The sequence below is a fragment of the Xenopus tropicalis genome, chromosome 5 (assembly GCF_000004195.4).
Source record: "Xenopus tropicalis strain Nigerian chromosome 5, UCB_Xtro_10.0, whole genome shotgun sequence".
Lineage (NCBI taxonomy): Eukaryota > Metazoa > Chordata > Amphibia > Anura > Pipidae > Xenopus > Xenopus tropicalis.
The window spans coordinates 112769132-112972846 of NC_030681.2; the positions used below are offsets into that span (position 1 = coordinate 112769132).

At 39.1% G+C, this 203715-nt stretch overlaps 5 protein-coding genes across 11 annotated transcripts; 3 read left to right on the forward strand and 2 right to left on the reverse strand.

Annotated features, from left to right (window-relative positions):
• Positions 1-3688: 3688 nt before the first annotated feature.
• On the reverse strand, positions 3689-79207 carry LOC101731180. 2 transcript variants are annotated; one of them, XM_031902258.1, is made up of 7 exons: positions 78026-79207; positions 33319-33472; positions 23875-23968; positions 23562-23680; positions 6872-7014; positions 5488-5685; positions 3689-3948 (listed from the first exon to the last, which is right to left on the reverse strand). In XM_031902258.1, exons 1-7 carry the CDS (start codon positions 78079-78081, stop codon positions 3834-3836), a joined length of 879 nt encoding a protein of 292 aa, XP_031758118.1. In that variant the 5' UTR covers positions 78082-79207; the 3' UTR covers positions 3689-3833. The 2 variants fall into 2 exon arrangements, with proteins under 2 accessions (XP_031758118.1, XP_031758119.1); XM_031902259.1 differs by lacking the exon at positions 5488-5685.
• LOC105947301 (transient receptor potential cation channel subfamily V member 6) lies at positions 39064-84642 on the forward strand. Its single transcript, XM_018094030.2, has 15 exons — positions 39064-39209; positions 42174-42265; positions 43668-43790; positions 45116-45256; positions 47433-47531; positions 48396-48568; positions 50617-50763; positions 52180-52380; positions 61186-61272; positions 71778-71854; positions 72478-72643; positions 74224-74290; positions 75902-76170; positions 80597-80706; positions 83320-84642. Exons 1-15 carry the CDS (start codon positions 39151-39153, stop codon positions 83426-83428), a joined length of 1920 nt encoding a protein of 639 aa, XP_017949519.2. The 5' UTR covers positions 39064-39150; the 3' UTR covers positions 83429-84642.
• Positions 83709-127041, reverse strand: serpini1 (serpin family I member 1). Of its 2 annotated transcripts, XM_031901499.1 has the most exons (10): positions 127002-127019; positions 121433-121492; positions 112181-112443; positions 110124-110354; positions 109195-109389; positions 101424-101628; positions 92749-92846; positions 91126-91212; positions 87937-88026; positions 83709-84595 (listed from the first exon to the last, which is right to left on the reverse strand). In XM_031901499.1, the coding sequence occupies exons 2-10, from the start codon at positions 121471-121473 to the stop codon at positions 84519-84521; spliced, it is 1287 nt and encodes a 428-aa protein (XP_031757359.1). In that variant the 5' UTR covers positions 121474-121492; positions 127002-127019; the 3' UTR covers positions 83709-84518. The 2 variants fall into 2 exon arrangements, with proteins under 2 accessions (XP_031757359.1, NP_001116965.1); NM_001123493.1 differs by lacking the exon at positions 121433-121492 and having other exon boundaries at positions 84194-84595; positions 127002-127041.
• A 352-nt stretch (positions 127042-127393) lies between these two features.
• Positions 127394-146264, forward strand: pdcd10 (programmed cell death 10). Of its 2 annotated transcripts, none has more exons than NM_001006849.1 (8): positions 127394-127488; positions 138695-138888; positions 139826-139879; positions 141852-141969; positions 142117-142243; positions 143838-143916; positions 144473-144555; positions 145767-146253. In NM_001006849.1, the coding sequence occupies exons 2-8, from the start codon at positions 138793-138795 to the stop codon at positions 145846-145848; spliced, it is 639 nt and encodes a 212-aa protein (NP_001006850.1). In that variant the 5' UTR covers positions 127394-127488; positions 138695-138792; the 3' UTR covers positions 145849-146253. The 2 variants fall into 2 exon arrangements, with proteins under 2 accessions (NP_001006850.1, XP_012818346.2); XM_012962892.2 differs by lacking the exon at positions 127394-127488 and adding an exon at positions 128842-128998 and having other exon boundaries at positions 145767-146264.
• Positions 146265-156521: 10257 nt separating this feature from the next.
• wdr49 (WD repeat domain 49) lies at positions 156522-199721 on the forward strand. 4 transcript variants are annotated; one of them, XR_004222630.1, is made up of 19 exons: positions 156522-156677; positions 156875-157062; positions 159260-159700; positions 164472-164648; positions 164772-164946; positions 165595-165762; positions 169312-169460; positions 169708-169941; positions 173231-173395; positions 181416-181531; positions 182023-182153; positions 182848-182943; positions 184704-184862; positions 188290-188477; positions 189910-190107; positions 191969-192165; positions 195285-195391; positions 195536-195619; positions 197583-197671. XR_004222630.1 is itself a non-coding variant. In XM_012963039.3 (19 exons), exons 2-19 carry the CDS (start codon positions 156904-156906, stop codon positions 199401-199403), a joined length of 3156 nt encoding a protein of 1051 aa, XP_012818493.1. In that variant the 5' UTR covers positions 156527-156677; positions 156819-156903; the 3' UTR covers positions 199404-199713. The 4 variants fall into 4 exon arrangements, 3 of the variants coding, with proteins under 3 accessions (XP_012818493.1, XP_012818492.1, NP_001258956.1); XM_012963039.3 differs by lacking the exon at positions 195536-195619 and adding an exon at positions 199255-199713 and having other exon boundaries at positions 156527-156677; positions 156819-157062; positions 197583-197729; XM_012963038.3 differs by lacking the exon at positions 195536-195619 and adding an exon at positions 199255-199721 and having other exon boundaries at positions 156528-156677; positions 197583-197729.
• The last annotated feature ends 3994 nt before the right edge of the window (positions 199722-203715 follow it).

Sequence of the window (203715 nt, forward strand, 5' to 3'; positions counted from 1 at the left end):
TGTATATGGTAATGTGATCTTAGATATACAGTAAATCATTTCCTTTTTTTTAGGGGACCAGAATTGATGGTATAAAATCAGGGAAAATTTAAAATCTGGGCATTATACATTATATATTAGTGAGACCACAAAAAAAATGCAAAATGAAGGAAAACCTAAAATCAGGTAGGGATGCAGCAAATCCAGGATTCAGTTCTGGATTCGGACAAGATTTGCCCTTTTTCGGCATTATTCGAATCAATGCTCCTGGCCGAACCAAATCCAAATCCTAAAATTCACGTTTTTTCAAGTAAATACTGAAGTTGAAACTGTAACATTTCTGTAACATAATTAGCATATGCTAATGAAGATTTAACCCTTCCGTTACCTAAGTAGCATATCATAATTCGGATTCGGTTCTGTATTTGGCCGAATCCTTTATGAAGAATTCAGGGGTTTGGCGAATCCAAAAAAAGTGGATTCGGTGCATCCCTAAAATCGAAGTATGTAAAATTTAGGTTTCACTGATGATATAAATGACATTTAAATCCCATATATTTATATCTATAACAAGATCACAATATTCCTTTTAGTCATTGCTTATGATAAATTGTTCCAGTTAAACAAATTCCTGGAAGTATTATAACTCTTATCTTGTCAGGCACCCAGCCATGTGTATTCTGGCCATGGGAGTCATGTGACCAACGTCCGTTTTATCCATGATGACAGTCACCTTATCTCACTGGGTAGCAAAGATGCCAGCATTTTTCAGTGGAGGGTAGCGGGAGGACATTGACATATGGCAATGACTTCTACATGACTCCGACAGGTTCTAATTGGAGAGTTTTGAGATTTAGAATTGTTGTGGAGACAACCACAACGTTGATCTGAAAAAAATTGCAACTTTTTCCCTACAACTTTAGGGGTTTGAGACATTTTTGCGTCAAAATCTGACCCCAAAAAGCCTGTAAATGCCCCCAATAGTTTTTCGGTTGTCTCAGCAAACCAAAACTCCAGTACCCCTTCCCTGTTCCACCAACCTTTCCCTGTCTCTCTAATAAGCAAACAGAGCTGGTCAATGGTCAAAATACAGGTTCCCCCACACAAAAACCGCTCACCACTCAAATCCTCTGGTCCAGGTGCAACCTACCCCCGGCCCTGCACTCAGGTGTAAAAACTCACGGCCAGAACCCACTTCCAAATAAGAAAGCATTATGCTTACCAAACGCTCCTGTTGACCCGGGGCTTCTGCCCCGGCTACGTAGCCAGAGGACACATCTTGTCACAAAACTCCACACATTGGCAGTGCACTCCAGGTCAGCATAAAAAGCTGCGGGCAGAGCCACCAACAGCCAATCACATTTCACCTATTTACTTTCAATGGTAAAATGTAAAATGCAGTCAGTCCCACGATGTTTATGTCTGAGTCCCCAAACTTTGCAGAGTTGGTCATTGGGGGACTGCAAAAAATAGGAAAAGTGGGTTGGGCCACTAGCAGCCAATCAGATTTCATCCGTTGAATTTCATTGGTGTAAATTTAAAATGCTGCCATTCTCACACTATTTATGCCAGGGTGCCCACTGTTTGTCACTTGGTGACTTCGACTCAAGGTTAGAAAAAGTGGGCACACCCACCAATCACAATTCACTTTTATTGGTTTAAATTTAAACTGCTGCCTTTCTTTAACTATTAACCTAGGGTCCCTAAACTCTGCAGAGTTAGTCACTGGGCAACTGCAGTTTCAGGTTAGAAAAAGTGGTCTGAGCCACCAACTGCCAATCAGATGTCACAAAAATTGCTGCTATTCAGACACTTTTAAAACCAGGGTCCCCAATTTTTGCACAGGGGTTTTTACTATGTAATTGTGATCCAAGGTTAGAAAAACTTGGAGGAGCCAACAATCAACAATCAGCCTATCAAATTTCATTCAGTGACTTCACATTTTTCTACCGACATTAAGTTCTCAAACTTCCTTTTTGAGTTGAAAACCGAAATTGCAACCACTCCCTGTGTGAAAAATAGGCGTGTGTGTGTCAACACTTTATAGACAAATTATAACAGTGGAGAGACCAGTAAACTGACTCCAGTTAAAGCCTGCATATTATTGGATAATGAATATGCTCATTTCTTATTGGCTCAGGAATTTGATTGACAGTGTTGGTTCCACAAAAGTGATAAAATTCCATTTTGTGAAACGAGTATTCATTTTGTTGATAGAATGAATTCTGTGCTATAGAATCTTGCTTTCTGTCACAAGTATCTATTTTGTCATGGAAATCTAGCTGGAATATGCTATTCAGTTACACCATTATATATTTTGTCAAAGTTTTGTTTTACATAATTAATTCTGAAAGTAACTTTACACATAACTCGTTTTGTTGTATGGGTGTTATACATTTGTGAGATGTCAAAATTTACAGAATTGTTTGTATATAATAATATAATATAGTAATATATAATAATATCCTTTTGTGTACAAAATTGATTATTATTTTCATTCTTCACTAGAAATATATCTTTACCCACACATTAATTCTGTGTACTGGGGATTGTTTTTTGTATACAAAATGTATTTTTGTAGACAAAATGTGCATTGGACAAATGGCACCCTATACATCCCTTTGTTATAAAGCTGCCATCATCTGGAGTTAAATTGTGTATATATAAGGTGTTTCCATCCAAATAACAGCTGGGATATTACGGTGCATGCATACGCAGTAAAATGGAATAGTGAATGTTTCTTTTACTTTTATTGCAATAAAGGATTAAGTTTATTGTAATGTGGAGCATAACTATCTCCCCTTATTAAGTCTAATTTAATACTGTCTCCTAAAAACAGAGACAGTTCAGTGATCATATCATATGAAATAAGTATTTTTGCATAAAAGAGACCATTGGATAAATTACACTGCACTGGCTTTGTTTTTTTAATATTTATTTTTATATAATTTTATTCTACCATATGTCGGAATCAAATGCAATAGAATAAAGGTATAATTAACCCATAATACGCCACACATGGACCTGGTTTGAATAACAAAACCGAGCAGAGTTTTAACACTCTTACTAGTTTTTTGGTTAATGCAACTGGACAAGATTTCAGTGATGGTTCACCTTTAATTCAACTTAGTATAGTTATAGAATGGCTACTTCTAAGGCACCCTAGGCAGCCCGGTCATCCACCTTGCCCTTGCGCATGTGCAGTTCTGCAGTTACCGGGGGGGAGGGTTGCGACGCCCCTGGCGCCCGCCAATCGTTGCGCTCTAGGCAGCTGCCTCTTCTGCCTACCCCTAGTTCTGGCCCTGCTGTGTGAGGCTACAGTTTTATTATTATTGCTACTTTTTATTAATTATTATTCTATTCAGGTCCTCTCGTATTCATACACCAGTGTCTCATTTAAACCACTCCCTGGCTGCTAATGTGTTTTGAACCCTAGCAGCCAGATAGCTGCTAGAACTCCAAACTGGAGAGCTGCTGAACAAAAACAGAAATAGTTAAACTACAAATAATAAAACATGAAGTCCAAATGCAAACTGTGTCAGAATATTGCTGTCTACATCATACTTACAGTTAACTCAAAGGTGAGCAACCCCTTTACCGTCTAGTTTATGATCTGCATTAAAGCAAGTACTGTAGATCTGTAGTTAGAAAAGTCAGGCAACACTGTGGTATTTCTCTCTGCTTATGTAAAATCAACAGGAAAGGCGGTGACTCGACAAAAACACAGAACAGTCAATGTAATATTTTATTGTTACAAATGAAATTGACAGCACTCGAATAATTCATCTTTGTGGTACTTATGAAATCTACTTCTCCTGAAGCCTAGGATCAGGCACTTACACAGACACAGCTAATTACAGTATTGTGCATTTGCTGAACAAAAAATGGCTTTCTTCTGTTGTTGACCAATCCTCTGGGAGCTTTGGAATTCCGTCTAATGTTTTCAGGTTTGGCAAAATGGAAAACACTCTAAAATATAGAAAGATGCAAAAATAAACATTACCTCTATAAGCACTAAGACTGTAAGTGCTACATGGCAGGGACAGCCTTCCTTTTGTGTCTCAATACTTAGCCCTTAATCTCTGGTGTATTTATAAATACAGGTATGAGATCTGTTACCCGGAACCCCATTATCCAAAATACAAGAAGGATATCTCCCTTAGACTCCATTTTAATTAAATAATTTGGATTATTAAAATGTATTTCATTTTTTCACTGTAATAATAAAACAGTACTTTGTACTTAATCCTAACTAAGATATAATGAATCCTTATTGGAGGCAAAACAATCCTATTGGGTTTAATTACTGTTGACAATTTTTAGTAGACTTAACGTATGGAGATCCAAATTACAGAAAACCTCTTTATGGGGAAGACCCCAGGTTCCAAACATTCTGGATAATGGGTCCTACACCAGTATTTTTGTTCTTTTCATTGTATTCCTCTGGTAATGTACTGTTTTAATGAACAATGCTGCATATTCAAGTAGGTTTATATAAATAAATATACATACACACACACACATGGTGTCTTCATTGCCCCATTCTTTCAAGTAGAACAGCAACAAAATGACCTGACTGAGAGAAGCCATGTCCATTCAGGTTAATGGGAAGCACACTGCTTTGGTAATTAGGTAAGGCCAATACGTGAGTATCACTAAGGAAGACTACTATGCTCCTGTGCATTGCTTGCTTTATGGGGTTAGTGTATCTTTAGTGCATTTGATGGCTTTCACACTCTGTGTGCCATGTGCAATAAGAGCACCATGAGTGCATTTATGATACAAATAATCTCTAGGATCTATTTGTAGTTAATTTCAGAAATGCTGAACAATGCTTTAAGCTATATTTCCACAAAACCTGCAGCTCAAGGCCAACATATTTTTGTCATATAGTGTATATACAATGAGAAGAGATAGCTATACATTAAAAGATCCAATTGGTAAGGTTGCCAAGGTTCTTCAATATGCCCACTTTGAGGTATGGGGAGGCAATATTGGGAGAGCCAAAAAACTGGATCAGAATGACGAGGATCATTGGGGTGAGAACTGCATCAATGAACTGATGTGGTCCTTGCCCAGCCTGGACTTTCAAATGTGCCCAATCAACATCTGTCCAATTTTCACCAGATATTGGTATACACAGCCCCATAGCTTGCCATTCAGTCTGTCTGCAGCTTTTATTGGCCTATGTATGGCCACCTTAATTTTGCACAAAATTTGTCTGACGTTTCGGTCCTCATCAAGACCTTTCTCAAGGATAGTACAACAGTGTCTAAACAAACTTTAAATTCTGCCAACAGAAAAAAGCACTGCACTCAGAGCAGGTACTAGCAGGACAAGCCCTTGCAAATTGTATTGTGCAAGTGAAACATTACGGGGGAAAAAAACCCTTTGTCAACCTTGTCAAGCTTACAATACTGCTTGTCCCATTTCTCTATTATGATACAAGAGGGTATTTGCACAGTTCCCCACAGTACTTGGTTGAATTATTTTTGTTGTATGACTTACTGTATTCTGTAGTCTTCCAAAAACTCACATGGATTTGACTTCAGAAGAAGGGACTCAAGTGGAGAATGCTTCAAGTTTGAAAGCCCACTCAGTGTTTCAATGTTATTCTCTGCTAGTGATAGGTGCTGAATTGCAGGCAGTTTTGGCAACTTCTTAAAAGATGTAAAGTGATTTCTGCTTAAATTTAATTCAGTGCACCTGGGTACAAGTAAATATGATGCACAAAGTCAGTAACTTTCAAATTTATTTTTTTTAAATGCACAAAAAATAATTATTGTTGTGTATAAAGTTATATATATTTAATATATTAAGAAAAGGTAACATTGGCTTTAACTCTGGGCTCACATGTATTTTGGTTTCTCCAAAAACAGATGAATCTCTAGATCTAGATGTCCTGATCATTTATAATTTTAGCTAATTTGAAGAATGCTATATGTCAATTTGCAATTCAGTTTACTACAGATAATTTTGTAAATTTTATTTGATATTTTCTTGCACATTTTATTTTGGGGAGGGAGGAGAGAGGGAGAGAGAGGCAGAAAAAGAGAGAAACATCTATTTGCAGATTTAATCATTATTACAGGTATAGGATCAATTAACCGGAATGCTTAAGACCTGGGGTTATTTCCTGTCATTTAGATCACCATAACTACCATACTGCCACAGTATACTAACTAACATGTAAAAATTAACCAAACCCAATAGATTTGGGATTTTGCCACCAATATGGATTTATGAAGCTTAATTACAACAAGGTACTGTTGTATTATTACAGAGAAAAAGGAAATAATTTTTAAAAATTATTTACTTAGAATGGGATCTATGGGAAATGGCTTTCTGGATATTGGGTTTTACATCTGTAAATGCATATGTATAGGACAAGGAGATGTGAAATTACTTGGGTGGCACCCCCCCCCCCCCCCACCCGCAGGGATTATAATCCTTCAACTGATACCTAGTGTTCCTGTTAGCAGAACACTGGACCAGTCTGGGGTACTTCTGTGTGGGAACCACGGATCGATCTTGTTCTGATCATTCTTGATTCTTCTCATCAAGGGCGCATGCACAGTAGAGTAAAAAGACATACTTTAAACAAAAAGCCAACTTTCACTCTACTGCACATTGAAGAATGAAGAAGCAAAAGACCATCAACAGGACCATCTGATTGTTGTATCAGTTAAGGGATTATAATCATGGGAGGTGCCTGACACAGGTGGATATAATGAGATGTAGCGCTTATTTGTGCTAAACTGTATACTGGAATAAAATGAAACCTCAGTTTAAGCCCTCTGTGGAAGCTGTCTCTAATTTATCAGGCAAGACCACAGCTGGGTCTGCAATAAAGATTTGGTTAATGGAAGGTGTTGAGAAGAAATATAAATACCTTGGCAATCTTATGGCACTCAAGTCTTTCAAAGAGTTATCAACCAGCCAAAGCCTTTCTACTCGTATAAGTCTTCGAAGTATCCTGTGAAAATTATTTTGTTGATAAGGATCTCCAAGGCCCTGGTACGAGAGATTTACATTCTAGAAGTAAGATAAAATTCAGAGAGTGTTAATAGTAGAAAAGCACAGGCCAGAACAGCACCATCTAAAACTAACTACTCCCTTTCTGCTGATTCACTGCGCATTCTCTGTGTTTCATAGTTACATAGGGTTGAAAAATGACCATAAATTCGACCCTTCCAAGTAAACCCAGCACACACAAACCAATACTGACCTATCTATACACTCACATGCATAAACCATATATACCAACATCAGTACTAACTTGGATACTATGCTTGTTCAAAAACTCATCCAAGCCCCTCTTAAAGGCATTAACAGAATCCGCCATTACAACATCACTAGGAAGGGCATTCCACAACCTCACTGCCCTCACCGTGAAAAACCACCTACGCTGCTTCAAATGGAAGCTCCGTTCCTCTAAAGAGGGGGCCTTTGGTGAGTTGATCATTTTTATGGGAAAAAAGAACATCCTGTATCTGCCTATAATCCCCTCTAATGTACTTGTACAGAGTAATGATGTCCCCTCGCGAGCGCCTCTTTTCCAGAGAAAACAACCCCAGCCTTGACAGTCTAACCTCATAGTTTAAATCTTCCATCCCCAGTTTAGTTGCACGTCTCTGCACTCTCTCCAGCTCATTAATATCCTTTTTAAGGACTGGAGCCCGAAACTGCACTGCAAGGTGAGGCCTTACCAGGGACCGATAAAGAGGCAAAATTATGTTTTCATCCCTTGAGTCAATGCCCTTTTTTATACAAGACAGCACTTTATTTGCTTTAGTAGCCACAGAATGACACTGCCTGGAATTAGACAACTTGTTATCTACAAAAACCCCCAGATCCTTCTCCATTAAGGACCCCCCCAACACACTACCATTTAGTAGATAGCTCACATTTATATTATTTCTACATTGAACCTCATTTTCCAGTTTGCTGCCCAGTTTTCCAATGTTGTCAAATCGCTCTGCAAAGCGGCAGCATCCTGCATGGAACTTATAGTTTTGCAATTTAGTGTCATCAGCAAAAATAGAAACAGTTCTTTGTATGCCCACCTCCATGTCAATAATAAACAAGTTTAAAAGCAACTAACAACAATGGCCCAATTAGAAAATGTTCCATTTACAACCACTCTTTGTACTCTATCCTTCAGCCAGTTTTCTATCCAATTACAAATATTATGTTCTAGGCCAATATTCCTTAATTTGATCATTAACCTTCTGTGAGGTACTGTATCAAACGCTTTAGCAAAGTCCAAGTAGATGACATCAACTCCCTTTCCAGCATCGAGGTTCCTACTAGGGATGTAGCGAACTGTTCGCCGGCGAACTAATTCGCGCGAACATCGGGTGTTCGCGAACGCGGAAGTTCGCGAACTTTCGGCGTATGTTCGCCATTTGGGTTCGCCTTAGCTGGCGCGAAATTTTGACCTCTCACCCCAAACCAGCAGATACATGGCAGCCAATCAGGCAGCTCTCCTTCCTGGGCCACCCCCCCCCCCTTGGACCACTCCCTTCCATATATAAACCGAAGCCCAGCAGCCATTTTACATTCTGCCTGTGTGTGCTTGAAGAGATAGTGTAGGGAGAGAGCTGTGTATTCATTTGAAGGAGAGTTTAAGTAGTTTTTCTGGCTAGTAATCTACTTTCTACTGCTCTGTATTTGTGTGGGGAGAGGACTGAGGAGCTGTGTATTTATTTTGAGGCAGAGTTTAAGTAGTTTTTCTGGCTAGTAATCTACTTTCTACTGCTCTGTATTTGTGTGGGGAGAGGACTGAGGAGCTGTGTATTTATTTTGAGGCAGAGTTTAAGTAGTTTTTCTGGCTAGTAATCTACTTTCTACTGCTCTGTATTTGTGTGGGGAGAGGACTGAGGAGCTGTGTATTTATTTTGAGGCAGAGTTTAAGTAGTTTTTCTGGCTAGTAATCTACTTTCTACTGCTCTGTATATTTTGTCTAAATAACAATTTGTCTAAATAACAATAATAATTCTGTGTCCAGAAACACAACCTGAGTGACGGTTTTCCACCAGCAATAATAAATTCCGTATCCACTACTGTATACGTTGCCCTTGCAGGCCTTGTTGCCCGGTGTCTGCAACCAAGTGCCACCTAGCTGTGTGAGCTTTTTCACAATCTGTCTAAATTACAATAATAATTCCGTGTCCAGAAACACAACCTGAGTGACGGTTTTCCACCAGCAATAATATATTCCGTATCCACTACTGTATACGTTGCCCTTGCAGGCCTTGTTGCCCGGTGTCTGCAACCAAGTGCCACCTAGCTGTGTGAGCTTTTTCACAATCTGTCTAAATAACAATAATAATTCCGTGTCCAGAAACACAACCTGAGTGACGGTTTTCCACCAGCAATAATATATTCCGTATCCACTACTGTATACGTTGCCCTTGCAGGCCTTGTTGCCCGGTGTCTGCAACCAAGTGCCACCTAGCTGTGTGAGCTTTTTCACAATCTGTCTAAATAACAATAATAATTCCGTGTCCAGAAACACAACCTGAGTGACGGTTTTCCACCAGCAATAATATATTCCGTATCCACTACTGTATACGTTGCCCTTGCAGGCCTTGTTGCCCGGTGTCTGCAACCAAGTGCCACCTAGCTGTGTGAGCTTTTTCACAATCTGTCTAAATTACAATAATAATTCCGTGTCCAGAAACACAACCTGAGTGACGGTTTTCCACCAGCAATAATATATTCCGTATCCACTACTGTATACGTTGCCCTTGCAGGCCTTGTTGCCCGGTGTCTGCAACCAAGTGCCACCTAGCTGTGTGAGCTTTTTCACAATCAGTCTAAATAACAATAATAATTCCGTGTCCAGAAACACAACCTGAGTGACGGTTTTCCACCAGCAATAATATATTCCGTATCCACTACTGTATACGTTGCCCTTGCAGGCCTTGTTGCCCGGTGTCTGCAACCAAGTGCCACCTAGCTGTGTGAGCTTTTTCACAATCTGTCTAAATTACAATAATAATTCCGTGTCCAGAAACACAACCTGAGTGACGGTTTTCCACCAGCAATAATATATTCCGTATCCACTACTGTATACGTTGCCCTTGCAGGCCTTGTTGCCCGGTGTCTGCAACCAAGTGCCACCTAGCTGTGTGAGCTTTTTCACAATCTGTCTAAATAACAATAATAATTCCGTGTCCAGAAACACAACCTGAGTGACGGTTTTCCACCAGCAATAATATATTCCGTATCCACTACTGTATACGTTGCCCTTGCAGGCCTTGTTGCCCGGTGTCTGCAATCAAGTGCCACCTAGCTGTGTGAGCTTTTTCACAATCTGTCTAAATAACAATAATAATTCCGTGTCCAGAAACACAACCTGAGTGACGGTTTTCCACCAGCAATAATATATTCTGTATCCACTAGTGTATACGTTGCCCTTGCAGGCCTTGTTGCCCGGTGTCTGCAACCAAGTGCCACCTAGCTGTGTGAGCTTTTTCACAATCTGTCTAAATTACAATAATAATTCCGTGTCCAGAAACACAACCTGAGTGACGGTTTTCCACCAGCAATAATATATTCCGTATCCACTACTGTATACGTTGCCCTTGCAGGCCTTGTTGCCCGGTGTCTGCAACCAAGTGCCACCTAGCTGTGTGAGCTTTTTCACAATCTGTCTAAATAACAATAATAATTCCGTGTCCAGAAACATCACCCAAGTTGTTGTTGTTTTGTAAAAATAAAAAAAATGCCAGGCAAAGGCAGGCCGCCACGCAGAGGCACTAGGGGCCGTGCTGCTATGATATCCTGTGGCCCTAGGAAATTGCCCAGTTTTCCGAAGGCACTTACCCTGAACTCCCAAAATGCTGAAGAGGTAGTTGACTGGCTTACACAGCACACCCCATCCTCTACTGTTTCTAACTTTGCCACAACATCCTCATCCTCCTCTGCTATGGGCACCCCACGTACCACTTCCTCCGCCACCGCCGCCCCTTCTTCACTGGAGTCAGAGGAGTTATTTACTCATGAGTTTGTTGAACTGAGTGATGCGCAACCATTATTGCCAGAAGAAGATGAAGGAGATGCGGACGTTACACCAGATATCATAATTCAGGCAGGCAACACAACAGAGATGGACATAAGGTGTGATGAGGTCCCCGCTGCTGCTGTCTTCTGTGAGCTGTCAGAAGAAATTGATGCATCTGAGGAGAATGATGATGAGGATATTTTGTGGGTGCCCACAAGAAGAGAGCAAGAGGAGGATTGTTCAGATGGAGAGACGGAGAGTCAGAGAGGCAGGAGGAGAATAAGACTTAGAAGAAGCAGGGACAGCTCCCAGGGAACAGTAGGGCAACAACATGAATCGGCACCTGTGGTCAGCCAGCCAACGCACCCGCCAACTTCTACTGTTACTGCTAGAAAGCCCACATCAAAAGGCTCAGCAGTGTGGCATTTTTTTAATGTGTGTGCCTCTGACAAAAGCGCTGTAATTTGCAATGAGTGCAGTCAGAAACTGAGTCTTGGGAAGCCCAACACCCACTTAGGTACAACTGCTATGCGAAGGCACATGAACGCCAAACACAAAGCACTATGGGAGCAACACCTCAAAGGCAGCAGCCAAACGCTAAGCCACCCTCCTTCTGCTCCAGCATCTTACTGCTCTACCTCTGCTGTCCTTGACCCGTCTCAACCACCCTCCACTCCGCCTTCCAGTTCCTGTTCATCTGCCCCCAGCCAAGTTTCTGTGAGGGCCATGTTTGAGCGTAAGAAACCAATGCCTCCGAGTCATCCCCTTGCCCGGCGTCTGACAGCTGGATTGTCTGCACTCTTAGCCCGCCAGCTTTTACCATACCAGCTGGTGGACTCTGAGGCTTTCCACCAATTTGTAGCAATTGGGACACCGCAGTGGAAGGTACCCAGCCGCAATTTTTTTTCACAGAAGGGAATACCACACCTGTACCAGCATGTGCAGAGCCAAATCACCGCATCTCTGTCATTTAGTGTTGGGGCAAAGGTCCATATGACTACTGACACATGGTCCTCCAAGCATGGTTAGGGCAGGTATGTCACCTACACTGCCCACTGGGTGAACCTGGTGATGGCTGGGAAGCAGGGAATGCGTGGTTCAACAACAGTGGAGTTGGTGTCACCGCCACGGGTTGCATGCGGGTCTGCCACCACCTCTACTCCTCCTTTGCTCTCTAACTCGTCTTCTAAGTCATCTTCTAAGTCGTCTTCTAACTTGGCTTCTTCCTCGGCTTCTTCCTCCTCTGCTGCTGTGTCCTCCTCCACACCTGTGCACCCCCAGCTCCACATAGGCTATTCGACGTGCCAGGTACGCCGTTGTCATGCTGTCTTGGGCATGACGTGCCTGGAAAGTAGAAACCATACCGGATCTGTACTCCTGTCATCTCTGCACTCACAGGCCGATCGGTGGCTGACCCCACACCAACTGAAAATTGGAAAAGTGGTGTGTGACAACGGAAGCAATCTGTTGGCAGCACTGAGACTGGGCAATTTAACACATGTGCCCTGCATGGCACATGTTTTAAATTTGATAGTCCAACGGTTTGTCTCGAAGTACCCAGGATTGCAGGACATTCTCAGGCAGTCCAGGAAGGTGTCTGGCCATTTCAGACGTTCCTACACAGCCATGGCACGCCTTGCTGACATTCAGCGGCGGCACAACTTGCCAGTCAGGCGTTTAATTTGCGACAGCCAGACTCGCTGGAATTCCACGCTAATGATGTTTGAACGTCTGCTGCAACAACAAAGAGCCATCAATGAATACCTATTTGAACTGGGTGGTAGGACTGGATCTGCAGAGCTGGGGATTTTTTCCCCCCGTTACTGGGTGCTTATGCGCGACGCCTGCAGGCTGATGCGCCCTTTTGACGAGGTCACAAATATGGTTAGTCGCACTGAAGGCACCATCAGCGACCTAATACCCTTTGCTTTTTTTCTTGAGCGTGCCGTGCGACGAGTGACAGATGACGCTGTAGACCAGCGTGACCAAGAGCCTGATTTCTGGGCGGAATCACCAGAACGTTCCCAGGCACCTGCTGCAACGCAGGGAGAGGTGTCAGAAGCGGAGTCAGAGGAGGAAGGTGGCTTTGTGGAGGCAGAAGACCAACAGGAGCAGGCTTCCCAGGGGGCTTGTGGTCACCTTTTGTGGAGCCCTGGTCTTGTACGTGGCTGGGGGGAGGAGACGGTGGTGGATGAGGACGTAGTCCTTGATAACGAGGAAGGGGAGATGGATACCTCTGCATCCAAACTTGTGAGAATGGGGTCTTTCATGCTGTCATGCCTGTTAAAGGACCCCCGTATCAAGAGGCTTAAGGAGAAGGACCTGTACTGGGTGGCAACGCTACTAGACCCTCGTTACAAGCATAAAGTGGCAGAAATGTTACCAACGTACCACAAGTCCGAAAGGATGCTGCATTTCCAAACCAGCCTGCAAAACATGTTGTACAATTCTTTTAAGGGTGATGTCACTCCACATTCCAGGGGCAGAGGTGCCGGTAATCCTCCCACGAGCACACCTGCAAGGACAATGCACTTTGGCCACTCTGTAACGTCAGACATGCAAAGTTTTTTCAGTCCAAGGCAGCGCCAGGACCCTTCTGGATCCACCCTCAGAGAACGCCTCGACCGGCAGGTAGCGGACTACCTGGCATTAACTGCAGATATTGACACTCTGAGGAGCGATGAACCCCTGGACTACTGGGTGCGCAGGCTTGATCTGTGGCCAGAGCTGTCACAATTTGCCATAAATCTGTTGTCTTGCCCTGCCTCAAGTGTCCTCTCAGAAAGGACCTTTAGTGCAGTAGGAGGGATTGTAACTGAGAAGAGAACTCGCCTAGGTCACAAAAGTGTTGATTACCTGACCTTTATTAAAATGAATGAGGCATGGATCTCGGAGGGTTACTGCACGCCGGAAGACTTGTTCTGACTGCCCATGCAGCTGTCCTTCTCTGCACGCCGCTTGACACCACACACAGCTGTCCTTTAGCGTCCTCCTCCATCACCGTACAAACTAGGGTGCAAATCCTACTGGCTTAATTGTAAGCCAAACTTTTTGGACAGGTAAATCCTGAATTTTTCTCTCTTCTACTCTTCTGTGCTTGTCACCCTATCTGAGTTCTTTGAAAGGGTTTGGCTGGGGCATGGTTATGATACCATCTAGCTTTGATGTTTTTAATGTCTTCTGTGCTTGTCACCCTATCTGAGTTCTTTGAAAGGGTTTGGCTGGGGCATGGTTATGATACCATCTAGCTTTGATGTTTTTAATGTCTTCTGTGCTTGTTGTCACCCTATCTGAGTTCTTTGAAAGGGTTTGGCTGGGGCATGGTTATTATACCATCTAGCTTTGATGTTTTTAATGTCTTCTGTGCTTGTTGTCACCCTATCTGAGTTCTTTGAAAGGGTTTGGCTGGGGCATGGTTATGATACCATCTAGCTTTGATGTTTTTAATGTCTTCTGTGCTTGTCACCCTATCTGAGTTCTTTGAAAGGGTTTGGCTGGGGCATGGTTATGATACCATCTAGCTTTGATGTTTTTAATGTCTTCTGTGCTTGTCACCCTATCTGAGTTCTTTGAAAGGGTTTGGCTGGGGCATGGTTATGATACCATCTAGCTTTGATGTTTTTAATGTCTTCTGTGCTTGTTGTCACCCTATCTGAGTTCTTTGAAAGGGTTTGGCTGGGGCATGGTTATGATACCATCTAGCTTTGATGTTTTTAATGTCTTCTGTGCTTGTCACCCTATCTGAGTTCTTTGAAAGGGTTTGGCTGGGGCATGGTTATGATACCATCTAGCTTTGATGTTTTTAATGTCTTCTGTGCTTGTTGTCACCCTATCTGAGTTCTTTGAAAGGGTTTGGCTGGGGCATGGTTATGATACCATCTAGCTTTGATGTTTTTAATGTCTTCTGTGCTTGTCACCCTATCTGAGTTCTTTGAAAGGGTTTGGCTGGGGCATGGTTATGATACCATCTAGCTTTGATGTTTTTAATGTCTTCTGTGCTTGTTGTCACCCTATCTGAGTTCTTTGAAAGGGTTTGGCTGGGGCATGGTTATTATACCATCTAGCTTTGATGTTTTTAATGTCTTCTGTGCTTGTTGTCACCCTATCTGAGTTCTTTGGAAGGGTTTGGCTGGGGCATGGTTATGATACCATCTAGCTTTGATGTTTTTAATGTCTTCTGTGCTTGTCACCCTATCTGAGTTCTTTGAAAGGGTTTGGCTGGGGCATGGTTATTATACCATCTAGCTTTGATGTTTTTAATGTCTTCTGTGCTTGTTGTCACCCTATCTTAGTTCTTTGAAAGGGTTTGCCTGGGGCATGGTTATGATACCATCTATCTAAGATATTTTTTCTGTCTTCTGTGCTTGGTACGCTATCTTCGATTTTTTAAAGGTTCTGCCTCAGGATTGGTTATGATACCATCTATCTAACATATTTTTTCTGTCCTCTGTGCTTCAGTGGCTGCAACAAAAAAACCATAATTTTTTAGGAATGTACACATTCCTGATTTTTCAGGGTTCTGCAACGGCGGCAAAATCGTATCTTTTATGGTCACCACAGGTGATCGAAAAGGTAGGACAAACCTGGGCCCACACTGCAGAATCAGTGTTTTTTGGTTCACGTTACTGTACATTGAATTACCTCTGCCTGACCATGCACGTGTGCACAAGCACGGTGACTGCTAAACACACCACTACAGAAATATTCCCACCGACGGGACGAACGTCCTGGAGGTGACAAGCAACTAGTAAAAACTAATATTCGCACACTTGACAGTATCATTAAAGCTTTTTGCGTTTTTTTTCGTTGCAGTAAACGCGGCGTTTTGTCTTTGCGTGTGAACCGGCCGTAACCTTTACACGACTTGATTGGAATGTAGATGCCGGACTTTTTAAAGCAGTTTATTACATAAGTTTAGGGATGTAGTGTGTTTTCTCCCCTTAACAGCACAAAACGCAACGCTGTGTCAACAACGTATTTTTCAGAGAAATTTTTGCCCTTGATGCCCCTCCTGCATGCCACTGTCCAGGTCGTGGCACCCTTTAAACAACTTTAAAATCAGTTTTCTGGCCAGAGATTGCTTTTCTAGGTTTTAAAGTTCGCCTTCCCATTGAAGTCTATGGGGTTCGCAAAGTTCGCGAACGTTCGCACTTTTCGGCGAAAGTTCGCGAACGGGTTCGCGAACATTTTTTTTTAGGTTCGCTACATCCCTAGTTCCTACTCACCTCCTCATAAAAGGCGACTAAATTAGTCTGGCAAGATCTGTTACGCATAAAACCATGCTGGCACAAACTAATAGTATTGTGAACTGCAATGTATTCAAGTACCCTATCCCTTATTACCCCTTCCAAAAGCTTTCCTACTACTGATGTCAGACTAACAGGCCTATAGTTTTCAGGCTGTCAGTTACTGAGCTTAGGGACTGACTTACAATATACTCTATATATAGAATATAAATGTCAAACTATAAGGCTGATTATTAATTAATACAGGTAATTACTACATGGCAGCTCTGTGCAATTAGCATCAGAATTTAATAATTAGACCTGTAGCATCAGTTTATATGACAGGCCATCTTATTTTTCTGATTGATAATTTTCTGTGACCCCTAAGCTCCGCTTCTAAACAGCTGCTAAAAGAACACTCAGCATGTGTGCTGTCCCAGACAGTTCTAATAGAATCCAAGATGGGGAGCTCCTGTGACAACTGTAAAGACCTATATCATTACTACTATAGAGTCACTAAAACTTTTAGCTAGTGCAGTCAGTTTAGTATATAAAATATGGCATTTCTAGCCATATTAATTTATAGGGTTTAGTTCTTCTTTAAGAAAATTCTATAGACTGCTTTTGTCAGTTCAGTTCAGCAATTAATTGACGTTGTCCTGCTTTATAAATATTAGTACATATAGAGGATTATAGGAGCACAAGAACAGTGGACAACTTGTGCATGTAAACCTATTTCTATTAAAGTTACTTACGCCAAAATGCACTCTCTGCACTTCCACATTTCCTCTTACTATAATTTCTTGTGAAAAACTTTCCATCAAGAACTATAATATGAATAACATATGCATCATTGCCTTTGTAGATTTGGAACCAATCAACTATGCAGCATCGTTTCTGGAACATTACTAGCAGCTTAACTACAGAACATTCATGGAACACTAACTAGGACATCCTGGATCTTGTTCTGAAAATCTCAATTGGTCTTTGAATTATATGATATGATAAAATCCTTGCATATCTGTTGTCTGCAAAAGCAGGATGACAGTTCTAGGATGAAAGGCAATTTCCAACTTAATAATTATCTAAAACTCTCTTAAAAATGTAAGGGGATTTTCATGTGTAAGTAAGCTGCAAAATCCATGGTAACTCCCCTGCCAGCCCACAGTGCCAGGCAGCATTTTATGCTTGGGTTGTAAGTTAGCCATGTGTTTTGTTTCTTATGTATTCATCCACAACAATCAGCCTTGCATTAACTCAGGGCTCCTCTTATTTCCCCCAGGGCAGCCTGCTATGCAGGCAAAAGTACAACAGCTCTTCTTCTACACAACTGAAAGGAACATTTCTTTAGGCTAGTCTGTCCTTTCTCTGTTGTCTTCCTAGGCCTTAGCAATGTCCCACATGGTTATCTTTTATATATTATATTGTATGTAGGTCAACAACAAGCAAGTTATTCTATGTCTTTTGAAACCATGACAAGATGTCACATAAACTGCAAGCTGAACAAAAAAATGAAACAGCCTGGGAACTTGGAAAGCTGGATGCGCTGCCATTATGCCTGATGGCTTGTTTCAATGGAAGCAGTCACCTGAAACCCCTCTCAGAATACAGATCAGTCAGTGGAGATTTGTGCGTAGCATGGGCATTGAAATAAATGTTACAGAGAGGGATATATTGTGCTTCTCACAGGTAACACATGTTGAACTGCATGCATCAAGCATGGTAAAACGTAACAGGGGTCACCAACTATTGCCCACGTACCTGCCTCTCTATCAATATATGTTTATTAAATGTACTTAGAGGTGTGTGTGCTGCAAATTGTGTGTTTAAAACATTTCTGCACTGGGGTATAATCAATGTATTCATGTTGTTTCAAATACGAACATTGTGCAGAAATTATGGTAGGACAGTGGCCTGTAACTGCAATAATAGCATAAGGAATAGAATAACAGCATGTGTGCTTCTAAGCTAAAAGGTGTTGGCAAGAACTCATTGCACCTGTGTTCCAAATTATATCAGTTTTGTTATATTCAAAAACCTATGTAACAGCATTTGTTCTTGTGGGCACTATATTCATGTGTATGGAGGGTGGCTCCTTACAAGGTGTTGGATTGTCCCAAGAGTTAATTAGGGGATGGAAATAAGTAGATTACAGAGTTTATAGAGGTAAGAATTGGTATAAAAGTAGTATGTCTTAAGATGGCCATTCACGGAACAATTTTAGACTTTAGACTGATTCGGCAGCATATGCCTGTGTATGGGCACCGACGATAGACCTCCCCGACCAAAATCTGGCCTGAAATTGGCCAGAATTAGGCGAATTAACCTGTAGGTGGGCATATTGGGAGAAGATCTGCTCGCTCAGCTACCTCGCCAGGTGAGCATATCTTAAAGCGTATGGCCACCTTTAGTCTGGTGCCACATGGGGCTGATTCTTGGCCTGCAGAAAAACACAGCAATACCTTTTTCCTGGCTTGTACCTGGAACCATTGCGCTGGTCCGGGTGCAGGCACATGTGGCAGATTTCAGCTCTGAAACGCAAACTCTCCTCCTTCTTCCTCAATATACACCACCTGTGTCTAACCTGGGCTGACCCAATGGGTGCAGGGTGCAGACAAGGAAAAAGGCTGATGCAAATGTATGCACCAATTTGTAGGGGCCAATTCTTGGCCTGTGTTTTTCTGCAGTCTGAGAATTATCCCCAGTGTGGCATCAGCCTTAGAGAGGGACCAAGCCTTGGTTGTTAGAATTAGTTTATAATACTCACATAAGGATTTAGGTCCCCTAATGGAATGTGGAATGGATTTTTATGGGCCTTGTTGCTTGTAGAGCAATGCATAACCTAAGATACTATTATGACCTGTCATTGAGAAAATTGTACCTGGATACAATACAACAATACTAGCATGCTAGTATGTGCCGTCTGGAGTACAGGCATGGGTCTAGATTGGTCTAGGTGCCATGTTGACAAAATTAGAAACTTTCAGGGTTTAACGTGAAGAAGGCAATGTTGTTCTACAATATCTACTCAGAAAAGCTAAATTAGCCCAATATCGCCCACCTGTAGGGGAAGATATTGGGAGAAGATCCGCTTGCTTGGTGACCTTTCCAATTGAGCTGAATTGGTGACCACCTTTAGGCTGAAGGCAGTTCAACTGATCCTTAAAGTTAACTATGATCTTGTCAGAGATTAGCATTTTTGTGAGGGGTCACTTTGTTATTAAATTGCTGTTTGGACCTGTTTACTGAGTTTAGGTTCATTAAAATTGGTAATTCCTAATAAGGTACTGGCTGTTTGTACTCATTACACCTTGATAGCCTTCTCCAGCCCAAATTACCCAAGCTCAACCTGGCAGTTGAAATCTCTTATACACAACACACTAGTGATGAGCGAATCTGTCCCATTTCGCTTCGCCATAAAATTCGCGAAACGGCAAGAAAATTAGCAAAACAGCGAAAAATTTTGTTGCGTGTCTTTTTTGTCGCCCGCATCTATTTTTTGCTGCCGCGGCTATTTCTTTTTTGTCGCCTGTGCTTTTTTGACGTGATTGTGCCCATTTTGACATGACCACGCCTGATTTGACGCACAAAAAAAAATTCCGTACAACAAATTTTTCCACGGTGAATTTTCACTGAAGTTTCTCAAAACAATACGCCAATGGCGAAGTGTGGAAATTTGCTGCGAATCCATGCCTGCCAAAAAAATTCGCTCATCACTACAACACACCATTTTAAGCAGGGGGGTGGCATTGGCATCAGTCCTGCTGAGCTCCAAGGCACCAGGTCCACCACTGTCTATGATCACCAAACAGCCCCATCTCTAACAAAGCATCTGGATTAGCAGGCGATTCTCAAATAAACTGCTCTCTTTGGGGCAAGAAAGCTACAGCAGTTGATAATGAATATGTAAAGAATCACTTGTTAGGACTGAAGTACGTGGATCCAGGGGGAAATGTCTGTCTGAACCTTCTTGTCAATTAAATTTCCGGCTGCAGACGTTTTCATTAAGTGAAAGCTTGAAAGAAGAGCTCATTTACTTCAGTCTGACAAAATTGTTATAAATCCCTCCCTGATGATGACTGACGGAGTTTATTACACAAATAACAAGTAGAGTTGAGTCTAGCAGTTGAGTCACAAGGCTAAAATAGCTGAATCTAAATGTGCCAAGCACAAAATGACTTCTGATTAAAATAAGATAATAAGAATAATAAGAGTTGGTAGGCATAGAAAAATGTTCCTTTAGAAAAAAAGGTTATTTCAGGTTATAGATTTCTGCAGCAAGAATTCCCTGTCTGGGCAAAGGGTTGCAGTGTCTACAGACTGACTACGGCAGACATTGAATGCACGTACTGAAAGGAGCAAACTGCTCAGAATTGTTTGGGTAAATCACTTGTCAAACCTAAAGCAATGTTCTTGTTTTATCAAAACTTTGCCTTAACAACAGAAACCTGTCACTCACAGCTGTTTTGCCATTCAAGTTTTCACAACAACTGTGGGTGGGGCTAGCTTTCACTGCTGCCCTAGGTTAAAAACATGTGATTTGTAATTAAACCATATGGCCATAGAGTGTTTAACCTACCAGCCTTGTCAAGGCCATAATATCCCCTTCCTGCCTTCTACACTTTGATCCACAGCCAGAAATTCAATTCACATAAATTATGCAACCAGCTAGAGTTAGAGGTAGATTGTAAGCTCTACTGGGGAAAGGACAAATGTAAATGATGTATAATCTCTGTAAATAAGATACCTACTCTACAGAAGGCTTCCAACTGGCACCCAGGCAGCAGTTTGCAAATCAGAAGACCAGTAAGAGATGGTCCAAAAAGAAATATAAGAAATGAAAAATAACAATAAAAATAAACTCTCACACACAGCCCCTGCCGGGGTCAGCGACACCTAAAACCAGTTGCACCCAGCAGAAGTAATTAAAATATTTGTTACAATAGACCCATCTATAGCAAATTAAAAGTTAAGATAAATGTAAATAACCTCTTTAAAAAAGTTGGATGTTCCAAAATAAAGGGGTGAAAGAAATTCAGTTTTGGAGCTCCCTAGTTTCTAGGTCCACAAAATATCTTAATAACTACTTAAGGGGACAAGGAACAGGACAACCTGCTGCACAACACTGTTACTGAAAAGATAGCCTGCATATTAAAGCAATGACAACTAAAAGGGAACTATAAAAGGTCTCAATCTACCACACTAACAGGTTTAGATTAATGCTAGACACCTTAAAGCCCTTCTGGAGTTCTTGACCTACAATTCCCAGCATCCTATCAACAGCCAAGCTGCCAGATGTTGAACTAAAACCTCTAAAAATGTAAATGTGCTGGTGTCAAATAAAAGATTTACTGTCAAAACATGTATTATGAGGCCCTACCTTCCTCTTATTGTTACCTGTGTCCCAGGCTTATAGATAATTATACAGTGCACTTACCTAGTAGAAACAGTTTGATTAACAGCATTCTTCTCCCACCAATTTTTTCAGAAGAATTGACTATTCACAATTATGCTATATTTATACCCTATATACCATATATTGGAAATCTAATTTAAGATACACAGGCAGTTTAAAGCTGCTGGTTTTGACCCCTTCATTCTGGGTCTGCAGCTTGTCTGCCCTTGTATGGGCCCTTTCTGACTTGACATATATCTGGCTGCAAATTAAAAATCACCAGATGTCCCTTTCAGGGCAAGGACCTCATTGACACTTTGACAACCTGCTTTGGTGCCCATTATTATCCAATTGTTGGCCTTGAGGCCAAAAGATCAGTGAAGGGAAAAGAGCAGAGCATAGTCAAGGAGGACAGGCGAGGTCAATAAAAGAATCAGGATCCAGAAGTATAATCGAAAACAGGCAAAATGGTCAATCAGTTCAGACAGCGAAACAGAAAAAGTCAATGATCAGGCAGAGGTTAGGGACACAGGAACGGACAGAGAACACACCCAGGAACTATACAGACCTACGTTGAGCAATGAGAAGTAGGTTGTGGCACCTTTAAATATTTAATTTTCACGCCTTGCGCAATGACATCATATCAGACAGAACTGTGCATAACAGATGGGCCAGAACTCTGCATAACAGGTGGACCAGAACTCTGCATAACAGGTGGGCCAGAACTCTGCATAACAGGTGGGCCAGAACTCTGCATAACAGGTGGGCCAGAACTATGCATAACAGGTGGGCCAGAACTCTGCATAACAGGTGGGCCAGAACTCTGCATAACAGGTGGGCCAGAACTCTGCATAACAGGTGGGCCAGAACTCTGCATAACAGGTGGGCCAGAACTCTGCATAACAGGTGGGCCAGAACTCTGCATAACAGGTAGGCTAGAACTCTGCATAACAGGTGGGCCAGAACTCTGCGTAACAGGTGGGCCAGAACTCTGCGTAACAGGTGGGCCAGAACTCTGCATAACAGATGGGCCAGAACTCTGCATAACAGGTGGGCCAGAACTCTGCGTAACAGGTGGGCCAGAACTCTGCGTAACAGGTGGGCCAGAACTCTGCGTAACAGATGGGCCAGAACTCTGCATAACAGGTGGGCCAGAACTCTGCGTAACAGGTGGGCCAGAACTCTGCGTAACAGGTGGGCCAGAACTCTGCATAACAGGTAGGCCAGAACTCTGCATAACAGGTGGGCCAGAACTCTGCGTAACAGATGGGCCAGAACTCTGCGTAACAGGTGGGCCAGAACTCTGCGTAACAGGTGGGCCAGAACTCTGCGTAACAGGTGGGCCAGAACTCTGCGTAACAGGTGGGCCAGAACTCTGCGTAACAGGTGGGCCAGAACTCTGCATAACAGGTGGGCCATAACTCTGCGTAACAGGTAGGCTAGAACTCTGCATAACAGGTGGGCCAGAACTCTGCGTAACAGGTGGGCCAGAACTCTGCGTAACAGGTGGGCCAGAACTCTGCGTAACAGGTGGGCCAGAACTCTGCGTAACAGGTGGGCCAGAACTCTGCGTAACAGGTGGGCCAGAACTCTGCGTAACAGGTGGGCCAGAACTCTGCGTAACAGGTGGGCCAGAACTCTGCATAACAGGTGGGCCAGAACGCCCCACTAGACCACCAAGTGCTCTAACACCACTATTACAAAGGTTATGTCTATTAGTCACTAATAAAGGAATAAAAAACAATTTTATGGTCATGGCCAAGTCAGGTTATTTTTGTCTGGTTAAAGTTAAGGGCCCTTTAGTGAAAATATTAACTTCTGTGAAAAATGGGGAATTTAAAATCAGCAGTGTTGGCAGTTTTTATACCTGATACAACATCATTATTCATATGTGACATGAAAATGAAAAGAACACACAACAGAATGCCATAGTTGTGTTTCTGAGCCTTACCAGGCACTGCTCCCAGTTTTCTTGGAGTCGCTTTCTCCATATCTCCTTATCTGTAATGTCCCTTTCTTCCTGGAAGAGATGCACCTCTCCTCTGGTTACAAGTTCCTCATATGATGGCCCTTTGTTCCAATGAAGCATGTGAGCACGTCAGAAACAAAAAGGATTACATTTCAAACCTACTCAACACTTGAAGTATAAATTAAGAAAATGTAATGCTTTAAAGTTAAAATAATCCCTGGCACTGGTGGGAAATAGAGCTATTTAGCACAGCATAAGTAAATGCATTTAAACAATAAGAATGCTATTACTTTACCTTCCCTTACTCTAGGACAGCGAATTTGAGTCCCTTGAACATCATGTTCTTTTAACTTGTGCCAAGTTAGATATTTGAACGGATCGCATGGAAGCTTGAAATACAGAGAAGAAAGAAAGCTAATTATTCTTTGAAGTATTCTCATGCTGTTTCATGGAACACTTGAAAATAAGTTTCACACAAAAACCCAACACATTAAAATAAACAAAGTCCTACAAGGATATTTGTAACATCAAAACAACAGAAATCCTTCATAGTTATTAATATATTTAATAATACATTTAATAATATAAGTAATGGCCTTGGGAAAGCAGTAATTTAAATTAACGGGGCAGTATCATTAAGAAGGAGCTTAACTTACAAGGAATAATCCTCATTTATTAATGAGTGAGAAGAAAAATTGTGAAAGCCTATAACAATAAAAATTCACACCTGCACTGAGACCCCATAATGACACTGTGAGACAAGGTGCTACAAAGAAAAGATAAGTTCAACAGATGAATTTCAGCCCAACTGCATCCAATGTAAAAGCTATACTTGAGCTGAAACTGAAAAAGTACATGTAGGAAAAAGTTGCACAAAAGTTGCAAAACCTCTACTTGTTTTATTGTCCCACCAAAACCTCTACTTGTTTTATTGTCCCACCAAAAGCTCTACTTGTTTTATTGTCCCACCAAAACCTCTACTTGTTTTATTGTCCCACCAAAACCTCTACTTGTTTTATTGTCCCACCAAAACCTCTACTTGTTGTATTGTCCCACCAAAACCTCTACTTGTTGTATTGTCCCACCAAAACCTCCACTTGTTGTATTGTCCCACCAAAACCTCTACTTGTTGTATTGTCCCACCAAAACCTCCACTTGTTGTATTGTCCCACCAAAAACTGTTGCACAAAAACACGTGTCAAAAATCCAAAAGCAAAGAAGCACAGAAGCAAAGAAGGATCCTCCAGGGAAGAGACATCTGCAATCGACTTCTACATGATCTCGACAAGTTTTAGCTGGCCAACTGTTAGACTCAGATTTTTAGGCATTTTGTCGCATAATAAATCTCGAAAAAGTCGTTTTTTTTTCTGGCGACTGTTAGAACTAAAAAAATCCATATTGGAAAAGAACCAAAACTACAACCAGTTGTAAATGGCTGCCTAAGTTTTGAACATAGTTAATCAGTTTTAATGTATTAGTTCATGCTCAGCACTTTAAAACCTTGTTTATGTCTAAAATAAACATGGGTTCAATATTTCTAATATATTTGTAATTTAGGTAAATACATATAAGTCAAACAAGATAAACTACCCAGCAAGAATCCCCAGTTTCCCCTGCTGATGGACAAGCTTGATTTATCTGTCTTATTCATCACTGAAAGCAATAGATATTTCTAAAATGGCAACTGTCTATAAAAAGTTTGCTCCCCATATGCCAGTGTTCCCCAACCAGTGGCTCAGGGGCAACATGTTGCTCACCAACCCCTTGAATGTTGATCCCAGAAGCCTTAAAGAGGTGCTTATTTTTAAGTCCCTGGCTTGGAGTCAGGTTCTGGCTGCCCAACCATTTTTACATTTGATTGTGTCTCACAGGTTAACAGGGATCCCTTCCATATGCACATTTGAACATGTAGATCACATCACTAATCCTTCTGCTTTATATTGCAAAATCAGCTAGTAACCATGGTAGGTGAGATGCTGTATAGTACATCTTAGCAGCCATTTATGGCTATGGAAGACCTCCATCGACACTTTGTGCTCCATTGATGGGAACCTAAAACTTTTGTGATTGCACAAGTGCACACAGCATGCCATGTTGGCAAAATATAGATTTATGGGCAAAACATGTCTGTTTTCACAGAATATATGTAATTATACTTTTGAATTCCGAATGTAAATCAGCCTCATCTGAAGGGGGGAGATTCCATGTAGGAAACATAACTTTATCCCTGAACAATTCCCTTTAAGCTAAATGTATTTTTTGATTGCTATGTGCTAATTAGCTGTATAACAACCACAAGGAAACACCTGTTTAAATAAAAAAGCTATTTGCATTATCCCTTAGTAACCTAACACTTCCCAGCCATTTCAGAAGAGATCGCACAATGTTCTACTGAGCTGAAATAGCATCTTAGTGATTTGCTTTGCCCTCAGCATCTGTCAAACGTTGCAGAAATTTGTATAGTTGCCGCTAGAAGCCAGTTGAACCATTAAACCGCCCATATTATTCAGATTTTGGAAAAGCGATGAAATATTAATTGTTTAGCTTCCCTTATTAAAAAGCAGCATATGCCCTATTCATAATAAGGTATTTCCTTCCTTTTATTTTCCATTATATGACCAGCAAAAATGAGATTATGCTTTTTATTGGACAGAATCTTAACATTTATATTCTGCACATCTCCATTTAGACACAATTCGGAGCTTCCTTATCACTTGCAGATCTCCTCATACCAAGTAATAGCAGCAGCCATTCTTTGTTATTGTTAGTCTATGGAGATTGGTGAGATGTGATATGGGATGGTGACTGACGTGTAAAAATGCAAGAAATGATCATTGCACAGAGTAAGAAATTACTTTAGGACAAGATACATGGAAGAAACTGTACTCAAACCAAGTATATTTGCCATATAAAATGATATAATATGCACATTTGACACTAAAAAATTACGGCAGCACCAGCTGGTAAATAGAGATCTTTGTTTATAGATTCAACAAACAGCTTGTTTTCTCCAAATAAAATGGACTGAAGGCACGGAGCATTTTATCATCATGACCACAGGGAATGTTTGCTATAAGTTTGCAGAAACCAGTTTTGCTTTGATCCTTCTTGGTATCATTTAACTTTAATTCCCCAAATGGGGAATTATCTAGCTATCAAAATGGACAGCCTGCAATTGCTTGCATTTCCAGTCTGTAGCTTTATCACTAGGAACAGTTTTATCTTAGCAGGGAAGATGTATTTGCTTTTAAGGGAAAGGACCTAGAACGTATAATATACTGTACATAATGTTTCCTCTTTCAAGATATAACACATCTGAGCGATACATAATATACCTTGTTAATTCCATATGTTGCTTGTCTGTCAAATAAGGACCTATATAAGCCTGTCACTGTTATAGCCGCTTGGTCATTTAGCTTCCTTGCTGATATCTAGCTCCTTTAATTTCTTGAGTGCCTTGTCCCTAAGTCCCTACCTGGCACCTTGTTCCTTATTCAACAGCATAGAAAAGGTATTGGGCACTCTGGAAACCCACAGACAGGCCAGAAAAAAATGGTTAAAAATAGAGTAGGGACCCATAGAGTTAAATGGCCCCTATAGCTTTTAATCCCTAGATGTTCAGTTCACGTAGTTGCTTGGCAGAAGGGAATATATCTAAGTAAGTTCATTTATATATGTATGCTATTGGCTAGAAGTTAAGGTGACCATTTCCTGCCTCACTTTGATATAGTGCTGGGAAAGGAGTGGCATTTCCTCTTTGCTTCCACTTGGATGTAGCTGTGAGCCCAGGGCATGGGCCTAGTTAAAGTTGGGGAACAGAGCCCTGTGAATGAGGCATTAGATAGTGGCAAAATATAAATCTGCACTGATACCAAAGTTAAAAAATAATAACTTTATTACAATCCATTAAAATAAACCCCATGCATAAAGCCTAATACGCTTCATGCTTACGCAGCACTTAATCATAGGCCCAGTGTAACCCATGTTCTACAGGTACTAGTAAAGGAAGGCAGTTATTGAGCAAAAATAGAGGTTACAATAGAAAAAAAATCTCTATTGAATATTCATCTCACAAAGCCTTAAACGTTTTGTGTCTGACACTAATACAATAGGACACAATAACACAATAATAGGTTTGAAGCCTATGATTAAGTGTTTTGTTTAAAAATTACAAGAAGGCCACTTATTTGGAAACCCACAGCAACCCATAGCTAAAATATGGGAGAGGTCATGTTCTTAAAACTTATTGTTTTCAATTAGTACAGCACAAATAATGCCTTTTTCCATTGATAGCTTCTATTTTTAATTTTCTTAAAGTGTGACTTGTTTCCCTTCCCTAATATTTCCAAACTGATATACAGGTATGGGACCCGTTATCCAGAATGCTCGGGACCTGGGGTTTTCCAGGTAAGGTGTCTTTCCATAATTCAGGTCTTCTACCGTAAGTCTGATAAAACAATTACCAAATTAACAGTAATTAAACCCAATAGGATTGTTTTGGCTCCAGTAAGGATTAATTCTATCTTAGTTGGGATCAAGTACAAGCTACTATTTTATTATTACAGAGAAAAAAAAACATTTTTAAAAATGTTTGATTAAAATGGAGTCTATGGAAGATGGTCTTTCCGTAATTTGGAACTTTCTGGATATTGGGTCCAATACCTGTACAACAAATAATGAGCTCAAGGAAAGTCTGGTGCAGAGCAACTGTTTAACAGACTTATATGACTAAGTATAGTAAAATGATAATAAAATAGAAGGAAATTAAAATAAAATCATTTATGGAATACAGTAGTTTGGGAGACAGTGAATTGCACCTTTAAGTACTGCACAAAGAAAAAGATTAATTTCTAGATGCAGAAGTGTGTTAGCAAGACTTATGATGTACCATGACTGGGGCTCGGCTCCATTAAGGAATGAATTCCATTATGCCTGAAGCACATATCTGAGCAAGACGTTTATTCCCATTACAAGACAAAAAAGTAATATGCTCTAGTCATGTGAGAGTTGGAATATAGAAATCCATCTGGGATACAAGTCTGAGATATTTGCAGAAAATGTATTCTTTGCAAAGTAATTGCAGATAAGCCACTGGGTATGAATCAGGCACTTACAGGGCTGCTAGCCTTTCATTTACACTGTACATGATCATTTGAACCTATATTAAAGGAATTATCATTTAAATGAAGTCCAGGGAATACTAGATTTAAGCCCTGGAGACATCATTTTGTAAAATGATAGTTTGCTGAATGCATTGTTAGACGGTTTAATGGGAGGGTATGTTGGCTGCTAGAAACATTACTGCACGGTGCTCATTTCTGCACTTGGGATCCATATGTTGGGCCCTTCATATACACACTCGTCCCATGCTCAAACTCAGGCTCACATGCTCCTTACCCTCACATGTTTCAGTCACATTCACTTTCTAAAGCTAACATATACGCACGCACCACTATGCTTATGTAAATGTAAATGTAATGTAAATTGCAGGTTACATTGGATGTTTTCTCACCTACACTGGAACAGACTAAGCCAGGGTGACAAAACATCCCATCTGCAAATGCCCTTATTAAAGGAACAGTAACACCAAAAAATGCAAGGGATTTTAATAGTAATTAAAATATAATTTACTGTTACCCTGCACTGGTAAAACTGATGTGTTTGCATCAGGAACAATACTAAAGTTTGTATAAACAAAATGCTGTGTAGCCATGGGGGAAGTCATTTTAGGGCTCTGGCACACGGGGAGATTAGTCGCCCGCGACAAAACTCCCTGTTCGCGGGCGACTAATCTTGAGAGGAAACTTGCGCTATTTCGGTGAGATTTACATTTTCGACGGTGGGATGGCATTTCGGGGAGATTAGTCGCCCGAGACACAGGGAGTTTTGTCGCGGGCGACTAATCTCCCCGTGTGCCAGAGCGCTGAAAAAGCTGAAAAAAGGAGAAAAGGCACAGGTTATATAGCAGATAACAGATAAGGCACCATTGTATTCTACAGGTTGTATCTGTTAGCTGCTAAATAACCTGTGCCTTTTCTCCTTTTGAATGGCCGCCCCCATGGCTACACAGCAGGGTATTTCTATAAATTGTAGTAGTGTTTCTGAAACAAACACACAACTTTTACCAGTGCAGGGCAAAAGTACACTATAGTTTAATTTCTTTTATATATTTTCATTTTTTGGTGTTACTGTTCCTTTAAGACTTTAGGCTGGAAGAAAAAACTAATCTGATAGCCAAATAATTGTAGCATTTTTGTCTTACTGACATACTTACAAGTCTTACATAATTCCTTTCTCTGTAATGGTCAGCCAATGTGCCCACAGCAGTTGCATTCTCTGAAGTGCAGACTATATTGATTTGCTGGCTGTGTATCACACACACTTTGAAGCTCCTACTACAATGTAGTTATTATTTCCTCTGGTTTTCATAAGCACAGGAGAGAAGGAGCACTGACCATGGATGAATCCTATGCTATATGAATGGCTTATTGTGGCTGCTTATTTTGATACTAAATCTGTCTTCATATCTGGAGCTTCTTGTCTGCACAGGGTTAACATTTTGCAATAAAAATGTACAGAGATGATTGGACTGTGTGAATGCAGGTACAGAGCTACTGTGGCTCGATTTGGCATGTGGGAGATCTCAGAGGAGTGCTCCTACACTTGAGATAATTGGGGGAGTCCAGAAATAAGAACTGAGGGAGGCTAGATCTTCCTAATTTAGAGTATAGCATGCTCAGTCCAGTAAGAAATAATGATGAAATAATAGGGTGAAATTCCATAGAAAGAAAGAAAAAATAATGAGATGATATTCCACAAAATGGTAGTTAGCTACACGATTCTGACATCTTAGAGAAACTCTTTCTTAACAATAACTCAGCACATTAACCACCAATGTAAGCTGCTGCCATGGGAAAGAGATTGACAGTGATGTGTTTCCTCAAATGTACTAGGGTGCAGCAGGTATATGACATAAAGCAATTAAGTCTTTGTTGTTTATGAGATAGATAGATAGATAGATAGATGGACAGGAAACAGGGTATCTGGGTGGGCAGATGTGCAGTTGGTCATATGGGAAACACACAATACACTACCTGTGCAGATGCAAGTGAAAACATCCCGTAATGTAAAGTGGATTGGGCTATTGCACAGCAGTTTTGCCTGCCTATTCCTTATAAACCATAAATCATTTGATGGGAGCTATTGGTTTGTGCCACATCGCGACACTACATCACCTGGTCTTAGGTGCTTGCCACTACATCCTTAAATCTCTGCACCAAATTATATTAGTATAAGGGAATAGTTTTTCTGGCTTATATTTGTGGTATGTCTTTGTGGGCTATTAAAAAATTTAGGAGGTAATTCTTTCAGTAGCTATGTTTGAGGTGCTCCATTGCCTGCTATGTTGAACAAGCCATGCCGTACAATGGCGTTATAGCATGCCCTTTTGTCTGCCCCTCCACATTCCCTCACTAGAAAAGAAGAAAAATAAATATACTTTAAACTTCTAGTGTTCCCATTAGACAATTACAAAGGCAAATTAAGACATAATAGTGATTTAATACGTAAACACTACTTTCAGTGAATTAAAGCACATCAAACAAGACTCCGGCAACCAGAAAGAATATTGAACTGAAGGCTGTAGAGCGACAAAATAAAAAGAGATTTAAACCATCTCTGAGATTAAAACTTCACTGAGAATATCACTGCTTATATCATAATAGAAACTGAGGTTCAACGCCCCTAGGGAGGCAATTAACACAACTAATCTAAGGCATTTGGTTTATGGTTTTTCACCCAGACTTTCAATTATCACCAAGGCCTGAGAGAATGCAATGCTATGGTTCAGACACTAAATAGGCTGGGTCCCATTCTTTCCTCACATCATGGTGGTGACAGCAGAATAAGTCTGAAATCAGCAATAGAGCAAAATCTGTGTTGTGATAAATCCCTGGTGGTTTGTTGGCAGTGCATAGAAGCAACTGGTACTTTGTATCACTGTGTAGCTGTTGGATCCAATCATTCTGTAGGTCTAAAAAAATCATCAGTAATTTTTTGAACAGCAAAGAATTCCTATTACAATGTAAATTATTTTTAATCTGGCAAATAACCTCACGCCTGCGAGTACTGGGAATTTCTCATTTTCATCTTTCAGGCTAATAGCATAATTGAATGGATCATTTTATAAATATGCAGAGGGAAAATGAAGATTTTGCTTTGTGGTGTATTAAAATAAAACAAATAAGGAAAACAAGTATCTAAGAAGCAGTTCTAGCTTCAGTTGCCAATTGGGGACATGCTGAGAAAAGCAGTTAGTGCATATCTGTGGTGAAAGGAAAAATAGCTTCTTTATTAGGCTCTGTTAGCGCTTAATGAATTAAGATATCAATCTAACAATAAATTTGCAGGCTTCGGCAGATCTCTTCATATGATTGTTTGACACGGTACAGCTGTCATTTTATACGCTTTGTTTGTCTGATCACTGAGATAATATAAAGCTCTGGCACATAATCAATCAGCGGTTGCAATATTTTGGCTTCTGGATAGCTTGGCATCCATTAGCATGGTTATTTGCAAAATTTTACTTGTCGTGTATAACATGTATCACAGGAGGAAAACTGCAATAGAGTAGCACAAAATAATTATCAAGGCATAATAGCAGAATATAGCAACAATAAAAACTTCTGCTACTTAGGCATATTTTGCAAAATACACTACACATACATACACACACACACACACATAACATAAAATTCTAATAAACATACACTATAGCTATAGAAATAAGATTCCCTATCCATTTTATCATATAGAATAGCAAAACGGCTGAACTTTTTCTTTTTGTTCCCTACCCTACTTTTTTCTATCCCACTTAATCTATTAGTCCCATAAGGTTCAACCAGCCTAGTTTAGTAGTAGTCGGGGACACTAGATCCCATTGCTTCAGCGATGCCAAAAGTAGAAGGCCTTCTGATAATTATTACTGATGTTTAATGTATACAGAACAGATGCTCTTTCCTACAGTTTGGATGGGTATTGAAAATATTTTGCTGTGCAGTTATTTCCACAAATGTAGTCTTATTTCATATAATATGGACAACACCGTTTAATCCTAATGTGTCCAAAGTGGAACCAATAGTCCAAAGTAGTTACCAATGGAGTAACTAACTGCCACCAGGCCCCCCTGCCAAAATCTTCAAAGGGGACCTGGCACACAGCAACTTCTACCCAAACCCCTGTCCACCCACACCCCCCGCACCCTGCCTACAGGTAGAAGAGATGCTAGGGAGGGGGAATTTCTTCAAAGGAAACAGACCCACAGGGTCTACTTCCTTTATAGTGGTCATCACATCTTTATGGCAACTAGTGGAGGTTTGCCAATCATACCCTAGCTACTCTTTGCACAACATGGTGATATGCTGTTCTTTCTTATTAAATCTTAGTATGGCACCAGCCCATTAATAGCAACAACATGGTGCTGAGAGCCTCATCAGTTTAAAATCCCCAATAGGTGCTTACCAGCTCAAAGGAACCTATGAAACCTATGAAAAATGGCTGGTTGCATGCCTTTCCCAGTGTAGATTTTAGCAATAATTCACAATATACCAACCATTTTAGTTTTGGCTTAGGTTTTTATGTTCATAAAGGTTTTACTACAATGTAGGCAGTAAAAGCACCTTATTTCATTTATGCTGAAACCAAAACCTCTATAATATTTAATGAATGAATAAGTACTTACAGGAGACGATATGCCAGAATCACGACTTACACGTTGCAGTAAGCCTCTATTTCTTGACAAAACCGGCGCGGAATTGTAGGTATCAGTGAAGTCTGAGCAGTGAGATGAATAGGATTTAGAAAAGCTATTACTGCTGGTATTCACACCTGAGGAACTAAAGAGATAAGATGTATAAACAAAGCATGGCAAGTACAATATCTGCTTTATTTTCAAGGGATTTTAGTTATCATTGCATATATCTTTCCCACAATGGGACATGGGATGTTTTATCTGTGCTATGAAAATATATTATTTTACTTCAACATTATACATTTACATTGGGGATTTGCAGATGCACTTACTGAATCCATATCTATGGTGATGCCAGCTAAGCTAGCGCATTGTTACTGTGAGCATTGCGCAGAGAACCACTACATCCAAAAAGGGCCTTTTATACTTCTTGTATTGTTTTTTCATCTATATGTGTTCAGTGTATAAACCCATTTCCTGTGCAGTGATGCAGAATGTGTTGCTTTATAAATATTTCTTAATAATAACAGTTATACTTACATGTAAAAGTACTAAATGCACATGCTATGTCAAGTACACTGTGAAAGTCCAATACACAAACTATTGAGGGCACAGGAGTGTCTCGCAAAGGCATCTGGCAGACCTAGTGGAAATACGCAGCGTTTTTTGTTATTTCGCACTATTAGCACCATGGAAACGGGATTTGCTGAAAAACGCCATGTGTGGCTTGTGCGGCGTTTTTAGGGCGAGAAAAAACGCAGCGGAAAAACGCCATGCAAACCCAAATTGCAAACATATGCGAAAAGTTTGCGAACTCGCGAACACCCGATGTTCGCGCGAATTAGTTCGCCGGCGAACAGTTCGCTACATCTCTATTCCTTATTGATAACTTGAAAAAGAAGCACAGAAATAGGTGGCACTTTTTGTGCAAGGCAGTAGATGGCTTTGCCATAGAACTGATTTATGTGTGTATATTAGTGATGAGCAAATTTTTTCAGCAGGCATGGATTCGCAGCGAATCTTCAGCGAAAATTTGCTGCAAAAACATTCGCTCCACATCACAAAAAGTCGCAGTCATGTAATATTGGGCACGGTTGCGGCAAAGTCGGCACAGTCGCGGCAAAGTCGGCACAGTCGCGGCAAAGTTGGCACAGTCGCATCAAAAAAAGACGTGGGTGACAAAAAAGTTGCTTGACAAACACGTTTTGCTGATTTTTTGCCATTTCGCTTCACTGGAAAATTTGTGAAACAACAAGAAAATCTGCCAGATTCGCTCATCACTAGTGTACATAAGAAATTTTCTGTGCACAGGTATCAGCTTGTATCAGTGTGACTTTTTGATTTAAGCCTTCACGACAGTTCAACAATTTTCCAGCATCTGATTGGATTGCCCTTCAAGATAGCTTCCTAGGATAACCTAGTAGAGCAAGCAAGGCTAAATTACATCTAGGGTGGGCATACCAAGATAAGACTGTAAGACACATTCCCTTACCAGTGTGCATATTGTGATTATGCCATGTTTTTTTCCCACAATGTACTTTTTACCCCCAGTAATCTGGAATCACTACAGATACAGATAGGTGTTTTATGCAATTGTTCTGTGCTGCAGTTGCGTCTGATTTGCCAAAATGGATGTAACTGTGAGTGCACTTTATCAGGCAAAGTCTTCCTAGTGTCATTTTTGGTATTTGTCATGTGAGTGACATGTGTTCCCTTTTCTCTTGGTGCAAGGGTCTAGAACGACTGCCTGGTCTGGAGGTGTCAGTAGCTCCAAGCTTTTTCTTCATCAATAGACGCAGCAGAGCCCAATTTGGAATGGAAGTCAATAAGGACTGAGTGGCACCAAGAAAAACTATAGGAAGCACATTTTGACACTAGTAATCTCAGTGAAAGTGGTTTTAGGCAAAACTCACTGTGGGGAAAAGTACAAGTTGCCAACTGTACTAATGGATGTAAACAAGCCCTTATGTGACCCTCTACAAGGGCCAGCCCCACAGTTTGTCAACCACTGGCTTAGAGAGGGCATTGGTTACATAAAATTGAAGTTGACGGAATAATTTTACAGCTAAGCAGGTTGTATGAGTGAGCTGTGACTGATAGCAGCCTAAATTAACATAGATGCTAAAGTGAGAAATTATAAAGGAGAACAAAAGTCTGAGTAACAACTAGACACTTCTCCAGAGCCCTCCTTCTTTCAATTCACAGCACTGGGTCCCCCCTAATATAGCAATTTACTGTAACTTGTTCTGAAAGCAGAGTAGCACAGTGGGGTTGGTGGGCACCATCTCCCGCTGCTTCAGGCTCTTTTCTCACTGGATCATGTGCAGGTAAATGCAACCCAGACTTGGCTTCATCTGTACATGATCTGTGGAAGCAACTGCAGAGAGAAGGACTTGAAGCAGAATGAGATTACAACCTAGATTATAAAATCCACTGGGACAGGGACTGATGTGAAAAATGAAAACTTTCTGTACTGTGTAAATTGTGTCAGCATTATATAAATAAAGGATGCTGATGATAACAATAAAGTCATTTTCTACATCCAGCATGTTTTCCCCTTTTATAGATAGTAAAACAGAAGGACATTGCTGATTAAATGCATGGGACATTTATTTATTCTTATGACCAAGGCTAAAACATTCATCATAGACAATAATACAACAATATATTCTTATATGATTCCCAGGCATGCTCTTGCTATAGATAGCTATGATGTATTTCCCTTGCAGAATGAAGCAATATGCTGGTTATGAGGATCCATGTAAAAAATGCAGACGCAAAGTTATTTTTATTCATAGTAAGAAAAAATAAAAAGAAGATATAATTACAAATAACACTTTCCTCCCCCCCCCCCGCCTCCGCTTCAAAGGAACAGGAAGAGGTTAGGCCTTCTATTAACATCTTACTGCTTGCTCATTACAAACAGTATACCTGACTCAGCAGAAACAGTATAATTTCATTCAGGTATCAATCATTCTAAAACAAAATGTGCAGAACTTTCAGTGTAAGGAACTGTGTGTTATGCAGTCTTTATGATGCACACTTAATGCTATATTATTTCAATGGCATTCTCAATGAAATAGGATAGAACTGTATAACTCAAAGTGATAACAATGTGTCTTAGTATTCGGGCTATTAAGGAATAATACAGAGCATAAAGTCCTGCTGCATAGAACAGAGTCAGCAATGCAATAAAATGCTTCATTCCAAGCCCTGTAAATGGCACTTGTCCCGGGGAAACGATGCTGTTAATTTATTCATTTAATTCAGCTCATATAAGAAAAGTACCTTAATAAACAAGAAACTAAAGTTTAAGGTTAATGTAATGAAGTGTTTTTTTTGTTAGAGATTACACTATTTCTACTCATTATCACTAATAAGTGCAAAACTCCCTGGACACATTTGAAAAAGACACTTAATCCTGTGCTGTAACTCTATATTGTCTTTCATTTGCTCCCTGAGCAGACAACGTACAGATAAAGTGCTTAACCCCCTCTCTTTTTTCCTTATACTTTCATTTAATTCCTGCTTTCCTACCTTTCTGACATGACTTCATGTGGCCACTCTTCACCGTGTGCATATGACTGTGACATCCATTCGCAGAACCACCTCCCTTAGCCCCTCTATCTGGATCCTCATAGTTCTGTGACTACGGCTGCCATTGTATAACACTGCAGGATGCTGAAGAAGGATCCATGGATTCAGTTTCCTCTGAGACAGTATCTGTTACTTGCCAAGGCACCGTCATTTCCGCCTCTTTGGTCTGAACGTTAAACCTTATTAAACAAAAATTAAATAAATAGAATTTCTGGAGTCATTGAATTAATTTATATAAATATATATATTTATATAAAAATTGTATAAAATTATATTTCTGTGTAAAGATAATAAGCAGAAATCTTATTGTGCTAAGTAAGTCACAACCATTTAGAAAAATTAGGTGAAATAATTAAAAAAAAATATCCACCCCCAGGTTCATTACCACAGTTATCAATTGGATCTTTGCATTAATTATTTGTAGTGATGAGCAAAATGTTTCCTCAGGCATAGACGCGCTGCAAAATTCTGCATTTCACCATTGATAAACTGCCACAAAAATTTGCGACAGCGAGATTGTGTCAAATAAGTTACAGTTGCATAAAAAAAGTCAGCGAAGTGAAGCAAAACAGGACTGATTCGCTTGTCACTAATTATTTGAAGGGGACATATAACCACCTGTTTAACAAATTTGTTTGAATTGCTCTTCTGAGCACTTCTTTTTGGGCAGAGGTAGGATATTGTAACTGCCTGGTGTTCCTTTTTTTTGGATCAAACTAAAGGTGGCCATACAGATTTTAGTCTTCTTCCGACGAATGCTCATATATTAATTGTACGTTTAAATGCAATGATCTAAAACTAAATATATCCCAAGATATAATCCCACATAGAAAAAACAAGCAAGTGAGGCAATGCCAGAGGGCAAGGACCTTGATTAATCCCAAAAATTTGTAAAAAGTAAATGCTATAGACAAAGGTGCCATTATTAGCAACAGCACATAAGATCCCATTTTATGGGGGTTGGAATTGCTTAGTTTTATGCAGGGTCTCCATCAGGAGGGGAATAGGGGGTAGAGTTGAGCTGTGCATGTGAAATCTTTTTGTGTAAGGGGACCTGGGCGCGTTGCAAAAGTTACGCAGATTGCATATGTTACTTATAAACTTTCACCACAACTAATGCAATTTATGTAATTTCACAAAAACTACCTAGGAAAACCAAAAGACAATGTAGAGAAGCTTTGCAGGGACAAACTCCACTGACTACCAATGAATTCATTCAAAAACTTTTCATTTTAATTATTTATATGAACTACTAATTATAGAGTACTACATGAACTTTCCAGCAGGGGAATGACTGGTTATTGGGCCCCATAGCAACATCATTGGGCCCTTATGCTTATGCAATTTACAGAACTTGTACAAAAACTTATGTTACTGTCAAAGAAACTTACATAGCCCCCCAGTTAAAATACTGACTTATTAGCACATTAATTGTGTTTACTATTTTTATGAACTACTATGACTAGTTATGCAGCTTATGTAACTTAAGCAAAATGTTCCATATCAAGCAATGATAGCATAGAGCAGGGGCAGGAAGGTGGGAAGGAGTTCAACTTGGGGCAAACTCCACTGACCCCACTGTTCTCACCTTGCGTTATGGCAGCAGCCGCCTTGATATATAGATTAAACTGTAAGGCCCAATTTTAAAACACTACATAGCACCTTCTGGTGTTCCACATAAAATGATATGTGATACGTAAGTATGAATAAGGCAGAGTGTTATCTGTGAAACAATAACAGCAAATGTAATTTAAAAAGCTATCAATACAATAGAAATATATACAAATATGCCCAGCAAAAAGCAAATTCTAAGTTGTAGCTGGTTAGCTATAGCATGTCACGTCACTGTGTTAAAATCTGACTTTCACTAAATGTCAGACACAGATTGTTGATATTCTTATAGCTGCTTAAACAGACTGAGAAGGAACAGCCTCTGGTAACAAGGAAGCTGAGTCACTGTGTTATGGCTCACTTTAGTGCGCTTGATTTTAGTAATTACTTTCAAATCTCAATGTCAAACCCTCCAAACACAAACACTAGGCTGGATGTTTGAACCAAATACAATAGTCGCTTGACACATGTCTTCGTTATTGTTCATCTGTGTATGGTAAACAGACACTAGTTAAATTCATGGGATATTTGCGCAAGCCAACACTGATAACACTGACAGACTAAAAAGATTATGCTAAACTGAGAAGATTTGAAAGAATTAGCCATTTTTCTACGATGTCTCCTGAAAAAGGCATAATAACTACGCACAACTACCCAGATAACCCAAACAATGAGTGAGTATTAAGCTATGCATAAAATATATAGATGGAGTTGCTGGCACTACAGTTCTTACAATTTTATTATGTTACTATCCAATAGCAGAAAAGTAATTCTTAAAAATATCTTAATTTCTTAAAAATGTTCATTATTATTCATCAGATTATGTGATTTGCTGCTTTAATCGTACATAATACTAGACTCTAGTGTCACTAAGTGAGTCAATTAATCTTTATGGTGATGTAAGAAAAAAGTATATATAGTTAAGGCGAGAGTGTAAATGTACAAGATAAAAAAGGTAATGGCAACTGATTAAGCAAATGGAACTTAGTCTTTACAATAGTAAATTGATATATGTATGATTTAGATATCTGGGCTGATGCTAAAAAGATACTTAGTCATGTGAAAGATTACGCTAGGAAAATAAAATTCTATTATACAGGTATCGGATTCCTTATCCGGAAACCCATTATACAGAAAGCTCCGAATTATGGAAAGCCTGTCTCCCATAGACTACATTTTAATCAAATAATATAGACTTTTAAAACTAATTCTCTTTTTCTCTGTAGTAATAAAACAGTACCTTCTAATTGATCCCAACTAAGATACAAATAATCCTTATTCGATGCAAAACAATCCTATTGGGTTTAATTCATGTTTTCTTGATTTTTTAGTAGACTTAAGGTATGGAGATCCAAATTACGGAAAGATCCCTTATCCGGAATACCCTGGGTCCCGAGCATTCTGGATAATGGGTCCTATACCTGTCTCATTTTTTTGTACCAAAATAAATCATGCAATCCACCATAGAAAAGCAAAAAGAAAATATAGTAAAGAATAATGAGGTTGACCTGAACTGGCAACAATCTAAAGTAATAATGTCTGCTGTACTACTATATAAGTGTATCTTATAGCAAGCAGGAGAAGGATGGGAAGGATAGGGGATAGGAGGGGAGGAAGGGAGGGAGGGAGGGTAGGTATGGGTTGAGAAACAATAAAGATGTAATACTGCACTGAAAATGGATAAGGAAGAATATAACACCATACAAGCAGGAGAAGTTCTTGAGCGTAACACGGCATAATGGATTTGTGTTTATCTGTGCACTGGTAATCTATTAATCTATCTGCCTCACAAGCATAAAACAAGTGGTAGTGTCAATCTCCTTGTTTGTCCTGTTTATCTCAAGAAATAACTCCATAGATGTTCATGATAGAAACAGGAAAAAAAGTATGTTCAACAAAAGCTTTTTTATTTATTTATTGTACTAATGTTGAAAAGGGGGTATACCGACTGTCATCCTGAAAGCGAACAGAACCTTTTGGGCCCTTACTTGAGTCTCTGTCCATACTTTTAACCTTTTAATCTGTGGGTTCTAGCAAATGCCAGAGGGGCTGCTGTAAGATGTCACTTGGGCTGGTGGGGGGCTGTTTGGGCCTGGTTCTATAAATATATTACTCTACTGTACAGAACTGTGCATATAAGTAGCTTTATAAAAAATAAAATGTACATAAATACCTTCGTAGGGACTTGCTTTGGGACTGGTGCATAGTATCTAGTATTAATCTAAACCCACAGGGTAAGTTTGCCTGTCAAGCGATTTCACAAAGGTACACAACAGGTTTACTGATGCATATGGTGCACACTAAGCTATTTGTTACAATATTAAAGGGTGTAGGCCTGTGTATGCTATTCTGATCTTCATGCTCATTAGCAAACATACCTTGTAAATGTTCATTAAAAACAGTTCCCATTCCAGGTAGAGTTATTGTTATTAATTAGAGGAGGTGGACTAGAAGAATTACTGGAATATAGTGTTTACTAAATTATTAATAAATACAGTGCTGAGAAACAGTCTGTGACAAATTGTATTGTAATTATGATAAAAAAAAGCTTATTGTAGTTCTTCTTTATAAGCTCCTACAAAAGATTTATTAGATACATTCAAATTTGCCTTTTGAAGCAACAGGATAATAGAAATTCCTCGATTAGGTGGCCCAAGCTTCTCTGGGCACTCTATCTCCCCAATAAATTGAGCTACATCTCTGCTGGCACTCCTTCCATACTCTTATGGGAGTTTTTAAATTTGAGAAAGGACAATAACATGACATGTCTAGGGATGATTTTTGCCTGGGCAAAGCCAATACAGTGTATGGGAAGCTTGCCAAAGCAGGGTCTGAATTAGCAGAATTCATTTTTTAATGTCATTCCCTTACACACATTATTTTCATTTTATACATATAATTGGGATCCACTGAATCTATGATTATGTGCTGAGTGCCAGATCATTTTGCAAGATTTAAATTGAATCCTTTGTTCAAATCTGCATATGCAAATAAAGGATATGATTTAGTATTCGGCTAAAGCTTGTGTGCAGGATTAGATATTATGAGATGTGAGGATTATGTGATATAATAATGTGAAGACTGGAATGCCAAACTGAAAAGTATACAAAGTCCTGAAACCTACAAATGATCTGTTTGTACCTGAAACACAAAAATGATAGAATGTATAACAATAGGTTGTGCCTTACTGCCAACTTACTGGCACTGCTGATCTACAGTACCAAACCAAACAAAGAAATGAATTCTCCTCACTCTCTCATAATAGTTCCCCAACTTTTGGCCAGTGATCCCTGTAGTAACTAATAAACTGGAAAAAAATTCTTGGAATTTGAATGAATCAAATTAATTTGAGTATAAGATGGATCCAACTGGCCAAGACATAGACACACCCTTTCAGGTAAATGCAGAGAAGGAGGTCCCTGTGCAAAATCTGCCCACCACTCCCTCCCTCCTAACCAATAATGTTGTTTACAGTGCCTTGAGTGCACCACATCATTGTTGGACTCCTACATTTATTTATTTATTGATTGATTGATAAATGTTTTTAGTACAACTTTCCCCTTGGCTACTGTGGCAGTTGCCAACGCCTTATTGCATTTTGACCTTTCTGATTTTACTGTATAATATTTTCATTGCAGAAGTGAAAACCTCTTTTTCAAAGCTGCAAAGGAAAATAATATCAAAGTTTTAAAACAACTGATTGGAGAGAATTTTGACCCGACTATTAAAGGTATGCATATCATATTGTGATTTTGATACTACAGCACATAGCAGAATAAAGATTTAGATGTAACTCTGGTGGTATTACTGTATATAGTCACTGTAGTGTGTGAGATGGTGCTCCTTTTAGGTAACAGCAGACCTGAGCCTCCTCTTATTATGGGAGAGCAGAAAACTCTGTGAATTTAGCACTGGTGCCTCCTCTCGGTGTGGGATTGTGTATAACACCATCTACCTATCTATCTATCTATCTATCTATCTATCTATCTATTTTATTGTGTATTATAATAATACAAAAATGGATCCATTAACAGTTTGTATATGAGTACAGATATGGAATACTTCATTATTAGGTAAATTTAAACTTAGTATACTGGAATTTTAGGTAGTTTGGCCACCCACAAATTTTTCGCAGTTTCCCCAAATTTTCCATAGTTTTGCAAATTTTTCAGCAAAGCAAAATGGGACAGATTCACTCATCGTTACTGTAGACTAATGGCATGTGCATGAACCATCGCACCTACATGGCACCACAAGGATTGCTTGACAATTGCAGAAAGTAGCAACTGGTTAAGGAAACCATGCCCCTTAGGGTGATGGGGTTTAGTATGAATTCAGAAGCCCAGTACTATTTACGGCTCCATGGGTGCAGCCCTAGTAAGCATGGAAAACGTTACCAAATTAATCCACAACAGCTCCCCTTATTCTATGCCAATCTTGAATTAGACCAAGCTTTTTCAGTTCCAAGGGCCCATTCTGACGATGTACGCATCTCAAAAGGGTTTGTTTGTACACTTGGGGAATTATGAACAAATTATTAATCCGAGCAGCTTCTTCAGTTCAACTGACTGGTACGGGAAGTCCTCGATAAATACAACAATAAAAGTGTAAAATCTGTTTGCCCTGGTTATAATAAGCAGCAAGCTGTTGGCCAAGATATCCATGTCACTGCCACAAAGGGAGACCTTAGAGAGTCACCAGATGGCTTGTATAAAAAAAGAACCAAAATCTTTCATCAAAAGGGATTCAGTTTGAAAGAAGTCAGTTTGGATGTTTGGAATAAACTTGAAACTTTAAAACTGAAGTCACTTTAAAAAAAAAAATTCAAAACTATATGTAGTGTATGTGCAGGTGGCAGAATGAGAGCACTTCAAAGACAGGAGTCAGATAATTACTGCAATCAACTGCCAACTGCAAGGGGCATGCTTCCGAGTCATTGTGCTGATGTTAGGCTGCATGGCAACTTAGACTGTGTGTTCCAGCCAAGAACGAACATCTTATTGTGGAGAGATAGTAGTGTCTCTGGCTTACATACTCTGGTACACAGATCTGTCATAGTGACAAGTTCTGAATGCATGTAGAGGTATTTCTTTGGTTATTTTTGGCTATTTGATGTTTTTTCATTATTGCAGGGGCTCTAGGAGAAAATGTGTTACATATTGCAGCTCTGTACAACAATAATGAAATTCTGGTTGAACTGCTGGATGCATTCCCATTCCTAATCAATAAACCAATAGAATGTGACGCATATAAAGGTAAGGTATTATATATGATATGTTTAGTAGAGCAATGGAAGAAGTGATTCAATCAATGTCACGTAACCAATGGTTTAAGGCTGACATGTTAGGAAATATAATATAGCTGGTTCATATCATACAAATCATGTGCTGAGCCAATTCCCTTGGAATAGCCTTGTAAAATGGCTAATCTAACAGTGAAAATGACACAAGACTTGTTGCATATGAGCCACACACCTGGATGACCAAAAGTAGATACAACCAGATGACTAACAGTCTGATCAGTCGGATTATTTGGTACAGCAATAGGGCCAATGGATTTCTGGGCTGGCCGCTTAAGGTGGTCATACACATTCAGATTTTAGTTTCTGACAAATATTTGGATATCGATCATACATTTAAATGCAATGATCTAAAACTAACATTCAGACTGAAACTGTAGGATAAAGCCGTAAAAATAATAAATCAGAGGATGTTCTGAACATGGAATAGTTGGCAGACACTAATCATATGAAAGTGACTTCCTGGAAATGCACTGTAGGTCCCCCAAAGATATCATCAGAACACAAAGCTTGCGCAGATGTTATCTGACTGAAATTTTCTAACCTGTCCGATTGCCGTGGTACAAAAATTATTGGGATGATAATTCAGAGCCCACACATGATCCGAAAATCATACGAAAATATGCTTTGTACGATTTTATGAGTGTGTGTATGGCCAGCTTTACATTCTGTCTGCTTATTCCCTTAATTACTTTTTTCCCTTTGTTTTGGCCATTTTGGAAGAATATCACAGGTTCATTGGCCAAACAAATCATATTTTGGGGAAATGTACATATCTTTGCACAATCCAGACAACTATTGACTGAACTGTACAATACTCTGTGTGTGTGGCCAGATAATTTTAAGGAAAATATCCCATTAAAAAAAAGGATTCTTGTGAAACTAAGTAAAACACCAGCTACTGTCTGCACATTAAGCCCCATAATTAATAAAAGGCATTAAGTTTTCCAAGGTGCACTAACCCATAGCAAGCAATAACATGTTTGCTTTTAAACCAGTAAATGCTACCAGCTGATTGGCTGCTATAGCTGATTAGACCAGTAGCATACTTTCCCCTTTGATTACCTACCCCTGGTAGGGGGAAGAAGAGGCAGGACTGATTAATGTGGAAGCGCAGGAGTTCATATTGACACAATGGAGAGCTTACATTAAAGTACCTTTGTCAGGTGGCATCATTCATCCATAGCCTACAGTGCTTTGTAAATGACCCCTAGTAAATATATCTTAATACTTCTTATTTCAGAATTTCACAAGAATCTTTTGCATTTTCCGTTTATCCAGGGGAAACCGCTTTACATATAGCGATTGTGAATCAAAATGCTGAGATGGTGAGAGAGCTAATTGCCCGAAAAGCAGACATGGAGAATGCTAGAGCAACTGGAAACTTTTTTGCCCCCAGAAGAAAAGGACAACATTATTATGGTACAGTAATAGGAAGAAACAGTTATAATTTGGGATATTCACCAATTATTCAGGTTAATCAAACAAATTTTAATTATTAAATCTGAGGCAAATATGAATGTTCTGGCAGGAGTAGATAAGACACAGCCAGTGCCCAGATAAAGGTCAGAGTGAGATGGGATGAATCAATTTCAGATAAAATCATAGGCCACTATATAACTGAAACAGTCATGACACATATATACATGAATGTTAACTCTTCTATATTTGGTAGTCCAGTAACAGTAATTTTTTAATGCGACAGTGCCTTTTTTAACATGACTGCGCTTTTTTTTTTTTGACATGGCTAAAAAATTTTCTCAAAAAACTTCGTCAATGGCGAAATGCAAAATTTTGCTGCGAATTCATGCATGCCGAAAAAATGTGCCCATTGCTAGCTAGCATACTTTTAACTATGTAGTACAAGTATTGAGGAGTCTATGCCAGTATTAGACATGTCACATAAATCTGACTGTATTCTTAACCTGTTTTGGATGAGAGCCATATTAAATCCAGGACACAGGCAAGATTTGTCTTACAATGATACATATATCATTGAGATCATATAACTCTGAGGTATACCGAAACATGTAATAAACTCACTGTAACGTAACAAACATGGTCAGCTATTTAAACCAGGGAAGTGAGTGGGGAAAAGCTGTGACCTGGGCCTCCCTGAAACAAAGGCGTTCAAATAAAACTTAATAATAAAACCCCATGTAACTGCTTATCACAGGGTCCCACCCATTCTATTCAGACAGTTGAGCAATTTGGCCACAAGGGAACAAATATGATCATTTGTATAAATGCAGAAACCGCTGTGTACCTAGCTCTCTTCCATGTTTGATTACCTGGCTACAATCTTATGGATCTAAGCCATGCAGTAGGCTAAGTCCTATGTTGTTTCACATGCTTTACTGAGCCCCTGCCCTTGCTTCTACAAACAGAATCTTGGTGCCCCTCTCATTTTCCTGCTCTAGGACCTACTGAGAATTTGGAATTAAAATAATTTGTGGATTCTTCTCCATCTAACCTGTATATAATCAATTGCCAGTCATACGGACACCTTTCTGTTCTGTTAAGTGCCCAATATACATACAAGTGACCGAAGATCCACACTGTGACCAGGTGCATGCCTATGGGGACAGAGATAAATAAGTAAATGAAAGTGTACATAGCTCCCATGTATCCAGAACACATGCACAAATCCCACAAAAAGGTACTTTTCCTATATGCAGTAAGATTGTTGTTGTTGTGTTATTATTACAGATACAATTAAATCTTTCCCTACCTATTACTTTTAAATTGTGTCTGATTTTATAAGACAGACGCACAAGTACTTCATTTAAAAAATCAGTTCTATACCAACAGGCCCAACTCTTTGTAAATGTCTAATTGGCAATGTAATAAAAGTTTGCCAGGTCTAGGTCTAAGCATAGGTTGTCCATTGAGACTGTTGTTTATGTAAGTATAGAGTGAGACTGGTTTACTGTAAGGTTGAGAAAAGAGAATTACATGTAACTAAGCAATTTTGCAGCGTAGAAGAGACAGTAATAATAGTGAGCCAAAGGCACATCGATGGAAATAACAGCTCTGAAAACTGAGTTTGGTTCTGAAACAACAACAACTTTACAGGAATAGTTAAGAAATACAAATAAAGCATCCATCATTATACAGAAAGGAGGTGTTTCACTTTCTAACTGCAGCAAAAAGAATAAAAGCAAATATAAACTTTAGTACCACTTGAAAATTTAAAAATATCCCATATTTACCAAGACATTCCATGACTATATAAATATATATACAGGCCACTGAACTCTATCTATCTATCATCTATCTATCTATCTATCTATCTATCATCTATCTATCTATCTATCTATCTATCATCTATCTATCTATCATCTATCTATCTATTTATCTAATAAAAGAGGTTATTTTTTTATTATAATAGACAATTTTCAGTAAGTCGTGACTGAAAATACATCTCTGTGCACTGATTATAACTGATGACATCACAAAGCACCATTTATAAGGATATAATTTACATAATATTTGTGCTGTGAGCCTTGTGTCCTTGCAAAGTGTTTTTTATTTTTCACCATACAGGACATTGGTGCCTAATCATGTTTGTAAAAAATTCTTTGTATTTATATTTCAGGAGAATATGTTACATCATTTGCTGCCTACGTGGGTAATCAGGAGATTCTTCAAACACTAGTGGAAAATGAAGCACCTTTGGAAACTCAGGATAGCCAAGGTAACATATGGAGACTGTTTATAGTTCCCAAAGTAGCCCTTTGTGCCATTACCCAAATGCTTATCCAAATCTGCACTTATAAGTGCATCCAGCAATTGGTCCTGCTGCCCCAATGAATGCATCATGACAGCACCAAAGCAAGTAAAATATTAGAAGAATGTAATGAAAGGTGAAAATATATGCACACTTCAAACAATTTTCTTTGCTGGTGGGATAGTGTTGTTCACAGAGTCTGCTCCCTTCTGGTATCATCTCTGGCATCATCAGAGGGGGCAGGGTGAGTTTGGGCCATCAAGTTCCTTCTCAGCTTCTGTTCCCATCAGGGCTGGAATGGGAACAGATTGTTAGGGTTGGTGCGAGGATGGAAATTCCCAATCTGCACATCACTTACGGGGTTCCATTTGTTTACTGTGTTAACACATGCTTTGTCATATGCAACATAAACTTGAAATTGTTAGGAATATGGTCAATAGAAAGCCCATGCTCTGCTCATGTGACCCTGATATAAATATGGAACAAATATCTACACAATTTACAAATAAGTGCACAATTGTACACTGACTTCTGGTAGGTGCAATTAACTTTTCACTTAAACCCATTAATAAATGAATCAAATACTTAATCTTTTAACCTCCACATTTATGTTTGTTTGCACATGGAGAATAAAGAAGAGAAAGGATACCAGAAAGGCATTCAATTAAAAGGTAGCAAGATTTGATGTACAGGTATTGGTAATAAAGTGATATCCTTAGGATAGAAGATGTATTTCAACACGGAGAAGTAACTTTAAAATTGCATGTCTCTAACACATGTAAATTAAAAATAACCCTGACCAAAATATGAATATGTGAATTATCTCTGCAGGAAATACAGTGTTCCACATCCTGGTTCTGCATCAAAATAAATCCATGGCCTGCAAGATGTATGATTTCTTAGCTGCGATAATCCCTAAAAAACAACTTTCATACTTGGAAACCATTACCAATAATGATGGCATGACACCATTTAAACTGGCTGCCCAACAAGGAGACGTACAGGTAGCATAAAGTGAAGTGGGGGAAAATGAAAAAAATAAACTATAATTTTGTAATAAGGTAAACAAAACTGCCTTCTAACAAGTATTCATTATGCCATTAGTGCTTCTAAAATGTCTTCTGGAATTAAAGGAACAGTAACACCAAAAAATGAAAGTGTATAAAAGTAACTAAAATATAATGTGCTGCTGCCCTGCACTGGTAAAAGTTGTGTGTTTACTTCAGAAAGTCTACTATAATTTATATAAATAAGCTGGTATGTAGCCATGGAGGCAGCCATTCAAAGGAGAAAAGGCACAGGCACATAGCAGATAACAGATAAAACACTACAGAGCTTATCTGTTATCTGCTATGTAACCTCTGCCTTTTCTCCTTTTTTCCAGCTTGAATGGCTGCCCCCTGTGGCTACACAGCAGCTTATTATATAAATTATAGTAGCGTTACTGTAGCAAACACACCAATTTTACCAGTGCAGGGCAACAGTGCATTATATTTTTATTACTTTAAATCTCTTTCATTTTTTAGTGTTACTGTTCCTTTAAAATACTTTCCAAAGCATTACTTTCACTGCTGTCTTACAACTGAGCCTCGGAGACATCAGTCTTGCCATTTTGTCTTAATTCATAGTGTACAGTAGCTAGAAACCATCTCTCTGTTATTTGTACTCACAGTTCTCGATGGAACTTATTTATTAATACTTGCTAAATTGCCTAATGTAGCTACCTATGAAAATCAACTGGAGGTTTGCTTTTAGTAATCTACCTACAGCAGAGTGATCAGGAATAACTATCTCTTCCACTGGAGATCCGCCTTCATGGGCTTACCCTTTAGCGGGAACTCTATGCTCAGGCTCTAGGTCATGCATCCTTTACCTCTTTTTACAAATGTACTGACTTTGGCTCCACCCCAGGCTTTGATATTTTGGACATAACATAAAACTGGAGGGAATACAATGAAAGGTAACATGAGGTAACACCTTTTCAGAGAAAGGGTGATCGAAAATATAGAACAGCCTTCTGCAGATGTGGTGGAGACTAATGCCGTTAAAGGAACACGTATTGGATAGGCATATGGCAACTATAATAACTTGAAACAAAACTAGATTGATAAGGCGGCAAGATGGGACTGTACTTTTGTACCATCAAATGCTATGTTTAATAACTCTTTATTGACTGAAAGGTTTACAATCTCTTGGTTTGTCTAATGGTACAAATATAAATCACTCCACATTTCATATCTCGGATAGTACTTTTCATTAATCTCAGTTGTAGTGTTCACCTAGAGGTAGTACGTACAGAATGAACTGAGTTGGACTATTAAGTCTCTATACTGGCAGGAGTCTTAACCATACCTGGCCTTCTTGTTGGAGCCTCTGGTTGCTATACTAACTACCCTGATTGAGCCTCTCACTCCTAGAGAAAGCTATTACAAATTTATATAACACCATTTTTACCTAATTGAACCTACCTACCTACTCCGAGGCCCTTCAACACACCAACTCCCCCAGCAAGTGGGTTCAAAGTGGCAGAATATGTGATAGCTTTACATTTTAATAAGTAGGGAACCCTGACACCCCATGGCCAGTCACTGAACTGCCAGGGAAATACTTTAACCCAGAAACGGAAAAAATTTTCCCTTCTAATCAGGGGTGTTTGGAACCCCACACTTACCTTTACAGCGCCAGAGGGGTCCAGAGGAGGGCTGCATTGTTAGTTTGGAGAGCGCAGGAATTTGTCTCTTAAAAGTTACCAGGAGCAGATTTTTGCGCCCCTGGTAACTTTGGGGGCGCTGCCGCCTGAGGCAAGTTTCTCAACTCTCCTTATGGTAGCAGCACCCCTGCTGTAGATCAGGATTAGCTCTTATTTGTCCAAAACTCTCTTAGAAGACGACCTGAAATGAAGGTCTAAAAAAACCTTTACCCCTCTACCCACATACCTGTATGTATCCTTCCAAGCAACTAATGCATCTGTAATCGCAGCTGTAATCACCATGAAGTATTGTTTAAATTTAATTAAATGTGTATTGAAAGTTCTCTCATTTATTTTTTTTAGATGTTTGAGTATTTTATAAAAAAGAGGAGACATACCATTTTGTCCTTTGGCCCACTGGGGTCAACACTCTATGACTTAACTGGCATTGACTCATGGGATGACAGATTATCAGTTATAGATATTATATGTACAAGTAACAATAATGCTGTAAGTACTGAATCAATTTTTAATTTGAAAAATGAGCTTTGAAATGTAAAAAGTAAAGTAAAGATTATATCTGTATATTTCTTTTTGCAATGTAATGAAAGCAGATTTCATATTACACAGTAGAGAAGGCAGAATGTGTGGCAGATGCAAGGAGGATGCTACCTGCTTGGTGGAGAAAGAATAACTGTCTAGGGCTATTTTTTTCTTTTTGTGGGAAAAAACTTGGCTGTTGTGTGTATGTCCAAGCTAGTTCATCTACCCTTAGTCAGGAAACTGATTAACAAGATCACTATGCTAAAGGTAGACTTGGGGGCTGATTTACTAAGACACGATTTCGAATCCGAATTGGAAAAATTCCGATTGGAAACGAACATTTTGCGACTTTTTCGGTAATTTTGTGATTTTTTCGTATTTTTTGCGATTTTTTCGGCGTCTTTACGATTTTTGCGTAAAAACGCGAGTTTTTCGTAGCCATTACGAAAGTTGCGCAAAGTCGCGATTTTTTCGTAGTGTTAACACTTGCGCGCAAAGTCGCGCCTTTTTCGTAGCGTTAAAACCTAAAAGGCACGACGTTTCGCGCAAGTTTTAACGCTACGAAAAAATCGCGACTTTGCGCAACTTTCATAATGGCTACGAAAAACTTGCGTTTTTACGCAAAAATCGTAAAGACGCCGAAAAAAATCGCAAAATTACCGATCATTATGAAAAAAACGCAATCGGACGCATTCGGCCCGTTCGTGGGTTAGTAAATGTGCCCCTTGGTGTGTTGTAAAGAAAAATGTGTTAGATTTCATATATTTTTATATATAAATAATGCATAGATGCTATTCCGTACACTATCTAGCAAACCAATCTCATCTCTACACTGTGCAGGATTACCTTACCCAACCCCTGTAAAATCTCAGAGTTTTACACTTGTATAAGCAGACTGCACGCCTACATCTCTGGCCACCACAGTAAGTAGGTTCGTAAAATGAGACGGTTAAAAGGAGAGGTTTATAATATTTATCACCCCACTGACTGAATGGTAAAATGAATCAACAAACAGAATTTATATTTTTATTTGACTGTTTGACTGTTGACCGGTGGCGTAACTATAGAGAAAGAAGACCCCGGGGGGGGGGGAAGAGGGGGTTGGACAACACAGGGTCTGCTTCCTCTATAGTTGTATAAATTCTTCACTTCCCACTTGCAAGTAGTAGAGTAGACAGGCAGAAGACGCCAGTGGGGGGTGGGCAGAAGATTTTTTTGTAGGTGGTCCCAGTACACACTAGTTACACCACTGCTGTTGATCTAAATGAAAGTTTTCTTGTTATTATCTGCATTATGAAAGATCATGTTTTTAAATACAGTATTATTACACCATAGCTACTCTCACTTGGTTTTTCTAAGTCAAATATATTCCTATTTTTATAGGCGAGAAACCTGTTAGAAATAACCCCCCTGAAGGAGCTGCTTCACTACAAATGGACTGCTTTTGGATATAAGTACTTTCTGCTTTGCACCATTTTCTATATTATGTACACGGTAATCCTGACTCTATGCTGCTTGTATCGCCCAATAATGCATACGTTTACATATCAAGATGGAAAAGGAAACACCAGAAAACCATTATATGTAAGAATTTTGCATTTTCCGTTTCTAAATTTTTTTTTTTTTTCCAATTTGTCTTTTTATGAAAAATTTCCAACATATTAAGAAAGCATAGAACAACAATAGTAAGTATGGCAGTGCAGGAGACAGTACATTGGTTTGGCAATTTATAAGTATACAACAATTTTAAATTGAAAATACTTATTGCCACATCAGGATTGATGCAGAGGAAGTTTGAGAGAATCAACCCCATGTTAAATCAAATCGGTTGTTGGTGCCTTGTTTATGGGTGAGCTCCTGAGTTGCCTGAGTGGTCTGTGATTGTGGATTCCAGATTGTAGTTCCCATTTTTCTTTTAATTGTGCTGAGGGGTCCGATTTCAAGTTGATAAGAAGTTATTATAGTATGGATAGTGCTCTGGATGGGGCTGATTTGGAGGACCAGATGTGCTCAAAGGACATAGGTTACCATCTAGAGGTGTTAGATGGGAAATAGGAAAGGAATAGGTGGTCTATTTGTCTATATTTGAATGTATCCACATCAGTCATTGGACGGTTTTGTATTATCTCTCCTATTGGTTTAATAATTTCTCCCTTTATAGAAGATAGTGGCTGCTTGGTAGAGAGCTAGAAACCGGCCTTTATAATTATTGAGTTCTAATCCAGGAGTGAAGTTAGGATTGCCTAGTACCTTTATGTGGAGTGTGGGTTGGTTAATACAGTGTCTGGTTTTTAACTAAGGAGTCCCAAGCCTGAAGGGTGTATATAAATTTGAGGCCACCCTTATATTTGATCATCCTATTATGTTCTGGAAGCCAGAAGGGAGGGCCCATGGGGGGATGATGTTGAGTCTTGTTCTACTCTTGTCTGTGGAAATCCCAATCTAAGCATCCAGTTTGGAAGTGTTGAGCTTCCACATTAGTGTGGGCCCGGTTAATTCAGGGCTTTTCATTTGCCCTAAAGTTTATGGTAAAAGCTGATAATTGTTTAAGTAGACCTGTTGGGGGTTTGGTACAGGAGGGATTGGGATGTGTAGAGAAAGCAGGATAATATGTTCATTTTGAGAACACTGGGCAGAGACAGTTTAAAGAAAGTGTTTGAAAAATTCATCCATCTCGCTGTAAAACACCAACTGTGATATAGGAAGCATAAAAAATAAAATTACCCTCTCCCCAAAAATGGTTTTTGAACAGTGGTTGCCATATTGTCCAGAACCCTCCCTGGGCTGAACTTCCCTGTGATGCACTTCTCCTGTTGGGACTCATTCACGTATGAATTTCTGTCATCAGTTTCTGTTCTTTGATTTGGATAAAAATGTTATCTATTTTACTGCGAAATTGGTTAATATACACATATGTGTAATCGACAAATTCCATATATAATGTATAATCTGTTTATATAATCCTTAGGATCATTTCAAATTGTTCCTACCATCTGCTCTTATATACATAACTCATTGAAATAAAATGTGCTAATTATTCATTGTCACTTATTTATATAAAAGTTTTTCAATTACAGAAAGACTGAGAGTGATACATTAAAGATCAGATAATTCATTCTGAACTGATGCATTATTAAATTACGGCAAAGCATAAACATGCAAAAAAAAAAAAATGAATCAAATTATTTTATAAGCAAACTATAGCATGTACTGCAGGGATCACCAACCTTTCTTACTCATGAGCCACAGTCAAATGTAAAAAGACTTGGAGAGCAACACAAGCACCATAAAAGTTCATGAAGGTGCCAAATAAGGGCTGTAATTGGCTATTAGGCAGCCTCTATGCACACTATCAGCTTACAGGGGGCTTTATTTGGTAGTAAATCTTGTTTTATTCAACCAAAACTTGCCACCAAGTCAGGAATTCAAAAATAACTCCCTGGTTTGGGGGCACTGAGAGCAATATCCAAGGGGTTGGGGAGCAACATGTTGCCCCTGAGCCACTGGTTGGGGATCACTGATGTACTGCATACCTACAAGCTATTAGTGTCAAAATCCTACCAAAAGTGAGGTCAAGTCCAAAATGATAAAATTTAGCAAATAAATAATTTATCAAATTTGGAATATGGTGTCTATTAAAAATGTGAGGATTTTGCCAAACCCCATTATAAAGGTACCTGTGTATTTAAATGCATTGAGATTAGCCACAATAATTAGCCAACTGGTGGGGGGGCAGTAATCAGAAAATGATATCCGAATTATATTCAGGGCACAGATACATGTAGTTTATTAACTGGAAAACTGAAAGCATTTATCTTAAATGTAGAGGAAGACATTAATTGCTTTTGTTAATGATAATACATCTCTTCTTACGTAAAGTTAAGAAAAACTGGATAAAGTTTGGTTATTAATTATATCTCTGGTAAACTTTATGAATATTGTATGGGAAATCTTTATAGCAGGGGATAAGAATTTTACTAATGCCATAGCTGGTTAAGATGAAAATTGCCATGTTTTAGCCACAATTAAATGCATTTTCCAAGGATTTCAGCTTAAATGCTGGGACATATTAAGGGGCCTATTTATTATGCTGTGTAAAATGAAATTCGCAGGAAAAACAGTTTAAAAAGCTGTGTAATATAAATGGAGATGCGCGCAGTCCGAACACCAGATTTTACTCTGTTATTTTATATAAATTCTGGAAGAAGAAAAAACACATAAACAATTATGCAGATTTTACGCTGGTTTTTACATGGTGAAGCCTTGCGATGTGGTGAATTTTCTCTGTTTTTTTTACACAGCATAATAAAATCTTGCATACCTTGCCCCAGTATGGATGCAAATTTGTATCAATATAAGTAAGTGGCATTCAATTTATGTCACATGCCTTTTCCCTAGGTGTTGTTTTCGACCCTGCCCTCTTCTCAAAGACCGTGAACCTGGGTGTGACTGCTCCTTTTATATCCTCCTGCCTGCACTGCCCTCTGGTGGCCGGGGGTCTAAATTCCACTTAACTTTTCTAAGTAACTATAGTTACTTAAACCACCTAGTGGTCAAACAAAGCAACAACCCTTTACCCCATTTCCCAACATACATATTAACACACATTTTTCACCTTCTTTCAAATGCAGGCAGGAGGTTATAAAAGGAGCAGTCACACCCAGGTTCACAGTCTTTGACAGGAGGGCAGGGTCGAATAAACACCTATCGTCAGGACCTATACAGTAGAGAGGAATAGCTAGTCTAGGTTAGAGGGGTGTAATAGCGAGCATTTTATGCATGAAGCAGTCAGGGTAGATAGAGCGGGCAGCCTCCGCCCCAACCAGGAAAAAGGGGAACTAGTCAGGGAATCCAGTGCCAGGATAGGAACAGTTAGGAAGGGTGTAACAGGGTTCCGGCCAGAATCCATAGATAAAAAGGCCTATCCAGGAAGAGTGGAGGGGTATCACTGTAGAGTGCCGGACCACTAAAGAGAGTGGAGGGGTACTATAGTGGATACCAGACCACTAGGTGGATAAGTGGGACTAGGTCCATGGTATCGGAATGGAAAAGTGAATGTACCTAAACTGTATAACTGGACTGGGAAGTTGATGGAAGGAGAAGGAATTTTATGTATCATTTGAAATGCTCCAGTGCCTGATTGTGTATCTGCAACGGTGATATCGGCTGTGAAATAAAGTTATTTGCATGAGGAAAGTCTACCTGTCCCTTCCTAACCAGAGTTGGTCTAGCGAGTAAAGGTAAGGGCACTGTCCCTTTAAGGAATTATTACCCACCTCCTCCCTACACACTGCCCTCTGGTGGCCGGGGGGGGTCTAAATTACACTTAACTCTTCTAAGTAACTATACTGCCACCTAGTGGTCAAACAAAGCAACAACCCTTTACCCCATTTCCCAACATAGTAAGTTAGGTTGAAAAAGACATACGCCCATCAAGTTCAACCATAATGCCTATATATAACCTGCCTAACTGCCAGTTGATCCAGAGGAAGGCAAAAAACCCCATCTGAAGCCTCTCTAATTTGCCGCAGAGGGGAAAAAATTCCTTCCTGACTCCAAGATGGCAATCGGACCAGTCCCTGGATCAACTAGTACTAAGAGCTATCTCCCATACCCCTGTATTCCCTCACTGGCTAAATACCCACCCAGCCCCTTCTTGTACCTATCTAATGTATCACCAACATACATATTAACACACATTTTTCACCTTCTTACAAGTTGTGCATAAACCTAATTTATTAAAGGCACTTGTGTCATTCAAGGTCTAATCTAGTTCCTACAGAAGCCACATTGCAATGGGTCATCTTTACATTCTAATTGGTTATATAAAAATATTCCTTACAGTCAGTTTAATAGGATTAAGAGGATCTGTAACAATAAAAAGAAATTTAAGAGAGAATGTTATACTCTAATTAGTCAGAAAAAAGTATGTTCATAAAATAATTAAACAACCAGAATGAAAACGTTTAGAGCAAACAGGAGTAAGGTGATCTCTAAGAGACACTTAAAATAGGCTGTAATTAAAATTGACTTTTTATTTTAAAATCTAGAAAAAGTTTAAAAACTGGCCGAGAAGCCAGACAATGTTTAAAATCTATAATAAAAACAGCACTTACATGAAAAAATGAGGTGCTTGTTGTTTGCTACTGAAGTAGAAGTGCAACATTAAAATATGTTTAACAGTATTGTGGCTTTATCATATGGGAGACGTGCAGTCTTGTAAAAAAAAAAAAGACAACGGAATGCTTTGTGTTTATATATATATATATATACAGGAGAAAGAGACAAGATTGCCCCATATGATAAAATAAAATGGCTAAGAATAAGATTACGGGATCCCCCCAATAACAATAATCTGAAAGCATTAACCACACGCAGTGCATCTGCCTACTAAAAGGATGTGCACAATAATCATTATGGTAATGGTTATAATAATGATTATCATACTCTCACACTAGATATGAAATGTTGTTGTACTGGGTTTTTTTTTAATTTGGATGTATTTTGCATTACCCCTCATGTATTTTGCATTGTTGTCATACTTGAAACACTCCAGCTATCTCTTTTTTTCAGACACTGTATTAAGTAATGCCACAGTATTATTCTACTAAAGGTATCACCCTGCTTCTTCTTTTATTAATTATATTTTTATAAGGTACAGCTTATTCACTGTCCAGTGTACAATAGTAGCCCACTTACATTTTAAAATGCTCAGCTGTAGACCATCCCAATGTACCTGGGCACAAAGTGGTCTGAAAACACTGTTTATTGTAATTGCTTAGTAATCCATTTGTATTTTGGGGCATAGTATACTTGCATGAAAGGTATGTAATTGCAGTCTATTTATTGAGCAATGTAATTGAGCCACTACTCTGTAGTTAACACATCTGTATTTCAGACACTCAGCTACATTACTTTGTGGACTGTGCCCAGCTGAGGCTCAGATACATTGCAATTTTCGCCAGGCATGGATTCACAGCGAATTTCCGAATTTCGCCATTGGCGAATTGTTTTGCGAAACTTCAGTGAAAATTCACTGCGGACAAATTCGCACGCGTGAAAAAAATTCTGTTGCGCATCAAATGTGGGCACCCATGCGTCAAAATTTGGGCGCGGATGCATCAAAAAGTGCAGGCGACAAAAAAAAAAAAGAGGTGGGCGACCAAAAAAGATGCGGGCGACAAAAAAAATCAAGTGACAAATGCATTTCGCAAATTTTCTTGAAGTTTTGTCAATTTTATGGTGAAGCAAAACGGGACAGATTCGCTCATCACAAGTATTAAGAACTTTTTACTAAAAGGCTACTCAGTGCTATATTCTGCCCCCCTTTCCATGGTTTTCACAGTACAGTGCACTGAACCTATAGGTTATTACATGGCCAAAATTCTCAGCGCTTGGCTGTAGTACAGGGGAATACATTGGGTTAAGAATGGCGCACAACACCCAACGACCCAGTGCAATGCATTTCTGTCTCAATAAAAATGGTCATCTTAAACAAACCAGATCTCCAAGGTTGCTTGGAGATTGTGGAGAAACAAAACTGTAGTTTTTTTTAATTAAATATCCCATAGAAATGAATAGACAGTGGGTACATTTTTGGTGAGCTCTAATTTTACATTTTGATCTGCCCCATAGTGTTTTAAGGCATAATATACTGAGGCTACAGTAAGCACTATTGGCCCAAAGGTGTACTAGAAAATATTTCCTATTGGGCTACACCATAGATGCAATAGATGGTAGTATATTACTGTTTACTTATTGGGCAACTGCTAGATAATAGCCTGAAAGTGCTGATTTTAAAAGAGACAAAAAATAGAAAGAAAAGTCCTGCAGAACCTTTGGGTCTGTAAACACACGCATAAGATGCATTTCTTATAACAACATGTATTATTTTTTACTGAAGAAAAAATTGTTTTGTCAAGGGAAGAGCTTGACATATTGTGATAGATGTATAGCTAGCTAATCTCATTGTGCCTCCCCATAGCACGGGGCATGGAATGTACCCTTGTGGAGACACATAGCAATAGTATTATTATGCTGCTGTGCTTGAATAGGATTAACTGCCACTCATAATTTATATATAGGTCAGATGTAAAGTTTTTGATAATAAGAATAGTTTTAACAGCTGAAGGGTTAAACTCCTAGCTGCATCGAGGCTTCCCAAGCACCTTTGCCAGGGACCATCAAGTATTAGGACCTGCAACTCATTTGCCCTGTATTCCACCCATATACATTGTTTCTTGCAGATGAGCAAACTGTAAAGACTCCTCTGGGATCCAAGTGCTTCAGAAGACTATTCCCCATATGTAATAAAAAACACTTGGTTTGCCCAGGTACAGTAACTCATAGCAGGCAATCAGATGTTTGCTTTTAAACAGGTGACCAGTAAATGCTGCCTGTTTATTGGCTGCTAGGGGTTACTGCTCCTGGGCAAACTCAGTGGGGGTCATTTATAAAATTTGCAATGAGCAGTATAATTCGCACAGTGAACATATTTGCCCTGCCAAAATTTTTATTTATAAAGCTGGAAAAGACTTGTGCATTTAATGTCCAAGCCAAACACGATTGTGAATTTTGCAGTGCAAATGTCAACAAAAGCTTTTTAAATAAGGCATATTTGTAAATTTGGCATATTTATGTGCTCACTCTGTGTCCAAGTTACGCCACAACTGATTTTGTAAATTGTGCATTTATATTTGCAAAGTGAAAATTGGTGATATATTTGCACAAAATAAACACGCACAGAGGACATACCCATGCAAATCGCAATGCCATTTGTGAATTTTTGTGCACAATTCACATTTCACTGCAATTTGCAAAAAAAATGAAAGACAGGCACAGCAGTGCAAAGTGTAAGCTTTTAGGGGAAAACATGCGGCAAGCAACCATTTGTGAAAAAATATGCGCTGCCCAACTTTATAAATGACCCCCTGTGTTTTATACTACATAACAACCAATTAATCTATATAATTATGAATAATAGTAATAATACATAGGTTTATACGGGCATCTATGCTATTTATAAATACTTAAAGTTCTAGCACCTCGGGGAACCTCTACAAGAATAACCAAGCAATTTCCATTGAGAAGAAATAATCTATATATTATTATAAAAGTGGAAAAAGTGGTAAAATGTGTTCTGATAAACTGTAAATCTTTTTCCCTGCATTTACTTTAATGAACTGCATAAATCAACACAGGTAACGTAAGGTAGGGCAGGCAAATAGCCAGATCACATTCTAATGAAGCAATCTCTTCCAGAGTTTTGGCAGAGTGTTAGGCTGGCAACAGAACAATTTCTCTTTAACATATTTCAGGTGCTGGCTGCCCTTTATTCATGGGCAACAAAACAGCCACATCAATACCTCTTTGGTTTTAAACAGCCCATTCTCCAAATATAAACTAATCATTAGCAAAAATATACAAACTGTGCATAATATAGCCCCAGGCTCTACTAAAATTGACTTTTGCATCTGCTATAATAATAATTGTCATTTTACAGCATTCTGGAATACAGGATACCAACAAAATGATATAAGGACATCATGCTTAACCCCTCAGCAGAGCATTCTTGCCCACACTTCCCTACATAGCTGTGGCCATTGCAAGATGCCTCAAAATTGTGCCTACATGGTTAACACCAACTAAAAGGGGAAACAAGCTTGTGCATATTTCTAAATGTCACTCAGGTTGCATTTATGCAATTATAGGCATCGTGCATATGCATGTGGGGCAAAAGGTGCAAGATGCAAAAATGTGAATGAAATGGTGAGACCCTTGGCCTCAGCCACAGTAATAAGCACTACAGGTACATTGGCACAAAAAAATACACAGGAAAGCAAAATACATATACAGGTATAGGACCCATTATCCAGAATGCTCAGGACCTGGGGTTTTCCGGATAAGGGATCTTTCTGTAATTTGGATCTTCATACCTTAAGTCTATTAAAAAATCAATAAAACAGTAATTGTTTTGTCTCCAATAAGGATTAATTATATCTTAGTTGGGATCAAATACAAGGTACTGTTTTATTTTTATAGAGAAAAAGGAAATCCATTTTAAAACCCTGAATTATTTGATTAAAATGGAGTCTATGGGAGACAGGTTTTTCGTAATTCGGAGCTTTCTGGATAATGGGTTTCCGGATAACGGATCCCATACCTGTATATGGCACACAGATTTGCCCACATTTTTGTGCCAGCTGATTGTAAATAAGGGTCTAGAATATAACATTGATAAGTAGAATTATTGCACATTCTGTAACAGTGTATTCTGCGTATTCTTTTCCCGTGGGCAGCAAAGTCACTGTTCTTTCAGCTGAGACTCCTGCTATTCCATCTGCATCTATCACATACAGTATCACAATAACCATTGCTGAAATTTTGCAGGAGGCGTATCAAACACGAAATGATTATTTACGATTATCCGGAGAAATAATTGTTGTTGTCGGAGGGATTTTATGCCTTGTGTCTGAGGTATGTTTAATAGAACAACACAATAAGCTCTGTTATAAAAGGGTGACGGACTAAACTGCATGCTTTAGGCTTTCCAGTATCTTATATTAACATAGTAAGTTAGGTTGAAAAAATTGATATCCTTCAAGTTTAAACTTTTATGTCAATACGATACCTGCCTAACTGCTTGCTAATCCAGAGGGAGGCTAAAAACCCATCTGAAGCCTTTTAAATTGCCTCAGAGGGGGAAAAAATTCCTTGCTGACCCCAAGATGGCAATCAGACCGGTCCCTGGATCAACTTGTACTAAGAGCTATCTCCCATAACCCTGTATTCCCTCACTGGTACTGAGAGCTATCTCCCCTACCCCTGTATTCCCTCACTTGTACTGAGAGCTATCTCCCATAACCCTGTATTCCCTCACTTGTACTGAGAGCTATCTCCCATAACCCTGTATTCCCTCACTTGTACTGAGAGCTATCTCCCCTACCCCTGTATTCCCTCACTTGTACTGAGAGCTATCTCCCATAACCCTGTATTCCCTCACTTGTACTGAGAGCTATCTCCCATACCCCTGTATTCCCTCACTTGTACTGAGAGCTATCTCCCCTACCCCTGTATTCCCTCACTTGTACTGAGAGCTATCTCCCCTACCCCTGTATTCCCTCACTTGTACTGAGAGCTATCTCCCCTACCCCTGTATTCCCTCACTTGTACTGAGAGCTATCTCCCATACCCCTGTATTCCCTCACTTGTACTGAGAGCTATCTCCCCTACCCCTGTATTCCCTCACTTGTACTGAGAGCTATCTCCCCTACCCCTGTATTCCCTCACTTGTACTGAGAGCTATCTCCCCTACCCCTGTATTCCCTCACTTGTACTGAGAGCTATCTCCCCTACCCCTGTATTCCCTCACTTGTACTGAGAGCTATCCCCCCTACCCCTGTATTCCCTCACTTGTACTGAGAGCTATCTCCCCTACCCCTGTATTCCCTCACTTGTACTGAGAGCTATCTCCCATAACCCTGTATTCCCTCACTTGTACTGAGAGCTATCTCCCATAACCCTGTATTCCCTCACTTGTACTGAGAGCTATCTCCCATAACCCTGTATTCCCTCACTTGTACTAAGAGCTATCTCCCATAACCCTGTATTCCCTCACTTGCTAAACAGCTGTCCAATCCTTTTGAAGCTATCTAATGTAGCAGCCAGTATAATTCAGGGAGAATTCCACAACTTCACAGCTCTAACAGTAAAAAATCCTTTTTGAATATAAAGATGGAACCCCATTCTAATTGGAATGAGTGCCCTAATGTCTGCTGGAAAGACTTACTGGTAAATAAAGCATTAGAGATATTATTATATGATCTCCTTATATATTTATATAGTTATCCCTTAAGCGCCTTTTCTCCAGTGTAAACAGACCCAACTTGGCCAGTCTTTCTTCATAACTGAGACTTTCCATACCCTTTACAAGCTTAGTTGCCCTTCTCTGGACCCTCTCTAATTCAATAATGTCCCGTTTGAGCACTGGAGACCAAAACTGAACAGCATATTCTAGATGGGGCCTTACCAGCGCTCTGTAAAGGGGAAGAATAACCCCCTCCTCCCGTGAATCTATACCCCTTTTAATACAGCTCAAAACCTTGTTTGCCCTTGCAGCTGCTGCCTGGCATTGCTTGCTACAGCCAAGTTTATTATCTACAAGGACTCCAAGGTCCTTCTCCATTATGGATTTGCCTAGTGCAGTCCCATTAAGGGTATAAGTGGCTGCATATTTTACATCCCAGGTGCATGACCTTACATTTATCCACATTACTGTAAATCTCATCTGTCACTCCTCATGAATTAATATCTTACACTAAATTCCTATTTTCTATATTCACTGAATACTGGCTGCATACAGTCACATGGAATCCATGGGCATATCTTAGTAGCTGACAGTGATACAGCAAACATATCTCTGAGCAGTAATTAGAGCAGCAGATTAAACTGGGGCAGAGGGAACTGAGTGGGTGGAAAGCATTAACTCCACACTTAATTCACTATGTGAAAACACACACAGGGATTGTATTCAATCCTTAAATTTGCAAAGTGGATTTGTTTTTGCTTTTAAAGGAACTGCTTGTTAAAATATCCATTTAAAGGCACAGACATATTTAAAGCTTCTTCTAGTGAAATGTTAGAGTGAAATACCTAAAAAGTTTAAAGTTCAAATAATGGCGTAGCACTGAAATAAGCCCATCGCTACTTTTATACCTATCAGCCCAGGAATGCAGGTATTATCTGCATAACATATGTCACCTGCAGTCATTATTGCTACAACCATTCAAGCGCAATAAAACATTATACACTGTATATATAAGTTTTAATGCACACTTGTTTGCATATATTGTATAAATCTTTATTTAAAGAATAAGTAAAGCCTCCCTGGCAGATTTTTAGCTTTAGTTCTAGTACACGGCCCCCTCCCAACATGTCACTGACACTGGTCCCAGTTTATCTGTGCCCCCATAGCATGTCCAGAACTCAAGCGGCTACTCAGCAGTGTTGGCCACCACCTTTAGCAGTTTCGCTTCTGTTCCCAACATCTATCTTACTAATCAGGGAGCACTGTATGCACACTGGAGGCCACACTGGGCTACTGCACACATCCCTAGTTAAAATCCATGATGGGAATGGAAGTCACATGGCCAAAGATGGTGGTGTAGCTCTGCAGTTCTGGGTGTACAATTGGCCACAGTTAAGTTGGTGGAAGTGTGTTAGGCGCTCTGCCGGACCGGCGCGTTCCCCTACCTTAGGTCGCGCCGGCCGGCAGACGCGCTCTATTAAGGGCCCGCACTTCCGGGTTCGGCAGGGACGGCGCGGCGTTACTGCGCATGCGCGATGACGCGCGGACATGCGCAGTCGCGCGCCCTGAAGCATTAGGCGCCATCTTTGTGTAGGTTTTTTAGGTTTCCGGTTCCTTTGATTTTTGGCGCCAAATTCGGCTATTTAAACCCCTTCCTTCATTGTTTTCATTGCCCAAGCTGGCTTCTGTTATCTACAGTACCTGCTCTTGCATTTTGTTTGCTGTTTCCGGATTTGACCTTTGCCTGACCCTGACCACGATACTTGCTACCTGCCTTGACCGTTTGCCTGTACCCCGACTACGAATATTGCTGCCAGCCCCGACTTGTGCCTGTACCCCGGCTACGTTCTGCCTTTGCCTTGCCTGTACCTCGCATCTCGTCTGAACTCTGAAAGTTTGCAGGACCCCAGCTTGGACCGCAGCAGAAAGTCCGGGGCCCCAAAAGGGCGTCGGTGAACACCGGGAAGAGCTGGGAGTTCCTGTTATACTGTAGGAGTCAGATTTTGTATACAGCGGTCGCACACTGGTTCCATTCTAACTTGAACGTTACAGTTAGCTTGGGCCGTACATGGAGCCATCTCAGGCCGCTGCGTCTGCTTCCTCTCTGGAATCCATTTTGGAAGCCTTTATGAAACGTCTGGAGCAGCAGGAGACTCAGCAGGTGCACCTCACGCAGACTTTACAACACATCACCACCCGCCTAGATGCATTACAGGTACCACAACAATTGCCTCAAGTGTTTCCTGATTTGCCGCCCTCTCCACCTCCGGCCCCTTCGGCATCTGTTCTTCTCTCTGAACCCAAGATTCCTTCCCCCTTGCGCTATGGGGGTGATCCTGAGACCTGTCGGGGATTTCTGAACCAATGTAAGATTCATTTTGAACTGTTTCCTCATCGTTACCCAAATGAAAAATCCAAGGTTGCCTTTATTATTGCTCTACTTTTTGGTAAGGCCCTTGCTTGGGCTTCTCCTCTTTGGGAACGGGACGACCCTCTCGTCAACAATGCTGCTACTTTCCTTTCCACTTTTCAACAAATTTTTGATGCCCCTGGTCGAAAGGTAAATGCCTCAGCTCGCCTTTTGAGAATCACCCAAGGTTCTCGTGCTGCCTCTGACTATGCCATAGACTTCCGTACACTGGCCGCTGAGACTTCCTGGAATAATGAGGCTTTGATAGCAGCTTTTTGGCACGGGCTCAATGATTCTCTTAAAGACGAACTAGCCGCTCGTGACTTACCATCCCTCTTCGAAGACTTGGTGTCTCTCGTCATCAATATTGATACCCGCCTGAGGGAGAGACAGCTTCAAAGGAACCGCCCGCGGAGATTTACTCCAGAATTCTCCACTTCAGCGCCCGCTACAGCCTCCGTACCAGCTTCTGTACCAGCCTCCGTGGACGAACCAATGCAACTTGGAGCTACCAGGCTTTCCGTTGAGGAACGTAGTCGTAGAAGGTCTGCTGGTCTTTGTATGTATTGTGGGAGCACCGGTCATTTTGTCAAGATGTGTCCCAACAAGCCTAAGCAGTTTCTTCAACAGGGAAACTCCAGCGCCTAGGTCTGTTGGGGAAAACTTCCCTAGGCGAAGCTAATTTTTTTCCCCGTAATTTTCGCACCCGAGTGTTAGTACCTGCCTCCATTTCATCCAATTCCAAGTATTTTTCCTGCCAGGCCTTCCTCGACTCAGGAGCTGCCGGAAACTTTATTGACCTGTCTTTTGCCAAGTCTTTTCGAATTCCTTTGATGCCTCTCAAGGTTCCGCTCTCTGCTCAAGCTGTCGATGGTAGACCTATAACTCCTGGCCTCGTGACCTGTTCCACTCCTCCTCTCCGCTTAAGAGTGGGATCACTACACTCTGAGGTAATCACCTTTTTGGCCATTCAGTGTCCTGCCACACCTATTATCCTGGGTCTCCCGTGGTTACAGAAACACAATCCCATCATTGACTGGTCTAGGGGAGATATCACGGTTTGGAGTTCATTTTGTCGTACAAATTGCCTCGATAACTTTGCTGTGTCTCTCTCTACTGTCTCGGTTTCTGTAAAACATCTACCTTCATGTTATTCAGACTTTGCCGATGTTTTTGAAAAGAAAAATGCAGAGACCCTTCCCCCCCACCGTCCTTATGATTGCCCTGTGGACCTGATTCCTGGTTCCGTTCCCCCCAGAGGAAGGACCTACCCTCCCTCAATCCCTGAGACTCAAGCAATGAAAGACTATATTCAAGAGAATTTGTCTAAGGGGTTCATTAGAAAATCCAATTCACCCACTGGGGCTGGATTTTTTTTTGTCCAGAAGAAGGATGGAGGGTTAAGACCATGCATTGATTACCGGGGTCTGAATAAGATTACCATTAAAAACCGATATCCCCTTCCTTTGATACCAGAGCTTTTTGATCGCCTCAACGGGGCTAAGGTTTTCACTAAATTAGACCTGCGGGGGGCCTACAACCTTATCCGTATTCGTCACGGAGATGAGTGGAAGACGGCTTTCAACACTCGTGACGGTCATTATGAATATCTAGTTATGCCTTTTGGCTTATGCAACGCACCTGCTGTCTTTCAAGACTTTATTAATGACATTTTTCGAGAAATTCTTTTTTCCTATGTGGTGGTATATTAAGACGACATACTGGTTTTTTCGTCATCTTTACCTGAACACATTGATCATGTCAAACAAGTACTGCATCGCTTGAGAATAAACCACCTTTATGCTAAGATTGAAAAATGTGACTTTCACAAGTCTGAAGTTTCCTTCCTTGGTTATGTCATTTCCTCCTCAGGCTTTAGGATGGATCCTGTCAAACTTTCTGCTGTCCTTGAGTGGCCTCCTCCTGCTGGTTTAAAAGCCATCCAACGATTTTTGGGTTTTGCAAATTTTTATAGACGATTCATCAAAGGTTTTTCTCAAATTGTCGCACCCATTACTGCCCTCACCAAAAAGGGGGTCAAAGATGTCTGGTCTTCTGAAGCCCAAGCTGCCTTTGAAAAACTTAAAGCCGCGTTTTGTTCTGCTCCAGTCCTCATTCACCCGGTTCCTACTCGTCCTTTCATTCTAGAAGTAGATGCTTCTGATGTCGGTGTTGGAGCAATTTTATCCCAGCGGCCTTCTTTCCAAGATTCCTTGCATCCCTGTGCCTATTTCTCCCGTAAGTTCTCCGCTGCTGAAAGAAATTATGATGTTGGCAACCGAGAATTATTGGCGATCAAACTCGCTCTTCAGGAATGGAGACATCTTCTGGAGGGATCTTCCGAGCCCGTTACTATTTTGACTGATCACAAGAATCTTGAGTACATTTCTGATGCAAAGAGACTCAATCCTCGTCAGGCACGATGGGCTCTTTTTTTTTCAAGATTTAATTTTTTAATTTCTTTTCGTCCAGGGTCTAAAAACATTAAGGCTGATGCATTGTCTCGGTCATTTCTAGCAACTGAAAGCCCTGATAATCCTCCTACCCCCATAATCGCTCCAGAACGTATTATTGCTCCTGTGATGCTTTCTGATGACTCTGCCTCTGCCTGCCCTTTGGATAAGAACTTTGTCTCTCCATCAATGGTTCCCCAAGTACTGCAGTGGGCCCATTCCTCATTGTTGGCTGGACACCCTGGTACTAAGAAGACTCTGGATCTTGTCCGTAGATATTTTTGGTGGCCTTCATTAGTGCATGATGTCTCGCAGTTTGTGTCTTCTTGTACAGTTTGCGCACAGCAGAAGACTCCTCGCTCATTACCTTGTGGCTTACTGACACCTTTACCTGTGCCTAATCAACCCTGGACTGATATTGCAATGGACTTTATTGTCGAGTTACCCAAGTCGTCCGAAATGTCTACTATTCTGGTGGTGGTAGACCGTTTTTCTAAAATGGCTCATTTCATCCCTTTAAAGAAGTTGCCATCTGCCTCTGCTCTAGCCAAGATTTATGTCAAAGAAGTTTTTCGTCTCCATGGTTTTCCATCCAGTATTGTCTCTGATCGTGGGGTACAATTTGTTTCCAGATTTTGGCGAGCCTTTTGTAAGTTGTTAAAGGTCAAATTAAATTTTTCCTCAGCTTACCATCCGCAAAGTAATGGACAGACTGAAAGGACTAATCAATCCCTTGAACAATTTCTTCGTTGTTTTATTTCTTCTAACCAGGATAATTGGTCTGAATTACTCCCATGGGCTGAATTTGCTCACAATAACCTCAGACATGAGTCCTTAGGATTCTCTCCTTTTTTCTGTGTTTATGGTTTCCAACCGAGGGCCCTTCCATCTGAGCTAATTAAATCCGATGTTCCCGCTGCGGAGGTATTGGTCCGGGACTTTAACAATGTATGGCTACTTGCCCATCAAGCGCTGCAAAAGTCTTCCTCCCTTCAGAAGACCGCTGCTGATAAGCGACGCCGTCCTGGTCCCTCCTTCCATGTTGGGGATTCCGTCTGGCTTTCTACAAGGAATATCAAACTGCATCAACCTTCTCACAAGTTGGGTCCACGTTTTATTGGTCCTTTCACTATCAAGGACATTATCAATCCAGTTTCTGTCAGATTAGATCTTCCCCCCAGTATGACTATTTCGAATTCTTTCCATGTCTCCCTACTCAAGCCTGTGGTTTACAATGAATTTTTTGCTGCTCATTCTTCTCCTTCACCAGTGCTTCTAGATGATCAACAGGAATTTGAGGTACAAGAGATCATTGATTCACGAAAATCTAGAGGTAAGGTTCAATATCTTCTACATTGGAAGGGTTTTGGTCCCGAAGAAAGGTCTTGGGTCAATGCTAAGGATGTTCATGCTCCCCGATTGATTACATCTTTTCATAGAAAATTTCCTGAGAAATCTTGGGAGCCCCCGGTGGGTGCTCCTGAAAGGGGGGGTACTGTTAGGCGCTCTGCCGGACCGGCGCGTTCCCCTACCTTAGGTCGCGCCGGCCGGCAGACGCGCTCTATTAAGGGCCCGCACCGTTACTGCGCATGCGCGATGACGCGCGGACATGCGCAGTCGCGCGCCCTGAAGCATTAGGCGCCATCTTTGTGTAGGTTTTTTAGGTTTCCGGTTCCTTTGATTTTTGGCGCCAAATTCGGCTATTTAAACCCCTTCCTTCATTGTTTTCATTGCCCAAGCTGGCTTCTGTTATCTACAGTACCTGCTCTTGCATTTTGTTTGCTGTTTCCGGATTTGACCTTTGCCTGACCCTGACCACGATACTTGCTACCTGCCTTGACCGTTTGCCTGTACCCCGACTACGAATATTGCTGCCAGCCCCGACTTGTGCCTGTACCCCGGCTACGTTCTGCCTTTGCCTTGCCTGTACCTCGCATCTCGTCTGAACTCTGAAAGTTTGCAGGACCCCAGCTTGGACCGCAGCAGAAAGTCCGGGGCCCCAAAAGGGCGTCGGTGAACACCGGGAAGAGCTGGGAGTTCCTGTTATACTGTAGGAGTCAGATTTTGTATACAGCGGTCGCACACTGGTTCCATTCTAACTTGAACGTTACAAAGTGTAACTGATGTGGTTGAGAATGGGGGATAGAGGGCCTGTGCACTGGCACTAAAATTGAACATTTTGCAGGAGGTTTTATTCCCCTTTAAAGGAACAGTAACATCAAAAAATTAGAGTGTTTTAAAGTAATTAAAATATAATGTGCTGTTGCTCTGCAAAAATCTAGTGTTTTTGCTACAGAAAAGCTACTATATAAATAAGCTGCTGTGTAGCCATGGGGGCAGCCATTCAAGCTGGAAAAAAGGAGAAAAGGCACAGGTTACATAGCAGATAACTAGTAGATAAGCCCCACATAATGGGCGTTTATCTGTCATCTGCTAAGTAACCTGTGCCTTTTCTCCTTTGAATGGCTGCCCCCATGGCTACATAGCAGCTTACTTATATAAACTATAGTAGAATTTCTGAGGCAAACACACCAGTTGTAGCAAATCAGGGCAACAGTACATTATATTGTAATTACTTTTATACACTTTCATTTTTTGGTGTTACTGTTCCTTTAACAGAATGCAACACCTACTGGATTTAACTCATGTGGTGCTGCATTCATCAACTGAGAGATGAGAAATGAACTGAAATCTGAATTGATAAAGCATGTGTTCTCCCATATTGGCCTTTAAAAGAAGTAGGGAAGGCACAATCATTAGTACAAGGCACAGGTACAGCTAAAGACAAATTCACAAAAATGTCAGTAAAATATTTTTTAAAGTGTTGTGCGAAAGACCAAATCTAAAAAGTGTCTGTTTAAAAGACAAATTCACAGAAGCAGAGATTAAGGTTGTGAATATGATGGGGAAAAATATATTACCACTTTTGTGATAATGGAATAAAGTGATGATGTATAATAAAAAATGGTCTGATAATATATCAATATTTTCAGTAACTTATGCTTACTTTGCTGAAATGTTTCTGAAGTTTACATCATAGACATAACGCGTATACAAATGCCAAAAATCTTGTGCTGCTTTTAATCAGAATTTTTTTTCTTACAAAAGGCAAATTATACTTAACTTTTATGTCATAGAAGCACTTTCTTATAGGCCTCCCAACAAATAGCTTTTTTTTTACACAGTACATTTATATGGTAATGCAATGGTTGTCGTGATTTCCTAGGAGAGAAGCATGAAATAGTTTTATGCTGAAAATGAATTTGTTGAAAGTTCTTTTAACAAACAATATAAAGTAGCCCTATTTACCTGTAACCTATAACCAAAGTCTAACCGCACAGTAAAGGTTACATTATCGTATTTGTTTCTATCTTGAGTGGGGATTATGCTACATCTATACATATATGTGAACTGGAAATACTATCAAAAAAGGTATTAAAATGATCACAAACACATAAAAAGCTGTATATTAACAAGGGTTAACATAGTAGATAAAAGGAAAGAGATCATATTAGGGTCCAAGATTGGGACAAATTAGTTGTGCAAAGTTAAGCCAGGGCAGGCTAGCAAGTCTGTGAACTGTCCCCTTGTATATAAAGGTTGTAGAAACCACCAAATTTAGAAAGCTGTAAACTTGTTATTTTTGAAAAACTTTTTTACCAAAGTATACAGTTATGTGACTTGTGCTGTGATAAACTTCAGTCACACTTTACTGCTGAGCAGCAATGGGAAGGTGGCAAGATAGCAGCTTCCAATAGCTATCAGAATAGCACTCAGCAGTAAGAAATCCAAGTCCGGCTTAGGACTCCTCCAGTTACATGGGAGTAGGAGAAACAATAGGTTACCTGAAAACAGTTCTAATGTGTAGCGCTGGCTCCTTCTGAAAGCTCAGACTCAGGCACAATGCACTGAGATGGCGCCTACACACCAATATTACAGCTAAACAAAATATATTAGTTGGTTCAAGAATAAAATATATAGAATAAAATACTGTAAGTAGTAGCTAAGCAGTGAAGCAGAGGGATAGAAGGGTGGAGGATTTCAGTGTGCCGGTGGCTGGGTGGTGAGCTCTTGACTTGGTTATCCAGTAGGCCACAGGTACCTTAGTCTAACAGTAAACTTGCTCCTCATGAATAAAGCACTGCTGTATTAATGGTAGAAGTGCCAGTCTTTGAGCTCCAGGGTGTGGGATGCTGTGCAAAAGTTCCAAGATATCAGGGTAGTTTGCACAGCACTATTTTCAAATTCAGTAACCTGAGGTTGTACCATATATTAAAAATATTCTGACAATATATTGTTCATTTTCCTGTAGATTCTCCAGTTTGTAAGAAAAGGAACAAAACATTTTTTTGGGAACACAGTTACAGGAGGTCCCTTCCATGTTATACTGTAAGTTCATAATCTGCTGCATGTTGAACTTGAATTTAATGGGATTTATTGGCAAAACACCCCAGAGTCCCATATGTATCATTTTTTTATGGTCTATGATGGTTTGGTGGTGCATGAGGCGGCACTGACAGGGTCATATGCTGATGTCAGATTTTGAAACTTTCAGCAACCTGCAGAAATAATGTAAGTGAGGAAAGAGGAGCCATTGGGGAAGTAAAAGAAAAAAAATAAACATATAAATAGATCGATAGATGGACAGGGGACTGAAATGAACAGGACCTCAAATGAAAGGTTCACTTTCAAAACATTTTTAAGCTACTTAGTTTAAGCAGCTTTTCAAGTGGTCTATATTATGTATTTTATGCTGTTTCAACTGATAGTGTTCTTGTTCTGCCTACTTTGAGCCTGCAAATGAAACATTTTTTCTGGATGTCAGGGGTTACTATCCCTAGCAACAAAAGAACAAATCAACTGAGAGGGTTGGATTTTATTGTTATTATTATTTTGAATTGCTTATGATTCTTTTTAGCCCCAACTGCAAATTGGCTTTAAAAATGTTTTAGCAGAATGTGTAAAACATTCTTGTCATCGCGTGAATTTAACAGAGAAATATTTATTTTTAGGTTGCTTTATGCCTGTTTCATCATCGCTGTGGTTATTCTTCGATTTCTGAGCAGCGACGGTGAGACCATAATGATGTCATTAGCTCTTATAAGCGCCTGGTGCAATGTCATCTATTTTGCTCGTGGTTTCAGACTGCTGGGGCCATTATGTATTATGATTCAAAAGGTAAGCTGCACCATATGACTACACAGTCCAGTGCTGTTTCTTAAAATAAATACATATTTATTGAAAAAAAATATAAGAAATAGTCATTATAAGCTGAGGGTTGAATTCGATAAGCTTATTTTCAACCTCAGTGCCCATGTTATGGTGATGGTATCTAGAGAAACTCTGTTCTGCCGAGCGTGGCTTTTAATCTGTGGTTTTCTGGCAGGTCACGGAGATGGTCTCACCCAGTGGATAAATACAAATATAACTGTGCTGTGAGCGGTGCTGTACAGTGAAATCTGAGGAAAACTTCCAGCTCTCCTCCTCTATGTTTAACATTACAGATCTTTTGCACATGTTTTTGTTATCAAAAGTACCTGTGACTATTTCCAGCAGGAGCCAGGTGCTCCTGAGTCTATAACTGAAATATTCAGCAGGAAAAGAGACTCTTTATATAAGGCACACTGAAATTCTCCCCATTATTCTCCCCAGTGGCAGATAGAGCAATAATACTAAACATAACTTTTAATCCATTGCAGTAAAAATATCCCCTTTAAAAACACATACACACATCAGACAAATTAAAAATAAAAGAAAATTCCTTAATTCAGGAATACTATCACACATTCATGCATGGTGGAACCGACTCCTGACAACTTCTAGACTCTCAGCCAATAAGCAGCACTTCCCCAGGAACATCAGCTGATAATTAAAATTATTTACCGGGTCCTGAGGCTTCCTGCTACCAAGTGGTTCTAGAATGTACAGTGCATAGTTCACTTTGGCCCTACAAATAAGTCCTGGGCCCAAAGCATCCCCCCAATCAACGTATGTTTCACATAATAACTTTCCCAAGACTTCGCCTGAAAGGCAGATAAATTCCCATTTAACACAGTTTGGTGTTACGGTGACAGGAGCTTTTTAAAGGGGATTTATGTGGCTTTGAGGTGGATTCACGCTATGATGGGACTCAGCTAAGTAACACTAACGCATAATGCATTTGTGCCTAAGAAATTGATTTGGGGCACAGATACATTGTAAAGGAGACATCCAAAAAATAGGAAAAAAGCTTCAGAAGGTTTGCTGCAAAACATTTATTGTGGGTAGTGGTAACACAACATGTTTTGGGGCAATAACCTTTATCAAGGGACATTTATTTAACAACATGCTATACAGACTGACTTTAATGCCAATTTGGCAGTGCTCCTGGGAACTATTCCTTGCATAAGAGTATTAAGCAACTGCAGCTAACAAAATAGTGACATGGCAATTTCCCTTGTTTGGAACTAATTTCCTATATGCATATTAAATATTTATTTATTTGTTTGTTTGAGGGCCCCCTCCAAATGCTGTGTTTACTTATGGCAGTGTATAGATAATATGTACATTATATTTTATATTTTTGGTGCCCATAATTATCATGCTGATATACTGGGGACACACTGGAATACAGTCTTTGGTTGGTGTGGTTGATATACCATACTTTATGTAAATCGTTACATAATCTCTGGTTTAGTTGCTTGATATGTGTTAATGCCTATATGCACTAGTAATAAAGTAACATAGGTTAACATAATCCTTGTATGCTTATCATCTAGATGGTACTCGGTGACCTCCTAAAGTTCTGTATTCTCTTAATAGCAGTTCTGATTGGCTTTGCAGCAGGTAAGAAATGTATTTAATTTAGTCCTTTATCCAATCCAGATATAATATTTTTTTCTAAACTCCATATTAGATATATTGTGTGTATATATACATATATATGTATTTATGTGCTAAAATGTATAGTAATTGGTCATTAGTGAGATACTCAGTTTTGTTCAAACAGTAGCCACAGCAAAGGTTTATTCTTTTTTTGTGGTTCAGGTATTAAACATTTCTTTATAGAAATAAGGGCTCATTTCCCATGGCAGAATTTGTCTGCAGTCTGGCTCTGTGAGCTGAAATCCCTCCAGAATTAAGTGCAAACAGTTGCATCTCATTATGCATGCAGTGCTGCCTGCGCTTGCCAACGCTACATACACATGAAGTATGGCATATGGGCAATGTATTTCTATCCCTGAAATACAAATAAGCCCTCCTATATACTGTAAATATACTGCCTACAGGTACCAGTTCTCAAGTACAATATAAAGTTATCACAGTTTTGTTAATTATATCTATGTGCACAGTGGCTTATTCATTAAATGTGGAACAGATACAGTGTTCAGAACAAATTACCGCTCCTGGGATTTTCCAGAGTAAATGGGTTTTAATTTGACAAAATTCTAGAATTCAAATCATGCTCAGTACAGATTATATTGTTTCTTTTTTATGCTATCAGCAGTGGTGTCATATTCAGGTCAGCTTTGGAAATATGGAAATATCCAAGCATTAGAAAATCCTTAGTTTTATTGTTGGCCCAGAGTCAAATAGGAATGGAAAGCTGTATTGCAAAAGGTTGAAATAGCAAAAGTCATAATAAATTCTTATATCACAGGAAAGGCGGAGGAGATGAATGACACATTGCTACTGGTGCTGAAAAGGGTCACTGTTGACCACTAAGAGCCTAATTTGTCATTTCTCAGTAAATTGCTTGGAGCAGTAATGATAGTTAAAGCTTATGTTAAACTTTACCAAGCCTATTAGATTAGAAACTAATTAATCTCCTTTCTCATAGGAATCTTTCAAAAATGTCTGAATCTTTTATCAGTATAGGCAATATGCATTGGGCACTGCAGTCAGGGGCCTTGTGGCAGAGGGTGTCCCACAAGACTAAAAATATGATTCGTTGGTTGTTCGAGTGGATGATGTGTGGTGTTTGTGCATAGGTGGGCCAGAGCGTGGTCATGCATGCAAAGGCCATATTTTCATCCATTGGGCCCTGTTGTACTTGATACTCCTACCAGAGGCCCAGATAACCAATGAGTTAATAACTGGGGCCTTTTCAAGACATTTACTTGCCAAAATGCTCCTAAAATGCAATAAGCTTCTGATCTTAAAATTTATATACCCCCCCCCCCCCCCATGTAACATGTAGGGAATGAAGGGGAGCATGGGGATTACTAAACTAGCCAACCATGGACCAAATGGCTTTGCACGGGGCTTCCTATGATTTAATCATGATCTAATCAATAACAGAATTATACAAATGCCCCAATTTGTTCAAAGATCTGCCTGTTACTTTGTCTGTCCAATGACCAGATCTGGATAAGTAGGACCTGTTTCAGTCTGAAAATCCAATAAATGAAAACATTATAATAACTAAGGGCTTTTATCTTCTCTTTTATTTTCTAGCTTTTAATGTACATTTCCAAGCTATGAATACCACAGCGGTGCCAAGTTTCAATGGTTTTCCAGATATAACATTCACATTATTTCAGCTAATGATGGGCCTAGATAGCCTCCCGTTGCCAGCAAACATAGTCATGCCAAAAATGATTCTTGTTCTATACATTGTCTATATGTTCTTTGGCTTTGTGCTGCTTGTGAATCTTTTGATTGCACTGATGACCCATACCCATTTCCGGGTTACCAACGATCGCACGACTCTGTGGAGAGCACAGGTAAGAAATTATACTGAAATAACAATTATATATTGAAAAACCACAACACTGACAGTATGTCTGAACTATCGCAAATATTAGTAAATGTCTGTAACAGCAAACAGTAAAACATATCCACCCAGATGCTATTTTGCAAGGTGCATGGATGGAATGGAGCCCTGTGGAATAAACACCAGTTTGGGGGAGTTGTTACCTACACGGCTCAATTTGTATGTTGCGTCAAACCCAGAAGTAATTGCACATTAATTTGCATTTATTTCTGTGCATTGGCTCACTAACACTAATTAACCACACAATTAGCACCCCAAGTGATGTATGCAACATTTGCACAGGATTTACCAAATTAGTCCATGCTGCTGAACCACATCACTTTTCAGCCACCCACAATTTGCTGGAGTTCTGGGAAATAACAATGCCTTGTGGGTAAGACAAACACGATGATTTGGTCCATCTTGTGTTAGAAAAAGAGGTTAGCTTCAAGGTCACTATCCTGCCACTATCTACCAGGCTAAAGAAGCCCTTCCTCTCTCTTGCCCCTTTTTAAAGGCTGTGTTAGCCTTGGACCGCCCCCTTCTTCAGAGATTTTCAGGGGAGGTCTAACCAAGACCAAACCTTTGGGGTTGCTGCCACCTACTGGCCAAAATGTACAATACATGTAACTATATACAAACTATATAATAAATATACACATATATAACCATATAAGAGTAATAATCATTTACAACATGAGGATTGAGGGCATGGTACAAAAACTGAATTTGGCCAACAATGCATTTGCCACCCCAGTCCTTTCCTAGATGGAGCGCAAGAAGTTCTGCCTGTCTGTGTATTCAGTGCTACATATAAGGAGGGTGTATAATAAGCCCAGTGCACTATTATCAGGCATGATGTAAAAGAAAGAAGTGCCAGGGGCACTCTGGAGCCCTATACTTAACATTTGCTTAGGTTAAGGTGCAAGCAGCTTTGTTTTATTAATATTTTTTTTTAATTATTTTCCTTTTCTCACAATCCAAAAACAATGGGTAACTGCTATAACCCCTCAAGCAGCCTCCCTACCATCCAACAGAGGTGTAAAGAGTATAAAGCATCCACAGATGTTAACACAGCCCTGCACCTTCCCTAAGGGTCTTATTTATAAAGCAGTGTAAGAAATGGCCTAAAAACCACCCATATTGTAGTTAAAACCTGCCATATTTATAAAGCTGTGTATTAATGTTAACACATACATGATGCCCAATGTAAACATTTTAGAACAAGCAGCAGCAGTGATTTATATGCTATATATACTCTACTTCTTACATCACAAATTTTCTTACATCACAATATTTTTATGGCATACATAATTGTACAGAGATCTCCCTGTTGAACATCTGCAAGTTACATTTCAGCATCTTTTAAAAATCCAAAAACCTTTATTAAGAAGTTTTTTTCCCCCAGGACACCTACAAAGCAATACATAGATGTCTCCCCTTAGCACCAAGCATGCACCATAAGGCCCAGTTTTCCCTGAGCAGTGATAACTGATATAACTAACATATAACATTCAAATCCAGTATTTATTCTCTGATAAACTGGATTTTTACAACTGAAGTGTATGATATATATGTGTCTGCTGCAGTTACAGCAAGCCTACACCAGACTTACAGGGCCCTCCAGAGTGTGCTAACCCAGCACTGAATAAAATTCCCAATGCCAAATAAAACTGGATGTGTATCAAACATATCCCAAAATAAATATGGAGACAGTATCTAATCAGAATCTCCCGAAAGCGAAAGCTCATGTGTGCAATAAATGTAACAAGCAGGAATCCTTATCCAATTGCTTGCCTTCCGCTGCACGCCTCACAGATACATACCAAGGCACTAACACAGGATGATGGGAGATGTAGTTAAGTAACAGTTTTCTCTGCATGTTTCTAAGGCAAAAATTTAAGCTTTCCAGTTTCGCTGAAGATTCTTGGTAGCATATCTGGCTGCTGTCCTAACAGCAAATTTATGGCTGTATCACAAGGTGGACAAATCCATGAAAATAACACCCAGTGCCAAGTTGAACTGGACTGCTACCTAAACATGGGCAAAAATGAAGCAAAAAAAACAACCACAGGCACAGGCGGGAATCCTTTCACTAATTAACTGATGGGTTTTAGCTGCACATATGCACACAGCAGGCTCGCTTGCCTGAGATATGTTACCACAAGATGCAGAGAAACCCAATCCAATAAGGGCCCTTACACACAGGTATTTCTATGTACATTTGAGGGGCATTTGAAACGCAGGTTTATGTGCACATAAATGTATCAGCATGTAAATGTAACTTGCAAAACAACTCTGTGTTGTAGTAAAGATCATGGATATCATTCAGAACTGGTAAAAATGTCTTTGTGCATGAAAACTGACAAATCACTGGAGGGCTCATATACAGATGCAGAATTGCAGACATTCATGGCATTTATAAAAGGTATATGCACCCACATACTGTACATGTGTCTTGTACTTGTCAGTACATGCAGAGAGTCCCACAGCAGCTGGCCAGCCTGATCTGATGAATACTGTAGCACAAGTCTGCTAACTGCATGAGCAAGCCATGGGGTTACCGGCAGCCTTTGGGCAATGCCGCTATTTGTGCCAGGCCAGAAGTGATGCCATTCTAACTCAAATCATGTGGAAATCTGCTCAATATACCAAACACATGCTAATTTGGGGGCCAAACAGATGCTAATCTGGGGTCCATACTGCTGCATGGGGCACAATTGTGCGGCCGTATTTCAACATGGATTCTGAGGAAATGCTGCATTGGAGGCAGAAAAACATGTCAATTTGCTTCTGAAAAGACCATATAGACCATGTATATATTTGTACACATATATAAATAAATATATAATGATATAGAAAATCTATTGGATAATATTCAGCTACTCTAGTTCAGAAGCAAAAATTCAAGTCTGGATATATAGAACATTATAACATTATAAATATATAGTTCCAAACAACAGTTTCAGAGACTTAGGCTAATGTCACACCAGGCGTAGGGAGTATATTTTCGGCAAGCAGGAAAACACTTGCACCTGAGCGTATCTCATTCATTCGGGTACAGGCACAGGTAGGAGGTGCATGGCGGTATTTTCAGCAAGCGTTTTTTCGCTTGCCGAAAATACGCCCTACGCCTTGTGTGACATTAGCCTTATAGTATGACTCCCATGAGTTTCCAAGTGGAGCAGTTCACATGGCGATCCTCATGTTAGATTTATCCTGATTTGCGCATTAAAACACAACTTTTATTACTTGCTGTTAAAACCACGCATTCAATTATAATCAGAAAACAATCACCATACCTACAACTTTGCTAGGGTGCAGGATAATAACCTTGAAAACACTGATAAAGTGACCATTATAGGTGACTCCTCTTAAAGGCATGCTTCACCTTTTAGATAACTTTAAGTATGTTAGAGAATGTACCACATCCTAGCAACTTTGAGTGCTATGTGAGGCTACAATTGTATTTATAGTTTTATATATATATATATATATGTATATATAGTTTTGTATAGTTTTTTCCAAACATACTTTTAAAAGTCCTAAATTCAGACTTTGATAAATCAGCCCCATATTTTACTTTTTATTTCTTATTTTTCTATTTAGTCCCTCTTCTTCTCATATTTCAGTCTCTCATTCACAGCACTGCCTGGTTGCTAAGGTATGCAGACCAAGTTGTAGTTATGGTGAATGTTTTGCTTAGAAATGCATGCAGTCATTCTGTAAGCCGTCCAAACTGTTGTTCGTAAATTTCATACATAAATATAGTCCGGAAAAGCAGAGTTACTGCATTTACAGGTCTTTAAAAATGTTGAGAAACAAGATAAACAAAATAAAATCCTGTTTTTCAACATTTTTCAAAAGATCCACAATCCTGCTGTTTTTAGTCTTTTTCATTACCATTATTATATATATAATCTTAAATGCACCGTTCCTCACTTCCCATCCTCCCTGTATATAGCTCAGTGCTTGGTGGGATATTGTATTGCCTGTAGGAATACACTGTGAGAGGACTATCTGACCTAATACCATTCAGTGGGGTCATTTATAATTACTGGGCAAGTTTGTACCTGGGCAGTAGATCAGAGCAACTTATTAGATCTTTGCTTTTAATGTTCTACCTACAGCTGGATGAAAAAGGATCACTAATTGGTTGCTATGGGTTACTTGCCAGGTGCAGATCTCCTCAGTGTTTATAACTGAGCCCCAGTGTATCTAAATCTATTTTAATAAATAACCAGTTTAATGTTAAGGTTAGTGCTCCATTTAACATTTACATATTAAGTATTTAATCAATGTGGACATGACATGTAACTTTAGATCAGTAATATACTGTAACTGTTTTTAGCAATGAGATATTGGTAGTAAATATCAGCAATTATATTTATGTACAGGTAGCTGCTACAACTATAATGTTGGAGAGAAGCATTCCCTGTAGGTTGTGGCCACGTACTGGGATTCCAGGAGAGCTTCTTGGCCTTGAGCGTGGAAAGTGGTATTTAAGGTAAAAAAAAAATAGCAACTAGTCAGCGACTAGTCAGTTGCTTAAAAGGGATCTGTCACCCCAAGAAATAATTCCAGATACTTTTTCTATCATGTTAACTGAGCAAAAGAAACTTTACTTAGACTATATAAATGATTTCAATTTGGTTTTCTACAATCTTGGGATTTACAATCACAGCCAGCAGGCAGGAGCCATTGTGTAGGCACTGCTATTAAGGCAAGTTATGTATCACTCAAAAATCCTGTGCGTGCACCAGAATGGGGGACCATGTTACCTAAGAAACCAGGGAGGGGCTTGGATAACAGACTGGTATATGAATAGGAGAGAGCCTGAATAGAAAAAAAATTACAAAAGGTAACAGTAAAACTGTGGCCTCACAGAGCAATCCTGATTTTGCTGCTGGGTCAGTGACCCCTATTTAAAAACTACAAAAAGTTGGAAGAAGAAAGCAGATAATTCAAAAACTATAACAAATAAATAATGAAGACCAATTGAATAGTTGCTTAGGGGCTGATTTACTAATCCACGAATCCGAATGAGAAAAATTCGGATTGGAAAACGAACATTTTGCGACTTTTTTCGTATTTTTTTCGTTTTTTTCGTCGCCGTTACGACTTTCCCGTAAATTGTCGCGACTTTTTCGTAACCGGTACAACTTGCGTGAATTGTCGCGACTTTTTCATAGCCATTACAGATTTCGTGAATTGTCGTGACTTTTTCATTGCCATTATGACTTTCGAGAATTGTCGCGACTTTTTCATTGCCATTATAACTTTCGTGAATTGTCGCGACTTTTTCATAGCCATTACGACTTTCGAGAATTGTCTCAACTTTCGTATTGAGAGCTCGAAAAAGTCGTGACAATTCGTGAAAAAGTCGCAAAGTATCATTACGACAAAAACGCATTCGGACGCTTTTCGGACGTTCGTGGATTAGTAAATGTGCCCCTTAGAATTGGCCATTCTATAACATACTAAAAGTTAACTTAAAGGTGAACCACTTCTTAATAAGTTATTCACAACTTACATTAGGCATTTTGAAATAGAAAGTAATGGGAGTATGGGATCTGTTATCTGTTATCCAGACAACTCTGAACTACATGGATGCCATCACCCATAGAACCCAATACAAGCAAATAATTCAAAATGTTTCTAAAATAATTTCCTTTTTCTCTGTGATAATAAAACCGTACCATGTACCTGATGGTAACTAAGCTGCATGAACCCATATTGGTGGCAAAACAATCCTATTGGGTTTATTTAATGTAGGGTGATACAAATTATGGAATTTTCCCTTATTTGAAACACCCCAGGTCATAAGCATTCTGGAGAATAGATCCCGTGCCTGTACCTTCACGAGACATAAAAAAGACTAAAAACACAATAATTTGCTTTGGTTTTGAATAACGTATGCAGCCCATACACATCTTGCAGCTATATGCTATACAAAGCATTGCATTGCTGTAAGCTTACATATATTATGTCTTTACATTATATATCTTAAATTGTTTTAAGTTACTACTTTAGTTCTTTACTTCAAATAAAAGAACCTGTATATATAAGGCTATGTTTAGTACAGGGATAAACTGAATCCCAAATGCAGTCTTTTGTCTTTCTTACAATGTGACTTATTTTTCAAGGGGGTTCTCTTTTGCATGTGAAGATTATGGTTCAGATTTAGTTTGTAAGCACTAAGTTGTAGCATGCCCACATAAATAAAAGATTCCCTTCTGGCCAAGGAACATGATGGTGCAGGGAGTTGCAACACAAACTTTTTGTTTCAAACTTCATACACATATCCAGGACACACAGACAGTCTTCACACACAAAGCAGATTTGTATCCATGGTTGTTAAGCTTCCACCACACTAATTACTACACCTCCCAAAATACAGTTAGTCCCAAGTCATCACACACTTCCTTTTCTTCTATTGTTTACCCCTTTTCACCCTCAGCCTGCAGTACCTTTCCTTAGGGAGACTCACACATTCCCACTCACAGGGCTTAGCCCAGTGCTACCAGCTTTGCCAGGTGCTTCTTTCTGGATCCCTTGCAACAACCTCTTGGGCATCGGCTTAAAGGTCCTCACTATACCCTAAACTCTCCACTTGGGTCCTAACTTACAAGGTTCCTGCCGAGGTACTAACCCTTACTGATCCTGGGTGGGACACAAGCTGCCCTTATTAACTGTTCCCTCTCTACCTCACACCCCTAGGATGAGCTATTACAAAATACTACCCCTCCTCAGGGGTTGCAGTTGTTTCACATTGGCCAGAAAAGGACCACCCCGTCTCCTACCTGCACTTTTATACCTTTGTGGGCCCTCCCTCAAATCCTACCAGGAAAAACACCTTTCTCTCTGGCTCCCTGTATTCAGGGGCAAAAAAAAACACAACCTCTTGTTCTCCAGAATTCTTTCTGCTTCTGTGGGAACTCACTCGTAGGCCAAAATGTATAAAACACCCTGCCCCAAGTGATAAATGAGCCCTTCTGAATTTTACCCAAACTATAACATTTTAGAGTGGCTGCATAAATAATTCATTCAAAATGAGACAAGGGCACAATGATACATCACAAGACCTAAGTAAGCAAGACTCACATTTTTTGTTTTCTAGGGTTGAGGAGAGAAATAATACTTCTTTTTGTCTGATGCCGAATATTCAAGCAAGCTCTGAACCAAGCAGAATGGAGCATTACTTACATGAATATCACAACCAGCTCTAAGAAAGCTTTATAAACAGAAATAATACTGTTTGCAGTATAATCCCCCAAAACATTGACTTCTCAGAGTTAAGCAACATGTGTGTGGCCAGATTTTGCTGAACTCTAACTACCAGAACCCACTGGCTCAACCATTTGGAGAGCTGTCATCTTTATGCAAAATCTACAGTCTTAAACTTCATAAACCATGGACCTTTAAGAGCGGGAGTTATTTGGGAAGCAAGATCAGACTCACTAGTGTATTCCTTTACTATGTCAGACTTATACAGGGTTATGCAAAACGTCAGTCATCCAAGCCCACTGTTTATTTGATAGAGGAGGATATACAGTGCAATATATACAGGATATACATTCTATGCATATTTAGCGTTATATAAAATGTAGTAGTAGTTTGCTATAAATGTAAATGGCTGATGACAGGCAAGGTTCCAAGTGTTCACACAATAATGCTGCACACCAGAAATGACACAGCTGCAGCAGATACAACTCGGACCACAGCCTTGATGAAGCTGGAATTCTGGGGGAAAGGGATACATTGTAAGTGCATGGCACCTTGTCTAAATCAGTTTGTTCCAATGAATCCATATGTTGCTTCCTCATTCCCATTTGCAGAAGTTAATTCTGTATAGACATGGCAGGGAATGATTTTAAAAACAAGATGAATGTTGCATACCAATTGGGCTTGGTAAGTCATAAGGTGAATGTATACAATAAGTGTAAAGTGAGCCCAAGGGCAACAGAATGAATAAAACAAAATGGACATAGATATAATTCCAAAACACAAACTTTATAGTGCAACACAGAAGCAACATTTCCTTACTGAGACATTTTTATATATATTTATATATAATATTTCAGATCTTGTGACAATACTCTAAAAAAATATAGTTCACATTAATACAAGTTTATTTGGCAAGCTTTCACAGCAATCACAAACACAGCAAGAGAAACAATACTGTAGGTATTTTGCCAGGGCAGGGTTTGGTTAAAACATCTCATTTTAGACAGTTACAAACATATCAGTACAACAAACATTGAAATGTATTATTAGCAAACATGTGCTTCACTGTTTCAGATGGGCATGAACTTAGGCTTAGAGCTCTTCAAAATCATGGCCGATAGTATGCAGGGTTTCTGGATGCATGACCCTTCCCATGAACAAGACCGATCCTAAAATATAAGAAAATCCGTTTAAAATAAAAGTAAAGTGCCTTGTTTACTGTTCTGATATTTGTTTTATTTAAAACAATAGAAACAGCAAAGTATGACAATAAAATGCACAATAATGCCATGTCAATGCCTCAATATAACCCATATAGGATGAAACCCATGGCAATAACATGTGTGCTTTCATTGTTCAACCTGGAGCTGGCAGAAAAAAAATCTTACCACTAATTTAAATATTTAAACGGTCCCTTAATGTATGCTTCCGATTGCACCAAAGGGAGAAGCTTTTAAGGGTCTCCTGAAATATGTTGGACATTTTTATGGGTTTATATTCTGGATGTCACCCACCAAGGAGTAGTAGAAATGGCAATTTAATCCCTGGAGCTGTATCCATGTTTGAAATGATCAGGAATTGTACTCTGCTGTTTTGCTTTGCTTTTGCACAATGGTGCAAATTTAATAAGAGCAGTTAAATGCAGGGAAATTTGAACATTGAAGGACTGTTGCTAATCATTGTAAATGTAACCCATGTAAGGTAAGAAGAAAAAAAAAGCTAAAGTTTTCTTCTAAATGTTCACACTATAGCTGTGTTTTGGTTTGTTCTGTTGTTTTCCAATAAAGGGCCAAATTCCATTCAGTTAGCAAAAAACCCTACAGGCGTCAATTGAGTTTTCAGGAGATAATCTAGAAGAGAAAGTGGAATTGAATTCAGATCAGTGTCTGTTACTGCATTTCCACCCTCCATCTATACCAGTAAATCAATCCTTAGATGTTTAAAGATGCAAAATGTTTTATGACCCTGATTTGGTTCTATGGAATCTTCCTCCTGTGACATTTCAGTACGACTGAGCAGGCAAAAGATGCAAAAAAAGTGATTTCCTTTTTATGGTGGAATTTGACTTGCACTTCTCCCTGTAATGTTCAGCTTGCTACATTCTCTTTGTTGAATAATTCTAAATAACATCAATGGGAAGGCCAAGAAACATGCACTCATTAAAACTATATACTTCTCTTAAAGGGATAGTATATACCCCCTTGTCAAACTTGAGTTCTATGAATAGGGCTGTCACTGAACACATACTTTTTGCCTATTGTCTATGAAGATTCTCATTCATCCAGGTCATGATATACAGTATCTAGAAGAATTAAGTCTAAAACAACTGGACTTCTCTGAGTTTTTTTTTAAAACGTTTCACCACTCATCCGAGTGGCTTCTTCAGTTCAAATGACTGGTAGGGAATTCCCCGGTATTTAAACTCTTGATGGTAATACAGTCACAGACATCCAATCACAATGGTTCCATTGAACTTGTTCAGTTAGGTGTTAGCTGAAACTCACAGGTGTAAGAAGGTATGATACAATCACATTCCACAATCCAGTTGTTTTAGACTTAATTCTTCTAGATACTGTATATTTTTGCCTATTGTTTTATTCGGGAAAAAAATATATGGTTCTTTTTAGAGGTCAAACATGGAAATTGAAGCTACTGCACATAATTCCTGCTTCATGGAAAGGTAAAACTAAGGGTGCAGAAAAGGGGTTGTACAACGTATACTGGTAGTCTAATCACTACTTTGCAAGGACCAAGCATAGAGTATCTTCAGTTTCCATGTTTGAATGATGGGGTACAGTGCCCCTTTGAATTCTATAAAAGTGTTCGAGGTACGTGTCAACGCTATTTGTTTTCCAAGCCACGTGCAAAAGGATTTGAAAGCAATAAACAAACTGAAACGTCAAAAAAGTTTACCACAACATCAAACCAAGGATTTGTAGAAAAGGAGTAGGAAAGAGACAAGTTATATGTTATATTTCAGACAGTGGCTTTGCTTTTCAAAAATTAATTCCTCTTGAGGAAAAATAAAATAAGGTCTCAGCGTTTGGAGTGGATCTTTACCACCCAAACAGGGGTTGTTCACCTTTGAGTTAGTATGATGTAGAGAGTAATAGTCGGAGACAATTTGCAATTGGTCTTCATTTTTTATTATTTGTAGTTTTGTAGGTATTTCAATTTTTGTTTAGCAGCTCTCCAGTTTGCAGTTTCAACAGCTATCTGGTTTCTAGGGTCCAAAATTCCTTAGCGACCAGGGAGTGGTTAAAATGAGTTATGAAAAGTAACAATAAAACTGTAGCCTCACCGAGCAAGTTTTTTGGCTGCTGGGGTCAGTGACCCCCATTTGAAAGCTGCAAGGAGTTAGAAGAAGGCAATATAACCTATAAACCTATAAACAATAAATAATGAAGGCCAATTGAATTGGCCATTCTATAACATACTGAAAGTTACCTTAAAGGTGAACCACCCCTTTAATGGACATGGGTGGCTTTTGAGTACCAGTAAACAGAAACACAAGAAGTGGCAATTGCTGAAACAACATTCATTTACATTAAAATATTACAAGTTATTTTTTTAGGCAAGCGAAAGAATTTTGTGTTGTGATAATAGTATTTTTTGCCTGTAAAAATGAATTACTGCAGAAAGTGCCTTGTTACCTGTAATGGTTCAAAGTTCTGTAAACAAGTATAAATTATTTTTGTGTTGACTGCTCAAACTAATATTTGAGAGTTCAAATTATTTTTTGTCATTTTTCTTAAAATGCTTATAATTTTGAAAGCGGTCTTTTTCTCCAGTACGAACAGTAAGAAACATTCTTGCATAAATAGGTCCCAACACAGAATAAGAAGCAGATTCATTACAGCTGCCCTTATGTCACAACCCTAACTGGCTTGGCTGGATTTAATAAATTGGAAAGCTATCTTAAGCTAAAATGGTATGGTATTAAACCATGGAACCAACTACCTGCTTAGCTTTAGCTACTGATCTGCACCAATAAACCAATTTCAAACTCTAGAGTGACAAAGTTCCCTGTGTGACACTCCAAATAAAAACACTTAACCATTAAAGGATCAGTAATGTCAAAAACTGAAAATGTTTTTTACATTTATTGTATCAGTTGATTGAACACCAAAAATGCAACTATTTCTTGGCAAAAATGTCCTATTTTATCTAAGAGTTCCATTCTATAGTACTCTACAGAGCTATGAATAACATTTATTCATCTTCATGTGTAAGAACTAAACCCATTGTACACCACACAGCTTATTTGTTATCTTCTATGTAAAACCTGTGCCTTTTTTGTACTGCCACTATGGCTATACAACAGCTTGTTTCTCAAACATGCAATTATTACTGGTGCAGGATATAAGTATATATATATATTATATTTCTATTCATATAAAACAATAGTGTTATTGGTCCTTCCAGACATGGGGGGTCTGCAATTCCAATGTAATACACATGTTATTATAAAACCTGTTTGAGTAAAGCATGCACAGTAAACAAAACTTACCGGTTTTCCGGTTTCTGATGACAAAGAAAAATGGGTGATCAACAATAACCTGGGGGTACAAAACTGCCATTCTACTGTTGGCAATCATTCCTAAGAGACAGAAGAAAGTTAAATGAATGTATTTCACCATATTCATCTTTAATAAAATATGATCACATTAGGTCACAAAAGAGGGAATTAAATACCGCAACCCCTCGTGCCATAGGTGCAGTGCTAGCCATAGCTGGCAAGGTACATAGTGAGCTCAGGGTTTCCATAGTAACAAGAGAATATAATTGCAGCAATGTTCCCTGCAGCATTCAGTAGGGACACTCATCTAGCCCCTGTGTTACATTAATCAGATTCCTAATGATTGAAGAAGCAGAATAGTCACATCCATAGATGACTGTAGACTTCAAGGGGACAATAATGATTTCATGCTGGGGAAGTCACAGTTAGTGTAAACATATCCATAGTATTTCAGTGAACTAAGTTTAAGGTTCTGTGTTCTGGATCAGGGGAGTCAATGCACAGAGCCTATGAAAGGGATATATTAAATCCTGTGTACCATCCTTAAAGGTGTAAATTAAAATCTGTGTACCATTGTCTAACTAAGTGTGTGAGATCAAATGTGAGAAATTAATTGTTTATACCTACCTGAACTGCTCTTGCAACTATTTGCACAATATTTTTTAATTTATGTTGTTAAATGTATGTTGTTTTGATAATACATGTGTTGCATGTATGTAGCATCTTGGTCCTGGAGGAACGCTGTTTCGTTTCACTGTGTACTGTACCGTATATGGTTGGAATGACAATAAAAACCTACTTGACTTGACTTGAAAGGGAAATATTATGTAGCTTTTCTCCTGCATGTATCCTTGGATAATGATGCTGCTCATTTCGAGCCTAAACCTGCAACATCACCACCTGTATATGGTACCACTTCTGTATTTATTTATTTCCTGTTATTTATAAAGCACTGACATTTCCGTAGTGCTGTGCAGAGATTATACATCATTCACATCAGTCCTTGACCCAGAAGAGCTAACAATCTAAGGTTGCTATCACATACACTATGGTCAATTTAGTCAGAGGCCTTTCCTCCATCTCATATTTTTACTTTAAAATTTTCTTTATAATTCCTATCATAATACACATTAATGCTTACCCAGTTACACTATCTTTACTGTATTGGCAAAAAATAACAGTATTTAGTACTACCAATTTGTTAAATTTGCAGGGTAGGGTTAAAAGGCACTTGAAGAAAAGCACTAGCATAACCCTAAACCTGGAAATGCAGGCGCTACATCACTGAACAGCTTTTATACTTTGCAAGCTGATGACATAGTATCTTCGCCTGTCAGGCAAAGTGTTCGTATTTCTTTACTTTACTTGTGTCCAAAAACAAGGAAAAGTAAAATTAATCCTGGGACTATGGAAAGCCTCACATACGCACGTACCCAGACAAGACAAAAAATTATCATGAATGCTTGGGACTTGTGGTTTTCTGGACAAGGTACCACATACCTTGCATGCTTTTGCCTTCATGTGTATTTATTGGAATAAACTAAAAAGAAACCTGGAACAGTAAAATCTCTGGCACTGACACAATGGCATTTTTAAGCCAGCATCATAAATTCTAAGAGCGGCAGTGGTAAGTCTATGCTAATTCAACATAAGCATCACTTAATGGGAGTTGCTATTGCCTTATTTCAGAAGAGTTCTGTATAACTTTTTCATGTAACATAAGTAGCTTTTTTAATATGCATTGATTATAAAGCAATCATTGTTACAACTGTCACTGACTGTAAGGTTATTTGTAAAGGTTATTTCTATTTAAAGCAGTATGTTCTGCCCCCTGCTATTGTCTACACTCACTCCTGGTTCTGACTATTCAATGTTTCTTTCATTAGGCAAAGTTAAAATTATCAAGCTTAAAGCCCCGTTAAGGAATTCTGGAGAAAAGAAGGCTTCAGTAAAAATGGTTGAAAGAAAATGCTGTGAATACATTTCTAATAAATTATGTAAACCCTGTTACAATAGAATTTTCACCAAATTCTTCCCAAGGCAATTATCAGCCACTACAGTACTCTGCGTAAACCCAGCAAGAAGAAATGTATTTTCAGGTGAAATAGCACTGATTGAAAGTAAAAATAGATAGACTTGCCACTGTGTTTATTTATGTTGGCAGCCAATCTTTAGCTATATAACATATGCCAGTGAGAAAGTTCTGTTCCTCCAATATTTGAAAACTTTCACTAAACAGTTCTGGCAAGCCAGGAAATGTATTAACAATATTATGCTGACTGTATAGTTCTATGCCTGCTTGTCTTAAATGATGAGCCTATCTGTAAAAAAAGGAAAACATAATATATATGTGCCCAGTGGCAGCACCGACAGCCACAATATAAATCAAGTGCCTAGCTCCTCAAAACTGCAATATCAGAAAGGGCCAAGAAAAGCAACCGCTGAATTGGTCTTAAAGTAATAAAAAATATTCTGGTCTGCATTTAAAAGGCAAAAAAATTGTCACATTTTGCCTAATGTCACTTGAGGTATGGAAGAGGTATAGAAGTAAGAAATAGATTTGTACCACAAGCTTCTTGGCCTAGGGATTGCTTGTCAGTACTTTTCAAAATGATTCATTCTTCAGGATATACATAGCATGAAGTCATTGTGCCTAGTATTTTTATGCAATATGTATGAATTATGGATGCATTGTAGCTGGCTATTTTAATTTCCTTGCTGCATACAAAAATGCCTTCATGTTTAATGTCCCACTGCTCGAAATCCCACTACTGCTAAAAATGTGATTGGTCTCTTCTGCATCCTGACTACCACTGGATATCAACTATCTTCAATTATTCAATAAGCCTGCCAGGCAATGACCCATTAATATCATTTTATGAGCTTTAAGAAAATGATGCTAAATGCTCTAAGGGTTTAATTGTGGTTTTAGATAATTATGAGAGCTTATTGTAGCCCATTAAGTTCTATGTTAAGCCTTTAACTGCTATGAAGTGCACTCACAAAGTTCTTACGTGAAACGTTTTGTAAATCCCTGAGAAATTCAACTGGGACTTTAAGTACACATGAGTAAATAATGTTTCATTTGTTAAAAGCTGCTGGTGCAGGCAGTAACAGTTTCCAAGGACACATTCCCACACATAAGAAAGATAGAGATATATAGCTACATAGATTGTGTACCAGAGCTTGCAGCTGCTTCCGAACCTTCTTCATTAACCTCCAAGAAAGACTTGTGAACAGCTTTGGCAACAAAAAGATCTTTGCTGTCTGTAGATAAACAAGAGTAAAGACAGATATAAATATATTTTCCCTTTCAATTTGTTAAATGGAAATATTTAAAGTTGAATTTGTAATTATTTTCCTTTTGCTCCCTCAGCCTCTATGAGGGCGTTACTGACTCAACTATTACTCTAGTTTTAAGATCAGAGCACTCACTGCATCTGTCATCAAATGACAGATCTACTGGCTTTATCATAGACAGCACACTTTCAATTTAAATGTAATTGATACTGAAACAGATTTTTCAGATCTGTTAACACTAACACTGAAGCACCCTGCCCCCCAGCCTGGTGTTGTCCGACACAGGACCTCTGCAGCCACATTGCTGGGCTGGGCCATGGTATACATGAATGTTTCAGACCATTGGGTCTCTGCCCTGCCTCCAACATCAATGTCAGTGCTGCAGAAGCCATGGTAAGGAGGTGTCTGGTGTATGATACCACTTTATAATAGAGGTTTGGGGGAAGCAAAGAGCCAGTATCACTTTTAGACTAATGACACGAGCGTCAGTTTCTCCACTGGTGTAAATATGACAGCAGAGAAAACCCAATCCCCTACATTCTGCCTCTTATATGTGCACGCACTGACAGGCTTGGGATTCACCTATCAACACACAGAGAGGATTTCGGTGCAAAACTGGTTATTTCTGTTCTGAAATCCACTCTGTGTCTGTTGAAAGGCCGTTCCTGTGCCACTGGAGAAAATGTCATGTGTTCCATTAGTCTAATGTGTGAAGAGATAGATATTTAAGCACCACAGTTTACCCTGAAAGAACAGTAAGGACTATAAACTCAAGTGTGCTATAACCATTTCTAAGCAGCATCTGTAGTCAGGTTGGTTGTCCCCAACATTCCTTATTACTTTCTGCTACTACACTCACAAAACTGGAAGGGACATTGCCAAGCTGCCAAAGCCAATTAACTTTAAATGCATTACATTTGTAATATGAGTGCAGTTGAGTAAGCAATTATTATACCAAAAGAAAAATCTTGTGAGCACCAAAATTCTGGTAACATTTAAAGTCAAAGGAAAATACCCACATCTAACCCACTGAAAAAGCAACCATCATAACAGTGACTGGATGATTTATAATGCATGACAGGCTTCTACTGAATTTAAATCTTGTGCTACAACTGTACTTAACATCAACTGCCAGTTGCATGATACTTTGGTAATCCTTTCAAAGTAACTCCACAGCATTCACACCTCTGTGAGTTTCAGATGTCACCTTTCTGAAGAGTTACAAAGTGCCATTGTGATTGGATTAGTGGAAGAGTATATATGCTGAGGACTTCCCATTCAGTTGAACTGAAGAAGCTGCTCGGATGAGTAGTGAAACGTCTTCAATGATTACTAAACAAGTCCAGTTGCTTTAAATTTATTTATACTAGATATCAACTGCCAAGTTACTTGAGTGAATATTTCCAAGTCACACTGTAAAATTCCAACCAATCTGCCTGTCACCAAAAAAAACCCCCAAAATATTGAAATGGTGGGCAGAAATGAATGATACAGACATCTTACCAGATACAGCAGACAGATCAGCTTCCCCAGAGAATATCTTAGTGATTCCAAGCTGCATCAAGACGTCCTTTAGGTTAACTACTTCTTCAACTTTGAACCTACAGATACATATAACAATAAATGGTTTAAAAATAACATCCTTTAAAAATAAAGATACAGTATTACTTATATTTATGTTACTTCTATTACAGGGCTTTCCCTAGTTATTACTAACTCTTTTTGCAAAGGCTACTAAAAGGCTGATTTAGCAAAATGAGAAACAGTTTCTATGTGAATCTCATGTTGTGCAAATTCTCTCATTTTTTTATTTTTTAATATTAATAATTTATTTTTGTTGCTCTTGAAAATGCATATGCATGAGGTGGACAACCATGACCTATTACAATTATTACTCCACTCTGCCACATGAGAAGCCCTGGCACACAATGATGGCCACTTAATCTGCTGAAAAACAAAGTGACCGAGGCAACTCCCACTGTTGAGCAGGGTAAGGAACTTTCCCCTGTACTAGGCTTAATTAATCAAATAAATGTAATTCTTGTTGTTTTCCCAAACATCATGCTACTGTTATTTATGGTATGGGACCCATTATCCGGAATCCCGTTATCGAGAAAGTTCACAATTATCTCGCCTGGACTACTGTAACTCCCTATTAATTGGCCTTCCCCTCCAAAGACTGTCCCCTCTCCAGTCCATAACTCTGCCAATCCCTGCACTGGCTTCCCCTACCATCCAGGATAAAATTCAAACTAATGACTCTCACATTTAAAGCAGTTCATAACTCTGCCCCATCCTACATCTCTGAACTTATCTCTAGGTACCATCCAACCCGCTTGTTACGCTCCTCTACTGACCTGCTCCTCAACTCCTTTCTCATTCCCTCCTCACATGCTTGCATTCAAGACTTTGCAAGGGCTGCCCCCCTTCTCTGGAATTCCCAATCTCTCTGCCTTCAAGAGATCTCTAAAAACACATTTATTTAGAGAAGCTTACCCTAATCTAGTTTAGCAATACCCTGTGCCACACCTCTCACAACTCTGGTTATGCCCATTTCCACACCTTGTGTCTCAACCCTTTCTCCATGTAGATTGTAAGCTCTTTTGGGCAGGGCCCTCTTCACCTCTTGTATCGGTTATTGATTGCTTTATATGTTACTCTGTATGTCCAATGTATGAAACCCACTTATTGTACAGCGCTGCGGAATATGTTGGCGCTTTATAAATAAATAATAATAATAACTATGGAAAGGCCATTTCCCATAGACTCTATTATAAGGAAATTATTCTGATTTTTAAAAAATATTCCCCTTTTTTCTGTAATAATAAAACAGTACCTTGTACTTGATCCCAACAAAGATATAATTAATCCCTATTGGAGGCAAAACAATCATATTGGGTTTATTTAATGTTTAAATGATTTTTTTTATCAGACCAAGTTACAGAAAGACCTCTTATCTGGAAAACCCCAGGTCCTAAGTATCCTGTACCTGAATATAAAATACTGGATAAAGCATAATGATATTAGGCTGGTGAATCTTATAAGGGTGCAGGTTTCTCAAGGCCACTGTGGTTAGTTCACTTTCAGGGTTTCCTGTAAGTTTTACAGCACCATTAAGTTTAACATTTACGGTACCTTTATGAAGCATTTACTTATTTATTATCTATACAGCACAGAATACATTCTAATATTAAATGTACTAAACACAATTTAATATCTATCACTGGCAGAAGAGCTTTGCTCGCCATTATGTGGCTTCCGCAACAGCAAAATGTTTTTTGGAAGTTTGTACTGCCACATTCAATTTTAAAAAATCACCCAGATCTATTTCTACTGACAAAGCCTCTATAAGTATATTACCTAGCATCCAGATGGTTTATTAAAGGAAGGAACATCAGATCTGACCAAAATAAAAATGGAAATTAGCAATAAATGTCACAAGGGAGAACAATTCTAGTTCTTAATCTGAAATTATTATCTGAATTATTATTTTTGTTGCTGACAACTGAAACTTATAGCTAGTACACAGTTTGCACAAACAAAGCATTAGATAAAATAAAGCAAAACAGAAAACATATTTTAGTCTGGTACAACAGCTACAAAAGTCCATTTGTGACTTAAAGGTTTCATAGAAACATTATAATATAAACCCAAAATGTTGAAACTTAATATACACATAAAAGAAAACTCCTGTATAAGCACTGCAGGAGGGACCAAGGCAAGAGCTGAAGAGGTTAGTTATCACAATATTGGGCCTCTTTCCTTGGTTGTGGGTTAAACGTGGGTCCTGAGAGTGGGGTGGGGGCCTAAAAATATAATTTTGGAACACAAAGAAGTTCAAGGTACACACCCACCAGTATATTAAAGTTATATTTACTGTATGTACTCGAGTATAAGCCTAGTTTTTCAGCACCCAAAATGTGCTCAAAAAGTCACCCTCGGCTTAAACTCGAGTCGGGTGCCATGGGTCCCTCCAGACTAGCACCCTCTGTCCTGGCCTGCTCCCAAATTCATCTTCATCTACCATCCTCACCTGTCCCATTCTGCACTAGACATTGCACTTTATATTCTATATAATCTATATATAGTTTTGAATGATTTTAACTCTTTGTGTTTTAGCTGGGTTGCTGATTGAGCTAAGGGGGTAGTACTCTTAAGGTATCATTATTGATACCATATTGTTTTTGTTGACCCTCTTCTCCACTTACAGAGCTAATTTACTGTTTTTCTTTGAAATAAATATTTAAAAACATATACCCCACTGATGCCTCATTTAATGTAACTGTATTGGTATTTATTTTGATTAGTGAAACTTAGCAATAGCCCCTGCATTTCCCACCCTATAGGCTTATACTCGAGTCAATAAGTTTTTCCAGTTTTCTTAGGTAAAATTAGGTACCTCAGCTTATATTCGGATTGGCTTATACTCGAGTATATACAGTACATCTCAAGTTCTAATGCTCGGGATTGGATCAAAACTAGAACACGTGATTTGAGACACTGTTGTGTGTATATGTTGGTAAAATAGCAGGAGGCCTCTTGTACGCTATAATTATATATAACTGGTTTACTTTCAAGAATAATTGCTTAAAATTCGTATTGTTCTAAATACTAAATATCCCCCATCATCATCAGCATTGGCATTGTTTAAGGATTTAACAACTATTTTCAGTAAAATATTACTTTTGACACTAATCAGAGATGCACTTGCAAATCCAGGAATAGACAAACTATTACCTGAGCTAAAAAATAAATAACAATAACTACAGGCTTCAAATGCATTTCTTTTTAAATATAATAAAAATAACTGTTAAGAGACCAGCTGACACACCTGTGGGAAAATGTCATAAAAGATGCAAAGTTTAGTACTGGTCAAATCACCTATAGCACTCAATCAGCAGGCAGCATTTACATCTTATATATAGGTTAATGCGTCTGGCCAAACCTAGTGCCTATTACACAGTCTCTGCAGTTCTGTTTACTGAAACTCACACTCCCACTTCCTAGTGTCATGCAGATAACAACTAGCAATTTGTTTCCTTTAATACTTGAATTTATTAATGCCCAGAGTCCCTGCCTGGCTAAAAGGTCTCAGTAATGCTGCTCACAGCATTATTATAAATATGAGCCTAGCTGCTAGGTTATTGCATATTATCATGACTATACATCTACAGCTGTCAATTCAAGCAAGTGTGGAAGTGCCAGTTGCATAAGGATTACAAACAAAATAAAAGCAGCACTTTTGTCACCTTATAAATTCTACTTTAGATCGGATCTTTTATTAAAGTGCATTACTCTGCTGCTAGTAAAGAGCAACTTATAAGCATCCCTTTGCCTACAGATACAATTCCAGATACTGTGTATAAAAACAAATCCATTGCACTAAACAGTTGATGAGGAATAGAGGAGTCAGATGTGCTGTGGCAGAACAATGTGATTCCCAAAATATAACTCATTACCCTGCTCAGTTGCTTAATGTACATTCCGATATGTGTGGCTTCCATGGCATCAGTATTTCTGCCTCTCCAAGCACTGCTTACTACACATAGATGTACCGTGCATGTGAAATGATTATTAAATGAACCATTTAGGTATAATCAGAAAACATTTGTTGAACGCAACTCCAAAATTTTAGTGTTAAAAAAGGAGGGATGGACATGTTTCTTGTTTCCTTAGAAACAAATTCTCTGTGACATTACCCCCCTATACGCGGCTGTTCGTTTGGTAAATTAACCTCAAAAAAATGCAGCAACTGAATCATAGGAAATATTTAAAGGCCATAGTCTGTAAATAAGGCAATAATACTACATCTGGCTTTCACCACTTACTCTTCCAGTCACCCATACAGGGACCTGTTATTCAGAATGCTTGGAACCTGGGGTTTTCTGGATAAAGGGTCTTTTTGTAATTTGGATCTCCATACATTTAGGGGCCTATTCATTAACGTACGATTGAGTCTGAATGCTAAACGTTTTAGAACTGTGCGTATTTTCAGAGATTTTTTAGTTAATTTCCACAACTTTTTTGTACGTACAAAATCGTATTTGTCACAACGAGTACGAAAGTTTCGGAATTCATTCAAGCTTTGGTATTGTGACTTTCCTTTGGCCAGGTTGGAGCTGCAGAGTGCCACTGAGAGTGCTTCCAAAATCATGCACTGAAGGATCAAAGTCAGAAAGGTTTTCGCCCGGTTTACGATTGTTCGGATACGAACATTTCTGAACTTTCGGATCATACCACAATATTTTTTCAGATGACCATGATGCAAAATTTTCACGCTTTTAACGCACAGCAGAAATTATCGGATTTAATCCGAAATTTTTTCAATCGTACTTTTAAATGTCCGAAATTCTGCTAAAAGAAATCATTTAAACATAAATTAAACCTAATAAGATTATTTGGCTAAAATAAGGATTTATTATGTCTTAGTTAGGATCAAGTACAAGGTATTGTTTTATTATTACAGAGAAAATCTGTAATAATCAGTTCTAAAAATGATTTGATTAAAATGGAGTCTATGGGAGGTGGCCTGTAATTCAGAGCTTTCTCTAGAACACTCCCCATACCTGTACTCAGCGTTCCCTCTAAGCTGTGTGCTTGTGTGCGCTCACACAAATTTTTGAGACCAGTAAACACAATAAAATGCAGTGCACATAAAGAATTTTGTGTGAAAACACATACATTTGTACTGAGAACACCAGTTTTTATAAAGTGCATACACCAGTTTTAAAAAGCTGAACAATAGAAATTTATTGCACACACAGTTAAGAAGAAATTAGAGGGAACATTGCGTACTATAAAGAGATCAGGATATTCTGTCTATCCAATTAGGATACAGAAGGGTGCCTTGGCAGTACACTGAAATAAGTAACAGGTATTTCTGTGCAGATTTGTTTCTGTGCAGAGACACACACATTTTCCAATCCTTGCATGAAGTGGTGGACATTTAAATGCATTTGTTCTAACCTCCTTTCTGTCCAATCACAAGCTATATTTTGATACTTTTTTTTGTATACTGTAGCTAATTTACAACTTTCTCCTTATATTTTCTCTTACTGATGCCACAGCACACGTATATTTTTAGGCAACCTCTTAGGCCAGGCTGGTATTTAGCTGTAATTCCCTGGGCCAGTAGTAGAAGGCTGAGAGGGTAATTTGGGGTATTTTGATTCCATGTTTTCAGTGGGGGAAAACGTGCTATGCCTTTACCTTATGGATTTAGGGATGGTTTAGACAATGTTTTCTTTAAACCCCTCCACAGGTGCATTTTATCATCTATGCTAGTAAATGAAAATCATTTGTAAACATTTTCTCTGTAAAAGGGATATACAGTAGCCACATTTTAAACACAAACTTCTAAATAATTCCTTTTAATTTGCTACTGTTTTTTGCCAAAGCTGAAAAGAATGGTTTCTTCTTTATGTTTGTTAGACAAGCATTAGGGAGTGCATAACCTATCACTCTTGGGTTGTGGTTTTTCTTTCCTCGGTGGACATTATCAGTATTCAACACTCCATAGCATGCCTACTTTTGTCAGGAGATATAAATATTTATAACTGTTTATTTAGTGCTTTGATAAAACTCTACACCACTTCTGCATTTTAATCAAAAGCCTGTGCTTCTGAAGCCACAGTTAATCTCGCCAACCTAAGTAGGAAAATTACTGAATCACTACATCAAATTTCAATCTTGCTATCCTACAGACCCATATATATCAAGATGATATAAAGCGAAAAGAGATGTGAACTCTTACCAGGAAGAAATGAGCTGAATTTTAATGTTATTCACAAATGGTTATAAATGAGATTTACTAGGGAAACTTTGCATGTTGCACATTATTTTGTTACAGTTACCTGCATAATAATTGTGACAAAGGTAAATAGCACCGAAGAAAGAACATTTTCTTTATTACTGGAGGAAAAGAAATGCCATTATGGCCATATTTTGTGTTTAGCTTGTTTACTTACTTTTTTAGCTAGTAGCTAACAGGTATAGATTTTTTGGCTCGATTTATCAATCTTTGTTTGTCCAGGTTTGGCCAATTAATTGCAGAAAGAGCAAATGAGTTTCTTAACTCACTTGTGTTTTCTGCATTTGACTGCTATGGCTTACTGCCAGATGGGTTTAAAATAAAATGAAAGACGAATAACAAAAATAAAGAGCTCAGCATGTTCAAGGTCAACTCTGCTTATTTTGCTTGGTCATTTAATGCTCAGTTCTATTTTATACATCTTTATAATTACTTTCTATCCATCCTATGCATGTTTGAATTCCTTTACAGAGTTAGTCCCCACCACATCAACAAAAAGGCTATTCTGCTGAAAAATCACCCCCTATTCATTTTAACAGCAATTGCCTTAACCTGCAGGTGCCCTTACTCATCAGGCCATAGTTGCTCAGAAAAGCAAGTATTTGCATTTCTTAGGCCTTGCAACTGCCACTGAAATGAATGAAGAGTGGGGTAAATCACACTAATAACCAAAATGCACTTTACTGTAGACATTGATATTAGGAGGAAATTTGATAATCAAATTCCTCCTTTCTGTCCAATCACAAGCTATATTTCGATACTTTTTTTGTATACTGTAGCTAATTTACAACTTTCTCCTTATATTTTCTCTTACTGATGCCACAGCACACGTATATTTTTAGGCAACCTCTTAGGCCAGGCTGGAATTTAGCTGTAATTCCCTGGGCCAGTAGTAGAAGGCTAAGAGGGTAATTTTGGGTAAAAATTAATAAATAAAAATAAAATAATTTAAACATTAAATAAACCCCATAAGATTGTTTTGCCTCTATTAAGGATTCATTCTTCTAATAATAATAACTTCTTAGTTGGGAACTAGTACACGGTACTGTTTTATTATTATTTCAAATTTTTTTAAAAAATTGTAATTATTTGCTAAAATGCACTCTACAGGAGATGGCCTTCCTGTAATTCAGAGCTTTCTGGGTAATGGGTTTCTGGATAACTGATCCCAAACCTGTAAACACTGAACTATCACATTTGCATTTTATATGCAATTTCTATCAGCATGAGTGTTTCAGCTTTTACAGCTATATTTTAGAGGATAGAAAATAAAACTTGAGAGTTTTGCTTCTTTGTAAAGGAAACTACCAAACTCTTTATGCATTCAGCTTTCAACAGTAAGTACATGTGTCTCTGGTGGCTTCCCCATTTACTAAGCAGGATTCTGCTGAGAAGCTCTCTGTAGGAGCATGTCTTTGCCAAACTACATGATTCTTTGGAACATTTATTTCAATGTCTTTGCTAAACACAGCTGTTATTAGACAGTGCACATAAGGTATGTTCCACAGAGAGTCAAATTAGCTGTGTACACAACATCCTTTGCCATCCACTGTGCCTTATTTTATATATCACTCAAAATCCAAGGGCATTCCTGACAAAATCTGCTAGGCTGGCAAGCTGCCGACATACACTGCCAAGTGATACTGATAACAGTTGATCTGGCAAAGTCACTGTATTGCAGGCAAAAATATAACAATATTACAAACATATAGCCTCAATTTTATATAAAAGGGGTGCAAACAAATGATTTATTATGGCCAAAAAGATGCCTGCTTTAAATAGTTGTCTATTTATTTAATGTGTGTGAGTGTGTGTCTTGAATTTTAAAGTGAAAGTTGAAAGATTCCGCAGCATTCTCTGACTCACACTGAAAGTTTCTGAAACATGACAGCTGTGTGATAAGGAAGAATGCTATTCAGAGTCAGCAAGGAGATAGGAAAAGCTGTTGTATGACATACATGAGGGAGAAGGAAGGGCAGGGTAGAGAAGACAGGGAACGAACAGAGGAAAGGGATAAGCAGAAACTAAAAAAGGAACAGTGCAAGGGGGAAGGAAAAAGGGCTTATATCCAAAGGAATTTCTGGCAGATTATATATGTGTGTATATATATAAAAGTCAAAATTGTTCTTACAATTGATGATGTAACTATGGGTGCAAAATTTGTTCCACATCTAGAAACCAGATGTTTGCCTTCAAATAGAAGCTACCTGCTACTTAGTTGCTATGGGTTACTAGAACTGGTAAACAAAATTCTGCATTGCTCTCATATGAAGAGGCAAATTCTCATTAAACACTAATGTTTAAACATTTGCTTTAATTCTTTACAAACAAATTTTGCTAATGGAGCACTTGACCAATCAATACCTACCGTGGTAGGTAAACCTCTACTTTCTGCTTTTTCACAGAATTTGCCCATTCTTCAATTAAAGGGGCTTTCAATAAAGGTTCAAGTGTGGCGAGTGGAACCTCCTGCCTCGAAAGAACGATTATTAGGCTGATTTCATCCCCCTCATAGGGCAATTCTAGGACTTGATAAACACCTCCTGCCTCATTAGATCCATCAGTAAACTCCCCTACAACAAAAAAAGGGTACAGAGAACAATAAGCGTGAACACCAATACAGCGGTCAGTAAACACATTTTCAAACAGTCATCAAAATGAAATGTTTTAGTTATATTATCTTACGGATTACTTAATGAGTATACTTGTGAATACTGGTTCAAGTCTATGTTATATTGTCACACCCAAGTGAATTCGCAAACCCCCTTTTTAACATGAGTTGAATGAAAAGGGCTTGTGATGAACATACTTTTGTTTATTGTTTTAATTAAGAAATATCTATGTTTTTTGTTATTTCTGGCACTGAGCATGATTATGAAGCCAGTTTCAAAGATAGGTATGGAGTCCTGAACAAATGGCCATGTTTATAAAGGAAGGTGTGGGCACGTTAAGGTCAGTGAAAATAACCCAACTTTCATGTTAGTGCTTTATAATGGCAAAAAAAAGTGAAAATATATATTTTTTTAACTTAAATAGGCAGAATGTAATTTTAAAACAAGCTATGTTTACAGTGTTGATTTTTTTTTTAGCAAAGGTGTTTTTAGGTGTATACTATCCATTTAAAATAAATGCAACCATCGCAAGGCATTTAGTAGTTCTCTACCTGTTTATTACAACAAAAAGGAATAGTGCATATTTAGCTTTTTGTTCAGAAGTTCTTCAGGTTTGAATTTCAGAAGCCATCTGGTTACTAGGGTCAAGTTTACCCTAGAAATCAGTGATGTGAATGAAGATAAATAGGAACGGGTATGAACAGAAAGATAAGTAATAAGCAACAATAAAACTGTATCATCAAAGAGCAATAGCTTTCCAGGTCGGGGTCAGCGACCCTCATTATGTGTAAATGTAATTGCAACTTTTTGTCCTTTTCTGTTCTCTGATTCATTGTCTCAAGAATCAGAGCCAGTAGTGCATAAAACGCAAAGAGCCAGACAGGCACTGTTTCAATAGCAATTACATTTACAAATAATTAAAGTCACTGAAAATATGTTATTAATATATATGGCAAAGTTAACTACAATTACATTTTCTTTTACAATGAAAAAAATATTTTTTGGGTAAAGGACCCCTGTAACAATCATTCTACAAATTAACTGTCTTTGAGACAAATTTGCAACATGTGGATTCAAATGGCAGTGAAATCCCTAAATGAAGAAAATATTCCACAGGAGTCTAGCTAACAGGCTAATGCAGCTAATGCATATATTACATTCCTAATGATAAGGCTGATAAATTTAGTTTCCAGTAGAGTTAATGAAGTCTATCAGCACTCGGATTCAAGCAGGTTCCTATTCATCCCTGACCTCAGCTACTATTGCTTCAATTTTAAAGATTTCAAATAGTCAGGATGGCAGAACTCAACAGATATGCTATATGGCCAATTAGCAGACTTAAAAAATGGTCTCTTTTAAATGCTCTCTTATAAAAATATTTTCTTGCTCCTGTATGAGATGCAGTTCATATCAGTAATACCATCTAAGTAAGTCCTAGTGGTGTCAATCCTAGAAGTGACTGTGGAAACAGTGCCTTAAATTAAAAAAATCAAAGTCTCGCCTAGGATACCATACGTTTTTATTTCTGCTTGAAATCTCTGCTTAAAGGACAAGGAAAGGCTAAGTCACTTGGGGGTGCCAAAATGTTAGGCATCCCCAAGTGACTTGAATCGCTTACCTTGTACCCCGGGCTGGTGCCCCTGTTACGAGAAAACAGCACCAGCCCAGGGTAGCGGCAGCGAGCGCTTCCTTCTTCGTTTTGCCGGGACCCCACGACAGGCGCATGCGCAGTAGTGTGAAAAGCCGACTTTTAAAAGTTCCACTATTCACTCTACTGCGCGCGCTCGCAAAGCAGCAAGCCCTGCAGGTACCCAGGGCTGGTGCTATTCTCTCCTAACAGGGGCACCAGCCCGGGGTAAAAGGTAGGTCATTTAAGTCACTTGGGTGCCTAACATTTTGGCACCCCCAAGTGACTTTGCCTTTCCTTCTCCTTTAATGCCTTGTAAAATAAATCTTTCTGTCAGATAAACAAGGCATAATAGAAGGCACCCACATTCATGCTACCAGTCTGTCTATCAAAGGTAGACTAATTAGACAGGCCGGGACGTCATGGAAGTTGGGAGGAGCGGGGCCGTGACATCACAGAGGTGGGGCTACAACGCGGCGTTCAACGGTTGCCCAATCGCAGCATCAGTGTTATAAAGTACTGGCTGGTTTTCCTAATTTGGGGAACAAGGCAGGAGGTTTTGACCGAGGTAGCCCTTCCGAAAACCAGGCTGTCTGGATCAAAACCGGACATTTGGCAACCCTAATTGCACCAGATGCATTTGCTGGAGTCTGTTTCTGGTGTTTGCCATTGGAGTGACATGTGCCTATTATTTATGCAGAAGTTCTCTGTGCCCATTGACACAATAGGCACAACTCAGCTTGATTCATAATGAGAAGTACATACCTTTAGCTGATGTTTTTTTTCTTTTACATGCAACTGACTGCAGGAAAATATGTGGGACCGCAACTGTGATTGCAATCATAAATGACCGCTATTGTTTTGACTATAAACTACATTTGAGGATTTGAACAGCAAATCCTAAAGAAAATACGCTTTAAAGGAGAAGGAAAGGCAAAGTCACTTGGGGGTGCCAAAACCTTTGGCACCCCCAAGTGACTTAAATCGCTTACCTTTTACCCCGGACTGGTGCCCCTGTTAGGAGAGAACTGCACCAGCCCAGGGTAACTGTTAGTGCTTCCTTCTTCTGCGTTGGCGTGCTTATGCATGCGCATTAGAGTGAAAAGCTGAACTTTAACAACAAAGTCAGCTTCTCGTTCTAATGCGCATGCGCCGGCCCAGGGATTTTTCTGCAGAAGAAATGCGGAAGAAGGAAGCGCTCACTACAGCTACCCTGGGCTGGTGCAGTTTTTTTTGCTCCTGGGGCACCAGCCCTGGGTACAAGGTAAGGGATTAAAGTCACTTGGGGGTGCCTGACATTTTGGCACCCCCAAGTGACTTATTCTTTGCTTGTCCTTTAAGCATGCAAGTCCAGTTAAGTGGACAGACAAGAAATATCCAATGTAAGGCATTTGCTTTAAGAGTTCAGAAACAATAATATGGAGCCCCATGTTCCTACAGAGACATTTGAGAGTATATTACCCTGGAGGTGACCCAACAGAATGGAAACCAGACATTATACCTGTAGGGGCGGGCAAGACAAACTTGATTTTTGTTGCTGAAAAAAAACGTAATTTTTTTCACGATTTTAGACGACAAAACTGCGACAATAGCAAATGCAAAAATACCAGCTAAAACAAAGTTGTGATTTTTGCAGTTTTCCTTGGCTAAACAACAGGGCAGGTAATGATGCAAGGTCAAAAGGTGGAATTGTATAAAGTAGCATTCTATTGAGATCCAGCTAAGTCCTGTTATGTTAGTTATAGAAAAATATACATGATTTTCAAGCTAAAGCACATCTTATTGCAGATAACCAAAAGATCCATAACTCTCTTGGAGATGTAAGATAAATGCAAAATGATTTATGGAAATTAAGAGTATTGGACAATGGTTTGGGAACTTAAATTTAATTAGAGAAAATGAAAAGTAATGCATATTGGGCACAGAAATTCCAAAGCTGAATGCAGAGGGAAAGGTAATTGTCAGTGATAAGAATGATAATTTATGATGATTTAAAAGCAAGCAACGAATGAATTAAAGCAGTGGAGAAAGCAAATTAAAGAAAAACTAAAAGTTAACAAAGAAGTAGAGCAGAAATGCAGCACCTTATGTTCTGGGGTTCTTTACCAGCCCAAGGCAACCACTGCCCTTTAACATGAAAGATCTGTTAAAGTAGCTTGCCATAATTTTTTCTGTTGACTCTTAGCACATGTTCTGGGCTGCTGTCAGTTACCTGAGCTTAGGGATCGACTCACAATATACTGTGTGTATATATATATATATATATATATATATATATATAAAATTAGCACAAACAAACTGCACTCACAGGACTTGTATGAAGCAAAAAAATGGTGGTTAATTCAACGTTTCGGTTTAGACTCAAGCCATCTTCAGGACACACAATTCAAACAGTTTGGTGCCCTTTTGAGCTATAAGTTTCATCACTTGATCACATTGTAATTGACAAACTGTTTGGTGCCCTTTTCAGCTATATGTTTCATCACTTGATCACATTGTAATTGTGTGTCCTGAAGATGGCTTGAGTCTAAGCCGAAACATTGAATTAACCACCATTTTTTTGCTTCATACAAGTCCTGTGAGTGCGGTTTGTTTGTGCTGACTAATTATGTTATGTTAACCATGCACCCAGGCAGTACCTGTAGTTTTCTGTGTGCACCATTCCTGGACCTTTAATATATATATATATATATATATATATATATATATATATATATATAATATAGCATTCACAAAACAAGGGTGATTAGAAATTCATTCAGATTCACATTAAATGGCAGCTCAGAAACTGCAATCAGAATTCAGTAATCAGCCCTAAGAGGCAAAACTTTTTTGCTTGATATTTTGCAGCAACACATAAGCTTATCTTCTCAACAGCTGTCACAGCGTCACCGACACTCCTAACAAAATTAAAACTTGTGATCCCCTGTGCACAACTTTGAAGGTCTAGATCAGTGATCCCCAACCAGTGGCTCGTGAGCAACATGTTGCTCCCCAACCCCTTGGATGTTGCTGTCAGTGCCCCCAAACCAGGAAGTTATTTTTGAATTCCTGACTTGGTGGCAAGTTTAGGTTGAATAAAAACAAGAGTTACTACCAAATAAAGCCCCCTGTAAGCTGATAGTGTGCATAGAGGCTGTCTAATAGCCAATCTTAAGGTGGCCATACACGTGGCGATCTGACGATGTTTCGTACGACCATCAGTCGCACGAAACATCGTAAGATCCGCCACACACCATTCAGGGCTGAATCGGCAGGTAAGGAGGTAGAAACAATAGGATTTCTACCTCCTTCTGCCGATTCAGCTCTGAAGGGAGAATTTTGGTCAGGCGCCTTCTATGGCGCCCGATCAAAATTTTCAAACTGGTCCGATCGGCGAGTCGTCCGATATCAGCAGCTTCCTGCGATATCGGTCGACTCGCCGACATGCCATACACGCACCGATTATCGTACGAAACGAGGTTTCGTACGATAATATCGGTGCGTGTATGGCCACCTTTAGCCCTTATTTGGCTCCTCCATGAACTTTTATGCTGCTTGTTTTGCTCCCCAAGTCTTTTCACATTTGACTGTGGCTCACGAGTAAGAAAGGTTGGGGATCCCTGGTCTAGATCATTACTTTTATAGAAATTATGAACCTTTAGGCTGGTGCATTAAGCACAGTACATAATTGTGGAGTTTCTAGACACAATGATTTTTAGGGTGAAGACACACTGAGCTACTAGTAGCAGCTACTTTTTCACGGCTACTAAACTCCAGAAAATATCTTGACATAGACAATACTGAAAATTGCCTCTGCTAAGGGCTCTGGCACACGGGGAGATTAGTTGCCCGCCACAAATCTCCCGTGTCTCGGGCGACTAATCTCCCCGGATTGCCATCTCACCGGCAAAAATGTAAATCGCCGGTGGGATGGCATACGCGGCGGCGCGATTTCAGTGAGATTGCGCAAGTTTCCTCTCGAGGCAACTTTCGCGATCTCACTGAAATCGCGCCGCCGCGTGTGCCATCCCACTGGCGACTTACACTTTCGCCGGTGGGATGGCAGGTGATGGCAACTCGGAGAGATTAGTCGCCTGAGACACGGGTGATTTGTCGCGGGCGACTAATCTCCCCGTGTGCCAGAGCCCTAAAACATACACAGAGACAATTATCAGTAAATGATCAGCATTGTCTATTTTAGTAGCCACAACAAGTAGCTGCTACTAGTAGCATATGTACTAGAGACCCAGGGGCTGATTTATAAAATATATTTATCCATGGAGTCGTTCAATATTTTTCCTGTTTATAATAAAACTTTCCTGACAGCAAAGAAAGTTTTAACAAATTTACACATTGGAGAAAGGTCAACAATTATTGTTCCTGTATGTCAAGACCAAAGCGATTACCCCAGACTTGATCTTAACTGCCATGACAATGCCATGGCAAAATAACTTATAACATAAGACTGTTTCAGAATCTAAAAATCAGAACAAGTTAGTCTGAAAATAATGTGTATAATGATAAAGAGAGCACTTTTCACTGTTTACCCACAGTATGCTTTACTTGCCAGAGTGCACAACATCCTTCCTGGGTAGACGTCTATGGAGTGTAAACTATTGCACTACAGTTACTGCACTACATAGCCAAAGATTACAAATAACCACAGCATTTAGAGTCAATAATTCCACAAACTGGGCCAAACTTTAGAAGCCAATACAGGAAACAAATCAGCTAGAACACCAGCAACAAAGAGAGTTTAGTAAAACCAGCAATAAGTGAGCAGGATTTCTGCACTTCTAAGAAATATACTTATATGAGTATGCCGAATAATCAAAAAATCCACACAACTGCAAAGGAGTAGCCTTTGAAAATAATGATAAACCAAGTAATATTGAAAATGCTTTATGAAATTGAGCTTGTGTCATTAAAAATTATAAAAAGAACAAAAAAAGAATTCCCTATACAATAAATCAGATGTTTCTAAAGCAAAGCCAAGCCATGTAGCCCTCCTCTTGAAAATATGTACTATTGAGTTAGTGAAGCTTGAAGACAGCAGCTGTGATTTTCAGACATTAGGTACTATCATGCCAACATTAAAAGTACAACTGATTTTTGCCAGATATAAATTAATCTAATTTCTGGTTTAAATCATGAATCATAAATCATGCGTATAATAAACAACCACCTACTCATGTGTGCACAGCAGTCTTTTTTAGAACAACCATAACTTAATCTAAGTATACTGATAAACCTAAATGCAATGCAAACAGATGGAGGAACATGATCATGTACAGTATGTTCAAATGAGAGGTACTGCTGCAAAGGCTAGTTTCTTCTAGTCCATGATTCTTAGCAATGAGTTCTGTACATTTCTCACGCAGCTGTGATTTAGCCCTGCCCAACAACCATCAGTGAGGTGCTGGAACTGTTCAGTAAATGAATAAGATTAAAGTGAGGTTTAGACACCATGGGTCATACTAGAAAGGTACCCATCAGGACCTGCTAAATACACACTTATTTGACAACAAGTACATAATAGAAAGCAAGTATTAGAATAATTCTCTAGCTTTTGAGATATCCCTGATTTCCCTCTAACGCAGCTTGTAGTGATCCATGGGTAAAAGTGGTTCTCAGAAGTCAGTAGTGTGCCACGTCATCAAGTACAACCTACCTCCTTCTTACACTAATGTGGACTGGAAATATATGTACAGATATATAAAGGTGCAAGTCTTTTGTTAATACTCACTTAGTAGGAACAACTCATAGTTAAGTAGCAAATACTTATGTTTCTTAGGAACTGCAGAATCCCTGGCTTGTCCCTTGGCAGCATGCAAAGTACCACGTGTGTAACATGAAATGGAAAATCTGTTTGACAAAGATTACCAAAGTATTATTGAACCTAGCATGACTGAACTTACCATAGTAAAATTCTCCTTTTTGGTACATCATGGGTATCTGCACTTCACTCTCATCATCTTTAGTAAAGGAAAATGTCCTAGTGTTTTCAGGCCTAAATTGTGACTTCCAGTTTCCTTTAAAGTACATGGCATTGACCAGAACTAACTTTGTTAAATTAGTGAAGTCATCAGCTGTAACAAGATCCCGAATCCGGTCTGTCAGGAGAAAAGAAATAATGTTTAGCCTTGCATCATACATTGTATAGAACATTTTTTCACTTCATACCCATATTTCACAACTATTACTTTCTTATAACCTTATTCAATATATTACACTATTCTTGTAAATTAGTTAAAAAGGAAATTATCAAAACCATGAGACAATTAGCCGCAACTTTCAGGCATGCTAGTGCAAGTCTGCTGCTCCATGTAGAGCTTCTCTTCTAAATGCAGTCTTCCTGTACTCCTGACGTGTCATTGTGGTCATGGTAGGAGCTATGGGTAGCTTTACTAAATCTTTTAAAGTTATTTGCAATTGGTATTGAAAGCAGTATCTACAGCAAGGTCTCACTTACTGACTATTTCAAAGATACCAGCAGTGCAGAAAGCTTGATTATTTGGTCCAATAGCCTACAAACCTGTTTTTGTAGACAATGCTGGGTATAGGCCAATCAGACAATTACACAATGGCATACCATAGTATTTGACAAATACTCAGCAGCACAAAGGTTTTGCATGCACAGTGTTTTTTCTCAGATTTTCTGGGCAAAGTCAGGTGCCTCAGCCAGTAGCCTGTGGGATGTTTAATCCTTTACACAACTTACATTACAATAGGAAAGAATATTGAAAGACTTAAAACTGCAGGTTTTCAATCACCATTATAACAAAAATACTGATCTCCTTTGTCTAATAATATATGGTTAAAGCAATAGAGAATGAAGATAACATACTATTAGTATGGTTTTCCACCCACATATTGATGTGATTTGCTACAGTTGAACCTTGACTGAAGTCTACATTCTCTACTTCTGCCTTGAAGTATTTTTTCATTAACTGAATGAACTTGTCACTGATATGGAATCCATTCTGTAAATAAAGGGAGTTTGCGATGCTCAGCACATAATGCTTTTCCTGGGCTGTCAGCATGTTCGAAAGATCTTTTAAGAGAGAAAATTCTTCACCTTCATAAAAGAAAAAGAAAATAACAATTACAGACACTCTCCATCAAATTGGGTCAATTACAATGCTCTATACGGGCAAGTTCGCTGTAAGACATGACATATACTTTGTCAGTTCTAAAGATAATTTTCCACAAAGCTTTGGAAATAAATGTCTACTACCTTCAAAGGATGTGCAAATAAACTGTGCAGCCATAGCATGTAAAATCCATTTCTGACATGCAGTAATAAACATGTCTTCACATATTCCATTGGGGAATGCATAATATAGGTTAAAAGTAGGGTTTTTTTTTAGTATCTGAAGAGAATCTGGCTAAAACCTACAAATAAAGCAAACTTCATTTCCTGCCTTACATGACACATACATTCATTTCAGTGGGGAACATGGCAGTGTAAGCAACCAGTCTAAATAAAATGCATTACATCAATATAACTGATGCCGGTTCTTCAGAAAAAATCAGAATCCCTTTTTGCTTTTTGAACAGCCTCAGTACAGTACAGGTATAAAACAAGGTTGGTGACAGATCCACCTCTATTACTGACCTGCTGTGGGGAAAGCCAGAAAGCACTAATATTTTAGAGAACAGACTGTAGGGTCTGACTGTATGATCTGCAGGCTTAGGATTTTCTGGGTTCTACTCAATCATCTATAAAAATGCAAATCAGATGTCAAATAGTACTTGCTTGTTATTAAGGTTAGATGCTTTTATCTAGAACCATATTCTCATGGCTTGAATTTTTTGTAAAATTTAAAATATTAAAATCAGAAGAAAAGACAGACCAAGGGGAATTAAAATAAAGGAACAGTAAGATCAAAACTGCAACTTATTAGATCCAATATACCATTTATTTCGTTTCCATAGATAATGCTTTTATTGTAGCAGGTTTGTTAGCAGTTATATTGTTTTGAACCATCTGTCATGCTGCTGTCATCATTTTTATGGTGTAGTTTTCATTACTAAATGGCACTGTGTATACTACAAAAAATTCATTTTACCACTTAAAATTGTATTCTTGAACCAATAAATGCATTGTGAGATTGGTGTATAGGCAGTCATGTCAGTTCATTGTGACTGATCCTGTGCTTTTCGAAAGAGCCAGCACTTCACAATGCAACTGTTTATAGATAAAGATATTGTTTCTCCTACTCAGTATAACTGGAGGAGTCATGACGGTGAGCCAGATTTGTTTTTTTTTTACTATTGAGTGCTATTCTCATATCTACCACTAAGTGAGGCATGGCAACTTTTTTAGCAATACAGGTGTCAGGGAGCTGCTAACTTGTTATCTTCTCATTGTTCTGTTGATAGACTGCTGGGGGGGAAGGGAAGTAGGTGATATCATTTCAAGTCACATGGCTGAGGGCACCTGGGAAACTAAGAATATGGTTAGCCCTGCATCAAAAAAAATCTGTTTGCTCATTTGAAAAATGCAGGATTCTGTTTTGTAAAAAACATGTTTTCCCATGGCAGAATTTCTTTAACTTAGCAAAGCCCCACTTGGTCTATTCTGAAATCGACCACATCTAAAAGGTTTTAAGATACTCTGCTCATAATACTTACATAATTAAACAAATTTCAAGCTTACATTTCTCTTCCGTCATAGACGGGGGTTGTTCGGACAGAATCATAGGCAGAACAGGGTGGAAAGAAATACAGCCTATATGAAGCCAAGTCAAACTAAAACACCACCCTCTCCCTTACGTGAGAATTTGGAGGCTTTACGCTGTTGCTGATTGGGAAATGAATATCTATGATGAACAGCGATACCGGGGCTGTTACTTGTTAAGAAACAACTCAATACTGAATGAAAAATGGTTGGAAACATACCATTCTTTAGTTTGTCGTATCCAAGGACATGTCGAATCTCTTTAAGACTAGATCCACGCGCCCCCAATTCCACCATCCCTAAAGCTATTGCAGTGCTCAGAGGAGAGAAGATGATGTTTTCATCCTCTATAGTGGCTCGTAGCTTGTGGTAAACCTTGATAGAAAACTCATTAACTGTCTCATCATGGACACTTGTACCAAAGACCAGTGCTTGCATAACAATTAAGGCGAGTAAGCTGAGGTGATGCATCTCTGAAATTAATCTAAACAAAAAAAAAAAAAAAAAAAAAAAAAGGAATTATTGCACAGGAGACAAACAATGGATATTGTATTAGTATAGTATTGATAGAACAAGTTTAGAAATTGCACTTTTCTATTTTTATGATATTTGCATTGGAGATGCACTGTTGACCCAAAAAAGTAATGATTTATTTAAGGGGAACTCTGGCTTACAAACCAAAATTTGTTAAAGGACAAGGAAAGTCAAAATCTAAATAGTACTACTATTGCTGTGTAAAAAAACTATATTTCTGGCTTGTCTAATGAAAGATTTAGAGATACACCAGTCCCCCTTTTCCCCGCTTCGCTCACCGCGTCTTGATCGATTACAAACTGTGCACACATCAGGAGCGCACCGGCTCACACACCAACTGCGCCCACCAGACCCCCCCTCCTCTTCTGCGTCGCCATAGCAACCAGACGCTAGGGGGTTGTGTGCGCATGTGCTAACTACAGATCTGGTCGTAGTGTCTGTGCAGGAGCGTTGCATTATGGGAATCTTCTCTACCCAGCTCAGCGTTTTTTTATTCCTCTTTGGCTTCTGATCATCTGAACAGGTGAAATATGAGGAGACTTAAGGGCACTATTGAGAGAACTTAAGGTATGCCTGCAGCTTGAGATTAACTCTTTATTAGCCTTTCCTTCTCCTTTAAGGAGCCCCACACAATGCAGAAACCCCTAATATTCCTATCACTGTATTCTAGATCTTCAAAGTAAGAATATGCAGAAATCCAGCTGCAAAACAGTTCTTCTCTTTCTGCATCATTTGAAATCCTGGCACAGGAGGAGGGTCAAAAACATTGATTTAACAAATTGTAACAACTTTTTCCACAGCTTACAGACAGCATGCTGGAACTGTATAACCCACAATTCATTGCACTGTGATCTTTCTTTCCTTATTGACATCATGGGCCCGATTCACTAAAGTCCGAAATAAGGAGTGCTATTTATAGCATGCGTTAAAAATCTTATCACTTCTTATTTTTCGCTCGATTCACTAAAAGGACACTTGTCATAATTAAGAAGCGATGTTCTTGGCGTTATTTATCTTGCGACTACATATTTTCAAGCAATATATTACGCAACACACAACATATTACGCAGCACGTTGCTTGAAAATATGTAGTCGCAAGATAAATAACGCCAAGAACATCGCTTCTTAATTATGACAAGTGTCCTTTTAGTGAATCGAGCGAAAAATAAGAAGTGATAAGATTTTTAACGCATGCTATAAATAGCACTCCTTATTTCGGACTTTAGTGAATCGGGCCCCATGTGTGTAGGGAATTGTGAAATTTGGAGGATGCAGGCTGAAGGGAGGCTGAGAACAGTCAACTTCTGTTAGATTTTTTTTTTAAATCTCAAATTAATCAGCCAGATCAGCAGGAGAACATGGGGCCAGGCTTAAGGTAACCTTAAGTTTTAATTGGATGGAGTTCCCCTTTAAAGAAAAAAAAATGTGAACATTCACCTAAAAAGCTCTGCAAGTAAAAGCTGCAGTGTTTTGATAAAAGTCATAGGGGCAGATTTACTAATGCACAAACGCTCCATTTTGTGACTTTCGGATCGCCAATATGATATTATGGTGACTAATACGATTTTTTCGTAAGCATATTCGTATTATTTGCGATCTTCAGAAATTATCGTATCCAATCCGAATTTACCCATTCGGGATTCGAACTCGCATTTTCATGAATGTGCCCCATATAGTTGAGATTTTTTGACAATTAATGTAAAAATACCATTTTTTTCTATGCAACTTTATAGTGACAAATGCAACTTTGGCGCAATTTATTTTTCTGCAGTCGTTTTATTCCACTTGAACTTGAAAATGTATTCCATCTCTACATCGCTACACAATGTGGATGCAGTTGCTAGTGGAAAAATGGCAAAGTTGAAATGGGCTATTACAGTATAAATACACGACTAACAGCAGATAATGTCCAAAAGTCTACCCTTTTATTAAGGGAATTTTTACTTAAGGTTGTCATATTCGTATACATTTGTAAAAGATTTCTTTTCTTTATCTTACAGCTGTGCTTATCATGAAATGGTCATTTAAAATTCCATCAATGAAAAAGGCTATTTCAAGCAATATCGTCTAGTGAAGTTTACAAACTGTTCTATTGTTGTTGTTAAACTGTCAGGCAGCTATCACAGTTTCTCTTTCTTATTTATTATCTGCACTATACAATATGCAAAATCTTCTCTTGAATATTTTATATTGAAGTAGATAACAAAGAGAAGAAACTACTCTGGTAGCTCTGTTGCCAGAGTGGTTTCTTTTCTTTATTTTTACTATTCAATATTCAGTCTTTTTTGAATACTGAATATTGAAGAAGCTAAAGAAGAAAGAAAAACTGTGGTAGCTGTCTGCTTTATCTTGGTCTGGCATACAATTTTGTAATATCCAATGGACAATTTAAAGGAGAAGGAAAGTCTACCAAAGAGTTAATCTCAAGCTGCAGGTTTACCTTCAGTTGTCAATAGTGCAGATGCAGCCAGCAGGTGCGGGGAATGGGGGGGGGGGGGGGGTTGGACTGGTGCAGCAGGCAGGTGCGGGGAGCATGCGCAGTAGAGACGGTGAGGGAAAGGGAATGAGCATCCCTTTTTAAAGATGGTGGCGCCGTTCACTAAAACAAGTATGTAGTTTGTAGTAAGTGTATCTCTGTAAATCTTTCATTAGGCAAGACAGAAACATAGCATTTTTACACAGCAATAGTAGTATTATTAAATAGTGTGCTTAATAGATTTTGACTTTCCTTGTCCTTTAAAGGACAATGTATGCTGAATCGTACAGTTTCCGCTTTCAGTTTTTGGTTGTTGTGCATAATGTAGAAAAAAGAAAAATATTTAAGCACCGACCCACACATGAACAGTTTCCAAGCTGTTAAACAGTCCATCCCTTCAAACGTGCCTGATTGATTTTCTGACTGATGTTGGATGACAGTATGCTAGATGTACTATCGTTCGATGCACACCAAGAGAGAGTTCAGCATCTTGTTCAGCTGCCTGTGGGTGCCAGTTGCCATCCTTGTGTGTCCCCTGTGTGAGTACAGGTGTTTCTCATATGCCTGCACACGGGAGAGGTACTTTGGTGCAGGTACCACTACCTGGGGAAACTAAAAGAACTCTGGGGAAGGGACTTTGCCAGGACTGAACTGGGAGTGCACAACTGTGTCCTGGGAGAGACTGAGCCCACCAAAAAAAATAAAGCCCACCACAGCATTATTCACCCACCCTCTATTCATTAATATAGAATTTTTAAAAGCACATTTATCAAAGGGTGAACTCTAACTTTCACCCACTGATAAATATGCTTCTAAAAATCCCATAGTATAGAGTGGGTACATATTTCCCCCTAGTGAGCTCAAATTTCACACATTGATAAATCAACCCCTAAATCTTTATATAAATCCATATGCAATTATGTTAGCGCACCTTTCTCGCATACTTATTGATTTTGATGGAGGAGACTTCAGACTTTCAGAAGAACTACCAAACTACTAAATGCTGGACACTAACAAAATGAACTTCAATAGGTCAATAGATTTTTTTTATTTTTTTTTATAGGTTTCAGAACGCAAAGATGCTCTGTGGTTTCCTCTGAACTTAAAAGAATAACCCATAGTCCATTTGTATTATTGCTCCTGGTCCAGTCTCTGTTCATTATCAAATGGATAACAAATGCCCATATTATCTTTGCATACCTTTACTTTGAGCATGCTAGAATAAACAATATGTCTTAGCATGATACACTCCCTAAATCTACACTCTCCATCACAGCACTGGCCTTAACTGTACAGCTTTGAAACATGGTGCAGAAAAATGCTAAGGCAGGCAGTACCATAGGAAACTTTTCTATTCCTTTTTGTACTGCGGTAACTGACAGAGGGGTCCTTTCAACAGCATGTACTGTATATTATAAGCAGTTACTTCAGACTCATAGTGCAATATAAAGAACACAGTAACCATGAATTTTCTTTCATATACATCTGTCTTGATTTTACTTGTCTCAAGTGAAAAAAAAATCCAGCACATAATCAGAGGCAATTGTACACTACCATACAGCTTTTTGTTAACACTGTTTCAAAGACCTCTGATTGCATATGGTAGCATGATCATGAGTAGAACCACAAGGATTTTTTTTTTACAGCGAACCCTTTCGTGGGACCAAAAAAGCTAATTCTATAAATATTGCAGGAAAGTCTTTGAAAAACTAAAAGACAAGTGTAAAAAATAGTAAAACAAAATGGGAAAAAAGTAAAATAAAGATGAAGCAAAAATACAGTATCTAGTAGAATTAAGTCTAAAATAACTGGACTTTTCAGAAAAGCCCCAAAAAATAAAATACATTTTTTTTCAAGAAAAGAAAAAAAAACAAAAAAAAAAACAGTCCAGTTGTTTTAGACTTAATTCTACTAGATACTGTATAGGACTGACCTGGAGGAATGAGAAACTTCATAGACATAAAGCACAAATGTGTTTGTTTGTTTGTTTTTTTTTTAATACCCCTAAAAATTTTGCCACTGTCTTTAAATTCATGGCTAGTAGGGATAAATCCAGGAACTGATTCTTGGTGTTAGTCAAATACTGACTTCTTCCCCAAAGAACTAACCAAATCCCAAACCAGATACAAATCTGCATTTTCCGACACATTCAGTTCAACTTTAAGGTTCCATGTTTTAAAAACTCAGATTCAGTGTGGTTCAACATTTAGGGATGACAAAGTATAAATTCATTAAATGTGCTAGCAATCATCCATATCCTTAATTCTGTTCACCCATAATGGAGTAATGTACTGTAGCCACCCCTTTATAAGCAGGGAAGTTTTTGGAAGTACCTCAAAGTAACATAAGGGTTTAGATTTAGATTTTTCAGACAACTCTCTGTTTGGGCAAACTGTGAGGATAGTTACATAGGATTGAAAAATACCATCAAGTTCAACCCTTCCAAGTAAACTCGGCACACACAACCTATACTATCACATACATAAAGTATACACACAAACATTAATACTAAGGGCCGCATTTACTCATCCATGAACGCTCCGAGCGTTCGTTCGACGACTTTTTTGTACCTTGCACGACTTTTTCGTACTTTGCTACAAAATTTGTGTGATATAATCGTATTGTCGCGCCGAGTACGAAAGTTTCGGATTCATTCAAGCTTCTTTATCGCGACTTTCCTTGGGCCAGGTTGGAGCTGCAGAGTACCATTGATTCCTATGGGAGGCTTCCAAAATCATGCACAGAAGGATCAAAGTCGGAAAGGTTTTCCCGCTGTTTACAATCGTTTGGTACGAAAATTTTGGATCGACAATATGTTATTATCGTGACTAATACAATTTTTTTGTGATATTTGCGATCTTCAGAAATTATTGTATCCAATCTGAATTTTTCCCATTCGGGATTCAAACTCTTGATTTGATGAATGTAGCCCTAACTGTAGGTATTAGTATCGCAATAACCTTGGATACTATGCTCATCCAGGCCCCTCTTAAAGGCATTAAATATAGGAATAAAGGATATACTTGAGCATGGTTATTTGTTACCATCTAGATGTTGTTGGGGTGTAATTACCGTCTATATCCCTCAACATTAAAAATCTTTTAGGTAAAAACCATAAACTATAGTCCAGCAACTGAAAAGACAGAGACTGAACACCTATTATCTAAAAACAGTAACAGAATTCTTTCCAAATTAAAATATTATATAGGTTACATACATTTTTTGGTTTGATGTATTACTATAATGAAAATGACTTCAGACTATTCTTTGAAGGTACCTTTATTGACAAGCAATTTATATATACATAATAGAATTAGTTATTAATAAAAGCTGATGGTTCTGCATTACAGATCCCAACAGATTACCTTGTTACATGCTAGAAACCAACTCTTTCCCAGCCAATAACGGGATCACCAGAAACACACAAATATAATTTCTAAACAAACAAATTAAACGCACAGTATATGCTCTATCCAGTTTCCAGCACCTGCTTTACCAGCTATGCATACAGTAAGCTTAATTTAGGGCAAGTACACACAAAATGGAAAATAGGTCTCGCATTTGTACAAAAGATTACAGGCACAAATTGGTTACTAGTGTAGGTCAAATCATGGAAATGATATACAATATAGGTATGGCATCCAATATCTAGTATGCTTTAAGCCTACTAAAAAGAAAAAAAAAAAAAAACATTTAAAAACATTAATATCATCCAAATATAGAGGAGAGCACCATGAAGCAGAATTCTCCTAAAACGCTATTTATTTCAGACCATAATACACAACATGTTTCGGGCAATGTGGCGCCCTTTATCAAGTAAATAGGATTATTTTGCCACCAAAATAGATTTGTTCAGCTTAATTACCATCAAGAACTGTTTTATTATTACAAATAAAAAATAAATAGCGAAAAAAATATTAGATTAAAATTTTCTCTATGGTAGATGGGTGGCCTTTCCATAATTCAGAGCTTTCTTGATAACAGGTTTCCAGATAAGGGATCCCATACCTATATATATTTAAAAGAAGAGCAATTATTACAAAGGTTATTTTAAATGTGCATTCTGATACTGATTGGTATTTAAAAAGTCAAGAGACCATTAACTTAATTACTATTTGTAATGACTGGGCAAACATTTTTAAACATAATTTTGGGGAAATATAAAAACAATCAAAGATAAGACCAGAGAACATATTTATAAACATGTACTAGGAAAAAAAAAAAAAGTTTATTTCAATGTGTTGAATAACATCATGCATGAGTAGTGATGAGCAAATTAATCCTGTTTTGCTTTGCCGAAAAATTAACGCAACTGCTCCAAAATTGCGACACAGTGGAAAATTTGCAAAATGCAGCTACCACGTGACTTTTTTGGCACAACTTTTTCCCCACTCTGCAAATTTTTGCTGCAGTTTTGTGAAAACAAATTGCCAGTGACGAAATGTGTTATCTGGCATCAAATCCATGTCTGATGACAAAATTCGCTCATCACTATGCTTGAGCTGTGTAATGAATTGGGGAATAGAGTATTAGTGTAAAGCCCGTTATCTTCTGTGCATCACATAGCACAGAGAATTAGCAATAAAGAATATCAGGAGCTACTGGTGGCATTTTCTACAGCAAGGATCTTGCTTTGGGTCATGGCTGCCCTGAGCTGGTAAAAACCACAAAACATGATGTGTAGCTTTTCTGGCCTAGTTCTTTTAAGTTTTAGTACTCCTTATAAATGAATCCCCATCACTGAAAAGCAATGAAAATTCACCACAATATCTGACAGCATCAGTCAGAGGTGTGTGTGTGATCTGGGTACATAGCCATTGGTGTAACAAGTGTACCCAAGATGCACCCATAATCTACGACTTGGCACCTCTTAAGTATACAACCTTGCAGTTTTAACATTCAGTGTACGCTGTTTAATTACAAATGACAGTACAGGTACTTATTTTACAGTGTACTGCACATGAATTCCCTACTTTGCCTACTAAGATGTATAGTACGGCACATAAGAATGCAAAAATCTGCAGGAATATTAATGCACTCATTGCAGGAGAGTGGATATATCTCTTTTGTTTTGCGATCTTCCTAAAGTTCTCTAACTACAACAGGTTACAGACATTTCCTATATGGATATGTGTTAAACTCCCCAACATTACATATGAACGGCTGCTTTACCTAACTGTCCTACCATCTGGTGGATAGAAATGGAACAAATGTACATGACAATACTTTGGGGGGTAATTTCTGTGATCACAATGCACAATCCAAATACTTAAAGGACAGCAATGTACCTTTATTAATGATAATGGCTTCTGAAGGGGTGCTCTAGAGAAGAAAATCACCTGCACTGAAATTTGAATGCCATAACAAGCCAGTCTTGTGCTCAATACAACTGACAAATGGGGTTATGTAATAAAAGGTCCTAAGTTTGCCCAGAGCAGGTAGCATTTGCTGGCCACCTGTTTAAAATCAAACATTTCATTGGTTATTATGGGTTACTACTCCTGGGAAAATGTAGTGCTTTTTGGTGGTAAGTGCCTTAAAGGAGAGCTAAAGCACAACTAAAGAGGTAGAAAGATGTACATTATGTGCGTCTGTACCAGCCCAAGGCAACCACAGCCCTTTAGCAGGGAAGATCTGTGCCTCCATAGATACCCCAGTAGCTCCCCAACTTCTTTTCTGCTGATTCACATGCTCTGTGCTACTGTCACTTACTGGGCTTAGGGACTGACTCACAATACACTGTATTTACAGAATATAAATGTCACTATAAGGCCGATTAGAAATACAGATTATGACTGCAAGGCAGTTCTGAAAACCAGTGCAATTAGCACCTTGTTTAGAATTTTAGCTTAACTTCTCATCAGCTGCTCAGAGCACAATGAGCATGTGAGTTTCACTGACACTTCCAACAAATTCCAAGATGAGGAGTTCCTGTGACAACTCTGAAGGCCTAGCTAATTACTACTATAAAGATACTAAACCTTTAGGCTGGTGTAGCAAGTTGAGTATATAAAATATAGTCAGGGTTGAACTCTCCTTTAAGTGCATGCGAGTGCCACTACTGTCTTACAAGTTACTGCTACATGGTGGTACCTCACCAGGCATCCAGGGAGTAAAAACAACCCTAAAAACTTTTGCATAAGACAATTTCCCCCCCTTAGAAAACACATTTCAATACCTTGTTTCTTAAGATTCATAGTGGGTAGGACTGAGAGCAACCAAGCAAAACAACCATTACAGTTACTTTTAAAAGAAATGTATTAAGGCCTTTTCAGATCTTCTTGCCCTAACCAGCCTATAATCTGGATTAATAGGTAAATTTAAAAAGGACTTTTGTAGCCACAAGCACAGGTAAACAAAACAATAGTACAAAGACTTTAATATAACTTACTCTATTAATGATCATGTAATATAACAGATAACAAGACTGCTGCTACATGAACAAAATTGTAAAAGTACTCACCTAAAATTAAAATAGTTTTTACTTTCTAGCTGCATTTCCATCAGGGTTAAAAATGAATTTCTGTAAACCAAAATAAGCTAAAAAAAATCAATAACATTTAATTACCCACTTCACTTTATGAACTACACAATTTTTAATGGATCGCCCTTCCGGCTAATGAAAAGATTCCAGAAATAATGAAGAGACAACCAAAAGTAGTAACAGCTTACCAGTCATGCTGCAGCTGCTCATCTCAGCCTTCTGCAGCAAGGTTAATGCCACAATAAAACATTTCTCCTAGTATATTACAGGTATAGGACCCATTATCCAGAATGCTCGGGACCAAGGGTATTCCGGATAAGGGGTCTTTCCATAATTTGGATCTCCACACTTTAAGGGGCTGATTTACTAACCCACGAATCCGACCTGAATTGGAAAAGTTCCGACTTGAAAACGAACATTTTGCGACTTTTTCGTATGTTTTGCGATTTTTTCGGATTCTTTACGAATTTTTCGTTACCAATACGATTTTTGCGTAAAAACGCGAGTTTTTCGTATCCATTACGAAAGTTGCGTAAAAAGTTGCGCATTTTTCGTAGCGTTAAAACTTACGCGAAAAGTTGCGCATTTTTCGTAGCGTTAAAACTTACGCGAAAAGTTGCGCATTTTTCGTAGCGTTAAAACTTACGCGAAAAGTTGCGCATTTTTCGTAGCGTTAAAACTTAACGCAACGAAAAATGCGCAACTTTTCGCGTAAGTTTTAACGCTATGAAAAATGCGCAACTTTTTACGCAACTTTCGTAATGGATACGAAAAACTCGCGTTTTTACGCAAAAATCGTATTGGTAATGAAAAATTCGTAAAGAATCCGAAAAAATCGCAAAACATACGAAAAAATCGCAAAATACCGATCATTACGAAAAAAACGCAATCGGACTCCATTCGACCCGTTCGTGGGTAAGTAAATCAGCCCCTAAGTCTACTAAAAAATTAATAAGACGTTAATTAAACCCAATAGGATTGTTTTGCATCCAATAAGGATTATTTATATCTTAGTTGGGATCAATTACAAGGTTCTGTTTTATTTCTACATAAAAAAAGAAAATCAGTTTTAAAATTCTGAATTATTTGCTTATAATGGAGTCTATGGGAGACGGGCTTTCCGTAATTCGGAGCTTTCTGGATAATGGGTTTCCGGATAAGGGGTCCGATACCTGTACCCACCTTCAGTATTATAAACCTTCAGATAGATACCAGCCTATTTACCCCCCAATGCCACATTTAGCCATTTTGGGCCACAAGGCCATGATTATCCATTTTCTCATTAGAACTATCACAATTTATTACCATTTAATATTTTATTCTTGAACCAACAAATGTTTTTAGTTGTAATATTGGTGTCAGTGCATTGTGCCTGATTCTGAGCTTTCAGAAGAAGCCAGCGCTATAGAACTGCTTTCAGGTAACCTACTGTTTCTCCTACTCCCACGTAACTGGAGGAGTCCCAAGCCGGACTTGGATTTCTTACTATTGAGTGATATTCTGATATCTACTGGGAGCTTCCATCTTGCTACTTTCCATTGTTCTGCTGATTGGCTGCTGGGAGGGGGGGTTATATCACGCCAACTTGCAGTAAAGTGTGACTGAAGTTTATCAGGGAGTCACATGGCTGTGGCACCCTGGGAAATGAAGAATATGACTAGCCACATGTGAAATTGAAAAATTAAATTTGAAAAAATCTGTGCTTTTGAAAACTGCAATTCTCCTGCAGGATTCTGCTGGAGAAGCTCTATTAACTGATGTGTTCTAATCTGTTTTGAAAAAAACATGTTTTCCCATGACAGTATTCCTTTAACCTTCATGGGGGGGGGGGGGGGATCACTGTCCATATGTTGGACCTGAAAGGGATCTATAACTGAATGGTTATCACACCTTTTCAGTTCAAGTTCTAGAATATTTGCTACATCTATGCGGAAGAAAACCAATTTCTATGTTGACATAAAGTGAACAACAAATTTTATCTTGGCCTTTGATAATCTGGCTCTTTAATTCAACAGTTGTCCCACTGTGAGCCTTGGAACTCCAACTGATACTGAAACACAAATTAGCCATCAACATTTGTAAGTTAAGACCGCATAAAAATAAAGTTTCCTTTCTACAGGAACATAGCTCATCTTGTTAAAACAACTACTGCCAGATCAATAAATCCTGCTGCTGAATGTGTTTGTTAACAGCATCCTTCCACAACATACATAATTAATGAATTATCTAAACACCTTCACTGTCACTGAATGATAAATATACAATTCTGTACAAGCTCTGCGGAAAACTGAATGATCACAAAGCTATGAAATGTAGTCAGAAATTTGAAAGTGTCCCTGACAGCTACACTTAGCGCCGCACTGCTGAACAGAGAATAGCCTTTGTATTATGTTAATCTGTCTCTCTCACTTTCCTAGGAGCTATAAATCTAAACTGTTCAAACAATAGTTTTTGTTTTTTTTAACTGATAACATCTCTCACTTGTTAAGTCCATGATAGCCACCAGAAGGTGAAGCCCTTCATATGTTGTTGAGTTATTATAACTACCAGAATACCCATACAAATTTTCTAAGGGCTGTGGTGGAATTCTGAGGGTTGTAGTCCAACACTGCCTGAAGTGACACTGTCTGCTTGTCTGATGCCATAAGATGAAAACAAACAGCAAAAAGGAACTGAAGTAAAAGGTAAAAACGTTTTTTCATATTGTAACTGGGACCATGACATTATCACATTGTAGGTGAACTAAAGATATTAACACAACATCAGGCCCCTGCATCATCCTCCCTCACCAACCTGACACCTCAAAATAGCCCTGGTCCCACTACATCTGAAGTATGTAACAACTTATAACCAACTATGAGGTGCAATATTTATTTATTGAATATCAGCATATGAAAAATAAAAAAAGACACACACTGTAATGTAAGTTAATAGGTCACAGTATTGTGTATTGCCAAAAACATATCAGGAGCCCAGAAGGCATGGCTATACAGCACAGTTGGTGGCTGGCAAGTTTTCCTGTGTCGCTTGTAGTCCCTGGCTCTGTGATCCTGAGCATATGGACTGGAAGCCAGGACAAGATCAAATTCAATGGTGCATGCTTTTATTAGTGCCAGGGAGCCCAAGGCCAGAAATAACTCTGCCAAACATGCCACCCATCAGCCCCACTCTGCAGGTCTGCCTTTAGAATTCAGGGCTGTTTCAGTTACAGTGGTTTCTGTGGTTGAGACAGGATGCTGTGCAGGGGCCCTTTACTTTTTCTTTAAGGCTGATGGCACACTGGAAAAGTTGTTAACCAGTGTATTTTAGTTTCAATCATTTTTATTGGGATTTTTTAAACATTATAGCCAAATAAAGGCATTAAAATATTAACCAGTGTATTTTAGACAGTGAGAAAGTGCCCAAAACTACTTCTTATTGATTGGAATGTGGGTATTAAGAAAAAATAAAATTGCCCGGGTGGCTGCCAGGGTCTAAATGCATATGTATTAATGAGGCTTAATATGGCAAAGTATAAAGAGAAGAGCATATCAAGCCTCTTTAAAATTATCTTCAAATATGTTCTATGGTAACTATCAAGCTCAAGATATCGAAATAGCACTCAATAGTAAAGGTGGCCATATATGGGCTGATTGTAGTTTATCGGCCCATGTATGGGCACTAACGACGGGCCTGCCCGACCGACATCTGGCCTGAAATTGGCCTGATCTCAGTCGGGCAGGTTTGAAATTTAGTCAGATCGGGGACAGCATCAGCTTGTTGATCCGGTCCCCAAATGAGGGACATCTATACCCGTCTTTCTAATTCAATCGTTTGGTCCCAGAGACAAATGTCCGAATTAGCCCGATATCGCCGACCCGTAGGTGTGGCTATCAGGAGAAGATCTGCTCGCTTGGCGCCCTCGCCAAGAAAGCGGATCTTAAGGTGGCCATACACGCACCGATAATATCGTACGAAACCTCGTTTCGTACGATATTCGGTGCGTGTATGGTATGTCGGCGAGTCGACCGATATCGCAGGAAGCTGCTGATATCGGCCGACTCGCTGATCGGAATAGTTTGAAAATTTTGATCAGGCGCCATAGAAGGCGCCTGACCAAAATCTCCTTTCAGTGCTGAATCGGCAGAAGGAGGTAGAAATCCTATTGTTTCTACCTCCTTACCTGCCGATTCAGCCCTGAATGGTGTGTGGCGGATCTGACGATGTTTTGTGCGACCGATGGTCGCACGAAACATCGTCAGATCGCCACGTGTATGGCCAGCTTTAGAGTGTATGGCCACCTTAAGAAATCCAAGTCCGGTTTGTGATTCTTTCTAGTTACATTGGAGTAGTAGAAACAATAGGTTACCTGAAAGCAGTTCTAATGTGTAGAGCTGCCTCTTTCTGAAAGCTCAGACTCAGGCACAATGCACTGAGATAGCGCCTAAACACCAATATTACAGCTAAAAAAAAAAAAAAATTGTTGGTTAAGAATAAAAATTTTAAATGGTAGTGTAAATTATTCTTATTTGCTATATAAACAGTGTAATTTAGAAATAAAAAGTACACCATAAAAATCATGACCGTATCCCTTTAAAATCTAAATTGTAGAGAAACAGTAAAAAATAAAAGATAGAAAGCTTTATGTAAACAATTACATTGAAAATAAGGTGAATGAGGGAAATCACACTATATACAGAAATACATTTCTATTGCATAGCATAGCATAAAACTCTATCTGCGGCCCCACCACGTTCCTAAGGTCTTCTCCCCTCTAGTTACACCCCTGCCTTAAACCAGCCACTGAGATTTTTAATTACCGAATGGTGAAAGTTGCTTAGAATGACATTCTTTTATTATACAATAACCAGTTTGTGTGTGGAGGAACTTGTTAAAAGCTTATGAAACTTAAATATATTTAAATTACAATAAATACACAGTGTGGAAGGTGTGAGCACATAATACTCATCCTCCCAAGTGGGCACTGTACACAATAATACAAGGCAGCATACCAAAGGCATGCTCTATAACGAATAACCACTCTAGGCACATACAACTTCATTTGCCAACATATACTAATTCCATGCAGAACGACATTAAAAAGAAAAAATAACCCTTTATTGTGTCATGAGGTGCAAACCATTGTGCCCTCTTCAAACAGTGGGGCTGGGCAGCACAAAAGCATCAATTACTGACTTGGACTTTACCAAAACTGTGTTTCTGGCTAATGACTCCCTATAAGTGGATATAACTATATATCCCTATAACATACAGAATGAAGCACATCCATGCCAGGAGGGACTGTGTGGTACCACTGCACCTGTGCAAATGCGCTAATGATTCACCGAAATCCCATTCTGTAATATAACGGCACTCACAAGCACACCCCAGCCTGCGTCTCATCTCCTGCTATGTTACAAGCTGTCACAATACAACGGAGCGAAAAGCCCCATTTGCACATTACAATTAGAGAGACTTGGGTAGAGCATGCCAGGACCTGGGAGACGCATGGCAGCTGGGCATGACAGCATGGATACACAGCGCGGTTAAAGCGATACTCTCCGCTCACCTCTGTAGCTGCTCCCACACCACCGCCTCCTCCAGCTGAGTGCAGCCCAAGATTTTTCAGCTGCACCACAAGCTTCCCTGGTAAGTCTTACATCACGACTAACTAGCCAATCAAAACGGCACATGCCCACTTTCACAGCGCTTATTGGTCGGAGCAGGCCGCCCACCTTGCGTACTATCTGACAAGTGGGCATGTTTTGTTATGACAAGCCTTTACCTCGAACGGAATTTCGGGAGATGTAGTTCACCTGTGATTGTCTTGTTGTACGCCGATCATTGAAAAGAACTACGTTTCCCTATGTTCTCGGCACATGTTTAGGTCGGCCTCCTGAAAGGTAAACTCTTTGGACTGATTCCGGGCAACGCCTTGTTTCTTCTTCAGGACGGCGGACACTTCTCAGAGCGAACTTCCGGTGCCTGGGTATAAGGTTCTGGGGTGTTGTGGACACTGGGCCTGGTGAAGCTTCGCCTGTTCTCCGGATATACAGGTATTGCTCCGGTTTCTGGTTCTGGTGTCACGGCTGGTCCGATGCAGTTTGAAGTGAGAGTTGCCGGGTTTGTGGAGCTTCCTTGTGCTGAGTAATGCTAATCCCAGCTGGGCCTGGGGTGTCAGTGAGAGGAAGGAAGAGCCGCTCTGTCAGGCCAAAGGCTACTATTTATCACCGCACAAACTTCAGAGCTAGGAGGAGTCTGTTCCTCCGTGGCTACATTAGAGCCCGGCTTGCTCTCATAAACCCATAATATAGAACTGAAACTTGCTCCAAGGCATTATTAAGTATCTATATATAGAGAGAAACTTTGTGTGTTAGGGCCAGACTCGGGCTCGGGGGTTGGCAGAGCAAAATAACACGCATTCATTCATTATTTATATAACTATAAATGATTACAATTATGGGCAAGAGACCGTACCAGGAAACGAGCTATTTACTGGGGGCCATAAAGTCAAATTCATTAGCAGATTGCGACTTCATTAAGGCGAAGAAAACTGCTGATTCCAAAGGTGCTGATATTAACATTTATGGTATTATAAGTTGAAGGTATGACTGACTGACTAAATGTTCACTTAACAGTGAGTGGTATGAGTTAAGGAGAAGTAAACCTAAATATAGAATTCTGCATAATGAAAGCCAAGTCCAGTCTGTGCAAGTTTCCAATATACACTAATTGCTGATTTGAAAGGACCAGGAAAGTGAAAATGTTACTAAATATTAGTTATGCAGAGCAGCCCCTCATAACCCCAGACAATGACTTTATTTCGGCTGCCATCATCCTGGAGCTTCTGGGTCCAACTTGGCCAATGTTGCTTAAGTACTGGATCACCCCAGTATCATTGCTGGCCTGGTACAGTGCAGCCTGCTAACTTTACCTTTCCTTGGCCTTTAAAGTTATTTGTAATTGCAGTTACCATTAAAAATACTATACATTGTTGGTCCTGACTACAATACTTGTAACATTGTTGCAGTAAAGTACTTCCCTCCATGCCAAGGGTCAATACATTTCCCACAATGCCCTGCAGACTTTTTCTTTTTTCTTCTTTACTTGCTGCAAAACATGCAAGTCATTGTGGGAAAAGGAGTCTTGGCTGTAGAAGTACAGACGATTACAAAAATGTTTTAGTGGTACATGCTTAAGGACTGCTTTCAATAGTGATTACATTTACATATTTTAAAGAGAAACTTCACCAAACTCTACATAAATTTTATTTTAATAAGGAAATAACATGTATTTTTTGAGAAACTTTGCAATATATAGTAACAGTTTTCAGCATTTAATTTTACTTGCATTTGAAAGTAGTATGTTTTGTTCTTTTCTGCCAGTGTTGGACAGGATACCCGGGCCCACTGGGAACACCAACCACCCTCACAGTCTCCTCGACCATTACCCAGCCTCTCTAAACTTAGACCTGGTTGAATTGCAGCTGCTGGTTTGAGTCAGGGGAGTTTGGGATGCAGGGACCCATGTGGACTGGGGCCCACTATGGTTTTTCCTGGTTCTCTGGTAGGCCTCTTTTTTTTATAGTGTTGCAGGAGCCAGCACTTTTCTAGCCAAGGCTCCAGCAGTTCCCACCAGGATCTTACATTCTCTTTCACAGGTCTGTTAATAAGGTAGCTTCTGCTTCGTCTTTAAGGAGTCAGATCTAGTAGTGAAGATAGGGAATAGAAGTAGATTTACATTTAAATTCATTGATTTTGTTTTTAATTGATGGATACTGGAAAGTTGATTAGAATTAAATGTTCTTTCATAATGCAGAGATCTGTTATAAGCATCATCCACTAGAAATGATCCCATACCACAGCTAAACCAGGATGCTATGAATGCAGCAGCAAATTGTTGCTGGTTGTTCATAGACCTAGAAGTTGTTTGAGAAAGTGGTCAGCCCAGTTATATACCAGTCCAGCTACAAATAGAATTACTGGCTGAAAGACCAAAAGACTTGTATGTATAGCTCACACATTAAAATCTGGTGATGATCCAGTCTGTGACATTGTTCTCATTGGAGCCTTTAGTGAAGTACTTTCAGTGTATAGGTGATGTTATGCATTGATTATACCAGATATGTCTTACTTGTAGTACTACACCTGGGACTGAACCATAACTTTGTTTCTTGAAAATAGGCACTGATAACTTTGCCTATCCAGGTTTTTGAAATTTTCTCTAGGGCTATGGCAGCAATCCAGCATTCAGGTAATCATTTTAAGTGGCTTTATACTGGCTGAAAACTCACTCTGAAACTTTGCAATGGTTAAATGTGTAACTTTGGGTTTTTATGACATCTGACTAAAGTTATACTTTTCTTCATGTAGGCTTTAAGTGTCTGGAAAGGGTGTAAATCTCTGTTAATCATTAAGGTTATCACCTTTTCCTTACGTTTTTCTTCCCTCCTCCCCCACCCCCTTTAGTCAATGAGCAATACAGATTCTGCATAATGTTTAACAAATAGGAAAGATGCATTTACAAGAGGGTATGGTTTTATTTTTCTAAAGTAAATTGTGGAATCTGTAATCCAGTTATCCAAGGGTGGTGTTAATCCTACTCACTTTTTTTACTGCTCTGGTTTGTCATGGTGACAAAGGCAATAAGCTGATTACATTAACTGACAATTACTCAAAAGTAGTTAAAGGGCTTAAAAAAAAAAAAAAGTTTGCTTTTGGGTTTGCAACAAAAGACCTAACATTCTATACAATATACCTTTAATTGCAAAGACTTAAATGATTCTCCACTCTTAAGGTGGCCATACACGGACCGATTTTTTACTTACAAACGACCGATTCCCGAACAATCCGATGCTATCGTTAAGTTATCGTATAGTTGGTGGTGTACGAACGATCGTCGGCCCACTAAACGAGCCGACATTATCGTCCCCAAAATCGATCGGCCAGGTTTAAAAATTTTGGTCGTTTAACGATAAAATCTGCCAGTTGGTGTGAGTGTCAGACATTTGTCTTTCAACGATTGCTCTCTGCGCATGTCACGATTGCCAGCAGCGGAAGTCAACGACATTCAATCGTACGTAGATGTACGATCGTACGTATTTTACGATAATGATGCGACGAAATCTTTCCCGAATTATCGTTGCCCGTGGATGGCATATCGTATGGGAACTCGATCGCCATACGATCGTTTGTCGATATAATCGTTCATCGCACAACGAGCGAAATCGCCTCGTGTATGGCCACCTTTACTGCTGGGTGTGATTATTGAAACAGTGTAGCAGAAATTAGCTCCCCTCCAGCTGAGACTCTAGTTCATACAGTACCATGCATGCATTTTTTTTTAATGGTCTGGTTATCAACAGAATTCTGCTGTTTGTTGACCCTTTGCAGTCACTTGGAAAAAATAATGGGCTTTGTACCATCTGAACTTTATTTGTTTCTCTGTCTATGCTTTTGAGTTACCATAATTGGGGAAAAAAAAATCTACACACATTTTTTGGGATATGTGGTATATACACTTTTTTTTTTTGTTTTCCAGCTTTCTTATAGAAGTGCATATAGATATGTAAAAATTGTGTTGCCACAGTCACCCAGCAATCTCTCTAAGTAGCTGGCCTTTGAGCAGCCCTTTAGCATCAGCTTTTAAACTTCCTTTTCTGCTTATTTACGGCAGCCTCTAACCTGAGCTTAAAGGAACAGTAACATAAAAAAATTAAAGCATTTAAAGTAATTAAAATATTATGTGCTGTTGCTCTGCTAAAAACTGGTGTTTTTGCTACAGAAAAGCTACTATATAAATAAGCTGCTGTGTAGCCATGGGGGCAGCCATTCAAGCTGGAAAAAATGAGAAAAGGCACAGGTTACATAGCAGATAACTAGTAGATAAGCCCCATATAATGAGGGTTTATCTGTTATCTGCTAAGTAACCTGTGCCTTTTCTCCTTTGAATGGCTGCCCCCATGGCTATACAGCAGCTTACTTATATAAACTATAGTAGTCTTTCTGAGGCAAACACACCAGTTGTACCAGTGCAGGGCAACAGTACATTATATTGTAATTACTTTTATACACTTTCATTTTTTGGTGTTACTGTTCCTTTAAACAGTTTCCCAGACCCACTGAGCATGTGTATATAAATGACACACCTAAAAAATATACATAAATAAAAATCCAAGATGGAAGGTGAATTCTCTGTGTATGGCCTGTATCATTACTGTTATAGAGGTTCTGAAACTTGTGTGGTACGTTCACTATATAAAACACATATTTCTACCTGTAGTTTTTAGGGTTTAGTTCTCCTTAAGTTTTAGGTCAATATTAACATTTTTATTTCTCGTTGAGCTCTGTTTGAGACACAGACAACAGGGCCTTTAGTGGTTCTTTAATTTTATAACCTTAAGTTCCTCCTTTTTTTTCCTATTGATTTTGTTCCGTGGGCTTCTTTTTCTAAGTTACCACATGTATATAAAGTAGTTTGGCAAACCTAATTTTTCATACTACCAAGATAGTTTTCATATTGGCAGCTTTCACTAAATATCCTGTACTTTCTGAAAGCATCTTTATTGTTTAATAGTATAGCTATTACAGTAGGCTGTCATGCATGTCAAGAATGTTACCTAAAAGTAATCTCGTCGTTGATCAAGCTTTATCTCCGATGTATAGGTTTCATAATCTCTTGGGCTATAATATGCAGGATATTTTTAAAAGGAATTTATTGCTGGTTATTAAATGCTATGTGGCTTTAACAGGTCTTATCTAACATGGTCTTACTAACTATGTGCACATTCACAGCTGCTGTCAGATGCATAGGGTTTGTGTGGGATTTATTTTTTTGGAAAGCAGTTTGACCTTTTCTGTTTGTTCTCTTAGTGAAGCCGAAAGTTGTAAATTCTAAAGGTTTTATTGGTTTGGATGGTGATGAAGAAAAGTTTATTTGTAGGATTCAGGAAATGGACTGTTAGTTTGCTGTGGCCTACAAGGGACACCAACAGGTTGTGTAGTGTGTTTTTAAGTACTTGGGGTAGAGTGATGTGTATAGTGATGCGTGCTTTAGAGGGGGTACAGGAAGAAGAATGTTGGTGTCATTGTGCTTCAGGTAAGGCTTCAGGCCATGGGACAGACATGTAGGGCCCAGTCCTATTTTCTTGTGCAATAATACCAGTATAATGGAAGTAAATATTTTCTATTTTAGTGGGTTTTTTTTATGCTTGTTTGACCAAAGGAGAAATGATCTGTGAATATAATGGCTTGTGGTAGCCACCTTCTTGCTCTTTTGTTCACATAACATAGCCTTGTGTGGCTCACAACACCGAAAGATGTAAAACAAACATTATGACAGGGACATTTTTTTGTGACAAAGCTATACTACTGGGGCTTTGGGCAGCCGTGCTCAGTAGAAAAGCTGGTTTACAGGTGCAGATTGGGAACACAAGGTTTTTAAAGCTTTCTGTATTTAAAGATCTTTGCATAGTTTAAAGTGCAGGGTTTGGTCATACAGAGCTGCATTTGTAAGCCTGAGTTATTTCCTGGGTTGTTTAGGGCTGTTTTCATGTACTTTAGCTCGTCACACCCTCTTTTCTAAATTAGACAGGTTGTTACTTAATGCCGTCATTCGTGCAGGAATAAATACAGAGGATACACACTTCTTGTGAAGATTCAGTGAAGTGCTTTATAGTATGTTATGTAGAGTTTGCATCTCTCTTTTATAAGACTTTACTAAAGTAGCATAAATAGCAAAGGCTTTCCAGGGGTGAAGGAGCTGAATGCATGATTTGACTGCTAATGCTTAGCACCGAGAGTTTATGGCTATTTCTTTATCTACAGTATCTCTCTGTATCATCATGTTATTTCAGCCCATACTGTTTTAATTATTTTGTTCTTGTCCCAGTCCCTGACAAGCATACCAGTCTTTGTTTGCTCTGCCTTTTTCGATGTATGTGGTGATCTGAAACATAATTTTCCTAAGTTTCACCTGCATACTTTGTCATTACACTTGATCTGTGCTCACTGAAAGGGGTGTCGCCACCATCCCAATAGCAGTTGCAATCTTGGAACTTCAGAGACTTTGGGGTATGCTTAGGAGAGACACATGTTGATCTGAAATATTGCTTCATAAAGGTATGCTGCTATATACACCACTATAGTGCAGCACTTACTAAACTGCTTAATTTTGGTAAGGGCCTGGGTACATGGATCATTTGCACCTCTTCTCTTGGCCTGCTTTTTTTCTTCAGGCTGAGAGAAACTGATCTGCTCCCATATGTCACTCTGTGTACCGGCACTAAAAAGTATAGCTTCCACCTTAGTGCAGATACAGGAAGTGGAGGTCTGAAAAAAGCGAAAGCGTGGTTTTTCTGGCCAAGCTCTCCTACACTTCATGTATCTGCACTCAGGTGTAAGCTGTTCTTTTCAGTGCAGGTACACGGAGTGGCGTATAGGAGCAAATCCGCTACTCTCAGTCTGAAGAATTAATGTAGACTGAGAGAAGCTGAGCAAACACTCCATGTGTCCAGGTCCTAACTGTATTTTAGCCTGTACCAACCCAGTAACTCTTATTTGTTAGGCCTACACATGTGTACACTTCTCAGTGAGCCAGCAGTATTTTACAGCTCTTGTGTTTGTAAAACTTTGCCCTTTCCTACACAGCCTGCTTGCGTTGATCACCGATTTAATTGACTAGTTTCCCAAGCAGCTGCATACAAATTTAGACCCGGAAGGGGAATGGCACTAGTGCTAATATTTCACAAGTGCTAGGAAAATAGCAGTTAATGAAGACAGTTAAGCAATGGCAAGGCTCAAGGCACTGGATTATCTGCAATTAACAATGAAGAAGCTGGGAAACCAAGAAAACAAGTTTGTTTGCAACTGATAGTTTGTTACTTCCAATTTTAAATATGTTGTAGCCTTTTATTTCTCCGACTCCTTTGGACTTCTCAATTCTATATCGGAAAGGCTTAACTCTATCTCTCCTCTCTTGATCTCAATTCAGAACTCTTAAGTGGGTTGTTCACCTTTAATGTCCGAATCTTATTAAACCACCAACAGTGCTCTCAGAGTATCATAAAATCCAATTTTTCATAAAAAAGTAAAAAGGCCACTGTAAAATCTACCTTTTATACCTGTTAAATCAGTCCTTCTGTCTCTCTGACCAGTTTTCTGAAGAGATGGGAGTGGCCTATTTTGAACCTGAGAACTTCCTATATCTTTACATCACCACTCCTAGGCTTTGTCCTTAATTTTTTCCTATTGGACCAATTCATTGGCTGCCTGTGCACTCTAATCAGACTCTGCATATCTAATCTAACCCCCCCATAGGCTCTGTGCAGAAGTGATGGATTAGCAGAGAGATGATTCTGAGGTGAATTTATCTTCAGCTGCAAATTTTTTGTTAACTATTTATATGGCAAAGATTGTTCTATTAATGTGAACTGTTACATTTGGGAATGTTTTACAGGTATGGGACCTGTTATACAGAATGCTCTGGACCTGGGGTTTTCCGGATAAAGGATCTTTCCATAATTTGTATCTCCATAACTTAAGTCAGCTAAAAATAATTTAAATATCAAATAAACCCAATACGCTTGTATTGCCTCCAATAAGGATTCATTATATCTTAGTTGGGATCAAGTACAAAGTACTGTTTTATTACAGAGAAAAAGGAAATTATTTTCAAAAATTAGAATTATTTGCTTATAATGGAGTCTATGGTAGATGGCCTTTCCGTAATTCGGAGCTTTCTGGATAACTGGTTTCCGGATAAGGGATCCCATACCTGTACAAAGGTGAACTACCCCTTTAATGCGGGTCTCTTCCTGCTTATCTGCTTTCTCAGAAATCGCAGAAGTGTCCTCTCAAGGCAACTTCCACGATTTCGGGAAATTGCGGCGCCGCGTATGCGTATTTCCGGGAAATTAGACGCCCGTAACAAGGGAGATTTGTCGCGGGCGACTAATCTCCCCCGTGTGCCACAGCCCTTACTCCATATCCAGTCACTCATTAAATCATGTCACTTTCACCTGAGCAATATTGCCATAATGTGATCATTTATCACCAATGCTACCAAAATTATGATTTACTTTCTCATCATGTTATGCTTTGATTACTGATTAACTGGCCTTCCCCTGCAAAGTCACCTTTCCAGTTTATAAGAAATAGTGGCTCTAGGTTCATGTACCTCAGTAACTGACCTCTTCTGCCATGACCCTCACATTCAATAACTCTGCCCCACTCTACATCTCTGAAAGCCTCTGCAGATATTCCCCAAACCAACTTTTTATGTTTATCTAATATCCCCCTCCTCACACGAGCTGCATACTTTCTTTGGAATTCTCTCCCACCGCCTGTCCAACTCTCTTGCAATCTTTCTGCCTTTAAAATATCTTTTAAAACACATTTCTTTAGAGAGGCTTTCCCTCATCTAGCTTAGCATAGCTTCACTGTGCACTATATACTGCTAAATGCAATGTTCCGTTCCACATCTTTCACCTGATATTGCCCGTCCTTAACACCTTAACCCCTTCTCCTTTTAGATTGCAAGATCTTTTGGACAGGGCCCTCTTTGCCTCTTGTATTGGTTGTTTTTTTTTTAATATATAATGTATGCATCCTTTTCTACAGTGCTGTGAAATTTGTTGGCATTTTATAAATAAGTGTTTTATGTCTCAATGCCCTGGAGTTTTGTCTAGAATGTTGTGTAATGTCTGGTTTGGCACATTCCAAAATGTTATCTGCTAATACACCTATTTGGGAAGTACATTGCCATATGAAAATACTTGTTGGCCTAAAAGAGAACATTGGAAGGTAGGCATACATTTATATCTTTCATATGGCTTTGATCGATTAGGCTGGCCAGTCTGACAAATACCATAGAGCAGTGCTGTCCAACTGGCGGCCCGCGACCCCCCTCTGTGTGGCCCCCCCCACCTGTCTGGCTGCTTTGATGGCTTACCTTTGTGTAAGCTTTAAAGGAGAAGGAAAGGCTAAGTCACTTGGGGGTGCCAAAATGTTAGGCACCCCCAAGTGACTTACATGACCTACCTTGTACCCCGGGCTGGTGCCCCCGTTAGGAGAAAACAGCACCAGCCCGGGGCACCTGTAGACACCGCTTCCTCCTTCCTTTGCGCGCTGCTGCCGAAATCCGTGGGCCGGCGCATGCGCAGTAGAGTGAAAAGCCGACTTTAATGTTTAAGTTCGGCTTTTCACTCTACTGCGCATGCGCGCGCAAGCGAGGAGGAAGCAGGTAGCGCCGGCAGCTGCCCCGGGCTGGTGCTGTTCTCTCCGTACGGGGGCACCAGCCCGGGGTACAAGGTAGGCGTTCTAAGTCACTTGGGGCCTAACATTTTGGCACCCCCAAGTGACTTAACCTTTCCTTCTCCTTTAAATGGTATCAGTACTGCCCCCCTGCATGGTTAACACCTCAGATTCAGGCTGTAAACCCCCTGTATTGTTTAAAAATGTAATCCACTGTATTATTCACCCCCTGCAGTGTTCACACCTCAGGCTCAGGCTGTAATCACCCACATTGTTCACCTGTTCACACCTCAGACTGTAGGAGCACTAGAAACCCACAAATAAACCTGCACACTATAAAAAGAACATATACTGTGGTGGTACTGCAATTAAAAAGGTTTTTTAATATATAGTTATTGTGCAGACTGTGGGAGCAGTGCCAGCATTGCGTCACTGTAGGCTGCCTGTGTGTGCCATACTCTGCCTACCCTATTGCTGCCTGTATGTGCCATACACACAGGCAGGGTAGGGAAGGCAGAGTAGGGCACACACACACACACACACACACACACACACACACAGGCAGGGTAGGGCACACACGCAGGCAGAGTATGGCACACACAGGCAGGGTAGGGAAGGCAGAGTATGGCAGGTTTTTGCTGTACTACCACCATAAATATGGATATGGTCATGCGATAACATGGGTGTGGTTTTAAAAAGGGAGGTGGTCAAAACTAGCTTCCATTATCGGCCCTCCACCACGGAGGCCGGAAAAATTCCGGCCCTCGGTAACACAGAAGTTGGACAGCACTGCCATAGAGGACTGACCCCATGTATGGGCACCTTTAGTCAGATTTCCCTATGCTGCACCACAAAATCTGCATTCCCTATACATTTTTCCCTCAACTAAACCATTTATAGAAAAACCTAATCAAAAAAACATTTTCAAAAACGTTTAAAGGAGCATACCTGCTTACTAATCTTAAGTTCATTGGTTAGGGCTTGTGCTGTTTTTTTTTTTTTTTTTTTTTTTATTGCCTGCTGTTTCAATTGAAATATGTATGTATTTTTATATCTTTCCCTTAACAGGGGAACTTAAGTCATGTACTGATTCATGTTTGTATAAGCACAATCAAAACAATTGGTACTCCACTAAGAAGCCCCATCTGTATTATGAGCTGCTTTTTATTAAAAAGCCTAACAAAGGCATCTGAGTGGACTGACAGTTTGTTTTAAGTGTGATTGTACAAACAGTGCAATAATGTGAGTTTACATTCAGTTTTAAATGTTGCCCTGTTTAGTGCAAGAATTAGAAAGCAGATATTGTGCCCTTTTAAATAAGGGCAATTAAATGGATTTTCTTTCTTGGGAGCCTGATACATTGAGCTTACAGAAAAGCCATTATTTGACAGATCGGATCAATAGAAAGTCGGCCATGCGTGACTTCATGATTTTGGGTTGGATGCCTACTGATACTGCCTTAAAGGAGAAGGAAAAGCTAAGTCACTTGGGGGTGGCAATATGTTGGGCACCCCCAAGTGACTTGAATCGCTTACCCCGTACCCCGGTCTGGTGCCCCTGTACGGAGAGAACAGCACCAGCCCGGGGTACCTGCAGCACTTCCTCCTTCCTTCTTTGCCGCGCGCGCAGTAGAGTGAAAAGCCGAACTATAACAGAGAAGTCGGCTTTTTCACTCTACTGCGCATGCGCCTGACTCAGTCAAGGCTGAACGGAGCAGGAAGGAGGAAGCGCATCGCTCCAGGTGCCCCGGGCTGGTGCGGTTTTCTCCTAATAGGGGCACCAGCCTGGGGTACGAGGTAAGCGATTCAAGTCACTTGGGGGTGCTTTAACATTTTAGCACCCCCAAGTGACTTAGCCTTTCCTTCCCCTTTAAGGAGATAATTATTCTGCACAGTTGTTTTCCTGGATTTAAAAACACTATAAAAGCTCTTAATATTGGGGAAATAATGCTGTAAATTTGTATCTTATTTATGTTGCTTTTTTTTTTTTTTTTTTTTACCGGTACTTTTAGGAAAACAATTTCTTGATCATATTAGAGCATCAACATCCCACTGAATGAAGTATTCCTGGTTTCCATAGCATCATTTTCTAACTGTACGGTCTCTTTGAATGAGGATGACAATGGAAGAGATGAAGAATGAAGCAGAGACCACTTCTATGGTTTCCATGCCCCTTTATGCAGTTATGTATCCAGTTTTTAATGAGGTTAGTAGATCTTTGTGTCTCAAATTTAGTTTTGTCAACGGGGGGGTAAATAAAAAAAAAAAAAAACTCTGTTTTTCTTGTGTAATCAATTATATCAGGAGTCATGGTAAGGAATGCAGCTTATCTGTTCGTATCTGTCCTAAAGTTGTCCTGCTAAATTATGCTTGGTACAGGGAATACCTTTGCTTTAAGGGCTCTGGCACACGGGGAGATTAGTCGCCCGTGATAAATCTCCCTTTTCGCGGGCGACTAATCTCCCCAAATTGCCATCCCACCAGCGAAAATGTAAAATTGCGGCGCCGCGTATGCCATCCCACCGGCGATTAACATTCTCGCCGGAGGGATGGCATTTCGGGGAGATTAGTCGTCCGCGAACAGGGAGATTTGTCGCGGGCGACTAATCTCCCCTTGTGCCAGAGCCCTAATAGTGATATGTTCTAGCTCTGTACAGGCTACTGGGGAAGAGATGAGCTGAACAACATTACATTTTCTGATAAAAGCCAGCATGTAGTTGTAGATCAGTGCAGTAGTAATGAGGCACTTTTTAGGCAAAGTTAAATTGTAGGATTACATTCATTAATGTATTTTATTGCTTTTGGGGTGGACAAGTCTAGTTCTTAAAATTATCTGAGCATACCATAAGTCATCTTACTATTTACAGTATTCTCCATTTAAAGAGAAACCTATCTGGTCTTATAGCTGTTTTAAAGGCAGTACGTTATGAGTATGTTTTAACTCCCAATACAATTTCTGGGATATGGAATTTTTTTGTGACTCTTCCCATTTACAATGTATGGTCAGGAAAACATTTGCTTGTTTCTCAATGCATAATGAGGTTTAAATCCTTTGATGCCACAGTGTTATTCCAATTCTCCATGTTCTTCTAAAGTTTCTTCAGTCTGTTAATGTTTTGCATTCTGTCTGCTTTCCCATCCAGCTAGAACATGTAAATCTTTCAGCAGCTCAGACACTACGGGCAGCGTTTATAAAGGTAAATTGTTTCTTCTATCTGCATATCACCCCAGGAAAGGTGCCAGTTTTGACTCGTGGGGCTATTTTACATAGATAGAGATATCCAGGGCTGCCTTATTAACTTTTTCTGAGAAGGCTACCCCCCCAGTGGGACTATGTACACTTGAGCATTTTCAGTCCAAAATTTGCCCCATGGCTGCTGTGATAGACCAATGCAGTCTGCACTTGAGGTATTGGGCACTGTGTGTGACTTTGACCTAGAAAGTTTTATGGAGGTAGTCTGCTCCAAGATTTTTTTTTTTTAAATTCAGAATAGTACTAAATAACTCCTGCTGCTATGACACTGGCACAGTACCTAGTTGGCTGAATCAGGCAAACATCCACCATTTGGCACCATTGCCAAGCGAGTGGATCTTTCTATGTGTGCCCAGAATTGGTATATTCTAACAACTATCACTTAATAAGAGAGACTGTTATTTTCAGGGTAAACTCAGAATAAAATGAATGGAATACAGAGCACTTCATTATTTTGGAAATGTCTGTATTTATTCATTGCTCCTTAGGGCTTAAAAATGGATATCCCGGAATATATGACTCAAAATAACAGCAGTAGTTTACATGAATGGTTTATTTAAACCTCTTCATAACTGAACATACTGGATGTGACTTTTGTTAGACAAGAGCCCCTGTTGAGGGTGCAAATGCTTCTGCAAGTGTTTTCCATAAGAATGTGTGGAGTTCATACCGTTTGAATTATTAAATAGCACAGCCAAGTCCAGCAGACTTTAACACAGAGATTGTTCCTATACCCCTTAGGGTTGAAGTTATATATTGGTTTATTTTCCTTTTAATTTCCCACATCAGAATAGCAATCAAGCATTTGAAATGCAAATGTAATTAAAGATTTTCCTTCTGACCCAAGGGGAGCAGATACCTCTTGTTTGTTTGCCAGGGTGACCTACATTCTCTTCTAGATGTAGCAGATTAACTGTCTGCATCTCTTTCAGACACTTCCAGTGAGTCATTTGCTTAAAGGCATGCTGTGACTGCTGGTCTGCTTTATAGTGGAGCTACACCAACTCAACCAAATTTCTTGTGATTCTGCATTTTGCCCCCCCTCCTTCAGCTGAAAAAACTATCTGTTATATTGACCTGTTCACCACCTTTACAAAAAATTAACTGCTCCATTTGCTCAAAATGTAATCTTCAGAATTTTTGCAATTTACTTTTCTTTGTTTTGCAGTGGTTGAAACTGTTAGTAAGATATCATCCCAAAATCTTGTTTATGTGCCAGAATTCGGTACCTGATGCCCATGCCCAGGCTACACAATTATAGACAGTGGGAGGGAATGAGAGAAGTGCAGTGACATCTAGGAAGTGCAGAATGGAAAGTAAAAGTAATTGCCTGCCCGCCTGAGAAATAGATGTTATTGACAGCAGATATTTTTTGTACCTTTTTATAACATATATGAATTTTTTAATAAAATAATTTGGGTTTTGTGTTTAATTTGGAAAGAACTTTTATTATATAGCTTTATATATCTGGGTGAATTGAAGACACAGCTGCTGAGCTGACAGTCCGATATTGGAATCCCAAAATTACAGATATGTTTAAAATAGCTCATAGAGCAGTCGGGGGGAAATGTAATGATTGGGCAACTTTAAAGGCAATGTAAATATATGTTCTAAAACATTAGCTATTACTTTTAATTTTAAACTTAGAGCAGCATGGTGATGCCCTGGTCTGTTTTTACTGCTTTGCTTTCCAATAGACCATACCCCCATTTTGCCACCGCAGTTGACTTATGCGAAGTAGGCAATTTATAAATGGCTGTATTTGCACCATTGACTTAAAAGTGTTTATTAGAATTATCTTTCTTGTATTCACAACTTTTAATGCTCCAATACACAGACATGAATAAAAATAGGTTGCACACATTCTAATGCTGTCAACATTAGGAAACCAATGTATCTGTTTCTTTATTTCGCAGGCAGAAAAAGAAAATCCGGGGCTCACACAAGATATAATTACAAAAATTCTTGAAAAGAAGAGTGTAGAAGTTAACTTCACTGAGTCTTTGTTGCGCATGGCCGCTGATGATGTTGAAGGTAAACACAAAAACACACATCTCTGTATAAGTGCATCTCCTCAGTTACAACCTTCTCCTGTTCATACACCTCTAGTCTAGGAAGTATAATGATTATTGAGGATTATTGCTGCCTTTGCTATTAAACATCCACATCTTTATTTTTTAGAGTATATGGTTGAACGGCCAGAACCAGAATTCCAGGAATTGAATGAAAAAGCACGGGCACTTAAACAGATCCTTAGCAAGATTCCTGATGAAATTAATGACAGAGTGAGATTCCTACAGACAATCAAGTAAGCACATTATGCACATCTACTAAGCACTGGCATATCCTATGTGCCCATGGGATGCTGTGAGGATTATTTTATTTTTGAAGATTGTATGCAACGTCTAATAAAGAAAGTGATAAAGCGGTTCCTGATACATTAGAACATTATCGTCTCAGGTCAGGTTGTTAGGAGACATCAGCACTAGTTTACCTGGAAAGGGTAAATGTATTAACTGCCCTCTCTTCTTCCTTTTTCTCCTCCCACAAGTACCATAGCTATTTCGTTAATTAAACAGGCAAAAGTATTTTTAGCATAAGCTCTATTCAGTTTGTTAACCCAATGGTTTATAGTGTCCCTTTAAGCTAAAGATAGGAGAGCAAGGAATAAGAAAGAAGTCATGTGCATTTCGAGACTATCCTGGGGAAAGTTCAGGGTAGTTTTTCCCATTTCTGTTAACTTGTGCACCACCCTAAACAAATGCACTTAAAGGAACAGTAACACCAAAAAATGAAAGTGTATAAAAATAATATATACTATTGCTCGGCACTAGTAAAAGTTGTGTGTTTTCTTCATAAACACTACTGCAGTTTATATAAATACCCTGCTGTGTAGCCATGGGGGCAGCCATTTAATTTGAAAAAAGGAGAAAAGGCACAGGTTACTAAGCAGATAACAGATAAGTAGCATAGATTCCCATTGTATTCTACACAGTTTATCTGGTATCTTCTTATGTAACCTGTGCCTTTTCTCCTTTTTTCAATTTAAATGGCTGCCCCCATGGCTACACAGCAGCTATTTCTATTAACTATAGTAGTCTTTCCGAAGCAAACACGCAACTTTTACCAGTGCAGGGCAACAGTACATTATATTTTAATTATTTTAAAACATTTTTATTTTTTAGTGTTACTGTTCCTTTAATATGTTGATGGTAGAACTGCCAGTAGGTTTAAGGCCATGATAAGCCACTCATTGCTGTTCCTAGTGGCTCCGGAATTGTCAAACAAGACTTCTCTTAGTGAAAGCATATTGGATCAATGGAGACTGCTCAGAAGTGGTGTTAGGAAAACTTTATTTCTCAAAGCTTGTAAATTTCTAATCATTATTCAGTTTTTGGACACAATAAGGCTCATTTAGTAATGGCAGGCACTAGGGATGTTAGTGCAACATTGCCCCATTTATCATTCATTGCACATACTGATTGCACCTGGGGCTTGGAAAGATTAGCTACTTTGCATTCTTGTTCCAATTGCACATCTTGGTTGTATTACAAGATAAGGGAGCCCTAAACACAGCACTTATTCTGACTGCCACCATTATTGTATTTGGCTCTGGCAAAGAGTTACACCAGATGGAACCGTCTATTGTGGGCTACAGCATGTGCCTGTTCTTCCACCCCCACCCCTTGTAAACGAACCCTAATATTTGTTTCATTACATTGTTTTGTAGCCTGTGCTAAATATTTTGTTGTCTCAAATGTATGCACAGCATGCTAAGCACTGTATATGCCACAATACTTGTATATACAAAATGTATTATCTGTTTTAGGACAGCAACAGTGTTGAATCCAAGGTTCAAGGTGTGCTAAGATAAAATTATTTTTTTTTCTTTAACTTTATAGAGACATAGCTAGTGCAATAAAGGAGCTTCTTGACACAGTCAACAATGTCTTCAAAAAGTATCAGTACCAGAACCGCAGAGTAAGTAGCTTTGCCATATTCTTTATTTACATTGATGCTTTATCCACTTCCACTTGTAAACAGTGTTTGGACTTCACAGCTTTACCTTCACCACTGGGTTAAGCTGGCCATACACGCACCGATAATATCGTACGAAATCTCGTTTCGTATGATATTCGGTGCGTGTATGGCAAGTCTGATATCGGTCGACTCGCCGATCGGGCCAGTTAAAAGATTTTGATCGGGCGCCATAGAAGGCGCCTGACCAAAATCTGCCTCCATCACTGAATCGGCAGAAGGAGGTAGAAATCCTATTGTTTCTACCTCCTTATCTGTCGTTTCAGCCCTGAACGGTTTGTGGCTGATTGTACGATCTTTCGTGCGAAGATTGCAAATCGCCATGTGTGTGACCACCATCACATGTGACCAACACACGTCACAATCTTTCCTTGCAGTCTCTTTCATTGTTTACATTGATATCACAAAAATAATACTTATAACAACACACTGCAAATGTGGCCACATTCTTGATCCGGACATTTTGTTTTGTGGGACTAATTGTGCTCCTTTTCAACAGGCACTTGAGCACCAAAAGAAAGAATTTGTAAAATACTCCAAAAGTTTTAGTGACACACTAAAGACATATTTTAAAGATGGAAAGTAAGTATGCTATTGCATTATTTCTCTTTATAGCGATTGTTACTGTTCTTAGTATTTTTAAAAAATTTTTATAGAGGGACATTTATGAATTATTCATTTGTGATCATAAAAGCAATAACGGTGACCTAATTACCTCAAAATATGCAGGGTAACAGCTTCACAATAGGAAATCCCAAAAAAGCAAAAAGGTCAGCCTTTCCTGTAATTAATGTGGTTGATCACCTTTAAGTTAACTTGTAGTATGTTATAGAATGGCAAACTTTTTTTTAATTGGTGTTCATTTATTTTTTTTTTTTATAGTTTAATTATTTTTTTTTCTTCTGGCTCTTTCAAACTTAGTGAGGGTCACTGACCCCAGCAGCCAAAAAAACTGTTGGTCTACGAGGCTACAATTTTGTTGTTTTTATTTATTACTTATCTTTCTAATTAGGCCTCTCCTGTTTGCATTTGTCTCTCTTGCAAACCACTGATTGCAACCTAGGAACCAGTAAGCTTCTCGCATTCCAAATTGTGAGCTGCTGAACAAAAAGCTTTAACTAGTTCACAAACCAAAAATAAGAAAAGAAGGCCAATTGCAAATTGTCCTTGAATATTACTTTCTACATCATGCTAAAAGTTAATTTGAAGGTAAATATCCCATTTTAAAGGGAAAAAGCCTATTTAAAATAAGGGGTTATTTTTTTTTCATTATTTTTCCTTCAACAAAAACTAAAGAATTAAGGTATAGCTTTCTGCTTGCACTTATATATAGGAGTTGATGTGTTCTTATTCCTTGACTCTGCTGGCTATAGATCTATTAAAACTGATCTGTTGACTTCCATAAACACCAACAATATAACCGCCACCCCTTTTTATTGAATATATGGATGGGGGGTTGTTGCATACCTAGCCCAACAAAGTTTTGCAGCACAATTGACAGCCGCAATGTATAGTTGCTGGGTCACGTCTGTAAGGCCAAACATGTGCACAGAAAGCTGATTATTGGTTCCTTATGTGCATTATGGGGGTTAGGTCAGCAAGTGCTGCAGAGGGGTCTAATTTTGTGCTGGGGCCTCCTTGCCCTGCTCAGCTGCTTTATAGATATTACCAGTTAAGCTTGTGTAGTGCAAGGCATGCAATGCCAGCAAACACTTCCTATGTAAATAGGTTTGGTGTAGAGGATGTTTTCTCTTTTATTTGTCTTATTTTTTTTTTTTCCTTTTCCTTTTTAGGGCATTAAATGTATTTATAAGTGCCAATCGCCTAATTCATCAAACCAACTTGATACTCCAGACCTTCAAAACTGTGGCCTGAAAACTGTATATGACTAAGAGCTGTAATTTTCAGTGGTTGACAAAGCTACTTTATTATGTAAATTAAGTTCTGACTGTATAAATTATCAGTTCCGCCAGAGGGACAGAAATGCAGGATGTTGAATGGGATTATTGCCATCTTACACCATATTTTTGTAAGATTTATTGTAGCTTCTCATAATCTCACGATGAAGATTTTGCATCACTTTTTGCTATTATCATTCTTTTAAGAATTATAAGCCAAAAGAATTTACGCCTTAATGTGTCATTATATAACATTCCTTATACAAATTGTAAATATTGGTGTTCTGTTTCTGACATTTTAACTTGAAACCGAAAAGCTGCAAGATTATGTATTTAACAATATTTGGTGGCAAATATTCAATAAATAGTTTACATCTGTAAAGCTGCATAGTCCATAGGAAATCCTCTATTTTATCTGCGTATATTTGTAAATGATGTATACCTATAATTGCTGAACAAATGAGAGTTGCTATTTTTATTTGCTAGTCCTATTAACCCCTTAAATGCAGTCTGTATGAACTATGTGTTAGTAGCACACACTCCGTAGAACATAACACATATAGGGGAATGTAAAAAAAAAAAGTGAGATTGACCAGGTTCAGTAGACTATTGCAACCAATAATATGGTTACTTAGCATTTAAACTGTAAATGCTACCTGCTGACTGGTTGCTATAGGTGACTTGACCTGTAGCAAACTTTACTCCTGGTATTGCAAAACCACCATATATGGCAAATATGGGTTAAGTGCACAAATTCAGTTCTCGGTAGCAACAAATCAGGTCTTTGCTTTCATTTTCCATCTTCTAGTAAATCAGTGATCCCCAACCAGTGGCTCGTGAACAATATGTATACGAATAAGAAAGGTTGGGGACCCCTGTAGTAGACTATTGAAAATGCTGATTGGTTGGCTGTGGCAGCTGTACTTTTACAACTAAGCACCTATGTTTTAAGTCAGCCTCTATATATTATGTAGGACAGAGCATCGGTAATGCTAATGTAAAAGTATACTGGGGTGATAGAAACAAAAGGTGTAGCTTGCAAAAGTTTTAGTCACCTACAGAAACCAATCTGCAGGTAGCATTTACTGTTTAAAAGCAAACATCTTACTTGTTGCAATATCACAAAGTATTCTGCAATATAAAGGGGGGTAGGGCCACAGTTTGCTGCTGCTGCTGTTTCTTACACATCTCTTTTGGGCTCCAGACTCTTGTGAGTATTACTAACTGTTATATTTGTGGGGAGCGGGGCAGTGCAGTGCTGTCATCTGGTCTTTTCACTCTTGGCAGGCACATTTTCCCCTGCAGCTATGGCTATACAAGCCAATTATTTTCTGTGGTCTGTCTGGCAGTGCTAATTCCAATGGCACAGTGACCACTGGAAAACCTTTTCTGCTGCAGGACACACAAAGGTGAGATGTAAAAACCATCTGGTCTCTGAGATGATAAATCTACTCCATGATCAACCCCTTGTCACCATCCTGGTGTGATTTGTTCAACTTCTAATGAGCCATTTGCTTTTTAAAGCACTTTCATAAATCAATGCTGTGTGATATAATTGCATGTTCATTATTGCATTATTAAGTATAAATATAGATCTCTATTGTAGTAAACACAGCAAGTGGTATATGGGTAACCTAAAATAAAGGACACCATTCACCTGACTGAATCGGCCACTTCTCAGAGTTATCAACCTGATATTGCCTATTCGTTCTCACAGATGCCTTTAATCTAGATGGCCATAAATAGGGTGATTTTAAGATAAAGATTCAGGCCCAATTTGGCGTCCATGTATGGGGCCCTCCGACAGGCCAACCTGACCAATATCTGGCTTAAAATTTGGCAGGTTTGATTTTTCTCTTGGCACATTGATGCAGTCCTCACTCCGATGGCTCATAATCCTGTTGTTGTAATCCAATAGATTAGCCTGATATCACCCACTTTAGGTGGGCATATTGAGGAACGATCCACTCGTTTGGCAAACTTGCCAAACTAGTGGATTTTATAGGGTATGGCCAGCCTTAGACTAATGGCACATGGGGAGATTTATCACCCATGGTTAAATCTGGGCTGCTGCTGGCAACAAATTTCAACAAAATGCTTTCCCACTAGCAAAGAAACAGGAAATTTCCCTTAAAATGTGCAAGAACAAAGGGTTGCAGAACAAGCTAGATGTTGGACACATTAAGGGGCTGATTCATCAAAGTACGCGTTCGAATCCCGAAATGGGAAAAATTTGGATTAAATACAATCATTTTCGATGATCGCAAATATCACGAAAATGCTTCCGAAAAATTGTATTAGTCACGATAATATCGTATCGGCGACCCGAAAGTCACAAAATTTTCGTATCTGAATGATCATAAACGGCGGGAAAACCTGTCTGATCCTTCCGTGCATGATTTTGGAAGCCTCCCATAGGACTCAATGGCACTCTGCAGCTCCAACCTGGCCCAAGGAAAGTCTCCCACAGGGCTCAATGGCACTCTGCAGCTCCAACCTGGCCCAAGGAAAGTCTCCCATAGGGCTCAATGGCACTCTGCAGCTCCAAAGCAAATCAATGAAGAAGCGGAGCACAGGATAACTCATATATAAAACCACATATTTATTTCCATCAGTTAAAAACAGAGCAGAGCATCCTCACCTCATGGCTTAACGCGTTTCGTGGTCAAAACCCCACTTCATCAGAAGTGATGAAGTGGGGTTTTGACCACGAAACGCGTTAAGCCATGAGGTGAGGATGCTCTGCTCTGTTTTTAACTGATGGAAATAAATATGTGGTTTTATATATGAGTTATCCTGTGCTCCGCTTCTTCATTGATTTGCTTTGGATATTCTGGCCTTATCGGGGGCGGCCCGAAGCGTGGTAGCACGGAGAAGTTCTTACAGTTGGCTATCCTGGTGAGTGCTCCCCCCCCTTTCCACTCTGCAGCTCCAACCTGGCCCAAGGATAGTCTCCCATAGGGCTCAATGGCACTCTGCAACTCCAACCTGGCCCAAGGAAAGTCACGATACTGAAGCTTGAATGAATCCGTAACTTTTGTACTTGTTGCGACAAAAACGATTTTGTTGCACAAATTTTCTTGCAAAGTACGAAAAAGTCACAGAAAATACACACAGTACGAACAAATACAATTTTTTTTTTGTGTTTCGCACCTGTCGTACTTTAATAAATCAGCCCGTTAAGGTTGAATTTTACCTTCAATTAGTTTTTTTTTTTTGTGGTTTTCATATTCACTAGTTTTTTTTTCCTTCTGCGTGTGCTGCTTCTTTCTGGCTCCTACATCACTTGTGTGGTCCACTGATATCCGCACCCAAATAACACTCGGTTATCATTGTTATCATTATATTACTATTCATCTTCCATTCTGATCTCCAAAATTGCTACCTAGTTGCTAGGGTAATGAAACCCTAGCAACCAGTTAAGTTAAATCTCACTCCATATTGTGCAACAACAAAACCTTACTTGGAATATTTTGAATGCCACTACTTGGAACTTCACCTCTAATCATGGATTGTTTTGCAATTGACATTGGGAAGCAACGTGGGAGGTGACATGGAGCCCTTCTCTCTGATATCAGTGTGAAAATCTTCAGATCAATAACCATGTTTCTGATGAGCAGATGTAGTTGCTGGCTCAGTCGATGGGAATTTGCACCATGGTAAGGGGGAGATCCTATTGGAGGTGCATTGATTCACTAAAGCAGTGCTGTCCAACTGGCGGCCCGCGACCCCCCTCTGTGTGGCCCCCCACCTGTCTGGCTGCTTTGATGGCTTACCTTTGTGTAAGATTTAAATAGTATCAGTACTGAGATTAACTGGCCCCCTGTAGTTGCTCACACCACAGATTCAGGCTGTAATCCCCTGTATTGTTTAAACATGTAATCCCCTGTGTTTTTCACACCTTTTAGTTTCTGCATTGTTCACCCCCTGCAGTGTTCACACTTCAGGCTCAGGCTGTAATCATCCACATTGTTCCCCTGTTCACACCTGAGACATTGTATGTAGTGCCTGGACTATGCTGCCTGTGTGTATGGCACACACAGACAGCATAGGGTAGGCAAAGTATGGCACATAGGCAGTATAGGGCAGGCATAGTATGGCACACACAGGCAGGATAGGGCAGGCAGAGTATGGCACACACAGACAGCATAAGGGAGGCAGAGTGCTGCCTGTGTATGCCATACTCTGCCTGCCCTATCCTGCCTGTGAGGTGAACCTGGCAGCAGCTACTGCTAAGTTTCAATAATCAAAATAAATTCCAATGAAATTATATTAAATGAGGCATCAGTGGGGTATATGTTTTTAAGAAAAACAGTAAACTAGCTCTAGTGGAGAATAGGGTCAACAAAAACAAGATGATATCAACAATGATACCTTAAGAGTACTACCCCCTTAGCTGAAACAGCAACCAAGCTAAAACACAAAGAGGTAAAATCCTTTAAAACTATAAATAGTTTATATAGAATATAAAGTGCAATGTCTAGTGCAGAATGGGACAGGTGAGGATGGTAAATGAAGATGAATTTGGGAGCGGGCCAGGGCACTGGAGGGTCTGGTTGCGGGCAGCCATGACCCATGGCACCCGACTCGAGTATAAGCCGAGGGCAACTTTTTCAGCACATTTTGGGTGCTGAAAAACTAAGCTTATACTCGAGTATATACAGTATGTGTCTTTTTACTCAATTTTACTAAAGTCTTGGCATGTATGGAATTTCGCTACTAATATACAGTACTATAGCGGTGAATATGTTGTCGCCAAAATATACTGTACTGTAGCGGCGAATATTTTTTTTGCGCAAAATACATTACTATGTATATTTTGGCAATATTTTTTTTTCGCGATTTTGTAATCTCGCGAATTGCGGACATTTTGTGGCGATTTTGTAATCTCGTGACATGTGCGACTTGGGGCCATTTTGTGTCATTGAGCCAAACTGAGAGGAGATGCCTGGGGTTTCTGACTTGCTACCAGGGGAGAGGCGCTATATTATCAGCGTGCTCCTGCGTGCAGGATATGACCACCCACCTCCGGGGGACTTAGGGGTCCACGAGAGGAAGAGGGCAATCCTGGCTGAGCTAAGACAAGGTTTGCTCGCCAGGTTTGCCCTTGATGTGGGCCCCCACCAGCTCCGGCGGCTGTGGTCCGACCTTAAGCGCAGGAGCCCAGAACTGGTCGCTGAAATTGTGGAAGGTAATTATTGTACTTTATTATGCTTTTACAGTATACGTTCAGTAAAAGATTTAGCAAGTAATTTGAACTAAAGGTACAAATGTAAGAAATGTCAGGGATGATGAAAGTAACATAGTAACATAGTAAGTTGGGTTGAAAAAAGACATACATCCATCACGTCCAACCATAATGCCAGTGAGGAACTGAAACGTTGCTCACAATAAACCTCTGAATATTATTTCACATCTTTGTGAAAATCCTTGTGAAATCCTTGTGAAAATCCTGTGTGTGCTGTCACCCCATGCCTGTCTAGATTTTGTTTTGCCACAGGCACCCAGGTATTATTGTTCCTTATGGTGTGCAGCTTCCCAGCACTTCCTATTGTGTATATATATATATATATATATATATATATACACACACATCTATTTTCAAATACATATGCATAAATAAGTTTAAAGCAGGGGGGAAGCAGCAGGGAGCGGCCCATAGTATGAGTCATTTGGGGAAGGGCCACAAATGTTTTAGGGGGCCCTGGCTAACAATGTCTCTGTGTCCTTTGTATTGATGTGAGGGTTCACAGGGGGAGGGGCCATTGGGGGCGTGGGAGGAGGGGGCCCAAAAAATGTTGTTGTGAGGGGCCCCGTTATTTATGATGGTGTATGAATGTATATATATATAATATATTACACAAAATAACATCTTGCAATATTATTTTACAGAACTTCAGCTGGCGCCTCCCCAGGCCCAACCCCAGGCCCTCCAGCCTCTACCGGCCCCCGAGGCCCGACCTGCGGCCCCCGAGGCCCGACCTCCGGCCCCTGAGGCCCGACCAATGGCCCCCGAGGCCCGACCTCCGGCCCCCGAGGCCCGACCAATGGCCCCCGAGGCCAGAACGAAGATGTGGGGACCCAAACAACACCTGGGAGGACTGACCCCACACTTCGGTCAATGCAGGAGGACCTGGAAACTCTGAAGGCCCAGGTGGCCGAGCTGCAGCAGGACATGAGGGAACTCAAGGGCAGCAAGCCCTAAGTTCCCCCCCCCCCTTTTTTATTTTAAATAAAAGTTTTTAGTTTTATACATTTGAACTGAGTAATGTGTCATTATTTATCCTTCCTTGATATGGTATTCTATACTTTCATGTAGTTTCCCCTAAACTCTTACATTTATCAGTAACAGCATCAATATGCTATATGGGTTAAATGTTTGCAAATATTCTGGCATCAATTTTACCTTTAGCCCATTTTGCTGAATAGTAAAACTTGCGCTAATTAGTACGTAGCGTATTTTCTGGCGAGTGTGATAACTGCCAATCCAATTTTTTGTTGCCAGAATAATTGCAATTTAATAAAGTGCCCATAACATATTTGCCATTTATTCTGTGTGTAAAATCTCCCACTTAATTTAAGCCACTTTAACAAACAGACCCCTAAGTATTTGGCTAAATATTCTTAAATGCGCCCCCCCCCCCATTTTATTATCTCTAGCACTTCTTTTTTTTTCTTACTTAGATTTTTATAATTTTTTGGGGGTTTTTTTGCAAATAAACTTTTATACAGCACCTCTCTAGCACTCTGTGCTCTCCCAGGGCAAAATGTCGCCATTTTTATGCAGCATAAAAATGGCGACATTTTGCCCTGGGAGAGCACAGAGTGCTAGATTGTTACAATTAGCGCATGTGATAAATAGCCTGCATGCGGAAAATACCGCGCTATTTATCGCATTGAAATACCGCGCGTAAAAAAGCGCGAGTATGCTTATAGTGAATCGTGCGAAAAATCGCCAAAATTAAGACGCGGTAAGTTTTACGCAAGTTTTAACGCTACGAAAAATCGCAACTTTTTGCGCAACTTTCGGAATGGCTACGAAAAACTCGCGTTTTTTCGCAAAAATCGTATTAGTAACGAAAAAGTTGCGTCAATTTTCCGAAAAAATCGCAAAATACCGATCATTACGAAAGAAACGCAATCGGACGCATTCGGCCCGTTCGTGGGTTAGTAAATGTGCCCCCTAGTGTTCAGACGGCGATCTTCTCCATTTTTTACACAGCTTTTTTTTTTCAGCGAATTCTTAATAGCTTAATATAATATATGCCCCTTAATGTATTGGGAATTATTCACTTTGCTGAACCTCAAACTTTTGCAGGCAAAATTTAAATTTCAAATTTGAAGCAGATGAAAATCTTACCCTGGAAAAGTCATATGTATTCATTTGTCTCCTAATCGCCATGCATTGGGTAAGTCTATTTCTTTCTCTCATGCAGTACCTGCAAAGTAAGATTAAAGCCTCCAGCCGTGTCCCTTTTCTTTCTTATTTAGAGTAATGTTATAATTGGCGGAAGAACTCCACTTCATTACCTATGAACAATTCCACCCTCAGTGAAACCCCAACCCTGTTATTAAAGTTGGTATAGCCGGTTGCTATGTTACACGCATACCTGCAGTTCATCTGTTCACAGCTTTGCTGCTGTAGGGCATTATTCAGGCGAGGCTGCAAATTGTTGTGAATAAAGTCATTTACATTTGTCTGTGTAACTGTAACGACCCTCTAAGTGGAGTTTTAAATACACTGGGAATATCTGAGGGAACAAAAAGGCAGTCTTTCCTTTCGGAGGCAAGATACAAATACAGTCCATGTTCAGCATTAATTCTGCATGTTGTTATTATTAGTGCTAATAGCAACAAAGGGCTAAGTTTCTTTTGTGTGTGAAAAAAATACACACACACACACAAAACAATCACCAATACTTTGAATTGAATGCTCTATGGGGAAAACACAATCCAAACACATGAGCTGTCTGTGTATAAAATCTTCCTATCATGGCTAAGGAGTTTGGTTACTGCATTATAATGTTAAGACACTGCATTGCTCAAGCCCTAACATTGCCCTTATCACGAGCCTGCAGATGTTGGGAACTTCATGTCCCAGAATTCCAAAACCAGCTTTGCTGGGCATACAGACAGTGATGGGATTTGGCCTCTCTTCCCCAGCATTTTACAAGTAAAAGTATAGTGTTGCATACACCCATGGCTGTTACTGATCTGATCAAGAAGAGCAATGAGGCACTGACCTATAAAATGTATCTGTGCAGGTTACATCCCTCACCCCAGGTATGTGGATTTCTCATCTCAAGCTCCAGCCTGTGTGTATTCCCCACACTGCAATTTAGTTCCATGATACAACAATAAAACAGAAAGTCAAAATCAACTTCACAGTTGAGTCCTGGCAGCAGATTTCGATGAGTCCTGCCTTCTGTCCCATCTTATGGGCTTACCATCTGTATACTTTTATATTTAAAACCGGAGGTAGACATAAAGGGGCTGATAAATTATGCCATAAAAGCCAATGAGGTTTTTGCTTTCATTTTTAACTGGTAGTAGCCTGATTCAAACTTTACACCTTTGTAAGTAATTAAACCTTAATGGCGATATTACAAGTAAGCCCTACTTATAATATCGCCATTAGGGTTTAATTACTCCAGATGCAAGATTTGGTTCTGGATTTGTATGAACTCTTGAATATTTTAAGTTATAAATTTTGCTGAATGCTTTGGGCTTGAATTTGTCCAACACAACACTTAGGGAGGGATTTATATTTGTTTGAAACACACAAAAAAGTATTTCCACGAATACCAGACTCTTATCAAAAGATCGAAATGGAAAAACCAGAACGTGGAAAAGTCTCTCAATAGCCAGCATCAAAACTCTCCGACAAAGTCTAAAACAACAATTCAAAGTAATATCTTTCAACTGTAAAAGGGACATCTGCTACGGACTTTTACATGATCTCAACAGGTTTTGGCTGGCGTATTTTTGCATTCCGAATTGTGGTTTTGTTGCATAATTACATAAAAAAACTTTTTTTTTTTAAACAACAAAATTGAGGTTTTGGCAACAATAACACCAACCCTAAAAAAATCATGCTTTAGTAAATGCCCCCATTACAGTCATGGGACTTTATAGATCTAGAAAACCAAACTCAAAAATGAAAATGTTCGGAAAAGCTTTGGTATTCAGCCAAATATTTTGTTGAGAAATCTGGTGCATTGCAAATTATGGGTACTCAAATTAATGGGATTAAAATGGAGTCTATGGGAGACAGCCTTTCTGTAATTCGGAGCTTTCTGGATATCGGGTTTCCACATAAGGGATCCCATACCTGTACTAAGGTTTTACTGACTTGATTAAATATCTAGCCTGCCTCTGCTTTCAGGTAGGGAACTGCTCTTATGTTATATACTAGGGCAAGTCTCATTACCTGATGCTCCCACAGCAGACTAAATAGAGAAGGAACCATTTGTGGATATCAAAAATCTGGGCTGTGATAAGCAGAAGATACAACAAAACAGACAAAAAAAGTAACTTTAAGGGCTGTGGCACACGGGTAGATTAGTCGCTGCGTGACAAATCTCCCTTGTCATGGGCGACTAATCTCCCGAAATGCTATCCCGCTGGCTAAAGTGTAAATTGCTGGTGGGAATGGCAAATGCGGCGCCATGAGAGGCAACTTCGGTGATTTCGGCAAATCGCCGTGCCGCGTATGCCATCCCACCGGCAGTTTTAGTCTGTGGGGTGGCATTTCGGGGGATTTGTCGCATGGTGACTAATCTCCCCGTGTGCCACAGCCCTTAATGAACAAGTAAGCTATAACAGAGAAACAAAAACACACAAGGGTCTAGAAACTTCACCCTTGCTCCACAGTGCCCCCTGTTTGTACTAAGACTGTACTATAAGAATGTCTAGTGCTACATTTACATTAGCCCTATAGAAACATATACAGAAATAATGAGTAGAAAAAATGGGAATATTTTCCTTTGACTGTGAGTGGAGTTAAGCTACGCAGAAGACACTATATGGCGGCACATGGTTTTTTTTCACTGTAAAATTTGGGGGGGTTTGCCATTTATTATGCATCAAATCTTAAAGTAAAAATACGCCATCTAAAAGCTGGCAAGGTCATGTAAAAGTTATTGGCAGCTGTCCTTTTTTAAATGGCTATTCTTTTCTTCTTGGTTTTAGATGTTTTCTGTTTTTTTTACACTTATTTGTACAAAAAAACATAAAAGTCACAGTTCACATTTTTTCTTTGTTTTTTCATTTGTGCTTTTTTATTTTTTAAAGGCTGTTTTAATAAAGTACTTGGCATTCATGGTTTTAAAGGAAGTGAGTTTCATTGTGGTTTTAAAAACCACAAAAATGTTGATAAGTGCAATGTCCTCTCTTTGGATGATATGTATGTACAGAAATAGCACACTAGCTGAGTGTAAATATGGAATAGTAAATGCAAACACATGAGCGTTGAATTGTGTATGCCTAACTTAAATCCATGCTTCCGTTTCCACTAAGCTGCCCCATTATCATCACTGATCAACTTTGCACTTTACAAATGCAGATTCCTCCTGCTTCTAATATGCACAACAACACTCCTCTGCAAACAATTGGCTGTAGGTGTAGGACAAATGCTGTTTTGTTGACCAGCTTTGTGTGGTGTTGCCAGGAGACCAGGCATTGCCAGTTCGAAAGCAAAGGTTGGAATTAGCTCTTTGTATCCACTGCTGCTGACTGGCACAGCAAGAATGGCATAGCTACATCAAACCGTATGAGCAGTTAAATGAATTGCCAACCTTTTTAAGGGTAAGCATAAAATATGTACATGACATTATTGCCACTTGGCTCTAAGAGCTGACATTTTTACACACAAACTAGTATTTTTAGAGTATTTTAGACTTCTTTCAGTTTCTTTCCAGTGTTTCATTTTTTTCATTTCGCACCCAGTACCTACCAGGCACATTCTTGCTATAACCCATCTTTGGCATGGTTCTAACTTCCAGTTAACAGGGAAATTGCTTAGAAGGATGCAATGAGCAACCAGAGAACTGTGCCAGACAGGAGGGAGCCCAGTGCCCTTACTGCTACCAGGGATATGGAAGATGGATCTGAAGGGGCAAGACATGTCACTGAATCCATTGAAAACAGACTAAGCATAAAGGATTTTGGTCAGATTCAGAGACTATTTCAGGTAGGTTAAAAAAATTACAAATTATTATTTCCTCTCTTTTTTTTTATACATAATGGTCTTGTACATTTAGTTTAGTGGGTATATAGCACTACTTATGTACATAGTGCTGTACAACATAACAATAATTAATACAAAATTAATAAAACAAACAAATATATAAAACAAATAAATATAAAGTACAGTTACATAAAGAAACAAGAGAAATGAGGTCCCTGCCGCATGAAGCTCACAATCTAAGTTGGTGAATAACTTACAGACACGATAGGAGGGTATTTAAAGCTGCAGGTTACAGTGGGTGACACAGAAAGTGCAATTTCTCAGTTCAGGTGATGTGCAAGTGCTCCAAGAGGTATTTTTTAAGTTTAGTTCTGAAGAGAAGGGAGGATTCTCTCTGGAGCAATTTAGGGATAGCATTCCAAGTATAAGGGGCAGCAAGGGTAGAGGCGGGAAGGAACGTATGGATACACAAGAGAAAAGATTTAGGGAGGTGCAGAGGAAAGAGGGGCTTTAAAGGTTGTGACAGAGTTTGTAGTTATTCTTGTTTTTATGGGAAGCCATTTTATAGGAACCCCCATAGATGAGAGGAGGAGAATTCTGGCAGCAGTAACATAATAGGTTAGGCTGAAAAAAGACATTCATCCATCATGTTTAACCTTTTATGTCTATATAAACCCTGCCTTGAACCAGTCCCTTGATCAACTTGTACTAAGAGCTATTTTCAATAACCTTGTATTTCCTCACTTGCTAAACTGCCATCCAAACCCTTCTTGTATCCTAATGTATCAGCCAATACAACTGATTTCCACAACTTCACAACTCTCACTGTAAAAAACATTTTAGACGGAACCTCCCTTTTTCTAATCAGAGTAGGTGCCCTCGTGTCTGCTGAAAGTACCTACTGATAAATAAAACATTAGAGAGAATATTATTTCATCCCTTATATATATGTATACATAGTTCTCATATCACCCCTTAAGCGCCTTTTCTCCAGTGTAAACAGACCCAACTTGGCCAGTCTTTCTTCATAACTGAGGCTTTCCATACCCTTTACCAGCTTAGTTGCCCTTCTCTGGACCCTCTCTAATTCAATAATGTCCCGTTTGAGCACTGGAGACCAAAACTGAACAGCATATTCTAGATGGGGTCTTACCAGCCCTCTGTAAAGGGGAAGAATGACCCTCTCTTTTGCGAATCTATACCCCTCTTTAATACAGCTCAAAACCTTGTCTGCCCTTGCAGCTTCTGCAAGGGCAGCATCTTTCCCCACTACAGACTCTATGTCTGTATGTCTATGGCAGTATCTTCATAATTTGGAGCTTTCTGGATAACAGGTTTCTGGATAGCAGATCCTATACCTGTACTAGTGCCTGATCTAATAGTTATATTAAGAAAGTAGATAAATAAATGGTGTTTTATTAGATAAATGCATATTATTAGTAGTGTTCTGTTAGACATTAGGGTGAGACAGCTGGGCACTGGCTAAAGGCAATGTGCAGTATATATACACCTTACACCATAATCAGACCTGCAGTAAATACTGATGTAGAATGAACATGATTTCTGCACTGCTTATCCCATATTTGTTTAAAAGTTTAAAATATATCATTTCAAGTATTTCATGTTAAATAGCATGCAGCCCTTGAATATGAATAAGGTAAGTGATTTCCTTTCATTCGACCTGGACATACTGTATAGGATCGCTAGATTGCTGTCTTTTGTTCTTTTACTAGATTAGTAAGTGTTATTCCATAGACCCAAGATACCCACAAGATATTTTGCCAGTAAATGTATCCTAAAAAAAAAATACATGCTAGCAATATTACATGTTGCAATATAGCATTATTATTGGGTTATTGTTGACATGTCATGTGGTAGACCCAATAAGAAAGCATTAAACTGGGCAATTCCAGCACCATACCAACGTTCTTTTCTTTTCTTCAAGTCTACAGAGACTCACAGCTATCAGAGGATATAAAAACCTGCAATCCATTTTCCTTGCCTTCTGGTGTTCTCTTTTTTTTTTATATCATTTGTGTCTACCTGCACAATCGAGCATTCTAAAGGCTCTAGAGCCTACAGTATGGCATTCAAGGCATACTCTTTCAGCTCTTACTGCTTTATTACAAGTTTGTAGACGCATGTGTCAAATTGAGCAATTCCAGCACCATACTAGGGTCATGTTTTTCTCTTCTTCTAGTCTCCAGAGTTAAATCAATCAGAATGTATGAGCAGAGAAGAATTCATGGAGAGAACATACGCAGCTGTGGGGCATGGCATCAAAGAAGAATATGGGGAATTATTTGATAAGATAGATGTGAGTCGTGAGGGTTTCATTGACTGGGACAAATTAACATCCTTTATGCTGCTTGAGCTTAATGAGAAAGACGAACGAGTGAAATCATCAGTAATCCCCCAATGGAAGGATATCCGCAGCTTCCCATTAATTCACACGGAAAACATCCAAAAAATTGTTTACTTGAAAGGTTTGGGTCGTTACGTAACTTTAAGCAAAGATGGATTACTCGGAGTCTGGGGAGAAAATTTAAAATTACAAAGAAGCCTACAGATCTGCACGGATACAGTGAAGTTAAAAGATTTATGGGCAACAAGTTTGGTGTTCCTGGCCAATGTAAACAAGGTAAATATAAGTCATATCATACATAAGTCAATAAAGAAGAAGACCAGCCGCTTTCTTTTTCTGTTTATTTATTCCATTTGTTAAGGTATCTGAAATATTGTTAAACACTCCACATGCTGGCACCGTTGCGATGTGGGAAAATATCAAGTAACTTAATGGCCAATCAACATGGAAAGGCCAGGAAGGCGAGCATGAAAAATCACAAAACAACACATAAATGGTTTATTATTATATGGAACCAGTGGAAGGTGGGAAGGCTCTTCTTTGCTGTGTAAAAATAATTTAAGTATTCTATTTGAAGTGTTAAAAAACAGTATAAAGTTCTGGAATAACAAGAATTATGGTATTCTTCTGAAGCATTTGGTTTAATGGAATGGGAATAGCGGTTCACCCGAATTAAACCCTATGTCTATGGCCTTAAAAAGTATTGTTATACGTGTATTTTTCATATATTACTTCTTTCAATATCTTTTCTTATTCCTCAGATCATTTGCATATTATATAAACTACTGGGTTTAATGGTAATCTAACCAAGGACTCTTAGGGAGAGATTTATGATGTTTTTCCACAATTTAAGTTTTTGTGCGCTAAAAACACTTGAATTCGAATTATGGTTCAAAAACTTGAACTTGTCTGGTATTTATTTAGTGCAAAAAAACCCCCTAAAACTCAAATGTTAAAATTTGCCATCTAAAATGAGTTTTCCTTATTAATAAATAAGCGAGCATTCAATATGCAAGTTTATGCGACTTAGAAAAACAAACTTGAATTCACAAACTTGATAAATAAGCCCATTAATGTACCCAGTATTGTTGTTTCTCTTCTCAATCAGACAGGTATAAATCTGAATCTGAATAAGACTTCCTTATTCATATATATGAATTTATTAGTATATTCTGGATGTTAATGGCACATTAAGGCAACACTAGTGCAGCAATTCTACACGATAATCACAAATATTATGGAGGGCACTACACTGATTCCTAAAATGGGAATATTCATTCCTATTAACTAATATGCCAACATTTCTACTTGTCTTCACTCTGGAAGAAAGAGGAGCCATGTTGTTGGATGTTTTCATAGTTTGTACTGCGCATCATACCTTCCATATGTTTGGCCATTGGCCATTTAACATTGTCAGCTATAACAAATATGTTTTTGAAAACAGAATGTGAATCATTGGCCAAGTACACTAAAATGTTAGTATTTATTATTAATAGCTCAAAGTCAGACACCAAACTAGTTTTTTAATCCCTCCAAAAAAAGTTTACTCCTTCACTACGCTGTTGTTGATCTACCCTTTGTGCTATCTCCAGAGAGCAAAAAGCCCAGTTAACTCACTCAAATCACTAACATAATGAGGATACCAAACAACCTTCCATTTCTAATACAAAGGATGACTCACAACAAATTAACAAATAGAGCAGAAATTATAAACATAATTCCTGGAAATGACAAAAATTGTTTAAATGGGCCATCTTTCCCACTATGCTTTGCACTTCTGCCTTTTAACAAACCTTTTCATTATAGTTATACTTACATCCACTGGTCACAAGAGCGAGCACTCTCCAACCCAACACAATGGTAATCCTCATGTTAACCTACACTTACCTTTCCTTGGAGAAATAATAATAATTCTACCCCATATAAAAATGAATGGGCTTCTTTATCAATTTTTGAGTTTGTAAATTCGAGTTTGGCTTTCAAAATTGAAAAATGCAGATACCTCAAATTTTTCAAGTATACAAACTCAAAAAACTCAAAAATTTTAGTCTACAAATATGGCTTGACAACCATAAAAATATGGCTTTGCTTAGGACAACTCCCACTGAAATTGTTACATCTGAGTTTTCGGGTTTTTTTGCACTTAATAAATACCAGACATTCAAGTTTTTGTAATATAATTCGAATTTGCAAAAAAAACTTAAATTATGATTCACTGAATACTTATACACCGAATATGTATAAAGATCAGAATGTCTGTATAAGAATATCCCCCTGTAGACATTATATGTTTCTAAGGTGAAAGAAACCTATTAACAAGTCTTCCAATACAACTCATTTTTTAACTCATGGATAAGGTATGCAATATCCTCTTTTATGAAGAGGTGGTTACATTACTTTACTGCTGCGCTGCAAGTTGGACTGATATCACCCTCTCCCTTTCCCCCCAGCAGCTGAGCAGCAGAACAATGGCAAGGTGGCAAGATAGCAGATTCCTGACACCCGTATTACTAAAAGTGGTAGATATGATAACAGCACTCAATAATAAGAAATCCAAGTCCGGCTTGGGACTCCTCCAGTTACATGGGAGTAGGAGAAACAATAGGTTACCTGAAAGCAGTTCCAATGTGTAGTGCTGGCTCCTTCTGAATATGTATAAAGATCAGAATATCTGTATAAGAACATCCCCTGTAGACATGCAATATCCTCTTTTATGAAGATGTGGTTACATTGCCCCCGTGTGTTCTGGGAATGTTCTAACAAAAACATAAAGAATGTTCCAATTTACCTGTAAACTATACTGTAGATGTTCAGCAGGGCACAGCACGAGTCCTGATCTGACAACCTTATATAGTTTACTATGATTTGCATTATTTGCTGTTCAAGAACCAAAGTGATCAGAAACATTTTAAATTCAAGTTGATGAAAAGCAGAATGTTGTAGTAGCGCACTGACAACTATCATTCTACCGGAACATTATCTGTTCCTGGAAATGTACTGCTCTATAGTTTTTAAACAGTTTTCCTCCAATTCCAATTGCCCTTATCTTGTTTAACAACCTCCTAAAGTGTTTTCTGTAGTATCATTGTACTGAGCTGTGTGTTAGTTACATCATACAGTCTTCTTGTGCTAAAGACTTACAGTATAAACTGCTTCTACAGTACATCTTTCATTAGACCAAAGTATAGTCAAGCAGCAGTAATTTTACCAAACTGACAGCAAAACAGAAATCAGATGTCAGACACTGGAGCCAAGGACACCCCCATTGTTCCTTGCAGCCATCTTTGAGTCTCATGCAATACACATATAACCAGTGCTATGCGGTGCAATGGCATGTATTTCAGTCCTGATAAAACTGAACATCTGCACGCCAAGCTGCACTCTGTCCTTGGTCTCCTTAGACAGATGGTTGGAAACATATGAGAGGCCCGTATAGAATGGCAGTAGTGATATAGAAGACAATTACTGAGCTATAAATCAGGGGGTGATACAGAAGTACCAGACACAGTATTTGCACAAAAATAGTGACAGCATAGGAAGGGGGGTGAGTCTCCACATATGTTAATGTTACACAGTATGCAATTTGCTTATCTTACCATTTAAATTTTGAGAATTGGGCAAAGAAGACTGATAGGCTACACACAAGCTTCTAACAGAGTTATGACTGTTAACCTATGACATAACTGTCCAGTTACTGTGGCTTTGTAGAAGAACCAAAACTATATATTATACAGAATATATATTATATTGTGTTAACATAACATTCAAGCATACTTGCACTTTGTCTGCATTGGAATTTTTGCTGCAGTTTCTCTCCCTTGGGTATGTGTATCATAATTAATGCTAGTGACGGCAATCATAGAGGCAGAACAGCGTGTTTGTGTGATGGCAATTGATACATAATGTAAGCGTTACAAAATGATCACTGTTAGGAATGTGCACTGTTTTTAAACTGTTAAAAAAGATATTTGACTTAAATATTTTAATAGATCTTTGTGGCTAAGCTCACACTTCTGAATGGGAGTTTGGGAATAAAGTATGGCTTGATTGGAAAGCTCTACATTACTGCATGCATTGAAGATTTGTATCCCTGAAAAGTTGGCAAGGCAATATTTATTTGCATAGAATTGAAACTAGCTCAGCCCAGGGTATTTCAGAAAGTTCACATGAGGCTAGCCATATTCTTCATTTCCCAGGGTGCCACAGCCATGTGACTTGTGCTCTGATAAACTTCAGTTACACTTTTCTGCTGCGTTGCAAGTTGGAGTGATATCACCCCCTCCCTATCCCCCCAGCAGCTGAGCATCAGGACAATATGGAGGTGGCAAGATAGCAGCTCCCTGACACCTGTATTACTAAAAGTGGTAGATATGATAACAGCACTCAAAAAAAAGAAATCCAAGTCCATCTTGGGACTCTTCTAGTTACAGTACATGGGAGTAGGAGAAACACTAGGTTACCTGAAAGCAGTTCTTTAGAAATATAAATTACATCATAAAAATCACGAGAGAATCCCTTTAAAGAGGCTAGCTTGTACATACTGTAGGCCAGTGATCCCCAACCAGTAGCTCAGGAACAACATGTTGCTCACCAACCCCTTGGATGTTGCTCTTAGTGCCCCCAAATATGATATTTTTGAATTCCTGACTTGGGGCAAGTTTTGGTTGAATAAAAACAAGATTTACTACCAAATAAAGCCCCCTGTAAGCTGATAGTGTGCATAGAGGCTCCCTAATAGCCAATCTTAGCCCTTATTTGGCTCCTCCATGAACATTTATGATGCTGTATGTGTGCTTTGTGTATTAGTTAGCATCCCCCAAAAATGGTTATCTTGTCAGCTTTCCACACATTACCTTACTGTATATTTTTCTTTTTCATTAAAAGACACTTTTCTGTATTCTATATTCTGTCTTCTTTTCTGTGCCATTGTGAGTGCTGCAAAGAGAAGCTTTCTATGGATAATAACAAGGAGTCATTCATTTATATAAAGAAAAATGAAATGCAGAAATTGATTGTTCTAAACACACTACATTTCTTTCCAATGCAGATTGCTGTCTCATTTACCAGTAAAGAAATTTGCTTTTATGACCTCAACTCAAAGCAAGATTTATTTTGTCAGTACAAGCTTCATGGCTTGCCAGGGACTCCAATATGCATGGATTACTGGTATAACCCTGATGATGGCAATGATGCAGTTCTTACCTTTGGGGATGTCAATGGACAGGTAAACAGGCTGGAAAACTGGAAGATTTTATAAAAACCTGAATTACCTTGAGTATTTTTGCATAGCAATAAAGCCATAATGTTTGTTCTGCTAAAATGTTAAGGTTGTTTGTTGGCTAACTAGGTCCAGGCCGTCTGTTTTACAACAGCGATGATCTCCTTGTTTGAAAGGCCTGCTAATTCTACAGAGGACCAGCAAACCACTCTTTACATTACCTGGAATGAGTTGATTTCTGGTTACCACAAATCCTGTTTCATTGCAAAGCACAAACTCCATGGAAACAACTGGGTACGCCAAGGTATTGTGCACGTGGAACATTTCCATATCCTAGATTCATTTAGCATCCATTTTAGTTATGTAAGGTCCTTTTTCTTTGTATAAGAACAGCCCTCTGTAATATTTTATTCCTTCTTCAACAATTCCATATCCTATCTTGCTGTAGAAAGGTTAATGGATAAGTCTTAAAAACACGGTACGGTTTTGCTTCACTCGGCGCAGTAACATTTTTCTTTTTAGAACTTACCAATATTTCACTTTTATCATTACAGAAATATTGTAATATAATTGCAGAGAAAGCTGTACCTGTAATCCCCTGTCTCGTTTGACCTAAAACCTCCTGATTGATGGACCTATTTCTAGCACATTTAGCCAAGGCATTTTCTATGTATTATTGTGTAATAAAGTTACCAAATGTGATTTCAGATTTTATAGATAGCTTCAGAAATGTTTTGCTTCAGTAGAAAAGGTTTGATTAGAAAAATGGCAGTTTCTTAATTGACCTTAATATAACGGCTTTACTCCTGTAGCATTTTCAATCTGCCAAGGTAATAAAGATCATTCTTAGTTTAGCTTGACATTTATTCTTCCTCAAAGCTATGCCCAATCATGAACCTTCAAGTAGTAACGTACACTGAACTAATGAGAATATTTCCTTTCCTTTCGTCAGTTACTTACAGCTCTCATTTAGAAGCTTTTCTGTCTTGTACTACAAGTGACAATAACACCGTGATATTGGCCTGGAGAGAGAAAGGCAAAACTCATTTGAGGGCAACATCTCTGAACATCGCTAAGGGAATCAATGGCTTTGACTACCATGCAGGACTCAATATGATTGGTATGTATTGGAAAAATTGTTTAAGTCAGTTGACATTAAAGGGGGTATGTTATATGCTGGAACTAAGTATTAAATGTAACATGGACAAGGGGATATTAAGAGCAATATAGATCAGGGATCAAACTTTTTTACTCATGAGTCACACTCAGATGTAAAGTGTGGCACACAAATATGAAGAGCGTTTATTAGGGGTGACAAATAACGGCTGTGATTGGCTATTTGGTAGACAGTTAGCATGCAAGAGGCTCTACTTGGAATAAAACTGCTTTCAAAACTTGTCTCTAAGCCAGAAATTTAAAAATGGGCTTTTGAGGGTTCTGGGAGCATCATTAAAGGGGGTGGTGAGCAACATGTTGCTCGCGAGCCAATGGTTGGGGATCACTGATAAAGATCAATGTTTGGCTTCAGTGAAACCATTAAAACTTTAAAGTTATGTTTAAAGAAGAAAAAAGTTAGTTAGAGATGACTGTAATAGTGTGCTACATGAGTCTTGTTTTCTGCTGTTAGAATAATAAATAAGAAAAACTTTATTCTGGTTCATTATACTTGAGACTAAACACCTATTTCCTAAAATGACTCCAAGAGGAAATATTAAACTTGAACATTCCTCTGTGTTATTGGCATATATAACAAGAGAAAAAATTACTTTAAAGGCAAAACAGATTTTGTTCTCTTCATTGAGCTAATGTTTAGGGTAAGTATAATAAACCTAACTACTTAGATATACTAGAAAGGTCCATCATAAACAGAGTGTGAGCAGTGTGGGCAAAGAGCAGGTTCCTGTAGTTACATTGTTTCTATGCACAATGGCTCCAAACTTGCCATCACAATGCTTTCTTGTCCTTAGGCAGACGTTATTTACCTTTATTTCTTACAAGTGTGTAATCTAGTGAACAAAACAGGCCTTTGGGTTAACTTAATGGCCGTTTAAAAATATTTATGTATAAAGCCATTGGTGACAAGCAGCAAAGTTAAACAAATTAGTGGTTTGAAAGATAAGCAAACCCTTTAAATACGTGAAGGTAAAATTGATGAGCGTGCTATTGCAATGACTTTAGCAGTTTACATTCATTATTTGTTTTTCAATATTCCAAGATATTAAGGCAAATATGTCCTTTAAATATGAATAAATTTTGTTACAACAGTGCCTCCTGCTGGTCTGTTTCTGACCGTGACCCAGTTAAGGAACTATTTAGAACAGTGATCCCCAACCAGTGGCTCATGAGCAACATGTTGCTCCCCAACCCCTTGGATGTTGCTCCCCATGGCCTCAAAGTAGGTGCTCATTTTTGAATTTCTGATAAGGAGGCAGTTTTTGGTTGCATAAAAACCAAGTATAATGCCAAACAGAGCCTTCTGTAGGCTGCCTGTCCACATAGGGGCTATAGAGTAGCCAATTATAGCTCTTACTATCACCTCCAGGAACCTTTTTTCATGCTTGTGTTGCTCCCCAACGTTTTTTAAACTTAAATGTGGCTCATGGGTATTAAAGGTTGGGGATCCCTGATTTAGAAGAAAGAAAGAGGAGGGCTGGCCTGATATTCCTCTGTTTAGGGAAAACATCAGAAACCGCCAATAACTTTAGTAATCTTTCCTGATCAGCCTTATTTTTTCTTATACAGTGGTGTGAAAAACTATTTGCCCCCTTCCTGATTTCTTATTCTTTTACATGTTTGTCACACTTAAATGTTTCTGCTCATCAAAAACCGTTAACTATTAGTCAAAGATAACATAATTGAACACAAAATGCAGTTTTTAAATGAAGGTTTACGTTATTAAGGGAGAAAAAAAACTCCAAATCTACATGGCCCTGTGTGAAAAAGTGATTGCCCCCCTTGTTAAAAAATAACTTAACTGTGGTTTATCAATTTCAATTTTCAATTTCAATATAAATTTCTGTAGTCACCCCCAGGCCTGATTACTGCCACACCTGTTTCAATCAAGAAATCAATTAAATAGGAGCTACCTGACACAGAGAAGTAGACCAAAAGCACCTCAAAAGCTAGACATCATGCCAAGATCCAAAGAAATTCAGGAACAAATGAGAACAAAAGTAATTGAGATCTATCAGTCTGGTAAAGGTTATAAAGCCATTTCTAAAGCTTTGGGACTCCAGCGAACCACAGTGAGAGCCGTTATCCACAAATGGCAAAAAAATGGAACAGTGGTGAACCTTCCCAGGAGTGGCCGGCCGACCAAAATTACCCCAAGAGCGCAGAGACAACTCATCCGAGAGGCCACAAAAGACCCCAGGACAACATCTAAAGAACTGCAGGCCTCACTTGCCTCAATTAAGGTCAGTGTTCACGACTCCACCATAAGAAAGAGACTGGGCAAAAACGGCCTGCATGGCAGATTTCCAAGGCGCAAACCACTTTTAAGCAAAAAGAACATTATGGCTCGTCTCAATTTTGCTAAAAAACATCTCAATGATTGCCAAGACTTTTGAGAAAATACCTTGTGGACCGACGAGACAAAAGTTGAACTTTTTGGAAGGTGCGTGTCCCGTTACATCTGGCGTAAAAGTAACACAGCATTTCAGAAAAAGAACATCATACCAACAGTAAAATATGGTGGTGGTAGTGTGATGGTCTGGGGTTGTTTTGCTGCTTCAGGACCTGGAAGGCTTGCTGTGATAGATGGAACCATGAATTCTACTGTCTACCAAAAAATCTAAAAGGAGAATGTCCGGCCATCTGTTCGTCAACTCAAGCTGAAGCGATCTTGGGTGCTGCAGCAGGACAATGACCCAAAACACACCAGCAAATCCACCTCTGAATGGCTGAAGAAAAACAAAATGAAGACTTTGGAGTGGCCTAGTCAAAGTCCTGACCTGAATCCTATTGAGATGTTGTGGCATGACCTTAAAAAGGCGGTTCATGCTAGAAAACCCTCAAATAAAGCTGAATTACAACAATTCTGCAAAGATGAGTGGGCCAAAATTCCTCCAGAGCGCTGTAAAAGACTCGTTGCAAGTTATCGCAAACGCTTGATTGCAGTTATTGCTGCTAAGGGTGGCCCAACCAGTTATTAGGTTCAGGGGGCAATTACTTTTTCCCACAGGGCCATGTAGGTTTGGATTTTTTTTCTCCCTAAATAATAAAAACCCTCATTTAAAAACTGCATTTTGTGTTTACTTGTGTTATCTTTGACTAATAGTTAAATGTGTTTGATGATCAGAAACATTTTGTGTGACAAACATGCAAAAAAATAAGAAATCAGGAAGGGGGCAAATAGTTTTTCACACCACTGTATATATTTCCGTTAATATCTTTGAATTCTAAAAAACATTGTGAATGTAAATTTCAAAAGTGCCCAGAATAGAACTCTCTTCAATTTTACATTCAAATTTAGAGGTTTAATTTTACGATTTAAGGACAATTTGTAAAAAAAGAAATTATTCACAAGCTTTCTGATTTCACCTGACTTGAAAGCATATTTAAATGCATAAACAATGTGAATAATATTGGTAAGATTCATAAAAAAAATCCTCATGTAAATGCATGTATAATTAAAATACTGTAATAACCACTTCAATATTTGTGGCAGCTACTGCTGGCATTGACAACAAGATATGTCTCTGGAATCCATATGTTATATCCAAACCCACTGGAATTCTACAGGGCAATATGGCCAGTGTGATTACAGTTCAGTTCTTCACTGGTCGAAAGCAGCTTTTCAGTTTTTCAAAAGATAAGGTGAGTTCTTCTAAAATCTTTGGAACTCTCTCTCTAGCAGTGTAGTATAGGGGTTATTGTAGCAAGAGTAGCAAGTAGCAAGAGTAGGAGCAATGCCTCTGTTTTCTGCTGTACTTCCAAATGTTTCAGAAGTGTAAGGTCTAATGAATAATAAACCTGAGCGATACAGGATGCCCCCCCCCCCCCCCCCCCCCCCGTATTACATTAGAGATTTACAGCTTACTAATTAGTTATTGTTTCCTTACAGGTCCTAAGAATATGGGACGTTCACCACCAAGTGTGCATTCAGCGTGTTGCTGGGATTTTCCCAAAATCTCTTGAGTTCCATTTCACCCTTTATTTCTGTGAACCTCATGGCCGCCTGTTTGTTTCATTCAACAATCAACTGAAGCTTCTGGAAATGAAGAAGGAATCTGGCAGCAAAATCACAAGCCATGAAAAGCCAATAACCTGCGTGCTTTACAACAGTACCTTTAAACAGGTAACCATTTTCTCCAGGCAGCTTATATACTTGTCTGTTGGTTAGTAAGGCATGGCTCAGTATGACTCATGTATGTGTGTGTGTATATATATATATATATATATAAGTCCAAGAATTTGGTGCACACCAGGATATTTTTTAAAAATTAAAACGTTACTTTTATTTAAACATGCTGTTAAAACAGGCCAACGTTTCGGTCTCCTCCTAAGACCATTATATATATATACTGCAAACAAGTGTTTGAATCTCATGTTCAGAACTGCTAGATTTCTACACTTGGAAAAGCTTCTGTTTCACTATATACTGCAATACAAACCATGTTTGATGGATAACTGCTGAGTAAAATCTCATTTAGCTCCTTCTAAAAGGAAATAGGGATTAATAGTAATATAGTTCAGGGCTCATCTTGCAGAAGATGATAAAATAACCTTGACAAGAAAGGTGAGTTTCTTAAGGGAGAAAAAAATCACATTTGAGTCATTTAGCCCAACTCAGTTTCGTTCAGTATGTTTTTCTATAATCTTGTATCTTGGGAAAATGAATTTAAGTCTGGATTTTTATATTCAAATGGTACAAAGAATAACACATCAGCTATTGACAAATGGCGGTAAGTTAGGGTGAAGACACACAAAGCTAATAGTAACAGCTACTTGTCACAGCTACTAAACGGCAGAAAAACCCCTGCCATAGACAATACTGAGAATTGCCTCAGCTAAAACACAGATAGAGACAATTATCAGTAAGAGCAGTGGCACATGGGGAGATTAGTCACCCTGCGAAAATCTTCGGTACCGCGGGCGACTAATCTCGCTGCAATGCCATCCCACTGAAAAGAAAGTAAATTGCCGGTGGGATGGCATACGCGTCATTGAGATTTCTCGAAGTCGCCCAAACTTTCCTTAAATGGCAACTTCGGGCGACTTCGGGAAATCGTAGCAACGTGTATGCCATCCCACTGGCAATTTACATTCTTGCTGGTGGGACGGCATTGTGGGGAGATTAGTCACCTGCGGTAACGAAGATTTGTTGTGGGGCGACTACTCTCCCCGTGTGCCCAAAATGATCAGCATTATCTATTTTAGTAGTCAGGACAAGTAGCTGCTACTAGTAGCTCTGTGTGTTTTTTAAGACACAAACAATATTTTGATCATTGGTATTTGTGGGGGTGTGACTGCCCACCTAGAGTTATTTACTATTCTCTGGAATGGGGGGAGGGGGGCACAGCGAGTTTCCTGGTACCAGTAATTAGGGCTTGAAATGCACGCTGGCTTTTATTTCAGTTGATCTACAAGCTCTGATTTGTTCCGCCACATTATCATTATATGGAATTTTCAAAAGTGCAGGTTAAGAGGCTGATTCCTTCAGGGATTTGTTACTGTATATTAGAGAATTAGATTTTCCTTGTCCTTTAATAGGAAAAAAATCTTGTCAAGTGCAGGTGTCTAGATCTTTTTACCTGAATGGTGGAGGCAATTCATTCAGCAAGACAATATATCAGGCACCAAACATACCATATATACAGCGGTATTCAAAGGGATTGTACTCTACCACACTGAAGTCCTATTTGGGTGACTACTAACCCCACTTCTTCTCCTTGGTGAAGCACAAAACTGCTCTTGATTAGATTACCTGACTAAATTGCTATGATGGTTGTCTAACTGATACCTCATTCAGAGGGTCCCTGTTACCCTGGCATCACTAAAGGATGCTTACCTTAGGGTCCATCCTCTTCTCCTTCTAAACTGGGCCAATGGGAAATACTCCCCTGCCACAAGGCATAGGTTGCTGACTGAGGACTTCCCAAGGGGAGAAGAAAAATTAACATTCCAGTTCCCCTATATTACTGATTAAAGGTAAACTATACCCCTGAACAATGTAGGTCTCTATAAATATATATTGCATAAACAAGCTCATATGTAAAACCTTCCTTCATCTAAATAAACTATGTTCATAAAAATATACTTTTTAATATTATGTGCTATTGCATAATCCTAAATAGAAAACTGTCAATTTAAGAATTAAGGGCCGCCTCCTGGGATCATAGGATTCACAGTGTACACAAACCAAAGGCACACATACATACTAGGCCACATCAGCCAATGAATGAACAGAGTTCTGTCTTCTGCTCCCACACTACTTCCTGTTACAGTTAGAGTTGTGCTATTTCTGGTCAGGTGATCTCTGAGGGAGCACACAGCCCATCACTAAATGGTTGGTTGAGTGAAAGATGTAAAATAATATTTACCAATATATATATTCCAGTTTGGTAAGATTCTCTAATATTCATTTAACATAATATAAACTATTAGTTAAGTATTCACTAAGGGAGTATAGTTTTCTTTAAAAAACGGATGCAAATACAATCTAGTATCAGCATTTATCTGCCTTGCATTGTCTGGGATGAGTGATACAGATAACCCAATAACAAGCTGGACATTAGTAAAGACCAAGGGCAAATTGTTTCAGAATATCACAGTCTACATCATAGTCATGGTCCAAGTGGAACTTTTGTATATAACTTTTGATGTGTAGGTGTCAAGTAAGTGGTATATATATATATATATATATATATATATATATATATATATATATATATATATATATATATATATATATAAAGTAGAAATCACTGGCAATCACGTATAAAGGTTAAGATTGCCTGGGTGCAGCCTTCAAAGTAGGAAACAGAAGTCGAAAAACGAAGAAGCCGCTCTCACAGGTCTTATGTGCAAAAATAAAGTATCTAGTTCACCATACAATAAAAAGATACTTTATTTTTGCACATAAGACCTGTGAGAGTGGCTTCTTCGTTTTTCGACTTCTGTTTCCTGCTTTGAAGGCTGCACCCATACACCATACAATAAAAAGATACTTTATTTTTGCACATAAGACCTGTGAGAGCGGCTTCTTCGTTTTTCAACTTATATATATATATATATATATATATAGAGAGAGAGAGAGAGAGAGAGAGAGCACTGTATCACTGTGTGGTACAATAACATAATAACACAGAGAGCACATATGACAAAGCTTCACATACAGCAGAGCCGCCATTTTGCATTTTTCAAGGAACCAGAAAAAATGGTGTAAAATCCAGGAAAATGTAAAATGAGGGAAAACGTAATCCGTTATACAGTGGTGGCAACACACAAAAAACATAAAATGTAAAACGTAAAATGCAGGGAAACTTAAATACTAGAAATACATAACCGAGAAATACATAAAGCAGTCATTTTATTTGAACCCATTACACGTGTGCTTCAGCATTTCCTTGCTTTTTTTTTTGCAGGTAATCAGCTCTGATACAGGATCGACAATTACCTTCTGGATGATTGACACAGGTCAAAAAATCAAGCAGTTTTCAGGGTGCCACGGCACGTCAGAGATTAGCACAATGGCACTTGATGTGAGTGAGACACGGCTTTTAACTGGAAGCACAGATGGAACAGTAAAGGTAAACTGCGCATTCAGATCTTTTTCTTTATTTCCTAAGAAGGTGACCTACCCTTGTGTCCAGTGATTGTATTTAAAGAAAAAAAAAATACCTACTTTTTAGTACAGATAAGGGATCTGTTATCTGGAAACCCATTATCCAGAAAGTTACGAAATAGGGAGAAGGCCATATATATGATAATTCAAATTTTAGAAAAAGATTTCCTCTTTCTCTGAAATAATAAAACACTACCTTGTACTCAATCCCAACTAATATATACTTAATCCTTAATGATGGCAAAACAATCCTACTGGGTTTATGTAATGTGTAAATGATTTTTCAGCAGACTTAAGGTCTGGATAACAGGTCCCATACCTGTGTATATACAGTGTGTGTAGAAAACAGAAGCACAGATTTAGAAGCAGTGCTGAAACAATTCCTGATATTCTCGAACCATTAAATAAGTCTCGCATGACAGACTCACTGATCTGCCTCTCAGTCTATCTGTCTATTTACCTATGCTCAGGCAAAGCACTGAATGACCATAAGCAAATGCAAAATCCCAGCAGCCAAATGCAAATCTCAAGGTGTTGCTGTATTCGGAGCTACATAACAGACAAGAGCAGCACTCCGTCAGGAACAAGAACTCATTATCTGACTTCATTCCTGTCCAACCATTACTTATTTATGAAAAATTGATTAAATAATTATAAGACAAATTTAGAACCTGTATAATTGAGCAGTGTTTCTGGCATATCAGTTGGTAGTATTCTATACTGTTAAATATGTAAGTATTCCTCTGTGTAATTGAGCTGCTAAGGAAGAAACATTAGCTGCAACTTTAGGTTACTAATAGCAGAAATAACTGCTATTGTGGCACTAAAGCAGATGCAGAAGGGGTAGTTTGGGGTATTTCTGTGTTGGCTGAATGCTTCCCTCTGTGTGGCACAAGTTTGGGGAAAGCTCTCGCAAAGGGAGTGGAGGAACTTGTAAACAACCCTGGTCTTAAAGAGGTTGTTCATCTTTGAATGAACTTTTAGTATTATGTAAAATTTCTATTCTGATACAATTTGCAATTGGACTTGTGGTTTTTGAATTATTAAGCTTTTTGTTCAACAGCTCACCAGTTATATGCTATTCCAAATTACCGTAGCAACCAGGCAGTGGCGTGAATGGGAATATGAATAGGAGAGGGCCTAAACAGAAAGATAAGTAGCCTAACAGAGCAATATCGGTTGCTAAAAATTACCCGCTCTGTAACATACTAAAACTTGAAAATTTGAAGAACAACCCCTATAACCCAACTGAAACCCTGTTGGATGAACAGACAGTTTCTAGGCCAAACATCAGTGCCCAGGCCAAACATCATTGCCCAGGCCAAACATCAGTGCCCAGGCCAAACATCTGTGCCCAGGCCAAACATCAGTGCCCAGGCCAAACATCCGTGCCCAGGCCAAACATCCGTGCCCAGGCCAAACATCATTGCCCAGGCCAAACATCCGTGCCCAGGCCAAACATCCGTGCCCAGGCCAAACATTCGTGCCCAGGCCAAACATCCGTGCCCAGGCCAAACATCCGTGCCCAGGCCAAACATCCGTGCCCAAGCCAAACATCCGTGCCCAGGCCAAACATCCGTGCCCAGGCCAAACATCCGTGCCCAGGCCAAACATCAGTGCCCAGGCCAAACATCAGTTCCCAGGCCAAACATCCGTGCCCAGGCCAAACATCCGTGCCCAGGCCAAACATCAGTGCCCAGGCCAAACATCCGTGCCCAGGCCAAACATCAGTGCCCAGGCCAAACATCAGTGCCCAGGCCAAACATCAGTGCCCAGGCCAAACATCATTGCCCAGGCCAAACATCCATGCCCAGGCCAAACATCCGTGCCCAGGCCAAACATCCGTGCCAAACATCAGTGCCCAGGCCAAATATCAGTGCCCAGGCCAAACATCCGTGCGCAGGCCAAACATCAGTGCCCAGGCCAAACATCCATGCCCAGGCCAAACATCATTGCCCAGGCCAAACATCATTGCCCAGGCCAAACATCATTGCCCAGGCCAAACATCCGTGCCCAGGCCAAACATCAGTGCCCAGGCCAAACATCCGTGCCCAGGTAAAACATCAGTGCCCAGGCCAAACATCCGTGCCCAGGCCAAACATCAGTGCCCAGGCCAAACATCAGTGCCCAGGCCAAACATCAGTGCCCAGGCCAAACATCCGTGCCCAGGCCAAACATCATTGCCCAGGCCAAACATCCGTGCCCAGGCCAAACATCCGTGCCCAGGCCAAACATTCGTGCCCAGGCCAAACATCCGTGTCCAGGCCAAACATCCGTGCCCAGGCCAAACATCCATGCCCAAGCCAAACATCAGTGCCCAGGCCAAACATCCGTGCCCAGGCCAAACATCCGTGCCCAGGCCGTTCCCAGGCCAAACATGAGTGCCCAGGCCAAACATGAGTGCCCAGGCCAAACATCCATGCCCAGGCCAAACATCAGTGCCCAGGCCAAACATCAGTTCCCAGGCCAAACATCAGTTCCCAGGCCAAACATCAGTTCCCAGGCCAAACATCAGTTCCCAGACCAAACATCCGTGCCCAGGCCAAACATCAGTGCCCAGGCCAAACATCCGTGCCCAGGCCAAACATCAGTGCCCAGGCCAAACATCAGTGCCCAGGCCAAACATCATTGCCCAGGCCAAACATCCGTGCCCAGGCCAAACATCAGTGCCCAGGCCAAACATCCGTGCCCAGGCCAAACATCAGTGCCCAGGCCAAACATCCGTGCCCAGGCCAAACATCCGTGCCCAGGCCAAACATCAGTGCCCAGGCCAAACATCATTGCCCAGGCCAAACATCCGTGCCCAGGCCAAACATCAGTGCCCAGGCCAAACATCCGTGCCCAGGCCAAACATCAGTGCCCAGGCCAAACATCCGTGCCCAGGCCAAACATCAGTGCCCAGGCCAAACATCCGTGCCCAGGCCAAACACCAGTGGCTGAATTCTAGAATGATTCTTGTATCTCTATAATACAGTTAGTTTTAACACTTCTACGTACAATCTACAGCTTTTGGAAATGTAAATTTCCTTCTGGTGGCAGACTAATCAATCCTTTCTGCATCCTGAAATTCCTATGAATACGAAATAAACAAATGTAACAACTGGTACAGATACAAGTTTAGAACATCTGTTAAAGACAGATTAATACAGAGCTGAATTTAATCTCCTACATTTGGAAGGATCAATACATGTTCATTTCAGATCGCTTGTGCACGTGCCCACCTGACCGAGTGACAAAAGCCAGCCCATAGCACTATATACATTTAATAAGCATTATGATATTGATTTGCAGACATCACACAAGCACAAGTGAGGCTGCAGTTTAAATGGTCATGTAGCTGGAGTTAGAAGATAATATAAATGCAGAGTTTATACTTGTATTTTTACAATTAATCTGAAATATACAATGCTCATAGAAAGGTTTTAAAGAAAACTGAACCACAAATCACTGGGGGGGGGGGGGGGGGGGGCTGCTGATTTTTTAAGTATACCCCATTGATTATATCACTATCTATCCCTCTCTTTTCAAAATACACACCAGCTCAAGGTAATTTGGTGTTGAACATGCTGTTATCATCTTGCTGCCTGATCCCATAAGACCAGTGCGGCCCTGGGTGGGTGCATACGCACTACATAACCCGTTGGGTTGTACAGTGTAGGAGCCAGCAGCATGATGGCAGTGGCATTTAATCAAAACTAAATTCCCTCAAGGCCAGTAGGGTAGGAGATATTATCTGGCTGCTATGGTATTGCTGGAACTTAAGCAAACTTTGCACCCTTTTATAATATGGCTCCTAAAGGGGTCATATAGTAAAATAAGAAGGCTTGACCATTAAAAACCAACTGCTATTTGCTTTATAATTTTATGTGCTAGACCAGTGAAAGTGAAACAGCCAGATGCCGCTTGCTGTGGGTAACCGGACCCTGCCCATATGACTCCATAAGTCCCTCATTAAATTCTAAATCATTAGGTGGGGGGGGTGCAATGGGTTGTGACCACAAAATTCATATAGACTTCTATGCATTAAGCTCTTCTGTGCATTCTACCAAGAAACACCCTTCCCTTTAAGCAAAACAGGGATTGTTTATCCATATATTGCAATATACTTCAAGCTGGCCAACTACATCAAAATCATCCACAGTCTGGCCAGTCCTACACTAAAATATCTGATTCATTAAGAATTATACTGCTTCATTAGAGGTTTTTTTTTTTTTTGCTGCTTCATTAGAGTTTTTCCTACAACCAACAGGTTGCCCTTCTATTGGCTCCACTGGGATCACCTGACTGTAGCTGGGCAGGGCAGAAGCTTGGTAGCTTAATGTCTTATCTATACATCTTGATAATGGGTGGGTGCAGAGGACCTCTCGTTGCTGTCTCCATCAGTCCCCCAGTTTGCCAGCTCCAGTTAGGATCATAGTACAGTTGGCAGAGTCTGTGCACAAAGGCTCAGTGACATGTGTGACACTGCCAAGCTTTTGTAATACTGTGAAACAAAAAGGTGCTAATTGGGTTAAAGATGGGATATACAAATACAGTCGTGCTTGTTAGCACCTTTCCTCTGTAGGGCTTTACACTTTTCCTTACATATTACAGGTAGTTTTTCCACCCCCACAGCTTTTTGCTCTATTTTTACATGTATTTCCAATTCCCAATATTTTCAGCACCTGCAGTGAAATTTCTTACTTTAACTTTCTTGTTAAAGAATAACATTTTTTTCCCTCTTCTCCCTTCCAAAATCAAGCCAAAAATCATATTTCTACTGTAGCAAAACTGCATGCTTTTTGCCTCTTGATGTCAGTACAGAGCTGCTTATTTCCAGCCTGTAACTAGGGGAAGAACAGAATTGCAATTTGTCATTGCTCAGACTTTCCAGCTATACAAGGAGAGCCTGCTTTCATTTACCTGTTTTTTCCTTGTCATCGGAGGCAGCTATTGTCTTCGGCTCCAGAAATGTGTCTCCAGGCTCCGTGTGCAACAGCTGAAATCTGTGATGGCTGCACCACAGCTCAACTATATCTCTCAACTTTCTTATTAGCTTTCTGTAGTCAGTAAACTGGGCATTATAGCTGTTGTGAGTGCTGGGAGTTAAAGGTCAGTAGCTGCCTTTATTTACATGATAATAGGCCGTCACTCACCAAATGTATTAGTGTAAAAGGCATTGGAGCTTGTGTATGTATCAAAGTCGTGGTCAGTGGTTTCAGGGGGCATAATCTTTCCTTCATCTGGTATACTTAGTTAACACTGACAATGATATTAAATTCTAGTTTGGTTCCTCATCAATATCTTACTGAAGGCGAGGCTGTGCATGGGAGTAGAGTGAGGCCATACAAATGAATGTATTATAGATGAAGTTCTTAGAGGCATAGTACAGTATCAAACATGGCAAATAATCTTTTCCAACCAAGACATTATTTAAATACTTACTCTAGTACCCTAAATATAATGCTCATCTAACAGTTAAGACTATAATAACCCTTAATGCTCTCATAACTGATGAGACTATATTACCCATAAAGAGAAGGGAGAGATTAACCAAATGTAGTGAGGCATTAACATACTCAGAATTTACAAGTTGCCATAATTATTACCTTGATCATCATGACCAGTTGGCATAATGTCATTGAAGGTCGTTTATGAACACAGCCACAAGTGCAGTAACTCTAAAATGGATGTTTTAGGGGGAGAACCTTTATGTTGCTGCTTCATAAAGAGAAAAGCCTGACTGGTTAATTATATAATTATTCCTAAAGAGGTACTGCATAAAAATAGTAACTACATGTTCTGTGCCTATAATAAAATATCCACATACTGAAATATCCAAAAGAAAATAAATGTAATGAAACTATTTATTTATACAGTATTCCTATCAACAAAAGTTCCTAGTTGCTAACATTAATACAGAACAAACACAGCCCCTAAAATCATGTTGCTGACCAAAGGAGGGCACCAGAGGATGCTGGCTAATGCTCGCTACAAGGGAATGAAACCATATGCTGTTCCCACGTGTCCCTAGCAGATAGGGTGCTATGAGTGTGTCACAGAAAATCTGCCTTAAAGACAAGAATAGTACAGATAATGGCCTAAGTGCACAGGAGATAGTGCACTTTCCTAACAGCGTAGATGTTAGGCATTCTAATGGCAGCACTGACGTTTCCTTCTAATAGCAGAATGAGCCATTTCTTATTGGACACCTCACACCCAATCTTTTACATTTACAAAGACTCTAATGTTATAATATGGGGGAATTTAAACCTATTAGCAGATATTTCTTTCTGCAGCTATTGTAATGGATTTCACTACTGTCTTTCGGGTGAGGAGACCCCAGTCCCTTAGCTAATGGAATAGAATAAGCATAACCCCAGCCTACAGGCAATAGAATATCCCCCATAAGTATTAATATCTATGTTGGAATGGATACAGCAGGTTCCCAAACTGGTCCTTGATTTTTGGGAAAATCATTAATATTTATGGCCAGAAATTAGTGAGCACTATGCCATGTTTAGACACACATGCGCATAAAGAGTAATTCCCCCAGCGAGCTCATTATGCACATGCGTTTGATATCAGATTGGTTGGAGGAGTGAACTGATCCTCAATCACAAACATGTACATAACGAGGGAACTTATTGTGCACACTCCTTATTATGTTTATTATACTAAGTGCTCCATCTTGGTGCAAATGGCATAGTGCTCATTAGGTGCATATTTTGGCCACTACTAGCATCAGTCCTCAAGTAAGGGTTACATAGAAATTACATTTTATCAGTTTTACAGTCTCAAACATATCACACCACACCCCGTGATTTACCACCATTGTGCTGCCTATAACTGCTGTAAAATACAGATAGCAACAGCAAGCTAGCTTGGTCCCCTGAGAAGCCATGGGCCCTAAGCAGTCAGCCTAAAAGCCTCATTGCCTGCTACTGTTAGTGTAGGACCTGGCAGCATGTCCCAGCCTATGCCAGGGCTTGCAGATCTATAGGGGAAAAAGCATATGCCGTGACCTAAAAACCGTACTAAGCTTTTACTACCTGCTTTAAATGCCCCATACAGTTACAGTCATTACCATTCCGGAAAGCAGCCACTCACTTTCCCAACAGAAAGCATTTCCTGATTTCTGCATTGAAACCTGGGGAAGTTTTATTGTTATTACTGGTGAATGTAAAAAGAGTAAGGGTTGTATAAATATTTAATCCGTTAAGCAGCGGCTTTTGACAATTTTATAGGCTCATCAGTGTTGTACGTTTGTTCATTTATGAACTCGTTTCACTGGTTTATATGACAATAAGAAGGCTGTTTCCCCTAATTTCTCAAACTGTAACAATGTAGTGAGGGAAGACAGAATAGCATATGTTCTATCTTTACCTTTGTGGAACACTTTCTGTGATGACATTAGCTTATATAAATGTTTTCTCTCTGGACCAATAAGACACATTGTAGCAGCGGATATCGAGCGTGTAATCAGTTCATATTCCCGAAATAAAGCATATTTGTACCACTATGACAAAACAAAATCTAATTTAGGTTATAAGCTTATTCTTTCCAAACCACATTTACTTTTCGTTTTGTAATAAAACAAGTAGCATATCCCAGCCAGTGCATTGTCTGGGAGAAGCACATTCAGAGGGTTACTGCAGTAGTGCAGGAGAGTATCTACTGTATATTAGAAGTGACTGACACTGATATCCAATCAAAAGGCCTAATCAAGCAGAAGAGAAGTGTATACAGTCCCTTGCTTAATTTTGCACTTTCCCCTTTACCTAACTTGTACATAATTCGCTTATCTATCTGCATGGCTTTCTTCTTATGGCAACCATATTGTCTCACCTACCCAACCATTGGGTTAATAGAAGAAGCATACACTGCCTTTATGCATTGAGCACATCAGTTAGGGTGTACTGTATGATAACATTCTAGGTGTTTGATATACATTGTGTAAATGTTGTGCTAAGGTAGTAAAACATCATCATTGTGCTTTATTTAAGATTTGGGATTTCAACGGCCACTGTCATCATAAACTAAACGCCGGGAGAGACCAAGCTGCTGAAATTTCTCAGATATTAGTACTGAAAAGAACTATCCTAGTTGTGGGATGGGAAAGGTATGTATGCATATTTTTAATGGGCAAGTTAATTTCTCTTGCACAGAAAACATACAGTATGCACAGAAAAGGATAATGGTAAATACAGGTATGGGATCCATTATCCAGAAAGCTCCAAATTATGGGAAGGCTAGCTCCCATAGATTGCATTTTAATCAAATAATTCACATGTTTACAAATTATTTCCTTTTTCTCTATGATAATAAAACAGTACCTTGTACTTGATCCCAACTGTTATAATTAATCCTTATTGGAGGCAAAACAATCCTTCTGGGTTTATTTAATGTATAAATCATTTTTAGTAGACTTAAGGTAGGGATATCCAAGGTACGGACATAGCCTTTATCCAGAAAACCCCAGTCCTGAATATTCTGGATAACAGGTCCATTACCTGTATTGTGAATAGTTTAGAATAAGTTTCCCAGCCTAGTTGTTTTACAGCTTATTCCAATTCATACATTTCAACCTCAGTTTTTTTTTCCTCTTCCCAGAATTATTACTGTTTTCCGTTTCAACTTGTTAACGCAGTACCTTATCCAGCCTTCAGAATGGAAAGGAGGAGTACAGCACCATGATGATATTTTATGTGCAGCATTTTATCTCCCACAAAGTTTAGTCACAGGTAACCATATAATGTTAGTGCACCAGAAACAGTGGAGATCTATGCATAGAAGTCCAATTTAAATACTCCTCTCTTGAATAATAGGAATCAGATTGTTATCAGCAGTTGACCCAACAGTCATATTGAATATATATTCAGAGGCTGAGAAGATATGGGATCCCAGATCCCATACAAGGCTTACTCCTGTATCTCTATGTAGCACAAAGCTGGTCTTCCTTTTTAGTCCTGATTACTGGGCAAATGAAAATATTCTGTATGAATGCAAAACCAAAACCTGTTTTAAATTACATTCTTCAGGAGCAAAGGTAATACCATAGTTTTCTGTATGGAAGTTCTATGCATTGTAGGGGACAGTCACACCATCACTGCTTGTAGAATCAGCTTGTATTCTCAGTGAGAGCCGCAGCCTCTGTGTCCCAGCAACAACTCCACTTAGCTTTTCTGTTTCCAGTTCCCCGAATCCTGGCGTTTAATAGAGTATATTCTCTTTGCTTTGACTAGTTCTCTATATACTGATCTCAATTCAGCATCACCATCAGTAATTTCATTTGCACTGTAATCACAGCTGTACAGGTCACGTCTGCAGACTGTTCTCAGCCATTTATCATTAAATGCATTTCATCCCCCCTGCAATAGCTGAATAAACAGGCATGAAATAAATTATCCTAAATTCTCATTTCCTCTTTACACTCAGGGAGTTATGATGGTCAGATAGTCATATGGAACAACAATACAGAAAATGCTTCCAGAAAATTACACCCTGATCCTGAAAGATTAAAGTCAAGATCAGGTAATATTTCAGCATTTAACCATTTATTTTCCGGGCTGTAACGTTTCTTGCATAAAATATAATTGTCTGGATGCTTCCTCTTGATATCCGGGAGCAAGGACTGGGCCAGGTGTAAGCGCTCAGCACTGAGCACTTCCAACAAAATGGTGTTGGAATTCTCAAATCAGTCAGGCATATTCTGACACACTGAAACCAGTATCAGATTTTATATATATGTCAGGTCATTAAAAAACTTTCCTTACTGTCAGGAAAACCTTAAATATTGAACTGCTGGGAATCAGCAACCTGCTAAGGTAAAACTGAAATTACGGCAAGGTCTATGTGGGTCATTTTTTAGAGCATACTGAAAGGAGCATTAGTGCTCATGCAAACAAGCATGTATAGATACAAGTACCTTTCTGAATAGTGTCAGTGCATTCTCAATTTTGTGTCTATTGTAGTACTTTGCACTTGTGTTCATAACTGACCCTCTAGTGAGAGCTGAAGTGTTTACACCAACTAGGTTGCAGCTACTTACTGAGAAAATTAAATTCAAGTGCTTGGTCAGAGAAACGCATGATGTCTTTAATTAGTATAACAGTTCTTCAATATTAATTATAATGGTAGAATTTCATAAAGGAAATGCATTTGGCCTGCTTGTGCATATATAAAGCTCTACAATTACGCTGATATAATTAAAAACCTTATTATTGTTTATTAAATCCTTGTGTATAAAAATAATCTCAAGCTGAGCTTCAGTAGTTTCCTTTACTAGAATGAAAAAAAAAGAAATATTATATTTCAATGTCTGACATTTGCTATTTGAGCAAGTTTTGTGAAATATTCTGTAACACAGAAAGGAGGTAGAAGCTACAAGAAAGGGGAGAGGCAAAGAACTGGCACACTAAAGGCTTAAAGTTTCATAAATATGCCAGTTCCGTGGTTGGGCCAGTTCAACCAAAGACAACCCAAGAAGTGGGCATGGGTGGATAATGGGTCAAATTCAAGCTGATTTCACTGCCCTATGGTGATGAATTACAGCTGACCCGTCCCATGGCTGATAAACAGAGGGGAGCTGAGTAGAGAATGGGTCATAGAAAAAGACTTTGGGCTGTATTGGGTGCCGGTTGAGAAGTAGCAGCTTAGAGTTGGGTAGCTCATCGCTACAACACTTTACAGTACACATGCATTAATATGCATTTAGAGATAAAGAGACTATATATTGACTTTTTGCATACAGTACAATGTTCAGTTGCAACACTTTAAGGAAATCTCTAGTTTATATCCAAGGAACAGAGTATACATCTGGAAAAAGACAGGTCAGGTCATTAATACTTATTAACCAAGCTTCTGCAGAAAATAACAGCTCATGGGCAGAATAAATATGATTATGGAGCACATTAAATAACTAATATTATTATCAACACATCATACATGTTTGGCAGCTGGGCATATTCCAAACCTATTTTTTAAGGTGGAACTTGTGCAAGGAAATATCTCATTGACACATACCTCCTCACAGTAACACGCTCATACAACCAAATGCTGCTTCTGTCTGTCAGCGACTCTAAGCATGGGCGATTTGTTTGCAACAGAAAGAAACTGCACGATTAATAGTGGTCTCTAGTAAAATATAATAATGAAATACAGCTGGATATTGGGTTTACTTTTTAGGGAAAAAATAATAAAGAGTACATGTAAACTATAATTCTTTAAATTAATGGACATGTAAATTAATTTGACAAACATTATGCCTGTTTTGAATATGGTGTTCTCCACAGACTCTCAGGTACGGAGTGCTGGAAGAAGAAGCCTTTCTTCACTGTCCTCTGGAAAACACTCCCGCTCAGCAAGCAGCATCCATAACGCAAACTCTGACAGCAATAACAGTGTAACAAGATTGTTCTTCCTTGGGGCGAGGAAAAACACATCAGCAACAGGTGAGAGCACTGGAGAAATGATTTTTAAGATTCCTTGTGTATAACACAAAATAGATACTGTGCCCAGCTCCCTTGGCTGGCTCTTTATCAGTCATCATATTTAATGAGCGATTGCAGTTTCTATAGCATAAAGGTGGAACAGTATCCTGAAATGAACCCAGCAGTGACTCCTGTTGTACGGCAGGGACTTAAATTATGACTATTGTTACAGGGTGTTAAAATGGCATCTCTTACAGATTCATCTAATGGGAAGCTTTTAGCCTTTCATTTAAAGCAACACATATATCAAGAGACAGTAACTGTAAAACAGAGTCATAAAAGTTGCAAACCACTAATCTTTCACTTGAACTCATACTAGCATGCAGAAACTATGGGGCATACTGGGGGATTTGCCAGTGTTAATTTAACTGGGATCCAAAATCAATTCTTTTTACCTAAAAAATCATTAAAACTTTTAGTTATTTAGTGTTACAAACTCACTTATGTTAACACTAATAATAAAATAAACAATTAGAAGATGACTGGAGTTGGCCATACATGCCCAGAAATGATATGATATGCATGCCCCTACAATGATTTACTTGTCCAAAGCAGTATATGCTTTCTGTTAGTTTGTTGGTATTGTTCAAAATGAACATTATATAGCAGTGATCTTTTAGAAGCACAGAGACACAGTTTTACTTCAAGCAGAGCCTCCTGCAGACCACATGGGGCTACCAAATAGCCAATCACAGCCCTTATTTTGCAATCCCAAGGAACTTTTTTCATGCTTGTGTGGCTCACCAAACATTTTTACATCTAAGTGTGGGAATTCCTTGTATAAAGGAACAGAGGCTTATTTATAAAGTGCCAGAGCCTCTGAGAAGGTGTAATTTTAGCACAACGTTAGCAGCTTATAGCTTCAATATCAGCATAAAGTGGCCCATGCATGTCCAATCTTGGCAGCCCAATTTGTTTTCTTAGATAGTGTTGGCACTTTGGCAAAAAAATGGACAAGAGTGTGGGATAATGACATCAAAATCAGAGCAGTGAAATATGTGGGTGGGATTATGACATTTGGGGTGTGTTTGTGCCTTGTGGGGGTAGGGCTGTGACATCAGCAATGGTTATTGGCTTAAGACCTTAACAGCTATAATAAAAACTGTTCAGGTCAAAACCGAACAGGTGGGAACCCTATTGTTAGATAATATAAAAGATTCAATATAAACATTATTATATGCACTGAGCACTATTTTCAGTTACATGAAAATAGTCTAATTTAAAGTATCTTGCTTTTATTAATAAGAATATGCATGAAACGACTTGTTCATTTGGCTAGGTTGCCACACAAGCGACCTGCATCTAAACCTGGGCTGAAAAACTTGCAGATCTGTCTGCATTGAAAGGCAAGAAATTGCGGCCTGAAACCGCAAGACTGCATCAGACTACACTTAAATCTTCTCCGTGTGTCTGCACAGAGACTGACACGGATACTATCAGTGCAGATGAGTGGAAGAGAGTGCAGTTATTGCATTATTAACATGAGTCATTTATTAGACTAAGTTTATATAGAGGTCGAGGCAGCCATGTCTGGCATTAACCTTATATGGGGGGCTCATTTATATATATAAAAAAAAGGCCAGATTGGATATTGACTACATTTTACAATCTGTTTTCTTTTATTCCCTCATAACAATTCTCTTTCTGACGTTAGGGCATCCTCATTTCTATAGAGTAAAATGCTCACTAATACCTTAAAGGAAAACTATACCCCCAAACAATGTAGGTCTCTTTAAAAATATATTGCATAACATGGCTTATATGTAAAACCCTGCTTCATCTAAAAAAAACATTTTTATAAAAACATACTTTTTTAGTAGTATGTGCCATTGGGTATGTGTGTCATTTTAAGCACTAAGAGCCAACCCCTGGGATTGTACGATTCACGGTGCACACAAACAAACCAAGTGCACATATACATGCTAGGTCACATAAGCCAATTAATGACAAAAAGTCTTTTGTTCCCATACTACTTCCTGTTACAGTTAGAACTGCATTATTTCCTGTTAGGTGATCTCTGAGGCAGCACACAGACTGTCACAAAATGGTGGCTCAAGGGAAAAGATGTAAAAGGGTAATATTTACTGATATATATATTCCAGTTTGGCCAGATTCTTTAATAGGCCACTTAATATGACATAAACTGTCTATTGGTTAAGTTTTCATTCTGGGGGTATAGTTTTCCTTTAACCATAGCTAACAAGTGTTTATGTGCTTCTTGAGATGCTCAGAGCGACTGACACCGTTTGAATACTGTCACCTGTACAAACAGAATCATCAAACACACTGGTCTGTACTAACAAAGCATTAACCAGCTATGTCACATTGTGTCTGTGCTGTTTAAATAGCAATAGGACAGAATACAAATGAAAATGACTCCTCTTGCTTAAAAACAGCAGGCAGGGGACACCAGTGCTGCAAGCAAATCCAATGCTGCCTGAAATACTTGTGACTGGATTATAATGAAACAAAGAATATAAGGAGACTGGGGTAATTGCTAGGACTTTGGCAATATCCAAACATCTTTCTTGGTCCTTAGTTATATTTAATTTTAATTACATGGGTTATTACCTTTTCCATTATGTATTATTAATACTCATTAACCAAACACATATTTTGTGCCCCTAATTTTCCATGCATTGCCTTTTCTTTTACTCAGCCATGTATGCTGCATGGATACCTTTCTGTGTTCTTATACACTTGGATCTACTGTGTTGCATAGAGACGGAGCATATATTGCAGAGACATTTGGCTCCTATGTCTTATCATGTCCCACAATGTCAGTCTATTTTGAAAGATTATTATCACTTGTGTTTCTGCTAAATAAATTCTGTGATATTACATAACTATGTGCTGTAGTACAGTGCGGGGTTACACCTGGCACTGCCCTGGGCAAGTTGCTTATCTGCTACCTCTCTTACTCATTTGACGCAAGTTCAATATAGCCTATACAAATGTCAATCAGGTAACAGAGGGGTAGACCTCCCCCCCTGCATTCCACCCCCAGATTTAGCAGCAAGTGGCACAGTCCTAGGCACGGGCACTCAGATGCCTATACAGAAAATCCTGTACTGCTCTTCTGTGCTGTGTGATCTAAAAATTTTGTTTAACAATGTGGCAGAAAAATGTCATATGTGACATAAGGCTTCCCCAAAGCTACCATTAGTTATTCTATTTTTTTTTTTTTTTTTGCAATGAAGCCTCAGGGATAATGGGGGAATACAGGTTCCCAAGCTTCTGTGCACCCCTGTAACTGCAGAAGGTTAAAACCCATTTAACCCTTTACATCATATTTTAATTATTCAGATTGATTGAAAAAAGAACATATATATGCAGTATATATCATGTATATATATTTATACATGATAGAATGATTATTGTATTGTAGGTGGATCCATACTGGTGTCATGTGGAGGATCAGGATACGTCAGATTCTGGAATATATTTAGAAACCACTTAATGGCAGAATTTGTAGCTCATGAAGGAGCCGGCTCCATCATTATGACTGTCGATAAAACAAATCAGTACATCATTACTGGAGATCTAGATGGATGGCTAAAAGTATGGGATATACAGGTAATAAAACACTCTCTTCTGCACAAAAGACTGGAACAGCAATATAGATTTAGAGTAAATGATTTGCAAACTACGCTGTAAATCACACACTGCACACAATTTAATATTTGTATATAAACAACATGATGTATGGATTGACAGGGAAAACTGAAGGCTCATTTGCATGCACAGCATTGTCAGCTATGGAGGTACTTTCAGATGGATGCAGAGAAACGTAGTACAGCAAAGGCAGCCATTGGGGGTTAATAACAGTCAGCACTGTAGGGGCTCAAGTCATTAATGGGCCATGGTAAACTATATTTAGAACTGTTCAGGCTGGCATAGCATTCCTAGAATATATACTCATATGAAGCCCCAGTAGAAACGGGGGGTCTGATGCCAAAGCTGCCTGAAGGCCCAGGAACTTCTTTAGACACTGACTAATTATTAGTTCTTTCTTACTGTTAGTAATTGATAGTATTCCCAGAACACAAGGCCTGTCTCTTAGTGCTGATTTACAGTTGTTTTCCCATTCCATACCCCAAGGAAAGACAGATTCTTGCAGCAAGGAGTTTGTATGTTGTCCCTGTGTCTGTGTGGGTTGCCTCTGGGTACTCCAATTTCCTCCCACACCCCAAAAACATACAGGCCCTAGATGGCTAATTGGCTCCAGATACATTGGCCCTACTGTGAGTGACTGTGATAGGGCCCTTGTGATTGATGTATAATTACTGAAAAAGTGTTGTGGATTTTTTTTAGTACTCTAAAAATAATAGGACATAAAATAATTAAGTTTGCAAACATCTTGCAACCCATAGGAACCAGGCAGGTTAATTGCTTTTGGTGATTAGTTATGGGTTACTTTTATTGTGTTAACCATTTATAGGGCTGTGCAATAAAAGGTGCAGGTCTAGTCACCTGTAGCAACCAATGGGCACGTGGCATTTACTGGTCACCTGTTGAACAACAAGCATCTCAGTGAGTGCTACAGGTTGCTGCACTTGGGCAGACTTGCTCCTTTAAGTACACATGGGGGTTAACATTTACCAGCTTGTTTCTAAAGGTACACTAAAGCCTAAGAACGGATATTTTAGAAACGATGAGTATTTCTCCGTTCTTTCTGCTGAGGCAAAGCACATCCCCAGCCTGCTCTGTGCTGCTATAAATCACCTGAGCTTAGGGATCAACACACAATATGCTGAGCAGAAACTCAGGTTACTGAAGTCAAGAGTGAAACTTTGACTTTACTTATCTGCAGCCCACTAATTTAGAAGCAAATAGCTACAATATATGATACTGCACAACTAATAAATATTATTGGCTGCACTGCACAGACAAATACCTAATCAGTCTTGCAGCATGTGTGTGTTTGGGGGTGGGGTCATCTTATTTTATTGCTGCTTTGTTTTAATTGGATTAAGTGGAATGGTAAGTGTATTTTGCTTATTTGTAGGATTACTGCATTGATTACAGTGAAAAAAAGACAACAGACCCACCTCAGTTAGTGAAGTCCTTCCAGCCTCACAGTGACTGCGTCACCCATCTGGAGACATGTGCATACAGCCAATCCTTACTGATCCTATCTGCCTCTGCAGACTGCACTATACATGTCAGTGATGTTTTTGGAACTCCAGTTGGAATATTTGGCCAGGTAATGCTTGTTTCCAAAATCATCATCTGCTATAACTTCTGAGAGTTGCAGTTGCACAATAGCTGGGGGCTGCATACTGAATATCGCTCATTTAGAAAAAATTTCAGCATAGTTATAGCAGGTTTCCAAAATACACAGCAAAAGTGAAAATACCTTATCCAGTACAGGTATGGGATCCATTATCCGGAGACCCGTTATCCAGAAAGCTCTGAATTACCGAAAGTCTGTCTTCTATAGACTCCATTTTAATGAAATAATTCAGATTTTTAAAAAAATTTTCTCTGTAATAATAAAACAGTACCTTGTACTTGATCCCAACTAAGATATAATTATTGGAGGCAAAACAATCTTTTTGGGTTTAATGTTTTATTGATGTTTTAGTAGACCTAAGGTATGGAGATCCAAATTATAGAAAGACCCCTTATCTGCAATACCCTTGGTCCTGAGCATTCTGGATAAGGGGTCCCATACCAGTATAGTGCACATCAGTTGAACACAGGAGCACTAACTCAATACAAGGTGTCTATACAGAGCCTGCCTATATAGCTTTCAATACCCTATAATAGAGTGCAAAGGTTAATACTGCCCATATACTAAGTTACATTTGGTACATGCAGGGCCAAGGTCCCATACCCAGCCACACAGGGCTATCAGATCTCACAGAATCAATTCCAGCCAAGCAAAATGCAGGAGCTTATTAGCATTCTATAACTTATTTCTTGTAGCTATGTCTAAATCCTGAATTGTTTCTGCTGAAATGTTCCTGTAGCGCAGCACTCTATCAGCATGGCGCCTCCACAGCCGCATGTTTCTAAAGCCCCATACCTGCAACCAAAATAGCATTTTTTATGTGTAAGCAGCAAATAACCACTGTGGCAGCATTTGTCATTTAGAACTGTTTTCAGAGCTGAGTCACCCGTTCAGTTTGCTACCAGGTAGGATTGCACTGCTTATGGTACACAGAAATTGGTTTATTTATTTCATTCATAATTTGTGCCACCAGCCAAATAGTGGAATAGAGGTCCATAGCTCATAACAAGGTTACATATTTAGAAAAAAAACATTGGTGTATCAGTCATAGTTCTAAGGATATCTTACTGCAGACAGTGTCGGACTGGCCCACCAGGATACCAGGAAAACTCCCGGGGGGGCCCAGGTGTCAGTGGGCCCTCCTGCTCACCCAGCCATTTTCCTTGTATGCCTTTACCACGGTCATTCCTCACTTCTATATGAGAACAAAGAAAATAAATAGAAGGAAGAATAAATAATAATATGTATGGGGAAGTGATTAAAAGAAAAAATAATGCAAGAGGTGAAGAGAGAAAAAAAATTGCTTGGAGATTGGGCCCACAGTCTAAGGTTCTCTGGCACCCAAGTCCGACACTGACTGTAGATAATCAGATGTATCTAGAAGAGTAAATAGGCTTTTTACCGAAATCCAACCTGCCCACAGGGAGATTAGTCACCTGCGGTTAAATCTCAGCTAGCCAGGCGACTAATCTCCCCAAAATGCCTTTCCGTTGGCAACAAAGTGAATCATTGGTTGAAAAGTATAGGCGGCGCTTAATTTTTTTGAAGTTGTGCAAAGTTTCCTCACTCGGAAAATGTATTGCCATGTATAACTTTCCACTAGTGATTCCTTGCCGATAGAAAGGCATTTTCGAGGAGATTAGTCACCTGCAGTAACCAAGATTAACCATGGACAATTAATCTCCCCCTACTGGCCCAATTCCCTCATGGAGGCCAGGCTCACACTTTGTACACTTTTCAACAATGGGTTGAGTTAGGATTTCCACTAGTAATAAATCCCAATTTTAGTGTGATAAGCACACAAGATCATTTCTTATATGTGGCTGTTTAGGAAGAACACTGGAGCATAGAGAAGTGCTTGCATGAAAATGAGAGGAACCATGTGTCTGAAAATTCAGAAGGAGATACAAGTCACACTAACAACAAAGAATCAGTAACTTCGACAACATATTGTGATGAGACAACAGAGCTTGGTGACACTCTCTCTAGCAGCCTGCTCACAGAAGATAAAGAGGAGCTACCCTTCAAGTAGGTTACACACCAGAGTTTTCTGTCATGTAAATATTATGTATATATTTGTTTGCATTTAGATGCTACGCACGTCATGTACTATTATTCCCTAACTGGTTTCCATCTGTCAAGTGTGAATAGGAAATACACAAGGCTGGATTAACAAAGTGTTATCAGATGCAATAGACTGCAGTCCCCAGTTCTTTTACTTATTGTGCAGGGAAACATCTGGTAGATCAAAGCTGAGGGAACTTGTCCTTGTCACTTCACATGAACATCTCCACATGCTGTGACGGTGGAACCATTAAAGCGACTCAGGGGCACTCTGTGAAAGGGAAATAAGAGCTTCTTCATGGAAGCGCCATAACACTATTCACTCTGTGAATGGGTTTATATTCTCAGCAGAAGTCATTAGGTTCTATTACTGATATGCTTGGTGTTATGAGTTTGTGAGTACTAGGTACATTTCAGGAGAAACTCATGATTTAACATGTTCTTAACGAATATGTAAACTGCATGTCAATGGTTTATACTTTTAGGCAAGAGAATAACAATGACAAAACATACCAGTGATGACCGAGACTGTTTATCTTTCCAAATTAAACAACTTAAATATATGCATATATTATTTATTCATGCAATACCAATATATACCTCAGTGTTCTCTTGCCATCATGATATACACACACACACACACTGACAGATTACTACATCCCTTGGAAGTGACCAGTATGTGACACTGCTTTACATCATCTTCATAACTGCATACTGATTTAGGCAAGGCAATTATCTAATTTATATTTTATGTGTATACTGTGTGCTCATTAAAGGAGCGCTCCTGGGCATTTGTGGGGATTGTTTGCACAACAATGTTACTACAATGGTACCATGACACTTAGGGGGCAATTTACCAATGTTGGTATTTTTTGCCCCACAATTTTTTTTGCACTATGTTTTGTGCAATAAAACACACATTTTTTACCATTTATTATGCATCCAAATCGCAAAAAAACGTTAATGTAAAATGACATCATCCAAAGCTGTCGAGGTCACGTAGCAGTCAATGGGAACTGTCCCAGGCAATATTTTTGTAGTTCTTTTACTTCAAGGTAGTCAGGTTTTTCGTATTTTTTTGGGAGCTAAGTTATGTAAAATTTACAATTCAAGGTTTTTTTTACACATTTTTCCATCTGTATTTTTTTAATGCAGTTTTTAATAAATAAGAAAACATTTGTGCTTTTCTCATTTGAGAGTTTAGTTGTAGTAGAAAATGTATGTACATGTATGAAGACCAACATCAATAAGCTCCTCCCTGTCCCTGTGTCCTGCCTGCCCCTGACATTATAAGAATGGATGAGTCCATTATTTGGTGGAGTGTGAGACCCAGAGGTGTGCCACACAAACAGACTGGTAGCTAATACATACAGATGGTTATAAATAGGGCTCATTGCTTCTTATGTTGGCCCTAACAGAAGTAGGGTGAGAAGAAGGTATATAAATAAATATAATGTATCAGTAGCCAGATGAGAATAGTGGCTACACTGTGTTCCTACACAATATCCCTGATATGATGATCTTCACTCATAATGCATTACATACTGCATGTAAGCTGTTGAAGTGGTTTGATATGGTGACTTTAAAATTATTGTCATTAATTAGACAATGATATTAGCTATATAAAATATTTGGTTTAAAATGAATTGGATTTAATTTGCACTAGGAAGATTTTCTTGCTAACGTTATAAATGACAAAGCAACGGTACATTCAAATCTTTATTTATGAGTAATAATTTTTAGTGACTGAGATGAATACAAAGTGAAAAGGTTATAGAGTCATATTCACTAAGTACTATAATTATACATGTAATGTGTTGCTAAAGTGGCATTTGCCCAGAAACCATCAGGATAATGATGTATGATACATACCCCAGAAATAGCAGGCCCCTCACTCAAATCACCTCGGAGAGCGTTATACTGTATAACCTTTCAGTGGCAATACAACTGTTGCAGAATTTAACTTCTTACAACAAGATTATTTAAATCAAATAAGGATGTACAATTCCTTTCACAGCACTGCAATACAGTCCACTATTGCTGTGGCAAAGGTGCATTCTATAGACCTTCGTTGAAATGCCTTATTCCCTTAAAGCATACAGTAGCTGCATGCCAGGTAGGGTTAATAATTCTTTATCATCAAAATAAATGCTCAAACAAAACACTGCATGGATAGATAGATAGATAGATGATAGATAGATAGATAGATAGATAGATAGATAGATAGATTGATAGATAGATGATAGATGAAATGAAAAAGGTTTTCACTTGCATGTGCTCCCTTATGAAGTATTTGCCCTTTGTCTGTTTGTTGGAAGACTGTAAAGGAAAAGCAGCATAACTATATTGTATAAAAACCATAAACTCCTTTCTGGTTTCATGCAGAGACCTTTCAACAACCTGCTGTAGCAGGGGGCAATTTCTTAGTAGATATCTTGGTAGAATAAGTGAATTTGCCAATATTTTTGATGGCCTAAATTGAAATAGCTGTGGGTCCTAGTAACATCTAGTTACACCACTGAGGGCATGAAGGTTGATGAGGGGAAAACAATAGAAATTTAGTAAGGAATTATAGAATGTGGGAGCATGAGGGTGAAATTGTGAAAATCAGCATGTGATGGGGCATCATGGGGCACATAAAGATTAGTATACACCAACACAAAATTCTATTAGTGCTAGGATATAGCTTAATTTACAGGACATAATTTTATCTATTCCAAAGAACAGCTCACTCGCTGAATTTTTATATAAAAGCTCCAAATAATGCTATTTGTGCCTGTTTCACCTTGGGAGTCACAGTCCTTTGTCTTATCTTAAGTTAGAGTACATTTATTATTATGAGATTTAGAAAAATACTAACACAAGGATTGGAAAAAGGCAGATAAATTTAATTTTTTATAGGAAGTGCGCGGAAGTTTTCTCATTGCTTTTTTTCTTTCCCATAATAAAAGTAATTTAATTAAAATGTAAAGCAATAAATTGCCACTGTTGAAGTGCCCAATTATATACTTAGTTATATGTGAATAAAAATAATTTACATCAAACCTAAAAATTAATTTGTTGACAATCTTATTCCATTGTAGGATTAGCCCATGGGAAAACACAATTCTGGGTAAAAAATACAAAGACTTCGGAACAAAAGAAAAGTTGCACTCAAATAGACGAGAGGACTCAGTTCAAACTTCAGTTGGTAAGCTGTGTGACATTTCTCCTGCTTGTGTTCCGTAGGAAATTCATGACACCTTGTTAGTTTAACAATTGGGCTCTCATGCATAAAATATTACCAGTTACATTGGCACTTAAACTGTGTTTTTGATTTGTTTCCCTGGAAAAGTTTTCATTAAACCTGTAACCGAACTCTGAAAAATATGCCGTAAAATATTGCCTACAGATTGGAACTTTGAAAGTCCTGTGATTGGTAAGCAGAAATATGCAACGATAATATGCTTTATGAATATTAATATATGGGAGACTGTTGTGAAAAAAATGCTGTTATGCCTGGAGAGGAAAAAAGCAATCAAAGTGAACAAAAAAACTTTCAGCCTCATCACTCAGAAGGTTCTCTCTGGCAACAAACTGGAACGTGAGTTGAACTAGTGCTCTAACTTGTACAGCATATCGGAATGCCCGGATAGATAGTACTAAACATTACTAAAGAGAAGGTTTAACTTAATTCTAGTGTCACACGTGTCATGTATAAGGTGCAGGAGAAACCCTCAGTTCTCTGCCCCATCTATAGTATGCATGATAACTGCTGTACTTGTCACTGTACACACCAGACACAATTCAGCACAAAAATGCAGGAGTATGTACCAATGGCAGCAGGCCAGAGATTTCTATAATGACATATTTAAGTAGGCAGAGACAACTACATGCGTGACACCAGCCTAGTAGTTTTAGTAAATTTGCAAGATTGTCCTAGTTTGCAGACATGTCAAGTCAAACTTTCCAGTACATTTCATGACCTTTCTCTAAAAAAAAACCTTTTCAGGAAGCTTTATTATCCAACTGAGAAATGTATTAATGGTGAAGGAAACCAAGGCCGCCAGCAGGGGGGGAGGAGAGCACCATGTTGCAATCTTCTTGTTCATAGATCATCTTTGTGGCCCTAGGCACATGCTGAGTGATAGAGCCATCTAAGAGGTTCTAAGAAAAGACATTAACAATGAGATGCTCTTACAGTAGTGCCCAGGGTTGGAATAGGTAGGCTGGACACCAGGAAAAAAAAAACCAGTGGGCCCTGGCCCTTGTAGCCCCCGCTGACCTAGCCAGCAATGTAGCCCTCCACCCCCTAAGAATGTGGTACAAGCTAAAGAATGCAACATGGCGTTTGACATGGTGACGTGGTGTGCACGGGGGGCAGGGTAAAGGAGGCACATCTGTGGGTTAGGAAGTTTGCAACTGTGGTGGGGGGTCCCCGAGGTGGCAGTCCTGGTGGGCCCCAGACACCCCAGTCCAACACTGGTAGTGCCCCAGGCTGATGCTCCTGTTCAGTTGAACTGCACCTCACTGCATCGATTAGAATTACTGGGGATTGTCCAGTAATCTGTTTGGCACCCCCTCAGTAATTATAACTTTCCTTTTCATTGAAATTCAGTCCCCCAACTAATATATATAGTACATGAACTTTTCTTTGGTTTAGTTCTACAATATGTTGAGAAGGAAACCTTACATTCATAAAACACAAATGCATAGATCCCAATTCTTAATTCTTTCCAGTTGATCTCCTCTTACAGAATCAAATGTAAAAACAAATTAAAAGGAAATTAATCATACTACAGGTATGGGATCCCTTATCCGGAAACCTCTTATATAGAAAGTTGGGAATTATGGAAAGGCCATCTCCATAATTCTAATTTTTAAAAATGATTTCCTTTTTCTCTGTAATAATAAAATCCCAGCTAAGATATAATTAATCCTTATTGGAGGCAAAAGAACCCTATTGGGTTTATTCAATATTTAAATGATTTTTAACAAACTTAAGTTATAGAGATCCAAATTACAGAAGGATCCCTTATCCGGAAAACCCCTGGTCCCGAGCATTCTGAATAACAGGTCCCATACCTGTACTACTAATTCTGCTGTTTAAAATGTATGAAACTCATTGCAACTTAACTTGTTGCATTTGTCATGTAATAAAGGACTTATGAGTACATTCATATTTGTTTCTTTCTGTATAAGCCACATTTACAGTCTGACATGGGATTAAGCCCTTTGCACGGTTTGACAAGCGGCAACGGCAGAACCATCTTAGTCAAAATATCTTGCTTCCCCTTCTGTCTGTGGCATATGTTGGATTTATTCCCGAGAGCAGTCAGAATGCCTTGATCATGTAGCACATTTTCTATGTAAAGAGAGAAATATGTTTGCTTGTCTTACAGGGACCTTCATGTTGCTAAATATTGAGCCTTTGCTGGATGTTGCTGATGTGACAAAGCCTGATTTTGTTATTAACCCTGAGAAATATTTTGAGGACAAAACAGATGAAAAATCTACAAAGGAATTTACTACCCCTCCCCTCTCAGACAGTAAGTACTTTTAGTGGCAGAACATACATGATTCCAGCTGATAAAGAACATTTTCCAAGCAATCAACTCACTTGTAAAAATATGTGTATAGGTGATTTATGAGCTAAAGGTGCTGAACAGGACTGGATTTTAGGCTGCCCCTTTATTAGATATAGTATAATTATTATCCCTCTACTGCTCACCAACCTGTTACCAAATCATTGAAATTTGTTCTTTGATTTGTACAAAAGCATTCAATATATGGGCGTCAGAGACTTAAGTAAAAAACAGACATGGTACAGTACCAATAAAACAAACTTTATATTAATATGTGCAAATTGCTGGTGATCAAGATTAATTGCATAGGATGGGTTAACTGGACTAACAGAAGCGCAGAAGCTAATATCTGTGCCACTTTTACGTACTAGCTGGCATCCAGGTAATCCCAGGGCCTTTGTTATTCATATCTACCCACTGTAGTGGTTGTAAATGACTGTCACAGGCATTTCTCTCTTTGCTGATTTTCTAGGGGGGTAAGTGGTGTTGGTCACTAGTAATATCCTAAAATAGACAACTTCAGTCAGGCCTTTACAGTTGGAACATATGACAATTTGAAACAATGTAAACTGCGATTACAAATATGCAGGTTGTTATTGAGAAGAACTGCAATAACCTAGTAATGTCACACAATTTCCTGATATAATTTGGGCTTTCAGTTTTCCATAATATGTGTAAACCCATTTTACATCTTATTGGAAAGGTGTGAGGAAACTATTCCATTAAGTACAGAGCAGCAGCCAAACACTGTACCGGGAGTCTGCACACCCCGCCATCAGCGCCATCAATTTAAATGACTCTTTTCACAGAATTGGAAATAACTGACAAGCAATATCTTTAGCTCAAATAAACAATGGTTAAGCATTCAGCATATTGTCACATCCCATCCGTGCCGCAGAAAGTTGCGGCTCACACATTCCACTCACGCTTCTTTGGGAGGAAAATTTTTACATTTAAAGAAAAATGCATTTGTTCCTTTTTTCCCCAAGATGTGTGAGTTTCATAGATGCCTGCTCTGCATTATGAACTAGAAAGAGGCTGCAGAGGAGTGAATTATCCTAGATAGCTTCTATTATTATGTAAAAGCACACAGTGAAACTATCAGAAGTAGCAGGCTATCCAGCGCGAGGAGAATATTTGGTGGTATGCCCCTGTAGCTGGAAAGAAAGGAAAGAAAAATGATGCATTGCTTGTGCTACACAACAGGGATAATTGCCTACATTAGAAGTGATTATTTGTAGCAGAAATCAAAACGTGCACGGTGGAGCTGAAGAGAAATGGCCATATGTTTCTTGTATGTGTGTATTAACAATTATTCATTTTGTATAGCCCCTGTCCTCCATCATCTAAAAATGTCACCTTGTCTCAGATAAGGGAGAGGGAATCATAAGTAAAAAAGGGACAGTTTAGCAGTTATCGGTGTTAATAAAGGCTTTGAGTGCTTGCCAGTCACATGAATAATGTAAATATGATTGTATCACCAATGTAGCACTGAAATCTGTATTTGATGAGGGAAGTCTCTTCCCGAGAGAGATTCTGGAACGTGAACTACAAGCAAAACAACTGAATGCGAAGTTGCACCTCCATGACAGGATGAAAAGAGACAGAAAGGTGCAGAAGCAGAAGAAAAGCAAATGAGAACTGTGTTGGGAACAGCTGAAATCTTACATGAAGGAATGGATAGTTTCTTACAATGCTTGCATGATCTTCGGTATTTGTGGTAAATGCCCAAGTCCAGTTCTTGTACAAAAATAATTCTTATTCACTGAGGATACCTTTAGATTGTAAGCTCTTGTCAGTAGGGCCCTCTAATTCTATTTTTACTCCAAAACCCCTGTTTGTTAAATTATTGTAAGACCCCTGTTCGTTTTAAACAAATGTAAAGTACCTGAGTAACTTGTTGGCGCTATATTAATACATCATGAGGAAATAAAAATATATCACACTACAAAGGGATTATGGGCGGCTTCTCTATAAGATGCTATAAGAACAAAACCGAAAAAACCTGAAATAGAAATAAAATAAAAAAAGTTTGAACTTCATGCATAGTGCTGGGACAACAGGGTAACTTTGCAACAGACTTTCTAATCTCTTTACATACATAATTACATGAATAATTACTTAGTTACAAAGTTAAGTTGGGTTGAAAAAAGACCAAAGTCCATCAAGTTCAATCCTTCCAAGAAAACCCAGCACACACACAACCTATACTGACCTATCTATACACTCACATACATAAACCATATAAACCAGCAGCAATACTAACTGTAGATATTAGTATCACAATAGCCTTACTGATACTATGCTTGTTCAAGAATCATCCAGGCCCCTCTTAAAGGCATTAACAGAATCTGCCATCACTCGGGTCTATGTTATATATAATACTGTATGTGCAAAAAAGCCCCATGTCTCCTGAGCTCTAAATTACAAGAAGGCCATCTTCCATAGAGTCTAATTTAAGCAAAAAATTCTAACATTAAAAATGATCACAATTTTCTAATAACACAGTATCTTGTACTAAGCTGTATGAATCCATATTGGTGGCAAAACGCTGTTGGGTTTATTTGATGTTTCAGTATTTTTTTAGCAGGTTTAAAGCATGGTGATCCAAATTACAAAAAGTTCCCTTATCCACAAAACCTGTATATACTGTATAGATTCCTGACTCAATGCAGGCACAATATTGAATTTTCAAAGCACCACACACCTGAAATAAGCACTAAGCCAAAATGTTAAGCACGCCCCAGTGATTGTAATCGCTTAACCTTATACCCCACAGTTACCCCAGGAGAGAACTGCAGCAGCCTGGGGTACCTTTAAGAGAACGATCCTCTTCCTTCTGTTTTTTTTGTGCTGCCTGTGCATGCAAAGTAGAGTACAAAGCCAAACCTTAACAAAAAAGGCACCTTTTTCAATCTACTGCGCCTGCCCCGGGATTCTAAAGATAGACAAGAGAAGGAAGAGGTCACTTGTTCCCAGCTACCCCGGGTTGGTTCGGTTTTCTCCCACCCAGGGTATAAAGTAAGCAATTAGGGGGTGCATAACATTTTGGCACCCCCCAGTGATTTTACCATTCCTTTTACATTAGCAGCCATATATAGAGCACGAGAGTCACAAATATCCTGTAAATTATACCCTTAGAAATGGTGTTTAGTGATGTCACCAGTTATAATTGGTGCTTAGAGTTATGTCAGTTGTCACATGACTCACTGAAACCTGTTTATTATTTAAGCATCACTTCCATAACCTGTAAAAAAGCACTTGGCCTAAAGCATCACGCTTTAATATGGATATAATATATTTACATATATATTGTACAAAACTCATACTTCACTATATAATGTATTCTACAAACTTTGCACACAAGGAAGTTTTATTAGTACTTTTTCAAAATACCTCATACTTTATCATGGTTCTATGTATAAGACTGGTCAAATGTGACTTTTCTCATCTGTCCTTTCTCTATAGAAACTGCATGGCATATTCTTCCAGAATATATTTGTGTAGTTTGCACAGTCCAGCACTGGCGTTAGCATGGCGCCAAGTTGTGTTTGGGTTTGTGCCTCACATAGCACTGAGATTCCAGGGGCCCACCAGAAAACCTTGGACCATAGGCCCACTTTATAAACTATTATTTCTCTTCTCCTCCCCCTGCAAGTTTCTTTTCTCTATCCTTCCATCACTTTTTCTCATATAGAAATAGGGAATGGCCATGCAATTGGCCAAATAGTTAGACGCAAGAGGGCCCACTGGCACCTGGGCCCACAGGGAGTTTTCCTGGTGGGCAAGTCCAACACTTGGGGGCCCATTTATTAAAGCACACATTTTGGGTGGTAAAAATCACGATAAAATCACCACAATAATTTCTGATGTTCGAAAACGTCGGTTGTACGAAAATATTGTGGTTGCGTTCTGAAAGTCACAAAATTTTCGGATCCGAATGTTTGTAAACGTTGCAAAAACCTTTTTGGCTTTGAAACCTTCAATGTATGATTTTGGAAGCCTTCCATAGGACTCAATGGCACTCTACAGATCCAAACTGGCCAAAAGATAGTCACAATACCAAAGCTTGAATGAATTACGGAAAAAAATTACTAAAAATACGACTTTTTCGTGGAAGTTAACGAAAACCACTAGCACTTGTGCCTCTCATACTGATGATGTTAGCATTGTGAAAAGATGTATCTGTATCAATTACTACTGTGACCAAACAGTTTGGTCTCCAAGCAATGTTTTAATTTTCCATTTTCTCCATGTTGACAGCGCCTGACAGCCCTTACAGGGGTTGAGGTCAGGACCAATGCGAAAGCTGAGTTCAGAAAGTCCAATAAGTAGTACACAAGGGGTTAAACAAGTCTCTGGTTAAATTCAGGCAAAAGTTTGTGGCAGGCAGATTCAGCATATTTTGGAACAGAGCAGAGTAAAAACCAGTAGATCAAACAGAAATAACAATTTAGGCACACTCAAGAATTTTCAGAGGAAAAACTTATTTTTAGGCATTGCATTTTGCACCAAGCGCTTTGACATCAACGTTCTAGCATTGTGGCCATGGGTGCCGGCAACTTTGATTTTAACACAAAGTGGAGCACTCCTGACACATGAAGAATTAGTATACCCTTCCAGTACTGTTGTGTACAATATTATGATAATGTTATTGTTAAAAATGCCAGAAGTGTTGTACCATTGTGGCAGAGCCAATATCACACATTTTATCCAGTATTTTATTAATTCAAAATTTGTATCATTCCACTTGGTTTAATGTGCCACGATGCATGTTGGATGCAGTTCCATGCACAGAATTTGTAGCACGTAATCCAATTTCTTATGATGGGGCCTGTCTAGCCTTTATCAAACAGACTTCATTCTTCTTTGGCTGATTTGAATGCACTTTTTTGTATGACAATGGTTCAAGCCATTACTCCTGGCCTTTTGCTACTAAGTAATTTAAAATCAAGAAAGGGCACAGTTCTGTATTTCTTGACGTGCCATAGGCGACTGTACTGGCATGCAAACTCTCATTACAACCCTTCCTTGCATCTGCATGCCACTCTGTATGCTTGCCCAATTACACACATTATGGGATGTGCCTGGTGCTTTAGAGATAAACAGCATAGAAAAATATGAATAATTATGATGCTTTCTGTATGTTGAAAGCTGTCATTAGGAGTGACCTCTCTTTAGGTCTAATCTTATTGAGCCTTTGTTCTCTTTGCTGCATTTTCTGTTATTTTCATACCAACCTCTTTCATCCTTTTTATCTTTTGTCATTCGTAGCTGTGAAAAATGTTAGTGATTAATAAATTAATCTAATATTATGTTTCATTCAGTAACAAACTAATCATACACATGTATGAGCTCCATCTAGTGGTGTAGATTCGTTAAAAATGGTAATTTTCTCCAGCATCTGAGCTGCACCAGTGAGCTAAAGTCTTTATGGCTAATTCTGGTTAAGTACTGTAATGTCTTGCTCATTGTTAGAGCAGATGCTGTGTATGATCCCTTTCTGTAGCCTCCCAGCTGCTTTTTTGGACAAGAATCATGGAAATAGTTGCAAATATTTTACATATCTTTGCAGACTGGTAGGGATTAGGGTAAAGAGACCACAACTCTGCATTTTGTAGCTGCCACAGACCAGTTATATCAACTAACTAAACGCAACAGACTGCTGGTGGCAATACTAAATATATTTAGTTGTATACCATGTATCCCTGGAGTTGTGTGTGTGTCCTGCCTTAGCGCCATAAGCATCTGCCTCTTCTGCCTACCTTTCATTCCAGCCTTGCTCTTGTCACTTGTATAGGATTTTAAAGACAAATATACAGTACCTATATAACTTGACCAGAGAGCTTGGGAATTCTCCACTTGTTGAATTCTGAAGACAAGAAGCATGTCTGAAACTGCTCTGGTTTGAATGTACTATGTCCGCTCTCCCTCTGCATGGAAAAATCTC

What these genes read in the sequence shown, in the direction of transcription:
- LOC105947301 (XM_018094030.2), top strand. Translation starts at nt 39,151, where the DNA reads ATGTCTCCTGAAAAAGGCATAATAACTACGCACAACTACCCAGATAAC. An exon ending in CCAGATAACCCAAACAATGA is followed by an intron (nt 39,210 to 42,173) that starts GTGAGTATTAAG and finishes TTTTCATTGCAG; the next exon opens with AAGTGAAAACCTCTTTTTCA. An exon ending in AAAAGGACAACATTATTATG is followed by an intron (nt 45,257 to 47,432) that starts GTACAGTAATAG and finishes TTTATATTTCAG; the next exon opens with GAGAATATGTTACATCATTT.
- LOC101731180 (XM_031902258.1), bottom strand. Translation starts at nt 78,081, where the DNA reads ATGCAGAGAAAACTGTTACTTAACTACATCTCCCATCATCCTGTGTTA. An exon ending in ATTCTGGCATATCGTCTCCT is followed by an intron (nt 23,969 to 33,318) that starts GTAAGTACTTAT and finishes CTGTATTTCAAG; the next exon opens with CTTCCATGCGATCCGTTCAA. An exon ending in CTGTCCTAGAGTAAGGGAAG is followed by an intron (nt 23,681 to 23,874) that starts GTAAAGTAATAG and finishes ATTGGAACAAAG; the next exon opens with GGCCATCATATGAGGAACTT.
- serpini1 (XM_031901499.1), bottom strand. Translation starts at nt 121,473, where the DNA reads ATGGAAATGCAGCTAGAAAGTAAAAACTATTTTAATTTTAG. An exon ending in GGTGGAAAACCATACTAATA is followed by an intron (nt 109,390 to 110,123) that starts GTATGTTATCTT and finishes TTCTCCTGACAG; the next exon opens with ACCGGATTCGGGATCTTGTT. An exon ending in GTAGAGGTTTACCTACCACG is followed by an intron (nt 92,847 to 101,423) that starts GTAGGTATTGAT and finishes ATGTATCTGTAG; the next exon opens with GTTCAAAGTTGAAGAAGTAG.
- pdcd10 (NM_001006849.1), top strand. Translation starts at nt 138,793, where the DNA reads ATGAGGATGACAATGGAAGAGATGAAGAATGAAGCAGAGACCACTTCT. An exon ending in TGTATCCAGTTTTTAATGAG is followed by an intron (nt 138,889 to 139,825) that starts GTTAGTAGATCT and finishes TTTCCCATCCAG; the next exon opens with CTAGAACATGTAAATCTTTC. An exon ending in TACGGGCAGCGTTTATAAAG is followed by an intron (nt 139,880 to 141,851) that starts GTAAATTGTTTC and finishes TTTATTTCGCAG; the next exon opens with GCAGAAAAAGAAAATCCGGG.
- wdr49 (XM_012963039.3), top strand. Translation starts at nt 156,904, where the DNA reads ATGAGCAACCAGAGAACTGTGCCAGACAGGAGGGAGCCCAGTGCCCTT. An exon ending in CTAGTTGTGGGATGGGAAAG is followed by an intron (nt 181,532 to 182,022) that starts GTATGTATGCAT and finishes TCCTCTTCCCAG; the next exon opens with AATTATTACTGTTTTCCGTT. An exon ending in TACCCCTCCCCTCTCAGACA is followed by an intron (nt 197,730 to 199,254) that starts GTAAGTACTTTT and finishes TCACCAATGTAG; the next exon opens with CACTGAAATCTGTATTTGAT.